Source organism: Dermatophagoides pteronyssinus, unplaced genomic scaffold (assembly GCF_027571235.1).
Source record: "Dermatophagoides pteronyssinus isolate colony J.1.1.1.1 unplaced genomic scaffold, Derpt_VIB-CSIC_2022.12 sq0001, whole genome shotgun sequence".
NCBI classification, from domain to species: domain Eukaryota; kingdom Metazoa; phylum Arthropoda; class Arachnida; order Sarcoptiformes; family Pyroglyphidae; genus Dermatophagoides; species Dermatophagoides pteronyssinus.
The window spans coordinates 5626231-5899608 of NW_027461525.1; the positions used below are offsets into that span (position 1 = coordinate 5626231).

At 29.6% G+C, this 273378-nt stretch overlaps 65 protein-coding genes and 1 long non-coding RNA gene across 104 annotated transcripts in view; 31 read left to right on the forward strand and 35 right to left on the reverse strand.

Annotated features, from left to right (window-relative positions):
* Window positions 1-918, reverse strand: part of LOC113798400 (lactosylceramide 1,3-N-acetyl-beta-D-glucosaminyltransferase B-like) — a 5359-nt gene extending 4441 nt beyond the window's left edge. For both annotated transcript variants that reach the window (XM_075824260.1, XM_027348931.2), the window contains exon 1: window positions 1-918. This exon is cut by the window's left edge. The gene's annotated coding sequence lies outside the window, so the exon portion shown is untranslated.
* Window positions 919-2926: 2008 nt separating this feature from the next.
* LOC113798401 (uncharacterized) lies at window positions 2927-4506 on the reverse strand. The gene is made up of 2 exons (XM_027348932.2): window positions 4182-4506; window positions 2927-4112 (listed from the first exon to the last, which is right to left on the reverse strand). The coding sequence occupies exons 1-2, from the start codon at window positions 4358-4360 to the stop codon at window positions 3053-3055; spliced, it is 1239 nt and encodes a 412-aa protein (XP_027204733.2). The 5' UTR covers window positions 4361-4506; the 3' UTR covers window positions 2927-3052.
* Window positions 4507-8049: 3543 nt separating this feature from the next.
* Window positions 8050-10484, forward strand: LOC113798390 (uncharacterized). 2 transcript variants are annotated; one of them, XM_027348920.2, is made up of 2 exons: window positions 8050-9436; window positions 9582-10484. In XM_027348920.2, the coding sequence occupies exons 1-2, from the start codon at window positions 8407-8409 to the stop codon at window positions 9590-9592; spliced, it is 1041 nt and encodes a 346-aa protein (XP_027204721.1). In that variant the 5' UTR covers window positions 8050-8406; the 3' UTR covers window positions 9593-10484. The 2 variants fall into 2 exon arrangements, with proteins under 2 accessions (XP_027204721.1, XP_027204720.1); XM_027348919.2 differs by having other exon boundaries at window positions 8059-9474.
* trc (Serine/threonine-protein kinase tricornered) lies at window positions 9817-33019 on the reverse strand. 5 transcript variants are annotated; one of them, XM_075821763.1, is made up of 9 exons: window positions 32552-33019; window positions 13812-14218; window positions 13056-13231; window positions 12796-12989; window positions 12517-12684; window positions 10859-11094; window positions 10550-10796; window positions 10371-10482; window positions 9817-10303 (listed from the first exon to the last, which is right to left on the reverse strand). In XM_075821763.1, exons 2-9 carry the CDS (start codon window positions 14174-14176, stop codon window positions 10182-10184), a joined length of 1620 nt encoding a protein of 539 aa, XP_075677878.1. In that variant the 5' UTR covers window positions 14177-14218; window positions 32552-33019; the 3' UTR covers window positions 9817-10181. The 5 variants fall into 5 exon arrangements, with proteins under 5 accessions (XP_075677878.1, XP_027204715.2, XP_075677876.1 ...); XM_027348914.2 differs by lacking the exon at window positions 32552-33019 and adding an exon at window positions 23892-24830; XM_075821761.1 differs by lacking the exon at window positions 32552-33019 and adding an exon at window positions 19743-19954.
* Window positions 30960-32049, forward strand: LOC113798388 (uncharacterized). 2 transcript variants are annotated; one of them, XM_027348915.2, is made up of 2 exons: window positions 30960-31199; window positions 31360-32049. In XM_027348915.2, exons 1-2 carry the CDS (start codon window positions 31193-31195, stop codon window positions 31779-31781), a joined length of 429 nt encoding a protein of 142 aa, XP_027204716.1. In that variant the 5' UTR covers window positions 30960-31192; the 3' UTR covers window positions 31782-32049. The 2 variants fall into 2 exon arrangements, with proteins under 2 accessions (XP_027204716.1, XP_027204718.1); XM_027348917.2 differs by having other exon boundaries at window positions 30971-31199; window positions 31420-32049.
* An 837-nt stretch (window positions 33020-33856) lies between the features above and the next one.
* CadN (neural cadherin) lies at window positions 33857-48527 on the reverse strand. Of its 4 annotated transcripts, none has more exons than XM_075821745.1 (11): window positions 46265-48527; window positions 42701-44337; window positions 41633-42629; window positions 41414-41557; window positions 41225-41340; window positions 40904-41068; window positions 36620-40382; window positions 36379-36559; window positions 35923-36167; window positions 35044-35277; window positions 33857-34978 (listed from the first exon to the last, which is right to left on the reverse strand). In XM_075821745.1, exons 1-11 carry the CDS (start codon window positions 48360-48362, stop codon window positions 34716-34718), a joined length of 9843 nt encoding a protein of 3280 aa, XP_075677860.1. In that variant the 5' UTR covers window positions 48363-48527; the 3' UTR covers window positions 33857-34715. The 4 variants fall into 4 exon arrangements, with proteins under 4 accessions (XP_075677860.1, XP_075677858.1, XP_075677855.1 ...); XM_075821743.1 differs by lacking the exon at window positions 40904-41068 and adding an exon at window positions 40538-40702 and having other exon boundaries at window positions 46265-48525; XM_075821740.1 differs by lacking the exon at window positions 35923-36167 and adding an exon at window positions 35416-35678 and having other exon boundaries at window positions 46265-48521.
* A 12036-nt stretch (window positions 48528-60563) lies between these two features.
* LOC113792989 (uncharacterized) lies at window positions 60564-62586 on the reverse strand. Of its 3 annotated transcripts, none has more exons than XM_075824463.1 (5): window positions 62444-62586; window positions 62088-62394; window positions 61141-62033; window positions 60868-61086; window positions 60564-60816 (listed from the first exon to the last, which is right to left on the reverse strand). In XM_075824463.1, exons 1-3 carry the CDS (start codon window positions 62511-62513, stop codon window positions 61643-61645), a joined length of 768 nt encoding a protein of 255 aa, XP_075680578.1. In that variant the 5' UTR covers window positions 62514-62586; the 3' UTR covers window positions 60564-60816; window positions 60868-61086; window positions 61141-61642. The 3 variants fall into 3 exon arrangements, with proteins under 3 accessions (XP_075680578.1, XP_075680583.1, XP_075680573.1); XM_075824468.1 differs by having other exon boundaries at window positions 62088-62122; window positions 62174-62586; XM_075824458.1 differs by having other exon boundaries at window positions 62088-62586.
* A 2166-nt stretch (window positions 62587-64752) lies between these two features.
* On the forward strand, window positions 64753-69548 carry LOC113795757 (sodium-coupled neutral amino acid transporter 7-like). The gene is made up of 11 exons (XM_075824455.1): window positions 64753-65015; window positions 65091-65117; window positions 65188-65324; window positions 67050-67171; window positions 67241-67439; window positions 67521-67656; window positions 67737-67829; window positions 67898-68157; window positions 68305-68365; window positions 68720-68883; window positions 68978-69548. The coding sequence occupies exons 1-11, from the start codon at window positions 64753-64755 to the stop codon at window positions 69262-69264; spliced, it is 1749 nt and encodes a 582-aa protein (XP_075680570.1). The 3' UTR covers window positions 69265-69548.
* Window positions 65319-69885, reverse strand: LOC113795756 (protein SHQ1 homolog). The gene is made up of 3 exons (XM_027345967.2): window positions 69802-69885; window positions 65770-66997; window positions 65319-65692 (listed from the first exon to the last, which is right to left on the reverse strand). Exons 2-3 carry the CDS (start codon window positions 66977-66979, stop codon window positions 65355-65357), a joined length of 1548 nt encoding a protein of 515 aa, XP_027201768.1. The 5' UTR covers window positions 66980-66997; window positions 69802-69885; the 3' UTR covers window positions 65319-65354.
* A 4308-nt stretch (window positions 69886-74193) lies between these two features.
* On the forward strand, window positions 74194-80981 carry LOC113791707 (cholecystokinin receptor-like). The gene is made up of 6 exons (XM_075819474.1): window positions 74194-74764; window positions 76801-77181; window positions 77297-77400; window positions 77739-78498; window positions 79589-79810; window positions 79974-80981. The coding sequence occupies exons 2-6, from the start codon at window positions 76882-76884 to the stop codon at window positions 80706-80708; spliced, it is 2121 nt and encodes a 706-aa protein (XP_075675589.1). The 5' UTR covers window positions 74194-74764; window positions 76801-76881; the 3' UTR covers window positions 80709-80981.
* Window positions 80982-83856: 2875 nt separating this feature from the next.
* On the forward strand, window positions 83857-86955 carry Dh31 (diuretic hormone class 2). The gene is made up of 3 exons (XM_027345998.2): window positions 83857-84058; window positions 85401-85629; window positions 86311-86955. The coding sequence occupies exons 2-3, from the start codon at window positions 85427-85429 to the stop codon at window positions 86597-86599; spliced, it is 492 nt and encodes a 163-aa protein (XP_027201799.2). The 5' UTR covers window positions 83857-84058; window positions 85401-85426; the 3' UTR covers window positions 86600-86955.
* A 107-nt stretch (window positions 86956-87062) lies between these two features.
* On the reverse strand, window positions 87063-88325 carry LOC142646280 (uncharacterized). The gene is made up of 3 exons (XR_012847240.1): window positions 88166-88325; window positions 87649-87790; window positions 87063-87568 (listed from the first exon to the last, which is right to left on the reverse strand). It is a non-coding gene; the product is annotated as an uncharacterized LOC142646280 (long non-coding RNA).
* A 96-nt stretch (window positions 88326-88421) lies between these two features.
* On the reverse strand, window positions 88422-90252 carry LOC113795751 (uncharacterized). Its single transcript, XM_075824628.1, has 3 exons — window positions 89830-90252; window positions 89113-89754; window positions 88422-89020 (listed from the first exon to the last, which is right to left on the reverse strand). Exons 1-3 carry the CDS (start codon window positions 90149-90151, stop codon window positions 88437-88439), a joined length of 1548 nt encoding a protein of 515 aa, XP_075680743.1. The 5' UTR covers window positions 90152-90252; the 3' UTR covers window positions 88422-88436.
* Window positions 90253-90334: 82 nt separating this feature from the next.
* Window positions 90335-92336, reverse strand: LOC113795768 (uncharacterized). The gene is made up of 2 exons (XM_027345990.2): window positions 91884-92336; window positions 90335-91755 (listed from the first exon to the last, which is right to left on the reverse strand). Exons 1-2 carry the CDS (start codon window positions 92108-92110, stop codon window positions 90792-90794), a joined length of 1191 nt encoding a protein of 396 aa, XP_027201791.2. The 5' UTR covers window positions 92111-92336; the 3' UTR covers window positions 90335-90791.
* Window positions 92337-92483: 147 nt separating this feature from the next.
* Window positions 92484-94061, reverse strand: Ctu2 (Cytosolic thiouridylase subunit 2). Its single transcript, XM_027345987.2, has 3 exons — window positions 93923-94061; window positions 93578-93855; window positions 92484-93519 (listed from the first exon to the last, which is right to left on the reverse strand). Exons 1-3 carry the CDS (start codon window positions 94003-94005, stop codon window positions 92537-92539), a joined length of 1344 nt encoding a protein of 447 aa, XP_027201788.2. The 5' UTR covers window positions 94006-94061; the 3' UTR covers window positions 92484-92536.
* Window positions 94062-94121: 60 nt separating this feature from the next.
* Nhe1 (Na[+]/H[+] hydrogen exchanger 1) lies at window positions 94122-97722 on the reverse strand. The gene is made up of 4 exons (XM_027345962.2): window positions 96486-97722; window positions 95692-96415; window positions 95018-95628; window positions 94122-94959 (listed from the first exon to the last, which is right to left on the reverse strand). The coding sequence occupies exons 1-4, from the start codon at window positions 97146-97148 to the stop codon at window positions 94390-94392; spliced, it is 2568 nt and encodes an 855-aa protein (XP_027201763.2). The 5' UTR covers window positions 97149-97722; the 3' UTR covers window positions 94122-94389.
* A 701-nt stretch (window positions 97723-98423) lies between these two features.
* Window positions 98424-103867, forward strand: LOC113795760 (uncharacterized). The gene is made up of 5 exons (XM_027345972.2): window positions 98424-100798; window positions 100870-100971; window positions 101034-101931; window positions 101989-102421; window positions 102477-103867. Exons 1-5 carry the CDS (start codon window positions 98899-98901, stop codon window positions 103560-103562), a joined length of 4419 nt encoding a protein of 1472 aa, XP_027201773.2. The 5' UTR covers window positions 98424-98898; the 3' UTR covers window positions 103563-103867.
* Window positions 103853-105413, reverse strand: Taz (tafazzin, phospholipid-lysophospholipid transacylase). Its single transcript, XM_027345988.2, has 2 exons — window positions 104777-105413; window positions 103853-104702 (listed from the first exon to the last, which is right to left on the reverse strand). Exons 1-2 carry the CDS (start codon window positions 105309-105311, stop codon window positions 103960-103962), a joined length of 1278 nt encoding a protein of 425 aa, XP_027201789.2. The 5' UTR covers window positions 105312-105413; the 3' UTR covers window positions 103853-103959.
* Window positions 105414-105526: 113 nt separating this feature from the next.
* LOC113795773 (uncharacterized) lies at window positions 105527-107236 on the reverse strand. Of its 5 annotated transcripts, XM_075824683.1 has the most exons (5): window positions 107104-107236; window positions 106882-107032; window positions 106317-106689; window positions 105959-106249; window positions 105527-105890 (listed from the first exon to the last, which is right to left on the reverse strand). In XM_075824683.1, exons 3-5 carry the CDS (start codon window positions 106501-106503, stop codon window positions 105664-105666), a joined length of 705 nt encoding a protein of 234 aa, XP_075680798.1. In that variant the 5' UTR covers window positions 106504-106689; window positions 106882-107032; window positions 107104-107236; the 3' UTR covers window positions 105527-105663. The 5 variants fall into 5 exon arrangements, with proteins under 5 accessions (XP_075680798.1, XP_075680793.1, XP_075680806.1 ...); XM_075824678.1 differs by having other exon boundaries at window positions 106317-107032; XM_075824691.1 differs by having other exon boundaries at window positions 106317-107032; window positions 107112-107232.
* Window positions 107237-107362: 126 nt separating this feature from the next.
* On the reverse strand, window positions 107363-108385 carry LOC113795777 (muscle-specific protein 20-like). Its single transcript, XM_027345999.2, has 2 exons — window positions 108034-108385; window positions 107363-107919 (listed from the first exon to the last, which is right to left on the reverse strand). The coding sequence occupies exons 1-2, from the start codon at window positions 108235-108237 to the stop codon at window positions 107689-107691; spliced, it is 435 nt and encodes a 144-aa protein (XP_027201800.1). The 5' UTR covers window positions 108238-108385; the 3' UTR covers window positions 107363-107688.
* Window positions 108386-110769: 2384 nt separating this feature from the next.
* On the forward strand, window positions 110770-112713 carry LOC113795772 (uncharacterized). Its single transcript, XM_027345993.2, has 3 exons — window positions 110770-111959; window positions 112024-112144; window positions 112202-112713. Exons 1-3 carry the CDS (start codon window positions 111745-111747, stop codon window positions 112577-112579), a joined length of 714 nt encoding a protein of 237 aa, XP_027201794.2. The 5' UTR covers window positions 110770-111744; the 3' UTR covers window positions 112580-112713.
* An 11-nt stretch (window positions 112714-112724) lies between these two features.
* On the forward strand, window positions 112725-113267 carry LOC113795780 (bolA-like protein 2). The gene is made up of 2 exons (XM_027346002.2): window positions 112725-112936; window positions 113007-113267. Exons 1-2 carry the CDS (start codon window positions 112874-112876, stop codon window positions 113199-113201), a joined length of 258 nt encoding a protein of 85 aa, XP_027201803.1. The 5' UTR covers window positions 112725-112873; the 3' UTR covers window positions 113202-113267.
* A 10-nt stretch (window positions 113268-113277) lies between these two features.
* mRpL27 (mitochondrial ribosomal protein L27) lies at window positions 113278-114240 on the reverse strand. The gene is given in 3 exon segments (XM_027345996.2): window positions 113278-113551; window positions 113703-114060; window positions 114117-114240. Coding segments are annotated over 3 exon segments (690 nt in total). The 5' UTR covers window positions 114175-114240.
* Window positions 114241-114263: 23 nt separating this feature from the next.
* On the reverse strand, window positions 114264-119759 carry Cap-D2 (CAP-D2 condensin subunit). Of its 2 annotated transcripts, XM_027345971.2 has the most exons (5): window positions 119635-119759; window positions 115786-119497; window positions 115083-115719; window positions 114700-115018; window positions 114264-114613 (listed from the first exon to the last, which is right to left on the reverse strand). In XM_027345971.2, exons 2-5 carry the CDS (start codon window positions 119465-119467, stop codon window positions 114323-114325), a joined length of 4929 nt encoding a protein of 1642 aa, XP_027201772.2. In that variant the 5' UTR covers window positions 119468-119497; window positions 119635-119759; the 3' UTR covers window positions 114264-114322. The 2 variants fall into 2 exon arrangements, with proteins under 2 accessions (XP_027201772.2, XP_075680611.1); XM_075824496.1 differs by lacking the exon at window positions 119635-119759 and having other exon boundaries at window positions 115786-119543.
* A 141-nt stretch (window positions 119760-119900) lies between these two features.
* Window positions 119901-120548, forward strand: LOC113795779 (GEL complex subunit OPTI). Its single transcript, XM_027346001.2, has 3 exons — window positions 119901-120039; window positions 120100-120244; window positions 120304-120548. The coding sequence occupies exons 1-3, from the start codon at window positions 119950-119952 to the stop codon at window positions 120417-120419; spliced, it is 351 nt and encodes a 116-aa protein (XP_027201802.1). The 5' UTR covers window positions 119901-119949; the 3' UTR covers window positions 120420-120548.
* Window positions 120468-123798, reverse strand: LOC113795749 (uncharacterized). The gene is made up of 5 exons (XM_027345961.2): window positions 123374-123798; window positions 123120-123304; window positions 122704-122889; window positions 121783-121882; window positions 120468-121720 (listed from the first exon to the last, which is right to left on the reverse strand). The coding sequence occupies exons 1-5, from the start codon at window positions 123722-123724 to the stop codon at window positions 120578-120580; spliced, it is 1965 nt and encodes a 654-aa protein (XP_027201762.2). The 5' UTR covers window positions 123725-123798; the 3' UTR covers window positions 120468-120577.
* Window positions 123799-124152: 354 nt separating this feature from the next.
* Window positions 124153-134472, forward strand: LOC113795762 (uncharacterized). 8 transcript variants are annotated; one of them, XM_075824579.1, is made up of 8 exons: window positions 124153-124302; window positions 128082-128125; window positions 130485-131442; window positions 131704-131841; window positions 132025-132122; window positions 132274-132417; window positions 132481-132851; window positions 132918-134472. In XM_075824579.1, exons 1-8 carry the CDS (start codon window positions 124220-124222, stop codon window positions 132936-132938), a joined length of 1857 nt encoding a protein of 618 aa, XP_075680694.1. In that variant the 5' UTR covers window positions 124153-124219; the 3' UTR covers window positions 132939-134472. The 8 variants fall into 8 exon arrangements, with proteins under 8 accessions (XP_075680694.1, XP_075680708.1, XP_027201776.2 ...); XM_027345975.2 differs by having other exon boundaries at window positions 124156-124302; window positions 132025-132206; XM_075824593.1 differs by lacking the exon at window positions 131704-131841 and having other exon boundaries at window positions 124154-124302.
* Window positions 133646-135511, reverse strand: LOC113795771 (histidine protein methyltransferase 1 homolog). Its single transcript, XM_027345992.2, has 2 exons — window positions 135092-135511; window positions 133646-135031 (listed from the first exon to the last, which is right to left on the reverse strand). Exons 1-2 carry the CDS (start codon window positions 135509-135511, stop codon window positions 134492-134494), a joined length of 960 nt encoding a protein of 319 aa, XP_027201793.2. The 3' UTR covers window positions 133646-134491.
* LOC113795761 (uncharacterized) lies at window positions 134459-141622 on the forward strand. 3 transcript variants are annotated; one of them, XM_075824527.1, is made up of 6 exons: window positions 134459-134544; window positions 139117-139783; window positions 139855-140025; window positions 140100-140257; window positions 140335-140916; window positions 140981-141622. In XM_075824527.1, exons 2-6 carry the CDS (start codon window positions 139150-139152, stop codon window positions 141563-141565), a joined length of 2130 nt encoding a protein of 709 aa, XP_075680642.1. In that variant the 5' UTR covers window positions 134459-134544; window positions 139117-139149; the 3' UTR covers window positions 141566-141622. The 3 variants fall into 3 exon arrangements, with proteins under 3 accessions (XP_075680642.1, XP_075680637.1, XP_075680635.1); XM_075824522.1 differs by lacking the exon at window positions 134459-134544 and adding an exon at window positions 136554-136659; XM_075824520.1 differs by lacking the exon at window positions 134459-134544 and adding an exon at window positions 138470-138706.
* On the reverse strand, window positions 135502-136393 carry LOC113795778 (uncharacterized). The gene is made up of 2 exons (XM_027346000.2): window positions 136018-136393; window positions 135502-135941 (listed from the first exon to the last, which is right to left on the reverse strand). Exons 1-2 carry the CDS (start codon window positions 136091-136093, stop codon window positions 135628-135630), a joined length of 390 nt encoding a protein of 129 aa, XP_027201801.2. The 5' UTR covers window positions 136094-136393; the 3' UTR covers window positions 135502-135627.
* Window positions 141623-141626: 4 nt separating the features above from the next.
* Window positions 141627-145290, forward strand: LOC113795769 (uncharacterized). The gene is made up of 2 exons (XM_027345991.2): window positions 141627-142633; window positions 142693-145290. The coding sequence occupies exons 1-2, from the start codon at window positions 141751-141753 to the stop codon at window positions 143502-143504; spliced, it is 1695 nt and encodes a 564-aa protein (XP_027201792.2). The 5' UTR covers window positions 141627-141750; the 3' UTR covers window positions 143505-145290.
* Cndp2 (Cytosolic non-specific dipeptidase 2) lies at window positions 143832-145722 on the reverse strand. The gene is made up of 5 exons (XM_027345986.2): window positions 145568-145722; window positions 145376-145499; window positions 144989-145315; window positions 144203-144935; window positions 143832-144131 (listed from the first exon to the last, which is right to left on the reverse strand). Exons 1-5 carry the CDS (start codon window positions 145597-145599, stop codon window positions 143920-143922), a joined length of 1428 nt encoding a protein of 475 aa, XP_027201787.2. The 5' UTR covers window positions 145600-145722; the 3' UTR covers window positions 143832-143919.
* A 352-nt stretch (window positions 145723-146074) lies between these two features.
* On the forward strand, window positions 146075-147427 carry LOC142646274 (uncharacterized). Its single transcript, XM_075824707.1, has one exon. It carries the CDS (start codon window positions 146075-146077, stop codon window positions 146603-146605), a length of 531 nt encoding a protein of 176 aa, XP_075680822.1. The 3' UTR covers window positions 146606-147427.
* On the reverse strand, window positions 146542-153249 carry LOC113795764 (solute carrier family 66 member 2). Of its 10 annotated transcripts, none has more exons than XR_012847209.1 (11): window positions 153101-153249; window positions 152699-152854; window positions 151029-152582; window positions 150822-150954; window positions 150607-150743; window positions 149676-150233; window positions 149189-149461; window positions 148638-148854; window positions 148405-148581; window positions 147997-148254; window positions 147758-147895 (listed from the first exon to the last, which is right to left on the reverse strand). XR_012847209.1 is itself a non-coding variant. In XM_075824536.1 (10 exons), the coding sequence occupies exons 3-10, from the start codon at window positions 151165-151167 to the stop codon at window positions 146984-146986; spliced, it is 2034 nt and encodes a 677-aa protein (XP_075680651.1). In that variant the 5' UTR covers window positions 151168-152582; window positions 152699-152854; window positions 153101-153249; the 3' UTR covers window positions 146542-146983. The 10 variants fall into 10 exon arrangements, 8 of the variants coding, with proteins under 8 accessions (XP_075680651.1, XP_075680656.1, XP_075680665.1 ...); XR_012847210.1 differs by having other exon boundaries at window positions 147759-147895; window positions 148001-148254; XM_075824536.1 differs by lacking the exons at window positions 147758-147895; window positions 147997-148254 and adding an exon at window positions 146542-147383.
* A 389-nt stretch (window positions 153250-153638) lies between these two features.
* LOC113795775 (U7 snRNA-associated Sm-like protein LSm10) lies at window positions 153639-154478 on the forward strand. Its single transcript, XM_027345997.2, has 2 exons — window positions 153639-153780; window positions 153844-154478. Exons 1-2 carry the CDS (start codon window positions 153658-153660, stop codon window positions 154273-154275), a joined length of 555 nt encoding a protein of 184 aa, XP_027201798.2. The 5' UTR covers window positions 153639-153657; the 3' UTR covers window positions 154276-154478.
* LOC113795745 (uncharacterized) lies at window positions 154409-156181 on the reverse strand. Its single transcript, XM_027345955.2, has 3 exons — window positions 155037-156181; window positions 154706-154978; window positions 154409-154633 (listed from the first exon to the last, which is right to left on the reverse strand). The coding sequence occupies exons 1-3, from the start codon at window positions 155728-155730 to the stop codon at window positions 154461-154463; spliced, it is 1140 nt and encodes a 379-aa protein (XP_027201756.2). The 5' UTR covers window positions 155731-156181; the 3' UTR covers window positions 154409-154460.
* Window positions 156182-158966: 2785 nt separating this feature from the next.
* rk (G-protein coupled receptor rickets) lies at window positions 158967-176323 on the forward strand. The gene is made up of 9 exons (XM_027345956.2): window positions 158967-160414; window positions 170453-170605; window positions 170703-170774; window positions 170909-170986; window positions 171053-171259; window positions 171344-171553; window positions 171633-171848; window positions 171912-174390; window positions 174449-176323. Exons 1-9 carry the CDS (start codon window positions 159954-159956, stop codon window positions 176084-176086), a joined length of 5514 nt encoding a protein of 1837 aa, XP_027201757.2. The 5' UTR covers window positions 158967-159953; the 3' UTR covers window positions 176087-176323.
* A 481-nt stretch (window positions 176324-176804) lies between these two features.
* Window positions 176805-177972, reverse strand: l(3)73Ah (polycomb group ring finger 3-like lethal (3) 73Ah). The gene is made up of 5 exons (XM_027345959.2): window positions 177741-177972; window positions 177523-177675; window positions 177167-177459; window positions 177014-177094; window positions 176805-176949 (listed from the first exon to the last, which is right to left on the reverse strand). Exons 1-5 carry the CDS (start codon window positions 177844-177846, stop codon window positions 176899-176901), a joined length of 684 nt encoding a protein of 227 aa, XP_027201760.1. The 5' UTR covers window positions 177847-177972; the 3' UTR covers window positions 176805-176898.
* A 124-nt stretch (window positions 177973-178096) lies between these two features.
* rho-5 (rhomboid-5) lies at window positions 178097-180375 on the forward strand. Of its 2 annotated transcripts, none has more exons than XM_027345950.2 (5): window positions 178097-178410; window positions 178464-178538; window positions 178594-179076; window positions 179138-179543; window positions 179604-180375. In XM_027345950.2, the coding sequence occupies exons 1-5, from the start codon at window positions 178267-178269 to the stop codon at window positions 180368-180370; spliced, it is 1875 nt and encodes a 624-aa protein (XP_027201751.2). In that variant the 5' UTR covers window positions 178097-178266; the 3' UTR covers window positions 180371-180375. The 2 variants fall into 2 exon arrangements, with proteins under 2 accessions (XP_027201751.2, XP_027201752.2); XM_027345951.2 differs by having other exon boundaries at window positions 178606-179076.
* On the reverse strand, window positions 180195-182204 carry Nop56 (Nop56 ribonucleoprotein). The gene is made up of 3 exons (XM_027345953.2): window positions 182095-182204; window positions 181108-182034; window positions 180195-181054 (listed from the first exon to the last, which is right to left on the reverse strand). The coding sequence occupies exons 1-3, from the start codon at window positions 182095-182097 to the stop codon at window positions 180443-180445; spliced, it is 1542 nt and encodes a 513-aa protein (XP_027201754.1). The 5' UTR covers window positions 182098-182204; the 3' UTR covers window positions 180195-180442.
* A 128-nt stretch (window positions 182205-182332) lies between these two features.
* mRpS17 (mitochondrial ribosomal protein S17) lies at window positions 182333-184518 on the forward strand. The gene has a single exon (XM_075824716.1). It carries the CDS (start codon window positions 182333-182335, stop codon window positions 182660-182662), a length of 330 nt encoding a protein of 109 aa, XP_075680831.1. The 3' UTR covers window positions 182663-184518.
* On the reverse strand, window positions 182766-184391 carry Prp19 (pre-mRNA processing factor 19). The gene has a single exon (XM_027346027.2). It carries the CDS (start codon window positions 184389-184391, stop codon window positions 182871-182873), a length of 1521 nt encoding a protein of 506 aa, XP_027201828.1. The 3' UTR covers window positions 182766-182870.
* A 4-nt stretch (window positions 184519-184522) lies between the features above and the next one.
* Window positions 184523-185967, forward strand: beta4GalT7 (beta-1,4-galactosyltransferase 7). The gene is made up of 4 exons (XM_075824671.1): window positions 184523-185222; window positions 185291-185331; window positions 185401-185508; window positions 185634-185967. The coding sequence occupies exons 1-4, from the start codon at window positions 184523-184525 to the stop codon at window positions 185859-185861; spliced, it is 1077 nt and encodes a 358-aa protein (XP_075680786.1). The 3' UTR covers window positions 185862-185967.
* A 138-nt stretch (window positions 185968-186105) lies between these two features.
* On the forward strand, window positions 186106-189610 carry Meltrin (disintegrin and metalloproteinase domain-containing protein meltrin). The gene is made up of 7 exons (XM_027346023.2): window positions 186106-186741; window positions 186808-186971; window positions 187025-187232; window positions 187327-187484; window positions 187563-187858; window positions 187929-187971; window positions 188034-189610. The coding sequence occupies exons 1-7, from the start codon at window positions 186606-186608 to the stop codon at window positions 189537-189539; spliced, it is 2511 nt and encodes an 836-aa protein (XP_027201824.1). The 5' UTR covers window positions 186106-186605; the 3' UTR covers window positions 189540-189610.
* Srp72 (signal recognition particle 72) lies at window positions 189536-191892 on the reverse strand. Its single transcript, XM_027346025.2, has 5 exons — window positions 191693-191892; window positions 190398-191623; window positions 190163-190344; window positions 189801-190103; window positions 189536-189732 (listed from the first exon to the last, which is right to left on the reverse strand). Exons 1-5 carry the CDS (start codon window positions 191790-191792, stop codon window positions 189630-189632), a joined length of 1914 nt encoding a protein of 637 aa, XP_027201826.1. The 5' UTR covers window positions 191793-191892; the 3' UTR covers window positions 189536-189629.
* LOC113795807 (activating signal cointegrator 1 complex subunit 1-like) lies at window positions 191813-192968 on the reverse strand. The gene has a single exon (XM_027346031.2). It carries the CDS (start codon window positions 192648-192650, stop codon window positions 191952-191954), a length of 699 nt encoding a protein of 232 aa, XP_027201832.1. The 5' UTR covers window positions 192651-192968; the 3' UTR covers window positions 191813-191951.
* A 70-nt stretch (window positions 192969-193038) lies between these two features.
* LOC113795805 (protein IWS1 homolog) lies at window positions 193039-194553 on the forward strand. The gene is made up of 3 exons (XM_027346029.2): window positions 193039-193534; window positions 193598-193742; window positions 193804-194553. Exons 1-3 carry the CDS (start codon window positions 193191-193193, stop codon window positions 194530-194532), a joined length of 1218 nt encoding a protein of 405 aa, XP_027201830.1. The 5' UTR covers window positions 193039-193190; the 3' UTR covers window positions 194533-194553.
* LOC113795797 (UBX domain-containing protein 7) lies at window positions 194533-196577 on the reverse strand. The gene is made up of 9 exons (XM_075824653.1): window positions 196330-196577; window positions 196117-196276; window positions 195944-196059; window positions 195760-195884; window positions 195552-195698; window positions 195393-195483; window positions 195198-195340; window positions 194877-195143; window positions 194533-194812 (listed from the first exon to the last, which is right to left on the reverse strand). The coding sequence occupies exons 1-9, from the start codon at window positions 196385-196387 to the stop codon at window positions 194651-194653; spliced, it is 1269 nt and encodes a 422-aa protein (XP_075680768.1). The 5' UTR covers window positions 196388-196577; the 3' UTR covers window positions 194533-194650.
* A 124-nt stretch (window positions 196578-196701) lies between these two features.
* On the forward strand, window positions 196702-199560 carry LOC113795799 (gamma-tubulin complex component 3-like). The gene is made up of 3 exons (XM_027346024.2): window positions 196702-196924; window positions 196984-197091; window positions 197146-199560. Exons 1-3 carry the CDS (start codon window positions 196831-196833, stop codon window positions 199368-199370), a joined length of 2427 nt encoding a protein of 808 aa, XP_027201825.1. The 5' UTR covers window positions 196702-196830; the 3' UTR covers window positions 199371-199560.
* On the reverse strand, window positions 199507-207431 carry ctrip (E3 ubiquitin-protein ligase ctrip). Of its 2 annotated transcripts, none has more exons than XM_027346020.2 (7): window positions 206336-207431; window positions 205828-206147; window positions 204304-205773; window positions 203032-204226; window positions 200611-202966; window positions 200403-200549; window positions 199507-200340 (listed from the first exon to the last, which is right to left on the reverse strand). In XM_027346020.2, exons 1-7 carry the CDS (start codon window positions 206581-206583, stop codon window positions 199678-199680), a joined length of 6399 nt encoding a protein of 2132 aa, XP_027201821.2. In that variant the 5' UTR covers window positions 206584-207431; the 3' UTR covers window positions 199507-199677. The 2 variants fall into 2 exon arrangements, with proteins under 2 accessions (XP_027201821.2, XP_075680598.1); XM_075824483.1 differs by having other exon boundaries at window positions 204304-205749; window positions 206336-207428.
* Window positions 207432-207961: 530 nt separating this feature from the next.
* On the forward strand, window positions 207962-209904 carry LOC113795804 (putative serine protease F56F10.1). Its single transcript, XM_075824731.1, has 3 exons — window positions 207962-208454; window positions 208511-208986; window positions 209045-209904. The coding sequence occupies exons 1-3, from the start codon at window positions 208039-208041 to the stop codon at window positions 209653-209655; spliced, it is 1503 nt and encodes a 500-aa protein (XP_075680846.1). The 5' UTR covers window positions 207962-208038; the 3' UTR covers window positions 209656-209904.
* Window positions 209627-213213, reverse strand: LOC113795802 (ABC transporter D family member 2-like). Of its 2 annotated transcripts, none has more exons than XM_027346026.2 (3): window positions 213100-213213; window positions 210081-212172; window positions 209627-210031 (listed from the first exon to the last, which is right to left on the reverse strand). In XM_027346026.2, exons 2-3 carry the CDS (start codon window positions 211632-211634, stop codon window positions 209678-209680), a joined length of 1908 nt encoding a protein of 635 aa, XP_027201827.2. In that variant the 5' UTR covers window positions 211635-212172; window positions 213100-213213; the 3' UTR covers window positions 209627-209677. The 2 variants fall into 2 exon arrangements, with proteins under 2 accessions (XP_027201827.2, XP_075680716.1); XM_075824601.1 differs by having other exon boundaries at window positions 210081-212190; window positions 213100-213210.
* Window positions 213214-213752: 539 nt separating this feature from the next.
* On the forward strand, window positions 213753-215670 carry Rap1 (RAS oncogene family member Rap1). The gene is made up of 6 exons (XM_027346030.2): window positions 213753-213895; window positions 213959-214206; window positions 214293-214311; window positions 214373-214479; window positions 214540-214824; window positions 214876-215670. The coding sequence occupies exons 2-6, from the start codon at window positions 214150-214152 to the stop codon at window positions 214963-214965; spliced, it is 558 nt and encodes a 185-aa protein (XP_027201831.1). The 5' UTR covers window positions 213753-213895; window positions 213959-214149; the 3' UTR covers window positions 214966-215670.
* Window positions 215671-216191: 521 nt separating this feature from the next.
* On the forward strand, window positions 216192-219978 carry LOC113795748 (uncharacterized). The gene is made up of 8 exons (XM_075824508.1): window positions 216192-216749; window positions 216817-218223; window positions 218282-218313; window positions 218373-218445; window positions 218508-218653; window positions 218713-219095; window positions 219180-219630; window positions 219704-219978. The coding sequence occupies exons 1-8, from the start codon at window positions 216584-216586 to the stop codon at window positions 219773-219775; spliced, it is 2730 nt and encodes a 909-aa protein (XP_075680623.1). The 5' UTR covers window positions 216192-216583; the 3' UTR covers window positions 219776-219978.
* Window positions 219979-220348: 370 nt separating this feature from the next.
* On the forward strand, window positions 220349-222946 carry Alas (5-aminolevulinate synthase). Its single transcript, XM_027345949.2, has 5 exons — window positions 220349-221083; window positions 221139-221285; window positions 221405-221624; window positions 221678-222347; window positions 222402-222946. The coding sequence occupies exons 1-5, from the start codon at window positions 220822-220824 to the stop codon at window positions 222852-222854; spliced, it is 1752 nt and encodes a 583-aa protein (XP_027201750.2). The 5' UTR covers window positions 220349-220821; the 3' UTR covers window positions 222855-222946.
* A 12170-nt stretch (window positions 222947-235116) lies between these two features.
* Window positions 235117-237517, forward strand: LOC113795755 (uncharacterized). Its single transcript, XM_027345966.2, has 3 exons — window positions 235117-235918; window positions 236006-236803; window positions 236878-237517. Exons 1-3 carry the CDS (start codon window positions 235660-235662, stop codon window positions 237129-237131), a joined length of 1311 nt encoding a protein of 436 aa, XP_027201767.2. The 5' UTR covers window positions 235117-235659; the 3' UTR covers window positions 237132-237517.
* A 9148-nt stretch (window positions 237518-246665) lies between these two features.
* On the forward strand, window positions 246666-247412 carry LOC113795753 (uncharacterized). The gene has a single exon (XM_027345965.2). It carries the CDS (start codon window positions 246784-246786, stop codon window positions 247138-247140), a length of 357 nt encoding a protein of 118 aa, XP_027201766.1. The 5' UTR covers window positions 246666-246783; the 3' UTR covers window positions 247141-247412.
* Window positions 247413-248478: 1066 nt separating this feature from the next.
* LOC113795758 (ankyrin repeat and MYND domain-containing protein 2) lies at window positions 248479-251256 on the reverse strand. Its single transcript, XM_027345970.2, has 2 exons — window positions 249855-251256; window positions 248479-249001 (listed from the first exon to the last, which is right to left on the reverse strand). The coding sequence occupies exons 1-2, from the start codon at window positions 250951-250953 to the stop codon at window positions 248688-248690; spliced, it is 1413 nt and encodes a 470-aa protein (XP_027201771.2). The 5' UTR covers window positions 250954-251256; the 3' UTR covers window positions 248479-248687.
* Window positions 251257-251413: 157 nt separating this feature from the next.
* LOC113795783 (CCR4-NOT transcription complex subunit 1-like) lies at window positions 251414-258393 on the reverse strand. Its single transcript, XM_027346004.2, has 5 exons — window positions 257698-258393; window positions 253474-257636; window positions 252743-253414; window positions 252191-252677; window positions 251414-252136 (listed from the first exon to the last, which is right to left on the reverse strand). The coding sequence occupies exons 1-5, from the start codon at window positions 258101-258103 to the stop codon at window positions 251850-251852; spliced, it is 6015 nt and encodes a 2004-aa protein (XP_027201805.2). The 5' UTR covers window positions 258104-258393; the 3' UTR covers window positions 251414-251849.
* Window positions 258394-258992: 599 nt separating this feature from the next.
* Window positions 258993-262080, forward strand: LOC113795788 (mannosylglucosyl-3-phosphoglycerate phosphatase). Its single transcript, XM_027346010.2, has 5 exons — window positions 258993-259822; window positions 259896-259982; window positions 260041-260180; window positions 260236-260358; window positions 260408-262080. The coding sequence occupies exons 1-5, from the start codon at window positions 259627-259629 to the stop codon at window positions 261434-261436; spliced, it is 1575 nt and encodes a 524-aa protein (XP_027201811.2). The 5' UTR covers window positions 258993-259626; the 3' UTR covers window positions 261437-262080.
* Window positions 261450-262034, reverse strand: Sys1 (Sys1 golgi trafficking protein). Its single transcript, XM_027346019.2, has 2 exons — window positions 261805-262034; window positions 261450-261750 (listed from the first exon to the last, which is right to left on the reverse strand). Exons 1-2 carry the CDS (start codon window positions 262032-262034, stop codon window positions 261507-261509), a joined length of 474 nt encoding a protein of 157 aa, XP_027201820.2. The 3' UTR covers window positions 261450-261506.
* Window positions 262081-262191: 111 nt separating the features above from the next.
* LOC113795794 (cytochrome c oxidase subunit 4 isoform 1, mitochondrial-like) lies at window positions 262192-263098 on the forward strand. Its single transcript, XM_027346016.2, has 3 exons — window positions 262192-262593; window positions 262657-262788; window positions 262842-263098. Exons 1-3 carry the CDS (start codon window positions 262311-262313, stop codon window positions 262973-262975), a joined length of 549 nt encoding a protein of 182 aa, XP_027201817.2. The 5' UTR covers window positions 262192-262310; the 3' UTR covers window positions 262976-263098.
* On the reverse strand, window positions 262233-266365 carry Wdr59 (WD repeat domain 59). Its single transcript, XM_075824454.1, has 5 exons — window positions 265709-266365; window positions 265543-265659; window positions 263945-265491; window positions 263555-263890; window positions 262233-263495 (listed from the first exon to the last, which is right to left on the reverse strand). Exons 1-5 carry the CDS (start codon window positions 266231-266233, stop codon window positions 263102-263104), a joined length of 2919 nt encoding a protein of 972 aa, XP_075680569.1. The 5' UTR covers window positions 266234-266365; the 3' UTR covers window positions 262233-263101.
* Window positions 266366-266766: 401 nt separating this feature from the next.
* Window positions 266767-269863, forward strand: LOC113795789 (Y+L amino acid transporter 2-like). The gene is made up of 9 exons (XM_027346011.2): window positions 266767-267870; window positions 267922-268047; window positions 268101-268275; window positions 268351-268395; window positions 268477-268600; window positions 268678-268784; window positions 268852-269051; window positions 269105-269317; window positions 269393-269863. Exons 1-9 carry the CDS (start codon window positions 267378-267380, stop codon window positions 269455-269457), a joined length of 1548 nt encoding a protein of 515 aa, XP_027201812.2. The 5' UTR covers window positions 266767-267377; the 3' UTR covers window positions 269458-269863.
* On the reverse strand, window positions 269308-272074 carry LOC113795790 (E3 ubiquitin-protein ligase MYLIP-like). The gene is made up of 5 exons (XM_027346012.2): window positions 271257-272074; window positions 271007-271197; window positions 270382-270945; window positions 269802-270324; window positions 269308-269748 (listed from the first exon to the last, which is right to left on the reverse strand). Exons 1-5 carry the CDS (start codon window positions 271344-271346, stop codon window positions 269575-269577), a joined length of 1542 nt encoding a protein of 513 aa, XP_027201813.2. The 5' UTR covers window positions 271347-272074; the 3' UTR covers window positions 269308-269574.
* Window positions 272075-272323: 249 nt separating this feature from the next.
* Window positions 272324-273378, forward strand: part of tamo (PUB and ZnF_RBZ domain-containing protein tamozhennic) — a 2139-nt gene continuing 1084 nt past the window's right edge. Inside the window, exons 1-2 of the mRNA XM_027346009.2 lie at window positions 272324-273077; window positions 273130-273378. The exon at window positions 273130-273378 is cut by the window's right edge and continues 1084 nt beyond it. Coding sequence (XP_027201810.2) covers window positions 272618-273077; window positions 273130-273378 — 709 coding nt within the window. The 5' untranslated portion in view covers window positions 272324-272617. The remainder of the gene's footprint in view (window positions 273078-273129) is intronic.

The following is a 273378-nucleotide window of genomic DNA, read 5'->3' on the forward strand; positions in this document are numbered from 1 at the left end:
ACCATTTTTTTTTTGTTTGGAACAACATCGAGCAGCAAAAAAAACATTCCATTTTGTTGTTGTTGTTACAAATATGTTTGTTGCCTTCGATATTCGCTGATTAAAAGATTATTTTTTTTTCTGGTTTTATTTTTATAACACACACAGACTAACTATAGCACGATTATCACATCATTGTCGATTTTGTTTGAATGTTATTATAAAAGCCATAAACAATTTTCTGATGATAATGATAAGATTTGGACATGTTTTTATAACCCACAAGAGAAGAAGAAGAAAAATATGATGATCGAATGTTAATGATGACAATGATGTTCTAAAATCATCCTCATAAATCATAAATCATTCATAAATTTGTCAAAAGTAAAATCATTTGAAAATTTACAAATTACAATTTACAATGATATCATTTGATTAATTAAAAATCAAATTAAAAAACAATAAATTAAATCAGGATGTTAACATTTTTTTTTTTGTTGCACGTGGTTGTCATCATCACCAACATCATTAACATTGAATTTTCAAATTTCAAATTTGAAAAACAAAAAACAGGCCGGTAAACAGAAAAACAGAAAAAATTTGAAACCAAAATCAAACACAATGGGGAAATAAATGTTGATGATGATTATGAGCGATGTTCACTTTGGTTGTTTGTTCGTTGATCAACCAATCAACCAACCTAACCAAGAATGAAAGAATGAAAAAACCAAAACAACAACAAAAAACACAGATACACAACACATGCACAATGTGTGGATGTGCTTCGGATGATGATCATCATTGATGATGGTGACTGAGAGTGAAAATATTTTTTTTTTCGTTCAAAAAAAAAACCATCCTAACAACTCCTAAACAACAACAACAGGTGAAGGTAATCTAGTGCGAGTTTTTGCATTTGATTTTTTCCTATTCGGCGGCGGCAACATTCCATGAAAAAAAAATGTCCAAACAAACAACATGCAACGACGACCACTTGCATAAAAAAACTGAAAACTGAATAATGTTTGGTCAATGGTGATGGTGTGTGGTGTGGTTTGACTCTCCCTTATTTTCTTTATTTTTGCTACATGTTCTTCGTCCGTCGTCTTGTTGTTGCTGATCTTGTTCTTCAACAATTTTCTCTAGTTTTTCAAAAAGTTTTATCCCGAAGCAGAAACAGAAAGAAAAACGCGTGCTTTTTTTTCTCAATCCAAATCTGAATGGCTGGTTTTGAAATTCAATCAGTGAGAGTTAAGAGAGAGACGAACGATTATTGAATGAAAAAAATCATGTGTTCCTTATCGATTTCGATGGCCACCATCATCATCATCATTATTTTCTTTTTGCTTCAATAACTTTGTTACTTTATTCTTTGGTTGGTCGATTGATTGATTGATCAATGTTAGGGGAAAAAAATTAATCTTAATGGCCTATCGCTGATACAAGCAGACAACAACAACAAGCAAGCAAGCAGAAAATTATGAATGAAAAAGGATGATGATTGTATAATGGTGACAATCAATTGTGTTGTGTACTTGAACATGTTTTGAAAATCATGTTCACTATGTTCGGTGATTACGTTTGATGATGATTATCCTGTTGTCAATTGATGACAATTTTTTCTTACAGGAAAAATTCAGGAAGTGATCATCATCATTGTTTGGAAAAAGGTGCTAAGGATCAATTGGAAAATTATTATCTAATGGGAAAAAACTAACGAAAGTGAAGAAAGTGAAAAAGAAAAGTGAAAACGAAGAATAGGAAATCCGAAAATGTACAATCAACAATAGTTATTAAAGATCATTAAAGATGAAAAAAGAAGGAAAAATTTTGATTGATTTTAAATCGATTATATCGATTCAATTCGATGAATTTGAAAAAGGAAAATAACAGAAAATTTTTCTTTTTTCTTTCCACAGAAAAGAATCGTTGGTTGGTTGTTTGAATGAGATTTTTTTTCTTTGTTGTTAAAAATCCTATCGATGAAAAACAAAAAAAAACGTCTATTCATATTTATGAAAAGTGATTTCAAATTTCATATTGATTGATGGTCATTCATCATCACCACCTTTATCCGTTTATATTGAATATAAATTCTAGTCGAAAAAAATGTATGATGTGTGTGTGTGCGGGGGAGAATGATAGAAAGAAAGCAAACCACAATCAGCAGAGCTTATCATCAAAAAAAAATTCCATCATTCAAGGATCATCATGATGTTTATTGTGTGTGTTTGAGCAGCAATAAAAGCATCCAAGCAGCAGCAATAATTGTTCTATTCACGGATTAAAGATAAGAGTGGAAACAAAAAAAAATCAACAATTCCAGTATTTGTGGATATTCAATGTCATGAACAACAGCAACAAATGATGATAATTATAAATATGAAAATGTCGTCATCAATGATGATTGTAAATCATTATTATTACATTTTTAATTGTTTTATGACAATGTATTTATAATGATTTAATTGTCAGACCAAAAAAAAGAAAAAGAAAAATTACAAACTGAGAAATTTTCCCTGAAAAAGTTTTCCCGGGAAAATTTCTACCAATGATAATCTTATCGTTTTGAAATTTTTCTTTTTTTCCCTTGATAATTATGATGATGATGATATGAGAAAAGAATCAATTTTCATTCATTCTGTCGAATCTATCCTGGTTTTTTCTTTTCGTTACTTTTGAATCGTTTGACATGAAACACATCCTTGTTGATCATATCAGGCAGATATCTGTTGCTGGCAGATTCTGCTGTGGCTAATTTTCCTTTTTTTTTGCATCGATCAATTGTCGAGATAAGACGACGACGATAAGCAAGAGAAAATGAAAATCCAAAGTAAAAATATGAAAGTGACAGAACAAAAATCTAATTTTGACAGTAATTTTTGGATGATGATCATCATCATCCATAATTATCTTATAGTGGTTATCCAAGAAAACGCAAAAAGCCTGATCCGGTAATTTTATTTTTATTTTTGTTGAAAAATTTTCAAAAGTTTTTAAAAAAAAAATTCAGAATTACAATGGATTTTCTGTACAGCCAAACAAAAAAAATATGAAAGAATCATTCATTCATTCAACGAGATAATGTTGGTAACGGTCGATTAGTTAGATAGGTAGTCATTAATGATGATGAATGCGGTTGATTGCTGTAACCTGTATTTGTAATATTATATTGACTACGTGTTAATGGTGATGAGGATATTTTATTCATATAATAACTTGAACCTCTGGTTATATAATTTGGACGTTCAACACTATGTGAACGATTATGTTGATGACGAAAATCCATCATTTTACGTTGTTGCATCAGGTAACGATTATTATTAGGTCGATATGGATCATTTTCTGTAGTAAATTTTTGTGCATAATCCGATATAGATTTATATGACGTTGAAGTTGACGTTGGTGCAGGTGTTATGGATCGTCGTTGATTAACACTAGTCGATGGTGGTGGTGACATAAAAAATCCATTAATCGGTGTTGGTGATCTACTAATGGATGATGTTGATGAAACAAAACTTCCGGAACAACTAGGTGTTGGTGAACGACTGCTGCTTCCTCCGTTACCTCTACTGTTACTGTATTTATCATCATTAAATGTTGGTGGTGGTGGTTTTAATTCCGTTAATGATGGGCTTGGTTGCTGCTGCTGTTCGATTATTGTTGTTGTTGTTGTTGTTGGTGAATGTTGTTGTTGTTTGCCGGATTTTGTTTTAAATAATTCATCATTCAGTTGACATAATTGTAATAAAAAACCTTGATTTGGTAGAATATTTCTATATTTTACAATCGAACGAATAGCATCGGTAACTGTCATTGATTTTTTCAACATTAAATATGCAATAACCAATGTGGATGACCGAGAAATACCTTCACCACAATGTACAAGAATTTTTCCATTCGGTGTTTTATCCACAGCCATTTCAATAAAATTAGCTGCCGATTGAAAATGTTGATATAATGGAAATGAAGACATATCTAATGCTTCAATGCCCATAAATTCAATCTGGGCATTTCGATAAAATGATTCAGAAGTATTAACCAAGCCAAGATTTCTTTGTCGACCACATGCTGCATTTAAAACATGTGTAATGCCCAAACGTTTCAGAAGATGTATGCATAATGCAGTTGTACTGTGGAAGAGAAAATCAATCAAATTCATTTAGAATCCTAAAAAATTCATTCAAAATGATGATATTTACCTATCGCCAAGAAAAATATTTGGATAAACTTCATCATAAGGTTCAATAGGTAAAACATAATAACCATATGTATGTTTTAATAAAATTTCCAATAATTCATTTGGTGTTATTGATGGTGATGACATTGATGATGATGATCGACCACCATTTGTATTAGCAATTCTATCACGCCAATACATTTTTTAGTTATTCACAATTGTACAAAAAAACACAACACACAAAACAACAAATGAATGAATGAAAAAAAAATTATTCTTATTCTGGTTGACAGAGTGAACTCTGAAAGAATTTTGATAAATTTGATGCATATTTATTCAAAAAAAAACAAAGAACAAAAACGATAAAAAATGAATGCCATCACTCTATTAATAGATTTTTTTTTCATCCGGTTGATTGTATGGTATGTATGTATGTACTATGGTATTTACAATGATGAATTATGATCGACTAACTTTATTCGAAAAAAATTTCACTATGTTTATTTGCGTGTTTGTGTGTGTGTGTGTGGATTAACCTATGGATACGACGAATATGAAGAAATGTAATGGATTTTTGGCTTTGTACACAACAAACAAACATAGAACAAAGTAAATGATAATAATTTTCAATCGTAATGTGTGCGGGAAAAAAACAAAACAAAAAACAAATGACGACTTTACCGATTGTAAATTCTTTATATTCTTTATATCAAAAAGAGAGAATATCAATTGATGATCGTCAGTCAGTTTGGTTTGTTTGTTTGTTTGTTTGTTCATTATATGTCCATTATGTTTTTTCCGATTTTCATTATCATCATCATCATTCATTAAAGAGAGACAGAGAATATAATTGTTTGTTTGGTTTGTTTTTGTTGTTTTTCCCAAAAAAAAATTATTATTTCGGATATTTGTCATGTTTGTATATTCTCTCTCTCTCTACATGTTTATTGTTTTTTTTTCACCGAATTTTGTCCATTTAAATATGCTGATGATGATGGTATAGCAACAAGAATGAATTTTTTTTTTTTTTTGGCAACCAGAAAAAACAACAACAAACAAACTTAAACAGAAACACAGACTGAGAAGGAAAAACAAAACAAATTCTTGAATGACGTTGGCGTGGATACACACACACAACGAGAATTGATAGGAGAAATGAAAAACAAAAAAGAAAAAGAAAAACCCGATAATAATCATCATTAGTGGTAACATGGTAATGATAATGACGTAATGAATATTTTCATATTGAATATTTAATGATTCAAAAAATGGATAATCTCTTTTCGTTTTTCTTTATTGGTTTTTGGTCTGGTTTGGTTTGGTTGAAGTTCACCGACATAGAAATTTTCGTTTTGTTTTTTTCGCATGATTAGTTCATGAATTTTAGAAATCAGCAATGGTCGATCACCTTGTTGATTTCCAAAAAAGGGTTTTCAAAATGCTTTTTGTCATTGATCAATTTCGATTTTTGATTTTTGATGCTGTTTGTTTTGCTAAATTTAGTAAACATCTCCTTTCTTGTTTTAGCATTTTAAAGTGCGCGTTTGAATTTTGACAAATGTCATTCCTGAGAAACTGATGGTGGTGGTTACATTTTTTTTGTTTAAATTTCGTCGACATTGAAAAGTAATTCATTGGCTTTTATCCAAGAACATAACTTTTTCTTTCATGAAAAAATTCTTGGCAATAAATTCGAATCGAAAATAATGATGATGATGATAACAAATGTTGAATATCCATTCATCATTTCAACAGAAAAAATTATGTAATCAAAGGCTTAAATTAGCTGAAAAGATGCAGAATTTTATTTTGGTCATTGATTGAATTGAATTGATGAATGAATGAATAAAAATATCTTGCTTGTTTGTTTTAATTATCCTATTATTCTGTCCTTGACCAACTTATTCTCTGACCAAAATTGAAAATGAAAATAAGATGAAATCATCAAGTGAGCAATGCAACAATCACCTTGTATTGTAGAATTGTAGAATTGTGACAAATTCATAAATAATAATATTGCCTTTTTTCTTTTATCCCAAATTGAAATCATAACGTAGTTTTGGTTTTTTTAAATAGTTTTTTTATTATTACAAATTAGTAAAATAGTGAAATAGTTTTGGTTTTTCGTATGTTTTACTTGCCGGGATTATTCAATGATGAATGAAGAGAGGGAAAAAAAGAAACGCTATCCATAATAACGCCATTGATTTCTTTGAAAAGAATTTCTATTCCAATTTCCTCTCCAACCACCACCATTATTATTATTCCATCGACCATTATTATTATTGTTACGGTGGCAATATGAAATTGGAACACATCTTCCGGATAATCCGGATGATTCGAAAACAAATCCCCGCTTACATGAACATGCTTGACGACAATTTAATGTACATGGACGTGGACGACCATAATTATAACAATTATCCGGACAAGATGTTGCACATTCATTCCAATAGGCATTCATACCGCATGATCTTCTACCACCATATGAATCGACCAATGTTGAAATCAATATTATCATTATGGTTATTATGGTCATAATTAAACCGAAGCTGCCGACCATCCGGATTCGACTGATTGAAAAAGAATTTTTCATGATTTTTTCTTGGTTGATAAAAATGATGTTTGTACAACAAAGTTACAAAGTTAATCAATAAATAAAAATACTGGACATTTATATTGTTTTTTTACCAATGGGATTTCTTTCTCGTGGCATATATGTACGTCAATCTACAATGATATTGACAAAAATTTTTTTTATTTATTAATTACTAATCAATTTTTTTTTTTTTTGCCAATTGACGACTATAATGACACTGATGATAATGATGAGTAATAACCATTAATGTAATTGTTATTGTAATACGATTACGATGTAATTTTATAATGATGAAATTCATGAAATTGATTGAAAACGATTGAAGAATTGAATAAAGGATATTTCCTCTCTCAGTAACAGCAAATTTGAAACAACGAGCGAAATCGAAGCGAGTACGATTTTTTCTCCAATCATAATTTGACAGGAAAGTATATCCGCTAAACGGAACCAATATTCAATGTAAAGAATTCAATGCATTCAAGGAAAAAGGAAAAAAGCGAATTGATTGATTAGTTTGATTCTATTCAATTGATTGATTGATTGATTGAAAACAAACAAAAAAAGTCAATAAACTTTATTGTGGCGTTCTAATTAATTTTTTTATTATAATCAAATAAATTGTGTTACTATTATAACTATAGTGATTAATAATGATGATAACAGGATATCCACTGTTACAATGGACTATTTAATCAAATTAAACACCTTATTAATTTAAATTTGATGGCTTTGTTGAGGGGGAGGAAAGAGGGAAATGAAATTAATCTTTAAATCTAATCTAATCTTATGATTAATAATCCATTGATGATCATAATCGATTGTCTTGAATCTCAAAAACAATCGATGATCAAATCGACTATCGATACTATCGGTCATATGATCATATGATCGGAAGAAGGAAAATTTATTCCAAACAACAACAACAACAGAAGTAATAATATTTGGAATTGCACCATTGAATTATCAATTCAGAAGTCATTTAGTTAACCTTGATTAAAAATCAATGGGTTTTTATTGAAATGGACGATTACTATGCAATTTTTTTCCAACAAAGTTGTTGTTCATCTTTAAAACTGCATCCTATTTTCAATGGATGGCGATAATAATTTAATTCTGAAATTCATGTGATCACCATCATCATTCAATTTAATTAATCATCATTATTATTGCGTTCTTTATGGAAACGTAAGAAAAAAGTTTTTTTCATTTCTGATTAGCTTGAAATGATAAAGCATTTCTTAGGAAAATGATATATGCATGGCTATCATGGATTTTTGTTTTCTCTTTTAAAAAAGTTTTCAGTGTGTGTTGTGCGGTGATTTACAATTATCACCACACAAACAACAACATTGAAAACAACAACAAGCTAAACAACAACAATAGAATGACCAAATGAACAATGTATCATAATTTGCATTACAATTCTTCTTCTTCTTCATCTCTAAAATAGTGGTGATAATAACCGAAAAGGTCGACCAAAAAGGATTAAAATGCAAACGAAGTAGAAGAAGAAGAAGAATTGTTCCTTAAATATGACAATTTGACAAAAGCTCAAGGTCGTATATTTTAGCCTTTTTCCACAAAGCAATTAAAACATTGTCACATAATAAATGGACAAATATCCAAGGTCATCACAACACCTAGGACCATGGAATATATTCAGCAAGCAAAAAAAATGGGTAAAGGAAAAAAATATTCAAGCATGGTCATTTTCATTTTGGGTTTCAACATGTCTCCATCAACAAAAATTATTATTTCAATTTTTATCATAGTTTCCCTTGGCCATTCGATCAAATCAATGTCGATTGGTTATTCGGAAACTAAAACTATCAATTATGCATCATCGACAACGAAAGATCCTGAAATTCAAATGAGTAATGAAACAATTCGGAAAATCTTTGAAACAGCTGAACAAGTTACAAATGCAACCGAAACTGATTCTGTTTTGATGCAATTACAGCCAATTATCACTACTAAAACTGCCAAAATGTCAAGATCAACAAACGATAATAATAATAATAATTTAAAAAATATAATGCTTTTGGTTGTTAAAAAACCCGAAAGTTCAAACCGATCAAACATAATGGAACAATTTAATGCATATTATATTCATACAGCTAAAGCATCAGATGTTACTGATGGAATTTTCACTGTTATTTGGAATTTATTGATTGATTCAACAAGAGAATTTGTTGTTAATCGAATTCGTTCAATGTTACAACATGGTATGCAAATGTTTAAACCATCATCATCTGCATCTGCATCTGCTTCTGCATCAGGTCGTACTGTTGGTGTTCCTTCATTAATTTTTCGACAACAAAGTGAAATTAACAACAACGAAAACAACAACAACAATGATCAAGAACCTAAAGTTGTACTTTTGATACCAGAACCATTTCATTTGCCTGATGTTATTCAATTTGACGCAATAAAAAATGTGGATTCTTCAGTGGAAATGGAAAAATCCAATTCAAATATCGATAATACCGAACAGCAGCAGCCATCATCATCAAATAAAGAAGAAGCGGAAGAAATTGAAGATAATTTGGTTATTAAAACAATTTCAAAAAATCCATTAAGTCCAACATCATTAGCACCATTACGATATATGGTACGACCGGTTGGTGCATTCACTGGTTTAAGTGTTAATGCTGCGGATAAAACATCCACCTCAGTGGGTACGATGATAACAAATACGGGACTTCATTTCAGTCTCGTATGTAATCAACAAAAACAAAAAAACATTTGAATTCCCATCATGCATATGATTGATTTTTAACTAACTAAATTAATTAATTTTTTTTGTCTCATCCCATAATACAGCTTGGGCCTAGCGGTACTGATTCGACAAAAACCAAAACAACCGATTCTTGGCGAAATTATTTTCGTGCATTAGGATATGGTATTCTTATTGCAAAATTTTTAGGATGAATTTTTTTTAATTTCCCGCAAATTTCCCAAAAAAACTACACATCTGCCATCTATTGATGGAAAATTGAATTTTTGATATTTTGAAAAATTTTTCTTCCCAAAAAAACACCCAAAAAAACAAATAAAATTTTGCTAAAATAAATAATATTTATTATCAATATATTTCATATATAAAATAAGGGTTTGTGTGTGTATGTTTTGTGTGTTTTGCTTTTCATAATTCATAATTTTGAAAATGATTTTTGATTGATTGATTGATTTGTAACAAACAAAAAACATTGTGAAGAGAACAATAACGATCAATTGATCAATGAGAAAAATAAAATGAAAAAAAAATAATTAGCAAAAAGAATACTTTTCTGAAACATTATCAGCATTTGAATAAAGAATAAAATAAAATTTGATCACAAAAATAAATGAGAGAAGTAATGTGTATGTGTGTGTGTCTAATTGAAAGTGAAAAACAAAACAAAAGAAAACATAAACAGAAATTCAACTTTTTCTTGGCTGTTTAACGCCACGATGTGTTAGTCCTTCGAAACGTTTAAATGTATAATTGATGAATACCCAATCTTTGATTCCACCGCTTTCAGGATCTTTATTCGATGCGGATGCTAAATATAGAAAAATGGAAAAACATAATTAAAAAGCCATTTTACAATAAACAAATGAAAAACATACGAATTTTTAAATCAACATCATCAAAATTATCAAAATTTGAAGTATCATCGATTGATTTAACTTCAACAGGTATAGCTGCCGGTCGTTCACGAATATGTTCCCAATCAACGCCCTACAATTTTGATTTATTGAAAAATAAAAATGATAAAAATCTAATTGAATGTCGAAAACAAACAAACCTTAAAAAATGAATGTTGTTTAATTTCATCGATACCATGATGTGAACCAATACGACGATCATTATCATTACAAAATCTTAAAATGAGATCACGTGCTTCATTACTGATAGGAACTTCAGGTGGAAACACTAATGTATCACGCCAATTCATTACTTTTTGATAAGTTTCATGTGGTGTTTCCGAACAGAATGGTGGATAACCGATTAACATTTCATACATTATAACACCTAATGACCACCAATCGGCACTGTAATAAAAATTTTTTTTTTTGAAATTTTAAAATGATAAAAATGAAGCAAGAATATTTACCTTGCACCATAACCAGTTTTTTTAAAAACTTCTGGTGCAATATAATCCGGTGTACCAACAGTTGAATAGGCTAATTGTCGACGATTTTTTTTCCATGATTCAGCACGACGTTTTGAATCCATTGGACTTGATGTAAAATCACTGGGTTTAGCTTGTGATAGATCACGATAAAATTCTGTACGATGAGATTTTTTCATTCCAGTACACAGACCAAAATCGGATAATTTTATATGGCCCTATTTTGAATGAAATAATAATAATAAAAGAAAAATTCAAAGAAAATCAAAATGATGATGATAGAGTTAAATAAAAAAAAACTTCGTGACACTTTTTTGAATATAATATAATGTTTTCATTGATTGATTCGTGCAGTAATATGGAGACTAAAAATAGACAAAAAAATCGATTGGATTTGGAAAATTTGAGTTTTTTTTTGAAAAAAACTTTTTTAAAAAGATGGAATATGATATTTAAACGGGGTGATATGAACAAATTGAAATATAAAACCCGGCTAATAACTAAACAAATCGAAACAACAACAACAACGATGAAAAATCGTGCATATCGAAAACCAAAAACAAAACAAAACAAAACGCCTTTGTAATTATCTTTTGAAATTACCATCATTATTATTTTTTGAATAAAAGATCCTGTACAATCAAAGAAATTTATGATTATTTAATGGCTTTGCCACACACATCATCATCATCGATGAATGATAATTTACAATTGGAAAAGAAAAAAACATTTTTCTGAATTTTTTTGTTTCTTAGAATAGTTTTTCCGGTGTGTAAGTTTGTACATTATGCTATCAAAAAAAATAAATAAAGGTCAAATAATAATTATAATCATTGCCCAATAATGATTCCTTTTTAAAGGTAAATTTTTCACAATAAAAGCAAAGCTTGATGACCCTAAACATCCCTCATCATCATCATCATCATCATCATCGAAACAACAACAACAACAGACATTCCAATGGCCCTCAAACAAAAAACTTGTTTAAACAAAAACCTATTTCGAAAACCCAAAATGATTATTTCAGGGTAAAATAAATATAAAGCAACAACAAAAAAATGTTAGGATAGAAAAGAATAACAATACTTGTACAATGCGGACTAAGGTTGAAGAAAAAAATAATAATTTTGGAAAAATTCTTTCCACATTTTCTACACACACAAACAAACATCCGACCAAAAATTTAAGGTAAAGTCGTGTTTGGTTGGTTGATTGTGTAACAATAAGGTGTGCATCAGAGTAAATAAAAGTGTCTAAACTAAGTTTAAACTACCGGCTGGTAGGCAACAAAGTTTACTTCGATGCTTCTTGTTGAATTGCATACACAAAATATATTTGGATGATTGAAGTGAAGTGAAGTGATGTAATATCAATGTCCTTGACCAGAACGAAAAAAAATATGTACAACAACAAGGACCACTAGCCTAGATTAGGTTAGGTTATTCATACCATTATTTAATGATCTCCCCTACGCACAATTTTTTTCGTTGTTCTTTTATTTTCTGACATCATTATTAGAAAATAAAAATTTAACCTGTCAATCAATTGAACACTTTTTTTTGTGTATGATGGCCCAAAAAACAAAACACAATGGTAATCCAGGTAAAAATAATTAATGAAAACAACAACAACAAACATACCCGTGCATCCAATAATAAATTATCCGGTTTAATGTCACGATGAATAAAACCTAATTTATGTATTGATTCAATTGCTAATGCTGTTTCAGCAATATAAAATTGTGCACATTCTTCCGTTAATGTATCTTTTTTTATCAATAAAGTCATCATATCGCCTCCAGGTAGAAACTATGAATGGAAAAAACAAAAAGCAGAAAAAAAACAGTTAGAAATTGATTTTTAATTGAAAAAAAATCCTTTAATTAATCAATTATCATTATCCATCTCAAAAGTGCTTACCTCCATAATTAAATAAAGATTAATAGAATCTTGAAAACTATAATACATTTTAACAACCCATTGATGATCAGCTTCAACTAAAAAATCACGTTCAGCTCTAACATGACCAACTTGTTCTTTTTCAACCATATCAGCTTTACGTAATATTTTCATTGCATAAACATGTCCAGTATCATTTTTTTGTACTAATCTCACTGAGAATTTTCAAGAAAAAATTATAATTAACAGGAAGGAAAAAACCAAAAACAAACAGAACAAACCTTCACCAAATGCACCACGACCAATAACTTTTAATGGTGTAAAATCTTCAACACCTAATCGAGATCTTTTTAGCCGCAAAAATTCTGTTTCTTTTTGTGCATGTTGTAAACGTTTTTCTTGTTTTTGTTCTTCTGAAAGACCTTCATCACGCATTGATTCTTCTAAACGTTCATGTCTGTAAAAATGAAAAATTTTTTTAAAAAATCAAAATTAATAAAGTAATCAAATCCAAATCAAATTGATCAATGTTTTTAAACACCTACACTATGTGTGTACGTGTTTACCATTATGTGTTTTGTGTGTGTGTTAATCGATAATAAAGACATTGTTAATGATGAATAGCTCGTGCGTGTAAAGTGTTAGATAATCATTTGTTGAATGTTCTTGGCGTCAAAAATAATGATGAAACAACAACAAAAACAGCAGAAAAAAGTTCATCGACTTAATGATGATGAACATTTGCTTGTTTGTTGTTTTTCCCATTCGGTTCAATGTAATCTAAGTGTGAATAATGCGGAAGAAAAAAAATTGTTTTTCAACAACAACTTTTTCTTCGTTTGTTTGTTTGATTCAAAGCCAAAAAAAAACGCAAAGGCAATGAATTCATTTTTGATTGATCTTTCATCATCATCATCAACAACAACTAATGATGAATATTATATGGAGCGCAAACATAAAACTAACTAACTAATATGACTGTCAGTTTTGTCACTTTTGTTCAAAATGAATGAATATATTTAGCAAAACTTGCTTACCTTATTCTTCTTTCCAAATGTTGTGATATAAGATTTGAATAATAATTTTCTAAATGTACTTTAGCTTTTGTTGCTTTATCAATTGTATGACCAGAAAATCTTATTTGATGACCAGATGAATGATTATTATCATTATTGTTATGATGATTCGTTGTTGATTGATTCATCATTAAACTTGAGACCATAATACCACCACCAGTAGTAGCCATCATATTATCAGTTGGAATATTTGGACTTGATGTACCACTTGTTGTTGTTGATGATGATATTGGTGCCATTGAATCAATCGATTGTGGCTGTTGATTTGTAGAATCTGTTTGATCTTGTTGTTGTGAAGTAGTTGTTGTTGTTGTTGCTGCAGCCATTTTTTTTAAATCACAACCACCACCAACACGTTGAGATTGTTTCTGTAAAGAATAATAATTGGAAATTTGATTAGATTTTTTCTTGTTATTCCTGTTATTATTATGACGTTTTGTAAATGAAAGTAATGAAAAATTTAAATTCAAAGCCATAATATTATTGTTATTGAATGAATGAATGAATGATTTTCTTGTTGTGAAAAACAACAAATAACATTTGCTAATAATAAATATGTCACGAATGAAAATGGAATATCATCAACAACAATAACAATCATTATTATAGATTAGAAGTAAAACAACAACAACATTGGCAACGAAAAAATACTAATAAAATAATCCAAAAAAATGATATGATAATATGATTTTAGGCAAACAAAACACACACAAACATTGATCAACAATTAGAATGTAAAAACCAAAAAAGAAAAAAGAATTTAGATTAACATATAAAATTATAATAGTGTCGCTATGGATCCAATTTAAAATATCCATAAAGGATTAGATAATTATTATGAAATTTTTTTCAATTTTCCAATCTTGGTGAATCCAATGACCAAAAAAGAAAATGGGTTTTTTCTCATTGAAAAAGTGATTTCTTTCTTTTGGGTAAAGCCATTCGTAGATCCAAACAAAAATCATTTATCAATAAGTTATTTACGTCATTCGAGGTTTTGACGATCGATTTTTTGTTTTGTTTTTTTGACAGCTGATGTATGCAACAATCAACATATATTCGTTATTAATCACACACACACATATGTCAATTGGTGAATAACTAATGAATAATTTTGTTGTTGTTGTTTTGCATCATGACTATTTAGGATTTCTAAATGTTTGACGTTATTTGGAGAAAAAAACCAACCAAAAAACATACATATTTGGATAGAAATGGATTAACATCAAGCAAGCAAGCAACAGCAACAGAAGAAGAAAAAATAGTTCAAACATGCTTCATCATCAATAATGACAAACAAACAAATCTAATCTAAACACTGACAACAACAACAACAACAATGAAATATATCCTATTGACCTAATATAATCATCAGGTGTGACAGGTAATATCAGGTAAAACCATTGAAAAAAGTGGCAATTTTTCAATGGAAAAATTCATTGAAAGAAAAAACTGAAATTAAAATTAAAAAAGCCAGCATAATACATCCCAGTTAATTTTGTTAAATAATAATAATCAAAAGGGAAGATGGATAGAGTGTTTGCTGCTGCTATTGTATTTGAAGGGGAAAAAAACAAATTGGAAAATAATGATCATTAAGAGAGTGAATGAAAAAAATTAATAACACACAAAAATAAAACCATAAAGATAAGAGATTAGGATAAAAAAAAGATTCTTTCCATCTCACCTACACATGTAATTCACACAAATTGAATGGGGGAAAAAAAAGACATGGTGTGTTCCATATTGAATTCGAAAAACAAAAACAAAACAAAAAATCCAATCTCATTTCATCAGAAAATGGATTTTAATGTTTTGATCACGATTATTTTATTGATGAATTATGATGATGAAAAGATATCAGAAATAACATTATTTAACAATAACAACAACAAAAAAACGACCACAAATGTAATCAAATAACAAACAAACAAGAACCAAACAAACAAACCCCAAGATATAATCTATTAAAATATGGAGAGATACAAGATATGAAACAAACAAAAAAAAATAGGAAAGACGCCCGACGTTTAACATATTATAATCAAGATTATAAATTATGAGTAGAGAGATATCACACACAAAAGTCAAATAAGTTTTTTAAAACATTTTCGTTATTTGATTGTCATTTTTTATTTAATTCAAAAATAATGTTTTTTATTTTTGGTTATCTTATGAAGATTTTACCTGAAAAACAACATATGACATTCTTGTGTGAGAATTTATTTTCAAATAATAGGATATGATATGAAAAATGATAAGAAATCTAAATACAATGAATAATAATTTAGAAGAAAAGAAAAAAAAATTGAGGTCAATTTCCGAACGGCTTGTATAAGTGTTTCTATGAATATCGTTGTCTTTTTTGTTTGATAAATTCATTCATATTCATATTCATATTGATATTGAATAATAATTGAATTCATTCATACACCGGACCAAACCCTCTATCTAACATATTTTTTCTATCTTAAATGGCTTAAAAATAGAGGTATTTTCTCCATATTTACCCAAATTTATTAATAATAATAATAGAGTGGTAATAATAACCGTGTGTAGCGGGAAATATAGCTGTGTGTTTTTCTCATTGAAAAGTTTTTTTCAATCACGATTCCCGATTGTAAAAAAGAATTCATTTCCCGAAAAAAAAGGAAATGAATAAAAATCTAATCACACACGAAGAAAAAACACATATGGAAAATTATCCAAATGTAAAAACCAAACCAAACAACAACAATTTTGGCCTCGTTTTATTTTCTGATCGAAAAAGTAAAAATTGACAAGGATAAAGTACAATCATCAATTGGTGTTTGTGTGTAACATTATCAAATTTCAATTCGTAGCCAAAAAAACCAAATTAAAATGTAAATAAATAAACAAACAGAAAAATTCTATAATCAAAAATGAAAATGAAATTTCCAAAACTTCCCAAAAAAAAATAAAGATATATACAAGGAAATGGATTCAATCAATATGTTATTCCCCAATTTTCAAATGTAAAAAATACAAACAAAACAAAGTGAAATTTGAGAAACAAACAAAACAAATACAATTTATTTGATGACAATTTCATAATCATTATTCAGAAAATATGATTATGTAATAATCATCGAAAGGGCGAAAAATTTTCTTTTTTCAAATAAACCAAGGACATGAATGAATTTCTGAACTGAATTTTTCTAATTTTGGATTAGATTTTTTTTTAATAAGACAAAACAAGCAAAGTATTTTTTCTGGATATTTGCCCAGATATCAAATGTGTCGCATTATTATTTTGATTATCATCATCTGATCATCATCATAATCTGAATTTTAAACTATGGTTGCCAAATGATTGTTTTGTTTGATTCAAAGAGATGCGATTATCATCATTATCATCAGATGACATTGATTTTTTTGAAATGATTTGTTTCTGTTTGTTTATCGTTTTTCTCTCCAGTCGTCGTTTTCTTCATTCAAAATGTGTGTGTAAAGGAAGTTGAAAACGTTTTTTTTTCAATAAAAACAAACATTTTTTGAATGTTGAATGATGATGATGATGGGAGAATGATTGACCCGTAATATATTGTTGTTATTATTTGCTTTCGGGAAAATTTTTCCCGAAAACATTATTTCTGGAAAACATTTTTTTAAAGGTGTTCATTTTACTCACATTTTGTGACAAACATTTTGTTTCAATCAACGATGATGATGATGATTTTGTCAATGTTGACGATGTTGATGATGAAGATGAACGAATTTTTTGTAATTTTAATCGCATTTTTACATCATCATCATCACCATCATTATTATTATCATTATTATTATTCGTTATTACAGGACTAGATAAATGTTTTGGACAAAGATTATCATCAGATGTTGATGATGATGATGAATTAATGATCGGTGATATCACCGATGGCGTTATTATACCATTATTATCATTATGAATAGTTGTTGTCGTGGATGTTGGACTATTAAAACTCAATTTAAATTTATTAATGTTGAATTGACGAAATTCAAACATTTGTAACATTTTTTGTATTAACAACATTTGATAATGATTATTATTATTGAATGCATAGAAATGAAAATCATTATTATTATTATTTTAAAAAATAAAACTACTGGGGAAAGAATAATGATGGAAAACAGTCCCCAAACAGTAATCAATCAAAGCCAATTGAATTTTGTTTGGAGATTAAATTTTTTTTTTAATGACGACGATAATAACACAGATAAAGATAGTCACAAGATTTTTAGATAACAAAAAAATGGATTAACAGTGATCACAGGGTTTTTGGCCAAGAAGATTAGATTGAAAAGTAAACGTAAAAACAACAACAATAATCAATGGAAAAATATAATCCGCAAATACAAAGATTATTATATCATCGAAAAATTCAAAAATGATAGTTTTTATCGCTAAAAATTTGGTCGATTTTTTTCATTTGAAAATTGAAAGGAAATGCGATTTTGGTTGAAAACAAAATTCATTTTTTTCATTATCACATTATTTCACCAAAAATTAAAAAACTGTAAAATTCAAAAAAACACCCAAGGTGACATTTTTTAAAGTTTTCAATATTCAACTATAGTGAAATCAATATGTTTTTGGCAATTTTTGTTGACAAACATTTCAGTTTATTGATTGATTCACGAATTGCAACCCAAAATGAATGAAATGTCCTCGAATCGTTGAGCAAAAAAACATAAGGGGATAATCAATTTGATTGATTGATTAATGTTGCTGTTGTTGATTGATCAATCAATATCGATTTTTTTTCGTTTTAATCATCATCATTCAAAAATGATAAAATGAATTTTGTGAAATAATGAAAAGAAATCAAACATCACTTGATTTTTTTACACTTGTCAGCTGGATTAATAAACTTTTTTTTAAAAACTGACGAAAATTAGGATCATCAATAATCATTATAAAGAAGTAGAAAAAAATTTCAGAAACTTTTTTTCAAACAAAAAAATCTGGAACAAAATAAATTGAGAAAATGATGAACATACAACGAATTTTCGACAAAGTTTTTGGATAAATGGAAAAACGATGTACGTAACTTTACTTTACGGCTGCTCAAACTTGAATGACGATGAATGTTGTACATGTTTTCAAGCTTCGAAAGGATATTCATAACGTTTTTCTGCAGAAGCAAAACGAAACGAAATAAGAGCAAAAGATGAAAACAAGCAAACAACAGAAAAAAATCATGTTGCAACATCGAGAGAGAAAAAAGCCGTCAAGGAAGACGACTTGTTTTCAGTGTTGGTGTTTTTGTTGCCATCGAAGAGAGAGAGAGAAGATTACAATTGCGGTGGTTGTTTCGACGACAACAACGATAATATCGTTGTATGGTGGTTTGTGTATCAGAGGTGATGATATTTGTTTGGACAATCATCACTAGCAGCAGCAGCTTTTTGAAATTTTCTGAATGAATGAATTATGTAATAAGGATTTTTCAACGAACAAATCAAGAATTTTGAGGGAAAAAAAGTTTCATTTGAACGAATCTATTGATTGAATTGATGGCAATGGCCACAGATGCCACATCAAACACAATGCAAATAAAAATCGACCACCACGATGAATGAACAACGAAAAACGACAAAGAATTTCGCATAGTCATCATCATCAATGATGATATGACCCAGATGGTCAAACAAACAAACGAATTGTCAAACATTTTACAGAGAAAAAACGAAACAGGCAACACAAAACAAACACTAAGATCTAATAATAATGGTATTTGGATGTTTACGGGCAATAAAACATGTAAAGAAATCCAGAACAACATTGGCCACGTGGTTGACACTTTTCTGATTTTTTTTCGGAATCAAGCTTTATAAACATGTAAAGGAAACACACACACACATAGACAGATAGAGATAAAAGGAACAAACTTTGAAATTAAAATTTTGCCGACTTGAATAACATTGTTGAAGATTATCATTGTTGTTAATGTTGTTTCCAAGTTTTTTTCGTTGTTGTTGTTGTTGTATACAATCCAATATTGTAAATGGCATTTTGTCAACCAAGAAAAAAAACCGAATAAATGTTGAAATTAAATGAAATTCAATTCACTAAGTTTTTGTGCTTCAAAATGTGTGGTTTTTGCTGTTTGTTTGTTTGTTTGTCGAGAAATTTGATCCATTTCGGAAACATTTCTTTGCACTCTTCTTTTTATAATCATCATTTTTGAAAAAAATGAATGTAATTTGATGAATTTTAATTTAACCATCACCACCACCGCACACACATCATTCCATTCCATTTCAAACAGAAGAAAATCTTTCAACACATTTTATAAAAATCAGAAAAAAAATCCAGTTAATTTTAACCTTGTTTTTTGTTCGGGAAAAATTTCCCAGAAATTTCATTTCAAAAACATTTTTTTTTCAATCAAAAAGAAAGAATCATTGAAAAAAATCATTCAGTTCAATCAACCAGATCACCAGATTTTTTGATTAACAAAAGCCAATTCTAATGTCATGTATAACATGTTCAATGTTTTTTAAATTCAATCAAAAATTTCAATGAAACAAAAAACAAAAAAAAACAGAAATCTTTAACAACAACAAAAAACAACCAGAACAAGAAAAAATCAAATTGTCTTTTTTTCCATTCAATGACAATGACAATAGACGATGATGATGGTGATGGCAAAGAAAAAAAACCAGATGAAAAAAAATTCGTAACCGACAAAAAAAAGCTAATTTTAGTTTTGGTTTTGTCCAAAATTAAATTCATTCATTGTGTTTTCAGCAAAAAAATAAATGCTTGTCGTCGGTGTTTGTTAACATTAAATAATTTCAAAGGGTTGGGTGATGGATAATAATAATAAAGGATTTTTGCATCATGGAACCCATTATCAAATTATAAAATTAAACACAAAAAACAAAACATGAACAGAAAAATTCCTTGATTTTTCCTTTCTTTGTATTTGTTTGCTTGTTTGGTATGTGTTTTGTTGATTAAAAGTTTTCTGGTTCTTGGTATTTTCAATGGCAAAAAAAGGATTGTTGTTTGTTTTTAAATCCAACACAGGTTTGTTAAAGTTTCATTAAAAATTCCATTAACAACAAACAACGAAAAATTTAAATAAGGTTGACAGTATGGCTTTACTAATGGAACAAGAAAAAAGCAAAAATATTGTTCAATTTTGTTAAACAACAAAAAACATCATGAAATTTTTCATCCAACACAAACAACAACAGAAAATTGTTGTTGTTATTATTGAAACTTTAAATTGATTTCACAGAGCACGAAAAATTGATCGATTGAATTGAATTTGATCAAATCAATCAATCAATCAATCAATTGAAAAGTATAATAACGATCAAGTGCGTGTAAACTTAATAATACGTCGATTCAATGAATGAATGAATGAATGAATGAATGTTTTGTATATACAATGTTTACAACAACAACAACAACAATTTTGAAACATTCAACCTACGCATGAATAAAGAGAAAAGGGGAAAAAATATATATCATTTTTGTGAAGGTGATGTAATGTGTGTCTGTTTGTTTGTGACCAATATTTGGACATTTGCTATTGTGCGATATTGAAACAGAAAGAAAAAACAAAAGTAAAACATTGTAAATAAATGGACATCATCATCATCAAAATTTGGTCGAAAAAGTCCAACAGTCAATGTTTTTCTTGAACTTTACTGTTTTTCATATTGTTCAAAAAATCATAAAATAATTAGCTGCTAATTTTGATTTGGGAAAGTTTTTTTTATATTGCGTAAAAAACAAACAAACAAACAAACAAACACATCATCAGTCAGTCAGGTAATGTAATTATAACCAAATAAATAAAAATCTTGCAAAATATGAAAAAAAAATTCATAAAAGTTTTTCAGTTGAAATGTCCATATTTGGTTCAAAATTTTCAATGCAAAAAAAAAAAATTTGCTCTACTTTTTTGTTTCTCTGTTTATCATTTTGTTTCAAATCAATTTTTTTCTCTAATAGATTTTTTTTTGCAAAATTAACGATTAACACAATAACAACAACAACAACAATGGTCAAAGATGATAATAAATGAATGGAAAAACGAAATTCAGATGAAATTCAATTCAATTCTAAAGTAACGGAAGGATGTTGAATCAATTAACTGATTTCAATTCCAATTCAATTCAATTCAATTCATTGAATATAACACAATGATTTTTGTAGATAATGATGAACCGGGTGGAAAGCAAGCCAAACAAGAAAATCAAACAAAGCAAAAATCATTCATTCATTCATTGAAGAGCGAAATTGGAGCAAAGAAAAAATTGTATCATTGAAAACACAAACGGAATATATATTGTTTTCCTCGGACAAAAGAACATCATTCATTATTATAAAAGAAGAAGTTGGTCAACAAAGAAGAAGCATTTTATCAATTTGACCAACAACCGGCTAACCAATATTCAATGAGAGAAAAAAAAGGAGATCAATTCGATGATTGATTGATTGATTGTGATCTCAATCATCTGAAAACTTTTTTCAAATGATCATCATGCATGTTTAGTAACCTAAATTCTTTCCGTTTGACAATTGAAAATGAATGAATTTTTAGTTTTTAAAAACAGTTTTTCATTTCGTCAGTCAATCCATCATCTTTGTGAAAAAAAGTCAAGATTTTTAAAAAAAAATTTCATCACCCTTCAGAAAAAAATGATTCGATGAATATTATAATCGAGGAATCAAGTGTCAGATTGATTTGATTATTTGTATCGATTATTTTTTTCTGATCAAATCAATCTGAAATCAATAAGAAAAAAGAACCGCAAAATCAATAAAATAATGATGATGTTTTAATAAACAATCATCAGTATCATAATCATTATCATTCGAAACAAAATGATCGATTTCGATTCAAAGAAAATCGATCAATCAATCAATTCAATTTGATTGATTGATAAATTATCTAAAAAAAAGGAGGAAAACTACTACGTGCAACCATTAATCAATCAATACTTTTTGTCGATGGACAACAGTGAAAGAAAGGAAAATTGACTTTACTATGATGATGATTGTAATTTAATCCATCATCAATGATCATGATTTTGACTTTGATTTTTTGGTTGGTTGGCTAATTTATCGTTTGTTTAACGATGTTTTGTTTTGGAAAAAATGATAAATAATCATCAAAAAGGAAACTTAAATGTTTTTATGGCCTTCAAAATAGAAAACATAAGAATCGCTATTTTATATTGATTATGTCACAATGGGAAAAGTTCCCAGAAAAACTTCAATGACGTTCATCGTAATAAAATCAATGATTGACGATTATTTTAGAGAATTTTGGAAATATTGATCACCGAGGTGACACAACAACAACAAGAAAAAAATGTCATTGAAATGATAAAAGTTTGCAAAAAAATTATTGATGGGAAAAATAAACATATTTATGATGATGAGGGAAAAGGAAAACAAAAAATCATAATGATAATAACCTCGAGAATTCAAAAACAACAACAACAAATATTGATCTCTAATCTAATCTTTTTTGTTGTTGTTGTTTGGATTCCATTTAAATCTTGTGAAAACATACAATGAGAAAGAGAGGGACAAAAACAGACTAATAACAGACATTTTGGATTGGATCAAGTGTTTGTTTGTTTATGTCAATTTTGGAAATTTTAGAAATTTTAATTTTATTTTTCAAAAAAGAAGAACAATCTGATTAGATAACAAACAAAACTTTGACTGACTGACTTGTTGCATCATTTTTATTTGAAAATAACACGTTGATACACACATAGAGAGAGAGAGTGAGAGAAAAATTCATTTACATGAATGACATTGGATCATCATCGTTATGATCCAAATTAATTTTTTGAAAATAAAAATGATAAAAAAAAGCTGATAATAAAAACATCTGGCAATGAAAGTTTTTACTGAAAAAATAACAAAAGTGAAAATGAAAATCACGTAATGAATGAATGAATGAAAAAAAAAGGTTATGGAAAAGCAAAAGTAACAAAAACAAGCAAAAAGCAAAAGTTCAACAGCAACTTTTTTGATGAATTTTTCATTATTTAGATTCTTACATTGGATAAACATGATGATGATATCGATGATATTGATGATGATTTTGATGATATCGATTGTTGTTGTTGTTTTTTTAAATTTTTTACATTTGAAAGACAACGAAATCTACTGGACAATGTTGTATGATGATGATCATCATCATTATTATCAAAATCTTTATTGTTTTGCTGTTGATGATGATGATGATTAGTTAGATTAGATAAAATTTTCTTAGGTGTACAGATAATTTTTGAAGGAGATGATGTTGATGATGATGAAATATCATTATCACCACCACCACCACCATGTGATGATTGTGTTGATGTCGTTGTTGATGATGAACATGATGAAAATGATGATGAATGAAAAAATTTTGAACGATTTGATTTTTTTTTCTTTTGACAATGAATATTGTCTATAATAATATCATCATTATTGTTTTCGTTTCCTTTGTTTGTTCGAAGTGTTAAGGAATTATCCACATCAACAACAACATTATCCACATTAACATCATTTGTCGATGAAGTTATTGTTGATGGTGGCGTTGGAGAATTGGAAGCAGTTTTCCATATACGCATTTTAAATGCCAACAACATATTTATCAGATATGATGATATAGTTGGATCGCAAATTTTGAATAAAAATTAAATAACAAAAACCACAAACAAAGAAAAATTAATCCAATGACAATGTCAATGGTGACAAACAATAACAATAAAACCAAAAGAAACAATAAAAAAAATTGATAAACAACAGCAAAATAATTTAGAATCAATCAAACCGAATGAAATGAAATGATTCAAAACAAAAAGTTGATGAAGAAGAAGAATCCAATCACACACACACACATAATGACACAATGACGATAATGATAAATTGTTTTTAAACACCAGAAACTAAAGTGAAAAAAAAATCTGATGAATCACCTTACCACCACCAAAACAACAGCTTTTTTATGAACCAAAAAGTTTAATAATGATAATGATAAAGTAATAAAAAATCAGAAAAATTGAAAAATTTCTCTCATCATCATTATTCTCATCGATGGATGGAACATTGGATTTTTTTTGAACAAACAATTGATTATGACGATTATTATGATTTGGATGATCAAAAATTATAATTTTTTTTAAACACTTGATCTGTTTGTAATTTTTAAATATCACCATATATCACACACAATATTTATTTATAAAAATAATGTTTGTTTGCACATACATACATATAATATACTGATATCCAACCAAACAACAACCAATACCAACAACAACAATAACAACAAAAATTATCAACAAAGAAGCAACGTCATCGTTTTTATATTTTCCCTACTACATTATGTGTGTGGATTATCATTATCATCATTATTGGTTTGGTTGTCACACTGAAAAAAAACTAAAATCCTTCAAAATTTAGCAGCTGCTGCTGTTGTGTACGGGTAAAATAAATGAATATTCTTCAAATCCAATCGATCAAATCGATCAATCAATCCATAAATGATAATCAAAAAAAATTATCAAATTTTTTTTAAAAATAATAATCAAGTGGTATGGATTTTTTAGATTTTTTTTGGTTTCATTATTTTCACCCAGAGAAACAAAGAGATAACGGATTCACAGTAATAATATTGACAATATTTATTTACATTTCCAAGAAATGTTTATTGTGTGTGTGTGTGTGTGTGTGTGTGTGTGTGTCTATATGTGATATTTGATCATCATCATTAAAAAAACGTAAATAATAATAATGATATGCATGTAATGCGTGTTTGATAATTGAGTTGTTGATGATCATGGCTAAATAGATAATGTTCCATTGTAATTCAATTGTAATTCATTTGATCAAAGTGATAGAATTGATGATGAGAAATCGATTGATTGGTGGGGGCAAAAAATTTTGAACCAGGAAGACAAGATTTGTTCTTTATTCGTACAAAAAAATTGGATGGATGGCGGGTAATTAGAATTTTTGCTCGTTTTTTTCCAAAAAAAAAGAGATTCTCATTGGATCATCATTTTTTTCTGTTTGTTTCAATTCATCAGATGAATTGGCAGTTTTTTAGATTCAATTTATGATGATATTCGTAGGAAATTTACGGAAATTATCAACAACAATGATGATGATGAACAGCAGAAAAAAAACAAAAAACAATGATGATGATGATTTGGAGAAAAATATTTTTCCCTGCATATAACACACAACAATAAACACAAACCGACCGAATAACGTCACATAGAGAATACGTTGAATGACATCGATGATAAACGAAAATTCATTATACAACATCCACCATCAACTAAACATGATGATCATCAATGTGGAAAAACAAAAAATTCATATGGTAACCACCAACCAAACACACACATGGCAAAAATAGATTTGATTTTTTTCGGAAAAAAAACATTGTTATTATTAGAAAAATTGATCAATAAGTTTGATATTCCAAGTTGATCACTGTCACCCAAACACACAAATCAATGAAATCAATTGAATCGAAAAGAATTGTCATTTTTTTCACCAATCATCAACCACACATGCTCCAATCCGAAAACAAAACATCCAAAAAAAACACAATACATCAAGTAAGTGTGTGTGATATGAATATGATGATGGTATGTATCCATATGAAATGAAACAAATCAAACAGTTCATATTTTTTAGCTTACTTGCTTTTTAGTTTTTTTTTGTTCAGTCATCATCATTATAAGGGAGAAAAAACAAAAAAAAATCTTCATATACATCACACACACAGACATAGGTAAAAAAATTCTCTTGTTGTTGTTGTAGCAGCAGCAGCAGCAATATATACAATACACGCCAATCAAATCAGCATCTCTTCATTATTTTCTCTTCTTTTTAGAAAAAAATTCTGTCTAAATTCTCTCTTTATTTTCATTGTTTCAGATGGACGTGTTTTATGTGTGTGTGTGTGTGAACGATGCTCTAATCAAATCAAATCAGAACAAATTTTGAGAAAACACGCGCGTAATTTGACAAAACAAAATACCAATTTTCCAAAAAAAAATCCATCTTTTGAAAATTAATGATACATAAAGACAGAGTAACAAATGTGAATGTAGAAATGAACAACCCAAAGAACTACATGATGATTATCATCATACAAAACAATGATGATGCTGATTATTATTAATGATACAGATAGAGAAAACAAACAAACAATCAATTTATGTTTATAAACAACAAAATCACAATCGACTACACAGAAAAAGACAAAGAAAAATACACAGGAATTGAATTGAATTAAATTTAATTGAATACAATCAAATCAAATCAATCGAGGTAAATATCAATGGGAAGAAACGAAACGAAACAAAATGGAGAGATCCAATGAAAAACAATCAATCGCTACCTGATATTTAGACAAAGCAAAACAACAACAACAATGACTTGATTTGAATCAATTTGGAAAAAAAAAAAATATTGGAAGCAAACAAACAAACAAACATTGACAAAAAACAAATTAGATTTACGATCATAATGATACCTGGCCTGTATGTATGTCTGATATCCGTATTGGTTAATCCTCTGATGATGATGATGATGGTAAATACTAATAATTCACCTTCACAATGAACATATGTCGATGGTGATGATGACGGTTATTGGCCTCATTTGAATCACTCTCATGGCCAAAAATTGTATTTTAGCTTCCTGCTACTGTTTTGTCGATGATTGCACCCAGCCAGCCAGCGCTCCAATCAACACCATTATCATTAAACAAACAAACAACCAAAATTCAATGAATCAATCAACGAAAAAAAAGAATAACAAATCTTTATTAGTTTAGTGTTTGTGTGTGCGCGAAAGCGAATAATCAGTAAAAAACAAAACGAAAAAAAGGTACAACCAATCAATTTGTTTGAGGAGGAGAGAGAGAGAGAGAGGGGAAAAGAAAAAAATGGCAATTTTTTTCCGGGCACCTTACCCGGTATGGCGCCCTATACTCTTGACAACACACAAAAACCGATTCATCAAAAAAAAGATTTGAATAGTGATACGGCGGTTATTCATCCCTCATCATCATCATAATAATTTTACAATGATGATGTCTTCATTCACAAAAGAATCTGTAACTGTCGAATCATCATGATTCTAAATTTATCGACACAGCAAGAGCGAACACAGGAAAACCAAAGATACCGGGTGCTTCCGTAATGCAGTCGAGAACAAAAATTGAAAATTGAATTTTTGTTTTTTTTTTTTTTTTTTGGTGAATGAACAGAGAGAGAGAGACTATTTTTCGATCATATAGGGATAACAACAATCTGGAGTGGTGATGATAAAGTGGTTATTCTCATCAAACATCACAAATGAAGAGTGAAATTGTTGTAGAAAATAAATTGACAAACGAAAAAAAATGGCCATAAAAAAATCTAGTCTAGTGGAGTGTTAAATTTGTGTGAATAAGAATGATGAAAGTGGAATGGACTTTTTCTTCAATTGATATTATTCATCATCGTCGTTGTCGTCGTCGTAAATAATAAACGTTTTTTTTCATTAGATCGTTAACCATTTGGTAGATCGTAAAAAAAATTGTTCGTTCGTTTATTTTGCACACATGATAATTGTTCAAAAAAATCCAAGTCAAAATTTAACACTAAATTATTTTCTTAATGCAAAATGACATATGATTCCAATGATAATGACAATTTTTGTTTAATGATGTTATGCAACAAAATCAGAAAAACTCTGTATCCAAAAAAGTCAGAATCGTTAATTTTTTTTTACAAAGTAATTTTTGGCCAATGTTTAATTTTTGAAAATGTAAATGTGGAGAAACAACATCAACATCAAATCAAGTCAAAACATAGGAAATGAAACTTTGTTGTTGTAAATGTAGCTGAAAATTGATGTTATTCATTCATTCATTCATTTTTTTCGGATAGATAAGATGTGATGATCGATAATTTAGGCAAAATATAATTAAGAAATAAACATTCAACAACAACAATAATCATTAATGATATGTGTGTGTAATCGATTGATCTTTGATTATTGATGATGAGGATTGAAAATCAAATGGAACAAATCGATTCAAACAAAAAATTGTAATCTTTTGACCATTAATGAATAAAATATGCAAATTACAAAATAAAATAAGAAAAATTTTCTAATTACAAAAAAAAACACACCTACATAATTCCAAAAATCTATATTTATAAACATTAATCAAAAGCAAAAGTAAAAAATGTGTGTTATTTCGTTTAATCTGATTCACAGTTGAGTGAGGTTAGGTTGATGACTATGGCTATATGACTATGGCTGTGATTCATAGTTCAGTGAGGTTAGGTTGATGACCATGACTATGGCTGTGATTCAAAGTTGAGTGAGGTTAGGTTGATGACTATGACTATGACTATGGCTGTGATTCATAGTTCAGTGAGGTTAGGTTGATGATTATATGTTATAAAATAATCATCAAAGATAATTACTTAATCACGATTAATTATGAATTTTTTTTAAGATTTCCAAATCTTTATAATCAAAATAATGACTACACACAAAAAACACATGTTCAAATGTTTGATTTATTAAGTAACAAAAAAAAAAAAAAAAAAAATATTGATCATTTATTGGTTGATTGATTGGATATAAACATTATGAATATCTAATTTTTTTTCTACTCAGAAGAAATATTTAATCCTTAAATCGATAAAATATCCTCTCACACTCACTCACGATCAATAAAATTAACCGATAAAGATGGCCCACACACACACACACATCATGTCAAGATTTTTTATTGTTAATAATGATGTTTCAACGCTTTTTTTTCTACCAAAAATATAAAAGCCTCCAATATAAAGGTGTGATTGTGATCAATCAATCAATATTTTCGAGATTCAAAAGGTATGTTATGTTGTATTTTTTGCAGGGAAACAGAAAAAATGATAGTTTTTTTTATTGTTTCCTTTTCGTTTTCACCTGAAAAAAAATTTATTCAAAAGTTCAAACAACAACAACATTATTATAATGATGATGACAATATTATATGGAAATTTCATTCTCAATTCACGATATTGACCATGTTCCAAAAATGAAATGCAAACAAACAGACAGAAAAATCGGACGACCAAAACGACAATCAAATGAAAAAAAAGGTGTGCAAAACATTCATTCATTCAAAATATTATTTCGTCCATTTCGACACACACAATGATAATAATGGTCAGGTGTGAACTTTTTTGAAAATAATTGTTGTTGTTGTCGCTAGGAACACATAGATAGAGAGACAAAGAAATATTCAAACAAACAAGGGACATGTAAATTTATTCAACAGGAAAAAAAAGAAAACCTTGAATTCTTTATCTGGAAATTTTTCCTTTGGAAATTTTCTGGGAATTAGAAAAAAAAACGGAATCAACATTCAAAATTTCCATTTCAATTAATCAATATCATCATTACAGGTGTTACAGGTGTTTTAATAACAACAAAAATTGAAAATCCTGTTGTTCATCATCATCACACACAGCAACAATACAAACAAGCCAAAAAGATTGCAATGTTCCTTACACAGCAACCAAAATAAAAAGAGTGATAAAAGTGAAATTATGGAATGAAATGTATAACACACACACGTAATCATTTGATTTCCATATTTAGTCACATCAATTTCATTACATACATACATCCTATCTAAATTGACAAAACAATCAAAATCAAAATCGAATCAATCGAAATATGTTTTTTTGGGTGATTGAAAAATTTCAATTGTGTTTGCTGTGCCTGCCTGTTTTTTGACAGCATCCATATCAACCCAAGCAAATTGATTACATATTATTTTTTTTTTTTGATGGAAAAAAATGTCTGCTTATAACAAACAAACATTCAAGATCCTGTTAAATATTCAAGATAAATATAGAAAAAGGATTTACCATTGCCAGGGTTTTTTTTAACACTCACTTAAAGTGTTAGAATTGATAAGAAATATTGAAAAAAGTCATGATTAGATCGATGGAAACTATAGTGACATTATCCGAAACAAAAAACAATGATGATGATGATATTGCATTACGTGTAAATAATAATGAAAAAAAAAATTAATGTAATGTACTTGTTGTGTTGAATGGGGTGTAGTTTGTTATAAATGGAAACATTCTACTTATTTTTTTGCTTGTAATCCAAGCTTTTTTTATTGGTAAATTAACTACAAAAGTCGATCAATCAGAGATCGATCAGAAGAAAGAAAGAAATTAAACAAAAAGCCTCGACACAACGATCAAATCATCCACAGATTTCTCCAAATCATCATCATTATCGTTACTTATTTTTTTAACCATCGATTGAAACTTATTGAAAAAAAATGTCTGGTAAGTTTAAATTTTGATAATTTTTTCTTTGACCATCATCATGATCAACACAAACAACACTTTTTTCTTAACAAACATTTATTTTACTAACAAACCAAAATGATTATTATTATTTGATGTGAAATAAATGTTTGTTAATTAAAAAAATCAATCAAATCAGGTTGTTTTGGTTGTTGTGATGATGATGGTGGTGGTGGTTACAACAATTCTTCTTATGCAGGACAACCACCGGAACCTGGTCAACGATCATTTGGTGGCGGAGGTGTACCGATTTATAATCAACCAAATAATGATGGAAACTATGGCATGGGTGTTATACCACCGAATGATAGTAGCAATTATGGTATGGGTGTAATACCACCGAATAATACACCATATGGTAATGAACCACAATATCATCGACCTGGATTGGAACAACCACAATATCATCGACCTGGATTGGAACAGCCACAATATAATGTACCTGGTTTAGGTGTCAATATTGGTGGAACTGTTCCTGAACCTGGACAAAGACAATTTGGTGATAATAATAATGATTATTATATGCCACAACCACCAAGCTGTGGTGATGGACAAGAATAATTAATTAACCATTGTGTTTTTTAACTGTTAAACAAAACAAAAAAAAAATCAATGTTAAAATAAAAAGATGCCCCTAAAATTAAAAAAAAAATTGATTAAAACAAAGGATAATGTCCAATGTGTTAAATAACAACAATTAAAAAAGCGAAAATTCGACGATGATAAAGATAAGGATCTTTGATGTTTATCATCATCACCACCACCATTGTAAACTTGAACACGAAAAAAGCCTCTTTTTTTCTTGAATTAAATTGATTTTATCTTAAAATTATTTTATTTGAAAGTAGCTTTGTTGTTGTTGTTGTTGTTCCAAATACAGTATCAAATTTTGGCCATTTTATTTAGGACACAAAGTATTGTGGATAATGAAAAAAAAAAATCAATGAGGGCCATAGTTTATCATTATCAACATCGACAACGAACAACGTTTTCTTCAAAACATATTTTCTATTTTAAATAGAGAAAAAAAAATCTCCAGAGGCTATCAAAGCCAATCAAGGTAGGACAAATTTTTTGTTGTTTGTTTTGTAACAAAATCAATAATACCATCTGGCACACGCAAGTTATATGATTATAAAATCCAAAAAAATTTCAAACACAAACATCTTGATGGCATTCTGCAATGAAAAAATTCAGATTTTTTTTCAACAACAGCAGTGCTACCATCTTTTGAATGAAAAAATGATTCGAATGTTAGAAATGAGAATGAATCAATGACATCACATCACTTGGACAAAATGATAATAATGAAAGATTTTTCCTATACTTACATTGATTGAATTTTGTTGAAAATTCTCGAAAAGAAAAGTTTAATAATGGTTTTTTCAATTAAATGCTGATTGATTAGGAGGCACCAGATTCACCGTAAACACCCGAAAAGAATTAAAATCACACCAAAATTGAAAAATATGGATAATTCTTTGTTGTTGTTTATAATCAATCAGGAAAGCTCACTCAGCATTAGTTTAACAATAATAATAATAATGTTGTTTTTTAATGGATTCGATTCGATGATGATCACTGTCAGAATGTGATGATTGAATTTCTTATGGTAAAAATGAGCTGGGGAGTTTTTTTCATTTGATTTTTAAACACACATTGAAAAACATTAGCCAAAAAAGCGTTCTAATTTCACTATAGTGGATTATTCGTGATTACAAGGTTGTTTTTTGCTTTTGGTTTAAATATGGATGAATGTTTATGATTGAAAAACGAACAAACGAATAGAATCGCTGTTGTTGTTTCGTTTGTTTTACCACTGATGACAAACAAAATGTGAATAAAATTTTCAATTGTCAAACTTTGTTTACATACAAAGAAAAAAAACTGATTTTTTGATTTGAAAAAATGAAATTCTAGTTACAGGAATTAGCTCTTTTTTGCTGAAACAAAAACAACCCAGAAACGAAAAACAAAACAAGATGAAAAACTCGCCAAAAATTCTCCAAAACAAACACATAAACAGCAGAGTGGTGGTAAACAGACAAGGATCGATGGATATTTGACGACGACAACGACAACAACAACAACATCGAACGAATTTTTTTTTTCCTTCTCGTTTACGCGCATGCGGTGTTCGAATATGAATTAATCAAAAAAAAAATGTTCGATCGAAGATTCGCGCGTTGAAAACGATCAACCCAAAAAAAAAAATCGATATTTGAAAATCAAACTTTTATCAATCAATCAATCAATCAATCAACTTTTTTTTTCTTCAAATAAATTATGAAATTTTTTTTTGTTTTGTTTATTAATGATAATCGAATAATGATGAAAAAAGGATTGGTTATATGTGGTTATATATACAATCAGAAAATGTGTCAAAAAAAAGAATTTATCGATTTGTTTTTGTTTTTTTCGATTTCAAATGGAAAAAAAAATTATATAATCATCAGTGTATAATATATAAATTGAATGAAATGTAAGTGTAAATGTTGTTTATCGAATGTTTATCATATTTGACAATTATCAATGAACGAAAAAAATGGTTAAAGAAAGAAAGAAAACATGATAATTTGACTAGTTTCTTTCCAAAAAAGCGAGAAAAAGTGAATTTCGTTGATTTGTTTTCTTGATTTGAACTAAATTGTAATTTTCTATTTATATAAATCCAGTTAAATAATAATAATGTTTGTTACTGTTGTCGTTGATAATGGTAATGTGATATAACAATGTTGTTGGCAGTTTTTCTGTTGATACATTTTTTTCAAATTAAAAATTAAAAAAGCAAAATCAAATTATGTGTGAATCATACAAAAAATGTGTAGCTGTAAATGAATTTTGGCTGCATTAGAAATGAGATGAAAAAAGTGATAAAAGAAAGAAAAAAAACACTACTAAATATTTAACAAGGAAGGAATATCACTGAATGAAAATAAGCAAAAGAAAATTCTATATTTTTTATACAAATTACAAGAAAGTAGCAGCTGACAATTGAAATTGTTGTTGTTGTTCGGGGAATCAATCAGAAGAAAAAAGATTTCTTTGGAAATTGGTGTTAAAATAATCGAAATACTGATGAGTGTTAAATTCGTCGAAGAAAAAAAATGGTTGTTGGCACAATTTACATCAATGAAAGAGATTAATGTTGTTGTTTTGGTTGATTGATGTTTACAAAAAAAAAAATGTGAAAACTAAATTTTTAGGTTTTTAAAAAAATGTCAATCTGATGGAATGTCGATGATATTTGTATAGAATATTATTATATAAAGAAAAGAAAATGTTAAAATTTTGTAAAAAAAGTCGACGTCCAGCGAGAAAATTAGTTGAGATCAAAAAAAATTATCCAAAAAATCGATTGATTGATTACACAAAAGTTGTTGTTTGTTGAGATTGAGCAAAATATAGAATGCAAATGATTGCAAGTTTTCCGTTGTTTTTGATTTTTACATTTTCTATTGCATCGTTGTTGTTGTTGTTTGTTTGAAAAATTCATTATTCTTCTTCACTTTCACCTTGTACATACATAACAGCTAAATTTTGAAATCTTGGTCCCCAACGATTCAAATAATCAAAATCTTGTTCATTATCATCCATAGCTGATGCTAATGAACTTAATGAACCAGCTGTACTACCACAACCTTCATATGCATAATTACGTAAATCATCAAATGGTGGTGCATTAGGATCGGTATCAGCTTTTTCCAGATTTTCCCGTATCAATTCACCAACATCAGGATGGCCACCATCAGATGGAACTAATGCAGAAAAAAAAACGTTTAATAACGTAAATGTCATGAATGAAAAAAAAAACATCTCTTACATTGACGGTGATGACGCATATCTCGAATCATTGTTGGTTTTCCCGGTATTGTTTGACCAGTTGGATCAATCGGTATACGTAATGGTGTTATATCATATGCATTCATATCATCTTCACCACCACCTTCATCATCATAACTGATAATATTTTCACGAACATCATCATCAACATCATGTCCAAATTTTTGATGTGGTCGTTTACTTCGTTTATAAATTAAAAAGGCAGCAATCAAAACTGTGTATGGGGGGGGGAAAACAAATGAAAATTTAAATCAAATTAAAATGAATTAAACAAAATAAAAATCTCCCTCCGATTTGATCAATCTCTCTCTCTCAAAATAGCAGTGGTGTGTGTGCGGAGTCATTATCTTACTTGAATAAAAAATAACACAAAGTAGAATTATGAGTAATGCATCCATTCCTAAACCAACAGCTGCTTTACCACGACGTAATAATGGTCCTTCTTCACAGCTACAATTATCACAACGAAATCCTTCTAATGGACATTCACAAGAAAATCCTTGTCCATATGGTAAATTAAAACAATGACCACCACGACCACATGGATGCCATTCACATTCATTACGATCTTCACAGCTTAAACGATTTGCTGTCATTTGAAATCCATTTGGGCAGCTAATTTCATTCGAGGGGAGGGGAAATCAAAAATTCATTAAATATAGTTTTTTTGAGGGGGTATTTTTGATGATAATTTTCAGAAGCGAAACACATTTTAGAAGAAACAATTAGGAAATATGAAAAAAAAGAAGGAAACGACATGAAAAACAAGACACACACATTGCTATGTAAAGAGAGAGAGAGAGATTTCGGAGATTTCGGAGATCGAAATTTGATTGAAAAATGAATGAAAAAAACATACTGATAAAATTAAATGATAATATTAATATGATAATCAATGCTGAATTGCTTAATTGAAGCTCTTTTCCAATACGTTGAGCATTACAATATTGACCGGAATAATGTGGTAAACATTGACAATGAAATCCACGTCCTTCAGGTAAATTAAAACAAGTACCACCATTAAGACATGGATTTAATGGATAACATTCATTCAAATCGGTACAATTTTTTCCATCACCAGTTGTACGAAAACCAAGTGGACATCTTTTTTGTTTTCATTTTCAATGGACAGTGAACAGTGAACACAGAATACAGTGTGAAATTGGTTAGCAGTAAAGTGGAAAAGTGAAAGTTAAAAATAGTTAACAAAGACGACAAACACAGAAAGAGAGAAAGAAATCAAGATGGATTAATTCAATAGATTATACAGATAGAATTGATTTGATTAAAAACACATTCATTAAAAAAAACATACCTGCATTCATGTAGATTCCATAAATCAATACATTCAAATGGATGATTACAATGTATTCCTTCACATGGATTATTTGATGGACAACCAGTAATTATATTACGAGCTTCAACAACAAATGCATTTTCCGATCCATTTTCCATTGGTAAAGGACGGCCATCTAAACGTATATCAGCCAAACAGCCTGTTGTATAATACATTTTGAATTAAAATTTCTGATTCAATCAATCATCATCACATTTACCTTCAACATAATCAAAATCAACAATATATTGTGATGGACCAACAATCTGTGCAAAACCACCGGCCATAACATTTTGTTTATCAACCAACAACAATTGATGCAAGCCTTCATATTCAGTAATTTCATTAAAACGACGACCACCACCACCATCCAATGCAATAGCAGCAGTTGAACCATAACGTTGAACTTTTACCGTATGCCATTGACCATCCGAAACCGAAACAAATGGCAACCATAATTCACGTTCTTCCAAATTATTCAAATTAAAACGGAAACGTAATTTTTTATCTTTAATTTCTAGAATCCAATATTCACGATAATGTTTGCTGGCTACACGAAATAGTTCACCATTTTTTTGCCTTGTTCGAAATTGTAGCTGAATTTCATTACGATAAGGATCCGGATCAAATGATATTGCATATTTAATATAGCTATTTGTTTGAAACATTTTTGACATTGTTTCACGATCACAATTCGGACCAGTCCAACCTGGTTCACATAAACACCGTGCTGAATTAAAACTTGCTTGACATTCACCATTAGTACAACGACCATATATTGAATTTGCTTTACATAATTCTTCCGATATTTGACAACCAGGTTCAGAATTTGAATATGAACCCGGTGAACCAAGATCATACATAACACTATTATGTATTAGATTCCTGATGCAACCATTAAATCCAGTTTTTGATGGAAGATTATAATAATTTGAATTGGCTAATGAATGTGATATTCCTGCACCACTACCACCACTGGATGATGAAAGTTTTTGATATAAACCACCAACTTGTAATGGACTATTTAGATTAAGAAATTCATTAAATCCAACAATTTGTGTAATATTTTCACAACGTGAACGATCAACACGCATCAGATCATCATCATTGAATGGTATGCCAGCACATTTATCAACTAAAATTCTTGCCGTTTCACGTGACCAAAATAAATCAATACGATGCCATTCACCATCATGTAGATCACCAATTGGATGAACAGTTAATTCAGCCGTACCGGAACCAAAATCAATCAATAATCTTGGATTACCACGATTCAATTCCAATGAAATAAAGTCGGTAATTTTATATTCTCCTTCGATTGGTTCACCCATTGGACCATTATAGAAAAGCAGACCGTTTGGTGTACGGGTCATAAATTCAATTGATAAATGTGAATCAGAACAAACTTGTAATGGTGGATACCATGCCCAACCATCACCATGGAATGTACGTGAAGGCATTTCACAACGTGGACCCGAATAACCACGTGGACATGTACATAATGCACCAACTAATGAATCCGAACAACGGCCACCATTCAAACAATGTGGTGGCATTTTTCGACATGTTTCAGTTTCATCAAAATCTCTTGGACCACATGTACATTTTGGACGAACACCAACATTCACTCCGACAAACGATGTACGATTTGCATTAACAAATATTGGTTGTGGATAAATTTCCAGAACATTTGTACAACTTGAACCTTCACAATTTAGATTTTCCACTAAACATTCATCAATACCGACCATAGTAATATTAATACCAACTTGATGTTCAATTACTTTTCGATTCAATGTTACAGCACCATCCAAAAATACTGATTTTAAATAAGGTGAACCATGTGCTGAAAACCGAATATCTGTTATTGGTGGTCGTTCTGAACGTGTTATAACACTGAATACATCCAAATTTTCACGTTGTACTTTAAGTATTCGAGCTAGAACATCTTTAAATTTTTCATATTTACTTTTTTCTTGTTTTTGCCGATGTGGAAACCAAACCCGAATAAAATCTTCAGCCGTTATACCACTAACACGAATCGAACCAGAATTATAAACAGCTTCTTCAGGTAGTTCACGTACAACAACCGTAACATTAGCCGGAACATTTTGTGTATGTTTACGATCATGAACATTAAATCGTAGAAAATATTCACCATTCGTAACATTTTTCATTGTTATCATACCATCATCAGTATTCAGATCGAATAATGGATGTGCAATACCACCATCCCATATAAATGATTTATCCGGCAGATCCCAATCATCCAAATCTTCAACATGAACTCTACCAATAGGTGTTGGTGGTGATTGTCCCAAAAAATTATATACGAAAATATTTTTACTACCCGGATACATACGATTATCATTAATATCACCAATAATAACAGTTAATGTTGATGTACCAGATTTTGATGGATAACCACTATCTTTAATAACAATCGGTACTAGGTATTCTTTTTGAATTTCACGATCAAATTCTTTTTTCGATGTTACAATAGCCATACCATCACCATTAGCACCTTTATGATCTTGATGTACATCAAAATATTCTTTGATTGTATCGGATGCATCTTTCGATAAACGAAATGTAAATGGTGGACCATTATTTCGTGAACGATCATCATCATCAGTGGCAAGAATTTCTTCAACTTTTGTTGGTCCTTGATGTTCCATAATTACTGGACGATAATCTTTTAGAAATCTTGGTGCATTATCATTAACATCGACAACAATCACCGTCAATGTTGTAGTAGCTGTTCGTGCAGGGATACCATCATCAATAGCCAAAATTTTTACATGATGCCTTGGTGTATCTTCACGATCCAACATTCGTTGTGTTTTAACAACACCATCTTGTCCAATAACAAATTGACGTTTTTTATCCGATGATCGATCAATAGCATAACTAACTCTTGATTTTCCACCTTGATCAGCATCATGTGCAACAAATGTTGCTAACGGTGTTCCAATATTAGCATCTTCTTGTACGGTAACATCCAAATTTGTTTCCTTAAATTCTGGTTTATTATCATTAATATCTCGTAATCGGATATAAACTTTTGCATAATCAACATGATATGATTCAGAACTTTCACCACTATCACTAACTTGTATGGTAATATTAAAACCATAACGTTGTTGATAATCTTCATAATCTAATGGTTTAGCAACTTTTAACGATCCGGTACCATCTGAATTAGTAACCATTGTAAATTTATCAGCACCAACTGAATTTTCGAGTACACGATAGCTAAAACGATTTGTTTCAAGTAAATCTTGATCATTAACCGAAACAACTAGGATTGGATTTTCCGGTAACATTTCACCATCAGTTTCATCAACTTCTACGCTCCATTCTTTTTTAGTAAATTCTGGTGGCATATCATTAATATCACGTATTTTTATCGTTGCTGAACCGGTTCCTTTCAGACCACCACCATCAGTAGCCACTACTTTTATAACATATTCCGGGTTTTGTTCACGATCTAAACAACAAACCAATGTTGAAATTGTACCAGTATCTTCATCAATTTTAAATATCAATTCACCACGTTCATTAACTGGATTTTGTTCGATTGCATATTTCAAACGTGCATTCGATCCTTCGTTCGGATCATCATAATCAACAGCTGTCATGGTCATAACTGTCATATCGGCTGTACCATTTTCAGTAACATTTCCTTCATATCTTGATTGTGGAAAAAATGGTGCATTATCATTGATATCCCTTAGATTGACCAATACATCAGCATAACCAACCAAACCATTACCACCTTCATCTTCAGCAAATACAGTAAAACGCCATTGTGAACGACCAGTTGGTAGATCACGATCCAATGGTTTCAGCACATAAATTTCACCAGTTGTAGAATTGATTGAAAATTTACTATTACGTGGATTTTTATCATCAATTCCTTGACCGGTCAAGAAATATACAATTGCCTGAGGACGATCACGATCACCATCGGTTGCAGTGACCTAAAAATTGAAAAGAATTTCGGTTATTAAAGGGTTATTCTTAATTAAGGAACAAATCAATTAAAAAGCGTCAATTTCCATCAATAAATTGGTTAGCGTATGGCGTGTTAAAGAAATTTTTGGTTGAAAAACACTAATGGTATATTGGGTTTTACCTTAAGTATCATTTTGGGTAAATCTTGATCATCTTCTTCAAGTATTGTTGTTTCATAGGAACTTTTTTCAAATTTTGGTGGTAAATCATTAATATCTTTAATGAATAAACGAACTTGAGTGGAATTTTCGTGCAATGTATCCGATGCAACTAGGGTCAGATTATACTATATACAAAAAAAAAGGGGAAAAAACAAAAAATTAACAAAAAAAAAAATCCTATTTTAGGAAAAAATTCACAGGAAAAAACAAAAGGAAAAAACAATAGACGAAGGGCAATTTGCAAAACTCAAACGAAGCTAACCAATCATATTGATGATAATTTACACTTTTTTCATTTTAAAATTTGAATGTTTTATATTCATAACCTGTAACACTCGTTTTGGTAACATTCGATCATCTTCTTCAGTAATCTGTGTTTCATATGTTGGCCGATCAAATATTGGTGGATTATCATTAACATCATTTACATGTATAACAACATGTGTAAAATTTTCATTTAAATTATCTGATGCAACCAAACGTAATTTGTACTGTAATAAATTAATTAATTAATATCAGTTATTATCAATGGATTAATTCAATCTATTCTACCAAAAACAAAACAAAATTTGCAAATTGCATAACCGAATGAAAATAAAGGAAAGAAAAGTAAAAGTAAAAAATATGGATTAAAATGAAAGTCGAACCTCTTTCCGTGATTCATAATCTAATGGACCGGCAACATAAATGGCACCGGTTTCATTTTTCACAGCAAATGCACCACCATGATTACCACGTGTAATTTCATAACGAATTTTTGATGCTATACATTTTTAAATGAAGAAAGAAAAAATCAGTGAGATTTTCAACAAAAATAACATTCGAAAAAAACTTACATTCATCTTTATCTTTAGCCGTAACAGTAATAACTGTATGATGAATATCTTCATCTTCATTAACTTCAGCATCATATAATGCTTGATCAAAATAAGGTGGATTATCATTTTTATCACCGATAGCAATACGAATATATTTGGTAACTGTATAAAATAAAGGAAAAAATGAAAAATGTTTAGAAATTTTGTAATCAAATTATCATCATTAAAAAAATTTACCATAATTTGGTTCATTATTTTTCATATTCGGTCGAGCTGATGGTGCACCATCTTCAGCACGAACCAGAATAGCATATGCTTGTTTTTCTTCACGATCAAATTCAATATTTGTAAATATTTCACCCGTTTCACGATCAATTTTAAACGGTATATTTGTATCACTACCTTTTGGCATAATTGAATAGAAAACTTTATTGAATGGTGGTGTACCATCTTTATCGATAGCTTCAACTTGTGTAACTTTTGTACCGGGTGGCATTCCTTCCAAAACAGTTTCCTGTTCTTTTTCAATAAACAATGGTATTTCATCATTAACATCCATAAGATAAATGTGAACAGTAGCTTCCGATCCTAGTTGTTGTACACCATTATTCTGTACACGAACAGTCAGGTTATATTGATTAATTTTTTCAAAATCTAATGGTTGATTAACACAAATATCGGCCCATATTTCATCACCTTCACCCGGACTTTGTATAACATAGAATGTATCTTTTTTATTTGTTTGTTCGGTACCACCTTTCATCAGCGTATAGAAAACAGTAGGATTATCCGGTATTCCAGATCGGGCTTTAATCGATATAACTTTATGTCCAATTGGAACATTTTCCGGTATCCGTATTGGTCCATATTCAGGTTTATCCCAAATTGGTGGATTATTAGCACGATCAACAACATCAATGGAAATATCTACAGTTGCACGATGTTGTGGATAACCATTATCCGTTGCAATTGCACGCATTGAATAATGATCACCATCTAATGGCCGTGAAAGACTAATCCAACCAGATTCAGGATTTATACGAAAATAACTTAAATCTGAATGACGATCTAATGCCGTTAGATTATAAGTGATAATACCATTCATATCGGCATCTTCATCCGATGCTGAAACACGTAAAATATTTGTACCTAATGCTGTATCTTGACGAACATATTCTTTATATTCTTGTCGATCAAATAATGGTGGATTATCATTTATATCGGTAATTTCAACCTGAAAAAAAACATTTTTGATTATTTATTTGAAATTCATTTTATCAACAACAAACAAACAAACAAACATACCTTAAATGAACAAACACCTTCTAATGGTGGTGAACCACGATCAGTAGCTTTAACAGTAACCGATACAAAACGACCATCATCACCTTCACGATCAAAAACTTTATTTGTTTTCACTTCACCAGTAATTTCATCGACAACAAATTTTGTTCCTTTTTGATTTGGTTGTTGTACAATTGAATAACGAACTTGGCCATTATGTCCTTTATCTTGATCAGTAGCTTTTACCGTTATAACATGTGTACCACTTGCAGCACCTTCTTCAACTTTTGGTTCATATGAATTACATTCATCAAATACTGGTTTATTATCATTAACATCGGTAATGAAAACAACAACTAAAGCTGTACTTGTATGAATAGTACGTGCACCATTACGACAACACGAACCATCATCACGTGCCGTTACATTTAATTCATATTTATCTTTATCTAATTCAATATTACCGGATGTTAATCGTATAACACCTGTTCGTTCTTCAATAGTAAACATTCCCGATGTAGTACCACCACCAACAAAACCAAACAAAATTCCATCACCATCTTTATCACTAGCCACAACAGTAGTGACCAATGTATCTGGGCCAGCATTTTCATCAACATTTGGTGTATAAACATCTTGTGAAAATTTTGGTGATTCATCATTTTTATTTTCCGTATAAACACGTACAGTTGCTGTACCGGTTAACGGTGGATCACCTTTATCAGTTGCACGTACTGTAAATACATATGTATTATTCATATCAGCATCCAGACGTTTATTTGAACGAATAATTCCTTTTGAATCGATAACAAAATCATCACGATCAACAGTATAAACAATTTCAGCATTTTTTCCTGTATCTTGATCAGTAGCCGATACTTGTAGTATTGATGTACCAATATTAATATCTTCATCAATATTATGTGCCTGGTAATCCGGTAATTCAAACCGTGGTGCATTATCATTAACATCGGTAACTTTTATGGTTAATTCAACTGATGTTGAAAATCCACCTGAATCTTCCGTAGCTGTTACAATTAGATTATATGTTTTTGGTTGCCGAAGTTCTTCATAATCCAATTCTTTAGCCAATTTAACAATACCACTAGTTGGTTCAATATTGAATGTACCTGAACCGGCACTACCTTGTGTTTTCAATGTATAACGGATTTGTCTTTCAGCAAATGATTTTGCTTTCACTTCAATAATATCCGAATCTTTTCGTTGATTTTCCGGTATAGTTGTTTCATAATGTGGCATATAAAATTGTGGTGCACGTTTACCACCCATAATCGACAATCGTGCTTCTTCGGTTGATTGAAATGTACGATCACCAGTTGGACCATTATGATCTTCAGCTTTAACATAGATAACATATTCTTTATCCAACATAAATGGTTCATAACTTTTTACACGAACTTCACCTGTTCGTTCATCAACTTCAAAACGACCACCAGTACGATCACGTACTAAAAAATAATGTATATTATGATCAGTATCAGGATCACGTGCTTGCAGCTTATAAACTGATTCTCCTGGTTTTGCATTCAATTGTACAACTGCTTGCATTGGTAATGGACGATTTATGAAATATGGTTTTTCATCATTTACATCTTTTATATGTGTTATGATTCGTTGTCGAACAATATCATCTTTATCTATAAGGAAAATGGTAAAATGAGAAAACAAAAACAAAACGAAAGAAAAGAATTAGTATGATCTTATGGTCAATGATCTATTTGTTTCATGTCATCATATCATTTAACCAGAAAAAAAACCGTTAAACACACACATACTAGCTACTGAATTTAATCAACATTACTGGAAAATAAAAACAAATCAATGGTCAAAGGTCACGAAAATCATGCAATTACTCGATTGAATTGACCACAAAATTCGTTGTAAAGATCAAAATAATGATGTTATGTTATGTTATCTATAGCATTTGTTTATCAAAAACAAAACCAAACAAAAAAAAATCATTCAATTCAAAATGATGATCATTATAATTCCGGCTAAACAAAATTACATTACAGAAAAAAACAGATAAACAACAAAACAAAACAAACACGCAATTGAAACTTAATGATGATGATGATCATTTGATCGAAATGAATGAAATTCCAAAAACATAGAAAGAAAGAGAGAATATAATCCTTATTAGGCATTATATTTTCTATTATGAAAATTATTACCATCATCATCATCATAATGATAATAATCATCAACATTCGACAAAATCCAGACATTCAAAACAAAAAAGAAAAAAAGGAAAAAAATAATCTCATTTTGAGTGTAAATTATAACGATGAATAACATTATCGGAAGTTTGGATGAAGAAAAATTTTTTTTGCAGACTTGCGTCATTTGTTCATTTAAATTGGAGGAAATAAAAAAAATCTATAAATTATAAGTAATTTATAGAGCGCCAAAGAATGACATTTATAGGCCATATCAAAAGATAGGATTATTTTTTTTAATAAATAAAAAAGTCACAGTCAAGTTGATGAAAATGACTAAAAGTTCACTTGGGTTAGGTTAGTGACTATGACTGTGGCTGTGATTCATAGTTTAGTGAGGTTAGGTTGATGACTATGACTATGACTGTGATTCATAGTTGAGTGAGGTTAGGTTGATGACTATGACTATGACTATGGCTGTGATTCATAGTTGAGTGAGGTTAGGTTGATGAATATTCACTGATTTTTTATATGAAGAAAAAAATGATTGAATCAAATTTCATAAACAAATAATGATCATCAATCAAAAAAAAATGATTTTTTTTTGCTGATGAAAATGATACAGATGGTGCATTGCATCCATTACATTTTTCTTCTTAATTCAAAAAAAAAGAAAACTGTCCAATGATGATGATTAATACATTGAATGTATATCACACACACACACACAAAAAAATCAAGAATCATTTTCTAATGAATCAATGAATGAATGGTCGTTATCATCATCATCACACATCATTGAAAAGCAATCAGAAGAGAAAAACAAAACTCCAATCAAAAGCAATTCATGATTAATTGATATATTTTTTTTCCTATCAAAAATTAATAATGATTCAGAAGAAAGAAAAACTGTTTTTCTTTTTCGTGCAAATAAATAAATAAATAAACGATACGACCGATCAAAAAAATTAATGGATGAAAAATTATTGCCCTGAATGGACTGAATGGATTGCATATGGCACACACTTATTTTTCTCTGTGTATCAAGATTACATTTGATAATGATAATGATAGCAAAACTAAACAAAATATAAGACAGGTGTCATCATTATGTTTGAATTTATGTTTTTTGCTATAGCCAATTATCTGAGACAAAAAAAACTTTCCAGATCTAAATATTGATGATGATCATTATTACACACACACAGCCATTTTCATTTATAATAATTTTTCCTCTAAACAGCGCAATAATATTCATAAATTTTCTGGACAACCAAAAATTGTCTGTGTGGTCTGGTGTTTGAACACAACCAGACCAGAAATGTAAATGAATGTAATTTATTTATTTGTAGGATGTCATTATTTTTCTTGCATTCAAAAACCAGAAAAACAAAACAAAACTTACCATCTTCCAATGATGAAATAACCCAAAAATCAATAGTTTTATCTTTACCCAATTGTTCATAATCCCATGGTTCTTTTACTTTAACCGCTCCGTTTGGATCAACCGTAACCCATTTGTTTGGTGTTTCCAGACGAAATTTTTCATTTGGTTGACGACGATCCAATTGAAAAACAACCATACCCGGTGTTGAACCATCTGATTCTTTAAATTCATATGTTTTTGTATGACGAATTTCACGTTTTGCACGTGCACGTGCAATTGAATCATTATTATCTTTATCATCAGATTCTGTTCCAGAATCATTATCGTTATCATCCGGAATCTCTTCACTTTGACTAATTTTCGAATCATTCACATCATCATTATCATTATTATAAGTATCTTCACGATAAATTTCAACAATAATTGGTATTGGTTGTGATGAACGACGTTCAGTTGCTGGACGACGATCATCCGTTGCATAACATTCAAATTCATAACGTTGTGGTATTCGTTCAGAATGTTTTATTAACATTATCTGGCCAGTTTTTGGTATAATAACAAAATTTGGATGTCTTTCCGTTAGATGATATACAACTGAATCAGTTTCATCTAAATCTTTTGCAGTTACATTACCAATAATTGAATATAATGGTTGATCTTGTGGTATATAAAATTCATATAATGAACGTTCAAAAATTGGTTGATTATCATTTTCATCATCAATCATAATACGTAATGGTACTTGAGCGAAAAAATTATTATTATTATCAGTTGAACGTGCTGATAGAATATAATCATAATATGGTTTTGATTCACGATCTAATGATCTAGTTGAAACAATCAATATTGATGTTTGATTTATCAAACGAAATGGTTGTTGATTATTACGTTGATTATTATGATGTCTTTTAACAATATGATTATCATCCATATCATCGATTGGATTGTTGTTATTTAAATCATAATCATTTTCAATTAATTGAAACATAATTGTACCATCATTAACTAAATTTTCATCATCAATCAAACGAAGACGTTCAAAACCTTCAACCAATGTTAGCGAAGGTTGATTTTCCAATAAATGTCCTAATGCTGATGGTTGATTGAAACGTATTTTATTAACACGTGTATTATTATAAACATTAATACGAAATACACGATCACGAACATAGAATGGTGTGGCATCTTCACGTACAGCCAAAAATACTGGTTTATTAACCAAATCTTTTAAATCTCTTGTTGTCATTAATAGTCCATCGGATAATAATGTAAAATGTGTTTTCGATGATTTCGGTGATGATGATTCATCTTTATCATCATCATTCGTTGATCCAGATGATGATACCATTTCATATACATGACGTTCTAAATCTTCAGAATCGGATGCAAATATTGAAACTAAATTCAAATCGGTATCCGATTCAGCTAATAAACGAAATCTTGGTTCGATATGTGGTTCAACAACAATTGAATTCGTAGTCAATATTGTTTCTTGATTTTTAATGTTATTATTATCATCATCAATATCTGATAATGTTAATGAAACATCATATAATGGTTTGGATGTAAATTTTAACCTTAATACTTCATAACCAATATATGCATCATGTGGTACGGCTACAACTTCTTCGGCCATACCTTGATCAACATGATAATTATTTACGACAACAACATCATCTAATGTTGATGGTAATGGTAATGGTGATGATGATGATGATGACTGATGATATTGATAATGATGATAATGATGAGGATGACTGGATGTTACTACAGTTGAAATAGCCACATTGAATTGATTCAATATGATTAATGAATAGAATAATATTAATATTATAAATGAAATATTCGTTGTTGACTGTTTTAAGGTAGAAATAGTCGTTGATAAAATTTTTGATGGCAATTTTGGTAAAGAAGAATGAAAATAATTTTGTCGATTTGTCGACGACAACATTGTTGTTCTATGTTGTTGTCGATGTCTATTATTATTGTCGTTGTTGTTTACCATCATCATTTGATGATGATGGCTACTTCGTGTTAAATTATTAACACGATGTTTTCTATGATTATGATTAATCAGAGAATTTAATGATGGTAAATTGGTGGCTGGATGGTCCATGGTTGTTGTTGTTGTTGTTGTTGCAAGATGTTTTAAACTTTTTTTTTTAAAATGATAATTTCATCAACAACAACAACATCTAATCGGATGATTAGTAATGATGAACATTATTGATTTTATGATGAAATCAACTGATGATAATTATGTTTAATTCAATTGAACCGTTGCCTATTTGAGGAATGAGGAAGGAAGAGAAAAATTGAAAAAAATTGAATTAAAATTTTTGTTTTTGTTTTTCAATTGAAAATCATTGAATTTGGTTGGCTTCTACACAGAGGGAAAAAATTTCGGTTATAGTCTTTAAGGACAACCCTTTGCGAAAACTCAGTCCTTTTTTTCATCGACAGATGGCACTGATTTTAAATTTTTTAAAAAGAAAAAGAAACGAGCGAAAAAAATTTTTTTTTTTTCGATTCTTTTTTCCAATTTTTTTTTTTTTTTTTTTCGATTCTTTTTTTCCATTTTTTTTTTTTTTTTTTTTTTTGATTCTTTTTTTCCAATTTTTTTTTTTTTTTTTGATTCTTTTATTGAACTGTTTTGTTTTTTTACCCTTTGGTTCTTTTAAAGTCAATTAATTCTCAATTGAAAATACCTGATTTACATATATTTTTTATTAAGGCGCTGCGAGGATTCGAACCCGTGACCAACACATTTTCCATTATGATTGAAATTTCCATAAACGTAAACCAATTTTTTAAAAAAACCCAACCAAAATTCGATCTAACTAAACAGGAATAAACTGTTAAGATATGATATTGTTGGTGAATTATCACCTAAATGATTTCTCTTTTCATATTGGAAATTTTTCAAAGGCCGATTTTGACTTAGAAAATTTTTCAAATTTTGGCTTTCGACTTAGAAATTTTTTAATTTTTGGTTTTGACTAAAAAAATTTTTCTAAGTCCGATTTCAATTTCAAGAATTTTTCAAAGTCCAATTTCGACTTAGAAAATTTTTCAATTTTTGATTTCGACTTAAAAATTTTTCTAAGTCCGATTTTGAAAAAAATTTTAAAGTTCGACTTCGACTGAAAATTTTTCAATTTCGGCTTCGACTTAAGGGAATTTTTCAATTTTGGCTTTCGACTTGGAAAATTTTTCAAAGTCCGATTTTAACATAAAAAATTTTTAAAGTTCGACTTCGACTGAAAATTTTTCAATTTCGGCTTCGACTTAAGGGAATTTTTCAATTTTGGCTTTCGACTTAAAAAATTTTTCAATTTTGGCTTTAGACTTAGAAAAATTTTCAATTTTTGGTTTTGACTTGGAAAATTTTTCAATTTTTGGTTTTGACTTAGAAAATTTTTCAATTTTTGGTTTTGACTTAGAAAATTTTTCAATTTTTGGTTTTGACTTAGAAAATTTTTCAATTTTTGGTTTTGACTTAGAAAATTTTTCAATTTTTAATGATTTTTTTCGCTATTTCAACAAATTTTGTATTCGATTGGTTTCAACAGACGACTTTTGAGTGAAATTTTGAAAATTGTGTCACATGATCAAGCTATTTCAACAAAAATAGTCAAAAAAAGTTAAAAAAGCCTAAATTATTTCTCTCTGTGTATAGAGCAGAACAAAGCAAAACACACACACACATTTTGAATATGAAAAATGAATTTGAAAAAACTTTTTGTTTTTCATTGTTTTTGATCTGGAATTATAATTCCAAACAAAACAAAACAAAACAAAACTTTCATTTGATTATTGACGTCATTGAGAATTTGGTTGAAAAAGAAGCTTTTTTTTTTGTCAAATCAAATCGAAAAGAAAAAAAATGTCAAAAATCAATGTTGGTGAATTGATTATTGGGTTTTTTTCACACATTTGCATTATGAAACCAGCAGCCAGTCAGAAAAGTTTCAAACATCTTTTGCCTTAATTTATGATTCAAACACACTCCATTAATACTTTTTGATCTTTGAAAATTGATTTTTTTTTATTCAAAAATCTTTAAAAATCTTTTTTCATTTTGGCTCACCACCAACCGCCCACCCGAAAAAAAACTTGAAAAACCAACTCTTAAACACATTGAAAATGGATGACAAAAAAACAACCTATGGAAGGCCAAGAATGATGATAATTTCGTTTCATAATTGTTATAATTGTTACTCCGTTTTTCTTCTTTCATTTTTGTTACTAGAGCAACAAAAAACATGATGATTAAAGAAAGAAAATCAAGGAATGATGGTGACCTGTGTACATTTTGCACTGACCAACAACAACAGGTATAAATGACAGAACCGGTTATTCATTCATTTATATTGTTGTTGTTGTGCCAAACTGATGTTTATGATGATAGGAAGCTTTTATTTCTTTCGAAGCAGGTTTTTTTTTCTCCATCTTCATCATCATCATCATCATCTCAGTCTTCGTTTGCGAAATTCGATACAACCAAACATCAACAACAAACAACAACTTTGACAATCAAAAAAAAAATAATCACCTAAAAATGAATGAAAAACACCTGTGTGGCTAGTTTGTTTGTTTGTCGTTATCACATTTCACCATTTTGAAAAAAGAGTGCTGGGGAGAGAGAGAGAGATAGATGTGATAAATAAATATTTAACGAAACATTTTCTTATAGCCCAGGTATCTCATAAATGATGATGATTGATATGATATGATATGGATAGGATTGAATATCATCAAATATATGATAATGTACCTGTGGTGGTGGTGGTGTAATGAATAAAACTATTTAAAAAAACCAACCGATAAACCTTATTTCTGACTAAGCAATAATTAAACATCCATCATCATCATCATCATCATCAACAAACATTTAAAAAATTTTAAAAAAATTTTAAAAACTTCAATTGATTGATTGATTGTGTCATTTTTTTCCAGTACTTAGAAGATAATGTTATCGGTAGAAAAAAAAACATTCGAGGATAACGAACCATTTGATGATTCATCATTCGTTGAACAATGAAAAAAACAAGAAATGAATGATAAGAATTCAACCCGTAACAACCACAATAAAAAACATGAAAAAAAATTCAATTCTTTTGTTGTTTTTGAAAACCACAAACAAAAAACAATGGTTGTTCTTTACCAGACACTTAGATCATTATCACTATCACTACCACCATCATCATTTTGATATTCGAGTAAAATTCCATAAAAAATAACAAATATTTAGAACAAAAAAAAAGGGGTAAAGGTATATTTTTACCTATGCAAGTTTCAAAACTCAATTAATTTATTCACACCATTTTATTATTAAACACAGAAACAGAAAACAAAAAAATCATCACATGGTAAAAAATCATCATCATCATCATCAACGATGACGAAGACAACGATCGATACATTTTAACTCTACAGTAATAATCACATCATCATCATAATCATTTTGGACACTTGTTGTTGTTTGGATATACATTAACAACACGAATCTAAATCACATCACATCACATCACATCAGTTATTATCATACCAGTTTCTCACAACACATCATTAATCATCATTGGAAATAGAAAAACTGATTGTCTAATTTTGATAAACAAAAAGTTTCTCGCACATTCACACACACACAGTCGAATATATTCATTCATTTCCATGATGATGATAAAAGAAAATTTCAATGGCAAAAAAATCCATCGAAGGAATTGTCAAATGTCAATTTTGGTTTGCTCTCTTTATTATTAACATAGGGAAATCGTAATGTTTAAATTAAATTAAATCAAATTCACACACACACACACACACAATGGGAAAAAAATGATGAGAAAATGATAAAAATCTTAGAAACCAAAAAACCAAAAGAATAATTTTTGCTTTTTTGAAATTCCCACCAACAAATGTCAAGTTAGCAGGTTGTCGCATGTGTGTGTGATGCGTGTGTGTTGTGTTAAAACAACCGTTATATCGACATCGTTTACTCCCATATAATAATAAGGATGCTATCGAATATTTTCAGTTTGTATTTGTCAAAAACACAGTATAGTAATATGTTTGTAGCTAAATAATTTAAACCCGGCTTTTCATTCATGCATATGCATCTTTACACAGCAACAACAATAAATAAACAGACAACCAAAACTATTACAACAACAACAAAGAAATTATCTAACCAACCGTTATGACTCATCAAAAAAATGAAATAATTTCTTTTCCAAACCAAACATCATTTCAGTTCAATGGAAAATTCATAATCGTGATCATCATCAAAATGAATGAATGAATAAATAATCTTCTTCTTCAACAAACATCACACATCATCATGAATAATGATGATAATAGTGGTGGTTTTTTGTTTTGTTTTGAAGAAAGAAAGAAAAAGTCTTTTTTTTTCTCCACAAAATTGCAATTGTATTACATCAAATACACACACTTGCACTACTCCTACATACAAAAACACATAACAGCAACAATGATTATTCAAGAAATCATCATCAATAGTAACCGTTTGTAGAATATATCTTCTACCATAGCATCATTTAAATGACTAAGTGTGTGTGTGTGTGTGTGTTTGAAACTGTCCTATTAGTTGGTTGTTGATGATGGGTATTCTAATAATAGTATTTTACTATCATCAAATACATGAAAGTCAAGAAAGAAAGCATCAATTTTTGATGCAATTGATGCACACACACTCGAGCATCGTCACAGAATTATTCATTCAAAAGAAAATTTTTCATACAAAAAACGAAAATAATGATGGGATCGACCATCATGATGTAGTTTTTCGACGACATCAATTTGAATGACACATGAAAACGAAAAATGATAACAACCAAAACAAAACAACAACAAAAACAAATAACTAAACTACCATTTGAATGAATCACATAGTAACGAAACAACAAAAGTAACAGGAGAAACTTCCGTCGAAACATTTTTTTTGTTGTTTTTTAATGAATGAATTGAATTGAAAAAACCGGAATACAAAATTGAAAAATTGCCAAAACATAACAAACAAACAAACAAAGGATGATTTTTTTTTGTCAAAATGTACGGTCTACACCTGTACATTTCTTTCTTATTAATCAATTAGCAATTAGCAATCGATGAAAAATTGAATAATTTTTTCCAATTCGCTTTTCTCTCTCTCTCTCTCTCTCTCTCTCTCTCTCTCTCTCTCTCTTGGTGCGTAGAAAAACAGAAAAAAATTCAATTTAAGAAAGCGAAAACAAAAATGTGTCAAAAACAGACAAAAAAATCACTTTATCGCAAAGATTATGATTCTGTTTTTTCGATTTTAATCCGACAGAAAAAATAAAAAAATTCAATTCAATCAATGACCTTTTGCATTCAGAAAGCCAAACTCGACAAACAAACAATCATTACCATCATCTGACGAATCACAATCTAAAATGAAGGGACAAAAACTTTCAAACATTTCTTTTGATTTGTTTGTTTGTGGTCAAACAAACGAAAATTCGATTAACAACAAAAGCCAAGATCATTAAAATCATCTAAACTGATGTTTGTGTGGAAAATAAAGCCAGTAGTAGCCATTCTTTTAGTTCAGTTCAGTAGCCATTCATTTGTTGTGGACAAACTTTTCGGTTTTCAATAATAAAAGAAAATTGTAGCTACTTGAAATGTCATCATCGAGAAGAAAATTGAAATTTATCATCATCTATGGATCATATATGGCTTACATTTCTGGATCACATTCATTCATCGAGAATGAATAACACACCAGACAAATTCCAAAATCTAAATAGTATCCAGAATACAAATCAAACCAGACAAAGTCTATTATAATGGTTGATATCCAAAAATGACTACTGCAAGTTACTACTGCAAGTTCCAACAAAGTTTCTTTTTCATAACGAAATGAAAAAAAGTTTTTCTCTGTTCATCTATGTTGAAATAGTGGAATCAAAAGCTCCCCCCTTTGAGAAAAAAAATGATTAACTCATTTCGAGGCTATATAATTGGACAAATGAAACCAAAAAGTCTGGAATTTTGTTGATTGGAATAGCCAAACAAACAACAAACTTGTGTGAACAAATTAAATTAGATTTAGGGATTATTGTTGAAAATCGAAAACAACAACAAAAACAAAAATCTTCAGCAACTAAAACAACAAAAACAACAAAAATAATCGAAAATAACGTTTTTTTTTGGTAAACAACCAAACCAAAAAAACTTGGAAAATTCAAAATTTCATTAAAAAATAAGCATAGCTAAACAAAAATGGAAATATGAAAATATGAAATTCAAGAATGACATTTTTTGATTCTTCTCTTTTAGCTCAATTAAATCTTTGATTGATGATGATAATGATGATAATGATAATATGATCAACAATGTATGACATATGTGTATTATGTGACAAATGTTTATTTGATTTTTTTTGAAAAACAAGAATCATTCTTCATTAAAGATTTTTTGTTTTTTTAAAAAACAAAAGCAAAAAACAGGTTCCCACAAGCTTTGAATGAATTAAAAAAATTTTCAAGTTCAATGCACGAATTTTTTTCGTCGTTTGTCTTAATCACATTGAAACTACCTGCTTGTCACTCACTCAATCAGCCAAGTTAATCATTATGAAAAACAATCAAAATCTTCAAATCTATTATTATCCGAATCAAAAGCAAAAGAAAATTTTCGAGGAATTTTCAGTTTCTACGATGATGAAAAAATACGGAAGAATTTTGTTGTTTTTTAAATACAAAAAAAAAAACAAAAAACAAGCACGATGACCTTAGCTTGTTATCCTCAAACATCAATTCGGTTTTTTCGTAATTTTTTTCTGGTGTAAAAACAGGCTTTGCGTAGGAGTAATCTCGTTTTTTAAAAAACCAATAGAGATTTTTTACTTTGATTCTCGCTTTCTTTTCGCCTATTCCACACACACACACAATCATCATCAACAAATCAAATCAAAATCGATTTAGAGCAGGTTTTTTGTTCATTTATTAAATCTAAAAGCAAATTGATGAATTTTATTGTCTTACATCATTCATTCATTCATTACAGCCAATCAATTTTTCAATTGATCCAAGAAACAAAAGATTCATTTTTCAATATAGCGAAAAAATTGATTGATTTGTTTTTCTTGTTCTGCAGTAACAATCCCTTCGATCGGATCTTAATCAACATCAACAAAAACAACAACAGCGGCAGCAGAGACATTTATTGCAATGAAAAACATTTTTACTAAACAAAACAAAACAGAAAAAAAAAGATTTAGAGCATCCCATGTTGAGCTATTCAATGAATAGTGAATGGTGAATGCTGGCCATCATCAACATCAATTGGTCGTCGGTTTGTTGTTAAATGTGAAAAATTGTTGCTTGCTTTGCTTTGCACATTCTCTCTCTCTCTCTACGCTTACGTAATAATAAAAACGTAATAATGTTTTAATGGATGATGATTGAAGTAAAAAGAAAAGGGTGGAGTATTTTTGATGAAATGAAAAAAACATATATGAAATGTCTGCATGTTACGAATGATGATTCAAAATGTGACTGTTGTTAGCTGTCATTCGTCGTATCCTACAAATGAAAAAAAAACTTAAATGATTGTTGGTTATCATCACCCAAAACAAAAATCATCATCAGAAAATGAATGAATGAATGATAATGATGGCCGACAACTATGATGACCGAAAAAAGCAAAAAAATAAACCGGACAGACACAGTAAATAAGGTGAATTTCAAATGAGAAAAAATTATGGGTGAAATTGATTAACCCAAAATGAATGTGTGATTTACTATGATTTTATTTCAGAAAATCAAAGATTTTCCTGTGTTTCAAACGAGGAATAAGAATTTTCAAAATCAAAAAGGAAAAAAACCCACACACACACACACACAAATCACCATTCAAATGTTATTTCCATCTGTCAAAAACGAGACATTTTCCTAAACAATAAAAACAAACAAAAACATAAAACGAAAAAAACTAAACTAGATTGCATCTTATAATTGAAATTGTCCACAATTCAAGCATTTCTTCTTCTTCCTCTGGCCATCATTATCATCATCAGAAGACAGAGAGAATTTCATTACATTTTAATGATGTATCTCTCAGGAAACGAAAATTCAATGAAAAAATGAATGAATGAAATTAATTACCCAAAATCAATTTTTTTTCCTTTTGAAAGAAATTAAAGAAGGATGTTCCCTTCCCTCATCATCATTCGTTTTTATTATTGCTTAATCATGAATTTTAATTTGAAAAATTTTGAAAAATTCAATTTTCAAACAGCCAACACAACCAACATTTTGGAAAATAATCACAGAATGATCGATTAAATCAATCCCGTTAATAATCATCTATTCAGTCAGTCATTCATTCATGAATCTATTTTTGAATCTAAAATTCAACCAGCCAGCTATATAGCATCGACGACAAAGAAGAAGAAGACTATCATCAGTTATTTTGTGTGGTGTAATAAAAAAAAAATTAAATTGAATGGAAAATTGATTTTTGTTGTTTTGCAAGGCGATTCGTAAATGTCTTTCATACATAATCATCAACAACAACAACCATAATCATAAAACAGAGAACCAGAAAAACTATTTTCTTACCTGGAATTTCTAAAAAATTTTAATGAGGTATTTTTGTTGTTGTTGTGGTTTTTGTTATTTTCAATTAGAATTTTGATGAATCAAATTTTTTATATTCAAATTTTGTATTTCAAAGCAGCCGAAAAATTCGTTGAAAAGAAGAATTATTCAATGGAAAAACACTGAATAGTGTAGCACAGTGTTAAATTAATTACATAGTGTTTGGAACAAATTTGGAACAAGCTACACACGTACAACATACACACACTTTAACAAATCAAAAAACACACACCACACACTTAATGAAAAGATCAATAGACTGATTGAGATTTTTTTGGGCCAAATGGCCTTATTTTGTGTAAAATGAAAACAAACGAATCAAAGCACCATAGAAACACCATAGAAAAAAGATTGATTGAATATGATGATGAATTTTGGAGATCAAATGAAATAGAAATTTGATTAAAAATTTGTTGATTTTTATGTTGATTGAACCAAGAGTTAATTTTCACAAACAAAACACCACATCAGACACATTTATGAAAATGTAGATCATCATTTAAAACATTTCGATTGATTAGCATCATTTGAATAGGCCTGGTATTGATTGGAGAAAAAAAACAAGAAAAAAAATTATGATTATGAATATAATGTTATCAACAAAAGGAAATATTATCAAGGCAGAAAAACAAATTAGCATCTCTAAATTTTTTGTTTTTTACTCATTTTGTAAATTGATCGATGAATGGAGATGCAAATGTGAGATTGAATATTGGTTTGCAAAAACATTTGACATTTAACATCATTTCATTTATCATCATCATCATCATCATCAAACAAACAAACAACATCCACACATCAGATATATTTAAAATTTGATCGATTGATGTCAAAAAAACCAAAAAAACAATTACTAATTACAAGATCTACGGATTTGTAGATTTAGGTCTGATTGAATGGATGGATATTTTTTTGTTTTTTGTTTTCACTCTTAAATCTATGTCACATTTGAAAGATTCATTTCATTTCATTTCACATTTTTTTTGCAGAAAAACTAATTAGAAAAACCAAAAATACCAACCTTTTTCGATGATAATTACACTATCGATAATAAAGCTGCAGAAATTTCATTTTTTCGATCCATTTAAAAAATCGATTTTTGGGATCGAGAAAACAAGGATGAATCCTGGATTGAAGACGACGAAGATGATCCAGGAACACTGCTACTATTTTCTTGATGGTTTTTTTCTTTTTGAGTAAAACACCAAAACACACAGCACAACACAAGAAGAAAAAAAACCCAGCAAAAAAAAAAAGGAAACGAAAAAAACAACAAAAAAAAAAAACCGAAGGGTATATTCCAAACTACTACCCTCGTGTATCACAATCTACACCACACTATACCACTGTTTCAAATGCTGCCAAATTGAAGAGAAAATAGAAAAAACCAAACGGCCAAAATCACCATGGAAAAACAACAACGACAACGAAATGAAACGTGTGTTGAAGAAAAGCAGGCACACTATTGATGGTGGTAATGTCTTGCCCGCGGTCGACGATAATGACACAAAGATAACGACGACCAATGTACAAAACAGAAGAATGATGATAACCCCGAAGAGTTCAGTGAGTGAGTGAGAGAAGAGAAGAGAGAAAAATAAACGAAAAAAATATTCAGGATCATAGCTCAAATATAATAGCGAGTCAATCCCCAAAATGCATTGAAATGCTTACTATCCATTTAATGCAATGGATTTTGGCAGTGGTATATACAAGTATACGTGTGTCTTGGAACGCTTGTATATATCATCACAAGTGTAAAAACAAGTTTTCCATATATTGAATCTGATGATGGTGGCGGTTGTTTTCGATGTTTTTTGCTGTTTGTTTGCTGTTGTCCATTTACACACAGAATATAGATTTTTCTTCGTTTCGTTTGAAAAAGAGATAGCTGAGGATCTGACCGGTCAGTTCCAGCACCACTACAACTGAAAATATATTGTCTATTTTGTTCGTTGAAAAAAAAATTTTCGGTTCGTTGCCATCACTATCTTCGTGTTCTTCTTCGATGATGAATTTTGCTGTAAAGGGGAAGATACCGATCTTCAATTTTTCAGCGAAGAAACTTCGAAAAAGAATTAATGGAGAGAATTTCTTTTTTTCAACAAATAGATTTTGCGCAGAAATTCAAAAAGTTCAAAGTCCCAGGGATTTATTTTTTTTTTCGGTGGTAGTGGTATTGTTGAAAGTAAAAAAGGCACTTGTTACGATCAGTTCGAAGATAATTTCTTTATATATGACAGAGATAAACAGACGACCACGACCCTAAATGATGATGATGATGACGGTTAGGTTAAAACAGTGTTTTTTCGGCGGCGGCCATTATTCGATTCTTCATCAAATTCTTCGTTTTGTTTTCTGTATACAAAAACCATATAGGATTTCTGTTAACCATCAACCGAATTACAGAATTTCACCATATCACATCTCGGAATGCGCATGCACAAATCAAAAGAATTTCAATCGATTCCTATTTTTTTTTTTTTTTTTTGTTGATGAAATGTTCTGATCTGATTGTAGAATTATGGAATTGAATTATGATTTTGTTCAATACAATAACAAAGAAACAAACAAAAACAGTAGAAAAGCTTTTAAAATCCAAAATCTATTTCCACTTAAATTCTATACACGTTTTTTCAATATCGAATCACACAAACACAATAAGATTGTGAAATGTAAATGCTTTTTTCCTGTTTCATTTTGCATTATCGAGAAAAAAATGCTTTTGTTGTTTGCTGCCGTTGGAAGGAAATTCCGCATATCGTTACAATGTAAAAAATGTAATGTTTTTTCGTTCGTTCGTTTTGTTGACAATTTTTTTTCTCTCCGATAGTGAATGAGATGCACTTGATGATGGCCATTGTCCACGGTAGAGATTTTCTCTCTCTCTTTTGCTTTTGTTCAATGATTTTTTTTTTCTTCAAAAAATTCAATTTCAAGTTTGTCAACCTTGTTTTTGAATTTCTCTCAAATATGATGGCTATTTTGACACCATAGTGGACAAACAGCATTTTTTTTTGTTCTGTCTGGGCTGGGACTGGAATTGAATGGACATTTTTTTTTTTGAAAACTTCCGTAATAATTTCACCGCTTTGACTGCCATCTATCGTTGCAATTAGGAATTTGGCTATTTCCACTCATCGATCAATCTTCATTAGCCATTATTCACGTCTCTTATCTCTTTTTATTTGATTGATTGATGGATGATTCACTTACACTGAAAAAAATAGAAACTGCTAGCCTCCCCATTTTTTGTTTCATTGGCGCATGGCAAATGGAAACGAAATGGTTTCGACGAAAAAAGCCTCCACCGCATTTTTCAAATTTCAAAATTCTCCGCGCTCTCGCTTTTTCGCTCTTCCCGGGAATTTGCTTTTCCCAGAAATTTTTTTTTGAATTTTTAAATTTCAAAATTTTTCGCGCTTTCGCTTTTTCGATCTTCCCGGGAATTTACTTTTCCCAGAAATTTTTTTGAATTTTTAAATTTCAAAATTTTCGCGCTTTTAATCTCCCGGGAATTATTTTTTCCAAGGAACTTTATATAAAACTCACGATAAATTAGAAATTTAAAAAAAATTTATTATTTTTTTCGATTATTAAAAAAATAAAAAATAAAAAAAAAATTAATAAATGATGATTATTTTTACAAAATGATATTACCTTTATCCAAAAAATGATATAAGGATTTGTAATGAATGAAAGAAATGATGATGATTATTTTTACAAAGTGATTTTACCTTTATCAAACAATGATATAAGGATTTGTAATGAATGAAAGAAATGATGATGATTATTTTTACAAAATGATTTTACCTTTATCAAACAATGATATAAGGATTTGTAATGAATGAAAGAAATGATGATGATGATGATGATGATGATGTTGATGATGATGATGATGATGAATGAAGAATGATGATGGTGATGCTAAAATTCAAATAGTTAAAAATTTGTGGAATTCGGAAAAATTCAACTTACGTTTATTTTTTGACGATGTAATGGATATAATATCACTGTTCAAATATGAACGCATTGTTGCTCGACAAATCAACCAACGACCGGAATTATCATCGGTCTTTTTCACGTGTCCGGACCGAAGGTGAACTCATCCGTTTGGGAGGTCACTTCAAAAACCACTCCCGAAACATAGATGGTACCTTGGCCACTATAAAATTTCGATAGTGATGGCGCTATCAACTTAAAAAATTGAAATAGTTAAAAATTTGTGGAATTCGGAAAAATTCAACTTACATTTATTTTTTGATGACATAATTGATATAATACTGCCCACTTTGTTCAAATATGAACGAATTGTTGTGCGACAGGTCATCGACCGGAATTGACATCGGTCCTTTACACGTGCCCGGGCCGAAGGTGAACTCATCCGTTTGGGAGGTCACTTCAAAAACCACTCCCGAAACATAGATGGTACCTTGGCCACTATAGAATTTCGATGGTAGCAAGAAGTTGCATCCGCTCCCCATTATGGCTCGAACGATGTTACTTCGAAGCGGGAACGGATGCAACTTCTTTGGTAGGCTTGGCGATTCGAAAGGTATATCTTGGCCAGAAGTACCCCAGAATTTCTTGATGAACAAGGACTCCTGGTGCAGACGTGCCAAAGAAAACGCAACGTTCCTGAAATTCTTACTGTGTTTGTAATGCTGTTTCAAGGAAGCGTGCTGCCTTTCGAATCGTGCGGTGGAATATTTGAACAATTCGCCATAATAAAGCCACAAATCCAGATAATGAGTCAGGAAGTGTGCTTTTGGCGAAGTTCGAAGTTAATATCATCATCATCTTCATCATCATCATCAATTTGAAATCGGATAGTTGTTGAACCATCATTAGCGTCATCATCGTCATCATCATCGTCATCATCGTCATCACCATCAATAAGATTGACCATTTGTTGATTATCATCAGTAAGATTGGCCATTTGTTGATCACCATCAGTAATATTGGCCATTTGTTGATCACCATCAGTAATATTGGCCATTTGTTGATCACCATCAGTAATATTGGCCATTTGTTGATCACCATCAGTAATATTGGCCATTTGTTGATCACCATCATCATCATCATTAATAAGATCGACCATCGGAGATAAATCCAGTTCACTTGACGGACCGGGAACATCCAAACTAATAAATTTGAATAATCATTAAGCACGGTAATGATAGATACGAAACACTTACGATTGGGCCATTCGTTCTGACCGATTTTGTTTTCTCTGAAAAGCAATAAAAAGTTTTTTGAACGTAAGGATTACAAACGTACTCACCAAGGAACGAAAGGATATCTTGGCAGATATAGCTTTAGCAAAGGCGAATCGGTCGCCGAGTCTTACGGGTATTTCACCTGCTCTACCGGCTAACACCTGTTCCATATAGGTCATCATAAGTTTCCACCTCTCCTCCCCCATCGAAAAATCGAAAAACTTCTGATTCCCGAATAGCTCTTGGAGCATATCCATCGCCACAATCCAAGATTCAATTGTGCGAACTGTTGATTGATATAGTTTAAAAAAGAATATTTGAGCTAACATACTTACTGTCGGCACTTTTTTGCCTAATTTTGGTGACGATTCCATCAAATTTTCGAACAATTTTCTTCCGATCCATTTTTTATAATAAATTGTGAAAATTTGGAAAAAAATTACGAATATTAAATGAAAATGAAAAAATTAACACGTGTTTTGTGTTTGTACGGAAATTTATTTAATACAGTTCATAAAAAACGTTTCAATTTTTAATTCGAATATCGAATTCGAACATTGAAAAATTTTCCATGTTAAATTCGGACTTAGAAAATTTTTTCAATTTTTTGAAAAATTTTCCATGTTAAATTCGGACTTAGAAAATTTTTCCAATTTTCAAGTCGAAATTTTCTGTTTAATCAATTTTGGGACCATTCATGAAATATGTGACTGTGCATAAAAAGATAGTTGGCAAAATCGTTTTGTTGTAGCGGACTCCTCGCTCGAAAACCGTCTAACTTTCGCTGTACATTCCTCCTCCTCAAATGAGGGTGCTATTTTTTTCAGTGTACACACACAAAATAAGTCCAATTTGTCAAGAAAAACTCAAAAATCAAAGCGTTTAGCGTCGTTATTCAAGCAAATCCAAATCGTTTTTCTCAAACAAAAAACCAAAAAATGACCTACTCTGTTATAATCAAATTATGATGGTCAAAAAAAAAAAATTTGACAGTTTCACCTCTAGGTGATTGAATCGAACCTGGTCATTTTTAGCAGTGCGGTCATACAGGTGTTGTACACACACAGGTGTTGTTTGGCAATAATAATAATCTTCACCGCCACCACCTATTGATCGGTCAAATCTTCACAGCTTCAAAACAAAAAACGTCTGCCATATGGTAGGATGTCCAAAATGATTTATCCAGTGAAGGTCAATCATAAATTATCATCATTGAACAAAACAAAGCGAAAAAAAGAAAATTTGAAAAATTTCGTTTTGGATAAACGTTTTTTGGGTAATGGATAAAATCGATTAATCTGGAAAATTTGTTTTTTGTTTTTGTTGTTTTTGGTTTGAAACAAAACCAATGACCTCATTCAGACAAGACAAGAAAAAAAATCCAAATTATCATCATAATCAAAACTTCCGAAGTACATCATTTGCAAGGGAAAAAAAAGATTTGAAATTTCAAGAAAGATTTCGTTTTGTTTCAATTTTTTCTACTTGTACATTTTTTCGTTTGTTTTTGGGTTGATTAATGATTGCAATTGAACGAGATATAATCAAATCAATCAGAAAATCAAAAATCAAAGGATTCAAATTACCAAATTTGATTTGGAAAATTATCAATATTTTTTTCTGTAGAAAAAGAAAAAGAAATGGAAAGAATATTATCACTCATTGATATCTTGCTTTCCAAACCCAGAAAAAATGTGATTTTTTTTCATTTTCAAGATCAAATCTAAAAAAAAAAATCTTGGGATTTTTTTTTCGCTTTCGCTTATCTTCGTTATATATATATTTTTCGCATTTGATAAGTAAGAAAGTGGAAAAATATCAATTGGGATGATACAAAACAAAAAACAAACAAACCCAAAACTCATCTCTTTATTTATAGTTTGTTTTCCTTATATATTGGGTTCCAAAAATAATATTGTTTTTTTTTCTTTCTTTGGTTGTTGGCGATATGACTCCATTGATTTTACCTAATCAACAAGTCACAAGCCTAAATGAACCGAACGAAAAAATGTCGATGAAACCAAGTTAGTAAGTAAGTAAGTGAAGAAGAAGAAACGTGATGAAATTCAAATCAGAAAATCTTAATCAGAGAAAATCAATGCTACCAATTCGAAGACCATCCATATACACCACAATTTAATTGCCTGATAATGTTGTTGTTGATTAAAAAATTTATTGATGATGATGATTAAAATCCATTTTTTTCAATCAATCATCAGACATCATTATTATTTTGATACAAATATATTTCAATAGTAGTGGTAGTAAAAGTTCATCATTGATCAACATAATCTTCAAATTCAGGAGTAGTTTTTTTTTAATTTTGGTGCATTTTTTTTCGATTTGGTTAGTTAGTTGGTTGATTATTGATTTGATTGATTGAATGAAAATCGATGTTGATGACTTGATTTTTTTTTTGTCTTCATCATTTTCATTTTGTGATTAGAGTTGTTGTTGTTTGTTGTTCAATGATCATTCAGTGGCTAAATTCAATTTTTGTTTTCGTTTGATGATTTTTTTAAAAAATTTTTGACTGATTCTGAATTCAATTTCGTTGAAAATTCTGTTTTGTTTTTTTCGGATTTTTTTTCAACAACAAATTTTCTAATTTATCAACCAAGAAGCAAACAAACAAAAAAACATAATGGATTCATTACATCGTCTACAGGAACAGGAAGGTGTTAGTGTTGGTGGTGGTAGTGTTCGTTATTCAAATCGTAATAATTCAACATCATCAAATGGTGAACCACGTTTATCCTATGGTAGTCCTGGACGTGGTGGTACGGGTGGTGGTGGTGGAAATTCCAGTGCAAATGGTTTTCTTGTCGATAGTCTTCGTCGTAGTGTTGATATGCCTGCTTATATGCAATGGCAAACATTATCAACCGATGTATCGATAAAACTTCGGTAAGATTTTTTTTTTTTTTTTTTGATTTACAGAATTTTTAAAAGAAAAAAATCTCAAAAAATTTTATGTTCCAGACAAGGTTCCATTCGAATCAACAAAAGGTATTATTTAAATAATTTAACCCCGTGAAGCAATTGCAAGATAATCACTGATTTCACTGTAAACAAACAGCAATATCGTAGAATGGACATCAATCGATGAACAACATGATGATGAAAAAACACCATTAATGGAACAATCAATGGATAATGAAAAATCTATTCGTTATGCTGATATTAATTGTAATGAAACAGCAGTAAAACCAAGTGGTAAGAATTTTTTTATTTTATTTCAATCAATCAATCATCATCACTATCATCATCGATTGAAACACGATGATCAGAAATCTGAAGCAAATATTTTAATCCTTTTGATAAATGTTGTTGTTGTTGTTGTTCATCGATGGCAATTTTAGCTGCTTTTTCCAACACAAGCAAATCTAATCCCAGCGTTTGTTTATCAATATATTTGTTATTATTGCATATTGTTGATAGATAATTAGCCAATGATTTAAACCAATGATCCAGTTGTTTTTGTTTTTGTTGTTGTTGTTGAATCCAACAACAATAATGGGTTAAATATAAATCATTGATTAATGATCGATTTTCTCCATCGATGGCCATAATTTTATGCATATCTAAAATATGTTGAGTTGAAAAATATCAGAGAGAGAAAGAAAAAGATTAAGAATTTCAAACAACAAACAAAACTTACCCAATAAACATTTTAGTATAGCATTCGTACCGATAGATAGAATATCGATAACATCCATTAACACTTTGATTGATAATTTCCAATTTCTATATAATGGATATATTAATGATCTACGTAAACAATTGATTAACATTAATTTTGGCATATTTTTTTCATTCAATAACATTGAATTATCATCATCATCAAATTGATAATCATTATTTAATGGTAACCAATATTCAAAACAGCTTAATGTTGGTGATAGTTTGACGATTGTCCACGGTGATTCACATGTATGTTCAAAATCATTTGTACGTAGATCATAACAATAACCAAACAAAATATCAAATAAACTGAGTAGCAGGGTTTTTTTCCTCGATGAATCATATCTGATAAAATCATATTTTTCCGGTATAATATTTTCATTGATATATTTTCGTTCTTGATCGGTTAATATTGCTGATTTTGATGATTTCCAATCATTCCATGGTGCTGATGACGGTGATTCAATCATTGAATCAATCAATAATTTATCATCATTATCATATAAATTTGCTAAATAATATTGTTCATCAAAATCATTCAATTCTTTTCGTAAACGTTCCCGACGTCTTTGTGCTAATGATTTTTTACCTGGATTTTTTATATCAAATATTTCTGAATCTTCTTCATTATCATTGATAATAATATTGGTCATACTGTTGGCAAATCCATATGGATATTGGTGGCTAAATTGAATATCATCTTGGTCATTGTTTGAAATTTTTTGTTCAATTGTCCAATCAAATTCTTCTTCTTCATCTTCGTCGTTTTCTAAATCATTTTGATGATTAAAATCCTTTGTTTGTAAAACTTCAATCAATTTTTTTCCAGGTTTTGTTTTCGATTTGGCCAATAATTGTTCTAATATTTCAAGGTTTTCGAAATGTTCGCCTGGATTTTTTTTCTCGACAGGAATTTTAAGCTCATTCGTTTCGCTGTCATAGTTGAATTGAATGTTTTTTTGTTTCTCCAAATTTTCATCTGCAATAATTGTATCACTTGATATTACTTCACCAGGTAATTCCAATCGAAGATAATAAGAAGGTTTACCAAAGAAAATAAATTCATTATTTTGATGAAAAATTTCCAAGGAATTTTCTGACCACAAGCTTCGACAATTAGCCATGCGAATAATCACATAAAGATTATTATAATCTTGTTCCACACGAAATTTCGGTGTTATCATCATTGTTTCTATAGAAAAAAACTGAAATGAAATTAAAAATTAATAATTTTTTTTTAAAACCCCATATACACAGATAGTAGCTGGAAAGTTGGCGTATTTTTATTGGTCAATACAGCATTAGGTGCTGGTATTTTAAATTATCCAGCCGCATATGATCGTTTGGGTGGTATAGTTATATCGACTATTTTACAATTTGTTTGTATCACCACATCCAAAACATGAACCCATTCATTTATTCAATCTTTTGAACTTTTTGAAATCTAGTGTATCGTAATATTATTGGCATCAACAATGTTGGCATTAATGTGGTGTGCTGATCTACATAAAGATACTACATATCATAATGTTTTACGTTCGATGGGTGGAAAACGTGCACAACAATTAGCCGCTACATCTATTATGTCAACTTGTTTTGGTGTTGATGTTACATTTTTGATTATTATTGGTGATCAATTTGATAGATGTAAGTTTTTTGCTATTTTTGGAAATTCTTTCTCGTGATTTAAATGACATCAACTTGTTTTTCACACCCGGGAAAAAATAGTATTCTATACATTTATTGGACATGATTTTTGTCAAACATTTTGGCTATCACGTACATTTACGATAATCATAACAGCAGTTGTATTTATATGGCCAATTTGTTATTTTAAACGTTTAGATTTTCTTCGTTATTTATGGTTTGTAAATAATAATCTATTAATTATTCTAACGATTGAAAAAATGACTGATTCTCATTCATTTACATTTATACATGCAGTATGTTGGGCATTTTTGCCATGATCTATGTTGTTTTTCTAAATATTTATGAATATTATGCATTGGATGTTGTTCCCGGTCAGATAAAAACTAGGTAAGAGTTTACTGGAAAATTCCCTAAGTAAAAAAAATAAAATATTCTTTACATCTTTCAAAAAACAGTCCTACAAGTGTAATAGCTGCATTTGCATCATTACCAGTCATTTGTTTTGCTTATCAAACACATGAAATTGTTTTGCCTGTTTATTCAAGCCTAGCTAAACCACGATCAACAAATTTTATAAAATCAACAATATTTTCATTAGTTTTATTATTGGTTATTTATAATTTGGGTGGTTCATATGGTTATATTACATTTGGTGATAAAGTTAAAGCCGATATTATACAAATGTATGATGCAAGAGATCCGGTTGTTACTACAGGTATGTCATATTATTGTTTTGTTTCGTTTTTTTTTCGCTGACAACAGCAAAAAATGAAAAACATTAAAATTCCATTAAATCAATTTCCGATCGAACGAAAAAAAAAGCTTTTTTCATAAACTTTTTTTCCATTGAACAATCGAATAGGTATCGTTGCATTGATCATCAAAATGGTTAGCACATATGTTCCGATTATGTTTTGCGGTCGGTAAGTCAATTTTTTTTTGATTTTGTAAATAATATTTATCCTTAGAAAAAAAGGCGATGAAAGATTCTAATCGAATATAAAATTCCATTAGATAATGATAGATTAGATTAGGTTTTCGGAAAAAAACCTTTAGGCTTTCACCAAACTATGAGATATAGAATGGAGAATTAAAGATTATAATTATATAGTATATATTTTGATCTGATCAAAATAAGATATGGGTGCATTTTGATTGTCATTGTCGGTTTTTGAGATTTTCAAATCTTATAATAACATACCTAACAAATATATTTGAAAAAACCTATGATCTTTTCTTGTTTTCTTTTTTTACTTGATCACCAAAATGAAAAAAAGTGGTGCATTGGATGGTCTTTATGCTGAATGGTTTCGTTTAACAACTGAACAATATATAAAAGGTGAACGTATGCGTCGTATAACGATAACAACATTATGGAATCTTTTTGTATTAATATTGGCTGTTATAACACCAAATATTACTATTGCTATTGAAACATTAGGTATGATTTTTCGATTTGATTTGATTTGAAGTTTGATATATGAATATTGCATGGGCTAATCAATTGAATATTATCAACAAAAAAAAAAATTTAGGTTCATTAGCAGCATGTAATGTATTCGTATTCCCGGGTATATGTATGGTTTCATTAGCCAGTCGTCATTTAAATGGTTATTATGCAAAAATGAATAATGAAAGACGTTTATTAAAAAGTATAGAAGGTACACGTCGTTGGCATTTGATATGGAATTTTTCCTATTTTTATGGTATATTTATCATATTATTCGGTATAGCAATGTTTATATTAGTTTTTGTACAAGTTGGTATTGATTTATCTACAGTTACTATTGTTGGCCCTGAAAAAGAATTTAGTTGTCTTTAGAAATCAGTTTTTCAGATTTTCATCACTTGTTTTTCACATATCACACATTTACAAACAAAATATCGATCAACAACATCATTATCATCAACATTTGATTTTTTGTTTTGTTTTCATAAACAAATGAAAAAGGAAAACATTCAAAAGATAATCATGTTCAAGACCTTTTTTTTACTTTTGTTTCTTTCAATATTAATTTTAACCAAGTGATTTTATATTGAAATTCATAATGATAATGATGATAATGTACAAAAACAAACAGAAGGAGAAAAAATTCAAAAATTTGTACATTTTTCCAATTAATTTTTTACAATTTTTCTTTCTATCTATAATAATCTAAATGAATGTGTTATGTTTATTGATACTTTGAATAATTTTATTATTATTATTGTTTTTAAAAAAACTAAAATAAAATATTTGATAAACCAAAAAACGTGAAGGGACAAAAATTGATTTTCTGATCAACATTTATCGATCTTGAATCGATCATGAACTTGACGAATGCTTATTATTGCAAGTGGGAGAGAAAAAATAACTTACCCAATTTTATTTGATGATGATAAAAATTGATGAAATTTTTTCTTTTCAAAAACCAAAAACAAAATCAAAAATTCAAGTTTGCACGTGTGTTCGAAATCGAATAACAACAACAACAAAAAAACTTTACTCGGCAGATGTCAGCACCTGATTGAAATCCTCATAAAAGCGCCATCTTTTATCCAAAAAAATAAATAACATTTTTAAACAAATTTTTTTTAATTTCATTTATGGTCGATTATTATTATTGATTTATTAATTTGGGAAAAACGAAACAGTGCAAGAAAGACGACGAGGAGAAGAAAATGACAAATTGCATAATGATAATTTTTGGCAAAACAATTGATTGACAACAAATAATGATATTCTTCTTCTTTTTCATTAGAATTTTGTTTTTTGCTGCTTTTTTTCAGGTTCCTCAGTTTTTCTTGCGAAATGCTGATAATGTTTTGTTTTGTTGTCGTTGTTGCCGACGATGGTGGAATCCTCATGAAATAATCAAATTGATTTTTTTTGTTTCGTACAATTCGTAAAAATGAAAAAAAATTCCAGTAAAAACTGGTGAAAAAAAGTTTCATTTCTCTCGCGTTTCTAATCTAATCTATAATTAAAACGTTTTTATCACATTTAAAGACACTAAACGAACGAACGAGAGAAAAAAATGTTAATTGGAATTACAGAATTTCTTGAGAAAAAAGAAAAACTTATCGATGAAAAAGAATTGGATCGTTTTTCAGTTTCGTTTTTCAGTTTTTTCTTTTTTTTAGTTTCTTTCAGTTTTTTTTTGCTTTGGTTAATGCAAAATACATTGAAAAATTAATAAATTATCCATAAATAAATATGCATGTATGTTTTATGTTTGTTTTGGATGACAATGAAAAAAAAGAAAAGAATAAAATATAGATGCTAAAGATCATCATCATTATCATTATGTTTGATGACAGATGATAGACGAAAAAAATGTACATTATTTTCCGAATTATGATGATGATGATAATAGGGTTATGAAATGATGATTATCAAATCATCATTGTACTTTTTTTCGAATGATAATTAAATTTTTGAAATGGAAAAAATGAATGCATTTTTGGAAAGGATTTTTTTCGGTTTGGATTTGCTTGCTTTTATTTCTCATTCAATTCATGTGATTTTCAAACATTTTTTTGAAAAAAAAAGTTACATTGAATTTGTTTTTTGGTCTTGTTTTTTGCCTATCCGGGAATGTTATTATAATTTTGCTTTTTGCTTTTGTTTTTCTGTTTCTTCTTTTTTTTTTGCTTCTCACACCAGCGAATGAAAGAATGAAACAAAAAAATAATGATTTAAAACGATTTTTTTGGATCAAGGTCTAAATATAGCTCATTTGAGAAACGAAAAAAAAATCAATGCTGTTGTGATGTTCGTTGGAGGCCAAACGAAAACGAAAACAGAAACAAACCGAAGGCAAAAATTCGCATAACAAACAAGAATTTTGAAAATGATTTTGAAAATAATGATGATGGTTGACCAAATCAGGAAAACTTTTGACAATTTTCTGCGTAAGGCGAAAAAGATTAAAATTTTTCTCGATTCAAACAGATTCAAATCATGATTATCGTTGATGATTATTGAATATTAAAATCAAAAATGATAAATGTTTAATGTTTGTTTTTTTGTTTTGTTTTGTTTCTGCTTGTTTGTATTGGATGTTGGAACCGGGAAACCTTGGAACAAAAACAAAACCGAAAAACAAACAAATCGAAATTGAAAACCGAAAAACAAATGAAACAAATGAAAATGAAAATGATGATTGAAAACGAAAAAAAAACTGATTTTTTTTTTGTTTTCTTTGGAAATACAGCAGGATATTAAAAAATGAAAGTATAGAGAAAATAAATGCCTTGTCTTATTTTGTATTCAAACACCAGGATCATTTCATCAGTTGTTGATGAGAATCAGTTGGATCCTTGATCATCATCATATGTTTTTCATTTCGGTTCAAAAATATGATGATTCAACAAGGATAAATCAACAACCATCATATCAAAATCATATTTTACTCTCTAACTATAGGGTTTTTCCAATGAAAACAGAAAGATGTTTGTTTTTTTTGGTTTGAAAGGATGATGATGACAAGGGGAAAAAACAGATCAATTACAGTCATCAATCATTTTGTTTTTGTTTCATTCATTTTTCACTCTCTAGGGTTGATTGTTTTCCAAATGAAAACATAATAATGATAATATTAATAATGAAAATTTTCATCACCATCATCATCATTAAATATAAATAAACATAGAAAAAAATATATAATAACTCTATTTGGATAATGTTTACGTTTATCGACATTATTATCATTATGCTTTTGTTATTCTGTTGGTTTTTTTTTTTGGATATTCTGTATGTAGTTTTTCGTTATTTTTTTTGTTTGTCTAACAAACATTTATTCAGAATACAATATATTATTGAATTGACACAAAGTTTACTGATCTAATATCGATGAATGTGAATAATAAATTTTAGTCTTTTTCTTCCAAATCGATGGAATTAAGAATGGATTTTTTGAAAATGTTTTTCAAAAAAAAAGAAGTTTGAAATGTAAATATAGAATGTATTTTACTTGAATAACTAAATAAACGTGATGATTATGTTTGTTTGTTTGTTCGGTTGTTTTGTTTTGTTTGTTTGTTCTGTTTTCTGTATTTGCAAAAATTGTCAAATCCCAAAGACCGAAAGGTATTTTCAGGAGATCAGCAGATGTAGCAGATTTTATTTTGTTTTGTTGTTTTTCAATCACATTTTTTTTCTTCATCTTAAGATTCTTTCACCAGAATCATATGAGGGAGAAAAACATTTTGTTTTTTGTTTTTTTTTCGACCTCGTTCCTAGATTTTGATCGTTCCAAAACAACAACAATGTTGTTCATCGATTTTGGCCAGAAAAAAAAGATAAAAATAAAACCAGAAAAACAAAAATCCATCTTTTTCGAGAACAAAAAAAAGCAATGGAATGACGTGCCCGAAAAACAAAAAAAAGAATGCTGGTTGCTGGTTGTTGTTTTTTCTCTTGAGAATTTGTTTCCACGAAACTTTTGATAAAAGAAAAAGTGGTGAAGAAAAAACCAAAAAACAAAACGAAAATTATCATTTACCCACCACACACAAGAATATTCGATTAAAATTAATCAATGTTATTTTTTTTTGAAATGTACTTTGAAGAATCCTGAATGTTTGTGTGTGTGTGTTTCACATTGATTCCGGTAATTATTTTGTCAATTTTTTTTCGGTTGCCAACTTGATTATCAAATCAATATTTGGAAAGACGATGATAATGACAATTTAATGACAAAAATGAATTTGTTTCTTTGTGAAGAAAAAAAATCATTGGTTTTTTACCATTGGTTTTTTTGTTCCAAGCACTTTTTCTCCAAAATCGATAAAAGTTAACACATTATCGATATTCCTGGATGAAAAAATAAGAAAAAATGAATTTTGCTCCCATCAAACACACACACCTGGAATAAAACGAAAAAATTTTACCTTGATACCTTTGGAGTGTGTGTAGGTGGGTGGGCGAAAGATGTTTGAATTGCAAATTTGAAAACAACATCAAAGAAATGTAAACAAAAAAATCTTTTTGTTTCCTTTTTCTTTTTTTAGTTTATTCCGCTTCCAGATATTTTTTTCTATTTTGACAAAACTTGGAACAAAAACAACTTTTTCCCTTTCTTACAAAGAAAGAAAGAATGATTGTTTTCCAGTGAAAGTTTGATTGTTTTCAATGATTAAATATAGTTCAAGAATATGAAAAGAATGAATGAATGAAAATGAAACCATATCGAGGTTAAGTGCAATATGAAAAACGCAGAAGAAGAAGAAGGAAAATGTGACCAAAAGGAAAAACAAAACAGAAAAATCAAGTGATCAAATGATCAATGTTTCTGCGTTTGTTTTGTGTGTGTGTGTGTGTGTGTATAACCCATGAATGAACTGAAAATGGAAACCTGGAACATGGAATTTTTTTTGGAACAACAAAATGTATCAGGTTCAACCGAACGCAAAAACAACAACAGCAATAATCGAATTCAATCGATTGATTCAATCCCGATATCCGAATATCCGATCAATTTGATTTCTGGATCAGCAAAATTACCCAAAATGTGTTTAAATAAAGGGGATTAGTGTTTAATTAAAAAAACGAAAAAATCTGAATTTTTGTTAATTAACACAAAAGCACATTGTAATTGTTTCTTTTTTCTCTGAAAATTAACCCTTAACTGTTTTCCAATTATAGTAATTTTTACTATTGTGAAATTTTCATTATTTTTAAAAAAATAACACTGACTGCGCATGATTTTCATTATTATTATTATTAACTCTGCAGATCAAATGCGCGCTTTTCTCTCTCTCTCTTTCTCTCTATTCGAAAGAAAAGAAGCAAAGAATCGGCGAGAATTTCAATTGTAGAATATATCTCCATCAGATTCGAAAGAATCCATATAAACGAATGTTGACAGCAAAACAAAACACACACACACACATATCAATCAAATGATTCACTCTTGATTTCCGAAAAAAGAAAAACTTTATTCGTTTTCAATCGTTTTCACAATGAAATGATTTTGTTATGCTGCGAATTTTCAATTTCCATTGAAACATTTGATTTTGTCAACAAAAAATCAAGATTCTGTCATTTCAAAAATGCAACAAAAACAATAATAACCCAGTGCTGCTGTTTGATTGATAAAGATATTCACTAAACAAAAATTCAAGTTTTGAACTTTTTTTCCATCAATTTTCCATCAACAAATGATTTTTTTTGTTTTGTTTGTTTCAGAATTGATTTATGTTTACAGTAAATTAATTTTTTTTTCTCTCTCTCTCTCTGTCTGTGTGTGTTTCGCTTTGTAATCACATTATTTTGTTTGTTTGTGAATTTTTACAAGATTTTTTTTCTCTGTTTCTTTCATCAATTCATCAACCAAAAAGTAAGAATTTTGATTTTGATTTTCTCCTTTTTTTTCCTTTTCTTCTCGATTTCTTTTTCCTTTTATTTATTTTTATATAAAAATAAGTACATTTCTTCTTTTTGAATTATAAAAAAAAATAAAATTACAAAATCTTTTCTGCTATGGTTTCTTTTGATTTTTCTTTCATGACATTTGAAATAACCCCCGCACAAACACACACACACAAAAGATTCATAAACATGATGATTTTCCAAAAGGAAAATTTACATTTTCAAATAAAGAAAAAATAAATAAATTATTTTCATTTTTTCATTTCAAATTTGCATATAATACATCATCATTTATGAATTTATTTTTTATTTTTTTTAATAAAGTATAATTCAAAACAAAACTAACAAACAAACGAAATATTTTTTTTCGAAATCAAAAGTTACTTTTTATGATAAAAATATAGATATTGAACAGGGAAAATTCTCTGATCATTATGTTTTTTTTTTCACTTGAAATATTACTTTTGTATACACCACAATCCAAACAAACATGAAAATCGGCTTATGTGCAAAATTTCAGTAAGAAAATGAATGGCAAAATAAGAAGTGAAATGAAATGAGAAAAAAAAACTTTTTCATTTCTAATTTCAAGTTTTTTCGAATTATCCATTTCCATTTATTAAGTAATCCAAAAAATCATATGATTTTTATTTTTTTTTCTGAATGAATGGAAATGGAAAAAAAATCACTGTCAACAAAATGTCAGATGCTGAATGAATGAATATTTAACTATAGCATAAAAAAGTAAAAAAAATGTTTCATGTTTTTTTTTATTATTCTAGGAAATGGTCAACTGCAACTACTGTAATAAGTTTCTAATTGATTTAATGTGGATTTTTTTTCTTCTGAAAATAAAATATTCATCTTTTCCAATGAAATGCGTTTAAACATTGTAGATTCAATGTATAGATTTCGGTTTTCAAAAAAAAAAAAAAAAATTAGCGCCTTAAGGTAAAATGGATGCGAGAGAAAGATTAAAAAAAAATCAAAACTAATGTATGCATTCCCAGTTTGTTTACTATCTCTGCCTCGATTCTCTTTATAGCGAATTCAAAACTAATTGAAATAAAAAAAATCAGAACCATTACCAGAATCGTCAAAAGAGAATAGTCGATTGAAAGTCAATTTAATTCTTCACAAATGAAAATGAAATTGTAAATTTAAAAAAAAATAATAATTATAATTAATTAGTTTTTCTGCAAAAAATTTTCTATTTTTTCTTCTTCTTCTTCTTTGGAATCGATCAAAGAATCTAAATTGAATCAAATTTGGATTTTTTTCTTTGTAAGTGAATTTCGAAGAATTTTTCGCTTCTCGTTTTCTAAATTGAATAACGTTTTATCTTTTCTTCAGAAAGAAAAATGTCAGATTTTTTCTTCTTTCTTCTTTTGTTTTTTTTCTTATGAAAACTGATCTGATAATCAAATCAAACACACACACAGCGAGAGAAATTTCCCTGGAAAAAATATATTTTATCATCATAATGATATTCCAATCAGGTTTATTATCAGTGAGTGAATTTTTAATTAAAACAAAGCCAAAAAGAAAAAAAAACTGTCACTTTTTTCTTTCTTATCACACAATGTTGCTTCTTCTAAGCGACCAAACGAAAGAAAGATGATGATAAGATAATGATGTGACGGCAATGAAAATGGATGCGACGGTAAATGCATCATCAAGCAGCAAAATATTGAAATATATGAAAAACATATGATGCATTTCAACACACACACACAAGATGATGATGGATTAATATTTCGTCATCCACATCATTATTATTCATAGTTCAATGAACATATGATGATTTTGTTTTCACCAATAAATTTTTCATAACACTTTTCTTTCCGGTTTTTCTCTTTTCACCATCATTATTGTTTTTTTAGGGGAATTAAAAATCAATCAATCAATCGATTAATTTGATTAATTATTTAGACAGAGTTGTTTGTTGTTTGTTTGTTTATCATCTGATTTTTTTTCTTTTTTCTTTTTCTTTTTGTTAATCAGATGCATTGTTATTCACAAGAATAAACGACTGAAAATTGTGAAACTGAAACTGAACAACCGAAAAAAATTTGATGAATAAAAATGGCTGATCCATCATGGTTGGATAAAAATAATATAACATCAGTACGTTTGAAAACATCAACCGGTACTGTTGAAATTGGACAATTAGAAGCATTTGGATTGTTTGGTCAAACATTTTTAGTCATTCTATATTCATTGTCAACATTTTTTGCATTAACCGGTAATACATTGGTTATATTGGTTGAAATATATGGCCGACGTTCAGCAAGAAATCTACAAAAATTTCTTATCAATTTAGCTATTTCAGATCTGTTATTAGGTGTATTGGTTACACCATTTATTTATACGGATATTATGCTGGTATGTTTTTTGTTTGTGTTTATCATTGCTTTTTTTAAATGGAAAATATCAAATAATTTCAATCATTTCCTATTTGTTTTCTTGTTTGCATTATCAAATCAAAAAATAAACTTAGGGCCGTTGGATATTTCATCCATTACTTTGTCCAGTAACACAATTTGTACAATTAATGTCAGTATTCGTGACAACATATACATTAACATTCATCGGTATTGAACGGTATGTAATTTTTTCTGAATTTTTTTTTTCTTGCTTGGTTTGACAAACAAACAAAAAAAAAAAAAAGAAACGCAACGCAAATATAGAAATTCTGATTTCTGATGTGTGTGTGTGTGGGTGATGTTTACATGTTTGTCGGAAATGTCTACGCAAACAAATATCGTGATCAAAAGAAACACACACACACACTGAAGATATCTGTCATATTTCTGGGTTTGAAGTTTTAATTTTTTTTTCCTGCGAGGAAACTGAATGTTAATTAATGAACAAATCAAATATTCATTCATTTTTCATTATGTTTTTCACTTTTTCCCCTTCCCCCCAAAAAAAATACATAGATATTTTGCAACATTACATCCATTATCATCAGCAAATACATGGTTACGTTCACATGGTAATTTAGTATTACAATTAAGTTGGATATTTGGTTCAATATTAGCATCATTTAGTATACAAAATACACGTGTTGTTGCATTTAATTATAATAGTCAAACATATTATGATTGTGCTAATTGGGTTGATGTTGCTGAACGAGATATGCAAATTTATGTTACATTATCATTCGTATTGACATTTGTTTTGCCAATAATATTTCTGACAATATCATATGGTGCTATTGGTCGTCGTTTAATGCGTACACAAAAATATTGGTGTTCATATCGACAAACAATACCATTCAGTAGTCATCATCATAGTCATAGTCATCATAGTCATAATCAAAATTCAACATCTCGTACACATAGTAATAATAATAGTAATTCATCACATAATCATAATCTTAGTAATGTTGATAATGAAGGCAATAATAATAATAATAATAATCCAACAGTAACTGCAGTGGTGGCAGCACCATCGGTAACAACAACAACAACACGAAAAAATAAATCATTAATAAGAAAAAATTTTACTAAAATATCAAAATTATCAAATTCAAATGTTCATCATCAAACTAATGGCGGTAATGGTAATGATGATAATAATACAACAACCGTTACAACAAGTAATAATAGTTTGAATAAAAAATCCAATAACAAAAATCAAAATAAAGTTATTGTACGATTTGATAAACGTAATGCTGAATTTTTAAATAAAATGAGAGTAAGTATTATATATGTTTGTAAATCGGATAAAGTGTGTGTGTGGGGGGGGAAAAAATTAATCATTATTTTTCCCCCCGAAATTAATTTTTTTCCCCGAAATCTTCATTATTGAATATGATGTAATATGGATGGATTTACAATGTGATTTGATTTAGAAGAAATGAAAAACAAAAATAATTATTCAATATGGTTTATTTGCGATTGTTTTTTCTCATTTTTTTTTTGGGGATTTAATATTTTTTCCCCGGCTCAATTATGATACACAAGAAAAAAAAAACAAAACAAAAAACAATTATAAATCAGTTTTGTTTTCACATCTAACGAACGAACGAACGAAAACTAAAAATATCCTTTTATAATAATAATAACAAATATTTGTAACAAAATTTGTAATGATTTTGATCAAGAGAGAGAGAAAAAAAAGAAACAAAATTCAGATTCAATTAAGCAATTCTGGTTATTTGATAATAATTCCCCCATCACCATTTTCAAGAACAAAAACGAAGAAGAAGAAAAAAACCTTCGATTAAATTTCTTCGATTCCTATGAAAAAAAAGAGAGAGAGAAAAAAATATTCAGGTGATTATAAACGAAGCAACAAAAAAAAAAATTCGTGAGAATTCAAAATATTTTGTAACAAAATCATGATTTTTTTTTTTTTGCTTTGTTTGTTTGTTTGTCATTGGAGAATTCGGAAAAACAAGGAAAGTGGAGAGAAAAACTTTTTCCTCTCTATCCAATTTCCAATTCTATCAAATAGTAATAATGATGACGGAAACTTTTTTTCCGTTTCAGTTTTTTCATTATTATTATTATTATTAACAAGAAATCGACCTTGACATTGAAAAAATCACCATGTTTTTGATTGTTAGATTTACAAACAAACAATCAAAACAACATTAATTTACAAATGAAAAAGAAGTCATAAATATTCAAATTTTGTTTTGTTTTTTTGGATCGATCAAATCACAATTCCGGTCTTATTGTGATTATTATTATGAATAATTTTCTGTTTTGTTTGTTTGTAATAATGTTTACTAATTAATTTTCTTTTTCTAATTTCTAATTTTTTTTTACAAAAAACACAGGTATTTCGTTTATTAGTTGCTGTATTGGTATTATTTATAATTTGTTGGCTACCAATAAAAATATTTATGTTAATACTTGCATTTCGTCCATCGATTGTTTATCTGGATTCAATGACAAATTATTATATATATTATATATCATTTTTTCTTTGTCATTGGCTTTCAATGGCAAATAGTTTTGCCAATCCAATCCTGTATTGTTTTATGAGTAAAAGCTTTAGGGTATGTATCATTTATGCATATAGGCAATGTTTATTTGAACGTTTTTTCAAATGAAAATTGTCAACCCAGATCTGATTTGAGTTGGATTTTTCTATTTACATTGTCTATGACGTATCTAATTAATTGATTTTTTTTTTGCATTTTTTTCGTTATAATAATATAGGCAGATCTTTGCGATCTATTTGTTTGTATTTGTACAAAATTAAATATTTGTATAAAATCCTGTGAAACATTGAAAGAAAATCATCATCCACATCATCATACTGGTGGTAATCATCATCATCATCAACAACATTATCATCATCATAATGATTATCATGATCAACAAAGAAATCCATTACATTATAAATCATTATTATATGATCATCCGAATGATAAAATAAAAATACAGGAAAAATTACAACAACAACAACCACAAAAACCATATAATTATTGTTTAGCATCGATAAAAGAATCAAATATTACAAATCCTAACAACTTAGAGGATGATGATAATGGTGATATTGATAATGAATTGATTGATTCTTCAATCAAAAAATTAACACTTTGTAAACAACAACATTCATCATCATCATTAGAATCATTGGAACAAATTGATCAATTACCAATACCATTGGTTATAACAACAACAACACAATCATCACAATCATCATCAGAATTACATCGATCACCTCAAACATCATCATCATCATCATCATCGGATTGGAAGAATAAACAGCTGAAATTTATAAATTGTAAACATAAATTTTTATCAATAAATTCTACTAACGATGTTAATGATCCAGATGATGATATTGATGTTGTTGTTGAAAATATACCGGTTGTTGTTGTTGAACAACAACAACAACAAGCATCAAAAGTGTTTGCATTCTTCAAGTTGAATTCCATGTCCAAATAAATAAAACATTCACTCAATTCACACACATAAACTCCCGCACATAATTTTCAAAAAAAAAAACAAAAATAAATTCCAAATCACCAAACATAGATGGCAGCAGCTTTTCTATAAATGTAATCTCAATGGCCTTTATAAAAGTTTTTCGTTTTTTGGTTTCATTTTGGCCTAAATATTTGATAACTTTATTTGCCTTGCTTGTTGTTGATTTGATGATGATTTTCAAATATGTGTATTTTCATATTTTTCTTCAATTCGTATAACGAATATTCTAAATAAATTTGAATTTTCAATGAAATAACCAATTTATAATTAAAAACAAGAAAAAAAAATTATTCAAATTTATTAACCTTTTGGGATTCTGTAATGAATTTATTAATTAATTAATGAATTTTTGAAATCAAACAAATAAATTTCATTTCATTTTTTGGATCCAAATGATGAAGAGAAAATTTTTGTAAACTTTTTTTTTTTTTTTTGTAAACTTTCCCGACATTGGAAAAATTGAAGTTTTTTCATTTTCATATTTTGTTTGCCAACCAACCAAAGAAGGACAGACAAGATGAAAAAAAAAATTTTAAAATTTTTTTTTTAAATGAAAAAAGTAAACATTGATATTGATCAAATATGGATGATATGTTTTTTTTGTTTGGTTTGGCAAATTTTTTCTGGACAAAACTAGAAAACTAGAATATTCCGTTTGACCGAAAGAATGTTTTTTTGCTTTTTTTGTTTTTGTTTCGATAAATTTTTCTCTGCCATTATCATTATTATTACATAATGATAATTTATAATGAACTTGGGAATCTTTTTTCATTCATATTTTCTTCTTCTTTTTATTGCTTCAATTTCATTCAATGATAGATATTATTGAATGAATGAATTGTAAATATTGGCAATAATCTTTTTCGTATACAGGTATTTTCTTAATAAAAATATTATTATTACTTATTTGACTTTGGGAGATGAAACAAAAATTACGAAATATAAACTGCGAATAGATATTACCGTTTGACGTAAGTAAGTAAAAGTAAAATAATAACATTTTTTTTCTAAATAATCATTATCATTATAATCATGAAAAGAGAAAAACAGAACAACAACAAAACAAAACTATGAAAGTCAAATTGATAATAAATGAAAATCGGACCAATGAAAATCGCCAGGTCAATTCATAAGGAATTTTTGCCATTTTTCATCATTTTCAAAACAAAATGATAAGAAAAGAAAACCAGAAATAGTATTTTTCTCATTGCGAAAATAATAAACAAACATTGGATTTTTTTTTGTTTTTTCTTCCGTTCGTTTGTTTTTCAAGCAATTTTTCATTCAATTTCGTTGAATTTCGGTTGAAAAAAAATTTGTTGAAAATGCAGGCAGCCCAATGAAAATACCAGATACCCAAAACCGAAACAGAATTTCATTTTTGTTTCTTGCATCTTTTTTTCCTAAGATAATTACGAAATTTCCATTTTTTTTGTTAATAATAATGTTCATTAAATTAATACCAAATATTCTGTTATCTGGCAAAATTCTTTTCTTTACTCTGTTTCATTGTATCTTGGTTGACTTTAATCAACAACCTAATCAGATTATTCATATATTCAGAAATATGAAATGTTGAAAGGTTAAAAATAGAAAAAAGAAAAGGAAAGAAAATTAGTACTAGATGATGATGATTAGAAAAGATGGAAAATTATCCACACATCATATATCCAGGTTTATGGATATATCAGTAACAGCAGCTAATATATTTCCGGTCAATTTGTGTTTGTGTCCATCATGATGATCTCAAAGATTATTTACAGGAAGATAATTTGGATAGGCACAGAATTGTCAAAATTTACACATAGAGAGAATTCTCTGTTTGATCTGTGTGTGTTTGAATTCTGAAAAAATCCAAAAAAATAAAACATGAAACCAATTTACCTTATTAAAAAAGGAAGAAGAAGAATTTCAGGAAAATTTCCCTGAAATAATAATGCTGATAATAATTTTGAATGTGATGATTTGTAGAAGGAAGAAAGAAGAAAAGAAAAGAAGAAAAGCTTTCACTTTTCATTTACAGATTTATGTTTGATGTTTCAAGTTTGGCAAGCAACCAAAAAAAAACGTACATTCAAAATTCATATTCATCAAAATGATGATGAAAATTCTGGAATAAATTGAATTAAATTTTCTTCATTTTTTCGTTTTTTGTTTCAAAAAAGAGTTTAAACATCCCGAACGAAAAAATTCAACAAAAAATGTCTGTTTCGGTCGTGATAAGTGATGAAATTGTTTTTTTCACATTCTTAATTCTTGATTCTTCAATCAAACTAACTAACCAACGAATGGTATGGATGAATATTATTCGTGATGATCTCTTCAAAATTCTTCGTGTGCTTTGTAAATGTTTTATTTTATTATTATTAAAATAACCATTCTTCCAGTTGAAGTAAAGTAAAGTTATAAGTCTTTTATTGTTATTGTAGAAGAAAAAATGTTTATCTTTTTTTTCAAATATTATTATGGGGGCTATATTCAATTAGAGAAAATTAGAAAAAATTTTCAAGGGAAAATCAAGAAAGAATTCAAGAATCAGAATCAATTATATTTGATGAATCAAATTCAAAACCAAATGCCCGACATTCAAATGCTTTTTCAAAAAGAATTTGTACATTTCATTTGATAAAACAAAACGATTATTTTGAAATTTCTTTTCTTTTAAACAAAAAAAAAGATCATTTGGTTATGTCAGTTGTGAATGTTTGTTTGTCAAAATTCAACTTAATCAATTGGAAATCATCAATTAATTACCTAATCGATTCATTGATTAAGTGATTCCTTATATGGTATGTGTGTTCAATTTGGTTCATTTGGGGAAAGAATGCCATAAAAAGTCAAAAAAGACCGGAATTTCTATAGAATATAATTTTGCAAAAATTAACAAATCAACTTTAGAAAATAAACCAGTCAATTTGGAACAATTCTTTTTTTCTGGAACTGCGCATCATCTTTATCTATGTATGTATGGATGTATGGAAAAAAAGGGAAATTCTCTTACGAAAAATTGAAATGATAGTTTTGATGTTTGAATGCGCGCAATTCCACTATGCGATTCTTTCAAATGAGATAAATCGACCAGGAAAAAAAAGAGTATAAATATGGTGAGAAAATAACCGAAATAATAATCTCAAAAGAAACGAAAAGAAAATCTTAATAATATCCGACAGACAGAAGAAGAAGCTGAAACATCCTAATTGTAATTATTATTGTAATCCAACCAACCGACCAAACAAATAAACTGTTGTTGTCTTTTTTGAACGAATAATTTGCATCACTTGTCAAAAAAAACTAGAAGAAGAAGAAGGGTAAGTCAAATATCAAAAGTCTCAACACTTATTTATCTTGTTGATTATGATATTTTTTTTTTTTGTTAACCCCGAGAAAACATTCTTGGATGATTTTTTTAATCAAAGATATTTCTTTCTTTCTTTTCCCATTTGATTATGTTTGTTTGTTGACTGATCAAATGTTTGTCCAAGTGTCTGTGTCTGTGTGTATTTGGTTGAGAAAATTAAAAGAAAAATGTTAATGTTTTTCAGGGCTTTTTGTTTGTTTGTTCTCTTCACTCTTTTATATTTATTCACCCAAATGAAACAACAGAAACAACGAAATAATCTCTGAATTACGAAAATGTAATTTTCTGTTGTTGTTCTGTTTGGTCTTTTTTTTCAATGATAATGTTTTTTCTTTCTTTGATGTTTTTTGATTAGAGAAAAAATCCAATTGAAAAACAAGCGAAAGAATAGAAAACCCAATTATATTAAATGACCATGAATATTTGATTCGAAAGAATCTTGATTCTTGATATTCTTGCCCATTAGCTATTTTTGTTTTGATGAATTTTAAATCTTTTCTTTCTTTCGGATTTAATATTCTGGTTCGGCAAACCTAAATTTTCGTTGTTTTTTCCTTAGTCCGAAAATAAAGATGCAAACGACCAAACGAATAAACAATAACAACAAGCAAGCAGAATTCCTTAAGAATATTGTCTTGATTTATTGATGATCATCTTGGGTTATATTCACACACAGAAAAAACACTCAAATTCTCTCTATTTATTTCATTCTGAATTATTCAAGATGTTGTCCATTTTTTAGTCATTGTTGTTGTGTATTGGTCCATCCAACCAACACCATCAACACACTCATAAATCAACTAATAAAATTATTATTAGAAATGCCAAAAGGAAAAATCATTGTGTGAACAAAATTCTTGAGAATTTTGTTATAAAAGACGATGATAGAATTATCCTTGATCCATTTTTTCTTCTTGTTTGATCAATCAATCAATCAGTGAATGAATGAATGAATGAATGTCAGAATTTAATGAATCAGAATTCAGAAAATTGTTCAGCAGCGGCAAATTGAAAAATTTTCTCAGAAAAAAAACTTTGAAAGGAAATTTCGTTTGTCGCTTGATTTTTTGATTTTTCAACTCCCAACTTTGCATGCTAAAAACGTGTGTGTGTTTTCTAGTGCATCCGGACTAAATTTTTGTGTGAAACAAAATTTGATTAAATCAAAAAACAAAACAAAAAACGGAAATCAAATTCGCAAAACGTTTTGCTCTTTGTCTGCAGCTCTTTCTCCACAACCACGCAACCACACATAATCATTACGTAATTTTTTTATTCAAATTTTTTTTCAGAATTTTAACAAAAAAAGAAAATCACGATGCTCAACAAATTATTAAAATCATTGCAAACGTCATCATCATTATCATCGTCGTCGTCATCATCACCGTCGACAGCAAAAATGACCAATAATCGACAACAACCATTTAGCCGTCTCATGTGGATATTTGTATTGGCTGTATTGGTCACTTATTTCGGTACATCATTTGCATATCCAGCTAATGTTGGTTTAATGATGACAAGGTAAAATCGAAGTTTTTTTAAAGGTTTTTTGTTCTGCTTTGAAATTTTGCATTTCTTTTTGATTTTCATTTGCTTGCTTGCTATCAACCCATCATTAACCCTTAAATAAATCGATTAAATTAAATAAAGATTGAGATATGGGTTTTCGAAAGAAGAAAAGAACTTTCTTTCTTTCTTTTTGCCATTTTAATTAGATTATATTGAATTTCAAGATTTTTAAACGAATGAAGAAAAACGATTCTCCTTCCTTTGTACAAGTTTTTCAAAGATTCAGATTTCAAACAACGAAAAGAAAAAACTTCCGAAACATTCTTCAGAAATTTCATTTAACTTTTTTCTTTCTTCATTTTGACAACAACAACGAAACAGAATGAAAAATCCAAAATGAAAGTTTAACACAAGAATCAAATTGATTTATTTGATTATCAACAACAATATTAGAGGGAAAAACCCCGATACTAATAAGGATAGATGGATGTTAGTAAACAGAGTTGTAAAAAAACGAACCAGTTAGACTCCAAAACCGTTAGAGCTTTACCTTAAACATTGAAATTTTTTTTGATTAAATTATTCTGTGGTGGTGGTGGTGGTTGATGATAGCATATAAGGGTAATAAAAAATGAAGTAGAATTTAATTCAATTATTCGATTCTGTTGTACGATTCTGTTTTTTTTTAAATAGGAAATATCCTGTAAATGTTGAAATAGAAAATCCCGAAGAATTAATCAGTACATTGGATAATTTGATTCAAAATATTTTAGTTGGTATTGATTCATCACATTTATCATCATCATCATCATCGAATAATAATTTACAACAACAACTTTCCGATAAAAATACTGGACCAAATAAACGTGGAATTGATTTAGGATTATCTCGTGGATTTTCCGGTAGTCAAGCTGCTAAACATATGATGGGTATGTCTGCTGCAAGTTTTGCTAATGGACCTGGACGACGACGACGTCGTTAATCACATTCATTCTAATTCATTCGGATCACATACCAAGACACAAACACACCATAGAAAACAAGCTAAAACTCAAATTGTAGAAATGATTATTGTCGGAAAATCATCATCACCACCGAAATAATCATCAGTATTATCATCGTGGCCATCATCATCATCGAACTAATGAAATTATCTCTCCCTCTCTCTCTTGATTGATCTTTGCTGTCGTTGATTTTAAACACCATTCACACACACACACAAACACACCTATCAATCATGGTTTTGCATCCAAAATTTACGAAAACAAGATATGGAAAAAAAATTTTCCTTTTTAACCCTCCGTTAACTAAATAAATAAAAATGAATTAATTTACCAACCCGAATCATTGGTTATTGATTCAACACACACACACATCTATTTATTTGATTTGATTTCTTTTGTTGCTGTAAACAAAAAAAAAAAAAAAACAAAGACTGAAAAAAATGAAAATTTTGTTTGATGTTAATTTTATTGTGAAAGATTTGAAAAATTTATTTTAAAGTTTTTATTTTGTTGTTTATATTAAAACAAAAAAACAAAAACAAAACAAATGACTTTTGATTTGATTTGATGTCCACACAATTTCCATTGATTCTGGTTTAATTTGCATTTTTTGGAAGCCGTTGCTTAATCATAAACTTGGTCTTAGAATCTTGCCAATCCAAATGAAAAAACAATAGAATTTTCGGGAAAAAATGGAAATTTCGTTTCATTTGAAAAGAAAAAAAAACATCATCAATGTAATGAAAAACGAGTAGTTTTCTTTCATTCATTCAGTTGTTTTATTTTTCCTAAGAAAAACAACAACGACGACTGATTTTTTATGCATGAACAAAAAAAATAATCATCTTCATTTAAAAGATTAATGTTATGTGTATGGGCGAATGAATTTGTTGAATATAAGTATATTTTTCGGCCATTGTTCATTGTTTGATAATTTGATTTCAATTCTAAAGAATAAAAAGGGTGAAATGAAATGAAATGAATGGGTTAACTTAATTTATTTTTTTTATATTTCAAATTCACTAACCTCTTTCTTTCTTTCTTTCTTCATCTTTGTGCAAAAAAAAAATTCACCGAATTATAAATGTCATATGATCTGTACATTTTGTGTGCGGCCAGAATCCGTTTTCCACCATATCCGATTACAATGGCTTACCCTATATAGGAATCTCGTAAAGAAGAAAGAAAAAAGTTACATTATTAATAATATTTTCAATGGAAAAAAAAACATCTTTAAGGTGCGAAGGTCCAACATCCCAAACAAAAAAAAAAAAACAAATAATAAAAATTATCAGATGGCCCCTAGGCATTCAAGTTATCAATATTCACGATTGAATGTTTATCTTTGAGTGATGATGATGATGATAACATCACCATCACACACACTTAAAGACAATCAAAAACAATCGTTTTCAACCATCATTTTCATTCAAATGAAAATAAAGCCATTTTTCTCATCATTTTAAATTGTTTTTTTTTTCGTTTTAGTTCGGTCGTGACAAGAATACGTTCAATAGATTTGAAAACGAATAAAATTTACTTACCCCATCACCACCCCTTCTCCATTATTCTTCATTTTCACTCCAAAATTCATTTTATCTGGGTCAATTTGATAAAATGATTCGAAAGAATCAACACGAAAATGTGAGCAAAAAAATAAATTCCTCGGCAACTTTTGATCATTTCATTACGTTGTATACGAGTGAGACGCATTCGAATATTAAAAAAATCGAACGTTTCGAAAAACGTTCGAATTTAAAATGTTCGAAAGAAAATTACCAAAATTTTTTTCTTTTTTCATTTTAAAAATTTTATTCAAAAAATTTCAACATTATTATTATCATCATTATCGGAAGATAATTCAAAATCTAAATGAATTTCATTATCAAAAATACAACAATAATTAAATTTTTCTAAACGAAATGGTCGTTGCTGTTGTCCCAAATTCGAATAATCTAATTTTATTTGTCCCAACAATTGAAAACTACTATTAATCGGTTGTTGTTGATTTAAACAACGTGCAACTGAAGTTAAATCAATTTGTTTTACATCTAATCGTTTTCGTTTCTTTAATGATGATACAATTTTTGTCATTAATCCTCTAATGGGAATAAATTTTTTCCAATTAATTTCCTGACGTCGTTTTCGTTGTTGTTGTCGATTGTCGATCGGATGAAACATGAAAAATATTTTTATTGTAACAATAAAGTCTTGTTTATTATCATCATTATCATCGTTGTCGTCATCGTCATCATCAATATTAAATATTTCATTAATATCAATAGTAATTGTATCATTCAATTGATCATCAATATCCCATTCATTGATGAATATTATCGGCTTTTCAATTAAACGATTTTCATGTTCCAATAAACAAACTAAAAAACATCCAGTTTGATCTTTGTTAATGTGATGTATGTAATTAAATGAAAACAACAACGACGAAAGAATTAAGCATTTAACACCATTCATCATTCTTCTTCTTACTTACCTCTAAGGAATATTTGTCTTAAACGTTTTTCATGTAATTTTATTGATAAACTTTTTATAGCTAAACATTTTTTCGATTTTTCATCAATCAAATGATGATTAGGCCAAAAATTCTTCAATAATTCATTATTACAATGATGATTTTGGATCTTGTTTGCGTAATTATTGTTGTTATTAATGATAAAATTATTTTTTGCTGATAAATTTAACATTTGAATTTGTCGTTTAATAAGTTGTTGTTGTTCACTTGAAATCAGTAAACATTTATGTGCATAAACCAGATTATCATAATATTTTCCCATACGTTTTTGTTTATCTAAACATTTTTGATAAAATTCTTTCAGTAAATTTGAAATTTGTCGTTGAACCAAATAAATTTCATGACATTTATTTTCCAGATAATGTTTTTCTTCTAAAATTTTTACAATTTCATTTCGAGTAAATTTTTTTTTCGATCGATTTTTATCATCATTAGACGACGATGATGATGATTGAATTTTATCACCATGTTCAAACATTGGTTGTTTTGAATCATAATCAATTTCATCAATCGAAATTGTTGACAAACTAAAATCATCTTCATTATCTGATGATGATTGATTATTTGATGCCGGTTTTGATTGTTTCGGTTTATTTGGAATTTCTTCAATAAGGCAAGGGGAAGGAAAAAAAATCAAATTGTGACCCTCATGTAAAACGAAGGGTTAAAAAAACTTACTACTTTGTAATTTAGCAGCCAATAATTGTTCTAATTTACTAAATTCATTACGTTTAATTTTATCTTGAATTCCTTTCAACAAAAATGATGGCGGTGATGGTGATCGGGGTGACGAAATTCTGCAAGTTGAATTCGAATTAGTTTTCACCATCATTGTCGATGCTGATGTTGATGATGATGATGAATATAAACTCTTTGGCAATCCGCCGCTACTGCTATTCATTTGATTCATTTTTTTAACCAAAGTTTTATTCAATAAATCATGAATTTTTGAAAAACGATCATTTTTCTGTTTAGACACTGTTGCTGTCGAAATAGACATCTTATTTCTTTTGTTGACAAAATTAATAAACACAGGATAAACAAACGGAAAATGACGAGGACGACTCCAAAGGAAAATTGGCGAAAACGAACGAAAAAATGATTTATTTGAATTTAATTTTCTTGGAAAAAAAATTGGCCAGAATTTAAATATTTGTTTCTCCCAAAAAAAAATGTTCGACAATTTCAAATGAAAAATTATTTTATTCAATTTATTTATTATTAGATTTGAAATTTGAAACACAAGATTTAAAACAGAATTTTGACACATTTACCAAGGAGAAAAAAAAATTTAAAAATATAAAAAATTTCTATCCAAAACTAAGACAAAAAGTTTAAAATCAGTATTTGTTTGTTAAAAAAAAACTAAAATTATAGCCCAAAATTTTTTTTGATGGATAAATTAAATAATGGTTAAGGACAAAAATTTTTCTTCTTCTTCAACTCCTCTCTATCAACATAAATTAAAGATCATTTGATCAAGTGTGCATAGTAGCAGTGTAATTGAGGGTTATTTAGACCGCGGAATTATAATAGAATTTTGCCTGGCAGAAATAAAATAACATTGTTTAAAATTTTCTTAAAATCAAATATCAAGTGTATATTCAGTGTTTCATTGACTGATATGTGATAACACTGGGTTAATAATTTTCCAAATGCTGATATTCAAAACCACCACCATTTTGAATAAATTGTATCATTTTCAATATTTTATCCAAATTTTCTTTACGCCATAAGTTATATGCATATAGATTATTAACACGTTGTGGATCAGTATGTTGTTCTTGATTAAAATCTTGATATTCTTTTGATGTTAATTTATAATCATTTAATTGTAGATCATTAACGATTTTTTCCAATGAAATCAGCAACCATTCAAAATTATATTTTGGTATTTGTAAATTATCGAATGTTTCATCAATCATTTGTGCAATGGAACCATTTCTGGCTAATAATTCAAAACCATAACCATCACCCATTAAACGATAACAACCGAATTTTGAAAAACGTTCCAATAATGTTATATGTGGTAGATAGGAAATGTTTTTTCTTTGTGAATTTTGACAATTAACAGCAGCTGATTCGGATGATGTAATTAATTCATTTTGATGGTTATGATGGTTGTTGTTGTTGTTTAAATCAAAACATTCATTTTTTATCAAATGAAAACCAGAATCAATACTTGTCGATGAACCGCCAAACATTTTTTTCGTTTTAATCAATGATAAATAACCACCGATATTTTCATTATCATCGTTATTATTATTATTATCGGCGGTTGTTGTTGAAGAATTAATCATTTTATTAAATAAAGATTTCATTATTTTATTATTACCATGACCGAAATCTTTAGCCAATTCGAATGGTGTTTTACCAAATTTATTCTTTATTTTTGTATTAGCATTACCAAAATTAATCAATAATTCGGCTGTACGTGTATGACCACATTGTGCAGCATAATGAAGTGCAGTATTGAATTCAAATGGTTCTTGATAATCAACGTTTGCATTCAATTCAATAAAACGTCGTACAGCATTTACATTGCCATTTCTTGATGCATATATCAATGCAGTATGACCATTTTCATCGATCGAATCTACCGGACTGCAGTCAACAAAATAACAATGACCACATGGGTAGAAATAGAAAAAGGAATAGGAAAAAAATTGATTCGAAAATTTTTTTTTTTTGTGAAATTTTGAAATTTTTAAAAAAACAAAAACAAATCTTACATGTTGAATGTTTGATGATAAGTATTGATCATTTCAATATTATTTTGGATTGCAGCATCGATTAAATGTTTTATTGATGATGATTGATAATGATTATTGTCACCACCAACACAAGCAGCAGTAACGGTTTTTATTTTCAACAATTTTTTATCATCCTGATCATCATTATCATTGAAATTTTTCGACAATTTATCATTCGATTGATAGCCATTGTTGTTATTATTCATTATTTTACTTAAAAACAAATCAATAATTCAGACAAGGTGTGAGGTAAGATGAAATAAAACAAACAAAAAAATATAATTTTCGTATCGTTATAATTATAATTTAATTAAAAAAACAAAATATTAGCAAAAATAAAATGTGATGTGATGAACGAAAATCAATCACACTCAAAAAAAATGAAATTGGCTAAAATCGATTGAAAAAAAACGAAAAAAATTGCTGCTTTATTTTCAAGATGATGAAATCAAACCCAAAAAAGCATCGAATAGAAAAAAATGAGAATGAAAAGATTGGTTTTTATATCCAAACATCCAAAACAAAACAAAACAAAACCTCCAAATTAATTGAGAAAAATTTATGTTCAAACCAGCATGATTTTGAAATTGACTAAAATTTTCAATCAATTTTAATCAACTTTAGTCAATCAATCAATCGATTGAAAGAATACAAAATTGTTCAAATTTGTCATCATCATCATTGACATCATTAATTTCATTGGCAAGACGTTTACAAGAATAACAATATTGGTCATCATCATCATCAGCAGATTTTTGTTTACCATCACCATCATCATCGTTTAATGATTGTTTTGATAAAATAGTTGTTAATTTCAATGCATCATATGATGAATATTCATCATTATTGTTGGATTGATTTTCAAGTTGACAAAAACAAAATTTACAACGACGACGTAAATTATCGACGGTTGTTGTTGTTGATTGAATTTTATTTCCAGTTTTAAAAACAGTATGTAAAGTTGATGGAAATTCATCCGAAATTGATGTTAAAAAATGTTCATTCAAACGATGTAAACTTGATTTCAATGGTAATCGGGTACTGGCGAAAAAATCCATTTTCATTACAAGATGATCGAGATGACGAAATTTTAGATAAAATGCCAATTCTTTATTGACCAATTCACATAATGGACGAAGTAATTTTTTCGAACCAAAACGATTATCACAGAAGTTTATTTCATTTGGTACCAGCGAACCACGTCCTAATGAAATATTATTGATCAAATCGATGGATAATTCATTTAAAGTGCTGGCAACAAAAACTTTATCCATATTCAGATGATTGGCGATTTTCATTAGAATTAATAATTTAAAACGTTTCAAGAAATCATATCTGGAAGTTGGGTTATGAAATCGTTCGATTAAATGAAGAAACCTTTGAGCCGATTCAGATTGATTATTTTCCTGAAAAAACGCTTGAAGATTTTCATATGTTATTGTATCATCATCGCTGTTTTGGATATGAATCATTTGCTGTGATAAATCATCATTATTGATGCAACATTGTAACGATATAAAATAACAATCAATCCGGGCATGATGACAAATAAATTCATAAAGTTGTTTGGTTAAAAATGATTTCGGTTGCTGTTCAGAATTGTCAAGAATGGATTCTGTGGACAAAAAAAAACATTAAAATCAACAATCAAAATCAATCATCCAAGTGATTACCATCAATAAATAAAAGATAGGGTTTGAAACGAAGTTTTTGAAATTGTTGTTCATCCAATCCTCGGCGAATCAAATCAACCAAAGCAATCGAACTTAGACCACCGGAAAATCCAACAAGTATTCGATCATTCGTTTTGATTAGACGTGATTTTCCCAATGTTTGACGAAATGTTTTCGTACAATAATCAATCAAACAATCATTGCAGAAAACATCTTTTTTCTGCAATAAAACTTTACCCGGATTTTGTTGACATTTTCGACAATTTATCTGATAATTTCTGGATTTTTTTCAAACAAAAAATCAAAAATTATTAAATCAAGATTTTAGAAGAATTTCATTCTTACGATTCAACAAGTTTCTTTTTGAAACGATGATAAACAATATTGTTGGATTTTTCTTCTTCACCAGAATCCAGACGATCACACATTTTTTCTTCAACAAACAAAAAAATTCTTTTCCAAAAAAATCAACAAAATTCCGAATTGATAATCATAAAAAAAACATGCGTAAATTCTTCGAAAAATCTTATTCATACAATGCAAGTATCTTTTAGAAGAATTTTAACGCGTTCGCTACCAGCGACGCATATATGCGTCGTTTATTTGCTGTAGTTCTATGTGTTTTTCGAAATCTCCGGTAGCGAACGCGTTAATAAACTTTAATTTTTTTCTTTTATAATTCCGTTTCAGATCAAAGTTTTCGATTTACAATTGTTTTTTTGTTTGATAAAATAAATAAAATTAAACATTTTGATTATCATGGTTATTATAATGCAATTTTTGGAATGTAATTTCTTTCTGAAAAAAATCAATCAGGTCAATATCGATCCATTTTGTTGATTATCATCATCATCGTCATCAGCATTATGAAATCCATGATAATGTTTACGATTTTTTTGATTATTATTATTATTATTATGATTTATAAGCATTAATTTGGTTTTTTGAAATAATTTTTGATTACTTTTCTTTCCTTGATTCGTCGTCGTCGTTGATCTATTGGATGATTCTTTTTTAAATAAATGTTTTTTGTTGCTGTTGTTGTCCTTGTTACATAATGATTGTTTTTCCGAATTGACATTGTTTTGTTGATGACGTTGTTGTTGATGATGGTGTTTTTTATGTTTACGGCCAACACTACCTTCTTCAACATCGGCAAATATTCCATCATCATCATCATCACCATCAATATCGATAAAATAACGGTTATGATTTTTATTTTCATCAAATAAATCATCATCATCATCACCATCATCTGTATAATCATAAAGATTATCTCTTTCATCATCATCATCATCTTCATCCGATTCGGATGGTCGTCGTACAGTTTGATACCAACGATTAGTTAGATCAGTCATTTGTGATTTACAATCTTTTACTTCCTATAAATTTTTTTAAAAAGAAAAATAAATTTCAAAGTTATTTTCAATATCAACATACCTGATCGGTAAAAATTCTTGTAAACAGAGGCATCAAATATCTTGCATCAAAACGAACAAAACCTTTCAGATTTGATTCATTACGATAACTAACTTCTAATTCTTCTTCAGTTAATTCGGATAAATGTTCAGTTTCAATTGCTTGTCCCATTTCTTGTGTTTTACTTAATGTTATTAAACGATTATTTGATTTGGATTTGGAAATACCACCACGACGACGACATCGACGACCTTTACGATTAATACGTTGTTGATGTTTATTTCGATTCATATATTTTAATACAGGCATTGTTGAACTACCCAGAATAATAATGGTAAATAATACGATAATCAATGTTGTGGTTACAATAACACGACGTTTTTCTTCTTCAAAGGCTAAATGTAATGCTAATGCATAAGCAATAGCACCACGCAGTCCGCTAAACCACATTACAAACATCATTTTCCTGGAGATTTTATGTTCACGAAAATAATTAACCAAATATGAAAGTGGATAAATATTTAAAGCTCGACCAATTAAACAAAGCAATATTGACCATATTATTAATGACCATTCAATTTTCATTTTAAAACTAAATATAGCCAATCCAAGATAGGCAAACACACATGTTTCTGTCAAACAGAAAATAATTTTAGAAAAAATTAAAACAAAAACAAAAAAAAGAAAGAAATTACCAGCAATAAATGCCAATGTACGTAATGTTTGTTGCATTGTAATTTGTGTAACTGGTGATAGATTAAAATGTGCATAATGTGACATAACAACACCATTGAATAGGATGGCCATGATACCGGAAAGATGTAGACCTTCAGCTAAACCATAAGGTGCATATATTAATATTAACATCATACCAAATTCCAGTGATGGATGTTTCCTTAGATCAATATATTTAAAAACTAATGCAGCCAACAATGCAAATGAAGCACCAATAAATGCTGAACCAAAAAATACAATAAAAAAACGTACAAATCCATTGAAAATGGCTGCTGAACCTGATACTGTATCATCTAAATGATTTAATTCTAATGCAGTAGTAGCCAATACAATTGCAACAGCATCATTCAAAATACTTTCACCAAAAACCAACATATTCAGTATTGGATCTAGATTAAGGGCATGAAATATAGCCAATGTTGCAACAGGATCAACTGCTGATATCAATGATCCGAATGCAAAACTTTCGGTAAAACTTAATCGATAAACTAAATTGATTGCACCAAGAATATAGATACCACCACCAATGATGAATGCAGAAATTGAAGTGCCGATTATTGCAAATACTAAAATCGAACCAATATTTTGAAAAAAATTTCCCTTATGTAATGTATAACCAGATTCATAAATGATTGGTGGCAAAAGGATTAAGAAAAACATTGTTGGACTTAGCGTTTCTTCTTTCTGTTTGGTTTTTGATTTAAAAAAAATTACAAATGGGAGAATCCATAAAACGAAACGAAACAAAACAAACCTTCCAATCACCAAGATTTTGACTGGACATTTTCATTACTAATCCAATAGCGGCACCTAAAAATACAACCGCTAAACTTTCAGGAATATATTGAAATTTTGTTTTCAATATAAAATGAATTAGAAATATACAGGATGCAATAACCGATAGTACGAAAAATATTGCCATCGATGAATGTCGTTCTTCTTCTGCTGCACCTTTATGCGGCAGATTTGGATCAATCGATGATGATTGTGTTGACGGTGTTTGTTGACTAGTCGAAGAAGTTCCATTAGTTTGAGTTGAATTAGTTTGATTTGCAACGATAGAATCATTTAAACCGGGAATTAAGATAGGTATTTGCAATGTAGAATTGGAAATTATCGTCGAAGAATTGATTAAAGATAAATTATGGATCGATGTTATCGTTGTTGCAATTGGCACAATTGTTGTTTGACTAGATGATAATGGTGTTTTGGACAAATTTTGTATCAATGACGGTGATTGTGATAAAATTTCATTCGAATTCGTTTCATCACAGTTAATCGAATGGACATAGTAAATAAATAATATTAATAGTAACAAAGATTTCTTTAACATTTTTGATGATAATGATGGCCAATATTGTTGAAAATGAAAAAATACTTTTTTCTTCTTCGATTGATCCATCATCATTCGAATCATTTGACGAATGAAAATTTCAAAGAATTTATTAATACTTTTTTTGTTCAGTCATCATCAGTGTCCTTGAAATGAGAAAGTAATGTTTCTTTCTTTTCTTTTTTTTTCGCCAATCTTTAATCTTTTAATTGATTCTTCATGCAGCAAACGAGAAAAATTTCGTTGATAATCTTTTTTACTAAATTAATCCTTACATTAAGTAAAAAAAACACCGAGAAAATAAAAACAAAAACAAACAACCCGAAAAAAAACAGACTAACCAAAAAAAAAAAAAAAAAAACTTCTCATTGATCGATTGGCCTAAAAAAGCGCTTGCGTATTACGAAAGTATTTTTTCAAAAAATTTTCCATATTGACAATTTATTTTCGGGGAGTTCTCTATCCTCGTCGTCATCATTATCACCATGGCCTAATGATGATTATCTCCTTGTCTTTGTCTTGGCTGTTATTATCCGCTTTTCCGTTCTCAAACATTGAGATGACGAGATGACAGAAAAAAAGGAAAAAAAAAACAAACACAAAGATAATTAGTTTATGATAATTATAATCAGTCAATGGATAAAACCTAATTAACGACTGAAAACTGGGAAATGAAAAAAATGAATATTTTCGATCATAAATTTTTTCAGCAAAAAAAATTTTTAAAAATTTTAAAATTTTAAAATTTTAAAAAAATTATGACCGTCCGACAATGTCCTAGAATATATGAACAGATCATCAAACCAGAAATTTTTTTTTCTTCGAGCGCGAAGAACCTGAACCAAAAAAAAAAAAAAAAAAAAAAAAATGAAAAGTGAAAAAAATACGCGCCACTTTCAATCAACAAAATTTTTACAATGCAACATTCGAATTGCGCATGTCATTTTTTTTTTTTGCATTTTTTTTCTTAATTCGAAATTGCTATTGATCGATTGATGAGCAGCAATTGCTCATCGCTCACCCTCTCATTCACTCTCTCTCTCTCTTTGTGCATATTGCTATTGCTCACCCTCATTCATTGAGTCGAACAAAAAAAAATACAGCTGAAAATATAAACAAAAGAAACCTTGATTTTTTTTTTTGGTGTGAAAAGAAAAAAAAATTCTGAAAACAGAGAGAATATTCTTGCGCAAGTTAACAAGAATTTCATCATTTTTTTTTTTGTTTTGACCAAAACTCACTACTTCTACATTCTTTGTTTATGTGTGTTTGTCTGTATGTTATGATGATGATGATGATTGTCAAACAAAACAAACAATATTTTATGTGTAGATGTATAAACATTGTTTGCAACCATTGCATTGTTGTTGATCGTTGATTGTCATAAAATTTGTATTTTATTTTTCTTGTAATTTCCCTTTAATATTTAAAAGAAAGAAAAGAAAATAATCATCATCATCAAAACATTGAACATTTTATTTTTTTGTTTATTGACAACAACAACAATCCACATGTGTCATTTGATCATGTTTTTGTTTTGTTTTGAATGTGAAAAAAAAGGAGTAAATCACATGATTTGATATCAATCGACAATAACAACAACTATGTATTTGATTTCTATTTAAAAATCTTCTGTAAATCTTTCTCTCTTTCATTTTGTTGGTTACTTGACAATGTTGACTTGAATTTTTTCTCGAAAAAATAGCAAAAATTTTCAATTCAAACAAAACATTCGAATTTGTTTGTTTGTTCAAAATGTAGTTTTTAGTTTCATCATTTATCCATCAACATATTTTTGTTCATAAAATAATCATTATCTTTTGCTGTTGATAAAATGTCTTCATCACATCAACCATCATCATCGACAATAGCTACAACCACTGCCATCATATCCGGTAATAATGATGGAAGTGGTAATAATGGTGGTGGTGGTAGTTTGAATTCTACAGGTCAACATCTTCAACAACAATCACATGTTGTGACACTTGTTGGTGATCATCAATTACAACAACAACAACATCAACAGATAATACAATCAACAGAATCGGCTCAAATTCATTCACATCAACATCACCAGCATCATCATCATCATCAATTACAACGTTCAGCATCAACTGGTTCTGAAATACAATTTCGAACATCATCATCATCGATTGATCAACAAACATCATTTTCATTTGGTGATCATATTGATGATGAAAATGATCTATTTGAATGTGGAAAATGTAAACAACATTTTTCCTATTTACAATTATTTGTACAACATAAAAAAATTTGTAATAATCGACTGCAGCAACAACAACAACTTTCAAAAAATAGTACATTATCTACAAATAGTGAAAAATTAAGAGAATTAGCTGAAATTGAATTACATTTGGGTATATCACAACAGCAGCAGCCACAATTGATTCATCATCCTGGTGGTGGTGGTGGTGGTCATCTTAGCCATCATCATGTTCATCATTCAATGGGTAAATCACTTTCATCAAATTCATCACCATTGTTAATTTCAAGCAACAATAATTCACCTACCTCAATGATGACTACATCCTCCGGTAATGGATCAGGCCATATATCTAATAATCCATTAGTTGGTGGTGATTTAAATATCATAAATAGACAACAACATCATCATATGGGAGGAAATAGCCATTTAAATCGTTCATCACCATTAATTGATTCATTGAATGGATCATCATCATCAATTAATGTTAATAATATGGTTTTACCTGATAATGATTTACTTTCATTAACATCATCATTAGATGCAAATATGATTGCCAGTATTGGTAATTCAATATCACCATCATCATTATTGCATTTACATGGTGGTGATGTTAGTTCAAATACTGATGATTTTGCACAATTTGCTCATCTAAATCATGGATTAGATTCGAATCAAGAATCAACTTTGAACGATATTGTTAATCAACAACAACAACAACAATCAAGATCTATTGTTTCGATTGGTAACCACTATGGTGTTCATTCATCATCATCATCATCATCAACAACAATAAATGGAACATCTGATCCAACACATTCGATGTTAATTTCTTCAGCCAATTCTTCTTCCTTATCTAATGCTATTGATACAGGTGTTCATCATCATCATAATCAACAACAACAACAAACGCAGCAATCATCCGTTAATGTGATCAATTTTATTAATACAATACATAACAACCATTCACCAACATCATCATTTCAATCATTCATACAGAATATTACCTCTTCTAACGATGTAAATCTTGTTGGTGGTGGTAATAGTAATGGAGGTTCACGATCATCATCATCATCATCATCGTTGCTCAAAACATCATCATTTGATACAACATCGATTGGTGATATTGTTGTTGATGGTGGTGGTGTAATTTCGAATGATAATAATAATTCAATTGGATCTCCTTCACGTTTTCTTAATTTACCTCGACCATCATCATCCACACAACCAAGTAGTATTATTGAACATCGACCAAATCAAATTGCGTCTACTGTTCGATCAACACAAACTTCTTCGCCATCCATATCAAACGAAATTCATCATTCGACGAGTAAACCACAACAACAACAAACATTGAATGTGATCAAACATCATTCCCAACAACAACAACAATCATCATCACAACAAACTATAATGATTAATCAAGATTCACAGACATTTAACCCGAACCAACAATCATCACAGATGACAACAACTGCCGTTGAATTATTTAAATGCAATTTTTGTGAACGTAATTTTTGATTTTCAATTTTTTTCAATTTGAATTTTAAAATGTTTGTTTTTTCTTTCACCAAATTCTAGGTTCATATACAAAAAGTATCGAATTGGCTAATCATATGCCTTGCCATACCGGGGAGAAACCATATCAATGTTGTATATGTGGAAAAGCATTTGGACAAAAAAGTATGAACAAATTTTTTTAAAAATCTTCGATTCTAAACAATATCTTTTCTCTTTAAATACAGATAATCTTCGTAAACATATCATGACACATAAAGTAACTAAAGAACAATATCAAACTGCATATAAAACTTCAGTAGATCAATCGTTGAAAAATATGCCTAATGTTGGTATGAAGAATAAAATAACATCAAAATCGCAGCAACAACAACAACAACAATCATCATCAACAGTTCAAACACAAACAACAAAAGTAATAGCTACAGATATGGCTATTAACGAAACTGTTATCTATATTTGCCCGTTGAAATGTGGTTTTCAATCGGAAAATTTTGAAATATTAAAAGTACATTGTAATGCTGAACATCCGAATCAAATTAATGATGGTTCTTCTTCTTCTTCAATTACCACTGATCTTCAACAACAACAACCACAACCAACAATAACACATCCAAATAATAATCCTTCTCATCAAAATATTCATCATATCGTTACAAATCAAGAAACTTCAACAAATTCATCAAATTTTCTAAATTCTAGTCATCAAACAAATCAATCGAATATGACAACGATATCAATAAAACAAGAATTACCAAGTGATACTTCTATTTATCAATTATCGGCCACTATACCACCTTCACAGCCAACATCGACCATTATCAATCAATCAACATCATTGTTGGAACCAATAAAAGTACAAGATAAATTTACCTGTCCAGTAACAAATTGTGGATTTGTTAGTACAAAAGAAACTGAATTTAAAATGCATTGTGTTGATCATACTGTTGCTAATGATGAAAATATTCGATATCGTTGTACAGCAAATGAATGTAAAGAAAGTTATAATAATGTTGAATCATTTATCAAACATTTACAATCACATGACAAGGCCAATCAATGTAATAATAACACTGAAACTGAAGTGCAAAGTGGTTCCAATGAATCAATAAGAGCCAAATCAAGGTATTTAAATTTTTTTCATTTATCAAGAATTTAAAATTACTTTTCTTTTTTGAATAGAATTTATCGATGTTCAATTTGTTTGAATCGATATACAACGGAAAATGCGCTGGAAAATCATAAGGCAACAACATCACATCATTATCCTTGTCAACATTGTAATAAAATTTTTCCTTGTGAACGATATTTACGTCGCCATTTATTGACACATGGTGCCGGATTATTCATTTGCAAATATTGTGATAAATCATTTAAAACGGCAAATTATTTAAAAGTTCATTTGATAATACATACCGGGGAGAAACCATTTGCATGTAAAATTTGTGATGCAGCATTTAATCGTCGAGATAAACTGAAAAGACATGAATTAGTACATGATCCAATCAAACGTTATAAATGTCCAATGAATAATAATGGTTGTAAACGTGAATTTAATCGACCGGATAAATTAAAAGCTCATATATTGACACATTCAGGTGTAAAACCATATCAGGTAAGTTTTTTTTTGTTTTTCCGTGATGCCAATGACTAATTTTTTTTCTGTTTAGTGTACAATGTGTACACGTTCATTTACACGACGAGCACATCTTCGTGAACATAGTAAAACACATCAAGAAGTAGTGAATGCTATAATCAAAGCAAATCAAGAAAAACAATCACCAAATTCTTCACCCAACAACAACAAAACAAATGTTCGTAACATTGAACATGAGACAGTATTAAATTCCAACAACAACAACAATCAAACTTCGGAAAATGAATCCAAAAAGGAAACTAGCAATTTAATCACAAATTCAATAGATCAATCTAAAAATACTGATAAGAAATCGATTGATGATAATAATAAAGGTTCGATTTTTACAAATGATCAATTGACAATATCGGATTGTTCTTCTGTTGCTACTGCAACTAAAGCCCAAACAACAGCAACAACGATTTCCAAGAACAATAATAATAATAATAATAATGGCAGTATTATTTTATTTACCGGTTCATCTCTTCCGTTAACAACATCATCATCATCGTCGCCTAATCAACAGCAAATAATACCGTCCACTGATCATCAAATGCATCATTCACAATTATCATCATCATCATCTACTTTGACTACCTCATCATCATTATCATCTACATCCCAACAACAAAAACAAGATACAACAACAACATCGACAACAACAACAAATATTCATTATCAACAACAAGATAATAATAATACTCAACAACAAAAATTATCGACAACATCGGCCAATAACAATAATAATAATACTAGCACATCATTTCAAACATTTATTTTACTTTATTCTTGTCCAGTTTGTGAAGCTTATTTTTTCAAAGAAGAAGAAATTAAAACACATAAATGTTGTGCAACAAATACATTATCAGCTGCCACAATTGGTATCGGTAAAAATAATATTGTCGACAATAGACAACAACAACAACAAAGACAAACAACAACAATGCAACCATTATTAGTTCCAGTTGATCAACAAATATCATCAACAGATAATAGTGGCCGAATAAATATAGTGACTAGTTCATCAAACACAACAACAACAAATAGTGCAGCTTTTAATGTTAATCCAACTAATATTTGTAAAATGGAAATTGAAGCCGATAATCATTCATCAATTTAATCAATGAATTGCCAAACTAACAAACTAACAAAAAAATCCGTCCAGAAATTCCTTTTCATGTGGAATTCTTCAATCTCACCTTGAATCTTGATCAAAAACAAAATCGACAGAACTTTATTGATTTGGTCCGTTTGGAAAATTATTCATTCCAATTATCAATAATATTTTTAAAAAACAACTTTTTTTTTGTTTGTTGGAAACAATTATGTAGAAAATGTATTTATTTTTTCATTATTTTCATTATTATAATTATATAATTTGCAACAAACAAACAAACAGTAACAATTAAATTATTTTTCTAATGATGATTTGTGTTTTAATTGATTAAAAATTATAAAAAAGAAAATGGAGTGTTACGAAATTTAAAAAATTATCTAACTTTTTTACCAAAATCAAATCAACTTGATTTTGGATTAAAATGTAATGCTTTTGTTTTAGCTGCTAAAATATTTAATTCTTTTTCAAGAAATTTCATCAAACGAATTCGTTTTTCAGTTAAACTAAGTTCAATCGTTGTTGATGATGATTGTGATGTTGTTAATGAAGATGATTTTGTTGTTAACGTTGACGTTGATTGACTTTCATCATCATCATTTTGTGAAAATAATTTCATAAGAAAATTTCTATCAATACGAATTGGTCCTTCAGGTCTGACTAGAAATGTTACACGACAAAATATTCTTGGTATATATGGTTTTTTTGTTGGTAAAACATCATCCATACCAAAATGATACATAGGCAGTACATCAACTTCAGGTAATGTTTCATCGGATTGATTCGATTTCGATGATGATGGTGGCAGATCAGAAATGCTACTAAATCCTTCCAAAGGTTTTATCTGATGATATTCATCATCCTGATCTTTTCCTTCGGATAATACATGTTCAATAATTAAACGTGCCATACCCCATTTCAATGAGTATTGTTGTTGTTGGTTATCTGATAATGATGTTTTATCATCGTTGTTGACTAGTTGTTGTTGTTGACTTTGATCATATTTACCATCAACAAGAGTAAAATTCAATAATTTTGGATCAGCATTTTCTGGTCGTGGAATAACTTTTCCTTCGGGAAAAAAATGTAACCATTCACCATCGCGCATTAATTTTGAAGCATAATTCATTGCTGGTTGATATATTCCTGTATATTTTTTTGGGGAAAAAATAAAAAATGAATTTTCTTTTGAAAAATTCTGATTTAGAAAAAAACTTTACCATCACCACGAATCATTGGAAATGTTTTACCCAGTGCAAAAAATGTTGTATAAATTGGTGAATTGAAACAGATTTCAGCTGCAGCCGATGTCCAACGTAAACGATTTGAATTTAAAAGCCAATTAAATGGCATTAATGATCCCCAAATTAATGGATCATCCATACACGAAGTATGATTACAATATGTTATCAATGGTCGTCGTCGTGGTAATTTGGATTTTTGAGATGAAGATGAAATTAATGCCAAATAATTTCGATTAAGTGTTTCATTGAAAACATTTGCATTATAAACAGTACTTTTATTTACAATATTCATCCAAAATTTACTAAATAATCCAACAATTGGTATAACAAAATGTGATCCAATATACCAACCAAATGATGGATTATCAGTAGATAAAAGTGTTGGCCATTTATAACGATAATGATGTTGTTGTTTTTCTAATGATGATTTTGGTGATTTTTGCTCAAGCTCTTCTTTAGATAGATTTGTTGGCTGATGTTGTTGTTGTTTGTTTTGTTTCATCATTGTCATCAATAGAATTAGACATTAAATTTGATCAAAAGAAGAAAAGAAAATGCATAATGTTTATACATGTGCACCCACAACAACAAACAAACAACTCGTTCTCATATTTTGTATCATCGATCGTTGGTGTAAAAAAAGGCAAAAACCCGTCCACGTCTAACGTTATTAAAAATTCCATTCAAATCAAGTTTTTTTTCAACAAAATTAACTTTACAATTAAATTATTGTAAAAAATTTTATATTTACAAAATATAATATATTTGGAACAGAAAAAGAAAAATGCAATTACAAAATTACACAAAAAAAGGCAAACATTTTTTTTCGTTACATTATTTTCAAATTTTGTAAATTTGTAAAATCAAAGTGTAAGTTCAATATCATCATGATTAGCGGTCGTTGTCGTCGTCGTGGATGAAATATGATTTAATAATTGATTATCTTCAATATTTGAATTTTGACGATTATTAATTAAACCTAAACGTCTAGCATAATATTGTATCATACCATAACGAATTCCATAATAATAAATTATAAAACTTAAAAAACCAATTATAGCCATTATCATTGAAATGCTTATTATTAATTCTATATAGATTTTCAATGAGAAAAAAATAGATAAAAATTTGGAAAAATTACAAAAACAAGATACATACTTAGATTGGAATTTGTTTGATAATTAACAAGATTGGATAAATGATCACTTTGTGGTAGTTGCATATTGTTGTCAGTTTTTATTGATCGTTTACAATGATTTGAATCACGACAAACACAATTTCCTAATCGTTGGCCAATCGGTATATCAATATGATGATGATGATGATCTTTTGAATGATTTTGATTTTGATCATCATCCAATTCGATACAATCTTCATCATCATTGCACTTGAATAGTTGGCCAATTATACAGAATGTTGATAGTTCATCATTGTTTAGATCTTCGAATGCTAAACCGAAAAATTGATGAAATGAATGAATAAATCACATGAAAACATCATCGAAAAAAAAACTTACCATTAATCTGTACGATTTGAAATGATGACCATAAAATTGAAATAAAAACAAATATTAAAATCACAGAATTGATTATATAATAATGATTATTGTTGTTGTTATTGACCAGATTGATTGCCATTGACATTATACTATTACTATGATGATGATGATGAAATGAATGACGATTTTTATTCTTTTTTCTCATTGTGTTTTGGGATAAAAATCACTATTTTTCTGATGTTGAGCATCTAATAATAACAACAAATATCATCAATCATTATTGGTTGTCGTTGTCATTGAATTTGTTGTTGTTTGGTTGGTTGTTTGTCAATTGACAATCAATTAAATTCAATTGTCGTTTTTTCTTATTGAAAAGTTTCCTCAATTTTTCCTTCAAGAGTGAATAATAGGGAGTTATATTCGGAGAAAAAGATGAAATGACAGAAAAAAAAATCAAAGACGTAGAAATTCAATCGAAAATGTTGATAGCAAGAAAAAAAATCGATTGAATTTCGTTTGAAATGATAAAAATTGTCAAAAATGAATGAAATGATGATAATCAGCCAAGATTGTTTTACATTACATTACATTGAAAAAGCTGCAGCCAAGTTAGTCAATTTTCTGAAGAAAACGATGATAATTGAAAAAATTTGGTAAAATATTTTTTTGGTAATTTTTGCATGGCGCCAATGAATGGAGAGGTTTTTCTTCTTCTGGTTGTTGTTTGAAGCATGCTATTAAAACATTTGAGAGACAAATGTAAAGACTAATGTCACTCAAACAAACATACACTGATAGTTCTTACCACCTTACCACCTTTAAGAATAAGATATTCGCGGAGAAAAGTAAAAGAAGAAAAAAAAATACCCAACATTGTCCAGTGTCTTGTGTGGACATATAACACATACAAATGGCCGCGGCTAAACTGAGCTGAAAAAAAATGAAAGAATTTCGACTGGAAAACCAACCACCAGATGGTGGCATAATTCAATAAAATTTCAATATGGATTCTTTCATTCGACAACAACCAACAAAAAAAAAAAACAAATGATTTCCGACAAAGATTCGATTTTCAATTTTCAAAATTTATTCGATTCAATATAAAATATATAAATTATTGGTTTTGTTTTTTTGCATTTGATTTGTTTTGTTTGATTTGTCAAACCAAAATGTATGACAAAATAATATGTGTTTGGTGTGGTGGTAAGGATTAACAAAAAGAGGGGATTTTTTTTTGAAAAAAAAATTCGAATGAATCGTATTCGAATGTTTCGGACACATTTGATTGATGCTGGTGATTCTGGTGTTGATTGATGGTGATTTCTTTTTGGCTTTTTGGTTTTTTATAATTCTAATTAGTTTTTTTTTGTTCTTTTTTTTTGTTCTTCATTTAGTTGTTTGCAAATACCCATTTTTCTAATTGTGTTCCTTTATAATCCGGATTGTTGCATGCAACACGAGCCAAACTAATAATACCGGCTGTTACTTCGGGTATATTTTTTCTTTCAAACAAATCAACTGTTCGAAACAATTGATCATGTGGAACACCATAATCTTGTGCTGCTTTTAAAAATTTATTAATATTCTCCATAAGAATATAGGCACTACCACCGGAAGCAAACTGAAACAAAATATAAAAAAAGAAAACAGTAGGTAATCAATCAATCGATCGATCGATAAAAAATGAATTATTATTTTTACAATAAATAGATAATCGATAATGAAATTTACTTACCTTATCGATTGCTCCTGGTTTGATTTTGTTCATCAATTTACACAAAACAACACCATCTTTTAATATTTCTTCATATGCAATACCTTCAGGTACTTTTTCACCAATATTTTCAAATATCCAGCTAAGTAATGCTTGTTCAACATTTGGTGATCGTTTTGATGCAGTTTTTGCTGTAACAGCTGCTTGAATACCATAATGGGCCATTTTTATTTTTGTTCAAGTTGATCTTTCAAGTTTCAATCAAACAGATTAAGAAAAATTTTCAATGATTTTTGTAGTAAACAAGCAAAGAACCTAATCAAGAATGATCTGGTTGATCAACAAAGTTAATGTCTAAATAATCTTTTTACAAAGATCTGGGTTTGGTTTTTAGTTCGTTGCAACAATTTTAAATTGTTGATGGAAAAGAATATAATGTTTTTTTTTCTGGCTAGAATATTCTACCAACCACAAGAAAAGAGAAGCAATCCACAAAAAAAATAGAAGAATATTCTTCTTGTTGTTTATCTTGTCGTTCGTCAACAGAATTGCTCTATTTTTATTATACGAAAAAAAACAAAAAAAAATTCAAATTCTTGAATGAATTTTTCTTTATTTTTTTTGTTGTTGTTGCTTATTGCTGGTGGCAATCATCATCATTTCTCACCGAAAAAAAGGTTTCTTTCTTTTCATCATTCAGTAATAATAGTGATTTCTATATTCATTTTCGTTGTTTAGATTGGCAAAAAACAAAACAAGAAAAATTGGCAAGAATTTTGTAATTGAAACACTCTGAAGAATCAAGTCTAAAAATATCGAAAAAAAACCGAGAAAATTTTTACATAATCACCAACCGCAAATATAAATCCTATGTATTATGAATATGCAAATGCAATTCGCGTACGTTCAACTTGATATCATTATGAACAAAAAAAAGTATTAAATAATGCTAATCTTGCAATTAATCAACCAAGAAAAAATAGAAGATCAAAAAATATTGACCCTAAAACCACACTGATCACATCATTTGACGCTTTAGTCATCAGACGTCAGCAAATGAAAATTTTGACAATAAGAAAATTTCCAGTTACTTTTTCTTTTTTCATTCTCTCTCTTTCTCGAAAAAAAAGAACATAATTTGAATATGAAACATTTTCTTGTTTGTTTTTTTTTGTTCAACCTCGTTGTTGTAACAAAAAAAAAATTATTTTAATTCAAACAAAATTATGCATAATGGAATTTTGACACACTGCCTTTTGGGTATTTGTACCATTTAGAATTTGGGGAAAAGAAATTCATTTAAGAAAAAATGTTATCGATGAATAAGTTACTTTGATTTATAAATGAAATGAATGAATCCTTTTTGGTGTAATAATATTTATCATTATAATGATTATAAACGACAAAATCTCAGATGAAATGTCAGTGAAAATGATGATGATTTTCTAGTTGCCAAATATAGATTCATTGCGATGAACGATGATTATGTCGAATAAACATTTCATGTGTTTATTATGGATAGAATTTTGTTTTTTTTTGCTTGCAAACATCATCAACAACAGCGAAAAAACAAGTACAACCGCTACATATTTCAATGAAATTAATGAAACATTTTTGTTTGTTTGCCACTCCCCATCCCCATCATCATCCCATCCTCATCAATATTGAAATAAACACCCACGATTCATTCAATAACAAGTACAAAAATGAAACATCCGAAAATTAATGAACAACAAGTCCGATTACAAGTTGAGCGAGAAAACAAAAAATTCCTTCAATACACACACACTCATTGCATATTCATAATATATTTGTTTGTCGAATTTGTTTGTTTTTTCTTCATTTCATTTTCAATTCAAAAAAACATATACCAAATATGTCAAACGTAAAACAAAACAAAACAAGACAAAATTTTCTTATTCAATTTTCGAAAATGTATTACACACACCTAATGATGAAAATTACGAAAAGATTGAGAAATATTTATTTATTTCTTGTTTGTTTGTTTGGTGAGAAAGAATATTGAAAGGAAAGAAAATATATTTACGCCAACGATTTGCTAATGAGAAGAAGAATATATTTCACAAATATTTATTTTGTTTCAAGCGAAAAAAAAGTAGGCTAAAAAGAATATTGAATTCAAAATTCGATGAATTATTATTCCACGATACAAATCAGGAAAAAAAACTGGAAACGAAAAACTAAAAAACTAAAACTGAAATGACAAATGGAAATATGTGTGTGTGAGTGTGTTTGAATGCAAATATGTATTACTTATTATCAATCGATCGATCGATCATCATTAAATAGATTTATTTAGATAATAAAGAATCAGATGATTGATTCAAATATATTTCCATTTCTATTTCCAGATACCATTAGTATAATGATGAAAATAATACCATTTTCAACTGGTTGTTTGTTTGTTCCAGGTTACTGGTGATCACATTATCATCTTTGATGATTTTGATTGATTTTATTTATAGAATAAATGAAAAAATGTCACAAGATTTGCAAAATTTCTATGGAATAATATTTGCTTCTTAATCAACGAAACGAAACAAAACAAAAAAATTTAATAATGATGACAAACAAACCAAACAAAATCAATTAAATAGTTAATTGATGAATCAAGTTAATCAAATCAAAAATATTGCTCCCGTTTTTTTTTTTGGTGAAGCCAATAAAAATTTCATTATTTAGTCAAGTCCAAATTTTCCCTTCATAATATTATTGAATTCTCTTTTGCCTGATGCGATGATCATTGAACGATTGAATAACGAAAATTTCATTTACAAGAATAATAACATTACCCATGATGTGGTCATCATCATGATTTTCGAAGGTGAAAAAAAATTAAGATTAAATGGATGAGGGGTTCAGTTCTTTAACCTTTCTTGTGAAAAGGTTTTTTACCTTTCCTTTTTTTTGTTGTTGTTTTGCCACTTTCACAGTCGTGAATTGACCATTTTTTTTATAAAAAAACTTCCTAATAAATTATCTGTCGAAAACAAAACACAAAAAAAATATATTCTCCCTCTACACCGATCTTACTATAGAAAAACTTAATCAATGATGTTCATGTCCATTTTTTTTCAATGGACAAAGTAGCCAAACAAAATACATACGGTGTTTGCGTATTTCGTCCACATTTATATATAGCGTATTTAGCATATAAAAAGACCAATTTTTTATTTTGTTTTTTTCTCATTCAAATTGAGAATTTGATAATGACCATAATCATTCATTCATTCATCGTTCAATCAAAATCCATTTACGGACATAGACACACACACACAGAGAAGTACATTGAATAATTTTCCCGTTCGATAATCATCATTTATAGTAGTGATAACGATCGAATCGAATCGAATCAATTGATCGATCGATCGATCAAACATCGAAGGAAAAAATCACATCAAATGTATAAACCTTAAACAACGGTTTAATTAGTGACCATAGTTCATTATCATCATCATCATCGTTCTATGATTATCCGGAAGAATTTTTTTCCATTTTTTAAATCAAAATTAAACACACACCGGTTTACATTGTCCATCATTCATTCATCGAATCGGTTCATTCGCCCGATCAAAGATTCGGGTAGTATATAAAAACCCAACTGAGATAACTGTTTTTATTCTTCGAATCAAAGATACAATCATCATCATCATCAACATAAAAATTTTCATTTCAAATTGACTTTTTTAAAATTATTAATTATCATTCATAATGTACATTATAAAATATTCATTAAATGTTTGGTTTTCATCATCTTCATCATCATCATATTGGATTTGGTTAACATTAATATCATCATTTTTGATCAATAATTTGATATCGGCTGAACCGGCTTCAGCTGTTGAACGTGTTAATTGTCGTCGTGTTGTATTTCATCCATATTGTCGTGGTATTAGCGCTAAACGATCATCGTTAAAATTAAAAGAGTAAGTTCTTTTTTTAAAAAAATCGATTTAATCGATTTTTAACAATCGATTTTCATATCACCAGTGCATCGGATAGGCCAAATTCCATTGAAAATTCCATCAAACAATCATTACCAAAAATTTGGCAACAATTATTGATACCGAATACAAGACAAAAAATTATTGAACGATTTCATATGGATAATGTAAGTCTAAATAATAAAATGCGAATTTCTGATCATAATTTTTTTTTGATGAAATAGTCTATTCCACGAACAATGAAAGCATTCATCATTGACAATAATAATAATATGGCTGATCATATGACAAATCATTCGGATGATCAAATGGAACAAACAGATTCAAATGATTATGAATTGATTAGAAGAACGGAATCATTTCAAGTTCCACCATATTTATTTGATGCTCATCAAATACAATCGTCATCGTCGTCGAATGATGAACGAGCAATAAAATCATCATCTGAATCAACAGCAAACAATAACGATGACGATGAAATAAATCGAGAAAAAAATCAACAAATGTTTCACATACGAATGGTTACTTATCCAGAATTTATGCAATTTTTTTCACGATTAACACCACCATCGACAATATCCCAACATCCATCCAAGTTATAAATGTAAAGATTTTTTTTCTTCTAAAAAGAAATGAAAAAAATCTAGCAAAATACCTTTCATCATCATTTGTTTTGTTATATGATAAATAAATATTGAGTCAATCCCGCCAAAACAATGTTCGAATTCGAAAATAATCGATTGTATCGAATTAATTCATTCATTCATTCATTCATCATCATCCCTCAAATAAACATTCACACACGTTATTTTCAAAATCTTTATGATTATTATTAAAAATCAAATATTTTCATATTCATTACAAATCTTCTTTTTTTTGTTGTTTGAAAACAAATCATGTCAATTACTGTTGAACAATTAAAAACAAAATTAATTGATAAATTAGCCGCTACTCATGTTGTAGGTGTTTTTGTTTCAAATTTCATTCGTTGCATTCAAACATTCAATTTTTCTTCCTAAAAAAATTTAGGAAATCGAAGACGTTTCGGATGGTTGTGGTGCAAAATTTGTAGCCAAAATTGTATCATCAAAATTTGATGGTCTTTCTTTGTTGGAACAACATCGACTAGTCAATGAAGCAATTGCAGATGAAATGAATTTGATACATTCATTTCGTATGAAAACAATGACACCGGAAAAATTTGCCGCCGAATCATCAAAATGAAAAAAAATACACATTATATTTTTTAAAACAAAAACAAAAAAATAAATTTTAATTTCAAATTCAAAATTTTAAAATTTTAATTCATTTTTTTGGGAGAAATTTTTGATGGTTTTGGAACAGTTTTTTCCATTTCTTTCAATGTTGATTGAATATTTTTCTGAACACTATCGGTCTGTGCTTTGACCGTATCGGCTTGTTTTTTAATCGTATCGGCCGTTTTTTTAATCTTATCATCCATTGAATTTTTATGATGATAATAATAATAACCGATTGCACCAAATACGGCTGCAGTTACGGCTGCTACAATTGTATATTTTCTTTTATCCATTTTTTAAAAATAAACTTTAAATCAATTAATTAATTCAAGAGAAAATAATCAAACTTAACTTTACCAAATTCAAAACTTAAAAATATAGATTTAAAAAGCTTACAGCTGCTTTGCTTTTATGTAATTTTTTTGTTTTTAATTCAATTATTTCTCATTGTAAGTTTAATTAAACAATATCTACAAGACGAAATTCATTTTCTAATTTATCCGGAATAACGTGAATATATTTGTTATAATATGGATGAATTTTGTTAACAAAATATTGTTGTACTAATGGATTGTTTGTATTTAATTGTACACGTTCAATTGAATAGTAAATTGTACCGGCAGTTATTGCATACAATGATTTATCTCGTGGATTTATACCACAATTTAATCCGGGAAAATAATTCAAATGTTTTTGTGTACCAATCATCATTCGTTCATCGACACGATCGCCTGGTATTTTGTTCAAACTGAATATTCGTTGTTTCTTTTTATAACCACGTTGTGTTTGAGCCGGACTTTTGGCCATACGTAATTGTGAATAATCTAGAAAAGGAAAATGATATTATCATCACTGTAGAAAATTTTAGAATTTTCCATACTTATATCTCGAAGACATTTTGAAAATAAATCCGTTTTTATTTTCAAAAATGAAGCCATTTTTTGTGAAAATAATAAATCAAATCATGTGGGAAAATTTCCACAAAAGTTACCAACCAAAATGAAAAAAAACTTTCCAGAAACAAAAAAAAAATTAAATTTAAATTTTATTTATGTAAAAGAAAATTATGAAAGTTATTTATCATTATTATTCATTAAATTCAAATTGGTTATCATTATCTTTTTCATCATCATCACTACTATCTGCTTGATAGATTATTCGTCGACGTGTTCGTTTTGATTGTCGTAAATTAGTTTGTTCAGCTTCAATAACTTGTTGAGCGGCCATTGAAGATTTGGTTCTTCTTTTATTAGCTGTTGTTGTTGTTGTTGTTGTTAAAGTATTGTTTAAACGATTTGATGATTTTTTTGCTGCAGTTCGTGTACGTTTTACTGGTTGTTGAATATCGGATTCTGTAACAGTAACATTTTGTTTGTTCTATTTAGAATGAGCCCAGGCAGAATAAAAAAAAATAATAATAGTTAGTTTTTATCAAAATTAAAAAAATCATTTTCAATCCTTACATTAGCAGCGTTATCGTTTTCATCTTGACCATCATTTTCTTCAACAACAACATTACTATTTTGTTCATCATTTGATTTGGCTTTTGATCGAATTTCTTTTATTCGTGATTCCATTTCATCCAACATTATTTTCGATTCCGATTTGATTGAACCACCTTTTCTGGTATTATTCAAAATGGTCATAAAATTATCGAATATTATGTTACAATAGAGGCTATTGGCAAAACATGAAAAATTATTCATCAAATTGATCATAGCTCTATCATTATAATGAAGTAAACTAAGACAATATGATAAATCTCGCCATGTACGTTCATCACTGAAATGGAAAAAAATCAATCAATTTTTTTTTGTTAAATTAACCATCAATGGAAAATACTTACGTAGTGTTACTAAAACGATGACAAAGTTTAGCAACCAATGATTCAGTGTTACGTGTTTTTTCCAATAATTCAAACAAAAATTTTATCATATCTTGAAATTTTGTTTCATTCATACCATTTTGGCCTGAAAGATTACTGATTATATCGGGCAAATAATTATAAATATATACATTGTTCTTTTTGCCTAATTCGGTAAAAAATAATCTTGCTGATGATGAAATCGATAAATGATCATCGGTTACTAATTGAGCAATTTTACTTATATGACCTTTTGGTTTAATCATATCGGCTAAAATCAATCTGGTCAATACAATCAATGCATTATTTTTCACCAGAAAATTATCATCCATTAAACAGCCAAATATTTTTCCAGTAAAATGTTCCATTTCATTTGGGAAACGTACCAATAGATCACCAAACGATATGATTGCATTCGAACGTATAATACTATCTTTAGATTTTTCCAAAATATCAGCTAATATGGCACGATTTTTACGTGTATAATTCAATGATAATGCCATAAATTTTGCCAATGTTAAACTAGCTGATTGTCGAAGACAATATGAATAACAATTTCCTTCATAATCGGTCGAAATTCTTTCGATAAGTGGAATAAATTTTTTCAATATACCTTTATCTGTTTGTTTTAGGAAACAATTTTTTGTCAATGATAAATTAACACAAAATGATTGTTTACACTTACCAAATAATACTGATTCATTACAAATTTTAAAGATATTTTCCTGATATGGATCATCATTGATTGGTCCAATCATATCATCATCCATTGTTTCTTCATCATCATCATCCATAAAAATTGAATTCGAAGCCACGCTATTTCGAATGGTTTCATTTCTCGAACTAGATCGGCTATTTTTGCCAGCCTTTTTTTGTTTAGCCAACAAAACATTGGCAGCTTTAGATGTTTTTTCTTTTTCTTTAATATATTGACGAATCTTTAATTCTTTTGAAAGATGTAAATCTAAATGTATCAATATATTGATAGCAACATCACCCAATATTGATATGAAACGTGAAATCATTATATCATCAACATGACCAATCATGGTTGCAGAATTATTATTTTGTGATGAAATTAAAGCTGAGGATAAATTTTCCACATCATTATTCACTGAATCTTTTGGTGTATTTTGATCCGATTGAAATTTTGATTTATTCATAATATTTCGGTAACAATCTTGTATCATTTGTGAAATAATCAAATCTGGTTTATCGGCTAAAAAATATGTTACTTTAATGATAACCGATGACATACGTAGCCAATATTTACTATCAATTTCTGTAATACTATCGGCAATTATTGAACGAAGACGCATGAAAAGTAAATGATCCGTAGGTAATTTAAAAAATCTTTCCATTAAATCAATTTGTGGCAAACGAAATGCTTTTAACAATACTTCACATGTATCGGATACAAAACGATGATCCAAACAATGTGGTGGTTCCAAACTAATCGATATAATATTATTCAAATTTGATTCATTACGTATTAATGATGGTTGAGCTGATGCTAACATTCCGATGATGATCAATGCAGCACGACTATCATCATCAGTAATTCTTGAATATTTTTTAGCATAACGTTCCCATAAAATTTGCAAATGTATTTGATTAAATTTTTGTGCAGCATAAAGTTCTTTGATTATTGCTTCGGCACAAATCAGTTCACCTTGATTTAATTTCAAAATCATATTGGATAAATTTTTCACCTCCAAATAATGTAAAGCTTTATTTGCCGGACAATCTTGTTGTTGATTTTTTGTTAATTTTTCAGCACCACCATTATCCGCCGATTGATTTAGATAAATTTCACCGAATGCTTCCATCAATGCATCACGTACTGGTTTTTCACGACTAAAAATCAATTTTAGCATTTGTTGTATGCCAAACAAAGCATTATCAATTTCCATACGATATGCATAGGTAAAAAAATTTATAGCTTCTTGAATATCACTATTATTACGTGAATTAAGCAGAATACATATGGTTGGTATTGATTTTGAAATAGAATTAGTTATCTGAATTGCCAATTTCAATCGATCAATTAGCGCTTCATATTGTTTAACTTTATTCAATGCACGTTCAAATGTTTCCGATGAAATTGTAATAGCATTTTCAGTTGCCGTTATTAAATCACCAGTTTCATCGCTTAATATCTTTTCAATCATTTGTTTTTGACTACCAGTTGTATTATTATTTTGATTATCTTGATCCAGATTTAAATTACCAAAATCAATTAATGGTGCAAGGAATACTTGTTTAGCCATTGTAAGTTCATAAGGTAGTTTGATTTTTAGATTTGTTTTAAAATTTGTCATAGCACTTAAAAATATACCATCAGCTTCATTGAAAATTACGTTATTTGTATCATCTTCACCACCACCACCAACACCACCATCATCATCATCAATATCGTCATTATCATTGGAAAAGCCACCAACATTTCCACTGGCATCATCATCATCGCTATCATATTGAAAATCTGTTGATTTTAATTGAAATATTGGTTCATTTGGATATAATGATTTCAATGAAAAAAGTGAAATAAATGCATCTTCAAATCGAGATTCTTTGAACTGGTTACGAAAATATTCAAAACCTTTATCCAGATCATCTTGTGGAAGATCGTCAGGAAATTCAATATTTTTCAATTTTTCTTTCATCTGTTTACCGTGAAGTTTCCAAAAATTTTGCAACGGTTTTTCCAATTTGACCCAATCGGCAGCCAATGCTTCAATCAAACTTAGATCTTGTTTAGGTTTTTTTGAAAATAATTTTGCATATTCTTCGCTTTTTCGTTTACGACTTTCTTTTTGTGTTTGTATTTGTGGTTCATCACCATCACCACTGTTTGTTTCAATAGTATCATCATCCTCATTATGAATTGTACTACTATCGCCCGATGTATCATCAATATTATTTGCTGTTGCTTTTTCTTGTTGTTCAATCAATTGAATTAATTGTTCTTTAAATTGATCACTTAATATCTGCGTTTTTTCCATTAATTTTTGCATATCTTTTTTATTCATCATATTGAATGTATTATCTTTCAATATTATCGTCAAAAAATGAATAGCATATTTTCTTACATAACATGATTTATCATCCAAACGACCGATAATCAAATCAATTACGGATAATAAACGTTCAATAGGTATGGCACCATGTTCAGCTAATTGACTCCATAATTGTAGCACACGACCACGTGTAAATCCAGCAATATCGTGTATATGTTCTTCCAATTTATCCAATAATTTATTTTTGATATGAACATCTTTAAATATTGTTGGTGAACAGAATTTATTGATAATAATGGTGGCAATAATTTCCAACGTAGCATTACGTATTGGATATGAATCTTGTTCAAGAAATTCAAATAAATCCGATACATGTTTAAACATTATATCGGTACATTTCCGACCTAATTCAATTAAAAATGTTGCCAATGTTTTCGGAGCGGAAATATCTCTGGATAATAAATTTATATCCATTGATTTTATCTGATCAATTATATCATGTAACAGTAATAAATGCGGTAAACGTTTTATATTATGTGCGACTAGATCCGATAAAATGGCAGCCGAATTTTCTTTATTCTGTAGAATTTCAATAATTTTCATGCAATAATTTATTGAATGTTGATAACGTTCCAAAGCTACGGTAATCAATTCACAAATATTATGAAAATATATTGATGATCGTGTACGATTTGGATTATTTTCAATAATCTTATAAATCCAACGTAATGTTATGTTGATAAAATTATTCAGAAAATGTGATGTTTCAAATACACGATCTAATCGTAGGGAAAATATCTGTAACATTGTTGATATGGCTTGATGTTTTGAATCATCATATTTTTGTGATGATTTATTTTTCTTTTTACGATTATTATTACCATTCGAATCTTTATTATTGATATTGTTGTTGTTTGTCGTCGAAATACTGCTATCATCATTTTCAAATAAATCACTCAGTAGAACAAAAGCATAGACAATCATTTGAAGTTTATTTTGTTGTTGTCGTCGTTGATCAAGATTAAAATTTTCATTTATAAATCGATTCAATTGACCATGTAAAGCAAACATTGAACGATTAAGTAATGTCCATGCTTGATAACGGACTTCGATATCAACATCTTTGTAAAATTTTATAACAAAATAAAAATAATCAAATGTTTCCAGTATAAAATTTGGTCCTTGATTTTTGAAACGACGTTCAGCTTCAACCATTCGTGATGATAATTCGGCTGGTTTTCGTACAATCGTTCGATTGACTGTATAAAAATTGGAAAAATTTTCTTCATCTTCAAGCTCTTCTAAACGATCCGGTATACGAAAATTGAAATGTTCTTCGATTGTCATTGTTTATTGATATTTTTGATAATTTTTTCACTGAAATGACAAATGAAAAAAAGCGGCAAATCAAAAAAATCGATGATGAAATTGTTGAATGATTCATAAAGGTCGTTATTGTTTGAAAACAAAACGATTTATTTAATTTAAGAGAATTTTCTTTGTTTCAAACTTACCAATTAATTTGATTATTAATTATCGCTATTAACAAAAAATTGATTAATTTATCTACAAAGTTTATTATGAATATTTACAAGTGAAAAATAATCAGGAAAAACAACAAAGTTGTGAATGAAATTTTTTGGCTCGAATCGAATTTTCAACGGTTCATTCGGTTCTATTTCAACTGAACTGGTGTTTCATAGGTGCATATATTTTCGAATGCAAAACATCGATGATGATAAAGATCGTGTCACACACGTTCGATTTAATAAAAAAATTAATTTCATTTTTTTTTCAAAAAATAATGTCCATTGAATTGAGATAAAATCATGGGAAAAAATTCAAATTCATCATCATCGAATCATCAAAATTCAACATTGAAACGAATGTTTACTATATCATCACATTGGGAAGATAAAGTATGTGTTTTCATGTATTCATGATTTTTTTCATTTTTTCTGATTTTCCATTTTGAATAGGATGAATTTTTGGATGTTATTTATTGGGGTAGACAATTGATTTCAATCATAATCGGTATCATTTGGGGTATACTTGGTTTAACCGGTTCATTTGGTCTAATCAGTTATATGGCAACAAGTTCAGCAATAGTTTATTTATATTCAAGTATGTTTTTTCAAAAATCGAAATTTTTAATAATTTTAAAAATTTATCAATTCATTCAGTCAATATCAATGATGATTCAGAAGATGCATTAACAGCTGTCAAAGAAGGTTTTATGACATCGTTGGCTGCATTTTTGGTCACATGGATTCTTGTCCATACTTATCTTTATTTCTAAATTCAAAACTGAATTTCAACAAAAAAAATGGAGCATTCCTCACTCATATTTCATCTTTTATCCAATTTATTCGAGTTTAATTAGAATTTACATTTTTTTATTAATTAAAAAATAAGTGTCGATCTTTAATTTTATGTAATTTATTTACAGCAAAACATTTAATATTTTCCACTATACGATGATTTATGATAATAACGTGATGATGATGATGAATATGATTGTTCAGGACTTTCAGTACGATAATTATGGCGTCTTTGATGCTGATGATAATGATGGCTAGATGATGAAGAACTTTTCTTCGATTCATTTGGATATCGACGATCATCATAATCATAATCATCATCATCATTTGAACGATTTTTTCGACGATTTTCATAATAATATTGATGACGAGATGATGTGGATGATGAATATTGATTATCACAATATGATTTTGAAGGTGAAATAGGAGATCTTGATCGTGAATGAGAATCATTTTGATCATAATAACGACGATCTTTATGATCATAACGTCTGCTGCTACTATTACTACTAACAATTTTGGACGAAATATATGAACGAGGTAAAGATGGTGGTGGTGGTGATCGATGATCATTGTTACGATATTCTTTCGTTTCATAATAATCATCTTGTGGTAAATTGGAATGGCCGTTCTTTTTGAAACGATAAGATTTATAATGATCATGATCATAATCAGATAATTTTGACATTTCTTCTTCATTATTCAATGATTTAATGGGTGATTTTTGCAATTTAAATGATGATGATGAACTAATTGAACTATGTTCACTTCCAACATTATCATCATTTCGTTGTTGTTGATTATAATTATCATTACCATCCTTGATCATTGAATCTTTTTTTGATATTTCCGAAATATTTTCCTTTTCAATACGGGCACGTTTTGTAAATGTTTTTTCATCACCATCATCGTCAGTTACTTCTGTTGGCTGTGATCTAATTTTATCAGGATTTTTATCATTGATTACATCCTGTATTGATTTGTTTTTACTGCCAATCATCGATGATGGAGAATTTGAACGTGAATCAATCAATACGGGTGAATTGTTGCTAATAGATTCCGTAAGCAATGGATTAATATTACGTTGATTGGCTAAAGCCCGTGCTTTAATTTTTTCAGCATCCAATTTTTGCCTAGCTTGTTCTACTTTTGCTTCCAATTCTTCTTGATCCATTGGTTTTCGTGTATATAACATTAGAATTGATTTACAAATATCTTCAATACTTTCAGTATCAACATTAAACATTTCATACCATAATGGTTGACTTGGTAATGGAACCTAAATGGAAAAAATGATTTTTTTAAGAAATTCTCAAAAAACAAATGCAAAATTTTACTTACTCTTAAAATTCTTGAACTTAAATGTATACAAGCACATGCAATCGATTCGGGTGGATAACGAACAAAAACATTTGTTTGCAAACTATCATTCATATAGCTCCTGTGTTTTGTTTGAAGGGAGGAAAAAAGAAATAACAAATTAGGAATATTTTTGAAAAATATAATGGCTCCATGAATATGATCCGATTGATTGAAAATGATGAAATGAAGTAGAAGAAACCGAAAGGATGTCAGGCAAAATTCATCAGCGACACAAACAACAAAAATCTCTATTTTTTTGTAAATCAAACAAGAGAATCATCATTCAATTCACTTTATCAAATTTAAAATAAATTTTATAAAAAATTTTTTAAAAAAAACTTTACACATAAACATGATGATTGTCGATCGAAACGTGCAAACATCCAGCCAAACCGATGGGTTTTCATTTTGCATTGAAAAAAATTGAATAAAAATTTAAAATTTTTTTTTGCAAATTTGAAAAATGAACATTTTTTTATCTCTTTTTAAATGTCTACTTACGGCCGAGTCGACAGTCGACGAATATCACAATTCATTTTTTTTATTCGATTCGATCGATTCGAAACGAAAATCATCACAATCATCTCACATGTTTGTTCTTTTATCTTTAAATTGACAATTTTGACAATAACAACAAAAAAATAAGATGCATTAATCGATTTTGTTTGATTAATTTAAATTTTAAAAAATCATAATTTTTTACAAAATTTTACAACAAAAAAATTGTTTGAATTTTACATATGCAATATACTAACCGTCAACAACAACAAAAAAAAAAATAAAAACAAAATTGACTGAACACCGTTTCTTTTTTCTCCAAATCACAATTTTCAATCAATTTCAAAACTAATATCATCGATCATTTCTGAATCAAGAAAAAAAAAATTCAAAAAAACTTACCATGCAGTTTGTATAAGATCAACATTATTTTCATTTTTCAATATTTGTGCAACAGCAACAATAAATTTATGTGGATGTTTTACATGAACACAGAATCCCAATTCTTTCAAAATTCTTCTTTCAGCTTTTATAATTTGATTTTTTAAATAAATATAATTTTCATCCAATATGATCGGTATTGTTTGTCTATTGAAAGAGAAAAAAGAAAGGGAAAATTATTAGCTAAACATTAAATCTTCAAATGCATCAATAATTTGCATTATTGAAGTAGTTATTGAAAGCTTTTTTTGGTTTAATTTAGCAGCATTCAAATTTTTTTATCCAGAAAGTTTAGTATTTTTGAAAAACTATACTTTTCTAGCCATTTGCTGCATTTGTGTAACGAATAAATTTCGTTTAACAAACAACACACTTACTGCTTTAATCTAATCTGTTTCATATTATGAAAAACATTTATTACATCTCGTATACGACGTGGTGCTTCTTCAACTTTGGATGCTAAAACAACACATGCCATTGCTGTTATTTCCATTGGTTGTCGAACGAATGATTTTGAATAATAAAATCGTTGAAATAAAACCTGACCAGTGGCCATTGCAACCTGAACAACAAATGAAAAATGAAATTTAAGAAAAATAAATTTCTCGTAAAATGATTTTATTCGACAAACCTGTGGCAAACGTAAAAGAATTCCAGAAATTTGTATAAGTTTACAACCAGTAATACGAAGATCATTTTCAATTTCATCAGCTAAATTATCAGCTTTTGATGGTGTATTTGAAATAATTTCTTTTGGTAATATTGGATTTTCCAACAGAATAACAACACGTCCATATTTAAGACGATTATTATTGTTGTTGTTATTGTTGGACAATTGTTGATCAGTCGATGATGATGATGATTTATTTGAAATGATGGTCCCATCAATAATGGAATTGTCGATTTTTTTATCATTCGATTCTTTTTCACTATCATTATTATTTTTTATCACAGATAATATTGATGAATTTTTGGTTTCCATTTTCACGAAAATAACGAATTTTGTTACAAATTTTCCAAACAAACAAACAAAAATGATAAAAATATGAACCCAAAATGAGTCAATATTGCGGTTTTCTTTTGCAATATAAATCGAACTCACACACACAAAAAAAAAAAATCGCACACACTCTATCCATTCGAAAACGACGTAACTCGAAACTTGAGCACCATCTATTGGACAAAATCTTGTAATTCAAAAAACAAAAATCGAACGTGTTCGAATTTCGAATCATTAATTTTTTTTCCTCAGTGCTTCCAAAAAGGGTTTTTCGATTTTATCAAAATTTTTTTTTTATTTTCTAAAATGTTTGTTTTTTAGTGAATTTTAACTTTTTTGCTCAAAATTACTGATATTTTGCTACCATCATCATCATTGTCAACCCGAAGTAATAATGACCACGTTTTTTTTCAAAATTTCTATTTGTTTTAAATTCATCGATATCAAAATCATGATCAACAACAAAACCATGACAATATGATGATGATGAATACAAATGAATATTGTAATAATGATGATGATGAACAACAAAAACCCTCACAAGATTTATTAAATTTAATGCTATAATATAATCGCTGTCTAGTAGAGTGTTGTAGTTAGATCACGCAAGCAAGAAACTTACTCTCAGAACAATAAGTCAAACTTTATTAAACTTTGTTCATGCTTAAATACAATTCTGAAGTTCGACAACCGAACTTCCAATGTTAATTAAATAATTCGAAAGCCAAGGCTGACCTCGAACATATTGTAACACTACACCTCCCCACGAGGTCTGCCACGCTTTCGGATTTTAGGAGGTTTCGCTTCCATTCCTGTAATCCTTATCTGGTCACGATGTACTTTGAGTAGCTGTCCATCTCCATCCTTTACGTAATAAGAATTTGACGATAATTGTTCAGCTACTTCGAACGGACCCTTACTTTTCGGTAAAAGCTTTTGACAGCGTCCAACCTGTATGACGGGATGATTGACTAGCACCTTAGCTCCAATAGGAATCGGTTCATCGACAGTTTTATTTCGATCGTCGTAATTTTTCTTCATTCTGTCGATATATTTCTTCACTTTGGATTGATCCAAATTACGAGACACGGTACGCGTTGGAAATTGTTCATCAGCTTCTATTTTAGGAGGACGACAATACAAAGCTTCATATGGTGATATACCTAGCGCAGCATGTATGGTGTTTCGATACGACCTTAGCACTGACAATAAATGGTCATCCCAATCGTTGTGTTGGTCGGACACAACCACGCGCAGAAGATTCCAAATACTGCGGTGTGCCCTCTCCACCATGCCATTGGATTGATGGTGGTAAGGTGACGTTCTATGATTCACAATATTCAGACGACTACAGTACGTTTGGAATTCTCTACTCTCGAATTGCGAACCACAATCGGAAACCAATATTTTAGGCTTTCCAAACCTACTCCATATTTCGTCAAGCCACAAGATAACTTGCTCGGCAGATGAATCAGCAGAAGCTTTCGCTTCAATCCATTTTGAACGATAATCCTGTAATGTAAACAAATAACGATTACCAGAATTCGTTGTAGATAAGGTCATTATGTCGACAGCAACTTTTTCGAATGGATCCAATTTCAATATATCCGTAACCGATAAAGGAGACTTTACGGGACTAGGATTATTATCTTTTTTCAAATTACATTCGCATTTAAAGATCCATTGCTTCACGTCATTACGCCATTTAGGCCAGTAGAAACGACAGTAAACCAAATCTAAACATTTAACAACGCCAATATGATTCATTTGATCGTGACAAAGACGTAAAACATCTCTCACTTTTGACTGCGGTATACACAATCTATCACGACCGGCGTTTCTGAAGTACCATAGATTATTAATCGATACAAATGACTTCGGTGTTTTTTGACGAGCAGCAAACAATAATTCATCATTATTTTGCTCGGACGACAGCTCATCAAACTGAACAGCAGATATTTCAATACGAGATAAAGCATCAGCATCACAATTATCAACACCACGAACATGTGACACTTCAAACTGATATTCAGCAAGATCGATAGCCATACGCGCCAATTTATTATTACGATTTGCCATAGTTTTGAGCCAAACAAGTGGACGATGGTCCGTTTCCAATTTGAAAGGTTTCCCTTTTAAATAGATAGCCCATTTATCGATAGCCGTTTTTAAAGCAGTCGCTTCCTTTTCAATAGTGGAATAACGACTCTGACAATCAGTATATTTCTTCGAAAAATACTCAACCACATAACGATTGCCATTATCATCAATTTGTTGCAAGAGACCAGCCATTGCTTTATCACTAGCATCAGTTCGTACAATAAATTCACGATTCAAATCAGGAATACGAACAATAGGTTCAGCAACCATCAATCTTTTCAGATTGTCAAACACATTTTGATGACACGATCTCCACACAAAACGGTTATTCGACTTCAACAAATCATACAAATCAGCAGTTATATCGGCATATTTTTCAATCAGATTTCGATAGGAATTGACTAAACCAAGAAAAGATCTAAGATCTTTTCTAGTCTTCGGTACAGGAAATTTCTCCACACAACTTGTTTTTTCAGGTGACGGACGAATAGTACCATTAGATATAACGAAACCCAAATATTCAATTTGCGGTTTTGCAAACTCGCATTTTTTTCGATTCAACGTCAGTTTAGCCGATTTCAATATTTCAAATACCTGACGTAAATGACCAACGTGTTCATTAATATTTTTAGAAAAGATTATCACGTCGTCGATATAGATTTTAACAAATGGCAATTGGAACAACATGTTTCCTAATCGGGTAAACGTTTGAGCAGCAGTCGATAGCCCGAAAGGCATGACTCGAAAGTGGTAAAGATTATTTTCGAATCTGAATGCCGTTTTTTCACGATCACAGGCACGGAGAGGAACTTGATAATATCCAGATTTGAAATCCAGCTTCGAAAATATTTTGGCTTGGTCCAAATTACACAATATTTCCGATACTTTTGGCGTAGGATGAGCATCAAATTTCGATATAGCGTTCAACCGTCGATAATCGATAGCCAAACGTAATGAACCATCTTTTTTCTTCAAAGCCAAAATAGGGCTACACCATTCTGATGATGACCGTTCGATAATGCCCTCGCTCAACATTTCCGCCAACATCGTTCGAACTTGATCGCGATACGCATAAGGTACCGGATACGGTTTAATATTCACAATCTTATTAGATTTCAGTTCGATACAATGTTCTATCAAATCCGTTCTACCAATGCCTTCAAACAAAGATTTATATTGATCGATAAGATTGAAGATTTCCACCTCAACCATTTCAGAATCGTTCGATTCTTCATTGCCATTGTCCAACGTAAGGTTTTCAATCGCCAGTGCACAGACTTCCGATTCAGAGAGATCATGATCATTGACGTTGCCAATTTGGTCTTCCGCAATCAGATTAACACGATGATGATTACCACCCCACGTAAAATACATAATATCATCAGCAGTAATAGTAGCCGATATTTTTACAATAAAATCGCGACCCAACATTGGTTTTGTAACATCACCAATTAGTACTTTATGATCAATAGTACAGCCACCAAAGTTAAGTACCACTTTCGCTTCGCCCATGATTTTTATTGGAGAACCATTAGCAGCGAACACAGAAGAAGATTCAAGTTTTTGAGCAGGAAACGATAACGGAAAAACAGAAATTTTGGCACCATTATCAATTAAACAATAAACAAGGCGTTTATCAATTTTTGCTTTCAAAAACTGACGTGGCACATCGAACTTCGATAAATTAATAGTCGCAACTTCTTTCGAATTCGTTTTTTTCGAATTCACATTCGGAGCCATTGAAGAAGAAGGCGTCAAAGATGGCGTTGCCGGCACCACATTATTATTTTTACTGCCACGTTTGTTCTTCGACCAACAAACAGCAGCCACGTGTCCCAATTTGTTACACGTCGTACATTTCTGCACATTTTTATCATTTGAAGCCCGTTTGACCGATTGTTTCATTTTTGGCAAATTAACTTCGATCGATTTCGATAGAGCTTTTATCTCTTCAACAGACTTCAGTGATGACGAATTAATTAAGGCGACCACCAATTCTTCATTCAAGGACGAATAAAACTTATCCCGCACTAATTTAGCTTTATGTTCGTCTGAGAACTCGGGATATAACTCAGCCACTTTTTTAATTATTTTATTTGCCAAATCATCGAGCGATTGACCATTATTACGTTGTAAACGATAATATTCACGGACACGAAAATCACGAAGAGGCTTACTCGATTCTTTCAATGCTGTAATCATTTTATCAAATGTTGATTTGTCATCAGGACCAAGGGCCGCAAATTTATTATTTTGGTAATTTTTTCAACGAAAAAGCTACAGGTATTTGGAAATTTTGTTCTTGTTTCCATTTTTGAATCTTTTAAAACCTTCATTTTCCAATTCAACCTTTTCTTGTTTTTTCATTTTCAATCCTTTTTGATCATCATAAATGTTTCAATATGTCAAACACACGATCAATCTACCGCGTGCTTGCGAATATCCTTGAAAAAAATAGTGAGCCTAGCTAAACAAAACCACTTGTATTTGTTTTTGTGTTAATATTTAAATCTTGATGCACGTAATAACGATGATGTCAATACACAATAATCGATGCATTGCGCTAGTTTTATTTTTTTTGGCGCGCTCATTTGGTTCTTAATAAGAAAAAAAACCAAAACACACATTCAATTCAATGGAAAAAAAGAAGAAACACTTCAAATGACATTGGCGCGCACATTCTCTATATATAATTTGTTTTGAGGCAAAATGATGATGATGTTTTTACTTTTAGTCAGTCGCATAACCAAAACACACACAAACAGATATAGTGGTTGCATAACATCATCACAGAGAAAACAAAAATTTATCTCGAAATTCACCCCACCAATAACCATCATAAAAATTCATTCGTATTGTGCGTTCATCATTTATTTATTCTATCCACTATATCCTCCCTCGCTCCGAAACGGAAAGATATTTCACTTTTTTCTTTTTACCCTTAAAACTTTCACTCAATTCTCTTTCTCGAAATATATAAAACACAAACAAACTGCAAGCATTGCTGCTTCACCCCCTCCGCTCTCCCTTTCTTTCGTTGATTTGAATTTGATATTTTTTGTTTTGTTTTGTTCATCATTGACATGCGCATGTCAGGATTTTTTTTCCTAATAATTCCAGTTTTTTTCCTTCTTTCGCGTTTCATTTTTGTATTTCAATTTCATTTCCCCTCCCGTTTGTTATTTTTTTTCCACTTTTCGTTTTTTTGCTTGTTTGCCTAATGACAGCAAGTTCAGCAAATAGCATAGTAAACAACAAATGACGACCATCATCGTCAACATCAACAATAATATTTTTTTTTTTTTTTGGTTGCGCATCACACTTTTCATCCACACAAAAAGCTATAAAAAAAATTTTTAGCCCGAATTTCGCAACGACACATGCGTAGTATGTATTTTATTTTACTTTCAAAGAAATGCACTGCCATCATTATTATTTGTTGTTGGTTGGTTGGTTATTTGGTTCTGTGTTTGTTGAGTTATAATGTTTTTTTTCGGATGAGAAAGCGAGAGAGAGAGGGATAATATAACCAAGAAGAAGAAAAGGGAGAGGTAGATGTTTTTGATTTTGTGAATGATTGAAAATGATTAAAGATGAAAAGTAAATGATGAAATTGATTGAAGAATATAATTTTTGAGAGAAGAGAAAAAGAAAAGATGATCCTGAATGGATTATTATTATAATGAATGTTTGTTTGGTTTTTAATTTTTGTTTATAATTAATTTTTTTGATTGTTTTTTGTTTTTGATTGTTTAATTCATCATGTGAATCGATAATGTTAAAAAAAATTTGACATTTATTAATGTATAGTAGCCCTCTACAATAAATAACACTAATAAGACCCCATCTTCGTTTTAAATTTTTTGTTTTTAAATTCTGATTCCGAATTTATCGTGACCGTTTTTATAATTGTTATCATCAGCAGCAGCAATGAACTCTATTACAAATCATCTCATCAAATACACAAATTCAAATTGTATGAATATTTTCGATTGATTTTTGATAATAATTTCCACTAATGTGCTTTTTTCTGTTCGATTCTGTTTCTTCCCTCTCCTCATATAATAATGATCATCCATATTTAATCATAATCATAATAATGTCTTGTTCTTTCTTTTTTTTCATCACTTTTTTCCCATCATTCCCACTAATCCTGAATTTGAATGTTGAAAAAAAGGCAACAGCGCAAACAAAAAAACATTTAACTTTCATTTAAAACATAATGAATGAATAAATGAAAAATTGACAACATCTTTAACTTCCAAATTGAACTACCTCGAATTTTTTTCTACTAAATCAGGAATCACACTCATTATTTTGTCTTCATTACAAAACTTCGCCTCAATTCATTTCATTTTTTTAAAAATAATGATTATCATTATTAATTATAACCAATAATTAACAAAAATCGACAAAAACAACAAACTTGAATCCTGTTCTCACAAATTAAAACGTCTCGATGTTACCTTACCGTTATCATAATTTCGGTAATCTACCATTGAATACGTTTCTTGAAGGTTTTGTCTTTTTTCAATTTTAAATTCTGAAAATATTCTTTTCCCAATTTTTTTCGTTTTGTAAATAATTTTTTTATATTTTTTCTGTTTTATTTTGTTTTAAAAATTCTGAAAATATTATATAGGATTAGATGCACGACAACCAACTATAAGTAATTTTATCCATCCACAATCAACTGATCATCTTAACCATCATCCTCATCATCAACAACAACAACAATCGCATCAACAGCAGCCACAACATTTAAATTCACCTGATCCAAATAATAATAATAATAATACGACATCACATCGTAATTCACCGAAAACAAAATCATCATCAAATCGTTCAACATTATCAATTAATGAAATGGCTGCTAATCTAACACCAACATTATTATCGGCATCGTCGATACCATTTTCACAGGCTCAACAACAACAGTTGCAAAATTCACATCAAGTAGTATCAAGTGCAGCGATTCAACAACAATTAGTTCAACAGCAACAACAACAACAGCAGCAGCAACAACAACAACAACAAACCAGTACGAATAATCGTTCAAGAGTAAAGAATCGTTCGGCAAATAATCATTCAACAACAAATCATACAAATATTGGTGGTTTGAATGGTCTGGTAACGGGTAATATACAACCAGCTCAACATATTTTTGGTACTTCGGTTGCTTTTCCTGGAAATCCATTACAATCGGCTGCTGCTGCTGCGGCAGCTGCTGGTATTCAGAATCAGAATTTTCATAATCAACAACAACAACATCAGACAGCGACCAATAACAATAGACTTAATCAACAGATGCAACAACAACAACATTCATCAGCTACTGGACAACAACAACAAACTGTTTTGTTACCATTGGAAATTAATCCGGGACAAAATAGAAATTTGATCGCTACAAATAATAATAATAGCGGTAATAATAGTACTGCAAGTAGTGGCGCCAATGTAATTACATCGAATAGTGCGGCTGCTGTTGCCGCAGCCGTTGCTGTTGCTCATCCACAATATACTCAATACATTACCTCATGGCCATGTCCAGCTTGTAAAATTGCATTCCGATCTGCAAATGAATTACAAACTCATTTGAGGTATGTGTGATGATCCATTTGAATTTGTAATTTATTTCTTTTTTTCATTATTGTTTTTCCGGATTTTTGTGACATTGACCTTTACCATTTTTTCTTCTTTCTCTTTCCTTTTTTCTATGTCTATATGCTTTTTTTCTCTTTTTCTTTATTCTTTTCATCTTTTCTTTGCTCTTTTTCATCTATTTTCTTAAATATGTGTTTTGGTGTATCTATCTATGTTTGTTGTTTATTTATAAATCTATCTTCCGTTCTATTATTCAGTGCTCATTTTGTGCCGTCCCAAAAGCAATCATTATTACAAAATCAGAATCCATTGATAGTAGCTAGTTCAAATCAAATTACCAACAACAATAATTCATTTAACAAAACAACAAATCAACCTTCGAAAGAAGATCAAAGGTTCGTTTTGTTTGTTTCACGTTTCACTTTTTTTACCTCCTTTTATCCTCCTGGCTTAATTTAGAATTTTTTAGCTAAAATTTATAGTTTGAATTGAAAACCAAAAGAATCCTATCCTAAAAATTCATAAATTTAAATATTTAATGTTTTATTGTTTATTTCCTATATCCCTTTTTAAAATAGTATTCATATGAAAAAGGATAAATCTGTACCATGCAATGAATGTGGAAAATTATTCGCTAATGCCGAAAGAGTTCGTGTTCACGTTAGAGTTGCACACGGTGAGAAAACTTGTTCTTGTGCGATTTGTGGCTGTGGCTTTTCATATCGCTGCAAGCTATTAAATCATATGAGAACCCATACAGGTTTGATATTTACGATTAAATTTTCATTATTGATTTTTCTTGATCTATTTCCTTTATTGTTTTTTAGGTGACAAACCATTCACTTGTGAAGTATGTGGCCGTTCATTTTCACAAAAAAATCATTTAAAACGACATCATATGATACATACCGGTGAAAGGCCATTTCCATGTGAAATTTGTGGACGTAGTTTTTATCGTAAAGATAAACTAAGTATGTAACGGATTTTTTTTCTTTCAAATGAAAATGGATTCATTTTTTTTTCTTTCATTTTAGCTCGACATCTTCGTATTCATACAAATCCAAGTCCTGGACGTGGTCGCAATGCTAAAATGCCGGCAACAACAGTAGTTGGAGCTAATCAATCGGCTGCTGTTAATACAGCAATGAAATTACCAATGACAACACAATCATTAACATCATTACCAGCATCGGCTATTCAATTGTTACCAGTTACAATGACACAGATAAAAACATCAACCAATAGTCCTATTGGTGGTGTCCATCCTACATGGGTAACACAGCTACAATCATCATCAAATAATCGTCAACAACAAAACAATCAGGATAATGGCATAAATAAATCTAATGATGATTCACAGCAGCAGCAGCAACAACAACAACAACAACAGCCCTCCAATTTGATGGTATTTTTTTGTTGACAGCTTTTTTTATCAAACAATAATAATCTAAAATTTACATTTTATTTTCAGTTAAAACAAGAACAGATGTAAGAAAAAAGAATGGAAATAATGTTTTCTTCATTTTTGATTGAAATGGTCATTTTGCGTTCATTGAATTCGTTTTCATCGTTTAATTCTTCTATCTTTCAAACAAAAAACAAAACAAAATTTATTCAAAAACAAAATTTGCGATTTAGTGCCATTTGAAACTCATATATATTTTCGATATATATCTATTCAATTCTAACCTCAAAACTAAAAAATTAACTCAGTGGAAAACAAAACAAACAACAAAAATGTTTACCTCTAACCTTTTTCTTTATTATTATTTTGACAATTTTTCTTCTTCTCATCATTATCATCAACGTTGTCTTCTTCATTGAAATCCAGAAACTTAAACTTTGTGTTCTTATATATTACTCTCTAATGTTTTTTTTTGCCTCTTTTTTCTTTCGAAGAAAACAATCATCAAAATAAACAAACAAAAAATTTGTTCACACAAGATGCACAAACACACACCAATATAACCCTTTTTTTTATTCATGTTCATTATTTTTATTTGTGTTCTGATTGAATTTGTAGTTATATTTTTTTTCTTTTCTTTGCTTTGAATCCTTTCTTTTTTTTGTCGTTTTGATTTTCTGCTATTCATTAAGATTTTTTTTTGATTGATTTTTGATTTTCATTACACATTTTCATCATTTGAATTTGAAAGATAAAGAGAATCGTATTGAATGATCTCGAGTGTGTTCACACCATATTTTATTTTATTTTTTTTTCTTTCTGTTTTTGTTTTCACATCACACACAAACACATTTTTACTTACATATTGATTAACCTCAGCATCATTATCATCGATATTATAATAATCTCATTGCATTACACATTTTTACTAAAAAAAATACTAAATGAAACTTATCCTCTCTCTATTCAAACTATTAATAATATTATAAGATGATTTTTTTAGTGGGTAGTGAAAAACAAAAACGACAAACGAAACGAAACAAAATGAAAATAATGATGATTTGTTATTTGGATCATTTTTTTGCTTTGTTTTTTTTTTCAGAAAAAGTTTATCATCCACCATCATTCATTCATTTATTATTCATCACAATGTGTGCTTTACCTGGAATTTACCTGAAACATTTTTCGAATATATCATATATTATTATGCCCATAATTTGCAAAAACAAAAAAATAATTAAACTTGAAACTTTTTGAACCTCAAACACACACACACAACTCATCTCAGTAAAAAATTTTGTCTAAATTTTCATCATTTTCAACAAAAAGTGCAGTTCTTAACTTTCTTTTTTTGTTTTTTTTTCTAAATTTTACATTTTCATTCATTCATTACCATTACATTTTCTCTTGCTCTGTGTTTTTTTTCATTTGATTTATATATTTGTTCAATACGACGATTTTTCTTTTTTCTCGACCAAATTATTAACCGATTAACGCCTATCATAATTAATTTGTTTTTATTATTATTATGAAAAAAACATCACGTCCTTATAATCATCATCATAACACACATAATTATTTGATTATTATAATAAGCATCATTAAAATTGATTTGATTTGATTGGATTGGATTTTTTGAATTATTGTTTTTCAGGTTGCGATTCTGATAATCGTAATTCAATAATATGACGAAGTAATGATTGATCAATTTCTTCAATAATATCACCCATTAAATATGATGATTTATTTTCGATCAATGAATCAAGATAATCTAAAAATGAATAAGTACCACCACCGATACCAAAATAATGACTTTTACTGGCAATCAATATACGTCCATTTGTTGGTTGAATATTTGATTGAAAAAGATTTATTAATTTGGGAAAATTTTCTTCCTTATAAATTGTTTCAGCTGTAACGATTAAATTGAAATGAATTTTATTTGTAATGAAAAATTCGGAAATTTTTTCCCAATCACCCCATATGAATTCATAATTTAATTTTATTTGTTCCAATGAATTGTTTTCTTCTTTTTCATTAACGATAATTGTTGGACAGGTAAAAAATTTTATTACCTGTTCATTATAATCTTGGAGATAGATACGAAATTTTTGATTGGGTTTTAATTGTCGTAATTTTCGAGCTAAATATAGTGAAAGCAGACCAGAACCACAACCTAACTGCGTAACGGAAAAAAAAGATTTATTTTCAAATTTATTAGATAATCATCATTGACTTACATCACATATTCTAAATTCATCATCGTTATTGGATAATAATTGATTAAAATCATATTTATTTTGTTCAAAATAATCAATCAAATCGAATAATCCTTCCCAGATCTTCAGACCACCTTCATATTCATTTGGTATAACATCCAAATCACTATTAAACCATGAATGCAATTTGGTTTGATGTTCAGCATTATTATTATTTAAATTTTCAAATTTTTCGACAATTTTTTGACAAAAATTTTTATTCAATTGTTGATAATAAAAATTTTTGTTTCGTTGTTTCGGTTGTAATAAACATTGTTGTTGTGCGGTATCGTTTTCTTTCAATATGGATTGAATTACCTGGTATAATTTATCTATAAATTCTTTATCAATAATGGACATTTTTTTAATTTTATTTTTATTTAAAAAAAAATTTGAAAACATAAACAACAAAAATATTTTTCAAAAAAAAAAATGTGGAATTAATCACGTGACACTGTGTGTTATTCGTATAAGACGTAATCCGGTTATTAATTCATTTATTTTGTTTTTTTTCTCGGTTATCTTTTTGTACAACTAACAATAATACAGGTAACAATTGTAAATAATGCAACAATAACAATGATAAATAATGAAATGATTGAAATAGTCATTAATGGTGTACAATTGGAAAATGTCCAATCATTCCAACAACCATCATTATGATGATTATCTTGATGATTCCCAAATTGACATTGTTGTCCATTCCAACGATAACCACGTATACATTTACAAACATGTTGACGATCCAGCCATCCACATTCGGAATTTGGATATGGACAATCATAATCCAGATAACATTGTCGTATTGGAATTATTATATTTTGATTATCATCTGTGCGGTGGAGAGAAAAAAACCAAACAACATTTTTAAATGAAAAATTTCAAAACAAAAGGGAAAAAAACATTACAAGGATAATATTCTTGCGCATTGAATGCCGCCAATAATGTTGAAATCCAAAGGAATAATAATAACGAAGAAGACATTTTGTTGCTGCGAATTTCGAACGTTTTTTTTTCTTTGGTTGATGGATCTCTCTACTTGAGTGATATTGATCAATATTTTTGATTATGGAAAAAATGGTGTAAAATAAACGAAAAAAACGAAAATCTCAAAAGCAAAAAGTCCAAAAAATTTAAGGAATCCTAGGTGATTGTGACAAACATCCTGGATACCTGGTGTACGAAAAAAACAAAAAAAAAGATTGTTTTCAATCGCGATTATTGCATCCTGTTGTGGTTTTTGTTTTTTGGCTTGTTTGGTGTGTGTGTGAGTGTTATTTCAGGTCAAATGGTTTTTTATTGGCCTTAATATTTTTTTTTCTATGGACAAAATCTAAGTTCAAATCGACAACGATGACGACGTGTGAAATGATTATTTTCATATTTGGAAATCGATTATTTCAACCAGCAAATATAAATTCATATCACATATAAACTGAAAATCATCGGGGTTAATTTTCAAATTCGGTCATCATTATTTTTATGATGATTTTTCTATGATAATCTTACTGGCCGGTCAGCCAGCAAAAAAATATGACATTTTTAATTAGGTGATTTCAAAAGCTTATGCTGATGTTACCCTGTAATGGATGCTTTTTAGATTGATTTTGGCCAAGATTAACTTAGTTTCTTCCTAAAAACTTGAGTAAACCAAAATTCGATTCGACTAACCATCATACACACAGAAAAATAAAGTCGTAAAATATACGGCAAAATTCATAACATTTTTGGGTTTTAACGTCATCCACAAAATGTTATGGTTTTTCTTTCTTTTTTGTATTTCTGGACAAAATCCATGAAATATTGAGGCAAAAAACTCAAATATTTGCGGCCAAAAAATCATGAAATATTCTGGAAAAGACCTAATATTTCTTGGAAAAATCCATGAAATATTCTGGAAAAAGACTGAATATTTTTGGACAAAAAATCATGAAATATTCTGGTTAAAAATATTTTTATTTACAAAAAAATGCGAAATAAAAGAGAAAAGAAAGATAAATTTAGCCGACTAAGGTGGCATAAAGATCATTTTTTAAATTTATAAACAAAAAGTAAACAAGTTAATCAGTGAATTAAATGATAAAAAATTAAGATTATTGGCCAAGGATAGATTGAAATTCTCCGATTTGTTTGCTTTATTTTCCAGATTATCGCTCAAATCATGGCTATGTGATTTCTAATAATTTCCCATGAATGGATGAATCTTCCTTGGTTGCCCTCAGTTCACCACTGATGCTTGCTTGAGTTCCATATCGCTTCCGATTTCTCGTTCGACCGTTGGAGATTTCCTTATCCAGCCACAACGCTTTCTATTGTTTTTTCCATGCTTTGAGCCGTTACACGAAATAATATTTTCGGATTCGAAAAATAGTCGAATGGCAAACGAAAAACAAAAACTTCGTTTAAAAACAAAAATGCTGGATTCGAATTATTTCAATTGTTTAATTGAATTATTAACAATGTTTCGAATGTTAGCGAATTGTTTCAAATTTCAAGTTCAATTGTTATGGCTCAATCGAACAAACATCGATTTACCAAATCTTTTCATGAATCGATCATGAATCCAATCTGATATTGAAAAGCAATTTTAGGTTATAAGTTGTTTACGAAGCCAGCGTGGACAACAGCCACTAGTTTTGGCTTCATGATCAAATTGCCACATCTGACCCCTTCATATTTTTTAACCAAATTAGATATTAGTCAATTCGATTGGAACTCATCGTAGACAAATGGAGGAAGATCCAATCCAAATGAAGGAAGATCCAATCCAATACCTTCTTCTTTAGCCCTATTGAAAAAAATTTGCTTAGGAAACATCCATTTTGTCTGTATGATTATTCTGTCCGGAAGATAGGATAGGATAGGATTCCATTCTCATTGAAACGTGGTTTCAAATCAATCATTTTTTTGTAGATCCAACTTCGCAAATTCATTGCAAACGCGATATGTTTGGCCGAGTGTCAAATTGTACATATTTTATTATGAAATTTTGATTAATCCAAAAAATGAAAAAAATTTTCTAAGTCCAGAAATTTTTCATGAAATATTGAGGCTAGCAAAAAAATCCATGAAATATTGAGGCAAAACAAAAAATCCATGAAATATTGGGACAAAACAAAAAATCCATGAAATGTTTGGGCAAAACAAAAAATCCATGAAATGTTTGGGCTGAGTATAAGATTGGCCAAAAATCATGAAATATTCTGGAAAAAAATCCTAATATTTCACGATTTCAGTTTTCCATAAAATATTGAGGAAAAAAACCATAACATTTTGTGGATGACGTTAAAACCCAAAAATGTTATGGTTTTTTGGCAAAAAATCGAACTATTTTACGTTTCATTTTTCTGTGTGTATTTTGCAGTAAGATTTGGTGGTTGGACAAAAAAATGCAAAAAATTTTGTTTTTCGAGCAGCAACAAATTATTTTTAGCAATTTTAATTAATTTTTTGTTTTTTCGACCAAAAAAATATGGCATTTTAAATCTGTCAAATCACCACCACCATCACTAATATTATCAAGGCCGATGATGAAACCTTGACTCTGTCATCCTTGATTCGAATCGACCCAAATGTTGTTGTTGATCATCATTTTCGGTTAGATTCGGTCGATTTAATTTTTTTTTCTTCAAATTTCTCTCTCACTTAATTCAATCTGGTCAGTGACTGGTCAGAGTCGGCCAATATCGATCACATCTTTTTAAGCTTTGATGATGATCCAGTTTGTCATCCTTGAATGGTCATCTGGACAAAAAAAAATAATGTACCTTTATAATCTTAATGAAATGAAATGAAATGGTGGTAACTTGATTTATTTATTCTCTCTCTCTCGCTTGCTCTCTTTCATTTCATTCAAGACCGTTTTATTTTTTTTTGCTGGAAATTTTTTTTTCATAATTCGTTTTCAAATCCTAAATGATCGAAACATTCAATATTTGAACTTTATTCATTTCATTTCGGTTTTCGGATCTTCGATGTTTTCATTCCAATTCTGATTTTTTTCAAAGTTTTTCTTAAAGAATCCCGGAGGAAACTGTAGAATGACACCACCTTTACCAACACCACCGCCACCTCCACCGCCTCCGCCACCACATTCTCAATCATTTTATCATCAACCATCATCATCATTCGATTGGAATCATCAATATAAATCATCAACCAATAATCATAATCATCGTATTGAATCATCAAGTGAATTTGATTCATCAAAACTTTTTCAAAAATATTTAACAAAAATGTCCACAAATATTATTAATGAACAACGAAATTCAAAACAACAACAACATTCACATTATCAACAACCACGATCAAGATTTTCCATGGTTAATAATTTTACCGAAAATAATTATGATTGTCCAACAACAACAGCAACAATGACCAATTATCATAATCATCATTTAAAACCAAAAATTTATCAACAACATTTACCAAATAAACATCGTAATAGCCAACAACAATTAGTACGACAAAAATCTGATCATTCGGAATTTATTTGTTCGGACGTTATTCGTTCAACAAATTTCAATAATAAAAATGATGATCAACTTGCATCGATGTTTGTTGTTGATCAACAATCATCAACATCAACAACGAAAAAATCTCGTTGCATTCTATTTTCACAGATTTATCTTATAATTCATATTTCCATAACAATTTGTTTGAATAAGACAAAAGGTTTGTCATTGGTTTTTGGAAAATCTCTCATTTGATTTTTAATTAACGTTTTCCCTTTTAAATTAATACAGATATGGAAACATTATCGGAGAACATTCAAAATTCCAGAGATCTTATCATCGATTTTTATCTATTCTATTTACTGGTTGCATCATTATTTTTCTTTATTTTATTAAGATACTATGCGGTGCCTAGATTTAATAACAATGATAATAATCTAATAACATTTAATGAATTAACCGGTAAGTAATTACCCAATAAAATTCAATTGATCATCTTTGAATCTTTTGTTTGTTTTCACTTGAATCAAAAATAGAACAAACACCGATACTGTTCGGTGCAATAATATTGGGTTTCAGTGAATTGGCACAATGTCTGATTGAATTAATTGGTTGTGTTGAAACGGATTCATTCGTAATACCGGTGATAAAATTTTGTTATCATATTGCTTTTATGCATTTTCTTCTATCACAGGTAAGAGATTACTTAGATTTAAAACGATTTTCAATTTTTTTCCTAAACCTTTTAATTTTCTACCTGTCTAAAAAAAGATAATCTATAGTGATTATATTGGACTGCGTAATATTGCTATAGCACATCTTTTATCAACACAAATTTCATTATGGTTATTGTCCATATCATCATCTTCTTCTTCATCGAAACATCATTACGGTCATGTTGGACAACAACAAAAATATTGCTGTGATTATAAACTTGATTTGAAAACATTTCGTATTGTTTTGTTCAATAACTACAACGACGATAATGGCCATCAATTTTTCAATGATAACAATAATAATAATAATGTTACATTGAAAATGAATGAAAATCATCATTGGGAAAATCCTGATACATTTCAAATCAGCCTGTTTATATTGAACAATCAGTTTAAATTTCTTACAATATTTATATTGATAACAATATGGTTTACACAAAATCAATCAAAAATTAATTCGATACGAGCAAAATTATCGGAAGAAGAAATAATTCGTTCAGCTTATCTAAATCCATCCGGCAGGCTTTATATGTTTGGTGGTTTTATGGTTGGTTCAGTTTTCCTACTTACTTCAATCATATCGATTATTTTTTTCGATAATCGAATGTTACAATATTCGGCTTCGATTTTTATTCAGGTAAGTGTAATTTACCAAAAAACCAGAAATTTTTACTCTTTTTTTCCTATTTCTCCACCAAAAGATTATGATCATTATAATATCAATGACCGGTTTGATTATTCGTAAACATCAAATATTGGATGCTGATGAACCTAAATATCAAATAAATATATTAAAATATCATTTTATTATTTTTGTAACAATGTTTTTAGTTTATAATGTATCCATTATGAATTTTATAACATTTTTTATTAAATTAATAACAACAACAACAAATAGTAAAACAACAACAACAACAATAATACAAATGATTATACCAATATTATCTGTAATTAGTTCAATATTTCTTATCATACAAGTTACCGTACAATCTTATTTATTACGATTACAAGGCAAAAAATTAATCAACATGACACATGTATTTTCCCTGTTAGCCATTGCCAATTTTGCCCTATGGATAATTGATATTTCAATCATTGTGAATGATCAAAATTTATGGCCAATTCATCATCAGCAAGAAATATTTTCCACGAATGATGAATCATCATCCATCATCAAACATTCATCGGATTCAAATTATTTACGAAACATAATGAATATTTTCATACCGATCAATCGTTATTATTGTTCATTAATATTTTTTCATTTTTGGAAATTGAAATTATAATTTAATTTTTCGGAATTTTTTGTTTCTCCACTAAATAAAAACCCTTGATTCATTTGTTTTGTTTTGGTTATTGTTCGATTATTTACTTGATTTTTGGTTGATTTGAATTTTTTTTGGACAAAATTGATAAAACAAAGAAAATTCAGTGGTTACGAAAAGGATTTTCCCATTTGAAACATTATTCAATGGAATTTCTAAAGTTATTTACTTCTTCTTCTTCTTCATCAAAACATCATCATCAAAATTATCAACAACAAAATCATAATGTTGTTGTTGTTGATAAACAACCGATTGAACCAATCGAATTGAATGAAGAAGAATATTGCCTGTTTATATTGACCACACTATTCAATGCACATTATTTACCATGGTTAAAAGATCAAACACCAACGGATTATTTTCAAAATTTTGTCGAACGTTTTAATTCATTCAGTCAAAATATTGACCAAGCATTCCCTCAGATGCATTATAATCGAAAAAAATTTGCCATAAATTTAGCAAATAAATGTTGTTTTAAAATTGCTCGGAAATTGTTGATATCGATCGAATCAGTAAAGACAACAACAACAAAAACAATCGATGATGGTAACGATAACAATGATGATCAACATGATTTTGCTGTTCAATCAAATTATGATCAACAACAATCATCATCATTTTGGTTGGAAATTAATAACATTTTAAAAATTCCAATCGAAATTGAATCAAATTTTCAATCATCGATTGAAATTCCAAACGAATTAAATTTAAACAAAATGATTATAAAAGGTTTTCAACAACAAAAATATCGTCAAGAAGAAGATTTGCCGAAATTATTCTTGGAAGTGAATGATTATGAAATTTCTGGTTATGCTGGTTATACAAAAACAATAACATTGGATAATTTAAAATTTCATTTAAATTTACGTTGGGAATTGGAACGGAATTTTATATTGAATTTTGTTCAAAAACCGGAAATATTTTTAAAATTCTTTACCGGTTGTATATTAGCACTTGGTACATATTTTTATACATTTTATTCCAATCTTTATGCAGGATTATTATTGCAAGAATCTACACAAAAACAAGGTGAGCAGAGTTAGCAATGAATAATTTCATTTTTCAAAACAAAATTTCTCCACACACAGCACTTAAATGTTTTCCCGAAGTTGCTTTTATGATTGGATCAACACAACGATCGAAATTAAGTTCAGAATTTTTGATCATTTTTCGACAATTTCAAACAAACATGATAGAACAACAACAACAATGCAATCAAGAAACTTGTTCAATGGTTTACAATTTAATCAATGCAGTATTAATTCTTTTGGATAATGTTAATTTGATTGAAATTGAATTATTTCGTTGTCTTTTAATCGAACCATTTAATCATATCATACGGTTTAATTGTGATCCAATGATTGTTTGTAGTCGTAATTTTCGTCTACATAAATTATTGATTGGACGTCTGTATAAATTATTGAAAAATTCTGATCATCCAATTTTACAGGAAAAATGTTTCGAACATATATTATTGAATTTATTATTCGATACAACCGAATTCAAGCTTGAACAAATGCAAAAAGAATCGATAATGTTATTCGCTCGTTATTGTAAAGTGAAAAATATTTTCATCGATAATGATGGTAATGCTGAAGAAGATGATAATAAAATTAAAGAAAAAACCTCGGTTAATCGTTCGGATGAAGGTGATATTCATCAAAATAAACATCATTACCAGCAGAAACATAAATTAAGAAAATATTCGAATGAAAAATTATTGCCAAACACACAACAACAAGATGGCAGCAGCAGCAATGATGTCAAAATTGAAAAATTTCGTGATCTGCTTTTTAAATATTGGCCCGAAACATTTGAACAAAATCAACAACAATTGGATAGAGTTTTATCCGATTTGATTAGTCCATTAGTTGAATATGGATTTCCCATTATTAGTTAGTTAGTTGATTGACCTTTTTTTTGAAGAAAAAATATTTTCAATTAAAATAAAATAAGTTCAGCAATGAAATTGCAGAAAATGTTTTGCAAAAATTCTGTTTATGTCATCATCATCATTCGCTGGCCAATATTTAAATCGGATTGTTTTTCCAAATCGAATCATTCATTCGGAATTCATCTTTGGTCAAGATAAAGATAATGATGATGTCCAATTCGTTGAAAATGATTTTGTTCTTGTTGTTTTTATTATTTTTAACATATCAGATTTTCATATCGATCGAAACGGATCGTGCTGAATATTTTCAACGTTTGATTAATAAAACACGTCTTTGGAAACAAGTTTTTAATGAAATTAATCATGTTTATTGAATGAAAAAAAACAAACGATCAATCACCGGTAAAAAAAATTATAAAAATCAAACATTTGCAATTTCGGTAATATAAGCAGCCATCAATTTGGTACCTTCAATGTAATTACGACGATCAATTTTTTCATTTTGTGAATGTGCACCATCATCAGCAGCACCCATTGGTAATAGAATTACACTTTTATTGGTTACTTCTTGAAAAGTCAGTGTAACCGGGATTGATCCCCCTTCACGTGTCATATCTGGTTCAACACCGTAAACTATATTCAATCATCAAAATAAACATAAAAAGATTGAACATTTTGAAATGATTAGTTTGGGTACTACTGACCATGTTTTGTTGCTAATCTTGCTGCAGTAAAATTCGGGCTATTTGGACTGGATTTCCAAGGACGACCACCATTTACCATAAATGTACGAAATTTATTTGGACTATTCAGTTTTTGAAATTCTTTAGTCAAATAATCGACAACAAGTTTTTCAATCATTTTCGGTTGTTGATTTGGTACCAGACGAATAGAAAATTTACCAATAACTTTTTTCGGTATAACAGTTTTCGATCCGGAATCGGAAAATGCACCTTCAATTCCATGAATCGATAATGATGGATAACGCCAACGACGTGTCAATGTATCCATTTTATTTTCATGAATCAAACGTTCACATCCAACATCTGAACGAAATTCATTACAACAAAAATCAATAGCATGATAAAGTTTTTCTTCTTCGCTGGTTAATGGTTCAACATCATCCATAATACCGGTAATCATTATGTTTCCTTTTGAATCAACTAAACGACTAAATAATTGTATTAAATCAGTCATAGCTTCATGAACCGATCCACCATAAACACCTGAATGTAAATCTTTTGCTGCACATTCAATTTCAATGTAAAAATAAGCTAAACCACGAAGTCCATAAGTAAGGCAAGGTTTTTTCGTACCAAGCCAATAATTATCACTTATGCAGACAAAATCAACATCATTGAAAAACGTATCTTTACGGCTTAGCAAAAGTTCATCTAAACCTTCAGAACCAGATTCTTCCATACCTTCAAATACAAACTGAGAAAAAAAATTGATTGGAAAAATCAATAACAATCAAAAAAACTACAAACCTTCAAATTAACTGGCAAATCAATATTGTTGGCTTTAAATGCTTGCAAAGCATGAAGCCAACCAAGTACTGGTCCTTTATCATCGGATGCACCACGACCATAAAGTTTACCATTTTTTTCGGTTAAAACAAATGGTTCTGTATCCCAACCATCAGATTTTAAAGCTGGTTGTACATCCAAATGACCATAAACACACAATGTTTTCTTTTTTGAATTATTTCCTAATTGACCAAGTAAAACTGGTGGCAGCGGTGCTTTACGACCATCTGGAAATGTTTGCTCACCAATATCAGCTAATTCAGTTTTTACACCTTCTTGTTTTAATAACTAAATTTTTTTGAAAAAATAAAATAAAGTTTGATTACATTAGATTTACTCCATTCATACCTTTTCCATCCATTTGACCATATTAATGGTTTCATTTCGTAATTCATACGAACATGAAACACTTTTGATAGCAACAGCTTCGGATAATCGTTTAACATATGAATCGGCATTATTATCGATGTGTCTTTTTTTTAAAAGAGAAAATTTTTTTCAGATTAAAAATCATTAAAAAAATTATGAAAAAAAATTTACTTGAAAATTTTTTCCAATGATTGGCTAGCCATTTTATTGTTGGTGGGTGTTTTTGTTGTTTGTCAAAACAAAAAAAAAAACGTTGAAAGTAGAAAAATGATTATAGAAGAAAACTTATTTATATAATAAAATCACCGTACGGTTAGAGAAAATATCTATATGTACAATTTTTTCTTGTTGTTGTCAAATGGTTCGATTGATTTTATCTTGTTGTTGTTGATTGAATTGTAAAAACAGTGGCGACAATGATGATTTTGCATTGATAAGATAGAAATGATGATGACAATTGATATACAAAACAAACAATCACTTTGAGATTTGTGTGGCCAAAAAAAATACACGTGTAAAACCAACTTACACTATCCAAAAAGAATGTAATGGTAGAAAATATTTTAAAACAATTAAATATTTGATTCGAGAATTTGTTTCCCCCCCCCCAAAAAAATTACTTTGCTATTTAGTTAATGTGATAATCTCTATGCAAAAAAATTTTTTTGAAAAAAAACAATGTTTGCCATATTAACATTTAGCTATTTGATTGGTATAATGATACCAATATGTTTAATATTGATATTACCAAAAATATTAATTGAATGTTCAATTTGTTTTCATTATTATGATGCATATAATCATTTAACTCGGCCACATAAAAGACCATCATATGTTCGTGATAATAATGAAAGACGTCGTATGTTATTATTATCAAAAATTTATAATCGAATTAAACCAACAACAACAACCAAAAATACAACCAAAGATAATGATAATGATGCTGATGATAATGATAACGATAATGATAAACATCGTGAATTTAAATCCTGGATAATATCATTGGAAAAATATCTAAGTGAAACAATCGAATCATGGGAACAGGTTAATGATTTTCATATTAATTTAAAAATTCGTAATGATAAATATAAACGTGAATTGAAATTGATAAGAAGTGAATTGAAAAAATTTTCAAAATATTATCATTCAAAACAAGAGATCATTAATTTAATTAAATTTTTAGATTTGGTTAGAACATTTGAATTTTGACAACAGAAAAAAATTGGAAAAAGTTTTTGTTTTTCAATCATATAATGTTTTTTCTTCTTCTAAAAATTAAAGACAAAAAATAAAATCAAAAACCAACACCGGGTTAAAAGTGGATAATTGAATTGGAGTTAATACATTGTTTACACAAACAAATCAATAGAAAAAATGACTAGAGATGTTATTTCCAAACACCAAAAAAAACCAAATTCAAATTCAAAAAAAAACATTAAAAAAACATTATTTGGAAAGCCAAAAACAAAAAAATTCTACATTGATTGATTGAAAATTGCCCTAATTGATTTTTTTTCATTTCTTGTTTTTTCATTCATTTTTATAATATCACAGTCACGTCACATTGCTTTGCCTTTGTTTAACGAGTTATATAGCTGTCTTGAATTTATCATTTTCATCATCAGCATCTTCGATATTGATATTTTCAAAATTATCATCACCATCACCGTCTGCATATTTAACATTATGATCGAATATTGCACCTTTATTTTCATAACCATTCAATTCGATTAAATCCATTTGATCACAATCATCATCACCATCATTCAATGAATTTGAATCTTTTGGTGATATTGGTTCCAGTGATTCACTTGCATTCATTCGTGATAATGGTTGTGGATGATGAATTGAAGTGGATATAATCGATGATGGATTTGGACAATTTGAATCTGCGTTTGACATTGTTGTCAATAGATTGAACATTTGTTTTGATCGAACATTTTCTTTAAAATGTTTACGGGCACGATTTTCCAAATGTTTTAATTGCCTAATAGAGAGAATGAAATAAAGAAAACAGAAAAATTAATAAAATTTACAAAAAATATTTACAAAAATAAATTTTCAAAATGAATTCATTGATCGATCATATTGATTGTATAGTGTTTTTTAATTATCAAAAAAATAAAATCATTTACAATGAGGAAAATAATGATAAAAAAAAGTTGAGAAAATTTAAAATAAAAGAAACAAAAAAAAACAAAAAGATCACAGATAAAAATAATGATGATGATGTTTTCATGAATCGATGATTGTGTGCAATTTGAACTTGTTCAAGCCAATTAAAGTTGAGGGTTTGTTTAGGTAATTTAAAGCTTATGAAGTTTTATTTCTTCTTTATCATGATCATCATCATTATTAATTCCAATCATCGATATACCAATCGATGGTATAAAATATCTTGATTTGGATGAATTTATTGATTTTGAATGATTTATTGATAATTGTTGATTTGATTGATTCAATGATGATCCTCGTGGTTGTTGTTTTGAAACAATTTTACTGTTTGTTTGTCATGCGTGTATTTTATATAAGTAAAAGAAAAATAAAAGAAAATTTTTAGTTTCAAAGAATAAAAAGAAAAAGGATTTTTTTAAACATACTCACAAAGTGTTAAATTTGATACATGAAAAGACACCAACATATAAAAACAAGACAAGAAAAACATTTTGTTTTCTCCAACAAAAGTTTAAGAAGTTATAAAGTTGGTTAGTTTCTGAAGAATTATTCATTTTTTTTGCTTAATAATTATAGAATAAGTTTTCATGACATGTTTCTCATTAGAAAGACACAAACAAACGGAAAAAAAATCAAGATCAAAATAAGACATGCAAACAACAAATCAAAACTAATCAAATCTACTGTTTTAAAAAAAAAGAAACGATCAATTTTGGTTAGTTTATTTTTTGGTTGTTGTTAAATGATGTTCAAGTATATTGTGTGTGGGTTAGTGAATTTTATCCATAGAATTGATTAATAAAATATTATTATTATAATGAAAATTGACATACGATTTTGGTATTTTTCGATATGTAGCTTTTTTATAGCATATTATTTGCATAAATATTAACGAATCAAATGTTATTTGTGTACAGCCACAAAGTAAAAATTGAAATGGTGCTTGTCGAACAAAAAAATAAACAGTTTTATATAGATCACCAAGAAACCAGGTAAACACCATTAATTTGCTTGAAAAAAAATTCAATTAGTTCAAAAAAAGATTTAGATTTAATGATCAACTTACCTCATTCCTTCCACAGATTTTACTTTAAGATTACGAAAAAATTGTGGACTTGCCAATAATGATTCAGTAACTAATGCAACCAGACCATATCCTTCAACAATCAAAGGCACATCGATAAACAAATAGAATATCAATCCGGCAATCAATGTAAAAACGGCCATACATTCCAAATAGCTCATAAAATCAGTCCATTCCCAGAAAAAACGTAAATCAAAATCTGTAATGAAAATAGAAGGGAAAAAAAAGATAACAAAATCAGAATTTAAAAAGAAAACATAGAATGGTTGAGAATAGCGCACACAGATTATCTTTTCTTTTTTTGTTTGTTAATCTAAACTATTATGGGATTTTTTTTTCGTTCTACATACAGAAATTAGGAAAATAAAACAAAACAAAGAAATGAACACAAAGGAAACAAATGAAAATGAAAATTAACAACAACAGAAATAATGAAAGAAATGTGATCGAAACAACAAAAAACAAATAAAAATATTCAGAAAGAAAGGATTATCCGATTATTGAAATCAATTAATCAAATCAATTAATAATACCGATGAAACGTTTTTGTTTAAATTGATCATCATCATCATTAGTTTTTTCAGTGTTTATATTTTCATTGATTATTAGATCATCATTGATTAATAGCTGATGTTTTGGATCGATTAATTTTGTTGAACCCATTTCATCGACAATTATCATTTCATTTTTACGTTGTTGTTTTTGTTGCAAATTTGAATCATCAAACTGTACGGAATGTATGGCTGTTGTTGTTGCTGTTGCACCACCGCCACCATTGCCATCAACATGGTAACTAGATACAATTGCTTAATTGAAATGAATAAAAATGAATATGAATGAACTTTACAAAAATTGAATGAATGAATGAAAAACAAACAAAACAAATTTTACATAATTTAAATGAGAAAAATCAAATCAAATTATCATATTGAAAATTTATGAAAAAAAGATAACGTGCACAAACAAAGAAAAGTAATATGAACAGAATTTGACAAACAAAAACAAAAAAAAAGAAATTACTTTGTTTTGGTGAAAGATTCGAAGATTCTTGATTTGAATGATGATTTGATGATGAACATTGATGATGATCATTTTGAATTGTTGTTGGTGGTGATGATTGTTGTTGTTGTTGAGTATTTTGATTTGTTGATGATTGTCGTCGTTGTTGTATATTTGATTCAAATTGATTTTTAACCAATTTCATTTTATTCTCTAAATTGGAAATTTGTTTAAAAAAATGATGATTTTTTGATTTCGGTTGACTATTATCATTGTTGTTATCATCATCAGTGGTCATATCAATTGTAGAATGATCATTTTGCCGTTGTTGTTGATGTGGATGATGATAATTTTTCGGTAATGTTTGTGATATAGAATTTTTCATCATATAAATGATTCCAGTTATAGAATTCTTTTTTACATAAACATTTCTATTATTATATTGTTTTTCATTATGACAATCATCAAGCGAACGTGATCTTTTTAAATTTATTGTTGTTGTTGTTGACAAATCTTTCGAATGATGATTGCTTTCGTTTGATTTTGATGTTGTCAACATTGTTTTCATTGAATCTTTTTCTTTGTTTTTGTTTCATTAAATCAATTGAAACAACAAGGTAAACAAAAACAATACACAAAATCACACAAGTAAGAGGATAAAGATATATAAGAGAAATCAATAATAGTGTTGGGCAAGTTTTTTCATGTTTTTTTTGGATTTTTCAAATATTGCAAATGAGAGAAAGCAAGAATAAACGAAAAAGAAAAGAAAAAGAACAAAAAAATAAAAATAAATAATGGGAAAAAAATGATCCGAAAACTATTGTTTATGGAAAAATAAAAAAACTATTTTGATTATCATTCCATGCAGAAGATAATACATCTATTACACACACACACCAAACACACATAAACTAATTTGCTGATAATCACAGCATCATAAGAAACTTACCGGAAAAATAACGACGTTTTTGTTTAATAATTAGATTAGAATTTCTAACACGAACACAAAGTTCCAATAATATAAACATTGCCATTATCATAACTATTGATTGTATTAATAATGGTGTTTCAAAATGTTTACCAAACCTTTTTTTTGAATGAAAAATGGTCATAGATAGAAAGATTAATGTTATTCAATAGATTCTTGATAATAACAATGCTTACCAAAACATTATACGAAGTATATTTGCAATCAATAATGTTAGACAAACATATAGGGAAAAACCTTCAGTATTTTGTGTTTGTTTGATTGTAAAATATTGTGGTATATAAGGCACAATACTGCCAATAACCATGGCTATAACATAGAGAAAACAAAAATGACAAATTGATTGATTTGATTTGATTGGATTCGATTTGCGAAAAACATACCACATGAAAATATAAATGATAATTTGATTGGAAATTGATCAATTTTTGACATAATCCATTCGATTGTACCATCTTCACCTAATGGATCGACAACAGACGTTGCTGCTGTTGTCGAATTGATGATTAAATTGGCAGACATTGTTTCTCTCGGTTGATTTTTGATCAAAATTATGCAAAAAAAAATCACACACAAATACAAATGCACACAGTTTCAAATCAAAAAAAATCCTAAAATTAATTTCTAAATTAAATTCTAAGGTAAAATGAAAACAAAATAAAATCTTGATTTAAAAAAAACATATTTCAATCATAGCCAAGACATTTTCTTATGAATTTTTTTTGTGTGAGTTTTTCTCGGTGGAATCAGAGAGAATAATCTTATGATGATGATGATGATTATAGGAAACTTTCAATTGAATTGAGTATTGCACATTGCATGTTTTCGAATGAAACAACAAGAATATTCTGAATGTGGATATGATGATTATGTGTTAAAGGAAGTAGTAGTTGTTGTTGTTGTTATGGATCGCGCCTTTATTATTATATAGTACCCCTTATTATATATGGGCCTTAAAACTTTCTTGAAATGATGATTGTTGTCAGACCTTGATTATATATAGTGCAAAGAATAGGGTAGAATTTTTCTATTTCTTTTCTTCTCATCGATTTGGTTGTCAATGACAATCCGAAAAAAGTTTACATGAACTTAGAACATTCAAAAAAAAGAATTCACACAACAAACACAAAGTAACACTTGACAAACAAACATTGAAAATATTTCCGTATCCAAATGAATGATATGATCAATTTGTTGATTTTCTTTTCGTTTGTAGCCAAAATCTCAAAACAAAAACAACCAAAAAAAATGATTTGACAAAAAAAAATTCTATCTAGTCATGATATTTGACAAAAATAACAAAACGAAACGATGATCGGTATGAGTAATGATGATGATGATGATCTGTAATGCATCTGAAATCGCAATTGTTGTCAATCAAATTGCCATTCAATAATTATAACGTACATTACATTTTGGATTCAATGTACGAATGGACGACGACAACAACGACAAAAGTAGAGAAACAAAAATGTGACTTTTGTTTGTTTGTTGATATTAAGATATACGCGTTTAGTGTTTGTAATCTCATATTACAAACACCATAAGGTTAATGTTTGTGTGTTCAAGTGTGCACGATTAGATGAAATCCAAAAATAATCAAATTATTTAGCAATGATTATTATTTATTTATTTAATGGTGATGTTGATAGATTAAATGATGGTGTCTATGACGATTATTTTCTATTAAAATTAATCAATATTTGATTATTGTAATGATGAAATCCAGAGAAAATTATGATTATGATTAATATCTATTTTTCACTTGATAAGATTGTGTTGAGAATCAAGAGTATTTGATGCTTGCTAATGAAATCAAATATCAATTCATCATTTCAATTGATTTTTAGTCAGTCAAGTTGATTAAATTTGTCGTTGTTGATGATAACAATTATTATTGATATTGATGAGGATCAAATGATGATGATGATTGTAGCCTGAATCGAGAAAAAAACAACAGAAAAAAAATATTAAATTCGGTTGAATTTGAATTTAGGTCGTCTATGAAAATAAATCCATAAGCAAAATTTTTTGTAACTTTTTAAATAATAACTTTTTTTCTTGTTGAGCTCAACGATGTCGACCGTAATTTTTTTCGTTTGAAGATCAAGTTTTTCTCTTTAAATTGGCATGGTTGGTTGAATCGATGATAATTAAAACTTAACTAAACGAGCGAGGTAAAAAACAACATTATTCACAAGAGGAGAAACTGGATTTTGTTGAAAAAGTTTTGTACAGAAAAAAGAGAAAAAAATAATGATGATGAAAGCAATAAAATTAATTAAAACTAACTAGTTTTGTACAAAAAAAACTAATCATTCAATCAATTTCAAAAGTTAAGGATAAATTTATTGATTGAATTTTGATCAAAGTCATGATCATCTTTGAATGACAATCATTTTTTTTATTGTCTATAGAAATCCTGAATGAATTTTGAATTCAATAATTTTTTTACCTTTACGAAAATGTTGGAAATTTTGTTTTTCAAGAAACATTATCACCAAACGATGATGATGATGATGATGATGATGAATAACAACAACGGAACATTGTTTGTCATCATTCAGCTCGATTGTTGTTGGCGTTGTTGATGATGTGATGTTTGTTTGTTGTTTTAAAATTCAAATGTCATTGGCGTGATCACATCACACACAATGCAATAACAATGGGTTTTTTTCAATTCTTTTGATTTGAACAGTGATTCTCAACCCGTGTGCCGCGGCACATTGGTGTGCCGCGAAATTCTGAAAATGCAACTGATATATATTTTGTGCCGCTAAAATTGTGCCGCGACAACAAAAAGGTTGAGAATCACTGGATTTGAATATGAAGAAGAGAATTCAATGCAAAAAAAAAGATTCATTCAGACTCAATTCTGACCATCCTTAGATATCGTAATGTTGTGTTTTCTCTTCGGTAAAGAAGACGAAGAAGAATTCGAACCACAAACCAAAACATTCGAATTCTCTTGAAACGTTCGAAATTTTTTTTCAATTTTTTTCCTTGTAAAAAATGGCACAAATGACAACAGCATCAAAAGAGATAGCCAAATCAACACGTACATTAATCTGTTTGTTACAATCATTGATCGATCATCGAGTTTTAATTGAACTTCGTAATGATCATTTTGTTTTGGTTCGTATTTGGATTTTTTTCGAATCTTATTCCAATTGCATCTATTTTTTCCCATATATTTAGGGTATGTTACAATCAGTCGATTGTTATATGAATTGTGAATCAAGTAGTGCAAAAATTTGGTCATTAAATGATTGGATTGAAGAACAATGTCATGATAATAATGATACGACAATAATCAATCTACAATGTGATCGTTTACCTGATACCGAATGGTTAGATAAACATTCCAAACAAATGGATTATATATTTATTAAAGGAAATCGTATACGTTTTATTCATCTACCTGAAGAGATTAATATTATTGATTGTATTGAAAAGCAATTAAAATTTTATCGTGAACGTAATAAAAATGTTATGGCTATTCAACGACCGTTTAATTGGAAAGATTATCGTAAAAAATTAAAATCAGAAATACCAAATCAACAACAACAACAACAGGATAATGATAATAAGTCAATAACCATCAGTTCTACGGGTGATAATAAAAATTGATAATCTCATTTTGTAATTTAAAAAAAAAAATTGTAAATTAAAAATGATTTTAGTGGCGCCATCTTTTATTCCAAAAAAAAGAAAATGATAATGAAAACATTCGAATTTTTATTTTTTTTTGTAAATAAAATAATTTTTAATTACAATTGACATTTGGTTAAGGAAATTAAAAAAAAATATTAAAATTAAAAGATGATAATGATGATGATTGCCATTATAAACAAAATGATTGATTTATTAATGATTATTTTTGTGGATGATCGATTACACCAATCATTATTACAAACACAACGATCAATACGTACACCAAATTCATAATAAGTATTACAACGCATACGAACGATTGGAAAACTGCCCGCTATTAATAATCGATTAAAATAATTTTATCAATTTTAAAATTTCAAAATAAAACCCAACAAAAGAAACTTACGTTGTGCACAACCACGTTTCCATTGTTGTGTTAAACCATTTGGATCGGTTATGACAAATTGTTCACAACCACCTGGACAATCAGCTTGTTGTACCATATTTGGTACGAAATTATTTGTTGTACAAATATCCGGATTATTATAACAATTAAAATCCGAACAATGTGCAATATTCCATTGGCATGAATAACAACGATAACGATTTGTAACATCTATCGAATTATGGTGATGATGACGATTCTTATCAAATCTTGATGGTGATTCACTCATCATATCTAAACGGTTGATCGAAAATTGGTTACTCAAAATCAAAAACAACAACAAAAAGATTACCTGTTGTATCCATTGTTTCTGATGATACTTTTCCATGATATCTATCAATTTTTTCAAAATCATTTTCATCTTCTGGTCGATTATCAATATTTTTGTCAAATTGTTTTCGATTTTGTTGCTGTTGTTGATGATGATTCATCATCTGAATACGAGAATTTCGATTTTCAACATCATTATTATATGGTAGAATATTCTGTCCAAATTGATTCATTTGCGGTTCGGGTATCATTTGTGGATGATAATTTGGTGGTGGTGGTGCCATTGATTGTGGCAAATATCCACCACCACTGAATCCACCAAATTGTTGTAGATAAGGTGGTGGTGGCTGTGGTGGCATCGGTACACGATGATCACTATAAATTTGTTGCCGCTGCATAAACATTGGCACCAATGCTGAATGTGGTATCAAAAGTGATTCAGCTGGATGTCTTGGTTGAATTTGTTGTTGTTCTAATCGACGACGATCCATTTCTTGTTGTTCAAAATGTTTTTTTCTTTCACGTTCACGTTGTTCTTCTTGTTGATGATGACGAATTTGTTCTTGGATTAAATGAAATCGATCAATTTCTTGTTTAGTTGGTTGATAAATTGTTGATGCGGATGATGATTGATCATTATTGGCTTCAAGTAACGATGGTGATGCCCAACAAGAAACAATAACTATAATAATAAATATTGAAAAATGATAATCCATAATCGTTGTTGATCGATCGATGATAAAATAATTTAAGAACGGTCGAATTTTAGATGGACATTTCCGTATTTGTTGTTGATCGTTGATCGTTTGTTTTTCGTAGAATTTTAAAAGATTTCGAACCAAAAAACCAGAAAACTTGAAAGAAAACTACAACATCATCATTAGGGATTTTCGTTTCATGAAGAACATCGTTCTCTTTGAACTGTCGTCGAACTCCAAAATGGATGAATGATTCAGCAGCAAAGTAGCAAACAAAATACGACATAAAATGACATGGCGTAATCTAATTCGAATTCCTGGTGTTATGACTGATGATGATTGAAAATGAGATCATTTTGGTCAAATCATCATAATCTACAACAACGGGGATTATTCATTGTGTGGTTTGTCTTTTTTCTTGTCTGGTTGACATAACGGGAATTTTTAAAAATAAAAAATTGTCACCCAAAAACAAACAAATTTTGTAAATTATATTTAAAATAAATTACAATAAATTCATTAGATAATAATCATTATTATAACAATCCACATTACATTAAAAAATAATTTGATTATTTACAAATTATTTTCGGGAAAAAGAATTTTTATTTGATTTTCCAAGCAAAAAAAAAAATTGACCCAATTCGGGTTTTTGTTTATCGGTTTTTTTTCGATTAAAACAACAACAGTGGAAAAAAATTAAGGTCATTGGCAACCAGGATATCGATTAATGGTCAATCAAATTTTGGAACGGCTGATGGTAATGGTCAATAAAAATTGATTATTTCTTCTTGTATATGCAAATCTCGATGTGAATGAAAATGAAAATGAGAAAATCCTGCTGTGAAAAAAATTAGGCTAAAATTGAATTTTTCATCATTAGAAAATGGAATTTAGAGAAAAATTCCATCATCATCATCATTCATTTGATGATGAAAACGATTAATCAAACTTATGAAAATTTGAAAAAAATTTCATTCAAAATTTACTCCAGAAAAAAAAATTCTCACTCAGCTCATCATCATTATGGATCAAGGAATTCATTTTTTCCATTGAAAAAATTCAAACAAAACAAACAGACAGCCAGAATTCATACACACATTGAATTTCTATTGATCATTGATGCGTTCCAATTTCCATTATGTTTGAGATCAATCGATATATTGATGATGACAACAAAAAAAATTATGAATTTCGTTTTTGTGTTATTATTATCCTGAATTTCTGTATTTTCTTTTCTTAAATCTATCGATATGTAATGTGATAAATGATGATCATGATCATGATCTGTGTGAAGTAAAAGTAAAAGTTTATTGACCACAATATTTTTTTTTCATACATGTTTAGTCGATCGATGTGTGTGTGTGTGCATATGAATTGCGAAGTTTAGTTAATTTCTGCTATCTCCATACTCTTATTATACGATTCATTTACCGATAAAATATTCTTCGGTTGTTGTTGTTGTTGATTCTGGCAAATAATATCAGTTTTCAGTTAATATAGGAATATTCTGTTTGTTTTTTCCGTTTTGTAAATGAGAATCCAAAAAAAATTTATGCTTAAATGAAGCTCAAATGAAACAAAATTCTTGCACGCAGGAATAATTATCATTATAAAGTTAAATTGAGATAAATTAGTATCGCTACAATGTGAGAATAATATTCTGTATTCGTTCGGTTTGTTGTTTTTTTACCCAGAATATTTATCGGTTTTTTATTCATTTAAATGTAATTCTTTTTTGGATGATCCCTTTTGGTTTTACGTGATTAGAATATGATTTTTATTTACTTGTTTTTTATTTCTTCACCTTTTTTTCCACACTTACAGAATCCATTTAGTGTGAATAAATTTATCACAAAAATTTATTGGGTAATGAGTGTAGCAGAGAGAGAAAACAATTCTTCAATCAATTTGATTTGAATAATAAGTTTTTTTCCAAAGAAAAACCTAATTTATACGGATATGGATTCTTTGAATTCTGTCAAGAATCGACTTTGGAATTCTTCAGATTCATTCATAAAATAGTAAAAAAAACAACGACGTAACTATAGGAATGACGCTTGAATTCTATGAATGAATGAATGAAACCAATTAGGCTAGGAAACGAAATTTTTTTTACAAAGTGATGATGATACTCATTATTCTTGCAGCCAAAAAAAAACTTGAATGAAATTCTGTCCATAAGTTGTTGCTGTTGTCCAGTAGATTCCTGTTGATGATGAAGGCGACAATTTTTTTCAATGAAATTTTTCACATCATTATTTTTGAGAGTTTGTTTAGTTGCTATCCAAAGAAATGAGGGAATATTCTTTTCAAAATTTCGTTTTTTTGCTGCTGCTGCTGTTGTGAAATGTTACAACGTACAACGACCTTTGGGTAAAAATTAAATTTTTTCGCTGTTGCGAAATAAAGGAAGACAAAGCCAAAGAATCAAGAATCAAGATTGAGCAGAATCAAGATCAAAAATTTCATTCAGAAGAACCCTACCATCCGGCCATATTTTATTTCATTCATAGAAATCAAAAAAAAAAACTACAACTACGTTTTCATTTTTTACGCAAACCCCGATTGAAACTGAAAACACTGTGATACCCATAGTATCTCTTCTTTTTTTACCTTTTTTTCTACCCGATTCATTCATTAATTCATTCCATCACTTCTGATTTCCGATTACCGGTTATTTACCAAAAAAAGAATTTCTAATAAATAATTTATTTATTTTATTTTCGGTAATTTTTTTTGTTGTAAACAACAAATTTTTTTTTCTGGTTGTTATTTCCTTCAACTGATTCTAACAAAGATTAATGGATGATCAAAAAAAGGAATTTTTCCATTCGAAAAGCTGATTTAAATTATAAAACAGCAGCCGAAGCAGCAACAGAAAACCTGTCAACTAATGAGATTTTCGTTTTTCAATTTTACTAAATAAAATTAAATAAAAAAAACTTGATAATCATCATAAGTGATGTTGTTGTAGGAAAAATTTTCTGTTTGCTTGTTAGCATCATGTTGAGGATTACTGCCGAACACACAAAGATAGAGACAGAGAGAGACAGAGCAGCATCAAAGCCTACCATAATAAGTCCGCATCAACTTTTCATTTCTTTATAGAGGATGACAATCAACAGAGAATCAAGAAGAGAGAGAATCGAAAATGAAGAAGAATTATATAGAGAAAAAGAAAGAATATTTTTTTTCAAAAGTTGATTCTGTTTTTTGTTGATTCAATTCTGTTTTGCTGTTGTTGATGATGATTCTGGTTACCGCCAACGCCGCCAACGCACATGATGATGATGAAAATGAAAGAATTCCGGTTTTTTTGTCTCTTTCGATATTCAGTGAATATGGTCTGATCTGACGACTGACTGAATGGAACACAAATACAAACAAACACACACAGAGTTTGTGTATAAAAAGCCCAAACAATTTCCCAAAAATTAAATAATTCTTTTTTGAGAGAATCCAGAGTTAGTTGCGTTTGGATTCCATTCATTCATTCATTCAGTCAGTCAATCAGATCCCAAACCAACCAATCGGTCAGCCAACTTGTTTGTTTTTCTATCCAAAAAGTGATAAAATTTTCTTTCATTTCTTGGTTTGGTCAAAAAATTCAGTGTGAAAATGGGCAATTCGTTTTGTGATCTGTTCAATCATCAACAAAAAAGTAAACAAACACAGAAAAATTTGAAAATTTATTCAATGAAAAAATAAAAAAATCTAAGAAGTTCGTGTCGAATAATAACTAAAAAGTCTTAGTGAGAAAAAGATTATATTTCGTTTCTTTCCTGTCATCATCATCATCAAAAATGAAGTTTTTTTCAAGCTAAATTCCTTTCTACCGAAAAAGCTTCAATGTTCCATCATCAGCAACAACAAAATGTTTCTAATTCAAATCAAATCAAGGATGATGATGATGAGGTACGACAATAACAATATCACCACCGTTATCTTGTTGAACGAATTTAAATAACCTTGTTGTTAGAAAAATGATGATGATTATTAAAATAAAATATTTCCAATCATCGACCTCAGTCGATTGATTTGTTAATTTGAAGGGAAATTTTTTCTGCTGTTTTTTTTATAACAATGTTAAGAATGTAAGTTACAACCAAGACGACGACAACGACAAAAAATTACTTTGTCATCATCATCATCATCATTAACAATTTAAAAACAGATGGAAACAAATCAATCAATCAATCAATAATTTAAAAAATCTTGTTCTTGTTTTACGAGCAAAAATGAAACGAAAAAATTTCTTAGTTTTTTCGTCATCATCATTAACATTATGGATCATTATCATAATCATCTTATTCATAATCATATTAATCGATAGTATCGATACTATCGATCGAACGAATAAAACAACAACAACAATAATCGAAAACATTCGAAAATTTTGTCCATCATTCAATAATGATAATCGTTGTCAATGTCAACCGGAACCAGAAAAATTATTTAAAAAATTACCATCAATATGGTTATCATCAAAATATCAATTTCAAATTAATCAACAGCAACAACAAAATGAAAATGATAAATTGAAAAAAAATCTAATACGTTTACGTATTGATTGTAGTCAACAAAATATTGATGATTTAAAACAATTATTATTTTCAACCGAAAATGATGATGATGGAGAAAATCAATCAAAACTATCACCACCATCAGTATTGGAATCGATCCATATAATCAATACATTGTAAGTGAAACATTTTTCTTTCAAAACGGATTAAATCTTTAGCCTAACTTTTCGTTTCTAACATTATTATCATCATTATTCTTAATAACCAAGAAAATAATATCCAATTTTATGTGGTGATCCTGAATCCTGTATTATGGATGATGATGTTTAACATTGGTTTTTTTTCTCTGAAACAATGTTTTTTTGTTGATTATTAATTAATTTGAACAAAAACAAAGCGAAAAAAAATATGATAAATATACAACGATAATCAAGTTTTTTTTGCCCGAAAAACTCGATTTTTTTTCTTACTCAAAGATTATATTTTTTGACATTTTCGTTTGGTTCCAAGCATGAAACAAAAAAATTGATTTTCACGTTCCATCGTTCAGTCGCGTTTACTCGTTTAGTCGGGTTGCATCATCATCATCATTTTATCATTTTCATAATTTCATAAGCCAACCAGCCAAACAAGCAACTGGAATGAAACCTACACACACTGGGAAAACTTCTGAGAAGAGAAATTCGAGATTCGAGATTCTTAAATAAAATAAAATAAAGTTTATTCCGCTTAGTTGATCTTTTTCTGCTGTTTTGTTTGTATATGCACTTGAATCAAGTCAAGTCAAGTCAGTTTTTTTTGATTACCGAAATAAACTTTGTAAAAATGTGAACTGAATGAAGAATAAAAAGATGCAAAATGTCATTTCATTCAGAGATTTTTTTTGTTTTGTTGGTTTTTTGGAATCTAAATGACGTTGGAAACAGAAAATATTGCTACAAACAATCAATTTGATGATGATGATGATGATGATAAACTCGAAACAAATTTGAAAAAAAACCATAAAAGTGTTGCGATAAAACAAAACAAAACGATAAAACCATAAAAAACATTGAAAATCGTTTTTTTCAAACTATTTCAACATACAATTCTGAATTAGTTGAAATAGTCAAAGAATAAACGTTCGAATCTGAATGATTCTTGAGATTCTTGTTTGTGGTTTTTCATTAATTAACATTATGTAACCACCGATGATGATGAAAGTTTTTTGAAGAAATTTGTAATTCAACGAAAACGATTTTTCAATTTAAAAATTGAAAAAATTCAATTTGCTTGTTTGGTTCTATAGAGAATATTTCCTACACAATCATTCAATTCTAAAAATAATCAAATGTTCAATGAAGAACGAGAAACGAAAAGAAATAAGTACGGATTATATAAATAAAATTTCTGGTCTGGTTTGATGTTTGTCACCACATTTGTATTTGTGTATAAATCACCTAAATAATAATGATGACAGCTTTCAGTCGTTTTTTGTTTATTTCTCGGTTAGAAAGCCCTAAAAATTTGGATAAGGATAAGACATGGGTTTCCATGTCTTATCCTTATCCAAATTGTAAAAAAAGAGAGAATATTTACCTTTGATATTCATTCAATGAGATTGAAACAGAAAAAACTAAGAAAAAAACCAGATGTAACCGAATCGATCGATCGATTATTATGTTTTCAATGTCAAAACTGTATTTTTGTTTTTAAATAAAAATTTATCAACATGTCAAAAAATATGACATATATTTATGATAATGATCGGAAAAAGAAAGAAAACTAGCCAAACCAGCAACAAAATCCAATTATAGATTAAAATATGTAATGATTTTCGATGAATGATAATCATTGATTTTCATTTTCGAAATGTTAAATGTGAAATTATTATACAGCAACTAAATGGTTTCTATCATCATAAAAATTGATGTCATAAATATTTATGAAAATTCTGTTGGTTTTCTTATTTTTGATACAATGAAAAAATTCTGCTTGCTGTCATCATAATCATTAAAAAACATTAAATGTTGACCAAAAATTATCATTACCATTGATAAATAATCCAATTATTATTTATTTATTTATTTTTTAATTTTTTTAAAAAATTTGTAAAAGGCTGTAATTCATAGTTGAGTGAGGTTAGGTTGATGACTATGACTATGGCCATGATTCATATTTGAGTGAGGTTAGGTTGATGACTATTACTATGACTATGGCCATGATTCATAGTTCAGTGAGGTTAGGTTGATGACTATGACTATGGCTGTGATTCATAGTTGAGTGAGGTTAGGTTGATGACTATGACTATGGCTGTGATTCATAGTTGAGTGAGGTTAGGTTGATGACTATGACTATGGCTGTGATTCATAGTTCAGTGAGGTTAGGTTGATGACTATGACTATGGCTGTGATTCATAGTTCAGTGAGGTTAGGTTGATGACTATGACCATGACTATGGCTGTGATTCATAGTTGAGTGAGGTTAGGTTGATGACTATGACTATGACTATGGCCATGATTCATAGTTGAGTGAGGTTAGGTTGATGACTATGACCATGACTATGGCTGTGATTCATAGTTGAGTGAGGTTAGGTTGCCTATTTTTTTCCATTTTTTTAATGAAAAAAATTATTTCAATTTTCAATATTAAATATTTTTTTTCATAAAAAAATTCATTTTTGGTCTGTTTCGGGTTGTTTGTTTTGTTTTTTCTTTTTGGCCCAAAAAATTGCACCAAAATCAAACAAACAAAAAAAAACAAAATGATGATGACTTGTCAAGGACTACCGGAAAAATATTTTTTCTGAAAAGAAAATATTTTCTAATTTTAGTCAACATAATTTCGTTGTTGTCGTCGTTTTTTTTCGCACTCAACGACAGCAGGATATTTGATAACCTAAATATTTATTATTATTTGGTGATAATAAAAAGAAAGTCAAAAAAAACATTTGCTTGCGGGAATCTATTGTGAACTTATCATTGTAGGAAATATTATTATTATTATTGATATTGAAGGTCGATTCCTGATACAACAAAACGAATTGGAACAAACAAAAAAGAATTCCAAGAAAACTTGTAGGGCAAAAATAAGAATTCATATGGATAGTGTAGTTGGAATATTCAAAATGAAAACAAAACAAACATTCATTCATAGATTCGATTCAATTCGATTGGGAAAGATTGACACATTCCATTATAAGCTTATAATTCAAAGATATTCGGGCGTCAATTTGTTTTCTAAGAAAATAATTTTTCATTTGGATTTTTTTCCCGTTTCTTTGTAAGTAACAATAGACAAAAAAAACATTTGTTTTTTGTTTTCCCAATTCTTCTTCTTCTTCTTTTTGTATACCAGAAAATCATTCGATTGATTTATTCTTCGGGATTCAATTCTGGTTTTTTTAATATTCTGATTCGATTCGGAAATCGAAACATACTTGAATGAATATCCCACAAATATTGTTGATCCTAGAAAAAACGAACGAACGAACAAAGAAGAACAAATATATTGGACATCGCATCACATTGATTATAGAATTATAAATTTCATTAATCTTTATTTTGATTCGGTTCAATGGATCAACTATGTGGTATGGTTATGCGCGTATACAAACAAACAAACAAACATCCTACAAAATGGTTGACCATCATCATTACCATTTGGCTGGTTGATTGGTAAAATTTGAAATAGAAAAAAATATTGTTTAATCATCATCATCATCGTTGGTTATTAATAATCAATAATTCTTTTGAACCCCGATCCAACCAATACAATCGATTGTGTCATTATTCGATAATAATAGTGTGTGGTTATTTTTATTATTTTCAAATTCGTTCATCACTTTCAGACAATAATAATGGCTATGAAGGCTAATTGCCATTGGCACCCGAAAGAAAAACCGGAAGAGACTATTGTATCATTTTTTATCGGGAAAATTTTCCCCTGAAAACTAACTAAAAAAATCGATTTTCTTTGTTATCAAACAAAGAAAAGGGGAATAAATTCCCAAAAAAGACATCCTTTTTTATCATCATTCATAATAAATGATAAATGGATGTTTTTTTTATAGACAAAAGAAGAAGTTACTTTGTTTGTTATTGCTATTCATATATGTCATATCGTCATTTTATAAATGAATCAAAAAGTAATCAATATTAATGCTGTTTTTAAAAAAATTAACTTTTGTTCATTTCATATTGATTAGACTTGACATTTTATTTATTTATTTTTTGGGGTTTTTTTCGCGGAATTTTTACAGAAACAATAATTTTCAGAAAATTTCTTTTCCTCGGAAATTATTCTTTCCCATTTATACCCATCAAACAACAACAACATAAGTGCTGTGTTAAATAATCAAAAAAAAAAAAACATTCAAATTATCCATTTGGAATCTTGCACCAAATATAAATGTGAAAATCATTATCATCATCATACGATGTGTGTGTTTGCGAAACAAACCAACACAGCACATTTTGTAATTGCATTTTAGGCATTTTTTTTACCCCGAAAAGAAAAAGATTTTTTCCTATATGTTTCAATAAAATCATTATCTGATGATGATGATCAAATGATTATTCAGTGTGTATGTTTGCAAAAGTATATGTTTGAAATATAAGAAACTATAATCATTTCATTTTGGGTAAGTGTGTTTAGTGTTAGTGTTTGAATTATCTTATCGAAGATGATATCCAAAGAAAAAAAATTATCATTATCTTTTTGTTTTTTTCCGGACCATTTTTGTTTTGTTTTTTCTGTGTGCTTGTTCTTGTTTTCTTAAATAATAATGGGAAAAAAGTGATGATGATGATCTCTTGATAATAAAAATTATTGCAAAGAAACAGCAGCAATAATAACAACCCAGAATCAAACAAACATATACACAGATGGTGTGATTCATAAATGATAATTAAAAATGAATCCAAATGAAATCAAAAACTTTTGATTCAATCAATATGAGAGAGAGATCAATAAACTCCCACGCTCAACTTGCAAAAAATGAATATAGAAATTTGATGAACTTAAAAAAAAGCAAAAACAAAAAAAAATGATGATGGGAAAAAAACGTGTCCGGATCTAATAACCGGAATGGGTTTTTTTCCATTTGTTTCAGTTTCTTCTTCGTTACCGAAATGAATTCTGTACAATTGGATTTTGGTAAAAAACAAAAAACGAAACCAGAAACAGGAATCGAAACGAAAAATTTCCATATAAATGAATGGAAAAGGAAATAAGATTGAATCAAACTTGAAAAAAACTAAAATCATAGAAAATCATAGACCTAGACTGGATTCAGATCCAACAAAAAAAGATGTATGATTGTTGAGATATGATGGTGGTGGTGGTTGTATGAAAAGAGATCAAGTAGATAACAAACAAACTTACAAAAAAAAGTGATTTTTTTACAACATGAAAAATACGATTGACCAAAAGAAAAGGAAAAGAATAATAATAAAAAGAAATGCACAAAAGTCATTGACATTTTACCAGAAGAAGAAGAAATCTCTCGATATTTTCAAGTAATTGTTGTTGTTGTTGTCGTTTTTTTTATTTGTTTACAACCATTATCCAATGAAAGTAATCACAAAAAAATCCTGAAATGAATATATCGTTTGGATTTTGGGTGAAGAAATCTTAAGAAAAATTAATCATTTTTTTGAAAGAAATCAGCATGTGAAAAAAATACATTAATATTTTTGTTGCTGTTTTTGGAAATTTTTTTTAAAAAAAGAAAAATCCACTTTCTTAATCACATTCGCTAAGTAGCGATACTTATCGAAATGATGGGATGGAATTAATCGATAAAATCGTTGCTTCTATTTTCTAATTCTTCCATCACTAACGAAAACTTAATGATTCGTTTCAGAAAAAAGGGGATTTTTTCGAAATTTAATTTGATTTTATTTAATGGCCATCCATAATCGCCACCAATTTTCTATTGGATCGTTGAAATTGACCATGATGATTATGATTTAAAAGAATTTACTATTAATATTCAATGGGGGAAGAAATGTTTTCGAAAATGTTATTTTCACCACCCACGCAACATTGTTGACGACATTGAATCACGAAGTGCATTGGCCTCATTTGTCATTTTCTTAGTTCTACCCATATCCATTCAAAAAAAAACAGTTCTGGTCATCTTTGCAAATGTTTATTCTTTCTGAAACATTTCTCATAAACAACAGAAATAAGACAAACTCATTTGAACATCATCATCATCATCGTTCACATAAATCTCAATTGAAAATTGTTCCCCAAAACAGAATTTTGTTTTCAATAAATCATATCTCCCACAGAAAACAAACCCAGAACAAAAAATTGGATAATGATAATAATTATCATCTAAGACAGACAGAAACAAAAAGATCAAATGAATTAATTGAATTACAATTTTTGTTTTGTTTCCCGGAAATATTCCTGGAATGATAATGGAATTTTCATCTATGGATCGAAACATGTATAAAAACTATAATCATCATTATTATTTATGATGATTAATTCAAACATTGGTGGTATTTAATTATTTCCAGCTAATTTTTGTTTGACTTGAACGATTTTTTTCCATCTTTGAAATATGTAATGGTGCGTTTTGCTTGTTTTTGTGTGTGTGGGGAATGTTTTTGATGATGAAAAAACCATAGTTTTCCGTCATTCAATTTGTGTGTGTGTGTGTGACCGCACATTTGTCATTAAACATTACCCAGAGATAAAAGAAAAAAAACAGAATTTCCAAATGATTTAAGTCAGCAGAAATTTTTTTTTCGTTGTTTTCTGGCAGTCTTAAAAAATTATTATTGTTTTATGGATGGATAGAATTATCAATGAAAATAAAGGATGTGATGAGCAATAAAAATTCAATTTCAACATACAAATCTTCTATGTTCATTTCATAATAATAAAACAAGAAAAAAATTCTGTGTATAATAAACAACACTCAACAACACTGGAACATTAAAATCATAATGTTTTTGTCTAAAACAAAACCAAAATTTCAATTTGATAAAAACATTAGAAGTAGTAAGTGTGTGTTCTTAATAGATTGCATCCAAGATGGAAAGAATTCCAATGGATTTCACACAGAGAAAATGATGATGATCCAGAAGCATAAAGTTTCAGCAAATTCAGCATTGATGTAATGATTTTTTTTTGATTTGAATTTTGTTGTGCATTTTGTTTAATCGATTATCGATTATTTTCTCTTGAATGATAATCGAAACGAAACAACAACAAAATTGATTGATCACATTGTGTGTGTGTATTATCAGATTGATTTGACCTAATTTACAGAATTTAAACATTTTCTAACTTTCTCTCTCTATGCATATTAAACTGATTAAAGTGATTGATGAATGAGGCAAAAAACAAAACAAAAATCATTGGAAAAACATCAAATTCAGTAATTTCATGAATGTTGTAAATTGATCTTTGTCATTTTTGTTGTTGTTTTCTTGCTGACTTGTCATCATTGAGTAAAGGCATCTTTTTTCTGGATAAAACTTGAATAATTATTACATAGAATTCGGGGGATAAGATTCTGGATTAGATTTTTTTACTTATTTATAGATGTTGTCTGTTGATGATGATGATGATATCGATTCTAGGTAAGAACAACAAAAAAAATATCAAAATCGATTTTGATTCGGCAAAAAAAAAAAAAAAAAGATTTATTTAATGAAATTGGAGAAGGAAAAATAACGTTTGGTTGTGAAATTGATTGGATTGATGGATGAGGAAATTTCATTGGAATTTTTTTCATTTCCAAAAAATATTCTTTGTTGAATTTTTTTTATCTGGTAACATTGGCGTGGGTGGATAGGCGGAAGAAAATTGAAAATTGGATATTTCATATTTGGTGAAAAAAACTGAAAATAAATTCGATGAATGAATTCCCAAAAAACCAAAAGTGATGAATTTTGCACAGCAACAATGTGTGTGTGTGTTTGTGAAATCGAAAAATCGATCGATTTTTTTTTCGTTTCACAGGAAGATCGATCAATAAATAACAATATTATTTTTTTCATTTTTGTTTCAGTTTTTGAAAAATTTTTTGAAAAAAGTTATTTTTTCTGAGTTTTGTAATTAATCGATTTGCTTTGATTTGTTGATCATTGATTTCTTCTTCTTCTGTCTGATTAATCGAACAACCGAAGATAAACAATCAAAATCAAACGAAAAGTTCTTTGAACCTAAACAAGAATTTCTGTTGTTTTTGTTTTTTGTTTTGTTTGTTTGTTTCCATTATCTAAATGTATGTCACACACACATTTATTGTCTATGTGGTGACAATCATGAGTGGTGATGGTCAGGATTGTATTACCAAATTTCATCGCAAATGTCAATACTCAACTTGTCTTGTCTTGAAATTCTTTTGGTGCAAGATTTGAAATTCTTGTGTGTGAGAAATTGAAATGTGTGGGGGAAAAAGAAAAATAACGGATTGAATTGATTTTGATTTTCGATTCGTTTCACTTCATTATTAATTTTGTTTGTTTGATTTTGATAATGTTTCTCAAGTGGATAAGATAAATGTTTTTTTTTTTTTGAAAAATGATGATTTCATTTTTCATTTGTCACGTTGTTTGATTTTGATTTTTTTTCCACACTTAACTTCCTTATTTTCTTCTTCCATTGTATTTTCACACATTTAATATTCATAGAATGGAGAGAGACAGTGGTTGTTTTTTGGCTGGTCTGGATAACCGATCAATTGATCGGTCATTGTACTGATCGAATCAATCAAATTGATTAAAAAATGTTTTCTCGACTTGAGAAATTGCAATTTTTTAAATGTTTGTTTGTTTATCTTTTTTTTCCATGTCTCGAATTCTGAATCTTTCATGTGTCATCATATAAATTGATTAAATTTTTTTTTTGATTGTTTCAATTTGACAAATTCCCCATTGAGTCATTATCTTGATTATTAAGATGATGATGATCATCATCTTGATAATAATTTCATATCATCCAAATGCAGAAGTGCATGGAGAATTTCAATTTCGTTTTTTTTTCATTTTCAATGAAAAATGACATCTCTTTTTCTTGAAATTACTTTTTTTTTGTTTTGTCTAATTTCTTATCAAAATCAAAATGAATCCTGAATTTCAAACTTGAAATCAAAACCAAAAAAAAGTGAAGAAGAATTCCATTACGTAACAATTCAAAGTAAAAAAAAATGATTAATTTCTTTTTTGAATTGAAATCAAATGACAGGAATGTTCAATTTTTGTTTTTATCAACACAGAATTACAAACTTTTGACCTTTTTTTGGTGACACCATAATCATCATGTTCTTTCAACTTGGCCAACATCAAGTTTATCAACAACAACAACATTATTATCGGATAAATCATTATTAATGTGTGTGGGTTATTACCATTATTATGATGATAGTCAGTTTGTCATACGAGGGTTTATATTATCATACAGTCTAAACTTTTATGAGTGCCAACAAAAAAAAACTTCCTTTGCCTGAATCTTTTCATCATATATTTGTTTTTGACATGTTTCGGGATTCGTTTTAACATATAGAGAATTGTATATATAGGAGAATAAATCAAATGTAATAAGTTTTGTATAGAAAGACACTTATGGAAAACATTGTGTGATAAGAATTGAATTGAATTCTTATAATAATTTTTTTCGACTTAATGGAATATCAATGATGATGATATCTATTTATTTTTTCATTGTTTGAATTGTCAAATGGTTGTACAATTGATTTTTTTTTCTTTCTCGTTGAATTCTGTAACAAATTATTATTATTATTCTATGCGAATCTTTTATATTCAAATAAAATAAATTATCATTTGTCAAAATGAAAAACTATTTTACATTTGATTTTTATTTGAAAAAAAATTCAAATTCAAACAAACAAACCATGTTAAAACAAACAAGAATTAGCAACAATAACAGCAACGGATATTTGTTTGTTTGTTTGGTTTGATGAGTTTGTTGAATTTCCGTTTGAAAAACAAACAAAAACTTTAAAAAACACTATCCATTTTCATTTCAAATATCGTTTCATTTTCATTTTTTGCCCCTGTATATAAATTATGTACAGGAAATTTCCCTCCTAAAACTTTCCTTCCATCCATACATTTTTTTCCCAATTGAAAATCAATAAAACCTTAATTGAATATTTATTTGACTAAAGAGTAAAAAAAATTCCCGGAAACAAAATTAATTTTTTTTCTATTTTTTTTCCGAAAATAATTCCCAATTGAAATGAAACAGAATTTTAAGCTCGAATCGTATCCAAAGAATTGAACAAGAATATTTTGGCCATAAATTCTGGTATAAAGATTTAAATAATCTTTTATTGAATCAAAATTTATTAACAACAATACCAAATGCAACATTTATTCAATTTAAATCATTACAATATTTGTATGTATCGTTTTCTCGTTTCCAAAAAAATCAATCAATCCTTTTTTCTACCCCCATTTTTAAAATGATAATAATAATTTTCTTGTCATTCATTCAGAAATTTAGCATCAAATCGTTTGACAAAATTACATCCATTAAGTTTTTTTGGATTGAATAAACTTTTAAAACTGTAAGTATTTGTCAATCGGTCAATCATCTCAATGAAAATCAACGATGATCATCAGTTGGATGAGTGATGACATTTTAATAACAAGGGTTTAATCGGAACAAAAACTTTTCTTCTTTTTTCCATTTCTTCAAAAGTGATCTTGGATCGAATAAAATTAAAACATTTCCATTGGATTCAATTTCGCCAAAAATTCTGCCAAATTTAAATGAAATGTATGCATATTTTCAAAACATTCTTTCATTCTCTAATTTTCTTTGTTTTTTTCCCAAAAAAAAAAGAAACTTACGACAAAATTTTATCAAAGTGATACCCGCACAAGCGTTCATCGCAACAACAATAAACATTCCATTGTTTGAATCATCGAAACAACAACAAAATGATGATTTCAATTACAAAAGTCATATAATTAATTTTGATCTTTCATCAAATCCAATACAAAAATTTGCGTCAGATTCATTTGTTCATATGCCACGATTACATAAAATGTTTGTGACAGTTTTTTTTCAAATTTTTCTTTTTGCTATTTTTTTCTTTGTCTTTTTTTGATCTCTCTTTTTGTTTCACTTTAGTTATTTTTCCGAAATACGTTCACAAAGAAAATTTCCCAACCTAAATGGAACCAATTCTGTTGAACATATACGTTTAGATCGTATGCAAATCGAATCAATCGATCAAAGATTATGTGAAAATGTTGGTAAAACATTGAAAAGTTTGATTGTTAAATCAAATCGAATTGATCGATTACCACCGATGGATTTTTGTATTGAATTAAGATTACTGTATGTATCAATGTTTGAAATGTTTTAAAATTGATTGATTGAAAATAATTAATGTTTTTTTTCGTTTCATGATTCAAAGTGATGCAAGTTATAATGAAATCAAATCAATCGATTCAAAATCATTTTATAATCAACATAAATTGATTGATTTATCATTAAGTCATAATCAAATTGAAATGATTGCAATCGATTCATTTGATGGTTTAGTTAATCTTAAAGTATTAAATATGGAATCAAATCGTATTCAATGGATTGATTCGAATGCATTTCGACCATTACGATCATTACGTGATTTGTAAGAATTTTCTTTAATCAATTTTGAATTGAATTTATGGATTTTTTTCATCATTTAAAACAGAAATCTTGGTCATAATACATTTTCCGAATTACCAACAGCAGGTTTAATAAAAATTCTGGAACTCAAAGTACATGGAAATCAAAATTTACGTAACTTTCCACCAATAGAATCATTTCCATATGTACAAACATTGGCAATGTCATATGCATACCATTGTTGTTCATACCAAAATCGTATGCAAATAATAAATCCAGAAATTTCAAATAATAATGATGCAGCATTACCAAGTGTATCACCATCAACAATTAATTCCAATTCAGATGATTCATTTCAAGATTCAATTCTTTGGTTAGAAGATATAGATGATTCTAATGTTAATCTTACAATTACTGAATTGGCACAACAATTTTGGAAATTATATCATCAACAACAAGCTGCGCCAATACCAAACAATCCAAATGTTCCAAATAGTAATAATAATTTTGATATGTTTGTTAATGATTTTTATGCTGCTATTGAAACACCGGCTGCAGTTGTTTGGGGTGATATGATTGATAGCGATGAATTTGCTGGCAATGATAAATCATCATCAGTTTATTTTCAACAAAACGATCGTATAACAAACAAACCGATAAAATGTTTACCAAAACCAGATCCATTTATGCCATGTCAAGATTTATTTGATTGGTGGACATTACGTTTTGGTGTTTGGCTAGTATTTCCATTAGCATTAATCGGAAATGGAACTGTATTGATTGTATTGATATTTGGCAGACGTCGTAAACGACGTCGTTCATCATCATCATCTATATCAAAATTAGATGTACCACGGTTTTTGGTTTGTAACTTGGCTGCAGCTGATTTTTTTATGGGTATTTATTTAGGAATGTTAGCATTGGTTGATTTGGTTACACTTGGTTATTTTCGTTCATATGCAATACGATGGCAAAATTCATTTGTTTGTCAATTAACCGGATTTGCTGGTGTGTTTAGTGCTGAATTATCAGTGTATACATTGGCTGTTATAACATTGGAACGAAATTATGCTATAACACATGCTATGCATCTGAATAAACGATTATCATTTCGGGCTGCCATTATGGTTATGTCATTTGGTTGGTTTTTTGCCTTATCAATGGCATTATTACCATTGTTTGGTGTTAGCGATTATCGTAAAGTAGCCGTTTGTCTTCCATTCGATATTGATAATTTATTATCATTTATTTATATAATAAGTTTAATTATATTCAATGGTATTGCATTTCTACTATTGATCGCATGTTATCTGCGAATGTATTGTGCAATACGTGGATCACAAGCATGGAATTCAAACGACACCCGGATAGCAATGCGTATGGGACTATTAGTATTTACGGATTTTCTTTGTTGGGCACCAATTGCTTTTTTTACCATTACAACATTAGCCGGTTGGAATTTGATAACGATTGAAGAGGCAAAAATTTTCACCATATTTATTCTTCCATTAAATGCATGTGCAAATCCATTTCTTTATGCATTTTTTACTAAACAATTCAAAAAAGAATGTACAAATCTGTATAAACGTGTTGATGCATCCAAATTGTTTCGAAGATCTCAGCATCGATCATGCTTTGGTCGAAGACAACAACAACAATCATTAGTAATAACTGATCCACTAAGTCCACAACAACAACAACAGGAAATGAGCGATTGTAAAATTTGCATTCATAATCATCATCTTGATGAACAAATATCGGATTCACCGGATCGTCATCATAGTGATGATGTTAATGAAATTATAAATCCCATAAATCCAATGAAGAACGAAAATCATGATTGTCATTGTGATTGTCACAATAATCGGATAATAATTTCATCAAAATCAGATAATGATATTAATAAACGAAAAAATCGAATTCGATCAATTGAATCGGATCAAATTGATCGTCGTTCATCATCATCCTATACTAGCCAATTTATTCGACAATTTATACCACGATCATTGATGACAATGAATAAATCAGATAATTTACCAAATAATAATAATCGTCTATTGAAAAAATCATCAATTATCCAGGGGAAACAATTTAAAAGCAATTCAATTATTTATCAAAGTAATTATCGTAAAAATCATATTCATATGACATTGGAAAATGAATTAAAATCACCAATACCACCACCACCACCAACAACAACTATAAGTGATCATAATAATAATAATCAGAAGAAGAATCAAATGCCAACCAACAACAAAACAAATTCTTCCTCATCATCTTCATCTTCTTCGAACAAACATGATGATAATAAACAAAGTGATGAAGATATTCATAATGAAAATGATCATCCACAACATAATAATGCAATCATTATGATTGTCAATGAACAAAATACAAACGACAATAATAATGTTGAATATCAATTATCCAAATGTAATCGACATCATTATGTTAAACATCATCATCATCCAAATTCAACAACAACAACAAATGCAATGACAACAGGAATATTAATGTTGAAAAATAAATTTATTCGTCATAATCCAAAAAACTATGTTCGTAAGGTAAATCATTTGTTTTTTTCTTATATAAAATTTCACTGTTTTTGTTTTTTTTTCAAAGATGTCAACAGATTCACAATATGAATTTTCATATTATAGTAATCGTAAAGATTCAACATCAACAACAAATGGTCGTTTATCATTTAGTAGTGGTGCGGATAATAATCCAACAACAACATCATCATCATTTTTTAGTAGTAGCGGTTTTTGTTCATCAAATAATCGTCATCGAAATGTTAATCCAACAACCGAAACAACAACAACAACAACAATAGCCGGTGATTTATTATTGAATCAAGATCAATTCAATAGAATTATTCAACAAAGTTCAATATTTACTGAACAAATGAAAAAATGTTTATTGGAAAATACTACTGATCATGATGATGACGATGACGATGACGATGAACAGGTTAACCAACTACTAAACCATGCTGGTAGCCATGAACAAAGATTTATTTTATTATCATTTTATGAACAAGAATTTCATTATAAATATAATAATAAAAAATCTTGTTTACCAACCAATGATGATGATGATGGTATTGATGATAAACAAATATCGGATCAATATATTTTATATTTATTACAACAAATCGATTCAACAACAACAATCAATCAATATAATCGATTAAAAGTTTTATTGATATTTCGAAAACAATCATCATGTTTAATAAAACAAGAAGAAAATGATTATTTTAGAAAAAAATTTGATACAATTACGAATATAGATTGTATTGAACATAAATTGATTGATAAATTTATGGAAAATTTATCAGTAAATAAATTTCTGAAAAATTTTGATGACTTTGAAAATCTAGCCATTCATTCAATGGTATTTGAATGTCGTATTCGATTAGCCTGTGGTGGTGGTGGTGGTGGAAGAGAATTGGATGAAATAAATGAAGAAACCAATTCACAAACTAATGGCAATTGTAGCAATAATCGTTTACAGGAAGAATCATTGAATAATATTAATATTAAAAAATCACAAACATCATTAATGTCAAGCAGTCATGAACGAATAATGAATTTTTTACAAATATTACTTCCAAAATCCAATAATAGTAACAACAACAACCAAAAACAGAAAAATGATGATAAGAAAAATTCATCATTTTATCGAAAACCAAATTCATTGGTCAAAAAGCCACATTCATTGGCAACAAAATCATCTGGTCACCATCATCATCATCATCATTGTCATCGTCGTTCATCAAGTGCATTTGCATTGAATGAACCAAAATTATTATTAAGTGAACAATTTCATCATCATCATCATCAACATAATCAACAACAACCTATATCGGAAATGAAAAATTTTTTCGAAACAAAAAGAAAAAGCTATACAACAAGTCAATTACAGGTTATTGAATCATTATTAACAAGTCCAACAAATTCACAAAAATCCGATTCAATCATACAGGAAATTCGTAGCCGATCAGCAATATCTGATGTTATTATTCGTATTAATCATAGTCCAAACAGTAATATTGTTGATAATCAAAATGATTTGGATGATTCTTATGATAAAATATCAACATTACAAAAACCAAAACAAACAACATTAAGTGATCGTGAAATATCATACAATAGTCAATATAATAATGATGATGATAATAATTTTAATGAAAATCACAATAATAAACATCGATATCATTCATATGAATTCATAATGAACAACAATGATCCATGTTGATTTCTTCGCTAGCAAAAAAAAAGATTCAATCAAGTTTGATTAAACATTTTTTTTTGGAACGTGATATGACCAGAGAGTGAATTATATTTTGACTAAATCCCTGTTCGGAATTCTCTTTGTTCTTGTATTCGGCATTTTTATTTATTGGATTTTTTTTTTTGAAATTCTTTTCTCTTCGAATCTCAACAACATCATATTTATCAATGCTGTGATTGAAATTTTTCTTCTAAATATATTCTTCTATATACCAAATCCATTTTTTTGAACCCTTTAATTTCTCTCATACAGATTCTGCTTTTCAGAATTTTTGATTAAAATATTCTTATATAATATGTTTTGGGGATTTTTCTTTTTGTTATCCCCATCTATTTCATTGAAAAACCACCAATTTCTGCCAATTTTATTCTTTTTACAAATTTTAGATAGAATTTTTCCTTTTTAATTCTTTATTTATCAATCAAACATTATCATTTTGCATACGAATTATTTTCAATCTTGATTTTTGATATTTTTTTCTGCTGGACCTGCCAACACGATAAAACCAAACGAACGCATCAATCACATACCAGAAATATATCTTTTTGAATTCATTTCCCTCTCTCTCAAAAAAAAAAAAATCATTTTTGTGTTGCTGTTTTTTTTTATTGAATGAATTTTGATTATTATCTTTTATTAATAAGAAATTTTACCAAATAATAATGAAAAAACAAAAGTCATATACCAAAATGAATGAAATAAATCTTTTATTTAAATACAAAATGATGTTGTTGATGGGATGTAAACTAAAACTATTATTATGACAAAAAAAAAATTCAAGAAATCAAATTAAGCGATGGTTTATAATACAATTTTAATGGACCACTCTAATATAATGAAAAAAACGAACCAATGTTATTATTATTGAAATCAAATTAAATTGAAATTTACCTTGAATCGCCAACGAGTAACAAAAACAAATTTCAATGTATGATCTTTACCAAGTAACTCTTCATTATAAAGTATATCAATCTTAAATGAATGAAATTAAATATGAGATTTTTTTTTTGTTCAAAAAAATTTAAATGTACATCGACTACTTACATCTTTATGTTTATCGGTAGTTTTGAAAATTAATTTTGATATAAATTTTTTGAGATGATTAATTGTCAATTGTGATGAACAACGAATATATTTTGCTTTTATTTGCTTAAGTAATTCTTCTGAACTGGTTAATAATTCGATACCAATTTGTTCATCATCACGATGATAATTTTCACTTGTACATTGATGACTTAGATTGGCACCATCTTTAAGCATTTTAATTAGATTTGGATTCGATTTTGGATATGGCATAACACGTGAACGATAAAATTCTCTTTCACGTTCAATTTCATCTGACAAAAAGAATGGAAATGATTAATTAGAAAATTCCAAAAACTTGGATTATTATCATTTACTTTGTTGCAGATTTGGAACCAATTTATAAACAACGTCTTGTAATGTACGATCATAGCTAATATATTGTAATGGATGTGATTGATGTATGGTTATATTACATGTTGGACATGTATTATTTTCTTCCAAATGTTTAACTAGACAACTTTTACAGACTATATTTGAAAAAATAACCATATTAATCATTTTTTTTACAATCAAAAAATCAATCAATAATTACATGTATGTAAACATTCGGTGACTGTTGTTGCATCAATTAGATAACCTTTACATATTTTACAGGTAATATATGGATTTAATGATTTCAATTTAATACGACGTTCCATTATTTTCTATTTTTTAAAAATTGAAATAAATGAATGAAAAATGATGAAATTTTTCGTAAAGAATTTGGCTATTAACACAAAATCGGTATGAAAACAACGTGTGTGGATAATGGATGATGCTCATCCAAAATTAAATTCTTATTCCAACACACCAGTGCCATCTTTTGTTGTTGAATGTCACTATCAACAAAAAAAAACACGACAATGATAATAAGTCGCCATGGATATGATCATCATTCTGTGTTTAGAATAAAGTTTATATCATCAAATTATCGTTAATAAACAAAATAAAATAATCTACCCTATTGCTTTGATTCAAAAGAAATTAACAAAATGTTTACTTTAATAAATTATTGCATTAAAGATTTATGATTTTTATCAAAAAGTTTTAATAACCGAAACAACAACAAAAAATCCAAAATGTCGAATATTGGTAGAAAAAAACCAGATGAAAATTTTGAAAAACAACTTCATCGTACACTTTCACGGTATGGAAAAAAATCTAAACCACCAACAATTATACGTCCATGTATGGCCGTAAAATTGTTGGCCATTCAATCATCGGTAATTATCATTTTGAATTTTGAATTCAAACTTTAAAAAATCAATCTATTTAGACACAAACAAATGGAATCGCTTATGAAAACGAATCCGTAATTGCACAATCGTTTCGTCCACCGGACATTGAAATGGTAATATTGATAAGAATGAATTAAAATCAATCAATCGATAATCATTTCTAATTAGTCAAATTTGCAGAGAAACATCAGATTTGCTGATGATGATGATGATGATCAGGTTCATTATCAAAGTTCGAATGATCGATTGGATTTTGGTTTACGAGCAGTGGGAATTCAACAAAGCAGTAATGTTCGATGTAAAGAAGATTTTCTATTCGATATTGATGGCAATGAAGAAGAAGAAGAAACTAATCGAAAATTAGCAAATGATGATGATCAAAATTTTTTTCGGCAATTTCTTAAAACTGAAATTTTCGATTTGAAACGTGAAGAAAGACCAGGTTTTATTTGGCAATGTCTTGGGCTAAAATTTGCAAATAATTTTCAAAAAAATCGTGCAAACGGTGAAATGTGGCCAGTATTTACCTATTGGCTTATTACAATGGAATTGTTTATAATGATTTTATTGTCAACCATAGGAATTTCTCCGTATAGTTTAAGTGAAACAAAAGTATCGAAAGTAATTTGGCATCAAACAAATTCGTATCAGGTGAATATTTTAAATTCTGATCAATTATAAAAAAATAAACTAATGATGATTTTCGTTTTAGCCTGCAACCTATTATCAACATCCAAATATTTGGTTTGGTCCAAGTTATTCAACATTAATCACAGCTGGTGCAAAATTTACACCATGTATGCGAAAAGATAAAAATATAATGGAATCATTCGAATCAAGAAAATTAATGGAAAATCAATATGGTTGTTGTTTACGAAGTGATTTGAGTGGTTGTGTTCAAGCACCAATATCACAATGTTCAAATCGAACATCATATTGGATTAAATGGCAAAATCGATCCGGACCAGTTTGTGGAAATGATCCACGTTATTGTTTGGATAATAAATCCATTGAAAAGACTTTTGAAAAAAATATAACCGAATGGCCTTTATGTAATCAATATGATTATCAAGCAATTTCTAAATCAGAAGATTTATATATGAAATGTAATGTACAAGGTAAGTGAATTCATATTCAATCAATATTGGTTAATTAATTGTTTTTTTTTAAAAAAAAAGCTCGACCTTGTTGTATTGGAATCTATGGTAAATGTATACTTGCATCAAAAGAATATTGTCAATTTATCGAAGGTTATTATCATCCGGAAGCTAGTCTTTGTTCACAAATAAATTGTATGGAAGATGTATGTGGTGGTTCATTTTTGTGGCCTCATCAATATTATCGATTAATTCTGTCCATATTTATTCATGCTGGTTGGATACAATTGTTAGTGAATATAATCATACAATATATATTCATGAGACGATTGGAACAATTATTGGGCATATGGCGCACATTTCTGATCTATTTCGTATCCGGTATTGGTGGCAATTTAGCTAGTGCAATATTTTTACCATTAACACCTGAAGTTGGTCCTAATTCAGCATTATTCGGTCTTATTGCTTTTCTATTCATTGAAAGCTATAAACAACGAAAACAATATGGAATAATTGTTTTTGTGAAAATTTCAGCTGCATTATTTTTCCTATTTATCCCAGGATTAATTTTACCATTTGTTGATATTTATACATTGATATTTGGTTTTCTATATGGTTTTCTAATGATCAATATTTTAGATCCAAGGAAAATCAATTGTAAACAATTACGAATTGCTGCAGCTATTCTATTGTCAATATTGACATTGATATTAATTTTATTATTCATTTTTGCAACCGAAATCATCGAACAATATCGTTATTATACAAATATTTTTAATTGTATACCATTTTTATTCAATTGTTCCAATATTGATATTGCTTATGATGAAATAAAAGCATTAAATTGAATGTGTGTGATTAATTGTAATGTAATTTGGATGAAAAACAAAGAAAAAAAATTTAGTGAAAAAAAAACATCATCAAGCCATTTCGGCAACAAGCATGGAATTATCATTATTATTGAGAGATTTCTTTTTCTTTTTCTTCGGTTTTTTCACTGCTACATCAACATCTTCGTCTGCTTCATCTGCTTGGATCATTTGTTCATGATTACCATTCATATCGGTGGTTATACTTTCATCCGCTGCTTCCATTTCAGCCAATTTTCGTTTCTTTTCTTTTTTCAATTTTTTCTTTCGTTTTTTAATATCAACAGCAGCTTCTTCAATAGCTTCATTCATAACATCAAGATTTTTCTTTGGAATAGCACCCGTATCTAAAAATTTTAATCTTTCTTCAACTTGTTCTTTCAGTTTTTGTCCGAAAACATCGGTTGCATCTTCAGCAAAACAATCAATTCTTGATGCTATTGAACATTTGTTGGCTAAAAATCTGGAAATTTTTCCCTTATTCTTGTTACCAGCACGTCCAATAAATGTTGAATGATAAATCAAACCATATTTGGGTGTATTTCCTTTTTTCTTCAATGCACGAAATAATGCTTTTTCAGCGCCCAATATCTGTACAGTTGATGATGGATATTTGGATAAATTTATTAAACTTCCAGCATGTGATATTAATCGTGCTCCAACCTAAAAGAAGAATTGATTAATATAATTTTGAAATGAAATTAAATCAAATTTACCATCTCTCCGATTAATGCGGATAAATTGGGTGCGATATTGTGCATACGAGAAACTAAATAATCCATTAATTGTCGACGATATTCAGCCAATGAAATAACTTTTGTTGTAAAATATTCAATATTGATAAGATCAATTTTGGAAATATCCATTCCCATTGATGATTTTGCTGCACTGATAATAGCCTGAGCTTTTGATGAATCTTGGATAAGTTCTTCTAAACGTTCTTGTATGGTAGCCTCATCTTCGGCTATAAATTCTTTACGATCGCCAATTAATTGTGCAACTTTTGCATACATATGATTATCGGTAATGATTTTTGCTAATTCTGGATAATGATATGAATACCATTCTTTCAAACGCATTGAAAAAGTATTAATATCTTTATCTAATTGATCAACTAGACCGATACTTTGTATGACCATATTATCAGCACGATTAATATTGAATTTTACTTTAGCACGTGAATAACTTCGTCCTAAACTACATTCAGCTGAACCAAGTGTGCTTAAATTTAATCCTTCAATCAATTCATGAAAATGATAACGAATTCCACGTAAAATTTCCGGAACAACATCAGTAAATTGACAATTATAGCCAAGTGTTTCTTGTATTGCTGCACCAATTTTTGCATCACCAACACCAACACTAATTTTAGATTTTTTAACATTTTGTGGTAGATTTGTTTCCAAAAATGCTTGTAAATCTTCATGTATAATACCTTCAGATATATTATTAATATTATCCAATGCATTTGTACCGGATTTGAATGGTAAAAATGCAACAAGATTGACAAATGTTTTAAATTTGACAGCATTCAATGTAGCTTTTTCAACTTGTGGTAAAAACATTGCTATCTCTTCAAATTCTTTAACCTTAAACAATGCATAGCCAGCAGCATGCTCATACAACACGTACAATTTATTCACCTTTAATCAAGGGAGAAAAAATTTTATAAATTGTCATTAATTAACATTTTTAACTTTTACCATTTTTTCCCGAAAAAATTCAAAATTGATTTAAACAAAAATAAAAAAAAAGTCGAGTCAAACACACGTGCTCAACATATCAACGCAGTACACTGCGAAGGAAACCATATTTTTGTGACATGAATGCCATCTGGTTGATGAACGGAATAAACATTGATTGATTCTCCATGCTGATCATCAACATTCGATCGAAATTATTTTGGTGAAGCCGAATCCCATCAAGAAAGAAAAGGAAAAAATGTCATCATTATTGCTTGGAAAATGTATTTCAACTGCAAAAAAGAATACAATTCGTTTATTGATACCACAATTAAAATTTGATACATTTCTTAATAAACATTTTCGTGAAAATGAAACGATACTGGCACATGATCAACAAAATATCTGTAATCCAGGTGATTGGATATTGTTACGAAAATTTGATGAAAAATTTCGTCTAGATATTGATTATAAAGTGGAAAAAATTGTCTATAAATCTGGTGATATTATCGATCCAATAACTGGTAAAAAAGCATTAGGCTATAATAATGTTGATGATTATGAACGATTATCGAAAATGTTTAAATAAAAATTCTTGTAATCTAGCAAAATGAAAATAATTTATTTCAAATAATGATAATTTAATCAAAATTTTTGTTGGTCAAAAAAAAAGAAAAGAATAAAGATATTCATTAGAAATGACAAAAAAATTAAACTTTTTATTTTAAAAAAATGAATGAATCGATGAATGTTTTGATGGTGGGTTAATGAATCAATATTTTTGATGATAATTATTATTATTTGGAATAAATTTTCAATGAACGATCCAAACTAACTGAACTGATAAATGATGAATTATGGCCAAAACGAACACTAGTAACAAGTCCAACATGATCTTCGAATGTTTTAATCAATTCCCATTGTTTACTAATATAGATACGAATATCAGTGCCAGCAATAGCTAAATAATTACCCGTTTGATCAAAATATAAATCCTTGATCTGATATCCTTCTTCCAGTGTAATTGTTTTGAAGTTTTTCAATTTACGTAAATCCCATAATTTTATTAATGAATCTTCAGCCGATGTTGCTAGATAATAACCATTTTCTGAGAATGACATTGCCGATATAGCACCAGTATGGCCAGGAAAATTGGCCAAATTTGAACGTTCTTTTAGATCCCAGATTTTTATCAATGAATCAGATGTTCCGGTACCAAAAATTAAACCATCCGGATGAAATTTTGCTGTTGTCAATGTATGATTAGCAGTTTGATCACCAACTTTAATCAAAACTTTTCCGGTATTAATATCGGAAAATGACCATTTTTCATCATTCGAAGTACTCAGTAAATAATCACCTGTAGCATGTAAACTAATCGATGTAACTGATGATTCATGTGCATTGATTACTTCAAGTGTACGTGATTCTGGAACCGACCAAACACGGATCTGTGAATCAGGTGATGATGTTATAACATTTGATTGATTTGAATGATAAATAACATTGTTAACTTTTTTGTTATGTCCTTTTAAAATGGTAACAATTTGTTCACTATTACGATCATAAATAACAGCATTATGATCATTACCACCAGTTATCATTTTATTTGAATCGGTTGGACAAATATCTAATGCCACAATACCAGCCATACTAACACTATGCAGACCAGTTTGTGATGATATTGTTTTAAATTGGCTTATTTCTTCTGGTTTCGTTAAATCGACTGGAATAGTTTTACAACGCATTTTACGTTCAGCTGTTAATACAGTTGCTTTATTGGTAATTTTTTCAATAACATCATTGCTCAAACCAGAATTGCTATTGTGATTATCATTAGCATCATCTTGATTATCATTCGTATTATTTGCCATTGATGATTGATTATTAACCGATGATGATGATGATTTTGGTTTCAATGTAGCTAATGCATCACGAGCAGCGGTTAATTCTTTTGTTAAACGAGCAATAACACGACAAGCAGCATCATGTTGATATAATGCATATGATAATTCTTGCCTGGTTGTTTGTAATTGTTGTCGTAAATTAAAACTATGCAATACAATAGCATCCCATTCATCTTGTAATGATTTTAAAAGTGCCGGTATACTGCTTGCTGATGGCAATTTTGGCTTCACAATTTGTGTAGTTTTTACTTCAATCAAATCATCGGCTGTCATTTCTTTACCCGAAATTGGATCGACTTTATTTTCATCCAAATATTTTAATATTAAACGTTTCTCAAATATAGCACCTGAAAATGGTGATATAACTGGTTCTTCAGGTAATTGATTACTTAATGCACAATGAAAAGCCATGATTAATTTTTGGAAAACACTTTTTGAAACAATTCAATTCAAACAAAAATAAAATATTGAATCATCGATGATGGACAAAAGCTTCATCAAAAACTCAATGAGCGTGTTTTCGGCACACAATACAAAATGGCATGCCACAAAGCCAGCCGCAAAAAAAACTGGAGTTGAATATAATTCATAAACGACGTTATTTTTGGAACTTTTTTTCGGGATGTGAAAGAAAAAATTTCGAATGTTTTCGAATGATGTTGAAATTATCTTTGAAAAATGTTTCAATTTTATTATTGATGTTATTTTGTTTATTTACATTCATCATATTCTGGAATTTGATTCAATTGAATAAAGAATCACAATGTCAATGTCAAAGACAATCAATCGAGCATCAAACCTTTGAAAATTTAAATTCAATTGATCGATTGAATGAAAATCATTTAGCAATATTGGTACCATTTCGTGAACGTTTTAATCAATTATTGCAATTCATACCACATATGAGTTCATTTTTAAATCGACAAAATATTAGTCATGAATTTTTTATTATAAATCAAGTGGATAAGTATCGTTTCAATCGTGGTGCATTAATTAATATTGGTTTTCAATTGGCAAAAAATTCCTGCACATATATTGCTATGCATGATGTTGATCTATTGCCATTGAATGATCAATTATCATATGAATTTCCTGCTAATGGTCCATTTCATATTTCATCACCATCCCTTCATCCAAAATATCATTATAAAACTTATGTTGGTGGAATATTGCTGATTTCAAATAAACATTTTAAATTAGTCAATGGATTTTCAACCAATTATTTTGGGTGGGGATTAGAAGGTTAGTTTCATCATTGTCATTATCAATGTTGCTAATGATCATTATCATCATTCATTCATTTATTTCAGATGATGAATTCTATGCTCGATTAAAAGAGGCAAATCTTAAGGTATATAATTAATGCTTTTAATTATGATTATCATCAACAATATTCATTGTTTTTTTTGTTTGTTTAAAGATTTATAGACCAGAAAATATCAACACAAATCAATCTAACACATTTAAGCATATTCATGATGAAAATGTTTATAAACGTGATACAGCCAAATTATTTAATCAAAAAGAGGTAAATGATCATAATCATTAATCATTGACCTTCGAAAAATTATTTATTTATATGTGTGGCAATCAAAAAAACAAAAACAATTTTTAATTCGATTTATCTTTTTTTCATTAATTTTTTCCCCTTAGATAACCCGAAAAAGAGATCGTCAAACTGGATTGAATACGACAAAATTTAATCTATTAAACATCAATAATATGACTATTGATAATATTTCGTTTCGTATATTTAATGTTGCCATTGATTGTAATCTTGATCGTACACCGTGGTGTTTAAAACAACCTTCATCATCATCGATCAGGTTTTCGAATAACAGAAAAAAACCAGAAAACAGAGAAACTAAACCACTAAACTGAACTGAACTGAACCAACACTAAGACATTGGCAACGGAAAAAATAAAATAGAAGAAAAAAAATCTCCGGAACAGGTCACATCGATGGTTGAATGAATGAATGAATGAATGAAAAAGAAAACATTACCATCATAATGACATAACACACACAATCGGCAATGTGAAAGCCATCATCATCATTGTTCAACAGAAAGAAAAAAATTATTATTTTATTTCCCGAACAAAATTTATTTTATGTGTTCTGCATTGAGATTGCACTCAATTCCATCACCATCACCATTGACTCATCATTAGCCTGTTATTGTTATTTGAATGAATGATTTCATCATTTATGTATGTTGCGTGTGTGTGGATACGACGTTTTTTTCTGTTTTTTTGTCATATCAAACCAAAACAATCAATTTTTGATGATAGCAGTCACCGTCTCTCTGTTCTCTTGGTTTGCTAATATTGCGTAAAATCGAAAATTAACATTTTCTATTTTCTTGCCTGTGTGTAAACCAAACATATCAATTTTGTTTTGGCCATCATTTAGTTAATTTGTGTTTTTCTAAATTGATATTTTTTTATAAATTATATAACCATCAGTTGAAATTTTTATCACCAAGGTGAAGAAGAATTTCACACATTTAAAGCAATAAATATTTGGTTGATTCAGAAGCAATTCTCAACAAAAACGAAAACAGCTCGAATTGGCTTCTGTGTGGCAATCATTTTCATGTGACCAATAATCACGAGATAAGATGAATGAAATTATCAAAAAGAAACTTATCAAATTTTAGACCATCAAAAAAAGTAAAACAAAAAATGAATGTTTTATTTTGGCCACTATTTTTGGCCATTATCCTTGACCATCATCAATCGACAAGAATTTCCTGTTTTGGTAAAAATTTATTTTTTCCATTTTTTTCGAATTTCTAATTGATTTTCTCTTTGAACTTTTTTTTAGATTTCGAATTTATAGAACCAAAAATTGAACAATTTAATAATAATGAACAATTAATAATTAAATTTACTGCCTTTAACAAAAATTTTACTATCGATCTCATAAGAAATCATTTTATTGCCGATAATTATCATGAATTACCACGTCAGGATAATTATGAAACAAAAGTAATTATTTTTTGCAAATTAAAAATGAAACTAAATTTTATTTTTTAAATTAGAAACATTGTCATTACAAAGGAAATGTTAATAATGGACAACAACAATCATCATCTTCCTTTGCTGCCATATCATTCTGTGATAATCATTTAAATGGAATTTTTATTTTGAATGATTTACAATATCATTTACAACAACATGAATCGACAAAAGTTAAAATATTTTTTGAGAATAATTCATTATCCACAATCAATTCATATCATCATTGTGGTGAGTTTTTTGTTGTTGTTGAAATTTGCTCTATTTGTATCGAAAATATGATCAACATGTAAATGTTTTTTTTTGTTGTAAAATTTATATATAGGTTTTGATGGTGATAATAATAACAACAATACAATTATATCAACAGACATCATTTCCTCTAAACGACGACGATCACGGAGAGCTTTACATGTTAAAAATACGAAATTATTTCAACAACGACGTTATGTTGAAATGGTTTTGGTCAACGATCTCACATTGGTTTGTTGCTATATAGAAGATGATAAATGATTATGATAATGGCAAAGCAATTTTCTTTTTATTTCTTATCTAAAATAGTATGAAAAATATAAAGGAAAATTGCCATTTTTATTCGAAAGAAATGTTCAGATTGCCAATTTTGTTAATGCATTGTATAATCAATTCAATATATCGATAATATTGGTTGGTGTTGTCGTATGGACCAAACAAAATGAAATTGAATTAAGTAGTAATAGTAGTGAAACATTGAATAATTTTCTTAAATATCGTCGTGATAAATTAATGAGCCAATTTCCAAATGATAATGCTCAATTAATAACAGCATCACCATTTGAACATGGTATCGTTGGAAAAGCCTTAAAACAGACTATGTGGTTCGTATTTTTTTTCTCTCAATAGAATCTCTTTATTCAAAATAATTCTTGTTGTTGTTGAAAATTTTAGTACTTATGAATATTCCGGTGGAGTTAATCATGATTATCATGAGGTAAGTTATTGATGATTATAGAAAACTTAAAAAATTGATTTATTGATTGCCCCATTTTTTAGAACATCACTTTTATTGCAACAACAATCGCTCATGAATTGGGTCATAATTTCGGTATGGAACATGATAATGATAGTTGTGATTGTGAAGCAACCAATTGTATAATGGGTCCATCATCATCATATCCACATCCTCGTCATTGGTCAAGTTGTTCAATTGCACAGTTGGAACAATCCCTTGAACATGGATTAGATTATTGTCTAATGAATAAGCCGACTAATATTTTCCGATCAAGTTGTGGTAATGGTATCATTGAGGATGGTGAAGATTGTGATTGTGGTTTGCGTGATTTTTGTACAAACAAATGTTGTAATGCTACTACCTGTAAATTAATGAACAATGCTAAATGTTCGGATGGTGTCTGTTGTGATAAATCAACATGCCAAATAATTGATCAGCATTCAAAATTTATTTGTCGTCATTCGAAATCAAAGTGTGACCAAGCCGAATTTTGTGATGGTCAAACAGAAAATTGTCCTGTTGATCGATTTGTTCCGGATGGTACTGTATGTGAAGAAGGATATGCATATTGTTTTCAAGGAAAATGTGAAACCAGAAAAAATCGTTGCCATTTATTATGGGGCAATGAAAGTCGAGTTTCTCATTATCGATGTTACCAGAATAATGCTAATGCTAATAGTAGTGGTAATTGTGGTTATGATAAAAAAACTAAAACATTTATTGGTTGTCGTAAAAAAGATGATATAATCTGTGGTCGATTACATTGTACTAATGGGGATAATAATCCTCAATTAACATTGAAATATGGACCCGAAGGTTCAACGGTTATATCGCAGAAATTCGAATCAATTCATGAAGTGAAAACCTGTTTTTCGGCTATGGTTGATCTTGGCTTGAATGAAGATGATGTTGGACTTGTTCCTAATGGTGCAAATTGTGGTCTCGATCGAATGTGTGTTCACCAATCATGTGTTTCAGTGAAAGAATATCAAAATTCACATTGTGATCGTCATCCAGATGATGATGAATGTCATCCGCCATCACAATCAGCAAACAAATTTTTAATATTCACCTATTTTATCATATCATTATTATCAATCATATTGTTGGTATGGTTGTTCTTCAAACATAAACCTATACAAATTCCAAAAAATTGGTTTGGACAAAAATCATTTATCGCTAAAGATTATAATAATCGTCGACCAAAAAAGAATCCAATCAATCGAAACATATCAGTTCCGATTGAAACCGAATTATCCGTACGACCTGTTCGACCAGCACCCCCAATTCCAAAACCAAACATATCCAAAAATCTTCCAATGAATGGTATGATGGCCAATAATTCGATTCCGATATCTCGTGATACAGCAAATATCAAACAAAATCCTCAAATATCAAATCGAAATGAGATCATCAATAATTCAACAAATCAACTAACCCGACCAAAAAGATCTCCACCGAAAGCTCCCCCACCACCACCACCACCACCACCAACATCATCATCAAATAAAGTCAAAAATTTGGTTGCGACATTTGAAAATCATTAAATTTTAAACGATTTTGTTTTTTTATTAAATGTTTAACTCTAGTCTTAATATTAATAAAATGTTCAATTCAAGCTCTGATGGTATTCATTATTATTTACGACCAACTTTTTTCTTCTTTTTCTGTGTTGGACGTTGTTGTCTTGGTCCCAATGGTGATTGAACAGTCGGTTTAGGTGATGGTTTAATTTCGGGCCTATTTCGACAAACGTGAAGTATGTTATTATCAAAGTCATTATGATGATTATTATTCGAAATACTTACATATCACCAACAGCACCTTGTGTTCCTTTGCCAACACCTTTTTTATCTTTTTTCTTTCGATAATTTGAACGTTCATATTTGGGTAACCAACGTTCAGGGTCTGGTGGTGGTCCATTTGGATCATAATTTTTTGGTAAAATCTTTCGACGTTTTGTTTTCTTTCGTTTTTCCTTAGTCAAAGTTTTCGGTGTATCTTTTACTTTTTTCACATATTTAACACCTAATGACCAATTTTTATTCTCTAATTGGTCAATATCGACTGAATTTAAAATTTCTTCAATTGATGGCAATTCTTTTTGTAAACTAAATGATTGAAACAATTGAATTATTTATATTCAAATTTCAATTGAAAAAAAACAAACCTTTTTGCTTTTTGAACATCAAACAATGAATAAGCATTAATGAGCATGGAAATAATTTTTGGATTTTTTCCTTGTAATTTGACAATTTTTTCCAAATATCTGACTGATGCTTGAGGTTTGTTTTGATTCAGGTAAAATTTTGCCGCTTCATTATACAATGAAATTAAAATTGCCTTAGAGCTCTGTTTGAGAGAAAAAGAGTTAATTAATCAATAATTTTAAAAAGTTGTCATACCTTGTGCTTTTCATGCCAATCAATACAATGATCGAACAATTTTTCAGCCTCTTCAATTTTCATTGTTTTTTCATAAATTTGTAACAAAATCGAAACAATAGCCAATCTTGAAAATCGAAATTCACCTAGATTTTCCAAAACTTTTGCACAACCATCCAAATCATTTTGTTTAAGCAAAAGTTCGGTTAAAAATAATGCAGCTTCTAAATCAATCACCGTTGGATTTTTGCATGAAAGACAATAATTTTTCAATGTATCAATAGCTTTTGATTGATTTTTTTCTTTAATATACAGATACGCTTCGATCAAAACGGCATCAGCTTCATTATTCGGAAATTTGGAACGAAAAATTGGCAAATGTTTATGACATAAATCATATTGATGTGTATTGATCATAAACAAACAATAATTATAATGAATATTAACTTTTTGATTGGAACTCATTTTTGATTCAGCATTTTCACTTAATGCCATACGAATTTTTTTCTTCGAATCAAATAGATTTTGATCACGATGAATGGCAACAATATTATTCGAAATGACAGCAATCAATGCTGGATCGGATAATTTTTGTTTAAGAATTTCATTATAAGTTTTCAATGCTTGATCAGTTTTTCCCATACGTTGATTACAATAGGCAATCTGTGCATGTATAATAGCCAATTCGGATTGAATTTCTTCTTCAGTTGCACCATCATCTTCTAAAAATTTTTTACAAACCATCTCAGCATCCTGTAGTTTAGCAATTGCTTTTGTATACTGTTCAATAGCAACTAATGCACAGGCTTTATTATAGATAACTTCATAGGTAGAATTCGATATGCTAGCCAAATCATATTTAATATTTGAATTAATATTTTTCAATCCAACAATAACTGCAGCCAAATTCACCATACGTTCATCTTCATAATCATCATTGGAATTTTTAATCAAATCAACATATGATGAATAACAATCATCAAAATTTTCAATTCGATATAATGTTTGTGCTTTTAATTCATTCGCTCCTAAATCATCGGAAACATCTTTCCCATTCAAACATTTTAGTGATTCTTCAACATTATTCAAACGATATTGACAATATGCTTGTTCTAAGTGGAAATTTTTACGTATTTCTTCATTTTGACTTTCAATATATTTTAATGCCTCTTCAAATTCATTCAATTGAATTAGGCAAACAATTTTACAATGAATTGCTTTTGAATGATTTGGATCAACTTCCAAAACTAATAAGTTATAGTTTTTTCAAGAAATTATTTTACTTTCGATTCAATGATAAACAAAAAAAAACTTACTTTTATTAACTACCTTCAATGCACGATCATATTCACCGGTGTTTTCGAATTTTTTCAATTCGGAAAACAAATTCAAAACATTTACTTCGGTCACGGGCATTTTTTGGTTGTTGTTGTTTACTTGAAACTTATAATCACCATCCAATTAATTGGCCACGAGTTCAGCATAACATTTCCTGAAAGAATTTCTTTGAAAAAAGCGACATCTTTTGATTTTTTTTCAAAATATTTATTTTTTTCAAATATTTATTTATCAATATCAAATCTGTATCGATTCTAAAACATTATAATAACCAAATTGATTGGTTCGATGTAATTCATTCAATTGAATTGGTGGCCAATCAATTTCGCTGAAAAAATAATCACCATAATTGTTTAATATTTCAGTCGAATCAAAATATCTCATCATTGGTTTTCTACGTTTTTTATTAAAACCTCTACGTAAATATGATGAATTCATCAATGTTAAATGTAATTTAACTTGTTGTTGTTGTTGATCTGATTCATTGGCAAATTTATCACCACTGTATAGAAATTCATTCGTAGCCATAACATTAGCAATATGATTGGCTAAATTTTGTAAATTATCATTTTCAATTTTAGCATACAATACATTTGTTCGTCGAGGATTATCATTCATAATATCGATTGCTTTGATTTGTAATCGACGTTCAAAATTATTAACATTATTAAATTTTTCAATGTAATCCGAACATTGTTTTTTAAATATTTCGCGAGCATCGGTTAATCGTTTATCATCTTCTAATGAAAGACATGAAATTGTCATATGTAATTTTTTAGGATTTTGAAATAAACATTCATCAATATCGGAATTTTCATTCAATATTTTTTCCTTAAAATCCAGATATGCTTTTATAAAATCATCATGCAAAAATGGAATCGTTATCAGATGAGTGAAACGATTTCTAAGCTGTTGTGAAGCTTGTTTCACTAACATTGTTGCTTTATCAATTTCCGATTTTGGGCCACTAATTTTAAGCAGATATTCGTTTTCCGATTCATTCACGTCGAATGATACATCAACTTTTATCGGTCTGATTAATGAATAAAATCGTTTTCGAGCTCTATTTGATCTCCCGTAACGATCATAAAATTCTTTGCTAATGTTTTTGACTACAAATGAATCATCAGTGAATGTCTGCAGATTCGATTCATCATTTTCGTTGTTCACTAAAGAAAACAAAAATTCAAAAAAAGGAAAAGAACAAAAAATTCAAGAAAACGATATCTTACTGTTTTTTTTTTTTTTTTTTTTTTTTTTTTTGTAAAACAAACTTTTTTTTATTTGAATACGTTATTTATGACCGTTTAACTCATTATTTTGCATGTTGCTTTATCGCGAGATCGATGTAAACAAATTTTTTTCTGTTTTGTTTTTGCTTTTAGCGACAATTTCTTTTTTTCGATAATAATTGAAAAATTATATTTGGTTTAAATCATCAATTCTATAATAAATTTTAATTTTTCCCATTCAATAATGAGTGAAACCGAAACTATTGTTCGAGATATTTTTGGTGATAGTGATGAAAGTGATGATGAATTCGAAGGATTTGATGGTGATGTTGGTGGAGAAAAATCTCCGGATAATCAACAACAATCTGATGATAAAAATGAGGATAATGATGATGAAAAAAAATCTAATGACGATAAAGAATTTGGTTCAGAAGATTCATCGGATGAAGAAATTTCAGCAAATCGTCCGGTAGAATTGGATGAAGAAAAAGAATCTGAAGAACAAATTGCCAAAGAGGCAATACCCGATATATCCGATAGTGATGAAAGATCCGATGATGATGATGATATTAATCGAAATGAAAGACAGTAAGTAATTTTATAATCTTTTAAAAGAATTTTCTATTTATTTATTTTTTCAAAAAAAATCAGTGGTATGATGTATGACTTTGATATAATGTTACAAAAACGTAAAGAAATGAATTCAAGACGAAGGCGACGAAAAAATATTGATATTATCAATGATAGTGATGATATAATTGCCGAATTGATACATGATATGAGACAAGCAGCTGATGTAATTATCCTAATTTTTATTGTGAAACATTGATTAACATCTTTTCCCTTGAACATAACAGGAGGATTTTGAATTGAATCGTAATCGTCAAACTGCTACACGAAAATTGAAAATGATGTCATTAGTTGAAACACAATTGAAAAAGATTGATCTTCGTGAAGCATTATTGGATTCAGGAATTCTAAGCGTTATTACCGATTGGTTGACTAGATTACCTGATGGTAGTTTACCACATTTACAGATTCGTGAAAAATTACTTAGAATTTTAAGTGAATTTAATATCGATGATATTGATCGTATTAAAGCAAGTGGTATTGGAAAAGCTGTCATGTATCTGTATAAACATCCAAAAGAAACGAAAGAAAATAAAAAAATCGCTGGTCAATTAATTGCCAATTGGTCTAGGCCTATATTCAATATGGATTCCGATTTTCATGCCATTAGCCGTGATCAACGTGAAAAACGTGATTTCGAACATATGGCCAAATTCAAACGAAGTCAATCAGATTCGGGTGAAGCTTCAAGTTCAAAAATGGCTAAAACCGAACAAAGAATTATTCGTCCGGGTGAAAAAGGTTGGGTACCTCGTGCACGTGTACCGATGCCATCAATGAAAGATTATGTTGTACGTCCAAAATCAACCGTAGAAATGGATTTGTCACGAATAACAAGTAAAAAACCCATTACAAAATTGGAAAAACATATGCGAAATTTTCGCGAAATGAAAAAAATAAACAAAATGAATCGTGCTATACCTATAAGTATCGAAGGAAGAAAAATGGCATTATGATTCATTTTTTTCAATTTTTTATTCTTGAATATAAATTTCTCGTTTTATTTTTATTATTATTATCATTGCCCACATTTGGTTTCAAGCAACATGTCACACACATTTGATGACAGATTTTTCAATTTTTCGTTTGGACATATAATGTATCACGTGAATGAATGCCAACATTTTCCAGTGTTTCTTGACCATCACATGAACTAAGATTCTTTTTGGGAAAATTTGTAATCAAATCATATTCATTCATATTGTATCCATGTTCAGTTACGTATAAAAATAAAGCCTATTCATTTATGAATGAATGAAAAAAACAATTATGGAATATTATTGAAAATTTTTCCGTTTACCTTTAGTTTGGAATCGGATGGAAACATAACTTTTTCTTTATTACCATTTGGATATCGTATGACTATTTCCATTTTATTACTTTCATCTGATCCAATATAATTTTTCCAATTATCTTTTGGTTCATGTTCTTCCATTGATGATTCATGATGTTCAATGTTTGAAGAATGATCATCGGGATTACCCGTCGAATGATCTTCCATATCTTGTAATGATGCCTTAATTGCGGCTTCAATTTGTTCACGTTCACTTTCATCATAAGGATTTTGCTTTAAAAAAATACAAATTAGTTGATGTTAAATATAATCATCTTTTAAAATTACTTTTTGAAAATTTTCATAGGAAATACTGGGATTATTTGCCGTTTCAGATTTTCCTGCTGGTGATGGATGTTCATTTAAAAATTGTGTAACTTTTTCACAGAATGTAACCGTATCTAATTCATGCCAAAAGATGATTTTTTCACCTTAAAAACAGATGATTAAAAATTTGAAAGCTTTCAATTTAATAAATTTTACCTGTACGAGGATCAATGATTGAAATGTATGGAAATTGATGTACCTGATAGAATGAAACAAAATTTTGTCCTTGTTGGGTATCATGATAAGTCTATTTATGAATGAAAATTTGTAAATCTTATTAATAAAGACAAAATAAAATGAATGAATGATACAAACCTGCCAGAAAATAAAATGTTCATTGATAATATCTTTAACAGCCGAATTACTCCATACATCACGATTCAATACTTGACAAGAAAATTCTTTTGGATCCTGTATATTTACTAAAAGCCATTTATTTGATCGTTGACCTTCATATTTGGCCTTAGAATTTCAAAAAAAACGAATAATCAAACATCATCGAAATCATCAATCAACCACATACCATATCAAATGATCCACGATAGATTAGATCCAATGGTGGACGAAATAAATCATCAAATGTTCGTCTTCTACTTGAATCGGAGGAATGTTGTTCAGGCTCCTCATTAAGCTGTTGTTCTTGCCATCCTGTTTTTATAAATATTGAATATTAAATTTTATAAAATTTTGATAATCAAATTTTATACTTGATTCTTCTTGAAAATTACGAAAACCATCAAAACCAGTACTGGTATACATATTACGGGGATAATCTTCGACAAGTACTTGACGAACTGGTGGAATTGGTGGCCGAACTTCTTCACTAAATGATTCAGAATTTAAAATTTGTGACAAACAAACATAAAGACACTACACATACGTAATAATTGGAGGTGCTGAATTAGTTGCTGTTGCTGGATTATTGGTTGATGATGACGATGATGTTTGAGCTAGATTTGAATCCAAAAACATATCCATAGCTAATTCTACATTCCAATTACATGCTTCTAAAGCATTTTTAGCTATCGATTCATCGGCGCCTAACAGAAAAAAATAATCATATAAAATTAATTTTACAATAATCAATACATACCAGTAATATTTATAAATTGTGTTAATAATGAATCCTGTTCGGTTTGATTTTCCATCATTCGCAAACAATTTATTTACGTTTTAAATTTTCAATATTTAAATTTCAAATTTATTTAATTCTTAAAAAAAATTATAATAATTAAGCTGCGTTTATTCTATAGTTGAAAACAATTGATTCTATTCTTTCAAAACAAATAAAAAATGATGATGATAATAATTAAAATATATTTCGATTATATTTAGCATGGTCACCATAGTGCGCTGTGTTTTTAATAATATCAATTGTGTGTGTGTGTGTTTTTGTACGCGTTTTGTATACATTCGATGCTTTTGTCTGAAGTCAATTTTTTTTTTTGGTTGGAAGATCCATACATAAATATAAGGACGATTGACCATTTTTTTTTCCATTCATTCGAACAACCAAAACAAACTGAATTTTTTTTGAAACAAACAAATGTTGAATCTGAATGAATAAAGTGTTTGATTTAATTGAAACACAAAAATGAATTTGGAAAAAGAATCTTCAACCGATTCCAATCGTCGTTTACTTTCGTTGGTAACACGTTTATGTTCAACATTGGTTCCAAATGAATCAGGTTTTTTTGAAAAAATCAATTTTTTGTATTCAACTTATAATTTTCAATTTTAAAAATAGATAATTTTGATAAAATTTGTCATTATTCGTTGGATTTGATTAGTAAGAAAAAAATTTCAATCGAAGATTGTGAAGAACAATATATTCTTTCAAAAATTCGTCATTCTTGTATGTATTTATATTTCGAATAAAAATTTGAGTAAAATTTGTTCTCTATTTTAGTTTTGAAAAAATTATCAATCGAAGATTTGAATCGTTTTGAAGATTTATATCTACATTTGAAATCAACATTACCAAAATCATTCAACATTCGTGAATTATTATATTGTTTATTTTTGTTGTCAAATTCCACTTCCATTGATAATGCTACAATATTCTCAATTTCAAATTCGATCGAAACTATGAAAATTGCTAAAAATGATTTGGATCTAGAATATAGGCATTCTCATCATTTTGGTAATAATAATGGTATTCAAAGAGATCGAATGATGACCAATCCTAATCGACATACCGTTCATGTTTATACTGATAATAATAATGATTCCAATTGCAAGATAAGATCCAAATATACCTTACTTGCTAAAGATTTGATATCAATATTCCAAGGTTTACATGGTAAACATATCAATTTTCAAACTGATTCAAAATTTTCTGTAACTTTTGGACGAAATGATTTATTTTATTCGAATGAAATCTATTTCGCCAAACGGTTATCAGTATTGGGACAGAATTTTAAAACAATCAAAACTTATAGCCAAACATCGATGAATACAACATCGAAAGGTTTTGTTGTACAAAGTTTTGGTTCAGCATTGAATGATGAGATTAATAATTTCTACAAATTAATGACTTCCATCCAAGCCAATTTTCATAAACCTGAACAAACAGTTACATTACATAAGCTTTGTTTTTGGACCACCGAATCATTCATTTGTTTTGAAGCGTTAGTAAATCTAATTGGTAAATGTCGTTCGAAAAAAGGTGGTGCCTTAATCAGCATTGTTTATGATATAATGCATCATGGTGATCCATTAGTTCGTGAATGTTATCGAAAAATTTTATCCAAAGTTGTTAAACCAATTCGTAAAATGCTCAATCATTGGATCTTCTATGGCGAACTGAAAGATGAATATAAAGAATTTTTTATCAGCACAAATGATAATGCCAAAAATGTGATTACAACATCGTTGAGCGATGTATTCTGGTTTGATCAATACTCAATCAATAATTCAATGTTACCCGGATTTATAAACAAAGCTCAAGCATATAAAATCCTAATCACTGGTAAAGCTATTTCAATGTTACGTGAAGTTAGCATGAATCGTGTATCAGCCGTATTACCATTATATGATCAATTGAAAAATTCATTTGAAAATTCCAATTTAGAAATATTATTTGATCAAAAATATAGCTCTGAAGCTAATGATTTTGCCGGACTTTTGGATTATGTTTACAAAGAAATCAGTCAAACTGCATTGAATATATTGAATGCTAAATATCAATTGTATGAACATTTTATTGCACATAAACGCTTTCTTTTGTTTGAACAAGGTGATTTCATTAGTTATCTGATGGAATTATTGTATCCAATCATAAATCGACCTGCCAATAAAATACGGCCATACACATTATCGCAAACATTGGAAAATGCTATCCGAAAAACAAGTGCTCAATGTTATGAATCAAGTGATATTTTATCACGAATCGATATCTATTTTGATCCGAATTTTCCAATGGAAAATGCCTGGGATATTTTGACATTAAAATATCGTATCGATGGACCAATCGGAACAATATTCAATCAACAAAGCCAAGTAATTTATACGAAATTGTTTGCATTGTTTTGGCGAAATAAAACAATTGAATTTTCATTGAATAAATGTTGGATTGATTTGAAAAATATTTCCACACAATTACGAGTAGCGTCATTTCTTCGTTTATCAAGTAATCATTTTAATTATCTGCTCTATCAGATATTATCGTTTACCAAAACTATTGAACAGTATTTTAATTATCTACTTGAAAGTCGATGGACACAGGTCAAAAATGAACTAGATCAACCAAGAAATCTCAACAGATTGATCAAAGTTCATCATATTTTCCTACAGAATTTAGTGAGTAAATTTTTTTTCGAAAATCTTCTACGCCAAGAGAATGCCATCAATAAATTGATATTATCGTTTATTGATAAACTTGAATCATTTATAAATGATATTGTACATAATAATCAAAATGTTGAAAAATTTTGGGGCGATCAAATGGATCAATATCGAAAAGAGATTGAAGAAAATTACAACTTTTGGCTGCATAATTTTTCTCGTATGTTACACAAAGAGATTTCATTATTTCTTGAATTATTGATCGATACCGATGAAGATGATCATCGTGAATTGTGTTTCAGTATCGATTTCAATAAATATTATAAAATGCAACATGTTATCAATTGATTCTCCTTATCATCAGCATTTCAATAAAATTTGTTTAAAATCACAAAAAGATTTTTTTGTAATCTGATTTGATCAGAAATTAAAGCACAAGCACGCACGCACACTCAAATGGCCATTAATTAAGATAGACATAGCATAAGACAATTTTGTTTCAAATTTATTTTTTCAATAAAAATTATCATTTTTATAATTTGATAAAGATAAATTAAAGAAAGAAAATAGAAGAAACGAGATCAAAATTATTTATATCTTGAACCATTCATTCATTTCAGTTTAGTTTGTGTCCAATTAGCGGCCAAAACAAAATTTACGAAAGATGAAATGAAAATTGTCCTTCACTGATAGCGATATTCAATTTTTCTCGCATTATATCGATAGTTGGATAATCGGGTAGCTTTAGATAATTAACACAAGTCATAACACTTGGCAAACAGTTCAAATTATCCGATTCAGTGGGATTCTTTTTGACAATTGTGAATGGTGGATTAAGACTTTTGAAACCGCCGATCGGTAGCCGTGGAAAACCGGTCAAAAATTGCAAAAACTTTCGCTGCTCTTCATGATTATATGAGCTGAGAATTTCAAATAAAAATTTGATTGCTCTGCTTTCGTGAGTAAATCCATGATCGATTTTACATGATTCCATCAACATTTTCTGATCCCAACTTTTATAACTTGATCCGCAAAATAATTGCTGAAGTTCTTCCGGATAGAATAGTTTGAGACGAGACAATTCAAAAACCGAGTTAAATCCTTCTTTGAAAGCTTCCATTTGTTTGGCTACACCTTCCTGTAGACTCCAGCATGAAACCAATTCGATGTAATTTTCCAAATTGTTCAAAGTGACTGCCATATCTTTTCCACCTCTACGCAATTCCATATTAGGAAATCCGGGCATTATAAAATCAAGATTTAAATCTTCGATAGAACTTCCTTGCAATTTCAATAATTCAGAATTGCTATTTATATTCTAAATATACAAACAAAAATTCAATGTATTAGGCATAACAATCTCAAAAAAAAACATCTCACCATTTTTGATTTCCTTTGAGCAATTCTATACATTTGTGAAATCGATGAAAAAAAGGTATAGTCAAGATGATAAAGATCCGAAACCGAAAGTGTGGATTCTTCACACAAAACCCATTTATAGAATATTATATTCAAATTGATGTCAATCTATCAAACAAAAAATAATTAAATTCAACTCATTAATAAATAAATTTTAAATAATAATTACCATTCGAAAATCCATCAATGCTTTGGCCATAAATTTGCCCAACAATTTGAATCGGTTTTTAATCTTGGTCGAAGTTGATGGTTTAGCATTTCTTCCGATCGGTGCAGGAAAAAGCCCATAATTTGAATTGATATAATTGGTGGACGAATCGGATTTTTCATTTTTAATATTATTTGTCAAAACTTCACCGCGCCACATTTCCAATTCAGCTCGTTGAAATTCTTTGGATACCAAAGCATAAAATTCCAATGTAGGACCAAGTCCGGTACCGACTTCATTTTCGTACTGTATCTCCAACATTGACTTTGAATTGGACACATCACTGAACAATGATTCGGCAAAACGGAAAATTTCATTACGTGGTATAAGTTTTCGACGTTTTTCCAATCGAGGTGTCAAAAAACGTTCCCGATTATCGCTTGATGAATATTCGGGTGTATTTTCGAATAATCGATGTAATGCTCGATCACGATCAAAACAAACAACATAAAAAAGAAGATAACGTATTTCAAATGGAAACATAAATGGACATGCGTATGCAAGTTCTGAAAGCCAATTGGGTAAACCTCCTGTCATGATGACCACAGGATCTTGAAGCTGGCGATTAGCTTTGACAGTTAATTTATTATTGGTAAATTCTTTCAACGGTATGGCAGGATTATAGATGTGTGAAAATTTATACAAATGTCCCCAAAAACGGTTAATACCGTAAAGAACTCGTAATAAAGAAATCACTTCGACCGTTTGATCACTGGCATTTACATTGATCGTTTTATTGTTCCTTATATAAGGCTCTAATGGCGAAACATTTTTCGATATTTTTCCTTCCAACCATAGTCCATCTTTCTTTTTATTGGCACTTGTTTTGCTTTTGCTTTTACTTCGTGATCGGCCATTATTATTATTATTATTATTGTTGTTGTTGTTGTTGTTGATATTTGATGAAGATGAAACCGATGAAAAATTGGTTGACGAATTCAATGTATTTGCTTCGGTTAAAGGTCGATAATAGATGGGAAATGTTGAACCCCAAAATTTGGAATTACTTTGTTGATGATCATCACCATCATTTTCGATTTCATTAGACATGAATTGTTTGATAACTTGATACAAGGATATATTATAAGGCAATACATGTTCATGAATCAATAATTGAAGTCGTTGTCTTGTTTGCATCTGACTAGAGGAACTGAGATTTATATCAAATGTATCATCATCAGATAAATCGTCATCGCTTTGATCATCATCACTGTCTTTGATTTTACCATATCCTTTTGCTAATAAATAACGTTCAATAGCATGAACTGTTGTAAATGGATCCAATTTGATCAATGGGCCTTTATATTTTTTCAGATTCGTACATGATGGATGTCGATTCAAGCTGATTTTGAGAAGATGTGAATTGATACTTTTGAAAGCATTCGAACCTCGAGAATGAACAGCATAATCTTGAACTCGAACAGGAAATTGCTCCAATTGTGAAACACAAGCATTCAATTTGTTCACTAATATAGCCAAAGGTTTAGTATCAAAATTCAATTGATCAATATTTTCAGCCATATCACTTTTTGGTGCCCCAATGAATATATGCAAAAATGATCGTAAATCATTTTCTTGTTTTTCAACCATCATTACATTATCGGTAACATTCATTGTCAAATATGAAAATAAATTGCTAACCAGACCACTGTGAATGAGTTCGAATGAAGATAAATCACTGTCCATCAGAATGTTTTTGATTGATAGCAATCCTTTAGTTGAATCTTGTTTCAATATATTGATTGCTTCGTTTAAATCACCCAAAATGTTTGATGATAAATGAGTGTCTTTTTCATTCATATTTGTTTTAGTGAAGTATTTATCATCGAAAATTTTTCCCTGTTCTTTGATCCATGATTTAATCTTATCTTTGTTCGAGTTAGAAGATTTCTGCATAGATGCTATGTCTTTTGCTATAGCCGTCACATTCGAAGTGGTCGGAATGACATTCGAATTGGGATTCACTGAATTCTGTGTCCATCGAGCCCAACGTGTTGGATTCAATCGTTGAAGAAAATCTTTCGATGATGATCCTAACCGTGTTGATGAATTACTACTTTTGCCACTATGATTATTTACTGCTGCAGCGTTTGCTGTTATGTTCAGATTAGAACTGTTGATTGTTTCGCTGACCAAAAATGGTAAATTATTCAGATAGGTAGTAGATAAACTACTGCAGATGTTTAGATCACTGTCGCTAGTTGTTGTATTATTGCCAACATTATTTTCATTTGTTGATGAATGTTCATAATTTCGAGAACCAGAAAATGGTATACTTTTACGTGTACGTTTTCGACGCGAAATTTCTTCGTTTCTCCTAAATTTATCATTGAAAAACCGATTAATTATTGATTTTAAATTTAGAAAAAGTTAAAAACTTACCCCGAGGAAAGTTGATCAGAATTTTGTGATAATTGTTGCGAAATTTTATTATTTGACGATGATGATGATGATTTGGATGAAGGGTTCGAATGTGTTTGATTGCTAATTACAGACGAATGTGATGAAAAATTGGCAGACGAAAGACTGCTTTCGATAACGGCCGAAATAGATTCATTAGCTGTACGATTAAGAATCATTTGAGCATTTTCCAATATAGCCATTGGTGAGTTTGTATATACAATGCCACTATTATTATTATTGCCACTGTTTATTGAAGATAATAATGGCGTTTTACTGTTCATCATCAGCATATCACGTGATGATAATGGCAATGATTTATTATTAATATCCATAACAAATCTTGTTTCATCCGAATATAGTTTACGAATTTGATGAATAACACCTTCACGCTGAAAAAATATTGAAAAAATATCGGGCAATTTTTCCATAAAAATATTACACATCTGGACGGCACAAACAACAATTCGTAAATCTTGTGATGCCAACATTGTTGCAATAGAACTGGAAATTGCTTGATCTTCAAGAATTAAAATCAACAATTCTCTCGGTGCATAATAGATAATACGTAGGATAGCATTAAGACACTTATAACGAACGGAAAAACCCGCTGAATTGTTATATACTTCGTATAATACTTTGAAAACAAATTTGATGAAATTACTACTCAATTTGTGTTCGTTATAAATGAATTCGGATCTTGGATCGATTGTCTGCATATTATTGCGGGCATGAAGCTCCGAACTAGTAAATGTGTTGGTTTTTCGTTGAATTGCATAAGAATTTCCAGTATCTTCACAAATTTTCTGCATCGAATTAAAATCGACAATATAAGTACGATTTAAACTGGCCAATTCTAGTTCATCTTCGCCTGATTGATGAGCCGATTCGATTATTTTATTATCAACAACATTGAATGCTTGCCATAGGCCACGATCATCTTTCCATTGCCAAATGGCAACTTCGGAAGACTGAAGATTTGATTTTGAAAAAAATGTATCTATTGAAAATATTCCAGTGGATGGTAAACTAGGCATTAGTTCAGCAATAAATGCTGTAAGTTCACATATTTCTTGTGGACTCCGTGAAATCAAATTCATTTCATCATTTTTCTCTTTTACATTATTATTATTATTTTCACCACACAGTAGCAAACATTTAAGCGTCTCACAAATGTCTATTTTCGTAAGAGAAAAACATGGAAAAAATATTAGCATTAAAAATGAATAAAACTTAATTAATTAACACGCTTACTCAATTTTAGCAATTCGACAGCAATCTGTGAACAGGAAAGACACATGATGGACAACATTCGTATCACATTGACAAATGGTCCAGTGCTTAGTATGGGCGGCTTGGTCATAAGAACATTTTGTATGTTAGTTAACAATTCAGTGGATGCAATTTCACTGATGATAACACAATCATTTTGATAACATTCCACCAAACGATAGAATGCAAGACAAATACTTTCAATACATTTTTTATCTTCGATAGTTAAATGCGAACCAAGAATAGGTAATGAATCCTGAACATATTGAAAATCATCTGGTGATAGATTCTGAAAACAATTTGCCGTTATGTTCAATGCTGAACGTTGAGCATCAATCGAAAAGAAATCCAAATAGGTAAGACATGCCGATACACCTCTGGCATGTAATATTGACTTATTATGTCGACGACTAAGCATTTCAAGCGCAGATAATGATTGTTCAGCCACATCCATACATTGGATTACTTGCAGCTTTTCAAGAAAAACTGGAATTGCATCCAAAACAGCAACAGATGAACGGGGCAATGATTCCATCATATATGTTAATGCGCGACATGCATGATGCATTATTTCGAAATTATGTTCCATCGACAATAGATTTATTAATGTAGGCACAACCGCCTTGATAGGAAAACCGACCAATGTATCTTCGTTGCCCATCAGCAAAATCTGACACATTTCCAGCACATAATGAAGCTTTTCCGAATCATTTGCAGCTGAATTCAATCCATTCAATAACTGTTGAGCTTTTGTATTCGACGAACTGCTAAACGAACGATAGAATAGATTCTGCATACGAGGAATACCAAGAAAATGTTGTTGAAGAGCCCGTGATTCAAGAATCGTTTGCAAACGATTCATATCACTATCTTCATTATCATTATCATTTGACGAAGTCATTGCATATGTATTTAATATGGCACTGGTTCCAGGTGGATTAAGCTGATGTGCTGCTGTTGTATTCGATTCATTAACATTTGCATTGCCATTATTGGTTGATGAGTTATTTGCCGTTGAATGATGATTGTTGTTGTTGTTGTTTGAGGAGAAATTCGAACCATTTTGCTCCATAACAATACGATTAATGATACTACTGTTTGGTGGTGTTCGTCGTTTACCACTTGTTGTTGCTGATTCGTAATGATTGCTTGTTGTTCCAATTGATAATTTTTTCAAATTATTATTATTACTATCACTTCCACTGATCAAATTGTTGGATGATGTTTTTGGTTTCTTTTTTGATGACAAAACTTTTGCTTCGATTGTTGTACGTTTTTTCGATACACGATTATTCTGAATTCCTGATGATGATGATTGTTGTTGCGAAGAATCTTCTATCGTCTTTTCTTCCGTTTTCAGCTGCAAATTGTTTTCCTGTACTCGTTGCTGTTTACGAGTAGTAGGCCTGGATAAATCTTCAGAAACAACTGTATTATAATGAAATTGTATTACTACCAAAATCCTTTTTCAATAATCGATTTAAAAAACAAAAACAAAATGGATACCTTTACGTTGTTTTTTCTTCGATACCACCAAGGTTTTGATATTAGTATTATTATCAATGCTGCTGATGATATTATTTTGTTGTTCCAAACTTTTACGCTTATTATTGGTTGCTGTAATGCGATTTATGGCACAATTATTTTCACGGGTATCAACAATCGATGTACTACGTTTATTTACTGATGATGATGCTGGTGCTGCTATGACGACAATGCTATTATCACTATTACTCGTCGACGTCGTTGGTGTTGTTATTGATGATGTTGATGTTGATGATGACGAAGGGAAACAACAAATGTCGCTGATGTTTCGAGATCGAGATCTATATTAAAAAAGGCAAACAAACAAAACGAAAACACACACACAAAAAACGAAAGATTCAAGAGTAAAATTAGCAAAAAATCAATAGATTTAATTAAGAAAAAAAATTTCCTTTTCTCTTTTTGTTTGAAAGAAAATATTAACTAATTATTTCAATTTAAATCAAAGAAAGTAATAAAACAAACAAACCTTGTCAAGATAGGTGATGAACGAGACTTGTTGTTGTTTTTGCTATTAGTATTAGACTCTTTTGATGATGAAACAATATTCGATTTTGTTGCTGTTGATGATGATGATATTGATTTTGATGATGATGATTTTAATGAACGTTTTTTAACAGACGTTTCAACAATTTTTTTCAAGATGTTATTATTGGTGTTGTTGTTGATGGTGCCTTGATCTTTCTTCGGCGTTTTATTCAATAGTTTGTCTGCCATAGACACAAAATGTTGATCCAATATATTGTACTTGTTTTAATTCAATGATAAGCATATCATTTAGCAATTCAATTAGGAAAAATTTTAATAATTTATATATTGTTTGTGTGTTATGTGTTAATTGTGAAATGTGGAAAATTATGACGATGATGATGCAATTGAATGAAATAATAATAAATTTTTTTTGATAAGAATTTTCTATAGAATTCAATATTGGATCACGATCCAAATAGACACACAGTCCAAAAGTAAACTGTTCAATTCACACCACTCGCGTTCAGAGAGAATTGGCGAAACGTAGACTTTTTTCGATTTCTCTTTTTCTTGATCGAAAGCAACTAAAATGTTTTATTTTTACGTTTTAGTAGTTTTGTTGCTGCTAATTTATCTTATTATTTTTCAATTATTTAGATTCAGATTAACAAACAAACGAAAAAACAATGATTGTTTATATATAATTTTTTCTTTTCGTTTTCGATTTGATGTTTTCATTGAAAAATCATCAAATGCAGCATATGAAACATATCGAAATCGAATTGAATGAATTTTTCTTATTAAAGTTCTTCAAACAAACAAAAAATGAGTTTTTGTTTCACCAACAACAGCAACAGCAGCAGAAAAATCGCCTCGACAACAACGACGAATATATAAGTTGTTTGAAGAACAAATATATATTCTAACAGTATATAATTAAAGAAAACAGAAAAATTGTATTTGTGAGTATTTCTATTTTCTAAATTTTGTTTTTGTATAAAGTGGATTTTGGAATTGAATCTTTTTTCGATAATGATTACGATGATGATGATGATGAAAAAAGAAATTTGTATCGAGCTCAAAACAAGAAATGATATATTAAAGAGAGAAAAGAGTGTGTAAACTGTTTTGCGTAAAGTCACATTCGAATGATAAAACGCAGTATTATTTTTCCATTTCGAGATACACGGATGATTCGAAGGGCTTTTTTCTTTTTTTTTTTTTTTTGCTTATTTTTGGCCAAAACTGGCACTACTACGTTGTGTGGTTGGTTGGTTCATTCATTTCGAACAACAAAAAAAAAAATATTCGAATGGGCCGTCCCAGCAACAACAACAACAGACTAAATGGTTCCGTTCATATAGAATGTGTGCAAATTTTTTTGAAAAAATCTTTCTTTGGAAATTTCTAAATTGTTTTCTGGAAAAACAATTTAATTTAATCGATTGGTTTTATTGATTTGAACAACAATAACATATTTACGGATGTCTGCGCGATTGACGACGACATACTTGAATTATGATGATTTCAATTCAATTTAATTATTAGTAATCAATTTTTATCTCAATAAACAAACAAAAGATTTGATAAAGAAAATGAAAAATTTTCATTTAAAAACGCTGATCATCAATATGAGGATCATCATTTTTTCTTGTCATCTCTTTGAATCGAATCGAATTGATACGCCAAACAGAAAGAAAAATGCGTTGTTTATTGATAATAACATTGTTATTTATTCAATCAGCCGATTATTTTGTTTATTCCCGAAGATTATTGTTTGGACGTCCAATCGATAAACACGGATTTTTGGGTTTACCTCGCACTACGTTGAAACAATCCGAAATTGAATCAATTGCTAAAGAACAATGGTTTGAACAAAAATTGGATCATTTTGATCCAACCAATTTGTTAACGTGGAAACAGCGATATTTTATCAACGATGATATGTTCATTCGAAGCAATACGAATTCACCGATATTTTTACAATTAGGTGGTGAAGGTGAAGCAAGTGCAGTTTGGCTCAAAGAAGGACAAATTGCGACAAATTATGGTCCACATTATCAAGCATTGCAAATTCTTTTGGAACATCGTTATTATGGCCAATCAAGACCGACCCAGTAAGTTTTCAATGTGATGATTTAATTTTCTATTGAATTGTTCTCCGCCAAAAAAGGGACATGTCAACGGAAAATCTTAAATATCTAACTAGTGAACAAGCATTGCAAGATGCAGCAAATTTCATTGAATTTATCAATGAAAAATATGGATTAAACAAACACAAATGGATTGTATTTGGTGGATCATATTCAGGTTCATTGGCTGCATGGTTTCGTATGAAATATCCACATTTAGTTGCTGGTGCTATTGCATCAAGTGCACCAGTACAAGCCGTACTTGATTTTGAAGATTATCTCAAAGTTGTCGATGAATCATTGGGTAAAAAATGTGTTCGTGAAATCAAATCAGCTACTGATGATCTGACCGAATTGATAAAATCGAAAAATAATTGGCCCGTAATTGAAAAGAAATTTAAACTTTGCACACCATTCAATGGCACAAATTCATTGGATGTTTCGAATTTTTTCGGCAATCTTGCCGGAAATTTTGAAGGTGTTGTTCAATATAATAAAGATAATCGTGCTTTCGAGGTAAATATTATTTGTTGGAAAATTTTTTTGTTTGTGATTGAATTATTCCTCTGATGACAGGGGTGGTTCAAGTATTACGATCGATGATTTATGTTCAGTGATGACAGATTTAAATTCAAATATCAATTCGACTGATCGTTTGGCTAAAGTTAATCAAATCCTATTGAAATCTCAATCACAAGAATGTTTGGAATTTAAATATGATGATTATGTGAAAAAAATGTTGGTTGTTGATTTTGATAAAACCGAAGTTCCCAGTGCTCGACAATGGGTGTATCAAACTTGTACGGAATTTGGTTTCTATCAAACATCCGATCGTAATGATCAACCATTTGGACATTATTTTCCATTAGATTTTTTCATAAAACAATGTATCGATATTTATGGATCAGAATTTAATAAGAATTTTTTGGAAAAATCCATACAATTTACAAATAATTTTTATGGTGGTTATAATCTTACTGTATCGAATGTTATGTTCATCAATGGTTTGATTGATCCATGGCATGCATTGGGTATTCTTGAAGATTTAAATCCCACTGCCAAAGCATTAGTTATGAAAAAGACTGCACATTGTGCCGATATGTATCCGGATTCCAGTGAAGATCCATCCGAATTAAAATCAACAAGAAATGTTATCAAACAAATGATTGGCAAATTTATTCAATAATTTTATTTGCGAACAAAAAAAATCAAATCTTTAAATATCTATGATGATATTGAAGATATTTATCATCATCATCATTATGATTATCACTGATTGTTAAGATTGTTATACCTAATAAACGACAATGTTGATAGATTTGATCAATTAAATTATCCATTAACGATAATTTGGTTATATTTTCAATAATTAATAATTTTGGTCGAATTATGAATGCAACTAAAAAATTTAATAAATGTTTTTGTTTGTCCAGAAGATTTTTTATTTGTTCATTTAGATTATCATCATTTGGATCGGTTTGAATTGGAAAATTTGTTAATGATGAATATTCATTTAGATATGATATGATTGTTGAACGTTTTATCGGATCGGATAGCATTTTCTATGGAAAGAGAAAGATGAATTTTTTAAAATAATTATTTCAACCTTACCTCGAGAAAAAATTCTCCATAATTGGAATCAATCATAATAAACATGACATCAGTCAATTTTTTAATATCCAATCTGATTATTATCGATTGTGGTGATGGTAATAATTGTTTAATCATTTTGCAAATCGGTAATTGACGAGAATTATTTATGAATAAATTTTCATTACGAAATATTTGTAATTTGATATTTTCATGTTCGAATTTTTGCTGTTGTTGTTTTGGCAATGTTGCTGCTGTTGATAAAACATTGGAAAATTGTATGAATAAATCCTTTTGATTTGCATTCAATTGTTGATCATCATGATTGAAATCATCATTTTTTCTGAAATTTTCTGATGATGATTGATGATTTTTAAATGCTGATTTAAGCTCAGTCAAACGATAACCAATACCATTGATGGTGGCAAAATTGGATGTTATATCAATAATGCGACTAAAACAATTGATCAAATATAAACAAATGAATGAATTTGCCGATATTTGACGACTTAGTTCAGCTTCATTTAGTTGATCATATTTTCCTTGAAATAATGGTATCGATATGATTATGAATGAAATGATTGAACCAGAATAATCAAAAATTGTTGTCAAAAAATTCAGATAAAATTGTTGTAAGGCAAGATTTTCATGTATTGAAAGCAAATTACGAAATTTTCCATACAGATTTTGTTTCGTTTGTTGTTCAATATTGGCAAATGCAATATGTTCGCATTTATTTCGAATGACAATATGCTCGGAACGATAAATTCCTTCATGTTTTTCTTTCAGATATGTCCATTTTACAATTGAATTCAATAAAAATCGATTAACAAATGTCGATATAGAAAATATAGCCAGACAAATTAAAACACCTAACCAACCAACAGTAATAAAAACTTTATAGGAATAATATGCTACAATAAATGGAAGTATCACTGATTTCGATATAAACACTGTACATTCTGTACATAGTTTGGATAGATCTTGACACAGACGTTGATCAACATTATCCAGATCGGATAAATTTTTCATTATTAATGGCACAGATGATGATCGATCATTGACATTAGCTTCATCTGATGATGATGATGCTTGATTGGAGAAGTAATAATTATTGTTTTCAAAATAATTATCCACAAAATATTTAGTTAAATGTTCACGAAATTCAATTTCAATTATGGTGGAAACATATTGACGAAATGATTTAATTAATGACATAAATAATACGAGGATCATTGTGAATAATAATTGTGTATAAAATTTGAAAATATCTTTCAACAACAATACATAATAAAAGCGTGCTGTTATCAAACCAATTTGAAAGATGATTATCTCTTGAATGATTGATAATAGAATTAAAAATAAAATGTTTATTATTGTCCATTTATATGGTTGTTGTAAATTCCAACATTTTTGTCGTTGTTTATGATCGATTTGTTGATTTTCTTCTTCATCATCTTTATCGGCATCTTTAAAATTAAAAATACCTGCATTATTATTAGATAGGATCAATAAGCGCCAAACTTGAAAAAAATGTTTGATTAAATGTCCTTTCAATTTCTTCTTCACAACCATTCTATTTGCGCTAAATATTTTGATGGTGATGGATGATACGTTGTATAACGATGCTTTAGCAATCGATCAATGATCAACATTTGATTGCGAGGAAATTAAATGGAAAAAATGAATTTTTTGTTTCTTCAAAACAAAATAAAAATGATGAGAAAAACAAAATCAATTTAAATCAAAATACACGCAAGCGCAATAAATTACAGCAGTTCCATCTATTTATTTCAAATAGAAACTTAATATCGATTTTTACTTCGATGAGGTTAGGTTGATGACCATGACTGACTTATAGTCAAGTGAGGTTAGGTTGATGACCATGACTGACTTATAGTCAAGTGAGGTTAGGTTGATGACCATGACTGACTTATAGTCAAGTGAGGTTAGGTTGATGACCATGACTGACTTATAGTCAAGTGAGGTTAGGTTGATGACCATGACTAACTTATAGTCAAGTGAGGTTAGGTTGATGACCATGACTGACTTATAGTCAAGTGAGGTTAGGTTGATGACCATGACTGACTTATTGTCAAGTGAGGTTAGGTTGCTAATGAATGAAAAAAAACTTGACACACATTGACATGAATTAATTTTTATTAGAATTGAATAATTTTTGATATATTTAATAAAAGTTCGATTTAAGAACATTTTTGATTGTTATAACAAATTACTAATATCAATAGAAATCAATAAAAATTATCAGTAAATTTCGTTTTTGTTTGCATTAATCACAGCGCTCAAAATTCGAATTCGAATTACGGAAAAGGTAATTTTTTTTTGACTATCATTTCGAACGTAATGCGTTTTTCATTCGAACAGCAAAAAACAAACAAGTTTATAAAGTGTAAGTTTTTTTCGAAAAAAACGAGTTACTTTTAAAATATAAATTTGCAACAGGATCATCATCCAAATGAAGCTCCACCTTTTTGTTTGCACCTTTCAATGCATTAAATCGTTCCACCCCCAAAAAATGGGTTCTAACCCTGACACATGCATAGAAAGGTCCTAGCCACCACCACCACACACCATACTTGAATAGCTTTACCACCACCACCCCCTCAAAGTTATTGAAAAAAATGAGCATATCATGTATGGCGATGTGATGTGATGTTTGGTAAAAAGGAAAAAATGTGAGCCACATTGATTTCTATTACCTAATATCAATTGTCAATTTTATAATTCTTTTCGAAGCAAAACAAACAATTTTTTTTTCTTTTAAATTGGATTTTTCAAATTTTTTTGTGTTTCCATAGTTGTTGGTTTGATTTGATATCAGTTGTTTTTTTTGGCATTTTGCTCTGATTTGATTTTTTTAAAACCAATTTTATCAAACTAAAATCAATCAAAATCATTTGTTGTTGTTGTTAATGTTGATTTTCTTTGTAGATTTTTATCCCTCACTCATTCACATCCGATATTATTTAATCAAAAAAATCAAATTCGTTTTTTTTCAAATTTAAAAAAAGCAAATTACCTAAATGGTAAGTATTTTGATGATATTTCGTATGATTCGAAATCTCTCATTTCTTTTCGATCAAACGATAGATAAATAACGTGAGATAAGTTCGTTTACCAAATAACGTTGTTTTTTCTTTGGTTGATTTCTTATTCATCACCACCATCAGCAACAACAACAAGTCTGTGTTTTTCGCTCTATTGTCGTCGACAACAACAAACAACATCCAAATAATAATCCTCCCTCAACATTTTTTTCAATATAAACGAGCAAAAACCGAATTTTGCATTAAGGTTATATATTCGCATTGTGTATAGTGTGTGCTTTGTGTTGGTGTTTGATGTTTGTGTGTGTGTATTGCGTTCATTTGATGCCACCATTTGATGAAATGAACTGAATCATCAACAACAACATTATCATAATCATTAGCTGAAAATCTACATTTACACCATCATTATTGTGTCTGTTGATTTATTTGGTTTGAATTTTTGCTGGAAAAACAGACAAAAAACAGCAAACAAAAAATCCTGCATATCCTTCTTTCATCAACAACTATACACGCCAAACGGAATCCATATTCATCATCATCGACATCGATTTCCTTTTTCATAATAATCATTTTATAATTGTAGAAAAAAACATATTTTATTTCACGATTCTGCCCTGAATTATTCGAATGTGATTCTGGTGATGTTGTTTGTTTAATTCTGTTGTTCAATTCTCGTTGGTCAACATTTTTATTGTGATTTTCAAAAACAAGTTTTTTCGGGTATTTATTAATTTAATGATTTAACGGCAAATTTTGACAAATATGGTTCGTATTTTTTTGAAATTTTTTTTAACTCGCATCCAATTACCTCTTGTTATTGTATTTTAGTTGGCATAACAAACAAAAAACCTCAACATTGCAATAATCATCATCGATATTAAAAATTGATTAATAATCTCCGAATTCCGGTCATCAATAATAACCAAAAGAAAATCACCACCATATCGCGTTTGTTTGTTGATAAGTTGTATTTATAAAAAAACTAAATTATTTAACTGATAATTAATTAATTGAAAACAATGAGAGAATATAAGATTGTTGTTCTTGGTTCGGGTGGTGTTGGTAAAAGTGCACTTGTAAGTTTCATTAGTGATTAGATTTTTTAATTTTGATTATTTTTAATTATTTTTTTGTTTTTCTGATTTCATCATCCACATAACAGACTGTCCAGTTTGTGCAAGGTAATTGCTTTGTTTTTTTATTTTTTAAAAATAGTAATATTCAATGAATTTGATTTGATAGGAATTTTTGTTGAAAAATATGATCCAACAATTGAAGATAGTTATCGTAAACAAGTTGAAGTTGATGGCCAACAATGTATGCTTGAAATACTTGATACAGCCGGAACGGTAAGTTGAATTTGCCCTTATGATGAATTGTAATGCATATTGAAAATGTTGATTTTACAGGAACAATTTACAGCAATGCGTGATCTATATATGAAAAATGGTCAAGGATTTGTATTAGTTTATTCCATAACAGCACAATCTACATTCAATGATTTACAAGATCTTCGTGAGCAAATATTACGTGTTAAAGATACTGATGATGTACCAATGATATTGGTTGGTAATAAATGCGATCTTGAAGATGAACGTGTTGTTGGTAAAGATCAAGGTGCCAATCTAGCACGTTCGTTTAGTAATTGTGCATTTCTGGAATCATCCGCTAAAGCCAAAATTAATGTTAATGAAGTATGTTTCTATCATAATTATTATTCTGTTCATTTTATAATTTTCCTTTAGATTTTCAATGATCTTGTTAGGCAAATAAATCGAAAAAATCCGGAAAAAAAGCAAAAACCACCACGCAAAAGTAAATGTAATATTCTGTAAAAGACATGTACGAAACGAACGAAAACCATAGAGAATCTTTTTATGAAGGAACGAGTAAAGAAAAAAACACCGCCAAAATCATCAATTTTATCCTGAATTTTTTCAATTTATAAATAAAATTCATTCATCATTTCAAAACGTAACAAAAAAGTGAAAATAAGATGAAAAATGACAAAATCAAACAACATTTCACAGACATAACCCCATCGCCTATATTATAAAATTGGTTATAAGCTTAATTTCTTTTTCAAAATTATCAAATTGTTTTTTGAATTCATCATCGTCATCACCTGTTTTTGCTTCATACAAAGACATACACACTTGACACTTATATTTTTTGTTTTTTCCCGTTTTGTGTGTGTGCATTCATTCAATGTCAATGTCAATTCATCAAACTTTTTCTTTATTTGTAAATTTTTTCTTTCTTTTTTTTCATTATCAATTTTAAATTTTTCCACTCTCACACACACATTGCATTGGAAATTGTGAAAACATTTTATTTTATTTTTTTCAAACAAAATTAATCCAAAATATCCTAAACACATTCATTCATTCAAAGAAAAAGCCAAAATTTCAGAAAATTCTGTTCTTTTTTCCGAAAACATTTTATTTATTTTTGAAATTTTTTAAAACGGCGAAAAAACTGGAAAAGGTTGGAGATTGACACAAAAACCAAAAAAAAAAAAAAAAAAAAATGAAAGAGAATCCAATTTGTAGAATATATATCAAACACATGACAAACACCTAAATGAAAAAATATCAGAAAAAACTTTTCAAAACACATCACTTTAATAATTTTCTTTTTAAATAATTAATTTTAAAGATTTTTTTCTTCGAATTGTGTAACGTTTGCAAAGAAATTTGATTGATTTATAAATAATTAAAAATTGAATTAAATTAATTATTTAACAAAATTTTCATCTCTTTTGAAAATGATTGATTGTATTTGGCTTTTGGTGAATTTTCCGCACTTTTTAATCGGAATTTGCAATGTCATCGAATTGAATGCGACAATTAATGATGATGATTATCATTACCACATTTACTATGGATCATTGCCATCATCATCATTATCATTATGATGACAGGAGATTTATATTTTTAAAACATTTTTGTGTTTTGTTTTAGACAAAAATTGGTGCAAAAAGAGTGTCGTGTTTTTTCTACTTTCGATCCACCCACATTCCAAACATTCTTTTTTCTTTTTTCTCTCATACACAATGGTAATGGTCACAATCATGCACACACGTTATTTCCAATTATAGTGTGTTGAATTGTGACTACAACTTTATTCAATGTGGGAACAAAAAAAACCGACAATGATGATGAGCCATCAAGTGGTGTGTGTGTGTGGCAGCTGCTGCTGCTGTTTCAATGGATAATATTCTCCTCTCCAAAAATATTTTTGTATGTATTCCCCATTCAAAGATTCGGCAATTTGTTGTTATTATTGTGATGCGCGCTCTCAAAACTTTCAATCAAAAAAAACAAAATAGAGATTCTCTGCTAAATTCTTGACATTATTTTGAATTGATTATGAGTGATGAATGAATGAATAACAACAAAAACAATTAATTTCCCAATCAATCAATCGTTTTTGAAAAAAAATAAACAAAAAATGATGATGATGATGAATAGAAATATCACCAACAACAACACGTGTCAATTACAATCACAACAACAACAAAAATCCCAACAACAACAACAAATGATTGTTGATCGAACAAAAAATCCGATTAAAAATACCACCATTCATATGATGAATGGTAATGAAATTTATTCAAGTAAGTTTTTCACTTTATAGCCAAAATTGATGATTGCAACCCAACAAATTTTATTTTCTCATCATAGATTATACGGTAAAACAACAGCAACAGCCATCGCAAACAACAACAACATCATCTGGTAGCGAAACAGATATATCAACATCGACGGAAAATTTATCTGCTGAAGAACATTATGTACTGAAAACAACAATTCGACAAGAACCACAAGGTGAAGAAACATTTTCCGATATTGATTATCATTCACAATCCAAATCACAATCATCAACATTAACTAATAATACATTGATTATACATGGAAATAATTCATTAAATCAATCGATCAATTCTTATTTATTGCCATATTTTTATGATCAACAATCAACAACAACACCAACATCGACAACCGCAACAAATGATTATCATTCGATTCTTAATCAATCAATCAATTTTATCGACAATCAAAATCAATTATTAAGTTTAAACACTAATAATAATAACAATAATTTTATCAAATTAATGATCAATAATGATAACGATAACCCATATTCGAATATTAATTTATTAAAATTTAATAATAATGTTAACTATCTTAATTCATCACCTGATTATCAACAAACAACAACAACAACAGCATCATCGACTGCAACTAAAACAACATCCATCAATTCTATTGCTGCATGTAATCCACAGCTATTTATCAATAGTAATAATAATAATAATAATGATTCTGTGATAAAATTTCAGTCATCATCACCAACAACAACAACAACAAATGATAATATGATGAACCCGAACAACAATCAATCAGCTGCTGCTGCAATTAATCTTCAACAACCAATGCTAAATGATTACCTTAATTCACTGAAAAAAGATGATTCCTTAATGTTTAAAAATTTTAATCTGGATAATCTTGTTGTTGATAATAATAATCTACCTCTTTCATCCGCATCATCTGCATTGATACCGAATTCAAATATTCAACATCAATATGAAAAATCTTGTAATCTGGCGACAACAACCGCAAACGCAACATCATTTCATCATCAAATGAATGATGGAGTTGGTCAAAAATCACTGGAAAGATTTTCAATATCACGTTCACATCCAGATTTATCAAAATTTTCCGATGAGGATTTGATTCAAACACCAGCATCTGCTGCTTTGATTGTTAATAATAATCGTAATAATCATACCGGTTCATTTCATCATCAAATCAATTTGAATAAATCAAATCATTATCATCAACAACAACAACATCATCATACCATTGATTTATTATTGCTGGAAAATACACAATTACGAAATGAATTGGATTCATGCTACAAAAAGATACAAAAATTTCAAAAAGTAGAATCAGAAATACAAAAAATCTATCGGTCATATGATGAATTGATGCAAAGTTCGGAAAAAAAGGAAAAATTTGAACGTGAAGCTAGATATAAATTGGAGATTGAAGTGAAAAAATTACAAAAACAAAATAAATCTCTTCAAGGTATGTGTTTCTATTTTGGATTTTTTCTTATTAATTTTTTTTGTTTGAAAAAATATAGAACGGTTGGATTCGAATGGCACGAAAAAATCGGTATTTTTTTTCGATTGATTTGATCTGATTTTTATTAATTGTTTTCATTATCATTGTAGAATTATGAAGAATCTGATTTTGAAAAAGAACTGAATAAAAGAGGAACATTAATTTCTTATCTGTTGATGAAAAGTAAGTTATATCAAAGGAAATCCATTGATTGACATTTTTTTGAAAAATTTCCACTTTGACAGATAAAGAATTGATTAATTATAAAGAAAGACAAGAAATTGAATTAGAAGCACAACGATTGACATTACAAGAACAACGAAATCATATTGAAATATTAGATACGGCATTGATTAATGCGCAAAACAATATTATGACCCTTGAGAATGAAGTGAGTGAACAAAACAAATGAACAAAATTGATTCATTACTTTTCTTTTTTGGAAAATAGTTACGTGCCAAACAAGGATGGGAAGAGAAAACATTATTCCTTGAAAAAGCTTTATCCAATTTACAATCAACCAATGAAAGACGGCTGCAAATGGAAAAACGCATACGTACTTATCTGGAAAAAGAATTGGAAAAATATAAAAATATACATGCTAATAATCAAAATGGTAATGATGGATCCACAATAACCAACAATCAACAACAGCAACAATCTTCAACGACAACAGCAAATTCAATCGATGAAATAGATACATTGAAGGCATCGATCGTTAATTATGAAAAAAAGATTATCGATCTTGAAGCTGAAGTTTCGAAATGGGAACAAAAATATCTTGAAGAAAATACATTAAGATCGATTGAAGTTAGTGCAGCTTCAGCACCAAAGTATGTTATTTGAACATTTTAGTTATTTGAATTACATTGACAATATTGATTGATTGATTTTTTTTCTTTTTGATAATTTAATAGAGATGCGAAAATTGCCGCATTGGAACGTACATCGCATGAAAGTGAAAAATTGATTGCCGAAGCACGTAATGAACGTTTAAAACATATGGATGAGATACATATTGCCAATAGAAAATGTGCTGAACTTGAAAGTCAATTGAAAGATTTAAATTTTAAACTGGCCGAAAAAGAAACAATCATTAATGTTTTGCAAAAACATTCGGATGATAGAGATGCTGTATTACAGAAAACATTACGTTTTACGCAAAATGTAACTTCGGCACGACATTCAAAATCGGCCAGTACAATGGGTTTAGTTGTTGGTAATGCAGGTAATACCAATAATCATAATAATGGATCAAATTCGGTCAATAACAATAATAATAATGCTACAAGATCAGCAACAAATTCAGCCACAATCAATTTGGATGAACAAATTAAAGAAATTGAATCATCACAATTATCAAATAAAGTATGTTTCATTTGTTTTTTTTGTCAAATTCAAAATTTTGATTTTTTTCCTTTTTCTTTTCGTTTCAATTCAGGATTCAATTATCAATGCTTTACGCAATGAAAAGGAAAGATATCCAAATCACTATAATAATTGGAGATTATGAATTTTTGTATTTAGAAATTTTGTTTGTTTGTTTTGTTTTGCAATAATTTAAAATATCTAAACTATGTATGTAAACCAGAATCATCGAACTCTTTTTGCTTTAACTGACGAAATTTTGTGCCAAAAAACACACTAACAAATCTATCTATCCGTCGATCGAATCTATTTGGAAAAATAAAGTTATTGGATTTTTTGAAAAAATAATTAATTCAAATTTTTTTGAAAGCGAAAAAAAATTTCAAAAATCAAATGAAGGATGATGACGATAACAGTTTGTTTCTCCTCAGTGTTATTATCTGTGTTGAGGAGAAAAAAATTCATTCATTCTCAATGTACATGTATATCATACTTGATTTGATTTAGTCAACATTATCATCATGATGATTGGATTATTTACTGCTATCGACTGGTTTTTTCTATCTTTCTTTTGCTTCATTTTATCTTGGCGCTAGATAAAATCCTGAATTTTTCGAATCGTTCGAAGATTTCAAACAGTCTAGTTTTTTACATATCTTTTTTTCATAAGAAAATATCTTGGAAAAAATCGATATTTTTCCCAATTGATTGTCGTAAGAGATTGCAGAATTTCATATGATTTTCCTTTGAAAAAGTGCAAAAAAATCACTCAGCAACAACAACAACAAAATCATTTGCTCTGTGTTTGCCTTATAAATAAATTAAATTTGTTACTTGTTCTCAATTTTTGCACTATTTTTGTACGAAGAAAAATGAAATGAAATTTCGTAATATTATAAAACAGAAACAGCAACAAAAATCCTACAATCATCATATTTATAGCGAAAATGTTGATGGTGGAATGATTTGAAATTTGATGTGTGTGCTCTACATATATGTGTGTGTGATATGATGTGATACGATCGAAAAGTTACTCTCATCCGACGACGACGACTAAAAATTTATAAAAATTAAAGAACAAGTTTTTCATTTCATATTTAATTTGATTTTAGTTTCGTGTAATTCACAGTTTCGAAAAAAAATTATTAACTTTTCTGAATCATTTGAAAACTGCACAGAAGACGAAAGAAAATGGCCAAATTAACAGCAACCAAATGTCCATTTTTAAATAAATTTTCATTATCATTTTTGAATAATTATTCTAATGTTTTAATGAATAATTTTTTAAACAAATGTCCACATATGTCTACAAGATTATTATCATCTGATTTTAATCATCCAATGGACCAACCACAACGTTTTCAACAACAAATGGCTACAAATGCTAATCCAGCAACAAGTGATGATCATGATCCACAAGTTTATGATCTTCAAAAACATCATTCAAAACCAAGTATGTATCAATCAAACAAAAACAATAATTGATTGGATTTTTTCCAATTTCATAGAAAATCATCCAAACACCAACACTAACATGGAAGGTGATCCATCCCAATGTCCATTTTTCGATATTTTCAAGCCAACATTACAGAAAGCAAGTGACAATGTTGTACAGGATATTTGTGAGGTGAAAAATACAATGGCCAATGTTAAAAGTAAGTTTGTCTGTTTTTTCGGGTACACATGTGATGATGATGATAACACGATTGTTATTTGATGATGATGCATTAATATTTCCTAATGAAAATCTTTTTTCCTTTCGATAACTATATAGATGAATTTCATTATGAACGTTTTTTTGTTGAACAAATAATGAAAAAGAAAAAAGATCATAGTTATCGCATATTTAAAAAAGTAGCAAGGGATGCTAAAAATTTTCCATATGCAAAAGAATTTAGCGAAAATAACGGCAATAATGATAAACAAATACAAGTTTGGTGTTCAAATGATTATATGGGCATTACTACACATCCTGAAGTTAAACAAGCTATTATGTAAGATATGTTCATTTTTATAGGATTATTATTAACTTTTATAATGTTAATAGTGATGCTGTTGAAAAATATGGTTCAGGTAGTGGTGGTACAAGAAATATATCCGGTAACACACCATGTCATTATGAATTGGAAGAAGAATTGGCTCGCTTGCATGATAAAGAATCGGCACTGATATTTACATCTTGTTTTGTTGCTAATGATTCAACATTGTTTACATTGGGAAAATTATTACCAGGTTGTCATATATTTTCCGATGCCGGTAATCATGCATCAATGATACAAGGCATTCGTAATAGTGGTGCACCAAAGCATATATTTCGTACTTGTGATCCAATACATTTGGAGCAATTATTGAAAACTGTTGATTATTCGGCACCGAAAATCGTTGCATTCGAAACTGTTCATTCGATGACTGGTGATATTGCACCAGTTGAACAATTGTGTGATGTTGCACATCGTTATAATGCCCTAACATTTGTTGATGAAGTGCATGCTGTTGGTTTGTATGGTAAATATGGTGCTGGTATTGGTCAACGTGATGATGTTGTCGATAAAATGGATATTATTTCCGGCACATTGGGTAAAGCTTATGGTAATGTCGGTGGTTATATTGCCGGTAATCGTAATCTAATCGATATGATTCGTTCATATGCTGCTGGTTTTATATTCACAACATCATTACCGCCAACTGTTTTGAAAGGTGCTATTACAGCAATCAAGGTTGGTGAAAATCAATTGAATGAATTGAAGGAATTTTATATTTTTTCTATCCAGATTCTTAAAAGTTCGGAAGGACAAATGCTTAGAAAAATGCATCAAGAAAAAGTTGCCTATTTCAAACAATGTTTGAAAAAATATGGTATACCGCAATTGGCAAGTAAAAGTCATATAATACCGATACCGATTGGTAATCCTTATCTAAGTAATTGGATATCGAATGAATTGATGGCACAATATGGTCATTATGTACAGGCAATTAATTATCCTACTGTACGAAAAGGTGAAGAACGTCTTCGTATTGCACCATCACCATTACATTCATATGAAATGATTGATCGATTTATTGAGGATTTTGTTCAAGTTTATAAACGTGCCGGATTATTTCGAATGAACGAACAAAATTGGACAAGTCCAACCTGTTCACACTGCAATAAACTTTGGAAAATTGATTTGGATAGTTTTCCATGTGGAATGGATAAGAAATGTCCATTATATGTTTCATGTTAGTTAAGAAAAAATACATTATTACTAGCCTTATTTTTGTTATAATTTTTTTTCAAATTGAATAAATAAAAATGTCATTGAATTTTTATCTGCCATCACTAGATGTCATGACTAATTTTTGAAATGCAAACTGTTGCGCGTTTGTAAATTTAAATTTTTTTCTTCAATTTTTCATTTGAATTTTTTAAAAATAAAATGACAAAAAATCGTGGCTAAAAAATTTTTTTTGAATTCGGCCTCAACCAAACGAAAAAAGCAGGTGTAGCAATCGAAGGAATCATCAATGTAATGACAGATAACATGTAGGTCTAATTAATGGCTAAATAGCGAGAAAGAGAAAAAAAATGAGGACCATTACCCACCATCAATTATAGATTGGTAATATCTCTCTAATGATTATGGTGATTATCATCATTGAAAAGAAAACCATTCGCGTGTCATCGAAATATCTAGACAAAAATAATGATGATTATTTTCAAATCAATCGAAATGAATGGATCGATTGGATCAGAGCAGAATAGAATTGTACAACACGTGTTAATTTGATTGTTGTTGCTTTCCATCATCATCATCATCATTGTCGAATGATGATGAGCAGCTTGTCTGTTGAGTTGCACACAGTTATTCAATCAGTTTTCCAGCCCAGTGATTCTTAAAAATTCAAAATTGATGGAATCATCCGTTTAGCTTCATCAAAAAAAGCTATCCATATGTTATCCATAATAGATATTCAAAGTTTTTTCTTGCTTTGGTAATTTATTATCATCATTATCATAACCCAACAACAACGGTATATTGCATAAATGTTATTTTGTCCATATGTCTTGAATTTATTTAAAATAAAAGATAACAACATCAGACATGTTACTATGGTATCCATAATCATTATCATCAGAAAAATGACCAAGAAGAAGATTTCTTTTTGGCACGGTTTTTTGGCTGGCCAAAAACCTGTTTGATCAAGCGTTTAATTATGAATTTTGTTTTGTTTTATTAGCACATATGTCTAATGACATGCCAACAACATGTGTCAATAAAGGCGAAATTGAAGGCTGATTATCAGAATTTTTTTTGATCCTGAAACATTATTGTTTGTTTCATCATCATCATCAATGTTTACCCACTGTGTCAACAACCTTGGATCGATCAATTTGGATCAGATCTGAATAGAGAGTAAAGAGAAAGAGAGCCAACCAAATCAAACCAGAGAAACGAAAAGCAACCGAAAAAAAATCTAATGTTTGATGATGATTGGTGACCTGACTGACCTGATATATCAAGCTGACCGGCAGGCTACTTTAAGCGGAAAGGGCTTAACAGCCCAAAAACAAACCGACCGGTCGCTTTATTTGAAAAATTAAGGGGAAAAGTTTTTTTAGTGGGGCAACAACGTATGTCCAATAATGATCGACAACAACAACAAAAAAAAAGAAAAAGTGACGCGTGCAGCAGCTTGCTTGTTTTCTATGGATCATCATCAGGAGATTTTTCCCCAAAATGAATGTTGGCTCGTGTCGCTAACCTCTCTCTTTGGTAGTATAGAATGATGATTGGTTGGTTGTTGATTAAACTAAGGCTAGGTTCTTCCAGGGCATCTTGTTTATTTATTTGATGGAAAAAATGAATGAATAAAAGCCATAAAGTACACCGACACAGGATAATGGATAATGGCTGTTGGATCATTTTGGAACTGAATGAAACGGAAAAAATCCACCAGAACCAAAATTGGACACTTTTTTGGGTGCAACAATTACACATTTCGAAGATGTGAAGGGGAAAAACTACGGTAAATATTGTTATGTTAGAAAGAGAGGAAGAAAGAAATCCAAGCAAACACATTCAGCATTCAACAACAACAGCAGGCAGGTGCGGTCCAAATTTTGTTTTCATAAAAATAATTTTTTCTGAATTGAATTGAATCGAACTAACCAAAGAAAAATTTAACAAACCAAACTTGCTTAACTGTGGCTCGTGTGTATGCACAAGCAGCAGCAGCACTTATCGTTACAACGTTTCGTTTCTGTATTGATGGCACGCGACTCTGTTGTTGATAATGTTGATGATGGTGATTGGCAAAAACAGCATTTGTTGCCGCGTTCTTTTCTTTTCATCATCATCGTTATAATCATAATCATCAAATGTTGTGCACGCGTTAGATTTGTTGTTGTTGTTGTTGCATTCACCTTTTGCAAACATTTGGCTGGTTGCTTTTCACCAAAAACAGCCGTCGAATCGAAAAGCAGCAACAGCAGCAGGTTCTCGCAATTCGGTTATGTTTAAACAATGTTGAGAGAGAAAGAGAGGTCATAATACTAATAAGTTTCATAGGGGTTTCACACTACAGCAATATTGCTGTGAAATATTTCATTGAAATATTTCAGTCCATAAGGCTGAAATGTAGTGAAATATTGCATTTGAAATATTTCATTCACATTGCTGCTAGTGTGAAACCCCTATCATAGAAAATTCAAAACAATTTTCTCAACCAACATTACTGGATCAACAACTTAATGGACTTTCATTAATTCATTATGAAATTTCGCTTTCATTTCACAAATTCGTTTCGCATATTTTCTCAAAAAAACTAAAATCCATTTACACAACATTATCACCATTTTTCGAAAAAATCACTGTCATTAACAGAAAATTGTTCTAGATAAAACAAACGCTGGATTCATATTGGACATTACATTTGGATCATCTGATCATGATGGTGACCTCTCACATCATCATCTCGTGTATCGGGTTTTTTCAATTTCAACAAAAAATATGTTTCATTTCACAAAAAAGAAAGATCGTGACACCGATGAGGATGAGGCACGCGTCGTCCATTTTTTCCTTCTTTTTTTTTCATTTCTATAAAAGTCCAACAGAAAACATCTGCCTTTGGACACGTGCAATATGTTTATGACCCTAAGGGTCATCATTGTGATTGACCTGAAATGAAATGAAACTGAACTGAACGGAACGGAAAAAAATATCGTAAGGAAATTGACCTAACCTCCTCCATTGCCCCATCAAATATGGTTACTTTCCAATGATGGTGGTGTCATTTTATACACAGACGGTCAACAAGAAAAAAATACAGACAGACAAAGATACAGATAAAGATATGGTCTTGATATTGTCTGTAAGGGTTTTGTTTTTCCAAATTTATTTTCTGGTTCATTTTTGACTTTTAAACTTTCTTTTTTTTTGTTTTGGTCACTTGTTGTTGTTCTCCAAGCCATATGTATCCGGCGGATAATGACAGTTTCTAATTTCAATCTTTTTGTTTGGAAAATGTTTCTTTTTTTTGGTCTGGTTTGCAAAAGAATTTTGCTGACAAAATGAATTTTTTTTGTTGGAAAAACCAAAACACCAAAGAATCACTATAACCATCATCAAAGTAATGCACCTTTCAGATATTATAGCAAAACAAAAATCTAACCGAAAATTAAACCAGCCGATAAATGTTTGCTAGTTTGATTGACCATGGTTGAATGGCCCCATAGTTTTATTAGAATCGTTGGTTGCACACATACACTATAGTTATATTCATCATCATTACAAATTCACACGCAACATTATTGGATTTCGACTGAAAACAAAGTTAGATTTTCCATTTCATTCATTCATCTGATCATTCCTAACGGTTTATAACGGTTTTTTAGTTCCTCTCTCGTGCTTTTCGGATTCATCACATTCAAACAACAAAGCACACACGCGCACCGCACAACGAATCTGTTGTTTGATCCAAAACATGATTCACACGGTCCAAATTTTTACTATTTTTCCCACCAAAACAAATTCATTTCATTTATAATAACAATTAGGAATCTGGGAACTGGTGTGCTTGTTTGAAATGATCCAAAATTGTTTTTTTTTCTCTCGCTATATTGATATAATTCGGGATCGGATAATATGCCTGTTGAATTAATGAGTTTCACATAGACAAATTCGATTCAGGTTTGGTTTTCACCACCATTATCAAACCAGAAAAAAATTTCCCATAATTTCCATCAAGTGAGAATATAAACACTGCTGCTGCTGGTTTTGCTGGTGGGTCATATTATTTGGTTCACATGATGGACCGAAGAATTCAGAATCCCATTAAAAATATTCCAAACGATGAAATAAATAAATAAAAATTCCCACCATATAAATGTTTTACGTGGATGTTAATAATAAAAATATTTTCACACAAAACAGACAATATGCCAATTTGAATCATTTTTTGTGGATGATATTCAAATCAACCATATGTGTGCCACATATTGATTAATTGAACGTCAAAAAACAATGGATGGATCATCTTTTTCTCATGAATAAATTAACACACAAACGCATCATTATCAATGGTATTTTGTTTCAACTGAAATTAATCATTAAAAGTTTTGATTAATTTTAGTTTTGATTGAATCATAATCATGATCATCATTGATTGTCTGAAACACCTGGTGAAATTTTCATCATAGAAACATTATCCATTTGCAACAATGGTTTGGCTGAAAAAAATATTCAAATCTCAATGAATATTGAACTGCTGAGCGCGTACCGTACTTGATTTGTTGCACGCGTTTTCTCTATTTGAAAAAATCTTTCGTTTTTTGTTTTGTTTGACAAAAACGAGCAATATGAAAACCTGCCCTGGTTTTTTTCCTGATTCGTTTGGGCAAATCGTTCACCTGGCCAAGTGTGAAGCAAGCAAGTAAATCATCAACAAAAAGAAAAAGTTTGAAATAAGTTGAATGAAATGAACGCGTGCAAAATGTCTGTCGTTTTCTGACGTTGAATTTCAAAAAAGTAAGATCAGCACGTGCCCAATCAGAAAAGAAAGGAAACACATGGCTCATAACAGAGAAACGGTACCTATTTTTTTGTTTAATATCCCGGATACCTGTAGACTAATACTAATAATGATGATGATTTTTTTCAAACACAAAAATCGAACATATGGAACACAAGATTGAAACACAAGGTGTTTTTCCCAACAACAAAAAAGATCTGCCATTATTATCATTATTGAACGTAGATAATTTTCAAATTTTTTAACAGTATACCCCCTCTCCAGAACAAAAAACTTTTGAACTGAAAGAGTGCATTTTGCACAGAAAAAACATATGACATGTTTGTTCGAAGCAGGTAAAATGGTCCAAGACTCAAGGTAACAAAAACTTAGCTAGGTTTTTCATACGGTGAATTCTTCTATTCACCACCGTCAGTCATTCAGTCAACCAAGCAGACATACAGTTGTCTTATATGCAGGGTCGTCGTATTTGCCACTTGCCATGTGGCATGTGTCTTTCTTTCGAAAATCAAAAAGAAAAAAAAGCGGTACGTGTTTCTGGCACGCGTGCAGCTGCTTTTTTCTTGTTTTGTTTGGTCATTAGCTTTGAATTTAAATTGAGCCAAGTTTTATATTTATTTACTTGCAAAAGAAAATTTTTGACCGATAATAGTGATAAAGAAAAGAAACCAAGTTGTGTTTGATGATGGTGAATGGCACGAGCGCGCTACACACATGTGATTTTTTCTTCAAAGATGGTGATTTGGCCGATTTTTGTTTTTTGGCTGGGTTATTTTTGGATGATATTGTTATTGGTCGTATCTTCCGTTAATAGTTTTTTTTCTGTGTGTGTCGATGGCATTGCCCCCAATTTTCTGTTGAAACAATTTATGCCTTCGGGTTTAAGTCGAGTTTTAAGTAAAACAAGCCAAAATTTAAATTACAGCAAATGAGAGGTGCTTATAGACGACCAATGATGATGATGATCATCATCTTGGCCATTCTTGGAACCAAACAGCAACACAAACAAACAAAGAATGTAATGATTTCTCGAACCACCTGTCACACACGCACAGAGACGAAGAGTGTAAAAGAAAATTAGCCTGGTCAAGAAAAAAAACACACTTTGAATGTATAGAGTGCAATGAAAAAAAATCTGCCATTTTTTGTTTGTGGTGAAATTTTTCTGCTCATTTGATGATTATACACTTGCCATTTGTGGTAATAAATGAAAAATGTGATAATTTTCCATTTGGTTTTTTTTACTTTATCAAAGATTTTTATTAGCCAGATTGACAACGACAAAATTCATTAAAATCAATTTTTTTTGTTTTATTGATTTTAATGATGATTTTTTCCGAAACAAAAAAAATCGACCGGATATTGTGGTCATTGTTTTGATTATCCGGAATTTTCTTTATTCAAACAAACAGAAAATTCGTTTAAACATTCATTATTGTTATCATCATCATTAACACCCGAAGATATTTGGACAATAAAAAATTTGTTTTTTTTACTTTTATTTGCCATAAACCATTTTTTCATCATCAAAAGTTGTTGATTTGTAAATTGATTTTTTTGTTCGCTTTTCACGCTACTATGATTAGCTAATTGATTTTTGTGTTTGTTTCAATGAAATTAATTCATTAAATGAATGAATCAGGAAAGAAGGAACATTGTTTGAAAACAAATCTTTTCCAGCCAAATGATGAATAAAGGGTGTTTTCAATCAAATAAGATGGATTTAATGCAAGAAATAATGATTAATCGAAACGAAAAAATTTCTTCTTTTTTTGTCATTTAAACCACCTGTTAAATCTGTCCATTATTTTAGCTGCAGGATGATGATGTTAAAAGTTATTTCAAACAACGAAAGAAAGAAAGATTCATTAGATTGTTTTACCAATCATTAACATCTTAATTTATTTTGTTGTCGACAATTTTTCGACCAACGACAATGTTTGTTGATGTTGATAATGATGATGATGAGGACATTCTATGGTCGAAACAATCTGCCATTTGATGATTTTGTTGCTGTTTCTACTCAAATCAGTCATCATTTCATCATTCATTTCCCTGTGTGCTTTTTCAGGGATGTTTTTGTTTCGATCAGAAAGAAAAAAACGTAATAAAAGGAAAAGAAATTACATTACCACTCATCACCAGGGATGTGCACTTGATTAGGTCGGAAACCTTTTCTTTTTGCTTTTGGTTAAGCATCTTGAGCGTTTGGTTTTTTTCTCGAAACAAAAAAAATTATCCAGAAAAAACAACGAAACGACCGAGGTCAACAACATTGAAAGAAACATTTTTTCTGTTTGGAAAACAAAAATCATCAAAGAAAATATGTCCGAATTTGATGAGGATAATATATTAGTTCCTTGGAAAAAATGGCAAAATCTCTCTGATGCTTTCAAAAATACCATTACAAGCAAACATGGAAAAATTCAATTCAAATTTTTTTTTGTTGTTGTTGTTAGCAATACTTTTTTGTGGTGTATGATTGTTGTGTGTGGTCGATGTGATGTGATTAAGATGATTTTTTTCTTTTCTTGCAATTCGGCTCTTTACTTTCTAAGAAGAATATTCTCATTCTCATTTTTCGGTTGACCTTGTTCAACCTTGTAGAAAGTCCGACAGGTGAATGAAAAATCATCACCTTTTTTTTATTTGGTGGTTTTTCGTTTGGAACGAATGCTTTCATTGCATACTTGAGTCAAAGAAATGAATGAATTTACCTGGTTGAATTTGTGAATTGAAGAAAATTCACTTGTGAAACTAGATCAAACAAAATGATTGATTTTTTTCCTTCTCCTTCTTTTATCATTCACTAAATATATTCGTCCTTCAACCCTGCTTGCCGAATGACCGAATATTGATTTATAATGAAATCTGCAACTTGTTCAATTGACAAGTTGCTTGCAAAGTTAGATATGGAAAAGAAAGAAAGGGAAATGGATCCGGTCGTCTATACAGGTCATACATTTTCTCTCTTTATTCAATGTTTGCTTGGCTTGGTTGTTGTTTGTGTGTGTGTGAAAAAAGGTAAATCAAGCAGGCAGGTAAGATCATCAACAAACAACAACAACAATAGCCCGAAACCTTAAAAAGTTTAAGAAAAAAGAATTGAGAAATCTCAACACTGTCTCAACATTTGTTGGAACATATGATGATTGAGATGAAGAAACAGACTCTGATCCCAATAAATAAAAAATTATTGTTGAGCAGGTGTGTCTGCCTGCTGTATATTTTTATTTCTTGGAGACATTTTCCAAAGCTGGGTCCTTTTTTGCTTTTTTGATATTTTTTGAACAATGAAATTTTTTTTCATTGGAAAATCTAAAAATCTAAAGCTAAAGATAGCCAATCGTTTCCTTAGTTTAGCCGAGATCGACCGAACCTTTTTTTCTTTTTTGTTAAACACAATTCTTTTTTGACATATTTTGAACCTGAATTAATTTTTTTTCATTGCAAGAAACGACTTACAGGTTACCGTCGATGATAATCGATAGATTGATTCAATCGACCGACAAATTTTTTGTTTGTTTGTACCATTTGAGACATATTGTCGATCATGATGATCATCCGACCAAATTGGAAAAAGTGGACGAAATTTCCAATATATCTCCTTGTTGTAAGTTTTGTTTGGTCAAAAGTTTCTTTGTGATTTATACAAGAGTTTATCTTTGTCGATGAAAAAAGCAAAGTAGAGAAAAAGTTTCTTTCCGATTTTTTGGTTCCGCCGCTTAGCTTATTTTGGCCAATGACCGAAGCAAACCCACCATACAATCAATATAATGTGGTCTTTTCTTCGTTTTTCGTGTGCACCTTACCTGGAAATCTTAGCTAGTTAGTCAATAAATAACAACAACTGAACTTGTTTCATCCGGTAACATCAAACCAATTGATTATTGGGTCATCATAAATACACAATACAATCAATGACCGCCGGAACTTTGTTTGTTTGGGTCTGCTAGAATAAAAAAATCAAACCTAAATGGATAAATGTTCTTCTTTCATCGTTCATTGGTGATCATCATTACCATCCACACTGCAATCATCATTCACGAAAAAAGACATATATCGTGATGGATTCTTCCTGTGTCTATAGCATTAGGTTCATTATTGAAGCAACGAAAAAAATCGGAAAGAAAAAAACTAACAAGATTTGATTTGACCAAAGACCGTATGGTGATTTTCTCTCACTCAATGACATGACACACCACACACCACTACTGCTAAACTAAACTATATCACTTTATAATCATCATCATCGCTAATTGAGATGATTTTCAACAACATTTTATTTCTTTGATCGATTTTGCCAGTTCTTTTCGGGGAAAATCATGATGATGATGATGATGGGAGAAAATTGGCTAAAACAGGAAATGATCAGATTAACTTTAAACTGGTGATGATTTGATGATGATATTTTTTTACCTGCAACGGATTTGGGTTGGTCATATTTGCCAATACTGTTTTAATTTACAACATTTATTCATCAACAAGAGTGCCTAGATAGATTTTTACTTTCTTCTCTTTTTTATTTTCATTTTTCTCGTTTGCAGTTTTGTTCCAACCAAAGATCAAGGTCCAGAAAAATATTTAAAATATTTCCACCAAATCACAATGAAAACCGTTTCATTTTCCATAAGATGAATTAACAATGAGAAATTGATGTGGATGTATGTTCGATGATGATGATGGAATTTTTTCAGTTTTGTTTCTTTATCAATGATGTTAATAAGGTGCATACTTTGAATATTTGTCTTATAATAATAAAACTGGGCCATTATTTTCTTTCTCTCCTTGGCGATGGAATGTTATCATCATCATCATGCATACATCGATTCACCCGATTCAATTTCAACATTTGATGACATTCCATCCAGATCATTATTCAAACATCGTAAACGTAATCTTTTGGTTAAAATAAACCTGTATAATATTATGTTTTAAGTTTTCTTTCTCCTCATCTTCTTTAACAAAAAAATTCAATTGTTATTCGATTGCAAATATTTCACTTGAAATAAAATATTCAACAAAAAAAATCAGGTAGCACACATTTCGAGGGAAAGGTTACGTTATGTGTTTTGAACTTTTTTTGTGGAAATTTAAAATTTTTCAACTGAAAAAACAAACAGTGTGTTTGAGAGGTATGTGTGCAGGTTTACATGTGACAGATTTTTTCATTTGAAAATGAACTAAAATGTGACTACTGAGACACACATCTGACATCATTGGAATTTCGTTTTTTTGCGAGGCAAGTGTTTTATGTGAAGGTAGTTTTTTTAAGAAAGAAAAACACAAAAGATTTTTTTTGGTGAAAAGACAATCAAAAATGAGATCAGTGTGAGAGTTTGAAAATCATTTTTAAATTTGTACCCGAACCGAACCCGAAAATGAAAAACACCCAGTAGCACCATGTTTTGAGAATGATATTTTTGTCATTGTGCTTCAAATGGAAATTTTAACGATCAGCAGGAGAGATATTTTCTTTTGTCGTTCAACGACGTCTTATGTCCGATTTTGTTCAGATGAGAAATCGGTAGATAGAAAACAAGCGACAGGTTGCGTGGTGTTTTAATGGTGGTGAATTATTTGTTTCTTACAACCATCATCATCACCATCATGATGACAACCGAGAAAGTAAAAACGACCATTAAAACCGACAAACATTGTCGATTCTTTTTCCAAAGAAAATTTTCTTACATTCAATTGAATCAATGGCAAATAAAAATGACACATCTTAAATTTGAATATTATGGTTAACGATCATCATTAAAAATGGACCCATGAAATGATGAATTTCACACACAAGATTTTTGTCTCTTCGATTTCAAAGTCACCTTCAATCTTCTTCAACAATAATTTCTATTCATAATTGATCGAATTGATCGATTGATGATGATCTTGACTGAAGAAAATGTTTTTGTTCCAAAATATTGTTTATGTACCTGATTGATATTCATATTTTTTCTTTGGTTAGTCAACAATGATGATGATGACCTTTATTCGACTTTAAATGTCACACACTGATTCATTTAGCTGGAGGACGATCAGGTCAGGTCACACACTATAGACCAAACAAAATAAATAAAAATCCCATACAGATCCCATTCTATCTTTTTGAATGATCAGCAACAACAAAAATAACTAAAACTACTTGACTAACTTTTGTGTGTATGAATAGATAGATATAACCGTCATTCTCATCATCATCATCGTTGTTCGTCACCTTTATATTAATGTTGCCTATGCCAAAACAAAACAGATCTTTTGTTGACATTTTGAAATTTTTTGTTTGATTGAATGCATCTCATCCTTTCGAGCGACAGATCGATCGATGGATGGTTATCCTTTTGTCATTGCCCATTCTTATTCATATTTGGATGATCATCATCATCATTCATTGTTTGATTTAGGATCAAACAATCGAATGTGGCTTCTTGGCTTTTTCATTAACTCAAAACATCATAACACACAGAGAGAGTGAATGTTAATTTGCATTTAATTTTTTTTGCTTGAAAATTTCATTCATATTTGACTTTCGTTTGAAAAAAGCATCCCCATATGGCTATTTTTTATATGGCAATATTTTCATTCATTGAAGCCTTTCAAGCCCATTTTCCATATGAATTGAATTTTGTCATTTCAGGTATTTTTGTTGAATAATTTTCTCCATGGATCATCATCATCATCAATCCATTATTAACTTCCCAATCACATCAATAGTGTGTATTGTTATTCTAATCAAAATGGAAATGTGATTGCGAAATTCTGAAACATCTTCCTCCTCGTTGCCTTTATTATGGAAAATAAACAATCCTTTCTATTTTTTGAACAGAGCAAAAATAGATCAATCAATCAATCATTGGGGAAAAACAACAATCATTATTTTCATTTGACATTTATTTGATGTTTATTCATTTGCATCATCTTCGGTTGATGATGATGACTTTAATTTGACCTATGACAAACATGATGATGAGGATATTCAGGATATTCGATTAAAATCTTTTCGGATTAAATTGCTGATCGATCGGATGTAATCAATTTTCTTCAATTTTCTCATGTTATCCAACAGCAACAAAAAGGAAACGAAAAAACAACAAGTGTTTTCAATATCACCCAAAAAACTGTTCCCTTATGACCTTTGTTCTTATTTTTTCCTTTTCATTCTTTCTTACGTGTAGCATAGCCTAGCCTTTTAATTTTTCAACAACAACAACAGGAAGATCATTTTGTTGTTAGATTTGAAATCACACACAAAAAACAACACACTGGTAAAGTTCCCCAAAATTTATTTCCATTATTCCACAGTAGTCCAGTCAATAAAGTTATTTAAAGAAAAAAACTTTTTTCAAATCGGAACACCAAGACAAAACAAAACCTAGCCATATAAGTTTATGGACCATTCATTCATTCACTCATTCATTCTTTCTTTCTTTCACAGCCTTAGGGTCCAGTCGTAATAGTGATTATCATGATGGTAGTCACTGTCACAATACATCATCATGTTCCAAGACTTATTTGATGTTTTCGAATCAATGAAACCATATGCCAATTGGTGTTGTGAATGTAAAAATTCAAAAGAACCATCCCTGATCCCACCCATCCGATTACATATATATCCGATGTATGTATGTACATCACACACACCTGCGGTCATAAACACACACATATGATGTGTATCTGCATAGCCAACACCAAACACACATTTGTGTAATAAATGGGCAGGCAATAAGGCCATCAAGCAGACACCTCTCTTATGCACATCATTAAGCTATGAGCGAGTGTTACGCTAGCTTTGCGTAGCGTAACGTAGCACTCACATAGCATAAAAGTATAAGTATGTGTGTCTCAAGGGACCAATAAATTCAGCAAACATTTGTACCGTCCATTTCATTCGCAAATCTGACACCGACAACACGAACATTCAACAAGCTGTTGATCTTTCCCTGTTGATCATTCATTTTTTGACCACAAACGATCCATATGACAATTTGAACATTGTTCAAACATCATCCAACAACCAAAATGCCTAAAGCCTTTTTACTTAAGAAAAAATCTTCAACAACAACAATGGTGAATGGACCGATCTATCGATCAATATCACCCAAATTATTTTCACCATCATCTTCATCCGGAATCGGATCCCCGAATTCATTATCATCCACTATGAGTCACACAGAATTATCAATGTCACCCCGAAATGATCAGGAAAATAATCATTTTGATCATCAATCAACAATACAGAAAATTAATAAATATTCATCATCATTGAATGAAAATCAAGGTATGTTCATTTCAACTAACAAATTTGATAATTTTAATTCAATACAATAATTCATTAATCAATCAATCCAATCTTTTATTATTTCAGGTCTAGATTTAAGTATCAAGAGTTTATTAAAAGAATCAAATTCATCATCATCATCCTCGTCAACATTCGTATCAAGCTATCCATATCCAGCCAAATTTGCTAAAATTGCCGATTTTTTACGTACAAATTCCAATGAATCATCCAACAACAAACCAAACCATCAGCAACCGGTACCTTTGGTTACAACACCAATCAACAACAATCGAATCACTGAAGCTATCGATTACAGCGTTATTGAAGCGAACAGCAACAAATCATCACCAATAACATCGATAAAACCAATAAATTATTCTTCGAGAATAATGGATGATAAAGAAGAATTATCAGTTACAAATAATCATCATTATCAACGAATGCCACCATACAGTATAAATTGGAGTGAGCATTTTTCAGTTAATCAGATAATCGTATCCCCATCAAATAATAGTCAAAGATCATCATCTGCCGATGATTCTGGTCGGGAAAGTATACATTCAACCGACGATTTTGATTCCAAAATTGACTTGGATGATTCGATGGATTCGAATAATAAAATGATGAATAGTGGAAAAAAATCCTCATCCACTGCTGATCGTTATCATTGTCCTGATTGTCAAAAAAGTTATTCAACACAAAGTGGATTGGCTAAACATCAAGAATTTCTTTGCCAAAGTCAGGTGAAAAAATCATTTAGCTGCAAACATTGTGAAAAAGTTTATGTATCATTGGGTGCATTGAAAATGCATATCCGTACGCATACCTTGCCATGTAAATGTAAACTTTGTGGTAAAGCATTTTCACGTCCATGGTTATTGCAAGGTAAATTATTTTAAAAATTTTATTAAAAATTTCACCAAACTAACTGAAAATTCATTTTGATTTTCTTTGAACAGGTCATATTCGTACTCATACCGGAGAGAAGCCATTTGCATGTCAATTCTGTAATCGTGCATTTGCTGATCGTTCGAATTTACGTGCCCATTTGCAAACACATTCAGTGGTGAAAAAATACCATTGTAAATCATGTTCGCGTACATTTTCACGTATGTCATTGTTATTAAAACATGAAGATAATGGTTGTAATGGATCATTGCATCGATCATTATCAACAAATCCATCATCCACAATGGTTCCCATTCAAGTTTGATTCAATAATCAATAATAAAATCATTTTCGCTAGTCTCTTTTTTCTCAATCACATCACTATCATTGAATAATTGTAAATAATAATTACCTATTAACCTGTTGCACCATTTACTTTTTATTCATATAACGTTATCATTTTGATTTACAAAACAATGGATGAGTACCCTTGACCAAGTCTAAACCAAACAAATAAACAAAAATTTTGTTTCGTTTTTTACATAACAAATTAATTATTTAGTCAAATTTTACATTTCATTTGCATCACGCATACTTTTTATCACACTTTATTTCATTCATTTGATGGAATTTATTTTTGTTCACTTTAATTAAAATATCGTGAAATCACTTATGTGCCATAATTAATAAATGTTTTTTGTTTCACTGAAATATTTTTGGGTTTATTTTATTTGAGTCAGTAAAAGTATCCAAGGTCTTTTTGTTCCTATGATTGGGACCATAATATTCATAATATCGATATCTGCACAAACAAACAAGCACCTGTACAGTAGTCGTTTAAGGTCACGATCATCATTAGCCAAGGTCCAAGGTCTTAATAATTATCATTTTTGGCTCGATTCACTCAACTGTGTGTATTGGCATCCAAAATCGATAACGTGGTGACACATTCATTTAGGATGTGAATATCGAAAAAATCAAATCTCAAATTAATTTTCGTTTTGTTTCGAATAATAATAATAAAAATGGAAAGTTTTTTTCATTAACGAAAAATAAAACTGAAAAAATGAATGAAAATGAACTATGGTGGTGATTTTTTTTGTGTTTGGTGTGCACCTGTCGACGACGACGACCAACCAACCACCACACCAAAAACAAAAAACAAAATTTGGAAAAAAGGGACAGATGGCCCTTAAAAATATATCTGGCTAGCCCTGACCACCTTGTTGTTTGATTGTGTCGAAGAAGAAGAAGCGAGCGAGAGCGAAAGAAAGCCGGACATGTTCTTTCGTCCGAGACCTTGTGGTATGTTTGCTGCATAAGCGACAAAAGAAAAAAAACCAGAAATAAACTTGTTGAATTGCCTTTAGGCCAAAGTCCACCAAAAACACAAGGCACCAACAGCAAAAATTCAACAAGTTTATTTCGAAATACCGTAATCACTTACCAAGCAAAAAAAAATCACAATGGTTTCTCGAATCAACAACCGAAATATATTCTGACTGAATGAATTACAAGCAAAAAAATTGAACAAATTTTTTTGTTGCCACCGACACACTTCAATTTATCACACATTTCAATTTTTGGAAAGAAAAAACTTGGAAAATTTTTCAATAATGACATGATTTATTTGGTGGATTATGATTATTTAGTGTGATAATTACGCCATATCAAAATCAAGCCAATACACAAATCATCATCATTCGGCATTATTCGGTCAGTGTAACAGTTTATTTCCAAATATTCAGAAACGATAATACCCGAAACGCTGTTAATTCGGTTATTCGATCCGTTTATAAAAACTTTTGTGTTTTGTAAGAAAAAATTTTTCGGTGAAAAACAAAATTATTTATTATTTTGAAAAACCAAACAACAACAATAATAAAAGTGGTTTTGAAAAACTCATTTTGAATAACCGAATTGAGTGCAGAAGCAAGCAAAGAAAAATCTTGTCACATTTTTTATTTTGAATGATTATTATGATGATGATTATTTTGGGATAATAATGAAAAAAAACATGTTGTTATTGTCAAATTTTCAAAATGTTCAATGGCAAAATCTTCAAAAAAAATGTTTAAACGTTTTTCTTTTCGGTTATTAATCAAATTATTGTCACCGGGTGTATGAGGGGCAGATCGAGGGGGAACAAAATGAGATAAAGAATGAAAAATCAAATAAACATTCGAAATTGTTGTTTGTGCCGGTGTGAATCTTGATATTGATTTTTTTCGGTGCTGCACAAACACCAATAAGTATGTGTTGTTAACATACTAACACAACAAAAGATGAAGCAAAATTGATAATTACTCAAAAACCTAATCAGGCAATGAAATTGTGCAAAAAAGTAAAGCATTTTTTCGCTTTGCATAATAATCGATGGATGGATTTTTCAATTGATTTTTTTCTTTTTGCTGAATTTGAAAAAATAGTTCATCCGTGTATGCATGTATGTCCAGTGTGGTTGTTTAGTTTGTTTGGTTTCGAAATAGACCCAAAGACATTGATCGATCGATCAAGTGTTACCTGGATTGGGATAAATTGGGTGACGAAAAAAAATCGAGCAAAAAAACTCTCATCGATCGATTTTTTAAAAATTCATTTTGGCCAATGAATAAATCGGAAGTTTGTTTTCCACGCATTCATTGCATTTACCCGATTTTTTCCAACGAAAATCAAAATCAAATCAAATAATCACACATTTTCTTTGTGTCACAAAAATCGAGGCATCAATTGACACAGAAACATACAATTTGTTCGATTAATTTGATTTTTCTTTGGTTCGTTTTTTTGGATGGCTGATTTTTGCAACACACTGGTGCTTGTTGCTCAAATTTTTTTGGAAAAATTGCACTCAAAAGCAACAAAACAACAATGAATAATTTAAACGAATCAAGCCTTCGAATTTGTTTGTTAAATTTGATTTCAATTTAATTTTAATAATAATAAAAAATTTCACTGGAAAAATTTTTCCAAAAAAACATCATAATTTTTCATTACATTTGATTCGAACAAAACGGAAAAATGATTATAAATATATTCACATAATATTAAATTACACCATTTGTTTTGTTTGATTTCTTGGCAGTGAAATCAAAGACATTCGAAGAAAAACATGATGACTAAATTACCGGTGTTCATATGAGATGCATTACACACCAAGGCCAATATCATTAATGTCAATTTTTTGTTGCAAATGATGATGATGTAAAAAAATTTGGTTTTTTGAAAAAAATGTTTTAAACATCTTGTCTAATTGTGTGTGTGATGTAGGTATTTATCGTAAATAACATTTTTCGGTTTGAAAGAAATCCAATTCGGAAAAAGGAATAATATCTATTGGAATGATGTTTCAAGTATTTTATTAAACTCTTTTTCAACATTAGATGTTTTTGTTGGCTTGAAAAAGATTGTCGATTGCGACTTGTTGATTTAGAACATTTTCTTATCAATAATTTTTCACAATATTTTCAATATGAAATATGTTTTGACCTTTAATGTCATTGAAAACATGTTTTTATAAAAATCTCCAATACAATCAACAAACAAACAAAACACGCAGATGATGATGATGCTTAGATAAACTTTGCAGTGAAAAAATATTCATTTTTCAAAATCTCGATCAAAAAGGGTATAGAAAGAAATAGAAAGGGTCAACGATGTACAACAAGAAAAATTGATTATTGATTAATGATAGGCTTTTAATCATTATTATGCGATATTTCGAAAAATGCAAATTTTACATTTTTGCAAGGCGTGTTGTGTTGTGTTATTTTTAAATAATTTTTACAAATCGGGTAATTTATCATCACTTATTTGAAGGTCATCACCATGTTCCAGTGAAAACGATCCAGCATATACCCTTTACACCCTACGGGTGATTCAAATTTTTTGTTGAAAAATGAATAATTTTCCCATTCGCGATCGAAAATGATGTTTCGATTTCATTCGATAATAATCATAATGGTAATGGCAATAACAATAATAATGATTCATTTATCATCACCTGAACCAAATCTCATTTCTTTTATGAACGTGTTAGTGTTAGTCTTAGTGAGTGTAGAGTGAAGTGAAAATGTTAAAATTCAATTCATATTTAAATGAGATTTTCTCTCTGTGTTTGTTAATGGAAAGATTTGTCAAGTCGAAAATGGTGTTATAATAAGTTTATAATGAAAATTAGTTTCAAATGAGTAAATAACAAATTATTTTGCTTGTATCATTACATAATAATAATAATAATTGATGATGATGATTTTGATTTTTCTTTATTATTTTTTGAATCTGAAAAAATTCAATGATGACTATTCAAATATAAAGAGCACAATGAATGAAAAGAAGTGAAGAAAAATCCTAAATGACTTTTTCTATTATGATTTGCATGAACACAACACTTTTGCTTGTTTGTTCAAAGCTGCAAAGATCGATGAATCCCGATCGATCGATTGAACCCGAAAATTTTTCAACAAAATGAAAACCTTTCGTTCTTTATGCCATATTCGGATGTTTGCACACACAAGTTTTGTTCATTGAAAAGATTTAACCTTTAAAATTTGACCTTTATTTTTCATTTGACACAGAGAAAAAGAATGAAATAATCATTTGTTTGTTTGTTTGAAACCGTTTCAAATATAGTCCACACAAAACACACTTAGTAAATTGATGATCATCATCAATTCAGTTAGTGATGGTGGTGTTCCAGTTAACTTTGTCTTTCCCTGTCCGTTTTTTCAGTTTTCAGCTAAAAAATCATCTTGACTTTTTTGTTTATCTAAAAAGTTTACTTTAAACATCAATCGAAATGGATATTGTCTGATGGAAATTTGAATATTTACTTTTGTTTTTAGAATGTTTGATTTAGCATCAATCGATGAGGACGATGTGATTGAAAAAATCCAAAAATCAAATCTTTTCGAATGGGAAACAAAATCTCCGGTCGGATCGATTTATCCATCCCATTTGCCATGCAAAAGATGAAAATCAAAAAAAAGTTTCCCATATTGTCACAAGAGACAAACTCAAATTCAAAGGAAAAAAGAAAAAGAAGAAAAGATAATTCATTAATTTCATGCGTCAAATCATCTTTTATTATGTAGTCTTTTTACTGCTGCCAATTGTTTGGTATGTTCATCACAAAAAACAAATTCGGGTAGCAAAGAAAACCAAAATGGCTATTAACAAAGCAAGTTCCCAAGATGAAATGTCTTTTCTGTTCATTTTATCGATCTAAAATAGATGAATAGAGAGGAATGTCTATGTAACAAATAACAAACAACCGCATTACAATAGATTTTACCTCGGAAAAAATCTTGTTGGTCAAACTGATAACGACGATGATCAAATGATGATAATCACTGACAACAAAAAAGTTAATGGAACATAGTCAATGAAAGAAGCATAAAAAACATTAATTTTTTTTGTTAGTTGGTCGCAATATAATATAATTATGGCAATAGCACATAAATTGTGTTTGTGTGTGACCAATATGGTCATTATCTTTAGGATCTTTGACACATCATTTAGGAATGAATAAATAAATCCAAGTGTAAATGATGGGCGAGTAATCCCATTTCGATACAATGTGAATGTTTTTTTAATGTGATTTATTTACTATATGGAAAGCAATCATCATTTTAGTTAATGATGTGATAGTCATTGGGTGAAATGATCATCATGGTCCGAATGCAGAAAATAGATCTTTGTTTTGGCGCATCATCATCATAACATTACCATTATTTACATGAAAACATTCATTCAACCAATATCGAAAACAACAAACGGGAAATCATAAATCGCATTCGCAATACCTGAACTCATTATATCATTGTTATTTGTTGTTATTTCGGTCAAAAATATTTTTGTTCTCCAAAACAAAACAGATTTGCCAAGTTTTGTTCCTTTCATGAACCACACAACGGTTTCTGTTATATAATTAGTCGAAACAAATCAGATTTTGTCACCAGAAAACGATAGAAGATTGAAATCCAAGATAGCAAGGTGAGATTTGTCACAAGACATCAGAGAAAATAGATTACCTGATGATGATGATGACCTGACGTGTGTTCCACCATCGGGAATTAGGTAAATTTTCTTTATTTGATTTGATTTCTGGATCATCAATCTGATTAACAATCTATTTTTCTTTTCGATTATTTTTCCCACTAAATGGACATCTGTTTTGTTTTGTTTGAAAGTTCATCAGAAAATTCGTCAAAATTCCTTGGTTGATAGACAGCTAATCAGAATACAAAACATTATTGATTGAAAATATGGTTTCAAGATCGATATCTTTTTGCAATTGAAAAAATGAATTGGTGATGCTATTTGTTGTGGGCGAAAATCAATCCAATCGATCGATCCAGATCTCATAAGTCTTTTCATTTTGGTTGTGTTTGTTGACTTGATCTTGAATTTTGAAAATTTGTTTTGTTTTCATCTTACAGACCAAATACTGATTTTTTTGTGTGGTATTAAATCAAGATTAATCTTTTTTTTGCTTAAAAATTCAGGTCAAAGGTCGTGCTACCGATCAAACAAATATTACTTTAAGCTTTTGGTTGATAATACATTACCCGACGACGACGACGACAACGACCATCAAGCAGCCTAATCGATTGAATAGGAAAAACAACAACAACAGGGAAAAAAATATTGACAATTTTTATTAGAAAAAAAATTGAAATTTTTTTGTTGAATTTCAATTTGACAATATTGACATTTGACATGATGATTGAGGCTTGTGTTTGTTTGTTTGTCGTTGTTGAGGTTGTGCAACTAACAACAAAAAAAATTGCAATTTGTTTTCAAATCCAAAGATTTTCTTATTCAGCCTGACCTTTAAAAGACCATTTCTCCACAAAAAGTAATAACCCCCTCGTTTCGAAAAAAGGGATGAATTTCAAGGAAATCTCTTCCAAACAAAAATATAAAGATGTTTATTTGGTTATTTGGTTATTTTGCTGCTGCTGCATGTCATATTTATTATGGGTGAATTTATTATTATGATTATAACCGATTGGTTATTTGTTATGAAAAAAATTGAAATGTTACTTCAAATAGGACAAATAAACCGAAATCGTAATAATAATTGTTCTCTGAATTCGAGGAAGGAAAAAGTGAAAAAACATTGGAAATGAGATGATGTCCAATTCGAATGCAATAAATATTCGAGCAACAAAACTTTGGGGAAATGAAAAACAAAATAAAGAAAAATAATGGAATGAACAATCAATTTTTTGTTGTAAAGATTTGTTGTTGTTACCTTTATGCGAATAATAATAATATTTTATATTTGTTGCAAAACCTGATCGGATTTTTGAATCATTGTTATAGATATTAATATTTTTGTGTGTTTTCCCCAACAATCCACTTGTATTGATACTTAAAAAATCATATTAACAGAAAACAAACCAACAAAAAAAGATAATGATAATCGTTTTGGGCCATAAAATTTGTTCGGGAAGAAGAAAGAAGAAAAAAGGTAATCATTTTGGATCGATTGTAATTATTATTAGTGATCGATGTGATTTTGTTCTGCTGTTGTTGCTTTCTTATCACCATTCAGAAATAAGAAAACGGAAATGATGGGGATCGATTTGGTTTGTTGGTTAGGATTTATTTATTAATTTATTTTATTTATGAATTCAACAACAGAAGAAAATGAAGATAACCTTTAAGGTCGTAAAAATATATTATTTCTTCTTCCTTGATTCATTGAGGATGACATTTTTTTCTCTCTCCCCATTAGATATTGAAAAAAATTGATAAACGATAATTCAAATTACATATCACACAATGGGTTCGAAAATATATTCGAAAAACAACACAGATGCTATTCACCGATGCAAATGGACAATAAATAAATTCGCTGGTTTGATTTGATGGGTGATATGTTGATCGGTGACGACCATAATAATAAATGTCCATTATTTTTTTCATTTTTATTTTTTTCTTTTGGAAAAAAATATTTCGCTTATGTAAAAGAATGAAATCAATGAATGGAATGAATGGATTCAGCCAATTTAGAAAAAAATCTGTTTCACTGTAGCACGTGTAGAAAAAAAACTCTATTTTTTTCGAAAAAAAATTTTAGGGTTCACATTGGCCAATCAATAACTAAATACCGGCGGCATTCGATTAACAAAAACGATTTTTTTCAATTTCTCGTCGAATTTCATATTGAATGAAAAAAATTGATAAAAAAACTCGAAAAAAAAGTTTTGTCAATCGATTAAGTATGAAATAGATTTGATCCGATCGAAAGAAAGAAAGAGTTGAATTAAGCAAACGAAAAAAAAAATTCAATTTTGATGTAAAAAAAATTTCAAATTCAAACAGTCAAGCATCTCTTTGCCAGCTATATGTTATTCATTAATAATAATTTATGTCAATTGATGTTGAAAATGAGCTTATATTCATTCATTTTGTTTCTGTTTCATTTCAAGTTTTTTTTGCTGAAAGGATTTGTTTTTTTGCTTGCAAATGATTCATTTATCCATTCAACCAACGGTATTTGATATCATCGATGAATGAATGAACCGATGTGTTCGAACTGCTGAAAATTGGTTGGGTGAGAACCGAAATGATGCAAAAAAAATGAAAATGCAAAAAATCTTTTACAACCACCAAGTTAATCGATCGAAATCGGATCGAAAGCCGAGCAGGTTCATTTTTTCTACATACCCAAAAGGTACAGACAACCAGAAACAAATCAAACAAGAAAGGGTTACAAACATATATTGAAAAGAAAAGAAATGAAAAAAATATAATTTGATTGATTTGAATTTGGATTCGGTTGTCACTGAATGCAATGATGATGGTGGTGGAAAAAAACTGAACCTGTTTTTTTTATGTACACCAAAAGCGAATTGATTGGTTGAGAAAAAAATGTCCGAAAGGAAACTATTATGATTATTATGAGATGACAGATGTAACCGGAGAATGTGTCATTGTCGATCAACAATTATACAATTCATTAGAGATGCATGCATGTTTCAAGAGCAAGAGCCAAACAAAATTCGGCTTGATCGGTTATATTCAATATTGAATGAGAAATTTTTTCGGCAAAAAGTTTTCCAGAAACATTATGATAAAAGTTTTGGCAAACAAATTACCAAAAAGATTAATTGATTGGTGTTGTTTTTTCTTACCGGAAAAAAATTTACCGGAAATTTTTTGAAAAGAAACAAAAAATATGAAACAAAAGTGGAAAATAATGATAGTACAAACAAATAATTTGATAAATGAATGTATGCAAAAACAACAAGCAAATCAATTGTTATTTATGGTATGATGATGATGTGACTTACGATCCTCACTTCCTTGATCCAATGGGATTTTAATTTGTTTTTTGTTTTTCCCGAAAAAATGATAACACAACAAATAATGCCACAGGTATGCGCAATTGGTTGGTTGGTTGATGTATGTAATTAGAGTTACCCAAAGGATTTGGGCAAAACAACAACAACGAAATGATATATCCATAAGCATTTGATTCAATTTTATCTGCATGTCATGGACCGTCAACCAGGATAGTTGCTGCATAATGATTTTAAATGGATCCATTCAACTTTTTCCTCTTCTTCTCTCTTCGGTTTCTCGCTTTTTCCCCTTCTTCTTATACTATCTATTTATATCTCTCTTTTCTTAACTGGATGATCATCATTTCAAATGAAAAAGATTATTGCTCTATATGGCAAATGAATATATGGTGTGAGTGTTAATTATTCCAATCATATCAACCATTATCCAACGAAAACGACAAAAAACAACAATTATCATCTCTTTCCCCCTCCAACAACATTTGGAGAATAATATATGATGATGGTAACAATTTTCCACTATAAAAACGCCGTTTCTCAACACTCAATCATTTCATTTGTTTGCTTGATGAATTTCATCCATTTTTGTGCTAGTTTTTTTGTGTTATTTGTTTTTTGAATACAAATCAACAATAACCTCAGAATCAACAAAAGAAAACAATGTTCAAATATAATAATGGAATGTCCATCATGTTTGGTGGTGTTTGCATGATATACATCATACTATCCGTCATGATTTTTCAAATGATCGAAGCCGGCGATAAAAAAGGTGGCGATCTTTTTATAATTGGCGGTAAATCTGGTTGTGGTCCAGCATTATTATATAAATCCAACGGCAAAAAAGGTGGTAAAAAAGGTGGCGGAGAAATGATTATTATCAACAATTGTGAAGGACATAGCGAACCATCCTATAGTTATGTACCATATCCAATGTATCATGGTGGTGGTGGAGGCGGTGGATATTCTCACGGTGGCGGTGGTGGATATTATCGACGAAGACGTTCAATTCAAAAATAATCATCATTATCATCATCTTCATTAATTAATTCTTTGCAAAAATCATCAACCAATTCATCATCTCTAAATGTGTTCTCGCAAATATTAATTTTCATTCAAAATTTCACAAAATTTTTTCATCATTATTTGTTTTGAACTCCATCATTCATAAATTACGTTACACAATACTCACTCATTCCACAAACACTTCCTTCATCACTTCATAATGGATAAATTTTTTTGATATTCATTTTTTTGATTCTTCTTTTCTTCGATTGACATGGAAATTTTAATAAAAAATAAAATTTTAAAAAAAACAAAACACCCTTTCATATAACTTTTTATTGAAAAAAAATTTTATTTTGATCGATTACTATGATGACATTTTATTGGTTTGGTTCGGGTGATTTTCTTCAAGGTTTGTGTATAGGGTAATTTAAATAACTCATTGATGATGAGAAAGAAAATTCAGTTTAATTTTGGTTCAGACAATTTCCACATGAATTAGATGATGTTATGTAATTTGATTGAATATCTTTTCCGCGGAGAAGTAAAGAAATAAAATCTTGCATCTTCTGACAGATGCACGGAACACTACCGTTGATCATTCGTTGTTGGGTTAGATCTTTTTTCTTTTGGCTGGCCAAATCATCATCAGCATCGATTGTTTCTTTTTTATCTATAAGACAGTGAAAGACCTGAATAGGAAAAATAAACAAAACAAAAAGAAGATGAGATCGATCAAATTGTCTTCACAAGTCGACTAGATCGACACATATGGTCATATGGATAGAAAAAAAGGATACACACATGTCAAATGAGAGAGAGAAAAGGTTACAATTTTTTTTCTTCATTCATTCATTTTGATTATGTGTTTTTCAAGGGATGCCAGGCCCTTTTCGTACCGGACGAAAAAAACAATCGATCTTTGTCGTACATGATCAAAGGGTTTGTTTTTTTCATCTTCGTTTTTTTCTTCGCCTAAAAAAATGAATGTCACATTCACCATGTCGTCACTGGTAGCATCATCAAAATTATTCGGTTGAAAACTGACTGACTACTGTTGCATGCAATTATTGATCAACTTTGACACTAATTTACTATGAGTTGTCACTTTGAATTTCTGCAAAAAAATAGACCCCCGAAGCATTGACATTGATGGACGAGATGAGCATTGATTATGATGAATTGAACTGGTATTCTTTCTTTGAACGCCATCCGAATAGATCATTAAAACATGCATTTTTTTGATATAAAAGAAAAAAAATTTCCATTTTCTCGTTGTCATCATCATAATGAAACAGAACAAAAGGATGTGAATTTTATAAAAAAAAGAGTGAAAAACAAAATGTAAACTCATTCAATTCAATGTTTTTAATGACAAACTTTTACTTTCAATTTTTTATTATTTTTGGTGAATTGAACAAAACGAAAAAAATCCTATTGAGATAAAGAAATTTGGATTATGAATTTTTGAAATTAAACAAAAAAATTATTGATTGATAAAGGAGGATATGCATGTTGTTTTTTGAAAAATCGACAGTATCGTATTTCGAACATTATGGTGTTCAACGTCGATATCCGCCGCCATGATCCTCATGGTCTGCATGTCCCATACCATGACCATAACCCCCGTAGCCAATACTGTATGGAATAGGTATATAATGTGTTTCATCATGATGTCTACAATCACCGCCAATAATCAATATATCGCCTTTTTTTCGATGACCAGTTTTGAGAAAAACATGTCCACAGCCACCACCACCGTAGCCACCATTGCCCCCTTTTAGTATTAATATATCACCACCTTTACGGGTTGATTCGACGAGGTTGAATAGTGTTGCCCAACAACAAAAACACCAAATTAATAATTTGATAATCTCTCTCATTATTGGTGATTCACAAATTACAACAAACAGAATTACAAACAAACACTGTATTTATAAAAATCTAGACACACACTGTTTGCACATTGAATGATTTGGTTTGATCATCAATCGATCCGATTAGAATTGGAAATGAATCAATCGCAGCAAGCTTCAACCATAATTTATAGCGAAATTAGCGAAGAGAAAATCAATAAAATTGAATCTTTCGATCTGAATTCATGCTTGACAAATTTTGTTTCATTCATCTTTTTTGTATCATCAGAAAATTCAAGTCCTCGTACTGAATGGCGCCTATTCTTGTTTGATTGTAAAATTTTGGATCATTTCCTGGAAATGATTCTGAAACACTGATAATGTTCGTTGTGCCATCATCTACCAACCAGGATATTATCTTTTTGAAAATTTCATTTTAATTTCAATTTTTAGTTTTTTATTTAAAATTTTTGTTTTTCAAAGATAAAAGGTTTATGGTTGATAGTGTGCACAAATGATAATTGATTTTGTTTTCCATGATTCACAATAGTTGTGTGTCAAATATATCTATCTCTCCCGTTTGTAATTTTGTTGTTGTTGCTTTCTATCAGTCAAAGTTGGAACGATTTGTCGGTTGATCTCAAAAAAACTCTTTCGTGGAAAAGATATGGTTGATGAAACCATATCATTGATCGTTTTGGTTGTCGACAATTGTCTCTGATAGTAATTTGTCGTCGTTGATTTCCACTTCATTATCATCACCACCATCGTCAGCTTTGTGACTGTTTAGCTTAGTGATATTATGATCATTGTCAACTGGTTCCTCTTCATTACATACTCGTTTATGAACAGGCCAATGCAATCGTTGACAACGCTCATCACAGTATGTAGCTTTTTTACATCGGGAGCATCGTTTGTTTGGATTAAATTCTGAACATGTGAAGCATGTATCATTTTCCTCGATACCGATTGCTTTGCCCAATATTGTTTGACTTAGAACGGACAATGCACTTGGCTCTTCACCGATTTCGATTGTTGACAATGTTCGGACTAGTTGTTGAAACAATGCATTCTCCTGATATGTATACGAACGAATAGCCTGTCGCAATAATCGTTCCATATTTTCGGGGAAATTTTTGGCGTTTGGTTTCAACCAAAATTTGATAATATTATGAAATACTTTACGAATGGCTGTCGAATCCAATTCGGTTTCTGTTGATGATTTAGCTTTTTGGAGAGCATTATTCAATAGATTGAATATGAAATTCAAATAATGAATTTTCAATGATAACATTTCGTTTGGCTCATTCGATCGGAATAATTTCTCACAAATATGATCCATGACAATATCGATCTTTTTCACTTCTTCAAATATCGATAGATTTGATTCGAAAAAATAGGCAATACGTACAGGGTTGACAGCAACCAAACAAACCAATGAATGCATTGTCGGTATAAATCGTATCGGCAGTCTTGGTTCTTTTTCCTGGCCATTCAAACGGCTGTAATATTCAATGAATTCCCGGGAAATATAATTATTGATAACCGCTACCGATTGATGTTGACCAACAAATGCAGCCATCTGTGATGCATTGCGACCGACACTATTTTTTTGTTCAATATTTGCGCCATTTTCCAACAATAATTGTATTATTGTTCTATGACCACCAAGTGCAGCAAACATCAAACAAGTATAACGATGTTCATGGTCATTTTGATTGACATTGGCACCACGCTCAATCAGGTATTTTGCAATCTCCAAATTGCCTTTGAAACACGCATGCTGTAATGGACTCATGCCATTTTCATCTTGACAATTAATATTGATTGGTGCTGATTCACTATCATCCACAACATTCAAAATGTTGACCACTTTATCCAATGAATTTGATTGAACAGCTTCAATCAATCGGGATTCATTTTCGGACAGTGTCGGCCGTGGCGTTGGTGAAGATGATGACAATTTTGCCATAATTTTGATTTTGGATTTTAATGAAATTAAAACCAGCAGTAAATGAATATAAAACCACTAAACTCTTTTGTCAAAAGTTTTGTTGGCCATTTCAGTTCAGCTGAGGAACGAAATATTATTTGATGCACAAGCGCAGATCGATCGACCATTGCATTAATGTTTTTGTTGACATGGATGATGATGATCAATTAATTTGAAAAAACAATCGCATAGAAACCGATCAAAATGATCGACAGACAACAGGAACAAACAAAAGCAATTTGTAAAAGAAAAAACAATCAATTTTCATCGTCATTGCGAATATCGACCCAAATCCAAAAAGATTTTCAACAAAAAAAAACAAATTAATTTTCGAGCAAAATTTTTTTATTATAAACAACAAAAATAATGCGCAGATCGAATGACCATAACGAAAAAATAAAAACACGAGAGATTCGATTTGATTTGAAAATAGTGTGAATGAATAATAATGAATAATCAGTTTGTTAATAATCGATATTTTGTAATATAGGATTGTTGTTGTTGATTACAAATGGTTACTATAGAAAATTAATAATAAAAGATGATAAATCCATCATAGCAAATTAACATTTATCGCTTATACACAATTTTTAAGAAACAAATGAAATATGACAAAATTTTTCAAGTTTAGTTTAGTTTAGAATTCAAAAATGCGAAATAATCAATTAGAGAAGAAATGTGTGTGAGAAAATAAACAAAATAAGGACATATTTTGCATCAAAAAAAAAAAAAACATAAAATGAAATTATAAACAAATGTAATAACCACCATCATCATCTTATTCTTCATTCGATGATTGTTGTTGAATATTTACAAAATTGAATTAGACTTGTTGTTGCATTAGTTAATCGAGATCGATGATATTTGTTTGATGTCTATGTTGATCGTGTAAAATATTTCTCAATTTCTGGTACACATTTGATGAAATTATGTTCCAATAATTTGTAATTAGGATTTCGAAACAATTCATTTATCAAATATTCAACACCCCATGGATGCGGTCGATGAGCAATATAACGCTCCAACAATACACGCACTATTTGTTCACGAATGTGCTCATTATTATCCTTGAACAATGTCAACAACAAACAGATGAACAACAGGGTTTCATTGTTTGGATAACGTAAATGATCGACCATCGAGTTGATCAATATATAGCGACCTTTCAAATTAAATTAAATTATTAAAACAAACCTAAATGACAAGCCTAATTTACCTTGGGAATCAAAATTCATCAGTAAATGTTGAAAGATTTCCAAATGAACAGAATTATGAATCGAGTTGATTGTTACCGTTTTGCTGGTTTGAATAGCCGATATACCAATATATAAGGTTAATGCATTGATCATTGTCGTTGAACTGGATTGCTTTTCAACATTCAATAGATTTGCGCTTAAACCTTGTGCCAATTCAATAAGAAAATTATTCGGATTGCGTTGAAGTAGATAGCTATCCAATTCTTTTTGAAAATAATGTAATTGATCGCAAAGTGATGTGCTGGGAATTCGAACCGGTGGTATGATTTCATAGAGATTATCTACTTTCAAATTGGAGACATCCGGTATATTGATCGGATTAGCACTGAGAATAATGTTTCGAAGTTGTACAGCACGAATTGGAATAATGTCGCACAGATTATAACAATATTCACATAAAAATTCGGGGAAATCATGCGACAAAATTGCAAATAATCTCAATGTTCCCTGAAATTACAAAAAACAGTATTGATATTTGATTAAAAAGTGTTTTGTTAAATAATTGAAATTACCTTGTGAAGCTCCATATTACAATTGACAATGAAAGAATCCATATTCTGAAGGATTGGTTTGAGAAAAAGTAATAAATCAGTCAATAGAGCAGCATAAAGTGGCCAGGTTTTGTGATTAATCTGGGGACTATTGTCCAAACATTTTTCCATGAAAATTCGATGCGAAATAAAATCCAACCATGCAAATGTGAATGATGGTATTTTGGATGGACACATTTGATGTAGAAAATTGGAGTAATTGCGCACCAAATGAAATTTGAAAACTTCAAACAGGTTATCATTGCTGACAACCAATTCTTGAAAGCCAAGATTCAATGGCGAATAAAAAAATTCGATAAAAATCGACAAAATGATTCGATAGTAAGTTAGTGAGAAAAAATCTTTTTGGTGAATTTCCTGATCACGATAAGCCGTGGTAGCCAATATTGTCAGAATACGCAATAAAAATTGAAATTTTTGATCCAAATTTCCCTGATTACCACTTTGTTTGATGAACAATATGACCAACACAGAATAGGAATCAATAAATTCATAACATTTCAGATGAATGTTGTTCAATGGAAATGTTGGATGTTGATCAGCATACGATATTATTTGATAACAACGTTCAATGCAGAATTCGAGAAAAAATTTAAAAAAATTTGAAATCGATTCATCATTCTTGAGAACACCCTGTTTGAAAAGCAAAATAATTTTAAATTCAACTAATTAGATTGAGGTAGGCAAATTACCTGTGCATTCATAGTTTTCACCACAATGGGAAATGAGCTGTTGATATCTTTCGAATTATAGAATCGTATCCATTCCTTGACGATTGTTTCAAGAATGGGACCTTCCATCATATCATTATTATTGGATTGATTGGGGTTGATATTGATTCTAGCCAGCGAAAGAATATGCTTCAATTCGATAATCAGTTGGGTATTGGTGGGGCTTTGTTGATTCATTTTCATGGCAACAATTCGCTGCAATAGATCCAATGTTGTTTGGAAATTATTAGAATTAATGCTATTCAGATAATATTTCAGAAAATTCAAAACCATCGGAAAACTTGTCGAACCATTTTCCAATATCTGATAAAATTCATTGTCCAGAAAATTAAGATTTATCAAATCTTGACGATAAAGAATGTCGAAAAGATCGTCCGGAAACGATGTATTCATTGCTATCCAATGTTCAAGCACCGAACGGGTTACATTCAATGTTGTAAAGCGAAGATTATAGGCTCGTTGATCGGCAAGAGCTTTGAGAAGGATCAGATAAAAATCTCTGGCACGTGATATGACAGCCAAGTCGGTGACACCAGTTTCAGCATTCAACAGCAATTCCCGAAGACCATTGATAACATTTTTGATCAAACTGACGGCTGTACCTTGATCTCGGGGATTTTGTTTGGATACTTTTAGAATTTCCAGTACCTGATGCATTGCTTCAGTTGTGTAATGAACATACTCGAATTCTTGAATCAATTCGCTTAGATGTTTGATTAATTTATCATAAATGACAACAAATGCATCAATATGAACTTGATTTGCTTGATTCACGTTCAATGTTGCAGCAGCATTATGTTCATTGTGAATCAATGGATAATTATTGTTGTTGTGTGCAGCGGTTACATTGGATAAAACATTAACATTTCCATAATTCATAGCTTTAGCCGATTGATTATCGATTGGCGAATAGAACGATGATGATTGATTGGAACTGAAACCGGCAATATTTCTTCCCATTTCTTCATAGATTTGCAGTTGCTTCATACTTATCGATGAACTCTTTTTGCTATTAGCATCGGCTGAATTTTTTTGTCTAGCTTCGAAATCTGGTTTCATTCGTTTGTCCAGTTCTTCGATAGCACGTTCGATACAAGTTTTCTGTACAAAACAAACACACAATTCCAGGTTATCATTAATCAATGTTTGTATGGTTGAATCGATCAGTTCTTTGGTAACTTTCATCTGGTTTCCCAGAAAATAATTCAACAATGACATTTGTATTCGATTAAGCAACGGTTCTTGAGTGTTGATCAATGAATATCCAGCAACCAGGGAACGCATCATTTTATGTGCAGCATTACGCATCAATTCGGCATTCGGTTCATGAGCGAAATCTTTTTTCACCAATGTTTCGGTGGTTACCATACAAACTTTGATCACACGATCCGATACAAATGTTATCCAATCTTGCACACATTTTTCAATCAGATTACGAATGAAGTTTTTATGTTGTGGATTCATCATTATAATCTGCAGATTTGGTTGTATAATAATCGATTGTGAAAGATTGGAAATATTGTTTACATTGATTTCGTTATAATTTTGCATCTGATTTACACCTGTTGCGTTCGCTGCTGCGGCAACAACTGCCTGCGGATGCATTAGATTATTATCAATGGTTGAATGCATGGACGATTGATGTAACTGAACGCTTGGTTCTATTACTGATCCACCAATATTATTCGCAATGAAATTGGGTCGAGGAATAGGTGCAGCACCGAGTTGTGGTTCTAATTTCATGAATAATTCTTTATTTTTTAAATCTTGCGATTTTCCCACATAATCATTGATATCCAATTCAAGATGTTTGCATAAAACTTCCACCTCGAATTTGAGGTTCAATTTCAAATCCGGAATACTATGCAATTCGACCAAAATTTTGATCAATTTAACTGTCCATGGACATGGCGGACGAAAAACTTTTGATTTCGATGTTCCCATCAATATTTTCGTCACAAACGGCACAATGAAAAACATTTGTAGTTGACCTTTATGAAAAGCTTCGATCAATAGATTTTTCAAATCTAAATTTCGAGTGAGGATTGGTTTATTCTGTGCCAATGTTATCATTCCCAGCCAATTGCCAAGATTTTTCAGTAATGTTCGATCCTGAAAATTATCCGTTTCCTTATTGGACCGTAATAAAACTTTGATGTTGCGATAAGTTTCAATCAGGATTTTTGCCGACAAATCAGATAGATTTACTTTGACCATGAATGAAGCATATAATTCGTGATAATTGGATTCCAAACCAACACGTTTCATGATGAAATAATGCGAAAACCATTGAAAATATTGATCTTTATCCTTCAGGAATAATTCCTTAAACTCATCCGCCTTTTTGACAATATTCATTTGGGAAAGATTATTAATAATGAATGCAACTTTATCCTGGAAAGCGCTTGGTGGAATTTCCAATTGTTGTTGTGGTGGTGGTTGATCATTCGATTGATTCATTTTATTTTGATTGTTTAAAAGTGTAATACGATGATTTTGTGCTAACGATGGCGGATTCATACCTTGTTTAGCGAATTCAATATATTCGATCAAGATGGGTGGTAAATCACGATAAGCAGGTATATTACAAAGATGATTACAAAACTGAGGAAATTCTTTTAGACGGGTTTTCAACTTATTCAATGCTGCTTGACCGAACATGAAATATCTAGCCGATGCTTCGGTACGTTTGAGGGCATCCATTACACAACGTAATGCATTGACCATAGTAAGACCTTTGACAAAATTATTCAAAATGATACCACCGAATATTTCGCCAGTAATGACCAATTCTTTATCCGGATATTGTGGCAAAAATGGATATTCTTTGAATAAATTTCTTATCATACAAGCGGCAATTTCTTTTTCTCTTTTCAAAGAAGATTCCTGAAATTTTTTCAACATATCCAGAAATTGATCAATAGTTAATGAATCTGGTTGATCTTGATTGTAAATTCTTTGAAAATAAGAATCAGCTTCTTCCTCAATATCCTTTGTGAATTCTTCTTCTGTTTCCGGACTGTAAGGTTGTTGTTGTTGTTGGTTAGCATTGCTGTTGGTTAGCTGTGGACTGCGAACAGGATTTTCGCCAAACAAATGAGATCCTGCAACTGAATCAAATTGATTAGGCTTCATGACGGTTGTTGGTGTTGGTAATTGCTGAGAATTGACGTTGAATTGATTGGGATTAGCCCACTGGTTGAATCTTGTGTACATTTTCATTATTTCCAATTCGATCATTGATTTTGGTGAATCGGAAACATGATGACGAAGACAATTCAATATGATACGATACGTTTCATTGGGCAGAGAAAATGTTGCCGGTTCGGTTGCACCAAATATAGCGCATCTTTTTTTCAAAAATTGTATGCAAGCTTCGATGAATTGTGAACCATTTTGCGTGATTTTATCATTTAACCACTTGTCAAGTTTAAGATATTCGCGTCGTGATGCAAAACAAGCCAAATCAATAACAAATGAATAAGTATTACTTGAAAGCAAAACATTTAACACTTTCAGATCTTGCGAAAGATCGAGAATCTTGGAAAGTTTATATGATTGTTCTTCGGGAGATGATGACGTATAAAGTTCAACCATTGCTGTAAGTAAGGATTTTTGGGCCCATGTCAGAATAGTTTTGGGTGTATAAACGAAATCTGTGGGCCAAATTTTCTGTATGATCAATGTGGCATTGGGATTTGGATTATTGTGGCTGACACAGATGAATTTCAACAAAGCTTTGATGAGAACCGTTTCTTTGAGGCCATGATTACCATGACACTCGATCAATGCAAATACCAGCAGATCGGGACATTTATTCAGTGGTGTGAAAAATATCTCCTCAACAAACGATCGCGTTAGTTGATTGGAATCGGAAAGATCCAATAGTATTTGACATAAGCATTGATATTTCCAACAATATATTTGACAATCAGTTTCATATTCCATGGGACATTTCAGATTTTCGATTTGAGGCACTTTTTTAATCAATGTAGGATGTGTACATTTGCTCAATATCTGCTGTATCCAGTCCGACACGATACAATAACGAATGACTTGCTGCTGAAAATGAGCATTGTTTTTCCAAACTTTTGAGAAAAATGTTAGGCCAAGTATGTCCAAACCTGAAATCAAAGGAAAGATATGATTTTTTGTGGAAAACAAAACCATGATAAAGCAAAATACCTTGTTTGTCCGATGAGCACAGATAACGACAAACGATGAGAAATTTGTTGAAATCAAATTGTTGATGATTGAATAATTTTTTATAAAAATCCACCGAATCTAATTGACGAAGAATTTCACTTAGTGGCGATTCACAGATTAAATTTTCAACAATAATGTTGGCAAATTTGATTAATAAATCTTCTGTACAGTTAATTTTGGAATCACATAATTTGATTAGATAAGCTGTTATCAGTGTTGGTGTAACATTCGAATGCCTGATTGATTCGATGAAATAGGACGTCTCTTCTAATGACGATGATGATGACGAACATGACGACGAGGTGGTCGCTGTTCCGCTCCCAGAAGTCATGACGGATTGATTTTGATCCGTTTGCTTGATGAATTCCATATCGATGAAATCCATCCAAATCAATGCAAAATCATCCAATCAATGCTGAATGATGATTGACCAGTATTGCATATATCATTTATCCACAAACAATATTATTTCTCATTCAATCAACTCAAACTTTATGTTTTCTCTCAGTACAAGCTGATCATCATCGGTTGAAACGAATGTCATTGAATGATTTTTTCTGGATGATGACTATTGATAATTTAACAAGTCATCTTATAATCAACCACCATCATTGGATGATCAACATGAGTTGGCAGTAGTGGTGGCAACAAATGTCTACTTGTTTTGAAATTTTTTCAAAATTTGATTGATTTATGGATGAATGGATGTTGAGAATTTCTCTGTTGTTGATTTTGAAATTCTTGTTGAGATGGACAGGTGAAGAAAATGATGATTATTTATTTTTTGAAATGTACCAAAAATAAAAACAAAACAAAAAATGAAGCAAAAAAATTTCTTAAAAAATCAGTTAATATTCAAATCAGTTCAATTCATGATCAAAATATCACCACTTTAAACTTGAGTTTGTTTTCTTCCACAAAAACCTTAATAATTTTCTTTTGTCTTTTTGAATATTGAAGAATTGTGAAAATGTGAAGACACACCGAACACACACACACACAGTATACTCGATTTTGGTTTGTTTTTCAAGTAACGCCATACACATTTGCCATACACACATATACACACATACAGAACGAAATCACCAGCACAAGCTCATCTCAATAAAGATACAAAGAAACAGCACTGCAAAAGCACACAGCAACACAACTCATCATTATCATCACTTATTTCAAGTGTGTGTAAGAAAGAAGCATACAAATCACACACACACAGTTGTTTGTTTGCTTGCTGGTGTGTCATACATATACAATGTGATGTTATGAGGAAATTTTCCTCAATTTTTTTTTGGGGAAAATTTCTCCAAATGTTGATTTAGTTTCAACATTCGAATGTGCGAATATTTATCGAATGAAAAAATGAGAAACTCAATTTGATTTGATTAGATAATGAATGAAATTTGATTAATATTTTGTAAATTGGATTTGTTTGTAAATAATAAAAATTGATGAGAAAATTAAATTATCATTTCCGTAACCTATTTTTTGTCGATTTGATTTGAACAGACTAAGATTGATGGCATTGAATGTTTTATGGTGACGGGATATGTCATTGAACACGAATTAACCAAGGAAAACGTTTTGCAACTTTAATTTCATTTCTTTTCCATCCTCACTCATCACTCTCCATTCTTTCTCTCTCTCATTATCCAAAAATAAAATGACAAGAATGTGTTATATAAAAATCATTTGAACAAGCAAAGCCCGCTTATTGGTAATAAAACGAAAGTGTGTTGTTGGGTGTCTTCTCCTTAACTAACTAAGATGGTCGACTGATTAACTTTTGCCATCATAAAACATTTTTCATTCTTTTTGCTCATTATTCACTAGAATCTCTGGCTAAATAAATTTGATTAGGATATTAGATTTTTGGTGGTTTTTGAATTTTTGAATTGAATGAAATAAACCATGGTTGGACCTGATTGCAACGAATGTAAATCACCATCCACATTATGCATTTTACATTTTAATGATTGTTATAATGTTGAACCTTGTGATCAAGAACCTGTTGGTGGTGCTGCGCGTTTTGCTCATGCATTACATCAATTTGATCATCTGGATCCATTAACTTTGTTCAGTGGTGATATCATCTCTCCAAGTATTAGTAAGTGTTGTTGATTAATATTATTATTATTATTATTATTATTATTATGATTTATCAATTTCAATTTGAACAGTGAGCTCATTCACCAAAGGTGAACAAATGTTACCCGTTTTGGAACGTTGTAATGTTGATTGTGCCTTATTTGGCAATCATGAATTCGGTGAGGATTTTTCCATCTCCATTAATTTTGATCTAATAACGTTTTTTCTGAAAAATAGATTTTGGTCTTGAATGTCTGTTATCGTTTGTAAAACGAACAAACTTTCCATGGTTAATGAGCAATGTCATTGATAAAAATACTGGCCAACCACTTGGTGGCGGAAAAATTTCCTGCATTATTGAAAAAGGAAATCTCAAAGTAAATGAGTGATGACAATTAAACAATACTTGTTCTCATATTGATTGTTCTCTAGATTGGGCTGATAGGGTTGATCGAAGAAGAATGGTTATCAACACTCGTACTGGACGAAGATGATATTGAATATTCGGATTTCGTTATCGAAGGACGTCGATTAGCACGAAATCTCAAGGAAGAGGTAATTTTGGAAAAGAAAAGTGAAAAAATGTTATTGAATTATTTTCTAGGGTGGTGTTGATATTGTGATAGCATTGACACATATGCGAACATATAATGATATACGTTTGGCTGAACAAGTGGATGAGATCGATTTGTTTCTTGGTGGACATGATCATGTTTATGAAATTCGTAAAATTAATCAAAAACTAGTGATCAAAAGTGGATCGGATTTTCGACAATTCAGTAAAATCGTTCTATGTTATGATCACGAAAAGAAAAAAATTGTCGACATTCAAGTCGATGAAATGAATATCACATCGGATATTGATGAGGATGCTGAATTGGTTGTTGAATTGGATAAATTCAAAACTGTATTGGAAGAAAAAATGGAAGACACTATTGCCATAATTGACTGTGATCTTGATGGCCGATTTGCCAGCGTACGAACCAAAGAAACCAATCTAGGAAATCTTATTACCGACGTTATGCTTTATGCTGTACCTGATGCTGATTTTGCCTTAATCAATTCCGGAACATTACGTAGTGATCGAATTCATCCAAAAGGTGCATTAAAAATGCGCGATTTGGTCAATATCTTACCCTACATGGAATCATTATTAGTCATTTACATTGATGGTCGACAAATATACCGGGCATTAGAGAATGGCGTTTCTCAATTTCCAAAATTCGAAGGACGTTTTCCTCAGGTTTCCGGTATTAGTTTTCGATTTGATTCGAAAAAACCGGCTGGGTCTCGTGTCGATATGGAAAGCATACGAATACAAAATGAACCATTGATTGAAAGTAAATACTATAAAATGATAACCAAAGAATTTATTGTACAAGGTAAAGATGGCTATGAAGTTCTGAAAGAGTGTTCTATCTATAAAAATACAGAAGAATGTTTAACACTGTTACAAGCTTTCACAGAATATTTGCAAGCATGTAAATTATTAATGCCAAGTGCAACCAATACAAAACCACCATCTATTCGTCGAAATTCGCTGAAATTGATTTCAACAAATATAAATCACCATCATCATCATGATGTTTGCCATTTAAATCCTCAGGTGGAAGACAGGATTATAATTATTTAAAATGTATTCAATGTTGGTTTTTATTGATTTTATTTTTGTTTTTTTGTAACAAGTTTTATAATAACCCAGATCACAATGAATTGACTTTGTTGGAAACCAACAAAGGAATAGCTTTCAATTCTGATTTAAGACAAATATATTCCCCCGTTATACACATGATTGTTATACAGATTATGTTTAAAAGCCACCAGGAAAATGTTGTTGGTACATGTCCCATGTAAAATCGAACCAATATTAAATGAATTATGAATAAAGTGAGTGTAAAATCCAGACATTTTTTTGCTCGTCGTACCATAAAATGCAAGATCAATGCCCTGTTTAATAAAATGATTATAATCAAAACACTCTAACAAAACAAGCAAACAGACCCGAAAAAGGAGTTGGAAATGAATGAAATTGTTATGACTAGACCAAGTGATGTTTTAAAGCTGACAATCTGCGAATTGAATATCTGATCCAACGTAGCATAATAACCGAATAGATGTGCAATCCAGAATAGAACGAATCCAAGACTTAGGTAAAATGTTGTTTGTATGGCCACAATCTGGGTAGAAATCAATATTGGATCCCAACGCGAATAGCTGAATTGTCCGGACATTATCGATTGGAAATTCTTTTCCCAAACAAAAACATTATTTTTGTTGTTGAAAAACGCGAATCAAAAAAGAAATTATGAAAACTTGTCGAATTAAATCGTCATCAGGCGAATGAGTGCTCGTCGTTTATGAACAAAGCAAAATTGTTGTTATAAAAAGGTGAGAAAGAAAGTCACTCGATCAATCGAACAGGCGAGGAATTTTCCAACTCAGACCAAGATTTGTTTTCAATTTACAACTTTTTTCAACACCGTGATCCTGATTAAGTTGGCTGAAAAATGTCTTATGTATTGCGATTATCACGTTTTAATCAACTATTGAATGTGAATCGAGTCCAAAAATGTATTGCAATGATCCAAGCACAGTCTTACCATAATCGTGAATTGATTGGTAAACGTGAAGTTGTCGGTTTTGGATTCAATGGATCATATACTTATTTTGATGCCACTGATATGCCATATCCGGCTATTCGATTCCGCGAAGAAAGTGATGAAATAAAACGACTTCGCGAGAAAGAAAAGAATGATTGGAAACAATTGACTTTGGAAGAGAAAAAGAAACGTAAGTGATCTGAACAACATTGTTGAACACGAAACGAAATGTTGTAAAATGTTTGTTTCACAGTTTATCGTCACAATTTCTGTCTCACATTGTCCGAAGTTGATGCACCGACTGGCGAATGGAAGATGCAATTGGCAGTCGTATTATTTACTGTATCTCTTGCACTTTATTATTTTGCATTCGCTCGTCAGAACTGTAAGTTGAATGATTGTTTTTTTTGAAATGAAAATATTCATCTTTTTCATTAGTTTATGGACCTTTGCCCGAAACGATGACACCGGAGGGAAAACAACGTACCCGTGATTTGGAAATCCTATACAAAACCAATCCCATTTTTGGTTTAGCATCCAAATTCGATTATGAAAAGGGTGATTGGAAATGAAAATTGAAACTAAACAAATTTGGATAGAATCTATCGAGATTACAGTAGCAACCAGAAGCAACATATAATTTTTTTCATTTTTGTTTTAAATATTGATTACAATAAAATAATTATTAACAAAAATCATTAATTTCGAAGACAAACACATCCACAACCGGATGGACATTGGTCATGTTCTTGAAACCAATCATTCATATGTTTAGCATGGCCACCATGACCACATTTCATGCAATGATTGGTGGCACCTTTGACAGGTAAACGACAAATAGTACATATTAGCGATATACGATTACAATGGCTGCAAATATAATTGTTACAGAGTTTTTGTCGATCTTTACAGGATTGGGTGAAGCATTCGATACCAAAGGAAACAATGTGTGATTGATCCTCGTGCAACATTTTCGATTCGATTGTTTTCAATAGTTGGGTACGCTTTTTAATCAATTTCCATCGATATAGAATATCTACATAGATTTTTTTATAATAATCATATTCTAATGTTAGTTTCGAATCAAATGTCCTGATTGCCAGAAATTAATGATTAATATTTTGAAAAACTTGAATTTGTTTCATACTCACATTTCAACACGTTCATTCAAGCATGATTCATCGTTATTATGGTCAACAATGGTTTTATCATTTTTGTTTTGATTCATTTCTTGATTTGATGAGCAACTGCTTGTGCGAATTCGATTTTTGTTGTTGATCACATCATTCGCTAAACTTTTGGTCCATTCATTGTCATTTTCATCATGAGTCGATGTGGAATTGTAATCAATTTTCGATTGATTTTGTGTCGCTGCTGTTGTTGATGTAAAGGAAGGTTCACCACAACTAAGTTTGCACGAACTTATTACACTTGAAATCATTGCAGCCGTTTGAATATCGTTACATTTTAAAACATAATGTTCAATTCTGAAATAAGAGAAACAAAATTTGAATCAATTTTTGAGAAAAATTTTCACTTACATTGATTGTATCATTTTTCCACCGAATGGATGTCTTGACCAGTGTGAATTGAGCTCTTCCGATGATAGAAAACGATTTTTCAGATAAATCTCGGCCGAAATTCGAACCAAATGCCAGGTTTGTAGAAGATCACGACGGCCAGATGTGTTGGCGATTTTAGCATTCAATTCGCACAGATTAATAATGTTGCTTTTAGGTGTGGGCACAATGTATTGTTCGGCTAAATGACGAGAAATTGGTAATAATTTGGCAACACTGAATACCATAACAGGACCGCAAAGATTTGGCGATTTTTTTTCCTGATATTGATGCACTTTACGAAACGATCGATGTTTTTTTGAAGAATCAATGTAAAATGACGATATGGATGGAATGTTATCTTTTGCATTCATATGATTCGAATTATAAGCACCAACATGCTTCACCAAATATGATGATAATGCGGATAACGATCGCGGCGTATATTCGGTCGGAACATTCATTTGTTCTAAATGTGGTGGCCGTCCAAAACAGACCAGAATTTCGGATGAACAAAATCTTGCTCCGGATGTACGAGGAAAAGGTACCGATGCGTCCAGATAGCTGACGTATTGGTGAGTAGGAAGGTAATCCGATATGGTTTGTTTAATATTAGTATTAGCATTGCTGTTTGCTTGGTTTAAATTCAATGATGTCGATTCTTCAATCAGGTGAACAAATTGTCGAAGACATTTCTCCAAACAATTGCGATTATGTTTGACAAGAAATGTAGCTGTGGATTGAAGATCAGTGAGAATTTCTTTTTTAGTTTTATCATCCAATAATTTGGTTGTATTCGAATTGAATGACGGCACAGGTTGATCATTTAGAAATGTAAAGACAGGTATAGTGTTTGGGTAATTGATGGGAAAGAATATCTTCAATCGACATATGATTGATGATTTGATGGATGCTATACAAAAACGTTTATTGACATTAAGTTCTTCAATCATTAGGTTAGCAATGTTTGAATTGAATAAGGAAAATTCTTGTTTCAAACTGAAAACTTTATCCGACTTATCTTCCAAATTATCAAATTCATTTTGATTTGATTCACATTTCTCCGATATTGGCGATGATAGGTCGCTTGATTTACTTAGATCGAGATTGGACAATTTTGCCGATTGACTATCGAAATCGGATGATATATCATCAGTATGATGATCATGTTGATCGTCCGTCGAAGATGAATCCTGGATTTGGCGGACAAATTCATTGGGATTCACTTTCCACAGACGAAAAGTATTATCCCGTGCCCAAGTAATCAATTCATAATCATCCGAATCGATAATATTCCAACCGAAATCCAATACAACATCAAGATGTCCGGCAAATGAATGAATCGGTTGATCAAGTGAATCGATTTTCCACATCCAAAGCGAATTATTCTCCCCGGTTCGACGCATTTGTGGCACTAATGCTGTCATCAGACCATTACCGAATGGTGTATAACGTGCTTTCCAAATTGGCAATCCCGTTGTCATATGGTATTCACTTTTTCCCTTGCTGCAATTTATTAGATCCCATAGCTATCCAACAAAACATTACTACAAAAAAACATTCCACAGAGAAATACCAACTTTTATACTTCCATCCTGCGAACAGGTTAAGAATTTATTCTCATAGAATGGACTCCAATCGATTCCGGTTATTTTGGCCAAATAAGTTGATACATAATGTAATGGCATATTACTTTTCTGTTTTGATTGTTTCAATTAGAATGGTTTATTACTGACTGAAACTTACTCTTTTGTCCCAGATTCGGACATCACCCTCGTGACTGGTTGCCAGAATATTTTCATTCATTTTCGACCATTTGATCTGTGTGGCACCCGAAATCGAGTACATGAGATATATGGGTTTCCTGGTTTCCCTTAGATCCCAGATATAGATATAATTATCGAACGAAGCACTTGCCAAAATGTTTGGCTCCTTACACGACCAATTCAAATCAGTAATGGTGCGAGTATGACCATTGAGTGTATGCATCAACCAATTACTTTGGTCATCAATATTATAAATATTAATGGTTTGCGCATTAGTAATGGCCAATTGTTTCGGATCCGGGGGACTGAATTCAGCATGTGTAGTATCCCATTTGGTTTCTCGGGCTATGACCGAATCAATTTTGGCCAAATTATCCGTACGAATTATCGATATGGATCGTCGTGAAACAAGTGCACATTTTCCATTACCCGATGTTGCCAGACACATTGCGTGCAAATCAGGATGGGAAATAGTTGCATTAGCTACCGACCAACCAAGTACCATGATTGATCGATTATTCCACAAAATTAATAATCAACAGGTCAACTTAATGATGATACAATTGGAAGAATTCTGAATTCAAAAAATTCTGAATCAAAAAAAACTCAGACTTTTAACAATTTTTGGAAATTCACAAACGACATAACAGAATATTTTGTCCAAAATACAGTATTGCATTTGTTAATATGAAACACATAGAATAACGGCAGTATGACTGTATATATTCAATACATGAATCAGTTTAAATAACAGAACCATGCTTCTTCAACATCGGAAAAATGAATGAATTCTGTGTGGCGAACAAACAACAACAACATTATGATTGCATCGTTTTTCAGTATTGCAACATGCCCCAAACAAAACAACCATTTCAGTCATATGCTTCGGTTTTTTGCTAATTTTATTAGTACCAATCATTTTCAATTAATTGTTTGGACAACATTTCCGACTTTAAATTTAATAAATTTTGTACAATTTGAAAATTCAACAATTTTTTTTTCGCTCATCACCTTGCACATCAATTTCAAACTGTTGAAAGTAAAAGACAACATTTTGGTTAAATTGATGATGATCACATGAATTGATATGTTTGTTTCCTTTCCACTCGAGTGCTGTATATTCTTGATGAGCAATCGCAAAAAATGAAAAATGAAAATAATATCCTATTTGGTGGCGGTGGATAGTTGACGACCAACCAACCAACCAACCAAGCAAGCAAGCAAGCAAACAGCCATAACAAAATATCTAGTTTCCTGTGACATCCTCCTGAATGTAAATGGTGCAATTGTTAATGTTATCAGTTCATTAGTTGTTGTTTGACAGACACACTCTGTCTCTATTAGTTTAGTTTAGCTTTAGTTGGTTGTTGAATATTTTGAGAATAACCAACGTAGTGAGTGTAGAAAAAACCCATAGAGGCTCGATCATTATTTTAAACGAAACTTTTTCTCTGGGATACACCACCACCACCACCATTCATTCGTCGATAGATATTTGAAGACTTCAGACATCTCTTATCACTTGATTTTTATTTTTGTTTTGCTGTATAATCACACATCACGAGATCATCATCATCATCATCAACAACAACTACGACGATAATCAATTGGCGCCATTTATTTTGATTATTTATTGTGAATGAAAATAAATGAAAGACATGTCACAACAACAACAACAAGTCAAATTTCAACGTCAAATCGGTTTATTGAATGGTGTTTGTTTTGTTGTTGGCACAATAATCGGTTCGGGCATTTTTATTGCCCCGAAAGGTGTCTTTCAATATGCCAATTGTTCATATTTCAATGCAATAATAGTATGGATTATATGTGGTCTATATTCCATGCTTGGGGCACTCTGTTATTCCGAATTAGGCACAACTATTTTGCGATCTGGTGGTGATTATGCTTATATCAAGTCGGGTTTTGGTTCAATGTTATCCTTTGTTTATTTATGGTTGAATGTAATCATATTGAAACCAGCTGCTCAAGCCATCATATCACTAACATTTGCCTATTATCTTATTGGAACATTCACTGCCGCCAATGATAGTAATGAAATCAATCATCAATGTAGGTTGGATGCATCGTCCAATAAGCAACAAATTGAAATTTCCTCACGAATTATAGCAGCTTTAACGATAAGTTAGTATTGTTTTGTTTTGTTTTGAATGATTAATTGTAATGAAAATGTAGGTTTACTCGCATTGATCAATTGCATCAATATCAAATGGGCAATAAGTATGCAAAATATATTCACTTATCTTAAAGTATTAGCATTGTCGGCCATCATAGTTTCCGGTATCGCCATCTATATATTTGGTATGTGTGCTCACTTCAAATATGAGATGCTTTCAATCATGTTTGCTTTTCAGATAAATTTCAATTAGAATCGATCAGCGACAGCACTAATTCATCATCATTATCCTTATCGAAAATAAATAGTTTATGGAATGAACAACAAAACGATGGCAAACAATTCGAATCGGACAAATGTTTGCCAATGTACTCTTTGGCCATTTATTCAGGGTTATTTGCATTTGGTGGATGGTTAGTATAATAGAATAGAATAATAATAAATTGCTTTCATTAAAATTCAATTTTTTTTGTTGAAAAAACTATAAGGAATTATCTGAATATTGTGACCGATGAATTGAAAAATCCTTACAAGTATGTCTCTGTTATCATCATTATTTTGCTTTTGTTTGAAGAATAACAATCTCATTATTTTATTGAATTTAATGATGACAGAAATCTTCCACAAGCAGCGATGGCTGGCATCCTTATCTCTACATTGATTTATGTTCTTGCCAATTTATCATATTTTCTCATATTAACACCGAATGAAATTCTCGCCCGTGATGCTATTGCCTTGGTAACGACTAAATATTTGCATCATTATCACTCTCATTATAATTCATTCACGATTATCTTGTTTTTATTAAAAAATAGACATTTGGTAGAAAAATTATCGGTCCTATTGGAAATTCTTTGATTTCATTTTCGATTGCCATATCAACGCTTGGCAGTTTGAATGCCACCATATTCACAACTTCAAGGTTTGTGATCACATCAAAATGATCGATTTTTGTGTAATAAATTTCAATTTGATTTGCATGATTGTAGATTATTCTGCATAGCAGCACAAGAAAAGCATTTGCCATCCATGATTGGAATGTTACATTATGAGCGTTATACCCCGATTGTATCTTTGATATTTTCCGTATTGATTACGATTATTATGTTTGTCGGGCAAGATATTTTTTCCTTAATCAATTATTTTAGTTTCACTAACTGGTTGTGGACTGGCGTTGCTGTGCTTTCGGGTATTTTTTTTTCTTTTTTTTGTTGTCAAGAAATTAAATTTTGTTGTTAACAGGAATAGTATTACGACATAATTGTAAGGATATGGATCGTCCCATACGTTTACCATTATGGTTATTGTATTTATTCGTTGTGTCGTGTCTATTTCTTACCATATTGGCTGTACATAATGATTTCCAGAACTCGCTAATCGGTTTTGCATTAATGTTATCCGGCATACCGGTGTATTTTCTGAAAAATTTTCTCGAGAAAGAACAATTCAATTTGGGTAACTATGTCATTTTATTAATTAATTTGCAACATTAATTGTAAAATATTATACTTTTATAAATAATAAATATAGATTGCGTCAAAGTTTTTCTCCAAAAACTTTTTCTCATCGTCGAAACGGATATGGATGATTTGTAAAAACAAAAACAAAATAATCATTATCACCAAATACATTGAGACACAACATTTAGTTGAAGAAAGCAAAGCAATAATAATAAACAAATTCAACAAAATAACATCCATCACACACAGTTTCTAAAGGAAAATTTTCTGTTTTGATTTCATTTCACATTTACAGAATGGACAAGTATCGTTTTTAATGTTGAGGCAGCACTGTTCGCAAGATGTATGGCCACATGGTATAAATGCGATGCCAATCTGATAATCCAAACATATTTTGCATAGTGATTTATTGTTATCGGTAATGTCCTATTGAATTGATATATAAACAATTATTGTTTGCCTATTCTGTTCAAACATACCGAATTTGTGTAATGTTGTTGTTGTTGATTTGAATGATGAAATAAAAGCGAATCCTGACGAACCAACATGGCATTTTTGAGCATAACATTATCGAATTGTCTGTTGAAATGATAAATGTAACGTCGAACATCATCATAAAATTGCTTCAATGTTTTATCAACATCAAATATGGATGCTTTTTTATTCATCAGTGTGGTTGATTTGTTCGATGACGATGACGTCAAATTCAACAATGATGTTGGTGATGACAGTGTTTGCATTAAATCATTGAGAAAAGTAAAGTTTGAATTGAATCGATTCGAAACGATTGTCTGTTGGTCGATCATTGGAAGACTGTAGAAAGCACGTCGTTCATTGATCAAACGAAAAAATTGATAGTAATCTTTTTCAGAATAAATTCGAAATTTTTGCTCGGTGATTAGATTGGTTTCATCATTGTAATTGATGGTTATGATATAGTTATAATTTAATAAATGACTTGATCTATGATGATGAATTTCTTTCAATTTATTGTAAGTTATCCTGTGTTTGTTTTCCATCAGGTTAAAATGGATGTCTAAAAATGTTGGTAATACTTACAATTTGATATTATCATTGTTATGATTAGAGGAATGATTTATTGTTATACCGCGTGGTCCAATACCTACCAGAAGATTTTTCTTGTTGGATGTTACGGAAAAATAATCCACACCAAGATCGTTGATTTCCAACGCCTCTTTGAGGAATAAATTTTTCGCAAAATGCGATGAATATCCTTGATATCTTTGATGCCAGAATACAATCCGTTGCATAAAATCACAATTTTTGTCACCGTCATGACTGGCAGCAGTCATTGTTTTTGATTTGTTCCGAATATTTATAGTGTTACTTTCATCGATATCCAGTGTATCACAATATGGTCGATATTTATGATTATTATTGTTCATTAGTGATCTATGATTCGATGTTAATCGCTTAGTCTGTTCCGAATGAAATAATATCGACAGCCATTTTGAATAAAGTATTTTGAGATCATATGATTCTTCATCCAGATCACCAAATTCAATTTGGGCTATCAATGCAATCAATTTGGTTCGCTTTTCCGAATCAATTTTCAATACCTTTGTCTCCAAATATTGACAAATATTCAGATAGAATTGATGCCTTTTTGGTGGAAAAAATAAATTATTTCATCAATCAAAAAGGGAAATGAAAATGGACAAACTTTGTTGAATTTTGTTGAATGTGATGTGGAAGAACATAGAACTTTACTTTGAGATATAAGCGAATCATTTTCATTCGAGCATTGATCTGTTGATCGATTCTTTTGCGTAGAATAAGCCAATATGGCTGACCATTACGATAATATTGCAGGCCGAAAAAGTTGATCTCAATAATATCGATCAGATCACAAACCTGTGGCAAAACAATAATATTGCTGAATGACAATTCAATTATCATCACAGCAAACAAACCTTGTTCAAACATTCTTGACCGAAAGCTTTATTTCGAATATTAACTTCGATAGCACAATTGTTTGGTTGAAATACTAGACACTTCATCATTATGGCAAGATCATTATTTTAATTCAATTAGAAAATGAAACAATCGTTTTTCTCTGCTTAATGATCAAATGGAGCAAATTTCATTCAATTTGGATTTAAAATATGACGCAAACAACCATATGAAATTGTCTTTCCCCAATCGATAAAGGTTCCAAGGAAAAGAATACTATAAAGAAAATGCAATGGGATGGTTGTCATGAAGACGACCAAGTTTTTTTTTTGGTTTCACTTTGACGATCATATATCGTTGATCTTGGTTGGTTATTACTATTTTGACGACGACATTTTTTGATGATGATGAAGAAAGATTATAGTTTATTTTTTTGTGACTGACATTTGCGCACAATATTTTCGAAACCAATGACGATGACAATGATTAGATCATTTTTGGGGGGGAGATAATGTCAATCAATCAACAACGAAAATGAAAGGAAAGAAGAGAATGGAAAAATGTAGAAAATCTTTATTTATTCAAATGATTCTGTCTGTCATTCGAATCGATTCGATTCGAATGTTTTCGGGGCCCTGCCCACGAATTGATCTTTGATTATTTCGCGATTCAAACTTTTTTACTTAAAATAACAAACACCTACACACACGCAGTTGATTCTCATTTTAATTGGCTTTTGTTTTTTTGTTTATCAATTAAAACACAAACAAAAATTAATCAATTATAAATGTCGTGAGTCGAATGGTGGATGGATGGATGCTTATCATTGTTATCTTATTGCAAGAGAATCATCCCAATAAATTGGTGATATGGCGATATCAAGCAGTGTTGTCATGGCTTTGATGACAACCAAAACCAAACAAACAGAAAATGTTGTTTTTTCTTCAATTATGAAAAGGAAAATAAATGCATGAAAATTTTGATTTTGTTTGTTTGATATTTTCTGTCAGGAATCCATCATTCATTCATACAAGATTTTTGATTTTTTTGAAAAGAATTCGAAAAAATTGGGGGAATGAGGGGAGGAACACAATGTATCGTTATTTATTGAAGGACCATAATGAGCTATTTCTGCACAAGTTTCTCAACAGAATTGATTCTTATTATTGTGGTTGTTTTTTCACTCTTTCACAAGAATCATTATTGTTAGCCAAACAAGAATTTTTTTGTTTTGTTTTTTTTTTGATTATAAATTGGGTTTAACCTCTAAACGACGACGACGATGATATGAGTACTGTTGTTGATTATCGTCAAGAATTGTTAATTGTGATCAATTTTTGTTGATGAATGGAGAAAAATCATTGAGACAAACAACAACAGTATGAACAGGATGGATGTTAATCACCAACCCCATCATCATCATCATCATGTTAATAATATTCATAATAACCATGCCGTATCGACAGCAAATCGTCAATATCATTATGATCCCAATCCCCATTTGTTAATTTGTGCAGCTAATCATCATCAGAATGATGGTAGATTGTGCAACTATGAATCATGTGATTCCAATTATTCGCTATTAACTGGCAAACCAACCAATAATAATCAGACAGCTATCCGAAACCTTCGTCTACGAATGCACGAAATTCATTTGGCCTATATCAATAATAATGATGAATATGATAAGAAAATTGAATTACGAAAACGTTTAGAATGTTTGATTGACGAATATCTAATTGTGGTGCGACATGATGACAAATTTACATTCAGAGAATTTCGCGATTGTTTAGAAATAACCTGTAAAAAATCAAATTTCGATCCAGAGAAAGCTATCGAAGGTATTTGTATTGTTGAATGCTTCAATCAATTTATTCATTTTTGTTGTTACAGCTTTTCGATTAGTCGAGCGGTATGCGCTCAATCTGTTGAATTATCCTTGGCGTCATGAATATCATAAAATATTTGCCTTTGGTTATTATCGAATAATAAAATATTCCTTATCCGGACACTGTGAATTGATGCAATTGATTGGCTACAATTATGATGCATCCAACGATATTTATGTTTTGTCGGAAATGCCCATCGACCCGGATAAAATGATCGCCATTTCATTCGATTGTTTGGTATCGATTGTCGAAA

Coding starts and splice junctions, on each gene's coding strand:
- LOC113795760 (XM_027345972.2), top strand. CDS start 98,899: ATGTCTTCATCACATCAACCATCATCATCGACAATAGCTACAACCACT. Junction 100,972..101,033: donor AAAAGCATTTGGACAAAAAA/GTATGAACAAAT, acceptor CTTTAAATACAG/ATAATCTTCGTAAACATATC. Junction 102,422..102,476: donor CAGGTGTAAAACCATATCAG/GTAAGTTTTTTT, acceptor TTTTCTGTTTAG/TGTACAATGTGTACACGTTC.
- LOC113795802 (XM_027346026.2), bottom strand. CDS start 211,634: ATGGTTGTGAAGAAGAAATTGAAAGGACATTTAATCAAACATTTTTTT. Junction 210,032..210,080: donor ATGGAGAATTTTTTCTCGAG/GTAAGGTTGAAA, acceptor CTCTTTCCATAG/AAAATGCTATCCGATCCGAT.
- LOC113795749 (XM_027345961.2), bottom strand. CDS start 123,724: ATGGAAACCAAAAATTCATCAATATTATCTGTGATAAAAAATAATAAT. Junction 122,890..123,119: donor AAACAGATTAGATTAAAGCA/GTAAGTGTGTTG, acceptor CTCTTTCAATAG/ACAAACAATACCGATCATAT. Junction 121,883..122,703: donor GATCTTATACAAACTGCATG/GTAAGTTTTTTT, acceptor AACAAAACACAG/GAGCTATATGAATGATAGTT.
- LOC113795751 (XM_075824628.1), bottom strand. CDS start 90,151: ATGTCTATTTCGACAGCAACAGTGTCTAAACAGAAAAATGATCGTTTT. Junction 89,755..89,829: donor GGCTGCTAAATTACAAAGTA/GTAAGTTTTTTT, acceptor GCCTTATTGAAG/AAATTCCAAATAAACCGAAA. Junction 89,021..89,112: donor AAGACAAATATTCCTTAGAG/GTAAGTAAGAAG, acceptor ACATTAACAAAG/ATCAAACTGGATGTTTTTTA.
- Sys1 (XM_027346019.2), bottom strand. CDS start 262,034: ATGTCCGGACAATTCAGCTATTCGCGTTGGGATCCAATATTGATTTCT. Junction 261,751..261,804: donor ATTTCCAACTCCTTTTTCGG/GTCTGTTTGCTT, acceptor TTTATTAAACAG/GGCATTGATCTTGCATTTTA.
- beta4GalT7 (XM_075824671.1), top strand. CDS start 184,523: ATGCCACAAAGCCAGCCGCAAAAAAAACTGGAGTTGAATATAATTCAT. Junction 185,223..185,290: donor TTTTGGGTGGGGATTAGAAG/GTTAGTTTCATC, acceptor CATTTATTTCAG/ATGATGAATTCTATGCTCGA. Junction 185,509..185,633: donor AATTATTTAATCAAAAAGAG/GTAAATGATCAT, acceptor TTTTCCCCTTAG/ATAACCCGAAAAAGAGATCG.
- LOC113795804 (XM_075824731.1), top strand. CDS start 208,039: ATGCGTTGTTTATTGATAATAACATTGTTATTTATTCAATCAGCCGAT. Junction 208,455..208,510: donor GGCCAATCAAGACCGACCCA/GTAAGTTTTCAA, acceptor CCGCCAAAAAAG/GGACATGTCAACGGAAAATC. Junction 208,987..209,044: donor AGATAATCGTGCTTTCGAGG/TAAATATTATTT, acceptor CCTCTGATGACA/GGGGTGGTTCAAGTATTACG.
- LOC113795771 (XM_027345992.2), bottom strand. CDS start 135,511: ATGTTTTCAAATTTTTTTTTAAATAAAAATAAAATTAAAAAAATGTCC. Junction 135,032..135,091: donor ATGAATTTAGAATATGTGAT/GTAAGTCAATGA, acceptor TCCGTTACGCAG/TTAGGTTGTGGTTCTGGTCT.
- Dh31 (XM_027345998.2), top strand. CDS start 85,427: ATGCTCAACAAATTATTAAAATCATTGCAAACGTCATCATCATTATCA. Junction 85,630..86,310: donor GTTGGTTTAATGATGACAAG/GTAAAATCGAAG, acceptor TTTTTTAAATAG/GAAATATCCTGTAAATGTTG.
- LOC113795783 (XM_027346004.2), bottom strand. CDS start 258,103: ATGGATTTCATCGATATGGAATTCATCAAGCAAACGGATCAAAATCAA. Junction 253,415..253,473: donor TGAAAACTATGAATGCACAG/GTAATTTGCCTA, acceptor CTTTTCAAACAG/GGTGTTCTCAAGAATGATGA. Junction 252,137..252,190: donor GATGAATTTTGATTCCCAAG/GTAAATTAGGCT, acceptor TTAATTTGAAAG/GTCGCTATATATTGATCAAC.
- LOC113795778 (XM_027346000.2), bottom strand. CDS start 136,093: ATGTCTTCTTCGTTATTATTATTCCTTTGGATTTCAACATTATTGGCG. Junction 135,942..136,017: donor TGCGCAAGAATATTATCCTT/GTAATGTTTTTT, acceptor TCCACCGCACAG/ATGATAATCAAAATATAATA.
- LOC113795745 (XM_027345955.2), bottom strand. CDS start 155,730: ATGGATTATCATTTTTCAATATTTATTATTATAGTTATTGTTTCTTGT. Junction 154,979..155,036: donor AGAAACAATGGATACAACAG/GTAATCTTTTTG, acceptor TCAACCGTTTAG/ATATGATGAGTGAATCACCA. Junction 154,634..154,705: donor GAAACGTGGTTGTGCACAAC/GTAAGTTTCTTT, acceptor GATTATTAATAG/CGGGCAGTTTTCCAATCGTT.
- LOC113795773 (XM_075824683.1), bottom strand. CDS start 106,503: ATGAGAAAAAAGAATAAAAATCGTCATTCATTTCATCATCATCATCAT. Junction 106,250..106,316: donor TCAAATCGTACAGATTAATG/GTAAGTTTTTTT, acceptor TTTTCGGTTTAG/CATTCGAAGATCTAAACAAT. Junction 105,891..105,958: donor TCAAACAAATTCCAATCTAA/GTATGTATCTTG, acceptor AAATCTATATAG/AATTAATAATAAGCATTTCA.
- mRpS17 (XM_075824716.1), top strand. CDS start 182,333: ATGTCATCATTATTGCTTGGAAAATGTATTTCAACTGCAAAAAAGAAT.
- LOC113795769 (XM_027345991.2), top strand. CDS start 141,751: ATGGAATTTCTAAAGTTATTTACTTCTTCTTCTTCTTCATCAAAACAT. Junction 142,634..142,692: donor AGAATCTACACAAAAACAAG/GTGAGCAGAGTT, acceptor CTCCACACACAG/CACTTAAATGTTTTCCCGAA.
- LOC113791707 (XM_075819474.1), top strand. CDS start 76,882: ATGGCTGATCCATCATGGTTGGATAAAAATAATATAACATCAGTACGT. Junction 77,401..77,738: donor ACATTCATCGGTATTGAACG/GTATGTAATTTT, acceptor AAAAATACATAG/ATATTTTGCAACATTACATC. Junction 79,811..79,973: donor TTATGAGTAAAAGCTTTAGG/GTATGTATCATT, acceptor ATAATAATATAG/GCAGATCTTTGCGATCTATT.
- Cap-D2 (XM_027345971.2), bottom strand. CDS start 119,467: ATGACAATCGAAGAACATTTCAATTTTCGTATACCGGATCGTTTAGAA. Junction 115,720..115,785: donor TAATGAATCAGTATTATTTG/GTAAGTGTAAAC, acceptor TAAAACAAACAG/ATAAAGGTATATTGAAAAAA. Junction 114,614..114,699: donor AAAACGATAACGCTGCTAAT/GTAAGGATTGAA, acceptor CATTCTAAATAG/AACAAACAAAATGTTACTGT.
- LOC113795761 (XM_075824527.1), top strand. CDS start 139,150: ATGACACCACCTTTACCAACACCACCGCCACCTCCACCGCCTCCGCCA. Junction 139,784..139,854: donor TTGTTTGAATAAGACAAAAG/GTTTGTCATTGG, acceptor AAATTAATACAG/ATATGGAAACATTATCGGAG. Junction 140,258..140,334: donor TGCATTTTCTTCTATCACAG/GTAAGAGATTAC, acceptor GTCTAAAAAAAG/ATAATCTATAGTGATTATAT.
- LOC113795780 (XM_027346002.2), top strand. CDS start 112,874: ATGTCAATTACTGTTGAACAATTAAAAACAAAATTAATTGATAAATTA. Junction 112,937..113,006: donor AATTAGCCGCTACTCATGTT/GTAGGTGTTTTT, acceptor AAAAAAATTTAG/GAAATCGAAGACGTTTCGGA.
- LOC113795779 (XM_027346001.2), top strand. CDS start 119,950: ATGGGAAAAAATTCAAATTCATCATCATCGAATCATCAAAATTCAACA. Junction 120,040..120,099: donor CATCACATTGGGAAGATAAA/GTATGTGTTTTC, acceptor CATTTTGAATAG/GATGAATTTTTGGATGTTAT. Junction 120,245..120,303: donor AATAGTTTATTTATATTCAA/GTATGTTTTTTC, acceptor CAATTCATTCAG/TCAATATCAATGATGATTCA.
- LOC113795755 (XM_027345966.2), top strand. CDS start 235,660: ATGCCTAAAGCCTTTTTACTTAAGAAAAAATCTTCAACAACAACAATG. Junction 235,919..236,005: donor ATCATTGAATGAAAATCAAG/GTATGTTCATTT, acceptor TTATTATTTCAG/GTCTAGATTTAAGTATCAAG. Junction 236,804..236,877: donor ACGTCCATGGTTATTGCAAG/GTAAATTATTTT, acceptor TTCTTTGAACAG/GTCATATTCGTACTCATACC.
- LOC113795757 (XM_075824455.1), top strand. CDS start 64,753: ATGGATTCATTACATCGTCTACAGGAACAGGAAGGTGTTAGTGTTGGT. Junction 65,016..65,090: donor GATGTATCGATAAAACTTCG/GTAAGATTTTTT, acceptor TTTATGTTCCAG/ACAAGGTTCCATTCGAATCA. Junction 68,158..68,304: donor AGATCCGGTTGTTACTACAG/GTATGTCATATT, acceptor ACAATCGAATAG/GTATCGTTGCATTGATCATC.
- LOC113795799 (XM_027346024.2), top strand. CDS start 196,831: ATGAATTTGGAAAAAGAATCTTCAACCGATTCCAATCGTCGTTTACTT. Junction 196,925..196,983: donor ATTGGTTCCAAATGAATCAG/GTTTTTTTGAAA, acceptor TTTTAAAAATAG/ATAATTTTGATAAAATTTGT. Junction 197,092..197,145: donor TTCAAAAATTCGTCATTCTT/GTATGTATTTAT, acceptor TCTCTATTTTAG/TTTTGAAAAAATTATCAATC.
- LOC113798390 (XM_027348919.2), top strand. CDS start 8,407: ATGGAATATATTCAGCAAGCAAAAAAAATGGGTAAAGGAAAAAAATAT. Junction 9,475..9,581: donor CGGGACTTCATTTCAGTCTC/GTATGTAATCAA, acceptor CCCATAATACAG/CTTGGGCCTAGCGGTACTGA.
- LOC113795797 (XM_075824653.1), bottom strand. CDS start 196,387: ATGATGGAAAATCAAACCGAACAGGATTCATTATTAACACAATTTATA. Junction 195,484..195,551: donor AACATTTTATTTTCTGGCAG/GTTTGTATCATT, acceptor ATTCATAAATAG/ACTTATCATGATACCCAACA. Junction 194,813..194,876: donor CATCCGATTCCAAACTAAAG/GTAAACGGAAAA, acceptor ATAAATGAATAG/GCTTTATTTTTATACGTAAC.
- trc (XM_027348914.2), bottom strand. CDS start 24,467: ATGTTGTTGGCATTTAAAATGCGTATATGGAAAACTGCTTCCAATTCT. Junction 13,232..13,811: donor CATTTGGAAAGAAGAATAAG/GTAAGCAAGTTT, acceptor TCATTTTTACAG/ACATGAACGTTTAGAAGAAT. Junction 10,304..10,370: donor TGATGTTGATTTAAAAATTC/GTATGTTTTTCA, acceptor TTCTATATTTAG/CATCCGCATCGAATAAAGAT.
- LOC113795794 (XM_027346016.2), top strand. CDS start 262,311: ATGTCTTATGTATTGCGATTATCACGTTTTAATCAACTATTGAATGTG. Junction 262,594..262,656: donor TTTGGAAGAGAAAAAGAAAC/GTAAGTGATCTG, acceptor TTTGTTTCACAG/TTTATCGTCACAATTTCTGT. Junction 262,789..262,841: donor TGCATTCGCTCGTCAGAACT/GTAAGTTGAATG, acceptor CTTTTTCATTAG/TTTATGGACCTTTGCCCGAA.
- rho-5 (XM_027345950.2), top strand. CDS start 178,267: ATGTCGAATATTGGTAGAAAAAAACCAGATGAAAATTTTGAAAAACAA. Junction 178,539..178,593: donor GTCCACCGGACATTGAAATG/GTAATATTGATA, acceptor ATTTCTAATTAG/TCAAATTTGCAGAGAAACAT. Junction 179,077..179,137: donor ATCAAACAAATTCGTATCAG/GTGAATATTTTA, acceptor TTTTCGTTTTAG/CCTGCAACCTATTATCAACA.
- Ctu2 (XM_027345987.2), bottom strand. CDS start 94,005: ATGTGTGATCGTCTGGATTCTGGTGAAGAAGAAAAATCCAACAATATT. Junction 93,856..93,922: donor AAAAAGAAACTTGTTGAATC/GTAAGAATGAAA, acceptor AAAAAAATCCAG/AAATTATCAGATAAATTGTC. Junction 93,520..93,577: donor CTATCTTTTATTTATTGATG/GTAATCACTTGG, acceptor TTTTGTCCACAG/AATCCATTCTTGACAATTCT.
- Nop56 (XM_027345953.2), bottom strand. Junction 181,055..181,107: donor CCGCATTAATCGGAGAGATG/GTAAATTTGATT, acceptor TTCTTCTTTTAG/GTTGGAGCACGATTAATATC.
- Taz (XM_027345988.2), bottom strand. CDS start 105,311: ATGACAATGATGAAACAAAACAAACAACAACAACATCAGCCAACAAAT. Junction 104,703..104,776: donor TCCAATGATTCGTGGTGATG/GTAAAGTTTTTT, acceptor AAAAATATACAG/GAATATATCAACCAGCAATG.
- LOC113795764 (XM_075824536.1), bottom strand. CDS start 151,167: ATGTCTGCCAATTTAATCATCAATTCGACAACAGCAGCAACGTCTGTT. Junction 149,462..149,675: donor GAATCTTTCACCAAAACAAA/GTAATTTCTTTT, acceptor ATTTCAATTAAG/CAATTGTATCTAGTTACCAT. Junction 148,582..148,637: donor AAATCTGTGGAAGGAATGAG/GTAAGTTGATCA, acceptor TTTTTTTTCAAG/CAAATTAATGGTGTTTACCT.
- Prp19 (XM_027346027.2), bottom strand. CDS start 184,391: ATGGCTTTTCATTGTGCATTAAGTAATCAATTACCTGAAGAACCAGTT.
- LOC113795790 (XM_027346012.2), bottom strand. CDS start 271,346: ATGATGAAGTGTCTAGTATTTCAACCAAACAATTGTGCTATCGAAGTT. Junction 270,946..271,006: donor ATTCAACAAAATTCAACAAA/GTTTGTCCATTT, acceptor TCCACCAAAAAG/GCATCAATTCTATCTGAATA. Junction 269,749..269,801: donor AACAACATTACACAAATTCG/GTATGTTTGAAC, acceptor TCAATTCAATAG/GACATTACCGATAACAATAA.
- Alas (XM_027345949.2), top strand. CDS start 220,822: ATGGCCAAATTAACAGCAACCAAATGTCCATTTTTAAATAAATTTTCA. Junction 221,084..221,138: donor AAAACATCATTCAAAACCAA/GTATGTATCAAT, acceptor CCAATTTCATAG/AAAATCATCCAAACACCAAC. Junction 221,286..221,404: donor TACAATGGCCAATGTTAAAA/GTAAGTTTGTCT, acceptor ATAACTATATAG/ATGAATTTCATTATGAACGT.
- ctrip (XM_027346020.2), bottom strand. CDS start 206,583: ATGGCAGACAAACTATTGAATAAAACGCCGAAGAAAGATCAAGGCACC. Junction 202,967..203,031: donor TCTGATCAACTTTCCTCGGG/GTAAGTTTTTAA, acceptor TGATAAATTTAG/GAGAAACGAAGAAATTTCGC. Junction 200,341..200,402: donor CTCAAAGGAAATCAAAAATG/GTGAGATGTTTT, acceptor TTGTATATTTAG/AATATAAATAGCAATTCTGA.
- Cndp2 (XM_027345986.2), bottom strand. CDS start 145,599: ATGGCTAGCCAATCATTGGAAAAAATTTTCAA. Junction 145,500..145,567: donor TCATTGGAAAAAATTTTCAA/GTAAATTTTTTT, acceptor TTTAAAAAAAAG/ACACATCGATAATAATGCCG. Junction 145,316..145,375: donor TGGTCAAATGGATGGAAAAG/GTATGAATGGAG, acceptor AAAAAAATTTAG/TTATTAAAACAAGAAGGTGT.
- LOC113795789 (XM_027346011.2), top strand. CDS start 267,378: ATGAAAGACATGTCACAACAACAACAACAAGTCAAATTTCAACGTCAA. Junction 268,396..268,476: donor GAATTGAAAAATCCTTACAA/GTATGTCTCTGT, acceptor TAATGATGACAG/AAATCTTCCACAAGCAGCGA. Junction 268,601..268,677: donor CCCGTGATGCTATTGCCTTG/GTAACGACTAAA, acceptor ATTAAAAAATAG/ACATTTGGTAGAAAAATTAT.
- LOC113795748 (XM_075824508.1), top strand. CDS start 216,584: ATGATGATGATGATGAATAGAAATATCACCAACAACAACACGTGTCAA. Junction 216,750..216,816: donor TGGTAATGAAATTTATTCAA/GTAAGTTTTTCA, acceptor TTCTCATCATAG/ATTATACGGTAAAACAACAG. Junction 218,654..218,712: donor TTATGACCCTTGAGAATGAA/GTGAGTGAACAA, acceptor TTTGGAAAATAG/TTACGTGCCAAACAAGGATG.
- LOC113795777 (XM_027345999.2), bottom strand. CDS start 108,237: ATGGCCCATTATGGTATTCAAGCAGCTGTTACAGCAAAAACTGCATCA. Junction 107,920..108,033: donor AACCAGGAGCAATCGATAAG/GTAAGTAAATTT, acceptor ATTTTGTTTCAG/TTTGCTTCCGGTGGTAGTGC.
- LOC113795805 (XM_027346029.2), top strand. CDS start 193,191: ATGAGTGAAACCGAAACTATTGTTCGAGATATTTTTGGTGATAGTGAT. Junction 193,535..193,597: donor ATTAATCGAAATGAAAGACA/GTAAGTAATTTT, acceptor AAAAAAAATCAG/TGGTATGATGTATGACTTTG. Junction 193,743..193,803: donor ATATGAGACAAGCAGCTGAT/GTAATTATCCTA, acceptor TGAACATAACAG/GAGGATTTTGAATTGAATCG.
- LOC142646274 (XM_075824707.1), top strand. CDS start 146,075: ATGTTTGCCATATTAACATTTAGCTATTTGATTGGTATAATGATACCA.
- Meltrin (XM_027346023.2), top strand. CDS start 186,606: ATGAAATTATCAAAAAGAAACTTATCAAATTTTAGACCATCAAAAAAA. Junction 186,972..187,024: donor AGGATAATTATGAAACAAAA/GTAATTATTTTT, acceptor TTTTTAAATTAG/AAACATTGTCATTACAAAGG. Junction 187,233..187,326: donor CAATTCATATCATCATTGTG/GTGAGTTTTTTG, acceptor ATTTATATATAG/GTTTTGATGGTGATAATAAT.
- LOC113795768 (XM_027345990.2), bottom strand. CDS start 92,110: ATGAATAATAACAACAATGGCTATCAATCGAATGATAAATTGTCGAAA. Junction 91,756..91,883: donor TATCATCAAACATTCAACAT/GTAAGATTTGTT, acceptor TGTTGACTGCAG/TCCGGTAGATTCGATCGATG.
- LOC113792989 (XM_075824458.1), bottom strand. CDS start 62,482: ATGGAATCGTCACCAAAATTAGGCAAAAAAGTGCCGACAGTAAGTATG. Junction 62,034..62,087: donor TCAGAACGAATGGCCCAATC/GTAAGTGTTTCG, acceptor CAAATTTATTAG/TTTGGATGTTCCCGGTCCGT.
- LOC113795772 (XM_027345993.2), top strand. CDS start 111,745: ATGTACATTATAAAATATTCATTAAATGTTTGGTTTTCATCATCTTCA. Junction 111,960..112,023: donor TCATCGTTAAAATTAAAAGA/GTAAGTTCTTTT, acceptor TCATATCACCAG/TGCATCGGATAGGCCAAATT. Junction 112,145..112,201: donor AACGATTTCATATGGATAAT/GTAAGTCTAAAT, acceptor TTGATGAAATAG/TCTATTCCACGAACAATGAA.
- Rap1 (XM_027346030.2), top strand. CDS start 214,150: ATGAGAGAATATAAGATTGTTGTTCTTGGTTCGGGTGGTGTTGGTAAA. Junction 214,480..214,539: donor TACTTGATACAGCCGGAACG/GTAAGTTGAATT, acceptor TTGATTTTACAG/GAACAATTTACAGCAATGCG. Junction 214,825..214,875: donor CCAAAATTAATGTTAATGAA/GTATGTTTCTAT, acceptor ATTTTCCTTTAG/ATTTTCAATGATCTTGTTAG.
- LOC113795762 (XM_027345975.2), top strand. CDS start 124,220: ATGATGATGATGAATACAAATGAATATTGTAATAATGATGATGATGAA. Junction 128,126..130,484: donor TTTCAACGAAAAAGCTACAG/GTATTTGGAAAT, acceptor AATATTATATAG/GATTAGATGCACGACAACCA. Junction 131,443..131,703: donor GAATTACAAACTCATTTGAG/GTATGTGTGATG, acceptor TCTATTATTCAG/TGCTCATTTTGTGCCGTCCC.
- Nhe1 (XM_027345962.2), bottom strand. CDS start 97,148: ATGATTCGAATGATGATGGATCAATCGAAGAAGAAAAAAGTATTTTTT. Junction 96,416..96,485: donor AAAATCTTGGTGATTGGAAG/GTTTGTTTTGTT, acceptor AAAACCAAACAG/AAAGAAGAAACGCTAAGTCC. Junction 95,629..95,691: donor TACATTGGCATTTATTGCTG/GTAATTTCTTTC, acceptor TCTGTTTGACAG/AAACATGTGTGTTTGCCTAT.
- Srp72 (XM_027346025.2), bottom strand. CDS start 191,792: ATGCCCGTGACCGAAGTAAATGTTTTGAATTTGTTTTCCGAATTGAAA. Junction 190,345..190,397: donor ATTGGCATGAAAAGCACAAG/GTATGACAACTT, acceptor TCTCTCAAACAG/AGCTCTAAGGCAATTTTAAT. Junction 189,733..189,800: donor CAAGGTGCTGTTGGTGATAT/GTAAGTATTTCG, acceptor TTGTCGAAATAG/GCCCGAAATTAAACCATCAC.
- LOC113795775 (XM_027345997.2), top strand. CDS start 153,658: ATGGCACAAATGACAACAGCATCAAAAGAGATAGCCAAATCAACACGT. Junction 153,781..153,843: donor GTAATGATCATTTTGTTTTG/GTTCGTATTTGG, acceptor CCATATATTTAG/GGTATGTTACAATCAGTCGA.
- LOC113795788 (XM_027346010.2), top strand. CDS start 259,627: ATGGTTGGACCTGATTGCAACGAATGTAAATCACCATCCACATTATGC. Junction 259,823..259,895: donor TATCATCTCTCCAAGTATTA/GTAAGTGTTGTT, acceptor CAATTTGAACAG/TGAGCTCATTCACCAAAGGT. Junction 259,983..260,040: donor ATTTGGCAATCATGAATTCG/GTGAGGATTTTT, acceptor TCTGAAAAATAG/ATTTTGGTCTTGAATGTCTG.
- LOC113795807 (XM_027346031.2), bottom strand. CDS start 192,650: ATGTTAGTGAAACAAGCTTCACAACAGCTTAGAAATCGTTTCACTCAT.
- LOC113795758 (XM_027345970.2), bottom strand. CDS start 250,953: ATGGCAAAATTGTCATCATCTTCACCAACGCCACGGCCGACACTGTCC. Junction 249,002..249,854: donor AGCTACATACTGTGATGAGC/GTTGTCAACGAT, acceptor CAATAATGAGAG/AGATTATCAAATTATTAATT.
- rk (XM_027345956.2), top strand. CDS start 159,954: ATGAAACGAAAAAATTTCTTAGTTTTTTCGTCATCATCATTAACATTA. Junction 160,415..170,452: donor ATCCATATAATCAATACATT/GTAAGTGAAACA, acceptor GAAATGAAACAG/AATTTTAAGCTCGAATCGTA. Junction 171,260..171,343: donor ATGCCACGATTACATAAAAT/GTTTGTGACAGT, acceptor GTTTCACTTTAG/TTATTTTTCCGAAATACGTT.
- Wdr59 (XM_075824454.1), bottom strand. CDS start 266,233: ATGGTACTTGGTTGGTCGGTAGCTAATGCAACTATTTCCCATCCTGAT. Junction 265,660..265,708: donor TCCGAATCTGGGACAAAAGA/GTAAGTTTCAGT, acceptor CAATCAAAACAG/AAAAGTAATATGCCATTACA. Junction 263,891..263,944: donor GGAAAAATGATACAATCAAT/GTAAGTGAAAAT, acceptor CTCTTATTTCAG/AATTGAACATTATGTTTTAA.
- LOC113795756 (XM_027345967.2), bottom strand. CDS start 66,979: ATGATGATAACACCGAAATTTCGTGTGGAACAAGATTATAATAATCTT. Junction 65,693..65,769: donor TATACTAAAATGTTTATTGG/GTAAGTTTTGTT, acceptor AACATATTTTAG/ATATGCATAAAATTATGGCC.
- CadN (XM_075821740.1), bottom strand. CDS start 48,362: ATGGACCATCCAGCCACCAATTTACCATCATTAAATTCTCTGATTAAT. Junction 40,383..40,903: donor TACCAAAACGAGTGTTACAG/GTTATGAATATA, acceptor TTCAATTTTTAG/GTCACTGCAACCGATGGTGA. Junction 35,679..36,378: donor TGGAATCTACATGAATGCAG/GTATGTTTTTTT, acceptor GAATGAAATTAG/CTGCCCAAATGGATTTCAAA.
- LOC113798401 (XM_027348932.2), bottom strand. CDS start 4,360: ATGTATTGGCGTGATAGAATTGCTAATACAAATGGTGGTCGATCATCA. Junction 4,113..4,181: donor AATATTTTTCTTGGCGATAG/GTAAATATCATC, acceptor TCTCTTCCACAG/TACAACTGCATTATGCATAC.
- LOC113795753 (XM_027345965.2), top strand. CDS start 246,784: ATGTTCAAATATAATAATGGAATGTCCATCATGTTTGGTGGTGTTTGC.